The sequence below is a fragment of the Culex pipiens genome, chromosome 1 (genome assembly GCF_016801865.2).
Source record: "Culex pipiens pallens isolate TS chromosome 1, TS_CPP_V2, whole genome shotgun sequence".
Taxonomy (NCBI): domain Eukaryota; kingdom Metazoa; phylum Arthropoda; class Insecta; order Diptera; family Culicidae; genus Culex; species Culex pipiens.
Genome location: NC_068937.1, coordinates 34,594,118 through 34,882,475, shown reverse-complemented (window position 1 = coordinate 34,882,475; position 288,358 = coordinate 34,594,118). Strand labels below are relative to the sequence as shown.

Below are 288,358 nucleotides of genomic sequence, written 5' to 3'. Positions count from 1 at the left end.
TGTGATTCAAATTAAATAAACTTATACAAATATATTGAGCAATTCTCTAGGAAATCGGTCTTTTTTCTTCAATTTTAATTTTTGTATTTTTTAATCCGACTGAAACTTTTTTGGTGCCTTCGGTATGCCCAAAGAAGCCATTTTGCATCATTAGTTTGTCCATATAATTTTCCATACAAATTTGGCAGCTGTCCATACAAAAATGATATGTGATAATTCAAAAATCTGTATCTTTTGAAGGAATTTTTTGATCGATTTGGTGTCTTCGGCAAAGTTGTAGGTATGGATATGGACTACACTGGAAAAAAATGATACACGGTAAAAAAAAATTGGTGATTTTTTTATTTAACTTTTTATCACTAAAACTTGATTTGCAAAAAAACACTATTTTTATTTTTTTTATTTTTTGATATGTTTTAGAGGACATAAAATGCCAACTTTTCAGAAATTTTCAGGTTGTGCAAAAAATCTTTGAGCGAGTTATGAATTTTTTAATCAATACTGATTTTTTCAAAAAATCGAAATATTGGTCGCAAAAATTTTTCAACTTCATTTTTTGATGTAAAATCAAATTTGCAATCAAAAAGTACTTTAGTAAAATTTTGATAAAGTGCACCGTTTTCAAGATAAATCCATATTTAGGTGACTTTTTAGAAAATAGTCGCAGTTTTTCATTTTTTTTAAATTAGTGCACATGTTTGCACACTTTTGGAAAAAATATTTTTGAAAAGCTGAGAAAATTCTCTATATTTTGCTTCTTCGGACTTTGTTGATACGATCTTTAGTTGCTGAGATATTGCAATGCAAAGGTTTAAAAACAGGAAAATTGATGTTTTCTAAGTCTCACCCAAACAACCCACCATTTTCTAATGTCGATATCTCAGCAACTAATGGTCCGATTTTCAATGTTAATATATGAAACATTTGTGAAATTTTCCGATCTATTCGAAAACAATATTTTCAAAATTTTCAAATCAAGACTAACATTTCAAAAGGGCCAAACATTCAATATTACGCCCTTTTAAAATGTTAGTCTTGGTTTAAAGATTTTGAAAATATTGTTTTTGAAAAGATCGGAAAATTTCACAAATGTTTCATATATTAACATTGAAAATCGGACTATTAGTTGCTGACATATCGACATTTAAACATGGTGGGCTGTTTGGGTGAGACTTAGAAAACATCAATTTTCCTGTTTTTAAACCTTTGCATTGCAATATCTCAGCAACTAAAGATCGTATCAACAAAGTCCAAAGAAGCAAAATATAGAGAATTTTCTCAGCTTTTCAAAAATATTTTTTCCAAAAGTGTGCAAACATGTGCACTAATTTAAAAAAATGAAAAACTGCGACTATTTTCAAAAAAGTCACCTAAATATGGATTTATCTTGAAAACGGTGCACTTTATCAAAATTTTACTGACGTACTTTTCGATTGCAAATTTGATTTTACATCGAAAAATGATGTTGAAAAAATTTTGCGACCAATATTTCGATTTTTTGAAAAAATCAGTATTGATTAAAAAATTCATAACTCGCTCAAAGATTTTTTGCACAACCTGAAAATTTCTGAAAAGTTGGCATTTTATGTCCTCTAAAACATATCAAAAAATAAAAAAAAATAAAAATAGTGTTTTTTTGCAAATCAAGTTTATGTGATAAAAAGTTAAATAAAAAAATCACCAATTTTTTTTTACCGTGTATCATTTTTTTCCAGTGTAGTCCGTATCCATTCCTACAACTTTGCCAAAGACACCAAATCGATCAAAAAATTCCTTCAAAAGATACAGATTTTTGAATTTTCAAACATCATTTTTGTATGGACAGCTGCCAAATTTGTATGGAAAATTATATGGACAAACTAATGATGCAAAATGGCTTCTTTGGGCATACCAAAGCCACCAAAAAAGTTTCAGTCGGATTAAAAAATACAAAAAAAATCGAATTTTTTGCAAACATCCATGTGTTAGATAAATTCACCGTTAAAATTAAAAAATAATTTGAAAATTTTACTTATTAATACAAGTGCTAAAATGTTTAACTTTCACAAAAAAACGTTTGCAAAAAACATATTTTTCAAATTATTTTTTAAGTTACTACCGCCAACTAGGAAAAAACAGTCTAAATAGGTAAAGAGATTTTAGAACAATAAATTAAAAAATCGGTGTTCTGTGAAATTGTTTTGTTCTGTTCCTGTTTTAACCAAAGTAATTCAAAACATCATGCAAAAAAATACTAAATAGCTGTCTAAATTCGTTTCATTTGTCCTGATTTGCCCCACATACCAGTGCTTGATGAAACATAATTTGATTTGATTTTTTTTTCCAACTTTTAAATCATAAATATAAGTAGATATATCAATCTTTTAAAAATATATAAAATCAAATATGAAATATTTAAGGCGCTAGGCATTTTGCAGATCGGTAAACTAAAATTTAAACAATTTTCCCTAATAAACTAAATTAATGCTGATATATGCTAAATACAAATTATAATGCTTTAAAATTATTATCGATTCTGAGGTATTCAACTGTTCATATATTTCCACAACCAAATCAGAATTTCCAGACCAAAATTTGTTTTTTTTTTCGGGAATTCCCGGGACAAATTATAAAAAATCCCGGGATTCGGGAATTCCCGGTTCTGGAAAAATCCCGGGATTTTTGTCCCGGGAATTCCCGGGATGGACGCACTAACCACTGCACAGTGGTACCAGATCGCAACAAAAAACTAGTGTTGGGTTTTTGGGTTTTGGGTTTTGGGTTTTGGGTTTTGGGTTTTGGGTTTTGGGTTTTGGGTTTTGGGTTTTGGGTTTTGGGTTTTGGGTTTTGGGTTTTGGGTTTTGGGTTTTGGGTTTTGGGTTTTGGGTTTTGGGTTTTGGGTTTTGGGTTTTGGGTTTTGGGTTTTGGGTTTTGGGTTTTGGGTTTTGGGTTTTGGGTTTTGGGTTTTGGGTTTTGGGTTTTGGGTTTTGGGTTTTGGGTTTTGGGTTTTGGGATTTGGGTTTTTGTTTTTGTTTTTGTTTTTGTTTTTGTTTTTGTTTTTGTTTTTGTTTTTGTTTTTGTTTTTGTTTTTGTTTTTGTTTTTGTTTTTGTTTTTGTTTTTGTTTTTGTTTTTATTCAGTCACAAAGCATCAAACTTTCCCACCGTTCCACTCCCCCTGCCAATATCGGAGGAAAACTCTTCTAAAGTGCTGCTGCTGTTGTTGCTGCGTGTATTGTTAGCAGGTTGGGGGAGAGAAAAACTTCCCACCAGCAACAGTCCATAATAGTGGGAGGGAAACCTTCCTTGTCGTCGTGTACCAACAGACCGCAAAAAGCAGCAAGCAGGAACGATTTCTTGCGTTTCGTTTGCTGCTGCCGTTGCTCATTTGCCAGCATTTGCGATGTCCCTGAGGCTATAGGAAAACTCGGGGAGGGAAAATTACTCGTTGGGAAAGAGCAAAGGAAAATTCAGGAAGAGGGGGGGTATTCGCAGCTAATGAAGATCTTTATCGGATTGTGGCATCTAATGTTTCTTGTCGAACAACAAGCCAACCAAAAGGGCTGCCCCACCAAGTGGGTTAGGGGAAAATTTCAAAAAGTGGGTGGTGCTGGGAGGAATGGTGGAAATTGTTTAGTTTTTGCGTGGCACCGAAGTGGCGGAAATTGATGTTTAATAGAGGGTGTGTTGTGTTCGTACACCCTCCCCCCTGCGGATCGAATGGGGTTGGGGTAATTTTGGGTGGGTCGAGCGGAGAGCGTTGGGTTGATATCGAAAACCCACCGAGGAAGAGCTTTTTATGGTCGCGCACAACCTGTTATCGCCAGTTTGGTTTTGTTTGTGTGCTGGGAAAACAACGCCAAACAGCTTGACACTGCAGCGATAAGTACGTGAGGAGGTGCGCTTTAATGGTCTTGGAAGGGGGAGGGGCAAAGGATGGTCTTTAGTGCGATGTAACATAATATTTTAATATTTTAAGGAGAAATGATAAATTACCATTAAGTTACATTGAAAAAAAATGAGTCTTCAAAAAACTAAAGTGAGCCGCACTTTTGCTATAAGAGTAATTCTCTAGAATTTCTCAAATACTTAAGAAACTTTAATTTTGCGTTATTTAGTTTTGATGAAACTTTTTCCATGTCAAAAAAGTCATTATGCATCATATTTGTTCAATACAAGGTACCATACATTTTTACGGGCTAGGTATGTGAATATTTGAAAATATTTGATATCTTGATATGGGATTTCATAATCGATTTAGTTTCTTCAACAAAGTTGTAGTTCATGGTTAGGACTTTTCAGGAAAATAAAGAATAATAAAACTTTTCAGAAAAGAAAATGTGCAAAAGGAAATGATTCCCCAACTTTTTGTTTAACTTTGTATCACTAATAGTTAAATTCCTGAAATACGCATTCTATGACATTTTTTTTTAATTTTTACATGTTTGAGGGAACTCAAAAAAGATAAACTTGCGCTAGAGTTAAGGATGGTGCAAAATCTGAAATCAGAGATGAAAAAATGCGATTTTTGGTGAAATCTACAATATTGTTTAAGGGTGCCCAGAATATGGAACTTTTTTTCGAAACCTAGCTCCACAAGCTGAATTTTGTTCCTTGACCTATTTTAGGACTCTGGGCCAAATATGAGCAAAATTGGTCATCATTTACCCATTGATACTCGGAGGTGAAGTTTGTATGGGAAAAATCGAAAAAATGTACGGAAAACCCAAGTTTCTTACGGTTTGGTCTGCACGGTGCGCTACTTCCATCCTAATGTTCCCAAAAGTGAGATTTTTATTGAAAATTTAATGCTCTACAACTTTGTAGAACATACCTCAGCTGTAAAACTTGATCCTGAAAAGTTATTAGCGATTTAAAAAAGTCATTTTTGTATGAAAAACATTGTTTTTGCCAACTTAAGGCTCGGGTATCAATGGGTTAATCTCATCCAAGTTCGCTCAAAATTTACACAGATTCTTAAAATGACCCAAAAAACCGTTTTCCACTTGTGGAGCAGGGGTTCATTTTTTCTGGGCACCCTAATGGTCCCTTATCAAAATTTCAAAAAAAAAATTTTTAGTTGCAAGATAAAATTTGCAATCAAAACTAAAAATGTTTGATAAAATGTACCGTTTTCAAGTTGTAGGCATTTTCAAGGTGATTTTTTGAAAAATGTTCAGTTTTTGGCAGTTTCAAATAAATCATGAAGAAAAAATACCAAAAATATTTTGAAGGTGCTGAGAAAACCTCCAAACATTTACGGTTTTGACTCTGTTGTTCAGACTGCTGGTTGCGGAGATATAGCCTCCTAACGCTTAAATTTTGTAATATAAAATAAAAATCTCGGTGTCATCAAATTAGATTTGGTAGAACTATTGGTTCTATTTTTTTTTTATTGGTTCTATTTCCAAAGTGAAAAATTAAACTTTTATGAAGTTTTATGCTCTTTTCTATAAAAATAATTTCGACATTTTGAAAGAAAAATACTTTTTCCAAGATCGGAAATCAGTTATATTGGACATACAGGGCTAGATTTCAAATTATTGAAGAGAGCAGACAATTCCACCAAAAATTAATTAATTGTTTGACACCTGGATTTATTTTACTTTAAGCGTAAAATTTCAGTTTTTTTTTTGTACATTATTTTGTAGACAATAATTTAGGGGATGAATATCAATAGTTCCCGTAGTTTTGAAGTTACTAAAATGTCTGTAACAAAAATCTTGGTACTAGAGCTCTGGTTGATGTGCACCGTTAAATTCAATTGTAAATAAATTATACAAAATATCAACTCTTGTCGCAATCTAAACCGATTTTAAACTTTGTTTTCAAGAAATAAACACTTAAAAAAATGTTTTAATGAAAACGTCTTGAATTTGAGGGTTATATTTGAAAATATGTACTACCAGTAGATGTGGGTAAAAAAAGAGCGAGCCGCTCAAAGAGCCGGTTCACTAAAAAGAGCGAACGAACCATGGCTCACAAAAAAAGAGCCGCGGTTCTTTTTGAAACTTCAGTCTTTCGAATGAACCGTTCTAAGAACGAATGATTTTTTAACTTGTGTTTTTAAGTTTATAATAATTGTATTTATTTAATTTCCTACAAATTGTAGCATTTAATTTGTTTTTTTTTTTTTGAGAATTGAAAAATTTCAATGTTTATAAATTAATGTCAAATTTGTCCGAATTTTGTTAAGGGTGTACTTTCGCATGTACCAAATTTACTTGAAAAGTGAATGATTTTCTAAACAAAATAGAAAACATTACATTGCACATCGTAAAATCCGAGTACAAATTTGAGCATTTCAAAATGCTTAACTTGAAAAATTTTGCTGAAAAACTACTAAATAGCCATGTCCTCTTCCCGATTAAATTTTGGCTTTTATAGACTTTATTGATTAAATCTGAATGTAGAAAAGAATTCGTAGAATATTTTCTCAAAATTAAATATCAGAATTTGTTAAATTTTAGCAGAAATAAACGCAATTTGGTAAAATTAATAACAATTTTCACAAAAACTCTAGATTGAAGTTTGGGGCTCTTCCCACCCAATAATTCAAACATTTAGGCCTGCCCAACCTTTTTGGCTCAATTTTCACATTTTTGATCGTAAAAATTACAATTGTTCATTTTTTCATGGTTTTTTGCAAGGAATCGGTTCTTAGATGACCAGTTAACATAACTTTGACAAAAGATTCAAAAAATATTTCTGCATGTCGTTTAAGTGAAAAATCGGTCCGGCCCGCGTAATGATCACTGGTCATCTGTGAACCGATTACATGAAAAAAAAAGAACAATTGTAATTTTGACGATCAAAAATGTGAAAATTGAGCCAAAAAGGTTGGGCAGGCCTAGTTTAAACCTATGGTTCTCAAGCTAATCTTTTCGTTTTCAGTTTTTTATTCGTATAAAAGTCTACTGAAAAAAATAAAATATCACACCATTCTTTAAAGTAGCCTATTTTACAAAATTTTGAAAAAGAGCGAAAGAGCCGTTCAAAAGAGCGGCTCATTTTAATGAGCGAACGAAAATGAGAGGCTTTAAAAAAAGAGCGGTTTTGCCCACCTCTAACTACCAAATTTCTTAACCGAACTTTTTCTTAACACGAAAAATATGACACATTAAGAGTTTGAAAATTATCTTATTTTACAACATTTCACTTATCACAGTTGCTTAACATTAAAAAAAACTTTTAAAAATGTTTGAAAAATAAAAAAAAATTTTGTTAAATACTGCTTCTCCCAGTACTTTGAACACTTCTCTACAAAGCTCAATTTGCCAATCCATTTCATTAAGGGCTTCAAATAGTGAGTTGGAGACACAGAATTTTCAATTGTTTAAATCGCATTAAAAATTTCAAAATCAATAAGGGTAAAAATTAAAGAAATTATAGACTGAAATGAAATTTTTACACTAATCAACCTTTTTATAAATGCTTAGATAACAAAACTAATAACTGAAAAAAAATTATAATAATTGTTTGGTTCATTTACACGTATTTGAGCTTTATTTAAAAAAAAAAAACAAACAAAAATTTGCTTGTAAACACAAGAGTTAATTTTTTGTATAAATATTTGTCAATTAATTAAACTTAATGATGGCAAATGATGCTGGTGTTCATCGTCAAGTTTTTATATCTCTGTCTTATTTTCGGATTGTAAACACAATTGTTTAAATTTACTTATGGCATGTGCTTTTGTTTCAAATTGATTGAATTAACGCGCACGATTGCATTCGCACAAATAAACAAACATTTCCCTGTGAACTGCACAAACTGAGCTAAATAAAACAAACTGAATCTCCAAAAGACAAATACTGCGTTAATTTCCAAAGCGTCCAACCAATTTCCGAGTCAGTCTACCGAGAGGCAAGACTAATATTTTCCCAATCAATGGGATTATTTGCCACCCTTCCTCAACCTCCCCGACTTCCGTTGATTCCGCTTCCGGTGAAAAGACTCTGCACAAATCGGGAATATCATTTCTCTTCCTCTCTCTCATAAACACATACACACACCCCTCCCCCCTCCGCAGTCAAAGGTGTGCCCCCGAAAGGGTGCGATGGGAAACGGATTTATTTTTGCTATAATCTGGGCAATTATAGGCTCCTGACCGGTGAAACCAGAGACTGACTAAGTGATGTCGGCTGGAAAATCGCCAAATCGGTAAATATTATCCGCCATAAATTGCTGGAAAAGCGTGCTCGCGAAAGGGGGAGGGGGCGGGGCAATTTATTTGGCATTCGCGATGAATTTGGTGTAGCGGATATTTGTTGATCTGCTAATTGGTTGTGACAGTTTCGGGATATTTGGGGTTTTGTAACCGGAGCAATAAAGTAGCTTAGTTGGCTACAGGTGACTAATTTTGAGCAGCAAATGCAACGTTTAACATGCCATTGAAATACTGGAAACGACAGTTTTAGTTCAATTCTCAAGCGAATTCTGGTAGTTTGGAATAATTGTATTAAAACGAACCTGAAGAGTTATTGAAATAGTTTTGAAAGCTATCAGGGGCGAATCAGGGGTGCTTTTCCTTCATGAAATATATTAAAAATATAAAAAAAAACTTGACATTTAAAAAACATCAACTTGAAAACGACCTTGTCAAGAAAACGAAGCACCATATTATAATAATTTTGAAGCAATTTTCAATTGCAAATTTTATTTTGTGACAAAAAAAAATAGGCCGATGCAAATATTTTTCAAAGTGTTTGTACCTCGGCTCTGGCCGTGGTCGAGGGGGGGGGGGGAATATTGAAATAACAAGCCATAGCCTCAACATTTGAATGCAACAAGTGTTTTAAAATGCATTTCAAACTAGTTGAGTTGTTTTGCAATCATTAGTTTTCAAAAAAAAGTAAGATTTGACGAAAACAAAAAAATATCGAAAAAAAACTTTTTGCGATACTAAACATCGAAAATTTTCAATAATTCAAAAGATGTTTAAATCAACCCAAACATGCCAAGGCTTGATTTTAAACGCAGGGGAATGCATTTTAAATCAATTTCAGCTGTTTGCACTTAAATTTCTATTGAAATTTTTAAATTTTTTGAAAAAAAAATTGATGCCTCCTGAATTTCCAGACCAACTTTGAAGGGGGGGGGGGGGGAGAATAACTTTAAATAAAATTTGTACCAGACTTATAATCAAATTTTTCATAGTTTGTAAATCCCTTTGCATCCCTTTTGCACATTGCCGCAGACACCAAATCGATTAGAAAATTTCTTCACAAGATACAAATGGCACTAAAGACCTATTGCACTTACTCGTGATCTTTAGAACATATTTTCTAATTGATTTAATGTCTCGGCAAAGTTGTAGGTATTACTTAGGACTACTAAGCAAAAGTAGCTACACTCTAAAAAAAAGCTCTCATTTTTAAATTGTACTTTTCGCACACAATAAGTAATTGCGCAAAACAAACATTTCTGAAAAATCTAATTTTATTATATGTTTTGAATAAAAAAAAAATGCATAGCACAAATTGTTCAAAATTCATTAGGCAGTGTTGCCAATTTTCTGAAAAAAAACATGATTTTTTCAAAATGAGGAAAAGGGCTGGAAAAAATATTTTGAGATTTTTTAAGACGTTAAATTAAATTTGCAATCGATAAGTACTTTAGGGAGCGTTCTTTTATTACGTAACGCAGTTGGGGACGGGGGGTCAAAGGCCGTGTTACGCTCCTTACCAAAATTTTAAAAAATATATGGAAATTTCGTTAAGAGGGAGGAGAGGAGGTGGTCCAAAAATCAAAAATTTTGGTTACTTAATAAAAGAACGCACCCTTACATAAATTTCGATATTAGGCACCGTTTACGAGTCCACAAAAAAAACATAGTCTACCTTCTGGACGCTAAAGCTATAATTTTCAATGTCAAAAGGTGAAAGTATCGCGAAATTTTCAAATCTAGATTATTTTTCTTTGAAAAGGTTCAATAATTTATTTTGTGAGTGTTTTCAAAGCCGCCTAGAGTCAAAGGTATTTAAAAACAACCAAAAAGCAAAAAAAATAAAATTATGTTTATTGGACCTTTTCAAAAAAAAAACACCAGAAATCAGCTCTAACATTTGAAAAGGCATACACACATTTATACTCGACCATATCAAATGTTAGGGTTAACCTGAAATTTTTTGAAAATATGTTTATTCTATTATTTTTAATATTTTTAACTAATTGATCTCCTTTTCGGAGGCTGTATCTCAGCAACCATTGGTCCAATCTTCAATATCTTGGAAACAAAATAATATAAAATTTTCTGATCTTTTCCAAAAACAATATATTTAGAGATGATCAAGCTTGGTGATGACTAATACAGGTAAAAAAAATCAGGTTACCAACAAAAATCAATTTTTAGTGGAATTGATTCGAAAAAAAGTGCACGATATCGACATTTACGTTGAGTACTTTTTGATTGTGAATTTGATTTTTAAAGCCAAAAATCATTTTTGAAATTTTAAATTATTTATTTTGATTTTATTTTATTATACGAAGTTTCATCCAATCCAAAAATACACTCATTAAAGCGGCCCGGCCTACTGCGTTGCATTAACCGCATGAGGCAGATTCTATGAACGGAACCCACATTTCATAGAATCATCAGGGAAAAAGAAGAAGCCGGGGACATACCATACCAACCGGTTCGAGTTATTTATAGATTACAATGGTGTGTGGTGTGTAGGGGAATCGTTGGGGAAGGGATTGTTGTATTATATAGTATAAATGACCTTGTGACATTAATTCACCACTACGGATTAATTCACTCAAGGGGTGTCAACCCCTCGGTGGTCGAATGGCTAGAGCATCTGACTACCAATCCAAAGGTGTGAGTTCGAATCCCACCTGATTCCGTTCGTTTTTTGTTCATATTCAAAGTTCAATTATAGTCGAAAAATTTCAAGGAGACCGGTCGGGAATCGAACCCTGAACCTTCCGCTTATGAGGCGGGAGCCGTAGCCATTAAGCCACGGCCCGGTCCCTGTAATCTTTGGAGGATTATTTTAATTTCCAAACTTAAAATAATCCGGAAATTTAAAAATTCTGCCATCAATTATTTTGTAAGTTTTTAAATACAGACCTTTTTCAGAATTCAGTCCTCCATGTTCAGGTCCTTTCTGTTTTTTTTTTATTTTTTTGTAACTCTGCTACGGAATTCAAACTTGCAAAACGTTGCTACAAATGAAACCGTCCTCACACCTTGTGGTTAGCGGAAGTGTAACTTTGCCGGGCAATTTTCGTCCAGTTCTTCCACTTTTAAGCTTGACACTTTGGACAGTTTCCAGAATTGGGTAAGAATGAGGATGAGAAATCGATCCAATAAAATACGAGTGAAATCCACTTCCAAATGCAGTTTTCAGGGATGAAACCCGAATTACTGATGCAATGATCACTAAATTTGTTTAACTTTATGTCATAAAGATAACCTGTAATTTACGAAGCATTATTAAATTAGGGATTTTACTATTAAACCAAACACTTAATGTATACAAATTTGATCCTTCTCAAAAATATTTTTAATTCTTAACATGGAGAAACTGTATGAACGATATTTTTCTCTAAACTTGGTCCCTTGGTCACTTCTTCAGCTCCAACCGTGGAGTTCGTTCCACCGACGGTGACGGCCACCGTGTGACATCCGGCAGTCCGTCCAGCAACTTTCCCCGCTTCGGAAGAAGAGCGTTGCAAACGAGCAGTGTCACGTGGCTTGGATTTCCAGCAATCGCTCCTAATGGATCTCGATTGAAATTCATATCTGAAGGCAACACGAACCAGGAATGCAAATTCGATTGACGTTTCTTCTTCCTTCTTCCGTGCAGTTTTGCTACCCCTTCGGTTTAAGGGTGGAGGTACGACGAAATGGCGTTAATAAAAGGCGAACACTCGAAAGTGTCAAGTCGGCGGGGTAAAAAATGAATCAAACCGGGGCTGGAGAAGCTTTCGTGAAAGTGTTTTTCGCTGGGTGGGGAAGGGGGAATCGAAGAACGGAAAAAATCAAGCGCTTTTTGCCTAATTCAAATGGATTCAGGTTCCATTTGCATTTCCGGAGCTTTTGGGAAGAAGTTGACATGCGATCGGGTTGGTTAGGTTTTTTCCCGGTCTGTTCTGTCTCTTTCGTGAGGAATGGTTTGGGAAAGGATTCGAAATGTTGTTCTTGCTAATGAATCCCCTGTTCTGAGGACAATTCGATTGGAAATAGGGAAAAGCGTTTAAAAGTTCTGCACTTTCGTTAAGGAAAATTAGTTTACTTGCATTATAGTTGAAATGTTAAAAGTTCATAACCATCTAACATTTAATCTGTTTTTGTATTAATTAGACTGACATTTCTACAGACATTCTAGAAAATCATTTTTGTTCTCTTATTTTATCAATATCTCACCAAAGAGAAGTAAAATAGGCTCGTGCTCTTCCGATAATTGTCTCTAAGCAAGGGTCCTGATTTTCAGCAAACACGACACGCTGGCTGCCAAACCAGCCAAAGTCACACACGAAAATGCTCAGAGAGGAGAGAGCCTAACAATACTGGGGCGGCGCTCACTTGGCCTGCACTACAACAGTTTGCCGTCAATTATAATTTGGCATGGTGGAAATTACTGGCGAATGTGTCTTTGATGTTGTGTAAAAATTAATTTCATTGATTTTAAGCAATTTTTTAAATGCTCAATGCTATTTTCAGTCAGCTTTGAGCGACTCAACGAAATCGGTCTCTCTGAACCATTCGCTATACTACCCGACCCGCGAGAGGGAGAGCAAAGAGAGAGTGTTCAGTTTTTCGTCGCGCTAGATTTGTGCTCACAAGTGACTGAGTCTTTTTGGAGCAATCCAGACCCTTGCTCTAAGCTATGCTTTTTACATCGCTTATGAAAAGGAAACTTCAATGGATTTATTTTGAATTTAAAGTTGTGTCAATCTCTCATTTCTGAACCGTGCTTTAATTTTTCAAACCTCATAAAATCCGTAATAAAACTGTCAAAAGAAATTTGCTAAACGATTTGTTCTGTTAAAAAAAAAACGTTTAAAAATTTGCAAATTCCAGTCTCCTAAATTTAACTTAAGAATTTTAACACATCTTTTTGCACATTCTAAACTTTAAAAGCAGCTTTCAAGAAAAAGCAATACTTGGAGAAAAAAAATTAAATTAATTGTGTAAATACTTTTTTGACATAATAATTTCGTCCACAGAAATCTTCATAAAATTCTATCAATTTTGGTATCTTGAGAACAGTTTTTCTGATCTATTTGGTGTCTTCGGCAAAGTTGTAGATTTTGATTAGTACTTAAAAAATAAGGTACACGGAAATTCTTTTTCTGATTTTGTTGTTTTACTTTTTGTCAGTAAAAATTTAATTCCAGAAATACTTTTTTTAAATTTTCGAAGTTTGTTGATATGCTTTACACGGAAAGAAATCCTGTCAGCGGATCCGTTAACATTGTAAACGATTTGTTCTAGTATCCGTTTAGAAGTCCGTTCAACATTTGCAACAAATTCGTTTACAATTGTAAACGGATTTGCTAACGTAACGCTCTTCTTAATTTGGTAACGTGCCGCATATTTTCAGGAGTTTCTGGCGGTTCAGCTACAAAACTCCTGAAAGTATGCAGCACGTAGTGAAACTTTTTGGGGGTGGAGCTTCTTTTTCTTCTCTGCTACATATTTTGGATTCCCGCAATAGGGTTAATAAATAACAGGGTGGTTAAAATTATTATAATTTTATTTCAAAATTTTTAAAAATTTCAAAAAATTTAAAGGTTTCAAAAATTTCCAATTTTTTTTAATTTTAAAAATTTCAAACATTTCAAAAATTCTAAAATTTCAAAAATTTCAAACATTTCAAAAATTCAAAAATTTGAGATTTTGAGAAATTTTAATAATTTTAAATATTTTAAAAATATATCTTTTGCACTAGCGTATTTTAGTTTTGTTTTTTATTTCAAAAAAATTCAATGTTTATCTCAAGTACCAGATTTTGCACCATCCAAACGCTCGTAATTTTTTGTCTCCTAAAATACATCCAAAAAAATCTAAAATGCTTTTTTTGACCACTCAACTATTAGTGACAAAAAGTAAAAAAAAAATCAGGAAATTTGTTTTTCCGTGTATCATTTTTTTCTGAAAAGTCTCCATCATGAACTACAACTTTACCAAAGACATCGAATCGATCAGAAACTTCCTTCTCTAGATACAGATTATTGAATTTCAACATGCACAATTTGTATGATCATCTCGCATGATTGTAAGAAGCCTTGATTGGAAAAACGTATTATGCAAAATGGCTTCTTTTGATATACACAGCAAATTCTGATGTTCGTTTTCAGTTAATATTTACTGAAAACTGCACTACTGAAATTTTCAGTTAGTTTTTCGCTGAACTTCAGTAAAAATTTATATGGAGCTGTCAAAGTTTGCTGAAATTTCAGCACGTTTTCATTTACTGAAAATTTCAGTAGTGCAGATTTCAGTAAATTTAACTGAATTCAGTAATGAGAAATTGGTGTGTAGACTAAAATTCAAACAAAAAAAAAGAAAACAAAATAATTGCTTGATAATAATTGCAAAATTCTGAAGAATTAAACGCCATCAAAAATTAATTTTCAAAGAGAAAGGGGTGAAATTATTACACCGAAATGGACGGGATAGATATTTGGTTGAGTTTGGGATGGGGATTTGTGCTATTTTTTTTTTTCTTCAAAGACATTTTTCCAAATGTATTCAAAAAAACATTGAAGATTACACTAACAGTTGCAGAAATAAAAATAAACTGTGAAAATGAGGGTTTCTTAGAGTTAGCAAAATAGTTCTTCTTACAGATTACGATATCTCTAAATCTATTGGATCGATTCTGAATGCAAAAAAACAACAAATTGAAAATTTTCTGATCACAACATGAAAATAAAAAAAAAAACTAACCTAAAATTTTTAAAAAGTTTAATGGATCCTGAAATGCGCATCACGTTTGTGAGAAAAGTCACATAATATTGCACATTGCATGTACTATTTTTCTACACACACAAAAAAAAGAAACATCCGATGGGATCCCAACCCAGCATCAGGACTGACGCCTTAGCCCGCTCGGCTATCAGATTGATGATGTGTGGAAGGAATAAACACCTACATCAGGGGTCCTCAAAGTATTTGAATGGCGGGCCAAATTTGAAGCTCACATGAGCTTGCGGGCCAAATGAGAAAAAATATTTTTTTTATTTAAATCTATAAAACTTAATAAAAACAAAATATTAAAAAACAAAAAAAAATAAAAAAAATAACAAGAATGCGTCCAATCAATTGGTTAAATTTTATTAAAATCAGAAAATAAAAAAAATACAAACATAAATATTATTCATCTGCTTTTCATTGCAACTTTCGTACCTCAACAATCGCGATTTTACAAATATAATGAAAGTTTTAAGGTTGTAGGGGAAATATACCCATTTTAATCACTCTAAGCCGTTCGACCAATTCTCATCACTTTTGCCGTTTTCCGCTATTAAATTTACATTTTCAGATGTATCAACAGTTGATATATTGCTTGCTCACTTTTATTTGAGCTATTTATTACTTTGAAACAGTCGAAAACACTTTATGAAAGCTGTAATTCAATGTCAAAGTGCTGATAGGCCGATAATAGAAAAAGGCTGAAAATGGGTATGGTTACCCTATTTAAATAGATTTTTTTTATTTATTTTGTATAAATATTTTTGAAGGGGTGTCACAAACTTTGTAAAAGTGTCTAATTCCTCCAATTTGATAACATTTCAAAAAATTTGTAAAAGTGTCTAATTCCTCCAATTTGATAACATTTCAATAAATATTTGATTAGAATTTTGACATAATTTACTCTTTTTAATCACATTTAAACGTGTTACGATAGATAATTACGATAAGATAGATTTTCAACATAATATTTGATTCATATAATCGGGATCAAAGTATTTTTATTATACACTCAGGATTTTTACACGCAGCTAGATTAATCCTTTTTTGTGTATATTCAGAAATTGTCAAGCTTGTTACTTTATTCACAAAAAATAACTTTTGGATGAATTCTAACTTTAAAACGAAACGTTTTTCGAAAATTAATCTAACATTATTTGATTTAAATCTGATCCTTCATCTTGAATATTATTTATTTTATTTAGAATTTATTTTTAAAAAGCTTATAAACAGTATTATAATATTGTCAAATAAATTTGCTTAATTTGAAGTTTTGCGCATTTTTAAAAGAATACATAACTACTAAATGTGTTAATTTTCTTTAGAGTTCATCTTTTTTTTTCATTCTCAATAAACCGATTTTGTAATATTCTATGGACAAATGCCTTATATGAAGATTCCAATGGACAAACAAATGATGCGAAATTGGTCATATAAAAAATACTTACAAAGTTTCAGCCAACTAAAAAATGCAAAAAAAAAAAATAATCTTTGTCTTGTTATAAGCATAACGCTTCAAGTTCTTATCCAAACCAGTAAAACTGTGCCAAATATCTAGCTTGTAAGTTTCATTTCATGAAAGCGTTTCGATGATTTCCAGACTTCTTCTGTTCCAAATAGCAGCAGACTGAACGATCCAGAAGAAGCGTACTAGTCAACAGAAGAACAGAACTTGTAGTATTTATCCTTGATTGGAAAAACCAGTCACACTGCACAATGGTGTAGCCAAAGCCAGCAGCAACTCTGCCAGGAGCCGGCTGAAATCCAAACAGATGTTTATCCATGCTGTTGCCATCTTCGCGCGTAAACCAGCAGCGGTGCCAGAGTAGTGCCAACAGAGTGGATGATGTTCTAGATATACCTACAGTAGTGTTCAGTTCACAGAGTCCTCAGGTCCAACTCAGGTCGTCGGGCCGTTCCACAAGTGAACATATTTGTGGCTAGAAAGTATACCGGGGTGAAATAAAAACAAAAACCTGGATCCTGTGCCAGTTTTTCAGGCCAGCAAGGCACTCCAGGGTGGGTGGACCTGCTTTGGGATCATTCACGATCTTGAAGAACTGCAGATTCGAAACGTTAAAGCTAGGACAAACCACCCTGCAAACTAAATACCATCGCGCCATAGAGGGAGCTACGTGAGGGAAAGGTTTTTCTTCTGTCACATTCATTGTCTCAATTTTCCGAGTGATAGTCTGTGCCGGGCTGGTGGATTTTCTTTTTTCGCCTTGTTTGTTTGCACAATTTGGCTCATGGGTTCAACCCGATGCCAACATTCTCGTGTTCACCCTGGATGAGTCGGTGCCGGGCACTACAGTGAAACCCCGATGGTTTGGCAGCTTGTAGTTTGACACTTTTAATTTATATCAAATTTTTTTTGAAATTTAATTCTTACAAAAATTGGATATCAAGACCACTTCATTTAACACCAATCACTGTCAAATCCTTGGGCTGTTACTGTACATCAACCGAGTGCGGAAAATGCACCGAGGAAAATAATAGCGTAAAAAAGCCCGAAAACGACGCCGCTGTGCTCACATTTCACAAAAGCTTCCAGCACACGAGATTTTTCGGGAAAAGGACGAATGACGGTACAATTCGATCTATCTGCGCGGTTTTCTTTTTCCCCCCGAACGTCAGTTTGTTGGACTGAAAATTGCATTCTCTGTCATTTGCAGCAGCAGGGTGAAACTGTTGCACCGAAATGGACGGGGAAGATATTTGTTTGAGTTTGGGATTCTTTTTTTCTTTTATGGCAGAACAGAATTGTGACACCTTACTCGGGGAAAGGGTTGTTTTACTTGTTTAGATGTAGTCTAACAATCATTGCCTATGTGTTTGTTTTGTCTTATTTGTTTTGTCTACACATATTGTTTCAGTATGTTCAATTTCTATTTTGTTAAATCATTAGTTTTTCAAAGGAATTGATAAGGTGTTGTGATTTTTTTTATTTGATTATATTTTCAATGTTTAAAATGAGTCTATAAATCAATTCTCTATGAAATCGGCCGATTCCGACCATTTTTATTTTTTGTATTTTTTGATTTGGCTTAAACCAGGCCTGCCCAACGTCCGGCCCGCGACGGCTTTTCAAAATAATTCTATGACGGCTGTCGATGAAATATTATATAAATTAATTGAGTGTAAAATAAGAAAAAATAACATTCACACCAAATTTAATATGCAAAAATTAAAAAAACATAATTCGGAACATTTTATTATTTGTGCAATAAATTGTTGCTATTTCAACGTATTTTTTTGCCTTTGTATTTTTTAATGCTTTTGTTTGAAATTCAAGCATTCTCTATGGTTGAATTTATTTTTTTTATTTCTTTATTGATATTTTCAGAATCAATTATCAAACTGAAAAACTGCGCAAGAAAAATAGATATTCATTTCATAAAAATGTAAAATATTATAAAATTGGATTGTTGTCTAAAAATATACAAAAAGACACTAAATTAAAAATTCTTACAGTTTTTACTGTGTTTACTCAGAATTCTTTTTCAGTTTTCTTTTTAAAGGAACTTGATAAAAATTGATTTTTAAATAAATAAATAAAAAACTAAGCAAAAAATAATGCATTTATTCAGAACAACTTTACAGTGATAAAGTTTTGGTAAAAATAAAAGCTTGAAATAGAAAAATATTCAAACTGAAATAAACAATCACTGCAAATGTTTTTAAAATATAAAAAAAGTCTCGAATGCGTCAAGAAATCAGTGAGCAAAAATATTTGTTTCATAAACTTCAATAAATTAAAGAAATTCGAAGAATAACTCATTGAAAACTATTGAATATATATTTTTCCACACATTTAAAATATGTTTTAAAATATTTTGTAAAATATTTAAATTAAGGTGCACAACAACGCAAAAAGTTTTTGTTTGTAAAGAAGATTTGGATACATATTCCGTTTTAATAAATTGTAACAGGTTGGTCATTGATTTTTTTTGTATTGAGGAAATTGATCTTTGATTACGATGCAATTTTAAACAAAAAAAATATAAAAAAGCAAATAAACATTTTTTTAATCTTTCTTATAATTACTTTTAATCAAGATATATCAATCCTATTTGCAATACTTGTTTATTTATATGTTTACTTTGAAAGAACTTGATCAAAATCGTTCAATGAAAAAAAAATGGTGGATTTTTTCAGCTTTATCAAACATTAGTTCCGGCCCGAAAAAAAGCTTTCAAGATGCTGGTTTTTGTCCCCTAAAACATATAAAATATATACAATACAAATAGTTTAAAAAACTGATTTCCGTGAAAAAAAAAGTTAATTAAAAAAATACAAAAACAAAAAAAACATTCCGTGTACCTATTTTATTCTGAATAGTCCTCATTAATACCTAAAACTTTGCCGAAGACACCAAAACAATCAAAATATCCCATCCCACTCATATTGAAAATAATGAAATTTTGAGTGCTTCCTGAAACACTGTATTTTGTGAAAGTTTGAGGTTATATTCCATAAACTCTAAAACAGTGAATTTATACACCAAATATCGCATCGTTTGATAGCAATATTGAAAATTATTGAATTATGTTTAATAAAATATAGTATGTTTATAAAATACAGTATTTTTTAACTTAAGTATTTTACAAATAAAAAACTATAATAATGCGAAAATGCATACAAATTCCACATTTTTTAATGTTTTAGTTTATGCATGAAACACGGTGTTTTGTGAAAGATTGAGTTTTTATTCAAAAAAATATAAAACAGTGAAATTACATACAAAATATTGCATCGATTGAACCCATATTGAAAACTATGGAAATTTAAATATTTTCATAAAATACAGTATTTTGTGAAAATTTAATTATTTTACAAAAAAATCAATTAAAGTAAAAATGCATGCAAAATTTCGCATTGTTCGACAGCCACATTTTTTTTTTGAGTATTTTCATATGAAATACGATGTTTTGTGAAAAAGAAATACTAAATTTTACGAAAAAAATCTAATTCAGTAAAAATCCACAAAAATTTCGCATCGTTTGATGTCCGTATTAAAAATTAAGAAAATTTGAGTATATTAATAAATTATATTTTACAAAAAAAAATCTAAACAGTAAAAGTGCATACAAAATATCGCATATTTACAATTATGAAAATTAAAGTATAGTCTTACGGGTTTTCTTTTAAATTTTAACACTTTTTCAAAAAAAAAACAAATTCAAACTCAAATAAAAAATAAACACAAATTCCCCATCATTTGAAATGAATATTGAAAACTATGAAAATTTTAGTATTTTGTGAAAAGAGTCATTTTCTATGAAATCGGCCGATTTCGACCATTTTATTTTTTTGTATTATTTATTAGGCTCAAAATATGTGGGGGCCTTCCCTATGCCGAGCTTCCGTGGCCGTGAGGTTACGGGTTTCGCAAAGTCAGATCCCTTAAAGGAGTAAATATGCTCACTGGGAGTACTGACCGGTAGGGGATGGGTTTCGACTAGCGGCGTGCTGGGTTTCCAACCCAAGGGTCGTGAGTTCGATTATCGTACCGGGATGATGAAGCTTTAAAAAAAAAAAAAAAAAACAAAAAAAAAAAAAAAAAAGCTATTTTGTTTAATTGGTTCACTCGTACAAGTCTCTATACAATTTTGACAGCTGTCGATACAAATATTCAAAAATCTGTAACTTTTGAGTGAACTTTCTGATCAATTTAGTGTCTTCGGCAAAGTTTTAGGTATAGTTGAAGACTGTTGAGAAAAAATAGGTACAAGGCGAGGTACAAGGTTTTTTTGCCTTTTTTTTAATTAACTTTTTTTCCCAAAATAGGTATTTTTATAGTTTTGACATATTTTTGATATGTTTTTGGGGACAAAAATCCCGCAACTTTGAATTTTTTTTGTCCTAATTTTTTATGTAAAATTGAATTAGCAATCGAAAAGTACTTGACAGATTTTTTGATATGGGCCCTGTTTTCATAATAAAGCCACCGAAAGATTGATTTCAGCGAAATATTTGCAGTTTTTCGATTTTTTTAAATAGTAACCATGAGTGACCATTTCTAAAAATATTTTGTTTTGAAAAGTTCAGACAATTTTCTATTAAATTGTCTAAGAGACATAGAAGATAGGACCTCTGATTGCTGAAATACATCGGTTTAAAGAATAGAAACTTGAAGTTTTATAAGTCTCACTCAAAAACCCACTTTTTATAATGTCGATATCTCAGCAACTAATGGTCCGATTTTCAATGTTATAACATGACACATTCGTGTTATTTTACGATCTTTACGAAACCAATATTTTGAATTTTGAATCAAAAATAATATTTTAAAGGGCCAAATCTTCAATATTACGCCCTTTTTTCAGTCGGCTACAATACACGGTGCCTATCAGACGTGCTACCTCCTCGCAGCAATTTATTTTGTTTTCGTGCAGGCTTAGAAATGAGCACAACTCGAAAAAACACGATCTTCGTGGACTTTGGAGTCCTCCCAGCTCGACCACCGCTGGATTCCATAAAAACCTTTGTGGAAAAAAGTATGGGCCTTAATCCTGCCGGGTTTAAGTGCCTTCAACTGCACAACACCCGGAACGGCATCCTCATCGAGATGGCTGATCTAGCAACAGCCATCAAAGTAGCAGCAGACAACAACATGAAGCACGCGCTCCGTTCGGGTGAGAAGAATTTCCAGATTCCGGTGTACGTTGACGACAACGCCGTCTACGTCCGGGTCCACGGTCTTCCGCCGGGAATGCCCAACGACGACATCGCTGACGGAATGGCGCAGTACGGCGAGGTGCTATCCGTTACGGACGACGTTTGGAAGAACTTCTTCCCTGGGATTCCAAACAGTGTGCGGGTCCTGAGGATGAAACTTACCAAGCCGGTTCCGTCATACGTGAGCATCAAAAAAATAAGCCCTTTGGAAATGTTGATTTTGATTTTGTGAAAAATTTAGTATTTTCAAAAAAAATAATCTAAAACAGTAAATGCATACATTATGTTTTTGTTCCGATTTTTAACAACGATTCTACAACATCTGCGCGACCCTTTCATTAAGGAAATGCACTCCATCATGTGTCCCCTCCCGTTTTGTGTGGGGGTGCGGTGATGGTAATCGTTGTCACCCAAAGACAATGAATGAAACAAAGCCCGGTGAAAAAATATAAAAAAGCGATAAAAACACCAAATTCTGCTGCAACCGTTATAAAAACACAACCCGTGTGAATCTGGTGGTAGAGGTGGTGGTGAGAGCTTTTACGCGTTTTCAGCACCCCTAAATAGGGTGACCAACTTAGCACTTGCACCTAGTCACTTTTTTCCAATGAATAAAAATTGTTTAAAACAAATTTGACCTTGTCCCTTAAAACTGTAGGTTTTTTACTTTCAAAAAGATCCCGCCACTCTATCCGGCTCACATAACAAGATGAAAAGAACTGGCCAAGCAAACGATAATGAACGATAATGGATAAAATATTCATTCAGGGACCCCCGGCCAGGCATCCCGACCTTGGCCGATGGCCGCGAATAAGAAGAGAGGGGGAGGGGGGTAAATCCCAACGTCCCTGGACCATTTTCGGCAGGGATCACAAACACTTCGGTGAGGAGAATTTCGGGCGGAGGGGGCACAATCGGAATTGTATTCCGGTGTAAAAAGGTCCTGTTGCGCCGGCGGCTGTTGTCTGGAGGACCCCGGGGCCACGTGCGAGTGTTTATTCGAGATGATTTCACTTCCTGGCGGCGGTTTCGGCCAACATTGGCACACGTACGACTCGGAAGCTATTTCTCTGGGTTTTTGTTTCGGGCGTTATTGTAGTAAGCGGGAATTGCGTGATAAATATTTGAAATCGGAGTCGGAGTTTCTTTTTTTTCCCGGGCCAAATTCACCCGAAAAGGTAGGTCGTGGTAGGCGGAGGCCAGAATATGCCCGTGAGGTGAATTATTGTGATTAATATTGCTGAACGGTTTCGGGCTGGAATGGTGAGTGGAGTGCGTGTGTTTCAGGCATGATGATGATGATGAGGGCCAGTAAATGAGATGAATAATAGCACACATTTCGCCTCAATTTTGGGTCAAGTGGGACAGAGTATCATGCTTTCATTATAGGCTATCGATTATTTCTGTTTTATAGTGTGTTTTTTTTTTCGTTGCATATTTTTACTGCGTTCGAAACACTTGAAATTCAATTGAATTGAGCAAAATAATTGCTGTATTGCTCTTCTACTTTTTTATTCAATTCATTAATAAAAATTATAAGGGCATATTTCCGTGTTTGGAAATACCAAACAAATCTGTCAATCGTTTCAACATTTTCTTAAAATGACTTTCAACCTACATGTTCAAAGAACATATGATTTAAGTTTATTGCAAAAAAAAACTACACTGCAAATCGGTGAAGAAGGAAATCCAAAGTTTCTATCTTTAGAGGGCTGTTCCTCAGCAATGGTTAGGTTTATTCTGAGGTTTACAATAATAAAAAAAATTGTACGAGATGTTGATAAATCACAGAAATGGAGAATGGTCCAAAACCCCGTTGTAAAGCATAAACTGAAGGTAAATTTTAATCGTATTTCTTGAAAATATCTTATAAAAACTAACCAGACAAAGTCTTTTGGTGAAATAGTTGCAAAGATATGAGTAAAAGATAAACAAAAAAGATTTATTATTGCAATTCCGTCGTAAAACTACATAGGGGAAAGTGGGGCAAGAGGAACAATCGCTCGTACGCTCGTTAATCTTAAAATTTCGGTATTTCTAGTATGAGATTTTTTTACTAGCAATGCAAGTAGTTGATTCTACTACCATATAACCATCATAATGACGTAATCGCCACGGGATTGAATGAACCTTTGTTTTCTTACACATTTGGAAAGCACAAAATAAGGCCTAGGGTTCGTTTTTAAGTTCATTTTATTAAAATTCATTTTATCCTAGGTCAATAGTGTCCCATTGATGATTTGCACCTATTATAAATTTGTTGAGAGCTTTCAAAAAATCTTATTTATGTGTGGCAAGTGTACTATATAGATTTTTTGTATAGAAAAAAATTACGAGTTTCAGCAACAACATATTTTATTGGGAAATAAATAAATAAAAGAAGTTAAAAACTGATTAAAAAAATGTCCATACTAATTACAGTATTGAAAATTTTCCATTAATCTTTTAAATATTTTTTTTTCTAGAATCAATTATCAGTAAAATATTATTATTTCATGTAAAAATTACAGAAATGCATACATTCCAATCTGATGTGTTTAAGTAATAACAGTTCAATTGTTAGCTAATTAACACGATGTTTCATGCATTGTTTCTCTTGCCCCAACGGGTTGAGATGACTCTAGAGTTTTTTTAAAAAAAAAAGGTTCTATAAACCAAATTTCGATTTTTTGCTTTTTGGGTGTTTTTAGAACCGCCTCGAGTCAGGGGTATTTGATTCTTTTCCCACTAGTTGAGTAGAACGTAATTTTAAAATCTTTTTTTATAGTGAAAAACAGGATTTTTTTTGGTACAATCCGCACCACAGGGTTTTCTGTTAACTATCGATTGAAAGTCGAGACCAAATGTGTTCTCAGTTGACATGAAATTTTCCATATTTTGATTCGTCATGTGCAAACAAATAGGAAAACTAGCAAGCTTTGTTTTGTACAAAGAGCACAGAAGCATCGATTTGTTGAGCTTTAAAATTTAATGTACAAATAATATTGATATGGGATTCCTTGCAGCATTAGCTTAAAGCATATGAATTTAGGAATGTCACATGATAAACGGTGAAGAGGAAGCAGAAAAAAATAAAAAAAACTGCTAAAATTACAGGGAAAAGAAAAATTCGGATTTTCTATGTTCATAAAACCTTTAAAAAAAACTCTAGGAATTTTTCAATGTGTTTTTACCTTAATTTTAATTTAAAAGTGGAATGACAAAACAATAACTAAAACTGAAAAAATACATAAAAATGTAAATTTAGACCCACAAATATAAACATTCTTGAAAAACTAAATATTTGAAAAGACAATAAACCATTTAAAAAAATCTATAAAACTAATGCAAATTTTAAGTTTTTGCACAGTTCTCAACAGCAAAAACAGCTAACTGAGAAAAACGCAACTTTTCAGCATCCATTTCAGTGCTGAAAAGTAGAACTTTTCATAATAACAATTAATTTTTAAGATATTTTGCATATGTTTAAAGAATCATAACTGAAATCATGCCTTACCGATTTTGGCATGCTTTTTGCTTATTGAAAATATCGTGCATAATTTGATATTTTTATGTTATATTATGAATAGAAAAGCGTACATTTAGCATTAAACACCTCGATATCTTTGAAATTGATCTCGGTAAACGCTTCAGTTTCGTCAAGGTGTGATACACAGTAAAAAAGTTACGGATATTTTACATCTGGGGATACTGACAAATTTTTGTGTCATTTTTTATGTGTAATTTTGCATCAGAAATTGCCGAAATTTACATCCGTTTCTGTTGTATTTCACATGTTGACACATTATTTTGGAAAAATTACTCAAAAAGAGGTATTATTTTAAGCAACCATGCGCACCCACCCCAAAAAAAAGTGGGTGCGCATGGTTGCTTAAGATAATTCCATACCATTTACAACAACAAACATTCGCTGAAAATTCACTAAAATTCGTGTAGGGAGCTCATATCTATCATCTTCTTGTGGAGTTGTGTTATTTTATGAAATTTGATGTAATATTACATGCAGAATAATGTAAGTATCCAATCAGTATGGTATCAGTCAGTATCAGTCCTTTTTGACCGGAATTTTATAGCTGATGTTGGCGGTAATCCTACCCACTCTTCAATAGCTAGCAAAGGCGTAATCTTCTCCGTGAGCATGTAATATTAAAATAATTACGTGCATGCGTTTGCATGTGAATTTACCAGTTTTTTGGCTGTGTACCAGTGTCTGTTAAGGGTCAATTTGTATTGCTAAACTTTACTATCCCGTGCATTTTCACCATAACTCAAGAAATTTAGTTGAACAAAATGAAACAAAAATTAAAAATAGATTTAGTTTATTTTTTTTTTTTTCATTGTCAAGTTGCTTGTTTTACTCGCAACGGACAGCTCTCCATTGTCCTTGCTTAAATTTTGGCAAAGCTCTCTGTTTTTATTTTGAATTTTTTTTGTTGTTGCTCGCCGAGTTCCCCACGTCTGGTGGATCGTTATTTTCTCGTTATGACTTTATTATGAAAAAGATGGCCCATTTTCACTTTCTTTTAACGGGCGGCGGCGGCTGCTGCTGGGCTTGACTTTTTGTTTGCACGTGTCTGCCGCGTGTAACGCGTTGGTTGTTGGTTTTGCTCTCAAATTGGGGTCTGGTTTTTTGGCTTTGCCACGCGCTGATGTAGAAAATAACGTCAAATTAAATTAAAGCGAGTTCGATTTAAGTCAATTTGTACTGCGTGCTGTTTGAGACGGCTGCCACTTTGCGATTAGGCCAGACTGAGGGAATGATGAACATTACACGGTATTCAGACTAATTTCAGGGTTTTTTATTTATCTCTATTCACAAGCATGTATCAAAATTCAGAATTAGTGATGGAATTAACCCAAATTTCCATTCAATCATTTAACAACTCTCAAAAGCACATCAATGAGTACACGATATTTTGAAGAATCTCTCTCTCATTCCCTTTACTTCACTAGAGGCGTCTGAAGTTTAGCGTTCGAATGTATTAGTGAGATCTAAATTCCTCCCAAAAATCTCAAAACTCGTTGAGATAATCGATCGCTTTTCAATTTCTCTCTCAGTGAATGTTCAATTAATCAATTTTGTTGAAGATTCTGGTTGAAATAGTCAATAATGCTTTGTTCATTCGAATACAAGCCAATATTTCTTCCCAACAATATCAAGTAGTCTCAACGGACTACAAACATTTGCTCTCGTTAGTGTTGGAGGCTCTTGTGTTACAAAACCCCAACCGAAATGCATAGTGCGTTTCGACTTTGTGTCTTGTATTTCCCTCCACAACCACATCGTTGGCCGTTGGTGTCCAAATGCTAATTCCTCTTCGAATTGAAAAGGGACCGATTTCCCAAACGTCCCTTCGGTGGACCGGACACTCTCGATTCGACTGGACTCGTGTGAATGTTCCAGGATAACGTATCAATTTGTCATCTCCCAAAGCCACACTCTCGCACAACGTCGTGGTTGTGCTAGCTGGTCGCACGGTGATTTTGGGGCAAATTTTGTACAGCTTTCAATAACTGACATTTGACCATAGATCCTAAAAATTCGATATCAATCCTGAGATTTTCAATAGAATTCATGAAAAAAGAAGTTTCGAACGGATCGCTCTATCATCGTGCAAGTGCGACAACTGTTCAAAGGGAATTTAAACAGAGGACGTTTTGTCATACGTGCATGCCCGACTCTATAAACATTTTTTATTATAGCTCAAGACTCCGGCAACCAAATTCAACCAAACTTTGGGACTTTTGGAACTTGGGACTTGGGACTTGGGACTTGGGACTTGGGACTTGGGACTTGGGACTTGGGACTTGGGACTTGGGACTTGGGACTTGGGACTTGGGACTTGGGACTTGGGACTTGGGACTTGGGACTTGGGACTTGGGACTTGGGACTTGGGACTTGGGACTTGGGACTTGGGACTTGGGACTTGGGACTTGGGACTTGGGACTTGGGACTTGGGACTTGGGACTTGGAACTTGGGACTTGGGACTTGGGACTTGGGATTTGGGACTTGAGACTTGGGACTTGGGACTTGGGACTTGGGACTTGGGACTTGGGACTTGGGACTTGGGACTTGGGACTTGGGACTTGGGACTTGGGACTTGGGACTTGGGACTTGGGACTTGGGACTTGGGACTTGGGACTTGGGACTTGGGACTTGGGACTTGGGACTTGGGACTTGGGACTTGGGACTTGGGACTTGGGACTTGGGACTTGGGACTTGGGACTTGGGACTTGGGACTTGGGACTTGGGACTTGGGACTTGGGACTTGGGACTTGGGACTTGGGACTTGGGACTTGGGACTTGGGACTTGGGACTTGCGACTTGGGACTTGGGACTTGGGACTTGGGACTTGGGACTTGGGACTTGGGACTTGGAACTTGAAACTTGGAACTTGGAACTTGGAACTTGGAACTTGGAACTTGGAACTAGGAGCTTGAAACTTGGAACTTGGAACTTGGAACTTGGAACTTGGAACTTGGAACTTGGAACTTGAAACTTGGAACTTGGAACTTGGAACTTGGGACTTGGGACTTTTTCTCGAAACGTCAAAAGTGACCTGTGACAAGACAGCACGATTACGACGACATGTAGAGAAAGACAGACAGATACATTTATGCACTACTCTCGAGGATACGCTGGTGGACCATAATTGTTTTCATCGGTGTGAGTGCGGGGAACCTGCCCAGCCAATCCGTCGGAAATCGTTGGAACGAAGCGAGATTCCGATGGAAAATTGACCATTGTTTTCTTTGGAGAAGAGCTTTTGGGTGACCGTCAAGTTGAAGATTCTTTGGAGATTGTAAAAAAAGTGAAAATTATGAAGATTTAATTTTTAATTTTCTAAATTATTTGTCAAAATTGAAATAAAGATTTCAATTTTGGTTATCATTTTACAAAACAAAATTACAGAGAAACCCCCAGAAGCTCCCAGTTTTGAGTTACAACCGGAGTTGCAATGAAACCGTACCAAAATCGAGAAACAAATTGACAATAACACTATCGGATTGAATTCTTATCGAAGACCACCCTGTGGCAAGCGGAGCAGGAGTAAATGCACGTTTTCCCAGCTGGCTTTTCACAGTGGTGGAAAGTCTTTCCTAGTCCTAGGGCATAAGTGTGTGGAAGGAGGATGACTGGAACTGACTGGCGTGTGCAGTTCAAGCTTTTCATTTGAGTGGTTTTTGCTGCAAATGTAAAGCCATGCCGGACACTGTGAGATCTGGATTTGGGCAAAAGTAATTTTTTGAATTTTCAGTTGAACGTAAAATTTTTACCTTAAATTTAAGTTTTAATTTTAAAATTCTACAACAGCTTAAAATTTAAATGAAAACGTGATTGAGTGAGTAATTGAGTGAGTGATTGAGTGAGTGATTGAGTGAGTGATTGAGTTAGTGATTGAGTCAGTGATTGATCGAGTGATTGAGTGTGTGATTAAGTGATTGAGTTAGTGAATGATTGAGTGAGTGAGTTGGTGAGTGAGTTAGTGAGTAAGTGAGTGAAAACGTGATTGCGTCAGTGATTGAGTAAGTGATTGATTGAGTGATTGAGTGAGTGTTTGAGTGAGTGTTTGAGTTAGTGTTTGAGTGAGTGATTTAGTGAGTGATTGAGTGAGTGAGTGAGTGATTTTTTTTTAAATTTTCTTCGAGTTAACAGTTTTCGAACATTTTTCCACACTGTCCTCGCAAAGCCAACCCCACCGGGGTTCATCCTTGATGGTGCTTCAGCGGTGAAAACAAGACCGAGCAGGCTCACGTTCCGTTCCTTCTGCCGTGTGGCCAACCGCAGGGTATTTATTTACCATTATCCACAACTTCCCACCCCGAATGCGTGGCGCGACGATTGAAATGTCCCCGCTGCAGAATGGCTTCCGTGGCGTATGGTTCGCCCCGGCACCGGATCTTGTCGTATACGGACGGATGAGCCCTCGAGAATGTCATCATTTATCTGAATTGGATTCGTTTAGGTTTTCGCTTTTTTTGTGCCACCAAGTTTTGCACAAGAAGGATCCATTGCAGTGGCATTTTTGAGCCGATGACGGTTGCAGTGGACCGAACTGGGGCGGGTGCGTTCTGTGTTTAAGATTCGCTCGTGTGTATTCGTGTCGCGCCCGTTGGCAGGTTCTGGTAGGATGGCGCTGTTGTTGCTACCCTTGCCGGATGGATCATCAGATGAAGATACTGGACACGATGGTGGACGTCGAGGGAATCTGGTTTTTGTGTACGGTGAAAATATTGGGCTTGATGCATTTCTTTTGCCGCTGGCTGATGCATGGTGGCCATTCTTCTTTTCTACAGTAAAACTATGATGATTTGGCAGGCATTGTCATTGATTTTAACCTATTGGTAAGCTAGAAGAAAAGCCCTTTTTTTACAGCGACTAATAATCATGAGTGAGTGACGATAACATTTAGGTCCGCGTTCTTATCGACCATATCAAATGTGAGGTTTGATTTGATTTTTATTTATATTTTTATTTGAGAGATTGGCCACCATAACTCAATTTTATGACACTAAAAATCTCGTCGCTTAAAAATTTGACGCTATCGCGTTCCTGTTTTGTTTTCATTCAGAGGCATTGGTCAAAACCTTTAATGTCTTTGGAGCAAATAGCATAGCATAGCATAGCATTACGGGTCTGTACCACGCTGTAGGGGGTGCCACACTGGTCAATTCATGCTTTCCATTTCATTAGGACACAAAACTTTTGTAAACAAGAGTGTATCCCTCTCACACCTTACGCAAACTGTCACTATTGTTTACAAAAGTTATGTGCCCTTTTGAAATGTTAAGCTCCAATTCAATATTCTTAGACAAATTTGACTGTTGTCCAGTATGTTCAAACAAAAATATCTGAGAACGTAAATTTCCACACTGTGCTACGCCCATGCAGTCCCGTGGAGATTTGGCAGGGATGTTTTGTTTGTTTACTAGTGGCAAAAGTGCAGAGAACCCACTTGACTTCTAAAAGTAAACGGACATTGTTGGGAAGTTTGCAAGAGGGTTCAGGGAATTTCATCGGGCCAATGAAAATGGTTGAATTGAAAAGTCTGTAAAGAGTTGTTAATTTGTTAGAGCAGCGTAGTCTGTAGTGAATTATTGATTTTATAAAAAGTATTGTTCTTATTATTTAACAGTAGCTCCAGTTCCTTCTCTTGATTCGAAGGCGTCATCAGCAAATCCTTCTCCATCTCCAGCGTCTGCTCGGCATTATGAACCAGCACGACACACAGAACACTAGTTTTCACATCAGTTTTACGTTTCTTCTTATTAGCAATATATTGCTTTTTAAATATATTTATATCGATCGGGACTGGCAACACCAGCCAGCAACAGTCAAGTGTTCGGAGCTCTTCAGACTTTTCGATTTTTTCACCGTAATTTACCGTGATTACCCGCGAGTTTGCTCCTCCAGCATGCCAAGGGCCAGCCGTGGCCGAGGCAGTTCGAGTGCGGCCTCGAAAAACCCGCGAAGTTCATCTACCGGCAGAGTGCAGAAAGGTAAACACAACAATGCCGCATCGACCGCCATCGCGCACGGGAGCGTGCCCGGTGACGTCACCGATCCTTCATTTTTACACGTGTCATACCGTCCACGTGAGTCCCCGGTACGGACGAGACAATCGACCCGGGCATCCGGAAGCACTTCCGGCCAGCAGCAGCAGCAGCAGCAGTCCACCAGCACTACGACGACAACCACTTCCAACGTTCCCACCAGCAACGAATTTGAGATGCTGAGTGGAGAAGAAAACAACACCGCCAGTGACAGCAGCAGTGCTAGCGACGACGATGACGATGATGAACTTGCGCGCAAGCAAGGAAAGCAGAAAAATGGTAACACTCCGAAGGAACGACGACCACCTCCAATTTTTGTTTTGGATACGTTGGCTGACGATGTTGACGAGTTGCTTGAGGGACTCCAATATTGTCTCAAAATTAGCAAAACTTCTGTGCAAGTGATTACCCACAAAAAGCTGCATTTCGACTTGGTGGTGAAGAAGTTGAAGTTGCGAAACTTCAAATTCTTCACATTTGATCCTGCAGAGAAGGTCCCAGTGAAGATCGTCCTTCAGGGATATCCGGACCGCCCGATCTCCGACCTGGAAGAACACCTGACGGGCGTCAAGGTTAAGCCTCGAGAAATAAAGGTGCTCTCAAAATCGACTACGGTGACAGGTACGTACACCTTGTACCTCCTGTACTTCGATCGCGGGTCCGTCAAAATCCAGGACCTACGGCGGATCAAAGCACTGGACGGCTTCTTTGTGACGTGGCGATTCTACACGAAGAATCCGGCCGACGCAGCCCAATGCCACCGCTGTCAGAAATTCGGACACGGCTCAAGAAACTGCAATCTCTCACCCCGGTGTGTAAAGTGCGGTGAGACCCACTTCACCGAAAGGTGCAGTCTTCCGCGGAAAGACCAACTGGGGGAAAACGCCCAGCAGCACAAAGCACGTGTCAAGTGCGCCAATTGTGGTGGAAACCACACGGCGAATTTCCGTGGCTGTGCCGCGCGGAAAAAGTACATCGAGGAGCAGGACAAGAAGAAGAAAGCGCCAGCGTCCCGCCAACCTCCGAAGACTTCGAGCTCGACCGCTGCAGCAGCTGGCGGCGGAGCGGCTCCATCGACCAACCCAGCGTTCCCTCCCGGTTGGGGAGGTTCGTACGCTAGAGTAGCCGCTTCTGGGGGCGGTTCTCCCCCGGGACAAGCTGATGTTACCGGTGATGATCTCTTCACGCTTCCTGAGTTTTTCGCCCTTGCTGGAGAGATGCTCACGCGCTTTCGTGCCTGTCGAAACAAGGCAGAACAATTCCAAGCTCTGAGTGAGCTGATGATGAAGTACATCTACAACGGATAAGCTGCCTTGTGCAGCGAAGTTTTTCGACGTCAATAGACAAAACATACTGTGATTTAGTTTTAAGCTTTTCTATTTCTATCCTTTTCCTTAGCAAATCTAGAAGGTTTTTTTTTAAATTTTTCCTTCTCTTGCCAAATCCATTGTTAGAATATCCAATTACATCAAAATGAATTATAGTGTAAACCATAGTTGAAAGGAACTCCAAAACTCTATTAGGTTATAAGAAATACGGAATTGTAAATTGATTATTTACTGACAAAATAAATTGAATTGAATTGAAAATATATTTATACAACCTTTTCTGATTTTTTACCAACATTCACAATAACAAATGTTTAAGTTTTTTTCTCTCTCGTCAGCAAAGTCTACCGCTCGAACAACAAATCGCTTCGATTTCCTTTTCCATTTTCACAACATATTGAAATAGTTCGCTGGATCCCAATTTGAACTGTCAAACAAACCAAAACACTTATCGCGGCAAAGGCGAGTGAGTGAGCTGAGTGCACGAAGTGATTTGTTTACCTTTTTTTGGTACCCTCCGCAAACGTCAAACCATACAAAATTGCTGCCGGATCTTTTCCGGGAGAGAACCGGAAAAAGATCCGGCAGCAATTTGTATTGATTTGACGTTTTGCTGAGGGTGCCGCAAGTTTGGTTATGTTCTGCTTGCCAAAGACCAGGGCCTCGGCGATGGCCTGATATGAGCTACCGAACAACATTGGCAATATGGCGTCGTTTGTTTACAAACATGGGATTGTTTGTGGACGAACCGAAAAATTTACTTTTTTGTGAAAAAATCTATAACCATTGTGCAATAACATTAAGTCTTCCAAAACAGACAAAATTTCGTTAAATTCCAGACCAGAATTTGTTTTATTATTATTTTTCAATTTAAACCTCTTTTATCGCGATTCTGATTAAGATTGCACATCAAATCATCGTGCCTTTAATGTATCTTTAGTTTTCACATCGATTCGCTGTAGATTCGTGTTTAAATTTTGAAATTTAGCATAAATTAAAATAAGTTGCAAAATTCACAACTTCAACCATGTGCAACAATTTCCACATCACCCATGTGGGAAACCGATAATGGGGTAATTCATGCGTTCCAAACTGTCAAAATTCCAAAACGTCATTGCCAATCTTCGGTTCGCTGCTTTTGTTCGTGTTTGAAGTTTCGGGCCGAGACTCTGCAAAAGACAATAGAGTTATCTAAGCCCGATCTCACGCACACTAGCTTACCATTTGTTTTTGCTGGCGGGTACAAATTTTAACCTAAAAACCCTTCGTGTACAAACACGCAATACATGCGCACGTAGATAACTCTATAAGCTGCAGGTTCTCATGCAGCAAAAAACTTGACGTTTAAAATAAGTGACGTGCTGTGTGCTGCGCAAAAAGCACAAAATCAACACAAATAAGAAGAAGTAATGAAACAAAAAATGACGATTTTTTAACCAAAACTCAATTTCTTTCACTAAACTTCACACAATTCTTCAACTCTGGGTCTTCTTCCATCATTATATTACAAAGTAAAAGCTTGAAATTTCGAAAAACATCCCGAAAATCAAAATCATTGCGGACCGATTGAAAACTAAACTTCTTCATATCACAGACAAACAGACTCTCCACCTTTAATGTCTTTGGAGCAAATTTACGAGAAATTTTCTGATCTTTACGATTTTTTTCATAAAGGGTCAGACTTGGTCATGATTTTTACAGCTTAAAAAAAACAAATCAAAAGATCAAGTCCATAAATTTATATTTTTCAGAAATCCCACGTTCAATAAATCAAACTCATCCAGCTTGGGAAAAAAATATATCCAATTAGTTCTGAACCCCTTTTCCATTGCTCCAGCATTAATTCCAGCATAGCCGTAAGGCCAAGTGAAGAGACAGACCAACCTCAAAACGAGTTTGCATAATCTCTGGTAAACAAGTTTCTATTTTAACGCAACCTTTACCGATGTTGCTGTACCGATGCATACCAGCAAAAAAACGATAAGACTCTTAGCATTTATTTAAAGATGATCTTGGATGAGATTGAGCCAAGTGGGTGTGGGTGTAACCAGGCACAGAAATCCAATCTTTCCCCACCTTCCCCCCGTTGTTCGAGATACCTCGTTATCTACTTATCTGCTTGCCCACTCAAACCACCAAGATAGCATCGGATTTCTTTGTTTTTCTTGCCATTTTCCCAGGCGAACCGCACCGCCCCGATGTCCTTTCGCTTCCGTGATGAAGCTTATGAACGAGCTCACTGCTTGTGGATGCAGTGCCATTGAGAAATTTAAAGACAGTTGGGAGGATGTGACACTAGGGTGGTCCTTTTTCTTTAATTTCACTTAAATTACAAAAAAAAATACTTTATTATTCAGAAATTTAACGATCAATTTGAATGATCGGATACTCACCACTGCCATTTTTAGCGATTGAATTGTTTACATCCGTTTTTCTGTGCTTAAGTAAGATGCACAAACCACCCTAGTTCAGAGTAGAAATGTCACAAAATCTTGAGCATAACACCCTGTCCACTTGTCTGTGAAAATTGTATGTGTTCACCCTCAGACACAATGGAGATTTGCCTCTGTTTGTGTTGACTAAACAAATGTACAGAGGGCATCATCAAATGAGACCAAGATCCCAGCTGCATCCGGCCACAACACCAACCCTTTCTTTCTTCAACTGGACACGTTAAACCAACAAAAGTACAAAAAACGATGAGGATTTAATTATTCAAAATGAAATCAGACTTCCGGCCCCCGGACTCCGGCTTGATCTTTTGCACTTTCTTAACAATGAGCAAGAAGACATCCCCTCGAGAGCTGTGTGGAAGACAATCGGTCTCGGATCTTATTCAATTTCCGGTGGAAATCGGACTGCTTTCTTCTTTGGAGGGGGGTGTTAGGCAAATGTGATTCAAGTCGGGCTGTAACAGAACAAGAAACCCCCTGGATTAGTGGCTGCCGGCAAATAGAATCGGATTGAAATTCTTTTTAAATTTATGTTTATTGTGCAATCAGGAGCTTTCCAGTCGTCTCGAGTTAAATTTCAACCCAAGAATGGGGAAAAAAGGAGCTCGGCTTTGATGAAGCTATGAAACAAACAGCAACACATGAAATTGAATGGAACAATCAACCGGAGAAGAGTAATAGACCAATTAGGTGGGCTTCATCGGAAGAACATAAATTTAAGGGGGCAATGAAATTGCTTTCAGTTGAATGAGATGTAGAATTTAGCATGCCTTTATATGTGCTTTCATGTGGAAATATTTGTTTTGTGGAATGAAGCTAGAAAAATATCGAATGTAAAAAGATTCTAATCCTAGCTTGATTCTAGGCTATTTAATTAATTTAAATATTCAAGCAATTCTCTGAAGCTTCGTACATAGAAAGCTTTACTCAATTCAAATTCGACTGAAATGTCTTCTCGGGATGCCTTTCCCACTGCACCTAAATATATAATGACCATTTCAAAGAAAAGAGTTACAAGTTCTTCAGCTTCATTGGAAAGATTATTTAATTACCTATATTCCAACAATTTAAACATGAGTCGCTTTTCGCTTTCCGGCCACATCCCTTTTTTATGCATAACTTTTGAACTACTTATTGTAACACTAAACAATTCAAAGATGTGATAATGATAGAAAAAAGTATCATTTGATGAGCAAGAGTATTCCATCTCTTACACTCCTTCTCTTTTTCATAACAACGCACTCTCACCGCTGAGTTAATCGTTCTCTGAGAAAACTGGAATTCAATATCGCGAGAGGAAGATTTGATACCGACCACGTGATAGCTTTTGTCGTTAATCATTGTTGAGAGGGAATTGATTGTGAATGTTAGAGTAAGAGAGAGGAGCGCTGAGAGTATCAGGCCAGAAATAAGAGCAGTGATATTTGGGGCATAAGCTTTCAGGCATGATGATTGTGGTCACAAAGAACCGAGAGTTTGATAAACGTGACAAAAAAATGGTCGCACACACAGACATTTGTTCCATTTTTTTATTCTGAGTCGATAGGTAAGCGTGAAGGGGTTACGATCTTGCCATGGAAATATTTGTTTTACAGAGTTCACAAGTTATTAAAATTCTAACTCCAGCATACCAATATATTAAATGATTTCACTAAACATTAAACATTCCAAAAATGTTATAAAACATAAAATGAATAGTTATAAATTCAGGGGTGCTCACAGTTTTTGGGTGGCGCGCCAAATTTGAAGCTCACATGAGCTTGCGGGCCATATGAGATAAATATGATTATTTTATTAGTTTCAATCTATAAAACTGAAAAAACAAAATTAAAAAAAAAACAAAAAAATTAAACAGTTTTGAACCAGTCTGATCAATTGATTAAATTTTATTAAAATCAGAAAATCAAAAAAAATACCTACATAAATATTATTCATCTGATTTTCATTGCAACTTTCGTGCCATCGTGATTTCACAAATATAATGAATGTTTTAAAGATGAATTTTAATTGAATTTTAATTTTTTTTTTATTTATTTTTTTTTTTGAAACTATTTTAGAAAGGGTGACACAAATTTTGTAAAAGTGAGTGATGTATTTTTTTAAATTATTTGCAATCTTAATAATAAATAGTTGTTCAAGGATTAAAAACAGGATTTAAATAGGTGAACAATTCGATCACCCACGTGCATGAGTTTTTTTTCACACTACCCTCCACTGAACTACACTGAAAAAATATTCAGTTTTCAGTTATGAGTAATGCAATTAACTTATATCTGCGAGCCCATACTTCCAATTGAAATGTGGTCAAAGACAATCTTGTGGGAAATTGGACGAGCTTTGCGGTAAAAATATGTACGAGACTGAAAAATCAAGTCTGTCATATAGAAATTGTCAAAAACCATCAGAAACTATTTTTTCAACATTTGCAAACTATTTTGAAAACCGCTGTAACTTCACGAGGATGGGATATGGAGACTTTTGTGTAAAATTTATGTATTTTATGGAAAATCGATTCCCGTATTCGGTTTTTGAAAATTTTTACACTTTTCAAAAAAACGTTTTCAGTAAATAATTTTTGTATTTTTCAAGAGAGTTGCTCCCACCTCAATTTTTCGTGAGTCTTTTTATAACATCTTAGGCTAGTTTCACAAAAATCTTGAACGAATAAAAATCGTGGGCTTAATTCAAATTTTACTTTTGAAATTAAAGAGGGTCGGAGAGGGTCGGGAAAAAAGTACCTAAAAAATTCCTCTTTTGGGCTGGAATTGCTCTATTTCACAAATGTACACAAATATACGATCCAACACACATTTTAATGTGTTACGATAGATTGTTACGATAAGATAGATTTTTTACACAATATTTATTTCATATAATCGGGATCAAAGTATGGGTATTCCCTAGGGTTTTCCATACTTTGATACCGGTTATAATTTTTTTGAAATTAAATATGTCTTTATTGAACTGTCTTATAATAATTACATTTTATTTACATTCTAAGTGGTATGCCTAAATGCTCTTCATCTTTGTTGTATTTTTTGTTTTATTATTACTGTTCACATTTATTCATTTATTTCAAATTGTTTTACATTTTTGCATTTAATCAAATACATTTGGGTAAAAAAAGAAAAAAAATCACTTTAAAAACTAATCCTAACTTAAAACTAAAATAAAAATTCTTTGAATTATTCAAAATCATTAGAACGAGTAAACTACGAACTGTATTTTAAGATGAATGCTCCAAGCGTTCTTACTTGTTCCTGGCGAGTTTTTCACCCACGCAGTGTTGTTGTGATCTCGATGAAAATGTTCAAAAGTTCTTGTGGTGAAAACAGGTCACTACTGCCTTCATCCGTTGATGTTGGTTGGTTTTCCCTCGGTTGCTGTCTGAAGCGAGGTCTGAAGCCAGGAGGTGTTGTGTTCTCTGCAACTTTTTGCCGCTGATTCAACGGCAATGGCTGCAGATTTGGAACCACTCGAACAGATCCCGCTCCAGGTGACGCCAAAGCAGGCAAATCCACGTCCGTGAAAGATGGTGGTGTTTTGCGACGATTTGGTTGGTGCCTCGTCGTCGCTTGCTGCCGAATTTTTACAAACTCAGCTCGTTTTGGGCAGCTACGATTCTTGGTAGAATGGTCGCCGCCGCAATTGAAGCATTTCGCTTCTATGTTCTCATTGATTGTTTCGCAAGCTTGAGTTTTGTGCTCACCTCCGCAGGTTGCACAAAGACTCTTGATGAAACAGTTCCTTCCACCATGTCCAAACTGTAAACAGTTCGAACACTGTGTCACGTCACGGTGCACTGGACGATAACGCTCCCAAGTCACGATGATGTTGAAAATTGCCCGAACTGCCTTCAGCTCAGACGGCGTTGTCGATCCTTTCTCGAGATGAACCAGGTACAGTTGATCACGATACTTGATGTCCTTGTTGTGTCTCGTCATCTTAAGAATTTCGATCACGTTCAACTTCAGAGTTTTGAGCTCTTCTTTCAACACACTCACATCCATGTCGTACAGGCCTCGGAGGACCTGTTTCATGGGGCGTTCACCTGGATCGTCATGGCTGTAGTACTCAATCTGTGTGTTGTTCAGGAAATCCCGAACGTAGTTGTAATCCTTTCTGGTAGGTAGCAGAATTTTGAGTCCATCAGCACACAAGCGAATGGATGCTCGTAAAGCACCAGATTTGATAAAACCGGTCAGCCACTTTCGCACCGAATCCGATGACGATGTTTTCACAAAAATGTGTGGCAACTTTTCCCGTCGTTCAAATTCTTCCTTCTCGCTCACGTCCACAGGGAGGGTAGCGAACTGGTTTCCAGCCGAATTTTGAGCGTCCTTGCTCAAACTGCCTGTCTTTGCAGGTAGCGCTTCGGCATTCTTTAGCTTCTTCAAATCTGCCGACCCTGCTGGTGAGGACCGCCTCTTTTTCTTACCCTGTGGCATTTTTGCACTTTTTAGCACTTTTTTTGGTGTGTGAGGGACGCACGTCTGACTCGCTGCTCTGTCAACCACAGACTGATACCGGTTATACAATTAGTTTAAAGTTAACAAAATCTAAAAAGGTTCACAAAATAGGCATACACTTAATAATGATTTCTAGGAATTATTAAATAACTTAAAGATGCGTCGAAGGGCGAATAAATGCAGCTATAACTTTTATAAATTAAAATTTATTTTTCCGTTAAAAAAAATTTCAACGAACTAGACAATTTTATTTTCTGACGTAATTGTTTGATCCTTGTAGTGATCCTTGAAATACCGTCAGTGGGGGTGACTATGGGTCAAAAAACGATACATCTCTCGTAATTACTTAATAACAAAAACAATTTGAATAACATCGAAAATCTTTTATCGCAGAACTGTTCTTCGATATTTTACTAACATTTTCCCAAAATATGGTGTAATTTGATGGCAATCGTTTGAAAATTGACCCAATCTCACCCTTTTGAGGGGGTGACATTGGGTCAAATGAAACTAAAATGATGCTCAAATACAACGATATGGTAAAAACAGGTCATCCAACAGTGTTTCTTGTTCGAGGGAATCGTATTGACATGCTAAAATATTTGAAGTAGAGATTTTCAAACACTTTGACCAAATCTCACCCCCCAGACCCAATGTCACCCCCACTGACGGTACATTGATTCTAAAATATATTTATGTTTTGAATAGATGGCCACCTGGCTTATGCACGATCCCCAAGCCACGTCACTCTGAACGTTGAAAAATAGTTTGGAAAAACTACCACCTGCACCATTCAAAGTGCAAACAATTGTGAGACCAATATAAAACAGTCACCTTTTCTAGTTAATAGGTGGCTCTCATTTTCCCATTTGCACCCAACATTATCATTTTCCGCGCCACCATCGCAACAGGTTTTCCCCCATCCCCCTCCCAAACTTGCACTTCATTTTTCCTCGAGCTCTTTTTTGAGCTGTCGGCGGAAATGAGTTCATTAAAGTGAACTTTTCCCACCATGCCAGCCAGTCCGTGAATGGCGCGGCGACTATCTTATCTGCAAACGATTTTCCCCCGGACTTGGGGGCTCCAACCCCCCCTGAAAAGTGCCCTTGTTTCCGGAACCGGTGCGAAAATGGACCACGCCGGCAACGTGACAGCGTGAATATGACTGCTGCTGCTGGCTGAAAATGGGCTGCTAACTGATGTTACCACCATGTGACACTGTTCGTTCGTGCCATTATTTCCTTTCTCACTCTCTAAAACGATACTGGAGGGGCTTTTTGACGGGAGGTACCTTTTACTTTTGCTCCGTCCGAGATGTCCTTCCGGTTCATCTCCGGCAGCAAAAAAGAAGTGGTACTTGGCCAAATTGAATGTCACAAGTGCACACCGCACACACATTTCGGTGGTCATTTTGTATGGCATGTATGAAATTGTGGAAGCTTCCGGTGCTACCGCTTCGAAGTCGTTTTGATTTGATTTTATTCTATTTAAATCGATTCTTCTAAGCACATACTTTCACTGTGGAGCTTCCTTCTTCGGAATCGAGAATCTAAACCAATCAATTTTCATTGCTCCTCTGCTCAATAAGTAATAAACCGGTTGCAAATTGTTCGACACCAGCTATCCCGAGCAGAGGAGGAGTTCATAAAATATGCAAAGAGCTCCAATCGTTTCGGTGTACATCTTTTCCTATGTACATACAATACCCGTAAAGGGTACATTGCCCCATTATCCTGCAAACTCACCCCCCGAACTCCACCCATTCAAATTTGTTCTCACACCGTTGATCCAACAAACATTGCCGAGCTTTTTAAAGGGCTTGGTAAATGCTTTTATGAATTTTTTTTTTCATGTTTGCCTACTTTGACTGAAATTTTCAACAACAAAAATGCATTCAACGAGCTTTAATTGAAAAACCGTAACCTTCCATTGGTATTTAAAAAAATAATACGGTTTTTTTCAATACCCGGAAGTGCCCCAAGTGACCAAAGGAAATCGGTTCCAGATTGGCCAGAGTGGGTCAACGAATAACGGCATGACCATAGATTGAAATATCTTTCAATTTCATGAAGTTTGATATGTCGCATCATGGGGTTTCTTGCATGCATCGGAAGTGTCACCAAAGGACCACCGGTACACGGAGAAAAAAGAGTTCCTAAAATCGTGAACAAGCGTTCATGAAAATGGCAACCTACTAGTTTAGTAAAAATCTGTTGTTGGATCGGCTTCGCTAGAATTAGCCATGTTTTTCACTGGACCAGGAAGAGCTGTAGGATTCCAAAATCAGCCAGGAAATTTATCTCGAACATCGCAGAATGACACTTTCGCCGCCGTTCTTCGTCATCTGTAAAAAAGTAAAACCTCTTCTAACCGATTTAAACTTGAAAAAACACACAATTTTCCAGCAAAAATATCGAAAATTAGCCAAAATTAAACATAAACAACTGATTATAAAACAGATCATTTACAAAAAAATCATGCTTGTGCTTGAACAGCTTCCTACTTTGTAGATGTAAACAAAGTGGGATCATTCGAAAATCACATTACGCAATCGCTCTATTCATCACCCAGGGTATGACCTGGGTGCTGAAAAGACAGAATGCGTAGCGTGATTTCCGAATGATCCTCACTGCTCCTCACTAATACAACTGCACTACAGATGTAAACATAAACAAGTAACATATTTTTTTGCTGCTGAAGTGACTCGTTTTGAAACATTTTGGATTTGAGGTTATTAAAGTTATTCGCTGAACATTAAGTTCATCGCACTTTTTTTGTTCGTAGACTAACATATTTTTTGGGCGGCCAAAATAGTCCATCTTTGTTTTCAACGTTATTAAAAATTGCATCAGAAGTGGGGGAATTTTATGAATCAAAAGAGCAACCTAACGGAAGTTACGAGATTATGTATCTTTGAAGCGCAGTGATAATACAGGAGTAAGATTATTCAATGTTATTTGGCAGGTGCCATTCACAGTTACTGATATTTCGTCGTAAACAATTGTTAAACATAGGTTTTGAGTGAGACATAGCGCTTATTGAAATGTTAGCGACGAATTATGACAATCTCGATTTCCGTAGTAAAATTTCAATAAGGCGAATCTGCATTTGTAAACAAGCAGCCTATCCCTTTCCCTCAAGTGACAGTTCACGTCAAGTAAGAGGGTGATAGACTGCTTGTTTACAAACGCAGATTCGCCCTATTGAACTGTTACTACGGATTTCATTCCTATTCTTAAGATTTGTAGAATTCCACAAAAGCTCGACGCCCTCGAATTATTTATTCCTGACAAAATAAATTATAGATCGATTACAATACTTGCCAATTCTAGGCATCATTGTTCAAACAGTAAATTGGTTCCGCTTTGACAGTTGAAATTTAGGCCGCTTAGCGGACCACTATTCTGCACCCAGGGTATGACCATAGATTGACATATTTTTCAATTACATGAAGTTCGCTGTGCAACATGATTGGGTTTTATCAAAAAAGTCAAGTTGGCCGTTCATCGGGTAATCTTGAACCGATTCCAGACTACCCGGAACTGGCCAGTAACACTTCAGAGTGGTTCTGACAATCGTGTAGTATGTTTTTAGTAAATTGTATAGCATAGCATAGCATTACTGGTCTGTACCACGCATTAGGGGGTGCCACGGGAGATACAGATCGCCAAAACTGGAGTCTCAAAAAGGTCTTTTTTGGTTGTATGTAGCACATTCCCGCTGGCCACTGTGACCAAAATCCGGGTTTCCAGGTCGGTTTTAGAATGAGGACATCCTAAGCTTTCGTTTGATCATTGATCAAGAGAACAGGATTTGGTCAAATTGGATTTATGGTGATTTTTTTTAAGTTTGGGGTCAAATAGACCCAAATAAGGGAGCGTTCTTTTATTACGTAACGCGAAAAATCGGACTTCTAGACCCCCTCCCCCCCCTCGTAACAAAATTTCCATACAAATTTTAAAAAATTTGTATGGATCGTAACACGGCCTTCGACCCCCCCTCCCCCCCTACTGCGTTACGTAATAAAAGAACGCTCCCTAAGTTAAAAGTTAAGGTGTAGCGCCAATAAAAGTAAAGTAAAGTAAAGTAAGTAAGTTAAAAGTATTTTATGGGGTCCTCGGGATTTTTTTTTGTTTTGTAAAATGTACAATGTTTTTCTACCACAAATTTAATGTCACAAAATTTCAAGACTCTAGTTTTTATATAGCGAATGTTATGAGGGTAATTCTCCGCCAACTCACACAGCAGTTGCCCCGACCCCTCTTCGATTTGCGTGAAACTTTGTCCTAAGGGGTAACTTTTGTCCCTGATCACGAATCCGAGGTCCGTTTTTTGATATCTCGTGACGGAGGGGCGGTACGACCCCTTCCATTTTTGAACATGTGAAAAAAGAGGTGTTTTTCAATAATTTGCAGCCTGAAACGGTGATGAGATAGAAATTTGGTGTCAAAGGGACTTTTATGTAAAATTAGACGCCCGATTTGATGGCGTACTCAGAATTCCGAAAAAACGTATTTTTCATCGAAAAAAACACTAAAAAAGTTTTAAAAATTCTCCCATTTTCCGTTACTCGACTGTAAAAAATTTTGGAACATGTCATTTTATGGGAAATTTAATGTACTTTTCGAATCTACATTGTCCCAGAAGGGTCATTTTTTCATCTAGAACAAAATTTTTCATTTTAAAATTTCGTGTTTTTTCTAACTTTGCAGGGTTATTTTTTAGAGTGTAACAATGTTCTACAAAGTTGTAGAGCAGACAATTACAAAAATTTTGATATATAGACATAAGGGGTTTGCTAATAAACATCACGAGTTATCGCGATTTTACGAAAAAAAGTTTTGAAAAAGTTGGTCGTCATCGATCATGGCCGTTCATGGTCACCCGCGACAGACACGGACGACGAAACAAAGAGAAACGCAAAAAGTAACTTTTTCAAAACTTTTTTTCGTAAAATCGCGATAACTCGTGATGTTTATTAGCAAACCCCTTATGTCTATATATCAAAATTTTTGTAATTGTCTGCTCTACAACTTTGTAAAACATTGTTACACTCTAAAAAATAACCCTGCAAAGTTAGAAAAAACACGAAATTTTAAAATGAAAAATTTTGTTCTAAAAGAAAAAATGACCCTTCTGGGACAATGTAGATTCGAAAAGTACATTAAATTTCCCATAAAATGACATGTTCCAAAATTTTTTACAGTCGAGTAACGGAAAATGGGAGAATTTTTAAAACTTTTTTAGTGTTTTTTTCGATGAAAAATACGTTTTTTCGGAATTCTGAGTACGCCATCAAATCGGGCGTCTAATTTTACATAAAAGTCCCTTTGACACCAAATTTCTATCTCATCACCGTTTCAGGCTGCAAATTATTGAAAAACACCTCATTTTTCGCATGTTCAAAAATGGAAGGGGTCGTACCGCCCCTCCGTCACGAGATATCAAAAAACGGACCTCGGTTTCGTGATCAGGGACAAAAGTTACCCCTTAGGACAAAGTTTCACGCAAATCGAAGAGGGGTCGGGGCAACTTTTCCCGATTTCGTGTGAGTTGGTAGAGAATTACCCATGACGAATTTGTTTTTTTATTTTATGTTTACCAACATTGTGCGATCAAACTTTTTACAAATAATGCATAAAATGAGCTACAATTGCATTGATTGTTTTGAATGTATTCCAGAAATATAAATTGGAATTGGGATTGGGATTGGGATTGGGATTGGGATTGGGATTGGGATTGGGATTGGGATTGGGATTGGGATTGGGATTGGGATTGGGATTGGGATTGGGATTGGGATTGGGATTGGGATTGGGATTGGGATTGGGATTGGGATTGGGATTGGGATTGGGATTGGGATTGGGATTGGGATTGGGATTGGGATTGGGATTGGGATTGGGATTGGGATTGGGATTGGGATTGGGATTGGGATTGGGATTGGGATTGGGATTGGGATTGGGATTGGGATTGGGATTGGGATTGGGATTGGGATTGGGATTGGGATTGGGATTGGGATTGGGATTGGGATTGGGATTGGGATTGGGATTGGGATTGGGATTGGGATTGGGATTGGGATTGGGATTGGGATTGGGATTGGGATTGGGATTGGGATTGGGATTGGGATTGGGATTGGGATTGGGATTGGGATTGGGATTGGGATTGGGATTGGGATTGGGATTGGGATTGGGATTGGGATTGGGATTGGGATTGGGATTGGGATTGGGATTGGGATTGGGATTGGGATTGGGATTGGGATTGGGATTGGGATTGGGATTGGGATTGGGATTGGGATTGGGATTGGGATTGGGATTGGGATTGGGATTGGGATTGGGATTGGGATTGGGATTGGGATTGGGATTGGGATTGGGATTGGGATTGGGATTGGGATTGGGATTGGGATTGGGATTGGGATTGGGATTGGGATTGGGATTGGGATTGGGATTGGGATTGGGATTGGGATTGGGATTGGGATTGGATTTGGGATTGGGATTGGGATTGGGATTGGGATTGGGATTGGGATTGGGATTGGGATTGGGATTGGGATTGGGATTGGGATTGGGATTGGGATTGGGATTGGGATTGGGATTGGGATTGGGATTGGGATTGGGATTGGGATTGGGATTGGGATTGGGATTGGGATTGGGATTGGGATTGGGATTGGGATTGGGATTGGGATTGGGATTGGGATTGGGATTGGGATTGGGATTGGGATTGGGATTGGGATTGGGATTGGGATTGGGATTGGGATTGGGATTGGGATTGGGATTGGGATTGGGATTGGGATTGGGATTGGGATTGGGATTGGGATTGGGATTGGGATTGGGATTGGGATTGGGATTGGGATTGGGATTGGGATTGGGATTGGGATTGGGATTGGGATTGGGATTGGGATTGGGATTGGGATTGGGATTGGGATTGGGATTGGGATTGGGATTGGGATTGGGATTGGGATTGGGATTGGGATTGGGATTGGGATTGGGATTGGGATTGGGATTGGGATTGGGATTGGGATTGGGATTGGGATTGGGATTGGGATTGGGATTGGGATTGGGATTGGGATTGGGATTGGGATTGGGATTGGGATTGGGATTGGGATTGGGATTGGGATTGGGATTGGGATTGGGATTGGGATTGGGATTGGGATTGGGATTGGGATTGGGATTGGGATTGGGATTGGGATTGGGATTGGGATTGGGATTGGGATTGGGATTGGGATTGGGATTGGGATTGGGATTGGGATTGGGATTGGGATTGGGATTGGGATTGGGATTGGGATTGGGATTGGGATTGGGATTGGGATTGGGATTGGGATTGGGATTGGGATTGGGATTGGGATTGGGATTATCTTGTTTTTAGAAAAATGATCCTGTTAAATTTATTAAACAAAATCGGTTGCATCCTCTAAAACCCCATTTCTATGGGCTACAAAATGGCAAAATAAATGCCACTTCTCAATACACACACAAAGAGCCAACAGTGGAGTATGGAGTTGAGTTGAGAGTCATCGTTATCTGTGCAAACGGTTTTCCAAATTGACAGCCGACAGTCAGCCAGCAGCAGCATTCCGTATAGCGAAGACGACGGCCAAGTTTACCTCAATCACCAACGCCGCCAAGCACACACACACACACACACACACACTTGCAAGTGTCGAGTCAAACAGGCGGAAAAATGTCGCTCTCTTTGGATACTAGGGTAAAGGGAGCTTTTTTCGGTTTATCGTTTTTGAGACCAAGACGAGGTCAGAAATTGTGAGGCTTGCCCAGAAGTCACTATGCAAAGATGATTTTGGAAAGAGGCAAGCGTTTTGCCACTTGGGATAGTTGTTTTCTCTAGTGATTCACACTTCAAGGAACGTTTTATTGCTCTAGTGAGTTTTTTTTAGGGAAATTCGGGGAATCTTAAGTCCTAGTTTCAACTAAAAGAGCTTTGAAATTTCATATTTGCAGTATCAGTATTATTTTTTTGGAAATAATCAGAGATGGAATAATCCTAATCGAAAAAAAATCATTGGATGTTCATTAAGAGGCAGTATTTGTAAATTATGCTCGAAGCTCAGACTCCTGAAGAGCTCCAAGCTCGGAGTTTTCGTTTTTTTAGCGAGCTCGAAGCTCAGACTCCTGAAGAGCTCGAAGCTCGGAGCTTTCGTTTTTTTTAGCGAGCTCGAAGCTCAATCCCGGGCTCGAAGCCCATTCCCGAGCTCGAAGCTCAATATCCCGAGCTCGAAGCTCAATGTCCCGAGCTCGAAGCTCAATGTCCCGAGCTCGAAGCTCAATCCCGGGCTCGAAGCCCAATCCCGAGCTCGAAGCTCAATATCCGGAGCTCGAAGCTCAATCCTGGGCTCGAAGCCCAATCCCGAGCTCGAAGCTCAATCCCGGGCTCGAAGCCCAATCCCGAGCTCGAAGCTCATTCACGAGCTCGAAGCTCAATCCCGGGCTCGAAGCCCAATCCCGAGCTCGAAGCTCATTCACGAGCTCAAGGCTCATCCCCGGGCTCGAAGCCCAATATCGAGCTCGAAGCTCACCCCGGGCTCGAAGCCCAATACCGAGCTCGAAGCTCACCCCGGGCTCTAAGCCCAATACCGAGCTCAAAGCTCACCCCGGGCTCGAAGCCCAATCCCCTAAGCTCGTGGCTCATGTTTTTGGTTTTTGTTGCTCTGGTTTCTCCCTTCCGAAAATTTGTGCGTTTTCGCACCGGCTTTCTTTGTTTACTTTCCGTTTTTGTGTCACCCGAAAGATATTGAAAATATTACCTATATTTTTTTACACGCTGTTTTGACGGTGTTTTTTTGTTAACTGACGTTACTAGAGTACTTTCCCGAAAAAAACCAATGCGCCACAGAGCTTTATGACGTTTCGCGTACGCACACTAGCGCATCATTTGATTTTGCTGGTCGAAAAAATTTAACCTCTCTTTCTTTTCGCTCGATGACGTCATTCTTGCAACGCACAACCGAAAATCATTTCATTTGTGAAAAGAAATAGATCTTTTTTACTCTGTGATCAATACGTCAAATCAAGTATCAAGTAGGCGAAAACCTGTTTCACCCCAAATCCAACAAATTGTAAAAAAATATTTTAATTCATTCAAAATGGCAATTTTTTCAATCAAATTTACCACTCCAATACTTCTAACCAGTGTTGCAAAAGAGTGATAGAAAAGCTATCAATAGATTATCTCTGCACCAAAAATATCCGAGAGTATAGCGGCCGTCACTATAGCTTGTGAGATCTCTTCTTGTGTCTCGTGATTCCCAGCGATGTCATTCTCTCTCTATCACTCCTTCCCTTTTCCTCGACTATGCGCTCTCACCGCTGAGTCTCTCAACCTCTCCGAAAACTGCAATGAGAGAACGCGAGATGGCGATTAGGAGCCGACCACGCATGACGCCCCTTCAAACTGCGTTTGCAAAATTGGTTTTGTGGCGGATTTTGTGGTTAAACGCTGTTGCGGTAGGATGATCGTGGAAGCGAGAATGAGAGAGAAAAGGAAAATGTCAATCGCGAGTGGGTAAACACAAAAACGTGTTCGGCTATGTTCGGCGCTGAGAGTTTCAATGAAGAGAGAAGAGCAGTTGTATTTGAGGCATGAATATTCAGGCGAGATAATTGTAGTTGCTGAGAGGTGATATTTTGATATTTTAACAACCCTGCTTCTAACTAACGTGAAATTTTCCGAGGATTCCGAATATGACAAAATTGAGACCAAAAAATGCCGCTATGGAAGCCTACAGGGTAAAAACTAACGTTATAAAATGTTTGCTGTAGAAAAATCAAAAAACCATGAGAAAAACTGCGTTTGGCCAAAAAGTTAATACCGTAGGCTTATAGTCCATGAAATTACCTATCTTTTGACCTATGGGAGTATGGGTGTTGGAGGCTGTTGCAAAAAGATATTAAGGTTTTAAAAAAGTCAATTTTTAACAGTAATTTGCAAAAGCTATGAGAAAAAGTAAAAAGTCAAATGCATCTACGAGAGTTGGAATTGATGAAGTTTTACGGAAATGCGAGCAATTTTAAGATTTTTTAGGTTTTTTGGACCTCAAATTTCGAAGCCCGTTTTACCCCACTTCCCTTTGTCGTAGAAGGCTCATATTTGGCATGAGTTCATCTCATGTATAGACAAACAAACGCTGAAAGTTTCATCCAAATCGGAGCACCTCGATACGACCTGTTACACATTGGGGAAAAACTCGCTCTTAAGAGAAAACATCCGAAGAGAGCATGCTCCCCTCTCTCGCGCACGAAAGATCGGTAATAAGAATCTAAAAAATCATCATCTTGATTATTCGGTGGACATCTTTTTCACTACTACACTTGCAAGTGTAACGTTACACGTCGGAAATTGGCCTGTCACATTTTGTAGATGGCCAATATGTGTAAACAAAGTGAAAAAATAATTTTAAGTGGTGTTAACAAGGAAATTCATAAAAAATCATCAGCAGATTGCTTTTCTGGGAGAATTTCGGGAGCGATTTTCTTTTGCGTGATTTGTCTACTCTCTCTTTCGCGGGTGAAAAAAGTTCGCATGCGAATTTTTTTTTTGCGAGTATTCCATCCCTGGAAATGATTTTTTTATCAGAGTATTTTTTACGAATGAAATGTCCATGTATCCCCATCGTCAAAAGAAGCCATAAAATCCTAGAGATTCCCGTCCTTGCTTTTAATGATATATTTTTGAATCAGCTTGTTTAATTTTACAAGCTGATTCAAAAATATATATAAATATTTTTTTGAATCAGCTTTCTAATTTTTTCTTCATTACAAATGGTTTGAACATTATTTTAAAAAGCACTTTTCTGCATTTGGTTGATTTTTCTCCAAACTCTCCCCTAATCTTTCCAAAACATTCTTTTTCCCTCATCTTCCCCAACCAACATATGCCGAAACGATGTACTGAAGTTGAAAGTTTGCACATTCAATGACGGGAACGTGTCACCATCCCCCCTTTACCGTCGTCAGGGTGCCTGCCCAAAACCCCGAAAGCAAACCCCGTATCAGTTTTGCTCGTCAGCATCGGGCGACACTTTTCCGAATAGTTGGCCATCTCACGACGTTTGCCGCTGCCGCTGCCTAAACTGGTGAAGAGGGTACATTTCGACTCTTCTTGATGTTTCTTTAATGTGTGTCATGGCACTTTTTTTGTTGCCTCGAGCTCTTCTCGAGCCCAAAACTTGAAAAACGATGCACTGCGAAAAAATGAGATTTTTTTTGTTTAAGAACATGTTCAAATATTTTCACAACTTTATAATTTCTTTTAGCTGAAATGAAAAAAAAAGTTTTGATTCGAATTTAAGTCAATTTTTTATTCTATTTTTTGCAGTTTGTCAAGTCATAAGGGCGTAAAGTGGAATGTTAGCATGAAAGAAGAACCAAAATAAAACTTAAAAAAAGAAGAAATAGTTGCAGGAAAAATCTTTTGAGTTCCGGAGAAAATAACGTTCAACGTCGTGTGTCAATAAACAAGCAAGTAAAAATGCTTCCTCAAGTGTGATGTGTGAAATAACATGCAGCACACATTTGAATATGTGAGCTCGCAAGCGGTGGAACGTAAAAAAGTGTACATTTTGCAAATAGTTTGCAAGAAAGGGATGGTTCCGGTTCAGCATCAGGAAAATTTGATTGACGAACACGGTAGAAACTTGTTTGAGTAATTTCAATTCAATCCAATCATCGACTTCAGCGTTCCCAAAGCTGGAAACATTGACTGATCGTTAAATATCAAGCGTCTCCATCAAACTGCTTTACTGTCTAATTAAAAAAGGAGACGCATTGTTCTTCAAAGATCTTCAATGTTGTCCTAAAACGGATTACGCTAGTAAACAACTTAAATTCGAATTTTATCATAATTTCCAATCACTTCATTAAACTTTCATACTCCCTCACTAGACCTCCCCGTAGTGCAGATACCCCACTCATCATTCAATACCACCTTTTCAGCGACGTAAAACTTTACAGCCCTGAGTAATCTTCGCAACAATCAGCTTACAAAAGCCAATCAAAGCGCTAGGCCATAAAACAACCAACAACATTCCATAAAAAAACGTTTCTTAATCCACCTTTAGGTGGTTGGTGCCTTCCTCTCATATATAGTATTTTTCTAACAAATAACAGCTGGACAACGAGTTTAGGCAGAAGAACACAACAGAGGCCAAAACGTGGGCCAAAACAGCCCTCCCCCCCTCCCATTCCATCTTGTCACTTAACATAATCCCCCCACCTCTACCGACTCTCCGAGCAAGCCGCGTGTAATCGGCTCCTCATGAGCATTATCGTTTTGAAAAATTATATCAGCCATCTAAACATATTTAAAGGACCCTATTAAAGCTTAATTTTAGGACCCAATCAACGAATTTTCATAAACTTTGATCCCTTCAGAAAATCTCACCCGCATTGGAAACGAACCCTTCTCTCCAAAGCCGGTATGACAGCTTTGCTGTCACGCAAAAAGTCGGCTTGATTTCAAAATTTGTGGCTGCTCGAAGTTTCACTCAAATTAAAATAAAATCCTCCCAAAATGGTCAACAAAACCGACTCCAACGACCACGAGCCCACGGACAAGAAGCGCAGGAATTCAACCTCAGTGGCGGAACCGGCCTGACGAAGCTCCAAGAAGGAAATCTATACACGGTGAGTTTCAAACAAATTTTGAAGAAGTTTATTTACATTCAAGTCTTCCGGCAGAACACGTTCGCTTTCGAGGAGCATTAAGCGGCCAAACGCAGTCCGGATTCCGACTCGAAACTGTTTCACGCGACCTGTGATGAGCTTGACGAGATTGTGACGCTGAAGAAGGAGGGAGCGGCGTCGGAGGAGGTTCAGGGAAGATTGCGGAGAAGCGGATCGAGGGTTTGTTAGCGAGGAACCAGCGGCGGCAGTGTTGAAAATTTTGTAACTGTAGGATGCGAAAGTTATGAATGAAAAATAATATGATGAGAAAAAAAAATTAAGTCGCGAAATAAAGTTGAAAAATGGGAAATTGGAAAAACTGTTTTACTGTAAGGCTTTTCTTCGTATAACTATTAATAGGGTTATCAGATCATCGATACAAAAATCTCATTTGAAAGGTCTTTAAAATTATCAGACTAACGCTTGTTCGGCCGATGGATCCGGACATCATTTTCATCAAAATATCAGAGATCCGGCCTCCAAAAAGTGTATAAATAACACTTAACTACCAATAACTTTTGATATGGTTATCAGATCTTTAATGTTGTAGGCTCATTTTAAAGTTCTTTCAATCATCTAAATAACGGCGGGTCGCATGATGGACCCAGACAATATTTTCTTCAAAATATTTGTGATCCGGTCTCCAAAAAGTGTATAAATAATAGTTAAGTAATTATAACTTTTGATAGGGCCATCAGATCTTTGATGTTTTAGGCTCATTTAAAAGGTCATTCAATTATCTAACTAATGGTGGGTCACATGTCAGATCCGGACTCCATTATCATCGAAATATCTGAGATCCGTCCTCCGAAAAGTGTATAAATAACACTAAAATGCTAATAACTTTTGATGTGGTTATCAGATCTTCAATGTTTTAGGCTCATTTAAAAGGTCTTTCAAATACCTTTTCAAAAATGTATAGCATGACAAGTTTTCTTACAAAAACCACCCTTTTTTACAATCGTCTGAACTTTAACCAACATCGTTTTTTTAGCATAACTTTTGAATTACTTAACTAAACTTAATGATATTCAAAAAAGACTCAGGGGACCTGAAGACGGATCTAACGACACAGATCCGGACAAAATCGGTCAAGCCAGTTCCGAGAAAAGTGAGTGAGAAAAAAAATTCTACGTCCATCCACACGCACAGACATTTGCTCAGAATTTCATTCTGAGTCGATATGTACAGGTGAAGGTGGGTCTACGAGGCCTATTTAAGAAGTTCAGTTTTCGAGTGATTTTATAGCCTTTCCTCATTGAGGTGAGGAAGGCAAAAACAGCATCTCATCCCCGCCGAAAATACCTCGAGATTTTCATCACCTTTCAGCATTTGGCCCCGAGTAGGAGCTGATTTTTCCAGGCGATTTTTCCTCCGTCGCCGCTGTCAGCGAATTTTTACCTTTGATGGCGGTCGGCCACTCTAGCGATTAGAGGAAACTTCTTTCATCTGTTATCATTTTGTCAATGTGGAGAGAAAGAGATGAAAATGACGATGTTTTTCAGTCCTGATTGTATAAAATTGAGTGAGATATATTTTTCCTAAAGTAATTAAAAGAAAATTTCAATTTGAATATGGTATCGACTAGCGTAACTATTTCACATCCTTTGTTCAATATGCAAGTATTTTGAAAATTTTTAATTATGGTCGGGCTGAAACTTTGTGAATACTTTTTCTATAATCTATCGTATTGACATGCTACAATATTTGAAGTAGAGATTTTCATGACATGATTTGTTCAAGGAAAGAGTTTTTTCAACCCTTTTAACAGAATTCAGTTTCATTGAGAATTTGAAATTGTTGTTTTTTACAAGGAAAGTTTAATTCCCAGAATAAATATTAAAAAAATAAACTTTTGTAAATTTTCTGCTCGTTTCCATAATATGATGATCGATTTTATAGAGTCAAGAGTAACCTTTTGCAAGGGCTAAAAATACTTATTTTTTGACGTTCCGTCATCAGGGGTGAGATTGGGAGGGGGGGGGGGGAATAGGGTCACACAAATTTCAGCATTTTGGTATGAATTTGTTCAAATTTTTCTACCCCATGTAAAACCCTAACTTTGCCGAAGACATCAAATAGATCAGAAAATTCGCTCTGGCTTCTTTTGAAATAGGGAATGCATGGACAAAGTTTCATCCAAAACAAAAAGTACAGTCATCCCACATATTCGGAACACCCACAAATTCGGAACACTTTGATGACAATTTGTCAATAGCATGCCAAAAGTAGCTTTTCTGTCGACCTTACTATTTTTACAACCTTCATTTGGACATTGTCTTGCTATTTCACTAGTAAAAGTAGTACGTTTTGAACAAGACTATTTTGTGCAGAGCAGCAAAACACTGCCTCCAAATGGCCTGTTTCATAATTGTGGGATGTTATTGTGCCTCCCACAATTGTGGAACACCTGAATTTAACTGATTTTTTCACAAAAAAACGTTATCAAACCATGTATAAAACATCACTAAGCTTGAGTTTCATTGGTTTCAGTGTGTGAAGTCATTATTTGGTAATAAATATGTACTCTTGGAGAGATCCAAAGTTTGTTTACATTCGTAAGAAAAAAGTGTTCCGAATTTGTGGATTTCAAGGGTCAAAGTAATTCTTCAAAAACTTCATGTAAAAGTTAAAATTTGCAGATGTTCGATACAGCATTCGAAAGATCGCAAGAAAAGCTTTCAAATGAAGGTAAAAGTGAATCATGAGGGTCAATTATCGATTTGCTATGATTTTTTGAACATTGGCCGATCTGGAAACCGTTCCGAATATGTGGGATGACTGTACATAAAAAAGTCGATTTGCGAAAACGAAGAGAAAATTAGTCAGAAACCATATCCACGCTTGACCACATCTGAATTTTTTTTTTAGAACAGACATTAGGTAAACATTGGTTTTACTATTGCTGGGAGACAGAGTCAGGCCGAAAAACAAAGAAAAAAAGGTTTTTCTCAGGAAAAAAGGTTTTTCTCAGGATAACTCAGGAACTGTTAGACTGATTTTCAATGTCAACATTAGAGAAATACGCGGAACGTTAGAGCAAACTTTTCCTGTATTTTTCATCAATATTTACAATTTTGCTCAAGAAACGGCAAAAAACGGTCCTTAACATACCGATGGACACATAATTTCAAGCATTTTTTCGTATGGACAGCTGCCTAAATAGTTTGGAAAATTGTTTGGACGATCTTATATTACAAATTGGCCTCCTTGGTCATAGAGAAATCGTTTCCATAACATTTATTTTTGAATTTATAAAAAAATAACTGCCTTTTTTTTCGACAATGACATTAATTTAGATTTTGGAAAAATCGCTATTTTTCCAAAATCACATCTTGGATAAAAAAAATGTCTTCCATTGATATAAAGCCTCTCCTCACTCAATTTACACGCACATTCAGAATAACCCATTTCTAAGTGAAAATCACTTGTTTCGGTCAAAACCGGTCATAACCGGAAATTTGGTTGTGAAAACCCCAATATTTTTTGTTTTTTTTTTTAAAAAGGGATAGAAAAATATGACGAAATCGATAAAAACATTTACAATTGTGTTTCATAGTGAAAAATGTGTTTAAAAACCCAAATCACTTTTTCCTCTCAAATTCTTGGTTGGCTGCATTCACCTACCTTGGTTTCCCAGCAGTACAATGTTGTACAATGTACTGAGCATTCTGAAAAAAATCATTTTTTGATTATTTTTTTTTTTTGTTAAAACCATTCATCTTACCAGTAAACTCCGGGAAGTTTGCTGTTTTAAAATTTCAGCAATTTTCACGATAATATTTTGACCGTAGCGTTGACTATTTCTTCTGACATCAGTCTTTTCCGTCTTTTCACTCAGTCAGAGTGAAAAACACTCTGTAAAAATCACTCAGAATTTGACGGTTACGTGTACGTGGCCAGCTAGGCTCTGGGAGGCAACATTCCCAATCGGCCATTTGGCGGCCATGTTTGTCTTAGAAAAACATACAAAGCTTGATTCAGAATGTTTCAATCAAAACATTGTTTTCTTTGTGTTGTTTGTCGAAGCATTTTACGTATGAGCAATTCTCTACGAAATCGGTATTTTTTCTTCAATTTTAATTTTTGTATTTTTTAATCCGACTGAAATTTTTTTGGTGCCTTCGTAATGCCAAAAGAAGCCATTTTGCATCATTAGTTTGTCCGATTCTATGACAATTTCCGGAATTCCATTTCCCGGAATGGACATTATCCGGAATGGACGTTTTCCGGAATGGACGTTATCCGGAATGGACGTTATCCGGAATGGACGTTATCCGGAATGGACATTATCCGGAATGGACGTTATCCGGAATGAATTTTCCCGGAATGGACGTTTCCCGGAATGGACATTTCCCGAAAAAAAATAGTTTTTTTTAATATTACCTGATGTGACAATGAATTGGTTTGACCTAGTCACATTTAAAGAACTCGATATTTTGACAACAATATGAATGATAAATACATGAATGATAAAAAAAGAAAGTGAAATGTTCGGACACGAACAATAGAAGCAAGCGTTGACTATTGAACCAATACTCTATTAACCACCACGAGATGTAACAATGTAGATCGACAGTTATTAGACAAACAGAAAGATGTTTTCAACATTCTTTCAATGTGATGTTATGTAAGAATTTTCCCTTCTTTTGTCAATCAGTTGACTTTTGTGACTAAATTCTACTAAATTTTACCATAAAGCAGAATGATTATTTTCAAAGAAGGGAAAAACTCAAGAAAATAAAAAGCTTTCATTAGATCAAAGTATAATGTGTATTTTCATGAGGTTTTCCCTTCTTAAAAAATACACGATTTTTCATCAAAGTGATAGGATTTCGCGTAAGAGATTTCCCTTCTTGTGTTAATCAGTTGACTATTGTGACTAAATTCTACCAAATTTTACTATAAAGCAGAATGATTATTTTCAAAGAAAGGAAAACCTCAAGAAAATAAAAAGCTTTTCAGAAAATCAAGGTATAACGTGTACTTTCTTGAGAATTTCCCTTCTTTAAAAATAAACATTCTGCTTTACAATAAAATTTGGTAGAATTTAGTAACAAAAGTCACCTGATTAACACAAGAAGGGAAATCTCTTACACGAAGTCCCATCACATTGATGAAAGATTGTTAATTTTCAATGAAGGGAAAACCTCAAGAAAATGCACATTTTACTTTGATCTTCTGAAAGCTTTTTTTTTCTAGAGTTTTTCCCTTCTTTGAAAATAAACATTCTTTTGTATAGTTCAGAGTTCTTTAACGAAAAACTTGGTAAAATTTAGTAGAATCAACAAAAGAAGGGAAAACTCTTAAATAAATCCCATTAATTTGATGAAAGATCGTGTATTTAAAAGAAGGGTAAATCTCAAGAAAGTACGCATTATACATACATTGATTTTCTGTAAAGCTTTTTATTTTCTTGAGGATTTCCCTTCTTTGAAAATACACATTCTGCCTTATAATCAAATTTGGTAGAATTTAGTCACAAAAGTCAACTAATTAACGAAAGAAGGTAAAATTCTTACATAACATCACATTGAAAGAATGTTAAAAACATCTAGCGTTTATCTAATATCTATCGATCTACAGTGTTACATCTCGTGATGGGTAATAACGTATTGGTTCAATAGTCAACGCTTGCTTCTATTGTTCGTGTCCGAACATTTCACTTTCTTTTTTATCATTCATATATATTATCGCGGGCGTTAATAATTAGAGTTCACGCGCGCTGATACGACCGCAGAAGAATGGCCGCATGACAGCCGCAGAACAAATTTTTGGCTGTTGTCAAAGGTTGCCTTGAGTTTTTTGCTGACTTTTCGGAAAATATTCAAAACAAATCAGGTTGACAGCCAAATCAACGCTGAATTTCAGTTCAACCTGCTGATTTTTACACAGCGGTAGTTCGGCGGCTGTAACCTCCTGTCAGTCACAGCGAAGGAGTAAATTGGTTTTATCTCGCAATAAGCAATATTATATTTAATATTGTTGTCAAAATATGAAGTTCCTTAAATAAATATGACTAGGCCAAACCAACGGGGTACAAACACTGACGAACTGACGTGCCACCCATGGCTTTCTACCTAAGGTACTCGCGATTGAGTGTGTAGTAGTGCGGTTGTCAAAATCGCTATCTCTGACTCTCTCACTCCACTGACATTGACATTGTTTATGTTTTGGTTTTCCTGGCACGGTCCTTTGTTCTTTTGTTATTGTTTTGGTTTTAGTGGCACGGAGTCATGCACTCACACTAATGCAAAGCAAGATGACGAGTACCTTTGATATACAGCCTTGCGTGCCACCCCATACATAGTTTTGAGAAAATTCTGACCGCAAATTCTCCAGCGAACACCAACTCCATCTACCTTCAGGTTCGCTGAACTATTTCTCCCTCCCACACGTGTTTTCGATATTGCGACTATGCTTCAATTTGTAATCTGCGTCGTTTCAAAAAAGTATGCGCTCAGAACGATTTTGGAGCGCGCTGTTCGTTTCGGCGAAAGCGTGTGTCAGTTTATGCTGACTTCAACAATACATTGCATGTAAACATTGGCACGAATCGAAAAAAGAGAACTAGTGAAGAGAGGGAAGAGAGAAAAAAAGGTTGACAGATTGTTCGCTAGAAGCAAAAACGCCAAACAAAAAGAAGACAACTGCGGTCAAAAGTGGTTTGCTCGTGGCACGTCAGTTCGTCAGTGGTACAAACTTAATAATTCTTAACCACAAGTAAGCAAGTAGGCAAGATTCCATTCATTGTAAAATCAGGTAATATAAAAAAAACTCATTTTTCCGGGAAATGTTCATTCCGGGAAACGTCCATTCCGGGAAATTTCATTCCGGATAACGTCCATTCCGGATAATGTCCATTCCGGATAACGTCCATTCCGGAAAACGTCCATTCCGGATAATGTCCATTCCGGATAATGTCCATTCCGGGAAATGGAATTCCGGAAATTGTCATAGAATCGTTTGTCCATATAATTTTCCATACAAATTACAAAAATGATGTATGAAAATTCAAAAATCTTTATCTTTTGAAGGATTTTTTTTTATCGATTGGGTGTCTTCGGCAAAGTTGTACGTATGGATACGGACTACACTGAAAAAAAATGATACACGGTAAAAAAAATTGGTGATTTTTTATTTAACTTTTTATCACTAAAACTTGATTTGCAAAAAAACACTAATTTTATTTTTTTTTATATGTTTTAGAGGACATAAAATGCCAACTTTTCAGAAACTTCCAGGTTGTACAAAAAATCTTTGAGCGAGTTGCTGAGATATTGCCATGCAAAGGTTCAAAAACAGGAAAATTGATGTTTTTTAAGTCTCACCTAAAAAATCCTTCATTTTCAAATGTCGATATCTCAGCAACTAATGGTCCGATTTTCAATGTTATAACATGAAATATTTGTGAAATTTTCCGATCTTTTCGAAAACAATATTTTCAAAACTTTCAAGTCAAGACTAATATTTCAAAAGGGCCAAACATTCAATATTACGCCCTTTTAAAATGTTAGTCTTGGTTTAAAAATTTTGAAAATATTTTTTTCGAAAAGATCGGAAAATTTCACGAATGTTTCATATTTTAACATTGAAAATCGGACCATTAGTTGCTGAGATATCGACATTAAAAAATGGTGGCTTGTTTGTGTGAGACTTAGAAAACATCAATTTTCCTGTTTTTAAACCTTTGCATTGCAATATCTCAGCAACTAAGAGTCGTATCAACAAAGTTCAAAAAAGCAAAATATAGAGAATTTTCTCAGCTTTTCAAAAATATTTTTTCAAAAGTGGGCATGTGCATTGATTTAAAAAAATGATTAAGTGCGACTATTTTCAAAAAAGTCACTCAAATGTGGATTTAATTTGAAAACGATGCACTTTATCAAAAATATCACTAAAGTACTTTTTGATTGCAAATTTGATTTTACATCGAAAAATGAAGTTGAACAATTTTTGCGACCAATATTTCGATTTTTTGAAATCATCTGTATTGATTAAAAAATTCATAACTCGCTCAAAGATTTTAGGCACAATCTGGAAATTTCTGAAAAGTTGGCATTTTATGTCCTCTAAAACATATCAAAAAATAAAAAAAATTAAAAATAGTGTTTTTTGCAAATCAAGTTTTAGTGATAAAAAGTTAAATAAAAAGTCATCAAAATTTTTTACCGTGTATCATTTTTTTCAGTGTAGTCCGTATCCATACCTACAACTTTGCCCAAGACACTAAATCGATCAAAAAATTCCTTCAAAAGATACAGATTTTTGAATTTTCATGCATCATTTTTGTATGGACAGCTGCCAAATTTGTATGGAAAATTATATGGACAAACTAATGATGCAAAATGGCTTCTTTGGGCATACCGAAGGCACCAAAAAAGTTTCAGTCGGATTAAAAAATACAAAAATTAAAATTTAAGAAAAAAAGACCGATTTTGTAGAGAATTGGGTCCTAAAATGAAGCTTAGATTGCTGATATTATTGTTTACAGCGATAAAGCTTATTTTTCTGAGTACAATGACCCTTTGTACGACCACAAAGAGTTTAAAATGGATTTTTAAATCAATTTTGAAAAATTAACCTCGCGGTCCTTCTTGACAGAAAAGCTCCTACTTGACAGCTCGTTCCAAGGGTACCATAGTTGATCCATCGGAAAAATGTTGTCTTGTCAAAAAAAAATTTTGCATTAAAATTAAAAAAAGTGATCAGAAATGGTTTTTTATCGTGTTTTTTACCGTTGTACATACAAATTGACATAGGGCTTTAGTACCCAATTGCTCAGTTGCTAAATTTTCAGCACGTATCGTACATTTACCAAATAAGGCTCTGCAGAGTTGGATAAACATGATGAGTGCTGAAAAAATCAATTTTTTTAAGCAATTTCAAAAAAAATTAACAGGATTTTTCAGAGAAACGATTGACGTCCGAGTGTTTGGTCCATTACAAAACCAACATCGTTTGAATTAAAACATTTTTACCATCAAAATAGAGACGTTTAGAATGGCTATTCTTAAATAACTTCGAATATTCAAAATTTTAAGCATAATTTTCTACGTTTCGAAATGTTTAAACTTACGCAACATTTTATCTGAAATATTTTTACTTCAGTCCAAAAGTCCTAATCACTAATGCCGTTGTCCCTGCGGAATGCAGAGCAGAGCCGTTTCATTTTCTCGCTAACTAAACCTTTCCCGTGAGGTTTTGGCGAAAAGTACAGTGGAAAAACTCATAAAATGTCATCTCGTTGTGATGTATAAAGCGGGGTTCGCAGAATCGGTTGAGATGGGCAGCAGCAGTGAGAGGACTGAAAAAGAAAAGGGACCGGGACCAACATTTTAATTACCTTGTAAAACTTGGATAAAGCACTGTGCCCATCCCCAAGAGGGGTGGTAAAGCTTAAACAGCACAGCACCCAATAAAAGTGCAATCAAAACAAGTTACACGTACACGAAACACGGTCGATGGGGCCTTTCACCTTTTCTTGGGAAATTTGTTTTATTGGTTGCCTTTTGTGGGATTTGAAACGGTGAGGTCAGAGTGAAAATAAGCAGTTTTTTAGTGGATTTTTTGCTGTTTTACAAGTCTTTAAGACATAGAAATCAGTTTTTTCAACTATCAAACAAGACAATATTTCAAAAATGTAATAAAAATTCATTACCATAACGAATCCAGAGTGGATTCGCTAATTCGAATGGAACTGAATCCGAATTGGAATTCGACTGACAGCTGTCAACAGCTTGAAACCACGTATTCAGAAATTTTCGAACAATGGTGTTGAAACGTCATCATCAGTTTGACAACTGGTTTTGACAGTTGAGTGCGAATACGTTCGAATTAGCAGACATTCTAATTAATGAATCCGCTCTGTATTGACAAAACTTGCCAATTTTTTTTATCACTGTTTTCTATGAACAAAAAACTCGTCAATTTATTTATTTTTTTCTATAATCTCCATATTCATCACTCATCCGGGGGAAAAATCGCGCATATAGCGCCTACATTATGCATAAAAATTCGAAAAAAATGAGAAGGTCGCCTGGGCCAGATGTCGTCGATTCTTTCATGAATAGTTTTTGTGCCGGTGAACCCGTGCATCTGCTTAATAAATGCGAATCTATGGTCACAATTTTGCAGCAGTAACGAGTTTTATTATTGTGGACTTTATTTATCATAACAATCGATTTTTTTCCGAAACTCAGATTTGAAACGCCTCACGTGTGTATCTACCCACTTAAAAATAGAGTACTTTGAGCTGAAATATTAGATTACGTTACTTTTTGAAGAAATTCTTTCAAAAATAAAAATCTGCTCAATTCGTAGCTTTTTCAAAAATGCATACAACATTTCTGAATAGATCCTGGAAATTTTTCATTAAATGGTGGCCTATTCGTGTTCTGACCTATTGCCGGGAGCCGGTCACGTCGCCATCGAGGTGCACTTTTAATTATACACTCAACCCCCGGTGGTTGGTCACTTTTTCGTTTGACACTTTTTTAGTTTGTACCCCGTTGGTTGGTCAAAGTCAAACTAAAAAGTGACGAACTGTCACCTTTTACACAGCGCTCACGCACACTATCACAACAATCGTTTGGAAGTGCGTGTGAACTCCGTGTAAAAGGGGTGTCAAACTAAAAAGTGACCCCGTTCGTTTGACAACAGTTGGTGTCAAACCATCGGGGTTTGAGTGTAGTTTGGTGCGACCCGAAGCAGATGCCATCGTCGCGCGTGGGCGTATTCCTGATGATCGGGATTATCGGGTATGTTGCTGCCGGAAAAAAATATAGTTTATATTTATAAAGAGCAGGCGGGTCGCGACGAAAAAGTGGAGGGACACGAATGAAAAATTTAAATATTAATGAATTTGTATTCGTTTTCTACGCATTTTTATGCGATAGTTTCTCGGTGCAGCATTTTTTGTAGTCTATTGTTGAATAAAGAAAAGGGAAGACAAAATTTAAAGGACAGATTTTGTTTTATGCTCGAAATTAAGTAAACCAAAATGAAAATTCAAACAATTATTATTAAATTTTCTAGCAGAAAAAAAATAAAGAAATAAATGAAAAAAAGGTGAAGCTAAAAATGTATCTAAAAAAAAATCAACAGCAAAAATAAAATAAATTAAAGATTTAGAAATTTTTAAATACATATATGCATGTAACAAAATTAAAAAAAAAACAATTAATCATAAATACATAGCTTCAAAAATTGTAATAATCAAATTTCAAATTTTTTATTTAAAACCATCAAAAATTAAAAAATAAATCTAATTTAAAAAAAAAACAAACGTTCGAACATTCTGAATTTAAAAAATTAATGGGGCTGAACATCGAAAATTTAAATATTTAACAATGCTACAATATAAAAAATCATGGAAATTATAATTTCAACATTGTATTGAAATATAAGAAAAAAAAGTAAATCAAAAATATTTAAACAAAAAACAAAAAACAATGCTACAATTAAAAATTCAAAGAAATTATAATTACAAAATTGTATTGAAATATTAAAAAAAAAGTATTTTTTTAAGTAAAACAAATTAAAAATCCTAAAATCTATAAATTACAAAAAATAAAAACAGTTGTATTGCCTGAAGTACTCGTCAAAATTTCCAACCTTTAAATTCTTTGATTGTTATTAAAAATTTTAGAATTTCGAAATTCAAGAATTTTAGAATTAAAGGATTTGCAAATTTTATATTTTAGTTTCAGAATTTTTGAAACTTCCGAATTTTAGATTTTCTTAAATTTCGGAATTTGTATTTTTTTGGTTTTTGTTATGAATTTTTTTCGCATCTTAAATTTTAATTTTAATTTAATTTAAAAATTCTGTAATCTTTGAATTTGTGTGCGAGTTGTGTTTTTTTTTAAATTTAGGATTTTAATTTTATAAAAAAACAAATTTGATTTTATGAATATTTTAAATCTTTTCATTTTTTTTTCTCTGAAAAACCTAAAGCGCGCGCACCGTCATCCGCGCTCAAATCGAACTGTCAACTTTTCTTGGGGGAGTCACGTAAACAATGCTCAACATTTCTTGACCGCGTCCCTTCCGATCTCCGTACTTAGCTGTATTCTACACGCACGTTCAAATTCAATTCGTTAAACCGAACCTACTCAGAAATGAGAAAAGGGAGCATCTGTAAGATTTAAGAATTCCACGAAAACTGAGGGATATTAACCCAGATCTGAGTGAAATTCACTCAAATTTTGACAGATGCCCCCTTTACTCTTTTCTGAGTAGGTTCGATTTTGTCGAAAACTGTGTGATTTTGAACGTGAGTGTAGGGTTCTATCTCTGCTTCTAACGTTGAGTCCGAAATCTTTGTATTTTTGAGAGATAAAAATCAAAACTTACTTACATAGAAAAAGTAACCGAGAATTTTGAATAAAATTTAAATAACAATACAAACAATACAACATAAAAAAGCGAAAAAAGCATGAAACCGGCCGATTTCGTAGGGAATATTATGCTCATAACCCAAATTTGCGTTCGTCCAATGAGCGTGTTGGTCCTACACTTTCTTTGGGGTACTCTACTGTTTGACAACCCTAGCTGGAAACGCATCGACGCACCCCTCGCGAGAAACGTCAAAAATTCCTCGCACGAAATCGCAACTGACAGAAAAGAAAACTAAGCAGATGTGCGTGTTATGTGTGCAATTTTCCCGAATAAATTGACGAAAATCTAGTTAAATTGTGCATATTTTACCGTAAATAACCCCCGGTCAGCAATGGATACCTAATTGCCACGTTCCGTGCCGTTAGCAAACGCGTAATCCCAGTCAATTGCAGAGATACAAATTATCGCAAAGTTAAAACAACCCCACAAAAGAATGCCTGCCCTCGCCCAAAAGCTGCTCGTTCTGCGAAGTCATCTGCTGCCGCTGGTGGCCGGCCACCAGCGCAGTAGCAGCTTCCACCAGGCCGCGGCCCGCTACCGGCCGTCCGGCCCACCGAAGCTGTCCCCGTACGATGTGAGTGCAGAGGCGGCGCTTGTAACCTTCAAATTTGTTTCTTCTGTTTACAATTTGCATGGTTGGACAGTGGGTTCGAATGGGTGGATTAATTGGTCAAAATTTAATCTTTTAGGTGAATTGCATTCTTCGCGGGAACGAGCACACCCAGGAGTTTGGCAGTGGGTCGGTGAAGAGTTACGACACGAACCAGCTGGCGTCCAACTCGCCGATTGAGGACTCGCGCACCGAGGGCAGCTGCGTGCACACTTCCGGGCTGCTGTTGGGCATATTCGACGGGCACGCGGGGCCGGCCTGCTCGCAGGTGATTAGCAAGCGACTGATGCGATACCTTGCGGCGTCCCTCGTCCCGCCGGACGATTTGAAGACGCACCTGCAGAACGGTGCCCAGAGCCAGTCGTTTGTGGATTGTCACAATGATAAGGTAATCCTGGGGGAGAGGGATTTGTTGAGATCTTCGGGGGTAAACATTTGCTCTTTCACTTTGCAGCTTGAGTTTGTCAGCGAAATCAAGGACATTTACGAGCGTAGTTTTGAGATTTTTGCCAACGAGTTGACCAACACCACGCTGGCCGGCTTCCAGATGCACCAGGTGCTGGAGAATGCGTTCCTACGGCTCGACCAGGATCTATCCCGGGAAGCGCTGGAGAGTCCGAGCATCCGGACAATGTCGGTTGCGATGAGTGGAGCGGTAGCGGTGGTCGCCCACATCGACGGTCCACATCTGCACATAGCCTCGACGGGGGACTGTTCGGCCGTGCTGGGGACGGTAACGGACACCGGCCAATGGATCGCAAAGAAGCTCACCAACGAACACAACAGCGACAACGTGGGCGAGGTGCGTCGACTGCTGAACGAACATCCGGCCACCGAACGGGACACCGTCATCCGTGGCGAGCGCCTCCTCGGCCAACTCGCTCCCCTGCGCGCCCTCGGTGACTTCCGGTACAAGTGGACCCGCGAACAGCTCGAACAACTCGTCGTGCCCCAGTTCGGTGAGCACGTGATCGCACCGTACTACCTCACTCCGCCCTACCTGACGGCCTGCCCCGAAATAACCCATCACATCCTGACGCCCCGCGACAAGTTCCTCATCCTGGCCAGCGACGGCCTCTGGGACACGATGAGCCCGATGCAAACGGTCCACCTGGTCGGCGAGCACATGTACGGCAAAGCCTTCCTTCAGCCGCTCAAACTGCCCAAACACGACATCACCTTCGACGAAATCAGCCAAATGCTGAGCACGCGCAAGGCCGGCCTCCAGAAGAAGCCCCTCGACCGGAACGCCGCCACCCACCTGATCCGGAACGCGCTCGGCGGCACCGAGTACGGCGTCGAGCACTCGAAGCTCTCGCACATGCTGTCCCTGCCGCAGGACATTGTGCGGCTGTTCCGCGACGACATCACCATCACCGTGGTGTACTTTGACTCCGAGTACCTGCGGAATTGCCCCACCTAGCAGCGGGCCCGGAAGGCGACCACCGCAGCAGCAGGTGGGCCGCAGGGGAAGCGAAACGAGCGGTAGTTCACGGAGAGGGGGGGGCGCATTTAGACGTGATCGCGAAAAAAGTGTGCTTTAATTCAGTTAACGATGTATAAACAACAACAAAAAACTAGAAACTTGTACAGAAACAACGTCGTCGCTTTGTTTTGTTCGTTTGAATCTTTTTTTTTTCGTATTGCCTAAACGAGCGGTTGTTTCGCTGTTGGCACCGTCGAGCTACATTTGTACGTTTTATTAAATGGAAAATAAAAATGTTTAAATACTCGAAATTAAGCTTCTTTATTTTTTGAGAAACATGAAAAATCCAGCTCTGATAGATTCCTGCTGGATTTAAAATTCATTCTCTTCAGCAAATCCATCAATCATCACGAGTCGGGACGTAATCAAAGCTTTCGGTGAGTGCACCTATAACTTTTTTGTTTGTATTTTTTCCACAGTGTGGGCATTCAAATTTTGGTCCAGCGTGCTCGTCTTGGTGGCGGTTCCTCGATCTTCTGTCTGCAAAATGCTTGCCGCACACGCTGCACTTCATGGCCTTAGATGAGCAAAACCACATTTTGCAGTATTGGCATTTGTATTTCCGTTCAGGATTTGCATGCATGGACTGTCGAACGATGGTTTCAGCAGGAGTTTGAAAGTGCGGAACAAACATCCACACGTTCTACACACATATCGACTGACCATGCAACCGGAAATCCCGTGGGCGCACGTTCAACATTTTCTTCAGCGAACACGGCCGCCGGTTTGAGCAGCTCAATGATTTCTTTGTTTATTATTTCAATCGTTAGTTTTTCAACCTGTTCGAAAAAGGATCAGTTACGTTTTAGTTCATAATACTAATACATTTCGAGTTTTATTATTTTTAGTTAATAAACCACTGGTTATAGGATAGGTGATATTTAAAATCCCAATAATACAAAAAAAAATTAATAGAAATTTTACACGAGGGGGAAGGAGGAGGAGGGGGAATCTCGGGTGTTAATTTAAAATAAACTTTTCAGAAGCTAGGCCGATAGTAAAATAGTGCGAATGATAGCTTTCGTGACCTTTGTGCGAGAACCTGTGAAGAAAGGTAATATACACTCAAAGTCAAAAGTATCCTTTTTCAAGTTCACTCGTCCAAAACGTGTTTTGCTCGTGTTGTCATCTCGCGTGTTTTTGACGGATGGAGGAATCAACCGAGGAGGAAGATTTTCGTCCCGTCCGCGGGAATAGGAAGCGGAACAAGTCCGGCGAGGTCACCGGAATCGTCATCGAAGGAGAAAAAGTTGAGAAGACCTTGGCAACAGCAACAAATTGGGTTCTAAAATGAAGCTTAGATTGCTGATATTATTGTTTACAGCGATAAAGCTTATTTTTCTGAGTACAATAACCAAGACAATGATCTTTTGTACGACCACGGACGAAGTACGACCACAAAGAGCTTAAAATGGATTTTTAAATCAATTTGGAAAAATTAACCTCGCGGGACCTTCTTGACAGAAAAGTTCGAGGAAAAGTTCCTACTTGACAGCTCGTTCCAAGGGGACCATAGTTGATCCATCGAAAAAATGTTGTCTTGTCAATATTTTTTGCATTAAAATGAAAAACAGTGATCAGCAATTCGCGATTAAAAGCTCAAAAATTCCGACAGATGGCGCAAAGCATCGAAGAATGACGATTCAAATTTTCGCTGTTCGGTTACATAGGAATGCAAACTTAAAATTGAATTTACAGCTCTTAGAACAACTTTTGAGAAAAAATTCAAGTAGTACGAGTGTAAACTTTTTGCTCTCTATAAATTAACGCAATAAAAAAAATTGGAAAAAAAAATATTTTGAAAAAGTAATATTGTTTAAAATGATAGAGCATCAAAAGTTAACAAAGTATCAGCTCGAATTTTTGCTCAAAAGTTGTTTTGAACGCTGGAATTTAACAAAACAGAATTCGCATACATAACCTCAAAGGGCGGAAATTTCAATCGACATTCTTCGCTCTGTTCTGCTACTCAACACTAGGTGTCGCATGTCGTTTGGCTCTTGAACGGCAATTGAAGAATTCGACGACGTTTTTTCCGCTAGGTTCGCTGTTGTTCCAGCGGTGTTCGGAATGACAGCCCCCATACAGTTTGAGCAGTTTTTAGGGAAAAATCGCGTTTATGATGAAAAATCAAGCATTTTCAGAAAAGTGGGGTATTGCAAAGTGTGGCAATTTCGCTAACGATCATAATGCGTGGTGATTTGTAGTGATTAATTGTGACTGGAATTTTATTAAAACGATTTTTCTAAAAAGATGATCGATATTTTGGATAACTTGAGTTAAATGTTGCAAAAGTTAAAAGTAATGATGAAATGTTATGTAAAAGTGTTTAAACTTTACTTCTCTTCCCCTTTGACCAAAATATTGACCTTAAAAATGCATTTTGGTGATTTTTTGGAATTTTTTGGAAAAATTCAAATAACTGGCAATTTTTTGAGAAAATTATTGTTATTATGCTGTAATATGACTCTAATAGTTTGTTCTATCAATAATACACACATAAGGAGCATTATCAATCAAATAAATCATATTTAATTCAATTTTTCAAAAGATCTTTTTGGTAAATTTGAGGAAAAAACATGTAAAATTATCTCAGCCCCTATGATTTTTACATAATTCGATTCATTTATGCAATTGCCACACTTTACAATGACTTTCATCGACGTTAAAAAATATTTAAAGGAAATAAAAATCAAAAACTGCAAAAAAAAAATATTTCCAAGCACGCTGTCATTCCGAACATCGTTGCGTAGTGCTTCTACTCGCCACCAGGATGCGTGCACGTTTCTGTCGAATCTCTCAATAGGCCCCCAAAACCAAAGCTAAAAACTCGATTCGCCACCTACATTCGAGTAGGAGAACTTTGGTGCAAGGTTACGTTTACGTTTTTGCGCGATAAGTGCAAAGGGGAGTGAAAATTATTTTAAGGTTTTTTAAAAGAAAATTGATCTTTTGGAATAAAATAAAGTTAACAGGAGGTAAGAAATAAAAAGTTCTATCGACTGACTTTTTTATTTTTTTGCTAAGTTGCCTTTTTCATTGAAAATTCTGAGATCCGGATTGAAAACGCGAGAATGAGGTTAGATTGCTAATTTTGAAAATCATTCCAATTACCATTTTTCAAGCAGAGCTTTGCTTTTATGGTAGAAGTGACTTTAAACAATATTTGTCCACTTGAACAATCTACATTCTCAATTGATTAGTTAGGTTTTGGTTGATTAAAACATTCCCTTATTTTGAATGAGATAATGAATTGGTAAAATCGGCCATCACAAAAATATTTTCGTTTAAATCAATTAAGCTATATATTTCTTACCTGAAAATGGTATAATTTGCTATCAATGTCGATTTTACGATGAAATAAAACAATTTCAAATTTCAAACCAATTTACTCGCTGTAGGTTATAATGAAAACATCACCCCAAGTTTCAGCACCCTCTAGTGGGGGGTAATTTTGACGTTTGATTGCCTATAGAGAATTTGCAGCAAAGCTAAAAGACACATGTCGCCACCTATGAACAAATAGCGTAAACCTATGATTTTTTGAAAAAATGTGTTTTTTCCTTCAAAATTAACATTTTTATTGAACTTATGCCGGATTCGGATGAGAAAAAATCATTTCCAACAATTTGGTGTATAACTTTCCAATATTTGTTTAATTTTTCTATGAGAAAACTGTAAATTTAGAAAAAGATAGTAATTTTGATTATTTGGCAAGAAAGTCTGTCAAAAGTAATTAAAGATGGTTGAATATACGTTAACACATCTGTTATCAACTAAAATCAAAAATCAAATTATTCGCTCTACAGCATTGCCTTGGCGTTCTCAATTGCGAGATTCCTACTCGAAACTAGGTATCCGAAGGCTTGATTGTTGAGGCAATTGCAAACCTCTTTTTACACCTAAGCTTCCATCCACCCCGGGATTCGAACTGATGACCTTTGGATTGTTAGTCCAACAGCCTACCAGCGACTCCACCGAGGCAGGGACCCAGGGAGACGACTCCTGCACCTGGACTGAGCTAACGACCTAACCACTAGGTTAGACCGGGACCAACATTTACTTCCCTGTCCGACGGAAGGCGTGATCAGACAAATCTCGTCTCAAAATTTGCCACCGGGACCTTCTGGGATCAAACCCAGGACGACTGGGTGAGAGGCAACCACGCTTACCCCTACACCACGGTCCCGGCTATCAACTATATAATTGTTTATTTCATTGATATATACGAGGAAACTCATTTTTTCGTGTTCCAAAACATGTTTTTTCAAGAAAAAGTTCACAATTTTTTGCGCGCCCAAAAATTGCAGGCCAAGTGCGAATGATGCTGATGATACCTCTTCAGTTGACGCTCAGGCGAGGAACATCCTGGAAGGAGCGTCACTGACTACGTCCGTAGTCCTGTTAGATCTAATTGATCAAGACAGTATAGCTCTGGTTCCTTGCAAGTGTCCTATTTTCTTACCTCCACGTTGGCTTGGTTTTCATGATGACCTAGTTGGTGGCCTGTGGAAACGGATCGTAAACCTTTGACCAAAGTCAAAGTCGAGACGGCTAAAAGAAAGGGGCGCGACAATGTGGGAAAGGGAAGTAATTTGTGATTGTAGACGGTATTGTTTTGATTCACAGTATGTTGAGTCAACTGCTGTGGATGTACCTGAAACATCGCACAACGGGGTTTCTCTTCTCTTCATTCTCAGCTACCACCTATCTTCTGTTTATTTTGTTTCACTGATTTTCTAACGCGGCTTCTGTTTACTATCCTCCATTTGATTTCGATTTTACTCATTTGATTCTCTTATTTCTCAACGCTTTTTCACTCTATTTTACCAATTGATGCTGCTGTAACATACTTTCTGCTTTCCCTTAATTTGGCAGCGATGTCAATTTTGTTATCATCTGCCTTTTCTTTATTTATCTATTTGAATAATTTTTCATTTGCCCTATAAATTGCCCTCAATACAATCTAAGCTTGTTTGTTACCTCTATTTATTAATTATTGTTAATTTATTTATCTACTTCATAAATTACTATCTTTCTTTTACTATTGATTCTTCAAATAGTATATTTCTTTCTGTCCATTGTTTTCAATCTTCACCCTTTTCTTCAAACAAATGAGGTTCGAGCCCTTACTCAATTTTTGGAGTGATCAAAGAATTAACACAAATATTACTATTGTACTTTTGAAAAACTTTTATAAAATGCTTAGGACCAAAGTTGTAACAAAACACCGCGACAAAAGAAATAGCAACATAAAAACACGACTCAACACTAGGAAAGATTTCAGGAGAAAACAAAACACAGTAAAATAACAACTAGTTTTTGAATTCAAACTAAAAATAAAACAGTTTTTGCTTTAATGAAAGTTGATAGGCACACTATAAATGGTTAGGCGCTTATACTTACATCAAACCCTACGTAATGTACCACCCCCGGCCGAGTTAAAATGCGTAACCGGAAAAGAAGGTGTGCATGCCTGGCACGAACACTCAAAGCGTGTTCTAGCGTGCTGCTCGTACTGACTCAGAGCAAGGGTGAGATGTAGGTGTAAGGGCAGTGCGTGTTCGTCGGGAACCTAGTGCATAAGATCGGTCAAGGCCCGTTCTTACACTGAAAATTGCGAATTGCGAATTGCGAATTTTTTGCGCGCCCAAAAATTGATGTTCATTATTTTAAAGCAAAAAAATTTTCTCGTCTTTTGCAACCAGTTTATTTAAGATTGATGCAAGGAATCATGAGAAATAAGCGATTTTGTTCTTCAATCCAGCGGAAAGGAATACGATTTTAGAGAATTTGCAGCAAAGCTTAAATACACATGTCGCCACCTATGAACAAATAGCGTAAACCTATGGTTTTTTGAAAAAATGTGTTTTTTCCTTCATAATCAACATTTTCATAAAAATTATGCCGGATTCGGATGAGAAAAATTATTTCCAACAATTTGGTGTACAACTTTCCAATATTTGTTTGATTTTTCTATGAGAAAACTGTAAATTTAGAAAAAGATAGTAATTTCGACTTTTTGGTAAGAAAGTCTGTCAAAAATCAATAAAAATTGTTGACTATACGTTAACACATCTGTTATCAATTATATTACTGTTTATTTCATTTATATATACAGGGAAACTAATTTTTTCGTGTTTCAAAACATGTTTTTTAAAGAAAAAGGTCACATATTTTTGCGCGCCCAAAAAGTGATGTTCATTATTTTAAAGCAAAAAATTTTTCTCGTCTTTTGCAACCAGTTTCATTAAGATTGATGCAGGGAACCATGAGAAATAAGCGATTTTGTTCCTCAATCCAGCAGAAAGGAATACAATTTTTGGCAAGTAACCTCATTTTGGCGCCACCTACATTTGAAACTCATGCGCGCTGCAAAACCTCATTTGGCAAGTAACCTCATTTTGGCGCCACCTACATTTGAAACACAGTCGCGCTGCAAAACCTCAATGGTTTTTATTTGTGTTTTTTATCGTTGTACATAAAATTTGACATGGGGCTTTAGTACCCAATTCAGCACGCTAGCGGGGGACAAAAACAACAACAATGCCAGCGCAGCAGTTCCAGAACCCAGAAAATCTGCCCAGATTTCTGGATTTAATGGCCCAGTGCAAAGTGAAACCGGAGTACCAGCAGACCCGGAGCGCAATAAAAGTGACGTGTTCTTTCGTGGAGGAATTCAACACCGTTCGAGAGCTGCTGCTTGAGTACAAAGTGCAATTCTACACGCACGATCGACGAAGCGAACGATCCCACCGGGTCGTTCTGGAGGACTCCCAGAAGTGGATGTGGAGATTATCAATGATCGACTCAAGGAGGACCACAACCTTGATGTTTTGGAAGCGGAAGTAAAAGTCCACCGTGGGTGAGACCCCTTACATTGTCTTCTTTTCCAAGGGACACACGAACCTTAAGAAGCTGAGTGCAAAGAAGAAAATAAGTCCAGCCATCGTCCGATGGGCAGCCTACCAGAATAAGCAACCCAACGAGACCCAATGCAGGAATTGCCTCCGCCTGGGACACGGAACCAAGAATTGTTATCTCAAAAGTCAATGCAACAACTGTGAGCGAGTCCACAAAACGCAACAGGGTAAAGTCGAAAATATCTTCTTTGGTCATAGGGAAGGCCTCCACAAAGTTTGAGCCAAATCAAAAAATACAAATAAAATCCATTTGCGGTTTTGGTAGAGAATGGTAGAGAAAGCTGATTTTGAAGAAAGCATTTATTTCCTAGACATTACATCGCTACTAACCGAATCCTAAACATAATGCGGCCCGGGCGTGGGCACGCTCTTCAGCGGCGAATCAAAGTCCGTCTCCATCGGCTCCGGGACCGGTTCCTGGGCGTGGGCGACCATTACGCGCTTTTGCAGACTCTCGTACAGTTTGTGTACGTTTTCGTGGTGCTGCGCGTTCGGCTGGAGTGCCTTCATCAACGTTTGCAGCCGGCCGTGGCGCTGGGGCAGCTTCTGGTGCACGTACCAGAGCAGTTTGAGCATGTGCCTCGTGACGTTGTCCCGGGTGAGCCCGGCGAACAGAAACTCGTCAAACAGCCCCGTGCAAAAGTCTTCGTTGCCGAACTCGTCCGACATCGGGATGATGAGGGCGATCAGCGAGTGCAGGAACGGATCTTCGTAGGCACGGTCGTCCTTGCAGGAAGCCAGGATGGCCATCACGCGAAGAATGCCGACGCGGTCCTTTTGTCGGGCGGTGTGCAGTGTGTAGTACATGGCGAGGATCGAGGCGACCGAGCTTTCCTGGATGTACGCTTCGACGGCATCCGGTGCCGGTCCGGAGTGCTCGATGGTGGTGATGGCACTTTCGCGCTCATCCGGCGGCAGTTTGGCGTGCAAATTGCGCACCTGGTCGTCCACCATGAGGGACATCAGCGCGGGGAGAAACTTGGTCACCACCTGACTGTCCAGCTTGGGCTCTTTAAAGTCCTGCGAATCGATCATGATCCACGCGGACAGTCCGAGGGCCAACATTCGCAGCAGCAGGATGAGAATCGTGTTCTCTCGTGGCAGTCCTTCGTTGTTGATGAGATGTTGAAGAATTTTAATCGCCGATGTCGCCAGGAAGTTGATCGCGTACGGATCACACAGTGTCATTGAAAGATCTCCAAGAACCTGCTCCTGGCCGCGTTTGATGTTGTCCAAGAAACCCTGCAACTCCCGGGACCGCTTGATGTCCACGTTCTTCTCGCGGATGCACGCGTCCAAACACCACGTAAACTTGTGGCACGGGTCTACCGAAATGATGTCCTGCACTTCCAAATCGTGCAACGCCATCAGCAGTTCCGCCCTCAGCGTACAATAGTGAACGTTCCTCGTTCGCAAAAACAGTGTCCTCAAAAACTGCAACACCATATCGTACAACTTGACGCTGTTCCCGATCATGTGGGCCAACTTCTGCACCACTTCTCCCTGCCGCCGAACCTTCGGCGTAGGCGTAAAGAACAAATTGTTCAAATTCAAGTGATCAAACAAAATGTGCTCCTTCTCCCGAATATACTGCGACAACAACGGCGACACCTCGTCCCCAAACAGCGACTGATTATCCCGCCAAATCTGCCGCTTCACCTCGGTGTCCGTGTCCTGGTACAGCTCCCGATCGCGCACCAAAATCCGCAAATACTTATCGTCAATATGCGCCGTGTTCCGCAGGATGCACATCACCACCGGCCGCAACGCCTTCACGCGCACCACCGGAAAGCTCTTCACCAGCAGCTCCTTCAGCTTCCGATCCCTCTCGCGACCCTCCTTCGCCCCGAGCTCATTAATATGCGCAATCAACTTGTCCCGCAGCTCCTCCAGCACGCTCGTATGGAAATCCAACCGCCGCACGCCGTGCAGATCCAACAGGGGCAACATCGGACGCAACGACGGCAGCAGAATCCCGTTCTCCAGCTGGAAGTTTTCGATCGCCTTCAGCGGATCGTCGCAACAGGACAATCTGGAAACCAAAGTCAACTTCGATTAACAGATTCAAAACACGAATGGGTGGGGGAGTTGCTTACGCGTCACGCAGATACGCCTGGCCCGGAACGTTGACCTCTTCCAGGCCGGTGCCGGGGAATTTCGGTGGCGCCGACATGATTGCGGTACTTTGTGGCGCGGTCTTGCAGAAATCGGGCGTGAAAACACGGAAAATTACGGATGAAAACAGATTGTTGTGACACGGTTGGCAAAACAGACGCCACCCACCGCAATGAAAACACAAACGAGTTGGGGCGTTACGAAATTCAATGTGACAGAAGGCGTTACGGTTTTATGGCGTTATTGAGTTTTTGAACTTTTGCTGCAGGGGCAGTACACGCGATTAAAAATAAACGCAAAACCAAGAAAATTTAAAAACTTAATTTTCTTCAATCTTGGTTATTGGTTTTGTCTAAATCGTGGTCCAAATCAAGTTTTTTTTTTTTCAAAACGCCTTATAAACATATGAAACACAATAGCTTGTAGGACCTTTTCTAAAAGAAACTCTAGAAATGCAGTCCTAAAGCTCTATGTAAATGTTTATGTTCAACGGAGTCCTAAACAACTTCCCAAAGTTTGGGAACAATTGGGTACCTAAAGCCCTATATCATTTTTTATGTACAACGGTAAAAAACACGATTACAACCCATTTCTGATCACTTTTTTTCATTTTAATGCAAGAAAATATTGACAAGACAACATTTTTTCGATGGATCAACTAAGGTCCCCTTGGAACAAAAAATAAGCTTAATCACTGTAAAGTTTTTTTTTTTTTTTTTGAAAGGTCCAATAAACCTAATTTTTAGTTTTTGCTTTTTGGGTGTTTTTTAATACCCCTGATTCGAGGCGGTTTCAAAAACACCCAAAAAGCAAAAACTGGAAATTTGGTTTATTGGACCTTTAAAAAAAAAAACTCCAGAATTGGTTAAGTCCCCCCTTTGCACAAAGCGATTCATTTTTTGCGGGAACTATTTTTTGGGTTTTGATATTTACAATTAACAATTGACAATTTTTGAAGTTTAAGCTTTAAAAAACATAAAAAAAAATAAAAAATTGCTCACTTTTTCCTAATACTTCAACAATTTGAACTCCCTTTGTTGCAATCGAAAGGTCTTTTAGACCCCTTCAAAATGTGCCATAAACATTCGAGATTTGTCTGAGTTTTTCTCATAGGTGCAACTCTCTACGAAATCGACCGATTTCGACCATTTTTGTTTTTTGTATTTTTTTTTATTTGACTTAAACTTTGTGGGGGCCTTCCATATGACTTTTTTTGTTACTAAAACTCAATTTCCCAAAATACGTATTTTTTGATTTTCGAGATTTTTTGATATGTTTTAGGGGACAAAAATTCGCAACTTTTGAGCCATAGAGAAACGTGATCAAAAAATCTCCCGCCATGTTATGAATTTTTGAAAAAATAGCGATTTTTTGGAAAAAAATCGAAGTTTCATGCAAAAACAAATTTGACATTATTTTTTAATGCAAAATTGAATTTGCAATCGAAAAGTTCTTTACAGATTTTTTGATAAAGGGCTCCGTTTTCAAGATATATCCGTTGAACATAAACACCGAAAGTTCGATTTTAGTGAAATATTTGCAGTTTTTCGATTTTTAAAAATAGTGACCATGAAAAGTTCAGAAAATTTGCTTTGAAGATTGGACCTCGGGTTGCTGAGATAGAGCCGCTTTAAGAAAAAGAAACACAAAAATTCTGGAGTTTTTTTTAAAAAAGGTCCAATAAACCAAATTTTCATTTTTTGCTTTTTGGGTGTTTTTACAACCGCCTTGAGTCAGGGGTATCAAAAAACACCTAAACAGCAAAAACTGAAAATTTGGTTTATTGGACCTTTAAAAAAAAAAAACAGAAGTTTTCTTAAACTAACCAAAACAACCCATAATTTTCTAATGACGATATCTCAGCAACTAATGGTCCGATTTTCAATGTTAATACATGAAACACTCGTAAAAAAATTTCCGATCTTTTCGAAAAAAATATTTTGATTTTTTTTTAAATTAAGACTAGCATTTTAAATGGGCGTAATATTCAATGTTTGGCCCTTTTAAAATGTTAGTCTTGATTTAAAAAACTAAAATATTATTTTCAAAAAGATCGCAAAATTTCACAACTTTCCAAAGTGCAAATTTTCTGAACTTTAAAAAAAATTGAAAATGGTCACTATTGTTAAAAATTTAAAAACTGCAAATATTTCGCTCAAATCGAACTTTCGGTGGCTATATCTTGAAAACGGAGCCCTTTATCAAACAATCTGTAAAGAACTTTTTGATTGCAAATTCAATTTTGCATTAAAAAATAATGTCAAATTTGTTTTTGCATGAAACTTCGATTTTTTCCAAAAAATCATAACTCGGCGGCAGATTTTTTGACCATGTTTCTTTATGGTTCAAAAGTTGCGGATTTTTGTCCCCTAAAACATATCAAAAAATCTCGAAAATCAAAAAATACGTATTTTGGAAATTGAGTTTTAGTGAAAAAAGTTGATTAAAAAATCTGCAAATTTTTTTCCGTGTACCTATTTTTTTCTCAAAAGTCCTCAACAATACCTACAACTTTGCCGAAGACATCAAATTGATCAGAAAATTCACTCAAAAGTTACAGTTGTTTGATGTTTGTATGGACTTGTACTTGTATGGGTGAACCAATGACGCAAAATAACTTATTTGGTCATAGGGAAGGCCCCCACAAAGTTTGAGCCAAATCAAAAAATACAAATAAAATCCATTTCCGGTTTTGGTAGAGAATTGAAATGAAATTTTTTAAGCATTTTGGCCACTGAAGCGTTGAAATATTTTTAACATCTCTGGCGTGTAGGGCGCAAGTTTTGGTACATATATAAAACATTGATGTTTTGAGCACCCTGGAGCTCGGTACAGACCTTCTAAAAGTTTGGCATTTTTTCGAAAAATCTAGCACAAATCGAGAATAAATTGGATCTGAGTTCAGGAGCACAGCACGACGTGGACTTCAACACCTGCCGACGAGGAGGACAAAGGAAAATTACGTTACCCGGGTTTACATCAAATATCAAAATTGAAAGTGATCAAAACTCAAAATCCTAAATTCTATTCAAAATTCAATTAATTTAGAGCGTGTGTTACAAAAATAAAAAATCACTCAAATAATTGAACGCGAACAACGTTGTTAAAAAAAAATCAATTAAGATCAGAATTACAGCTTTCTTTTCAAAATTTTAAGTGTAAATGTCTTTGTGAAAAAATGGAAGCTTATTCAAATTTATAATCATCACAATTGTGAGTGCGAAAAATTGCAGCGCAGAAATCACAAATTTCAAAGTTACATCATAATTTTTTTGGTAATCCAGAATTACAAAAAAAGATAATTTCTAATCTGATAGGAAGATGTAATGCACGATTACGTAGTCCCAAATTACATCAAACCTAAAATCCGATCTCAGAAGAAATGTAATCTACAATAAGTGGATTCAGACCGCATAAGACATTTGGTCAAGAAATACGACTTTTCTTAACCTTTTCCTAATATGTTTTCGACGCCACTTCTTCTAAAAAAAAATATGTTGAAAACGTATATTTGGTAGTTTCGGATCCAATACATTCAAACAGTTGCACAACCTTTTACTGTAATTGTAGTCTTTATTTTTGTTTTTATTTCTGAAGAGATTGTTTATTTTTCCAACCAGCTTCCGCCAGTGGATTTCAGCTTGAAAATAAAAACTTAACTCTCATTTTGTTTAGTTTGCTCTTTCCATTCTTACCTTACCACACTGTTTGTTTTGTTTTTGTTTTGCTTGTTTGCTTTTGTAATATCGCTGGCGAAATGTGTTGTTTCAATAGTTGTTGATTTATAGTACTTGCTGAATGACTGTGGTGTGAGTGTTTCTGGGTATTATTTTCGACTACTAATGTTTGTTTGTGGATATTTTTGTTGTTGTTGCGAGAAACTAAAAATACAAGCATTTAAAAGCTGATTTCTCCCCTTTTTCCGATACAATTTTGTACAACGACTATCTTCATAATATAGAAACTGATAAAAACAATCTGGATTACGTCACATGTAGGATTCAAAGGTTTTATTATTGCTTACACGAGAAACACTGGAGAGGCTAGCAAAATAGTTTTATAAATCAGCGCAATTTTTTTGAGTATCTCTTGAGGGACGACATTCCTGGGCGGGAGGGTGGCATCGGCGCGTCTACAGAAGCTGGCAGCATCGGCGCGTCTCTCGCTTCGGCTGCTGGACCGTTTCCTGGCTCTTTTTCTTGCGATTCGAAATGTCCCGAATGAGATCGTAGAAAATCTACGAGGCGTTTGTGTGTGTGCAGAGGACATTGTTTCCAACAAAACAGAAGAGTTTAAAAAAAATGATGAAGAAACGTAAGATTATGCTATGATGGGTACAATCCAAACGACAACGACTCTGATGAAATTTGAGCAAACATATACAAACACACTCACTTCACTTCAAAATGTGGTCAAACAATTTCAACCTTAGTCAAAATTTACGACATCCATCAAAATCGCATCCGTTTCATCACACTCTCCTTGTAGCGTATTCTCTCGCGACGCAGATTTATGCTCGCGCAGAACTTCAACAGAAGAGAGAATGCGAAAAAATATGGGAGAGAGATTCTCTCGGAGAGAAATTGTTTTGCTCTCTGTCGGATATCGTAAATTTTGACGCTTTCTTTGATGTTTTGAGCGCAGCATAGCTTTAATTCGTAAATTTGTATTATTCCAGCATTTTTCAAACAAGCGCATCATACGGGGTTAAAAGGGCAAATCAAACGAGTTGTGTACAAAGCCATATGACAAAACAATAAAATAAACAGCGACAAAAGCAGCGGTTTAGCTAAGACTAAATAATGTTTATTTTTTTATTAATTTTATTCCTTCGCGTATCATTTAGATAATTTTTAACTAACATAAAAAAATCCATAAGATTTAGGGATCCTATTCGCTCTGACTTACATCCAATCCGGTTCTACTCGTAATCAAAAATGATACAGCTTAAACGTAAAGTTTTAATTAAAAAAAAGAAACGAGAGATGTAACTCCGAATGGGGGCGCGTGTATTTGTATGTGTATGTATTTTGTTCTGTTGCTCTTGCGTCGCTTTCATCCGCGTGTGTATGTGTGTTGTGTTGCATATGTGTGTTCGTGTGTGTGTGTCGCCCTCTCTATATCAGCGTGCACTTGATTTTCCTTCGTTTCGACTTGTCTTTGGCGCGCCCGTTGGTCGTTTTGGAGTCTTCCGTTTTTCGCGAGCGAATCTCGCGCATCAAGTCGAAGAATACCTGCGAAAGAAGAAGGGACGGGGAACCAGGGGTGGGGGGAAGAGAGCGAGACAAACGCGCGCACGAGATAGAAAGAGCGAAAGGGATAAAGGTGTGTGTGAGATTAAGGGTTTTCTTTAGCTAGTAGAAAAAAGAGAGAGGGGAAAGCTATGCGGAAGTGGTGCAAAGCTGCGTACGTAGCTGATAGATTATTTTGCTTTTAAACTTTTCTAAATATGCATCGGGCACTAAAAGCTTATCATTGCGAACTCAAAACATAAACATTTTGTAACAGGCAAACATGAGAAATCATTCTACGTTAGGCCGCTGCAAATTTTAAAAGTTTCAAAATCAGTCCAAAAAATCCGGGGGCAAAAACAATCAAGAAGCATCAAGAAATGCATTTTCCTGCGCTTGAAATCTTATTTAGCATATCTGGGATCCATCAAAAATATTTTCAATTTTTGTGGATTTTAAAACACTTTTTTCAATCAAATGTTAGTACCATGGCTAATAATTTCATTTTTTTTTACCGATTAAGGAAACAATGTTGTCGATTTAAAAAAAAAATATATCGGAATCGACCAACAATGTTGACAATTTTGAAAACATTGCAATGCGTACAAATCCGACAAAATCATCCAACTCAAAGTGAAACATATTTGTGATGCCGTGGAGAATTTCCCTTATCCTCTGAAAAAATGAAACATCAACACTGCAAAATCTTCCGAAATTTATGTAATCGATTATTTTCATGTGTTTTTTTATTTGGCTTAAACTTTGTGTAGAGATTTTCTATGGGTTTTTTTTACCAATGAATATGCTTAGTGATTTTTCACGCTCAAATATTGCAAATTTCACGGGGACCTCAATTTCAAAACACCAAATTTCACGCAAATTTCGCGGATCTTGAAAAATATTAAAATAACTCTGAAAATCCAATGTTAAATTCACAGAAACTACTATTTATGCTTCATTATATATTATTCTTCAATAAACTAAAAAAATCTTCACTAAATTTGAATGCGACGCAAAAAAAATCCTCCTGGTTTATGGATGGGCTCTATATATATTTTGAAACAAAATGTAGGGCATGCGTCCGGGTCCGGTGGTTTAGTGGTTAGCGTGGTAGCCTCTAAATCCCAGTATGGCCTGGGTTCAATCCCAGACGGACCCGGTGGCATTTTTCGAGACGAGATTTGCCTGATCACGCCTTCTCTAGGATGGGGAAGTAAAACATCGGTCCATTTTCGTAAAAGAGACCACAAAAGACCCGGGGTCGTTAAAGTGGATTGCTTTGCTTTTTTTTTTTGTAGGGCATGCGTATTCTCATTAACTGAACTGCTCTTATAATATTCGACTAATAAAGCTATAATGTTTTCTGTTATATCATTTTTCATTTTATTGAATTTCATATCAAAGCAAGATTTAACAATCTTGTCCAGTCAAAATGAGTAAAATGAACTGAATTTTCTGCGACATTTAGCCCATTAAACATATTTTTAAGGGTTTTAGCTCACTTTTCTAAAACTAAATTTAAAATCAATTTGCAAAAATAATATATATTTTTACAAAATAAAACAAAAAAAGCAGCATTTTTTAACTTTCTAGTTAAAATTAAATCGGCCCAAAAAAAATTATATGTTTTTAAAATGTGATTCCTAAGATAAACAATACTCTTCATTTTATTTTGAATAAAACAAAGCTTGATTCTTTTAATTTCTTTCAAAACTATACCTTTCAAATGAAATAGCAGTGAAATGTTTGATATAGCGATTGAAAATATTACCGTAAACTGGGGTGACTTTGATAGCCCGGGGTGGCATTGATAGAAATTTGATTTGGCCACTAATTTTGATACATCCAATGTAGCAGTCACATTTTTGCAAATATGTTCGATTATAAGCTATCCCTTAATGCTTACATACTTAAAATTTTCAAAAATGTTTAGATATTAATTTGACAGGCATTTGAAAAACCTATCAAAGTCACCCCGGGCTATCAAAGTCATCCCAGTTTACGGTACTAAATTTAGTTAGTTTCTAAAAACCTCAAAACTCTGAACATTTCTTCAAATGGTTCATATCAACTTGTACATACATATAAATTCAAGCTTTTTAATTGAAAACTAATAATATTTAATTAAATAGTCTTTTTGGATGAAATATTTATAAACTTGTTATGATTTGAGATAATTGATAAATTTCACGAATTTTATGCCGTCCACGAAATCGTCAAAAATCACTAACCCTATATTAGTAATTAAACCAGAGTATTCACTCGCTTAATTCTACAGTAGTTCATAAGATTATATGATAAATTATTTTGTGAGAATCGTTACATTTTCACACAAACATAAATTTTCACGGGATTTCGCGGAAAATCCAAATTTCGCGGATTTCACGCTGTCCGCGAAATCGTGAAATTTCACTAACCCTAAGTTATCACCATTAACAGTTTTGAGCTAATTCTATTATTTAAGCTAGAAAAACGTAACAAATATAATGAAAACATAGATTTTATGACTGCTGCAAAAATTTCCCGGGAATTCCCGGGATTCAAAAAATATTTTTCCCGTTTTCCGGGAAATTCAAAACCCCGGAAAATTAGACGCCCTACATATAGGGAATCGGTTGTACCAGAGTCTCGGCCCGAAACTTCAAACACGAACAAAAGCAGCGAACCGAAGATTGGCAATGGCGTTTTGGAATTTTGACAGTTTGGAACGCATGAATTACCCCATTATCGGTTTCCCGCACGGGTGATGTGGAAATTGTTGCACATGGCTGAAGTAGGGAATTTCGCAACTTATTTTAATTTATGTTAAATTTCAAAATTTAAACACGAATCTACAGCGAATCAATGTGGAAACTAAAGATACACTAAAGGCACGATGATTTGCTGTGCAATCTTGATCAGAATCGCGATAAAAGAGGTTAAAATTGAAAAATATCAATAAAGCAAATTCTGGTCTAGAATTTAACAAAATTTTGTCTGTTTTGTAAGACGTAATGTTAATGCACAATAATTATAGATTTTTTTTTATCAAAAAGTAATTTTTTTGGTTTATCTACAATCAATCTCATGTTTGTAAACAAACGACGCCATATTGCCAATGTTGTTTGGTAGCTCATATCAGGCCATCGCCGGGGCCCTGGGTTGTACCCTCTTCCACTCCGAGTTCAATGGAACTTTGTAGACATGTTATCCTAGGAATTTTTATGCATATCGAACCGGTTGCACTCAAGAATGACATTTGAGAAGGGCGTAAGTTATTTGTATATCGTTAAATATTGCTGTATCTTGACGCCGTCCCATCGTATCAAAAAGTGATCAAAGACAAACTTGTAGGATATTTGACGGGCTTTCAGAAAAAAATACACTTATAGAAAACTTCTACAAGATTTCTACATCTCTACAAGACAACGATTTGTTTTTGTTCATTTTAGTGGAAATAGCAACAACTGCAACAGCTTTTCAAATCAACAGTTTTAATAAATGATTTTTGTATTTTTTTTAAGTGAGTTGCAAAATTTTGAACGTGAAAACGTGAGAAGTCTCGTCTTGTAGAGAAGTAAACATCTTGTAGAAGTGGCGCGTTGTTTTTCTTACACCCGTCTCAAATGTAATTCTCGAGTGCAACTGGCTCGGTATGCACGAAAATAGCTTATAAAGTTACATACAAATCAAAGAGGGTCGAGTAAAAATGTACCTCAAAAATTCTTGACAATGTAAATATAAATTTTCAAAATGTCTAAAACAAATATACAACATCTCAAGATAAATTCAGATTCCATGTTTAACCCACCCTGCCAATTTGTTGAAGCAACAAGCAAACATCGTTTGATTTCTGTTTTAGCCGCAATGTTAAAAAAGCACAAAAAAACACCAGTACCCAAAAGCCAAGCACACGAAAAAACGGAAACGCGGAAACGGAACACAAGCTACGTACGGCAACTCCCGGCAAGCCTCCCTTCCTTACCTTGTCCACGTTCTCGCGCGTCTTCGCCGACGTTTCGACGTATGGCACACCCCACTGCTGCGCACGGCCCTGGCACTCGGCCAGCGGCACTTTCCGCTTGTCGTTCAGGTCGCACTTATTGCCCACCAGCAGGAACGGGATATTCTCGTCGTTTTTCACACGCAATATCTGTTCCCTACAACAACAAAAAAAGCAAACAAATCCCGTTAATTTCATTTTAATTACAGCAAAAAAGCGCAGACTTACCGAAATTCTTGTGTCGCCTGAAAGCTGTCGTCTTCGGTGATTGAAAACACGCACAGGAACCCTTCACCGCTGCGGAAGTAGTTGTCACGGATGGCCGCGTAGTCCTCCTGGCCCGCCGTGTCCAGGATATCGATCTGTACCTCCTCGCCGTCCAGGACCACCTGGGTGGGGAAGAGGAGAACAATGTTAGTAATGCAGTCAAGTGGTGCAGAGCAGCAAAAGTTGATTTTATTGGACCAAGCACGATATCAATTTGGCCATAAAAAGTAGTCTAGAATCCTAGCAAAGGATCAGTTTTATATATTCAAATGAACTGCAATCGGCCAAAAGGGGTTTGATGTGGCTTAAGTCAAGTAAAGGATGCTGAAAAAAAAAACAGTTTCATAAGTAACTTTTTTCAAAAGTGTTTTTATCCATATTTGCAAAACAATATGAATGAAATTTTATTTTTCGGATTTTTTTTAAATTTATTCAAAAGATTATTTCTTGCAAAAATGGTGAGTGACAGGCAGTATAGAGGAGAAAAGCAACTCGCGACAAAATTTTGAGGCTAGGAATTTTGACAGGTATGATTTTCATAAAGTATTCGCCTCCTTATCTCTCCGACAGAAAACTTAGGACAATGTAGCTGTCAAACTAGGCCAAAATGTAGAAGTCACTCACAAAATGAACTTTGAGTGATTTGAGTTCATTTCTGACGTCACGATTTTCTCCTCTATAAACATGACATTTTGCTATGCGCAAAGCGAACTGTCAAACTTTCTGAGAGTTTTTTCTCGAAATTAGACGAACCAAATTGGCTAAAATTTGGGGTGAAGACTCTCAACATGTATCCCGTGTGCATGACGAAGCCCAATTTTGACTTCAAAATAGGCAAAGATTCAACCAAATCTCTTCAAATTTATGTTGTCAATAGTTGAATGTGTATATTTTAATGAATACGCTGAATAATTGGAGCCTAACATTTCAAAAGGGCACATAACATTTGTAAACAAGAATGTATCCCATTCACTCATATTTTAAAAAGTTTACATAAGGCGTAAGAGGGATACAGTCTTGTTTACAAAAAGTGGCCTAATGAAATGGAAGGCATGAATTTGCTCAATTTCAACAGTTTTCAACAAAAAATCAAATTGAAGTAAAAAAAAATCTGGACCCATGTGCTACAAACGCAACAAAAAAATTTTAATGAAAAAATAAATCAAAGGTTTACATTTTTCAAGCTCTGCAACTTATCCTAATTTTTTTTTAAGTTTGATTGCTTGTTTGAAAAATTAAAAAAAAAACGGTTAAATATGTTTAAGTGTTTAATCCTTTATTACACATGTGAAACCACAAACGAATTCTTAGAAATGTGAATCGTGCACAGATTCCTCACTGCGGTAAACACAACGCAGTAGGGCTGGCCGTTTTAATTTTTGTAATACATTTCCGGGGGTTCTCGAATGTACTGAAATTAGTAGTATTAATATTATTTAAAGTGCATGGAGCGTAATCTAACCCATAGACTATTCCGCATGCTTCCATCGGACTGGCTGCGTTTGTGTTAGATTGTAAGGCTAGCTAGGGTTGTGAAAAACTCAAACTTTCAGTTTTCAGCGACTACCACTAAAATGCCTGAATACTAATGCCTGAAATATCACTGCTCATTGTTTTCGCAAATCGGCTTTTCTTTGTAATTTTTTTATTTGAATGAAACTTTGTCCATTTAAAAAAAAAGCTATACAGTATATGTATAACATCGTTAGTTTTTCCATACAAATTGGGCATGTACATATTCGAAAATCTGTATCTTGAGAATTAATGTCGCTATGTCTTCGGCAAAGTTGTACATTTTTTTTTTAAACACATCAAAAGATAACTAGGCGAGAATCACTTATATTTGGCACGATTAGGATTCAGTTTTATTTCCTCCAAATGGCTGATTCTCACAATATAAAAACATTATTTTGCCTAACTTTTGACAAAAACTTGCTTGCTCACTTCCTATTGAGTTATTAACAATCGCTTAATTTTAGTTGAAAACGCTTTTTTCCATAAAAATTTGCATCAAAAACATTGAAAATAAGGTTTTAGTTTACTGAAAAAAAGGATTTCTGAATGTCAACAAAACAGCGTCCAATTTTCAAAAAGACTGCTACATCTCTGAAACTATTGAACTGAATTTCAATCTAAAAAAATAAACATCGGTTACATTTCTTGATCTCTCATACTAAAATGCTTGCAATACATTTCGTCGCTTGTGTGCTTTCTTGTGACACGTCCTATATTTTTATCACCCATTTCTTTCAAAAGGGTTGTCAGATCATCAATCTTTGGGTTTGTTGGAAATGTCTTTTGGATACCCTTCCAACGAAAGGTCGCATTCTAGATCCGGCCAACGTTTTTATCAAAATATCTGAGATCCGGCCTCCAAAAAGTGTATAAATAACACTTAAGTGCTTATAACTTTTGATAGGGTTGTCAGATCTTCAATATTTTGAGCTCATCGGAAAGATCTTTTGACTATTCATCCAACGATGGGTCGCATGCTAGATCCGGACAAAATTTTCATCCAAATTTCCGAGATCCGGCCCAAAAATGCGCGTTCACTTAAGTGCATATAACTTTTGATAGGATTACCAGATGTTTGATCAATGTTTTGGACTCGTTGGAAAGGTCTTTGAATCACCTTTCTAAAAATATACATAAACCACCATTTTTACGATCTTACAATATTTTTTTAAAAATTTGAGTTTGAGCCAAATCAAAAAATACAAAAAATAAAAATGGTCGAAATCGGCCGATTTCGTAGATAATTGCTCTAATGTGACCTTTTGAAATGTTAGCCTCTATCTAAATATTGAGGACTCAATATTCATTTACCAAACTTAATTTTTCCTGTTTGTTTTCCGGCCAGAAGCTGTATGCAAGCATTAAACAATTGTCTAACCATCCAGAGGCCACCGGTTTTGACCCAGCGGTGTGAACATTTCAAAGAACTATGACAAACAAACAAACTCGCACTTGAGCAATTCTCTACGAAATCGGTCTTTTTTCTTAAATTTTAATTTTTGTATTTTTTAATCCGACTGAAACTTTTTTGGTGCCTTCGGTATGCCCAAAGAAGCCATTTTGCATCATTAGTTTGTCCATATAATTTTCCATACAAATTTGGCAGCTGGCCATACAAAAATGATGCATGAAAATTCAAAAATCTGTATCTTTTGAAGGAATTTTTTGATCGATTTGGTGTCTTCGGCAAAGTTGTAGGTATGGATATGGACTACACTAAAAAAAATGATGCACGGTAAAAAAAAATTGGTGATTTTTTATTTAACTTTTTGTCACTAAAACTTGATTTGCAAAAAAAACACTATTTTTATTTATTATTATTATTTTTTTTTGATATGTTTTAGAGGACATCAAATGCCAACTTTTCAGAAATTTCCAGGTTTTCCAAAAAATCTTAGAGCGCGTTATGAATTTTTGAATCAATACTGATTTTTTCAAAAAATCGAAAAAATTGGTCGCAAAAATTTTTCAACTTCATTTTTCGATGTAAAATCAAATTTGCAATCAAAAAGTACTTCAGTGAAATTTTCATAAAGTGCACCGTTTTCAAGTTAAATCCATTTTTAGGTAACTTTTTTGAAAATAGTCGCAGTTTTTCATTTTTTAAAATTAGTGCACATGTTTGCCCACTTTTGAAAAAAATATTTTTGAAAAGCTTTGTTTGTTGAACTTTTTTGATACGACCCTTAGTTGCTGAGATATTGCCATGCAAATGTTTTAAAACAGGAAAATTGATGTTTTCTAAGTCTCACCCAAACAACACACCATTTTCCAATGTCGATATCTCAGCAACTAATGGTCCGATTTTCAATGTTAAAATATGAAACAGTCGTGAAATTTTTCGATCTTTTCGAAAAAAATATTTTCAAAATTTTTAAACCAAGACTAACATTTTAAAAAGGCTTAATATTGAATGTTTGGCGAGGTAGGCTGCGAGGTTTGTAGGGTCCCAAAAAGTCTATAACGTCACTTCACAAATTATTCACGAATCAATAAATTTACATTTTCTGCTCAACCCATTTTGTTAGCCTTTCCGAACTTAGTCCGAACCCAATCCCCGATCACGAGCATGAAAATTAAATTAAAAGTAACAATCAAAAAGCGAGCTAATTAACGCCCCCTTCCTGATCAAAAAACCCAAATCAACCATCCATCAGCACCGGAGGAGGTTGGGTTGGTAAAGTGCGATGCAGCGCAAATTTGTAGCCGGTGCAAGAGCGCTTTAAATGTAGGTGAATCTGAATACATTTTCCGCTCGGCCAAGCGATGTCCGGCGGGGGGAAATGTGATGCTGATTGTTTTGTTGTAAATGGTAAATATTTGTTTAAATCTGCATAATTATGCCGTCACCTCTACGTACCTTTTTCCGATAACTGTCCGCCTTGGTGGGCTCGTAATCCTCCACGAACTCGTCGTACATGAACTGCAGTGTGAGTGCGGACTTGCCAACGCCACCGCTGCCCACCATGATGACCTTGTGGAGCGCCGGCCCCGCCGTCGGTTTCTTGGACATTCTGCTGCTGCTGCTTCTACACTCTCAACTCAAATACAGTAAAAGGACTTCCGGGCGACTGTTCACCGCTTGAGAAACTCGGGTTGTTGAGGTATTTTTCACTAGGTCACTGGATTATTTTTCCACACAGTTAATACTTGCTCTTGAACACTTCTTGGGGGGGCACAAACACTCTCTCTATCCTACACGTACGACTCTAGACTAGGCAACACAGGTCCTAGCCATGCACAACAGGGAGAAACCAAGCAGGAATTTCATCGAACTCGTTCCGTCACCACCATCATCGATCCATTTTGGGGGGGCTGGGTGATGATCCGATCTCACCGATCACGTCCTCCGGAACCCTCAACTGCAGCCGATGGCATGGAAATCTGAAAAAAAACACAAAATTATTGAACGCTATAATTAATCAATGGAAAATGGTGCGGTTTTCATAATTTTCCCTCCCTCCCTCGCGAGGGAACATGTGTGTTTTGGGAAGCGAGCACGCGCGCGCTCCTCCACACGTGCTGGATAGCGGAATTTAAAGCTGAGCGCCCCGTGGAAGTTCTGAAATGTTGTGCTGTTGTTGGCCCGGTGTGGGTGGGGTGGATTTCGGCTTAGCGACGTGCCCCGTTGTTGTTGGCCAGATGTGTGTTGACACAAACCAGACCGGGGAGATTGGTAGCGTTATGGGAAATTAATTGATTAGAGCTGGGGGTTTAGAAGCAATTTCGTTCAATTGAGATATAAAGTGAATTAGACATAATTGAAGACCATGTAGACTAAAATAGATAACCACGGAAAAAATAAAGCCTTTTTATCGTATCAAATTACCAACGAGTGATTTCTTGAACTGTTATCTTGTGTAACATATTATACGAACTGCCAGTCGAACCAAGATACCAAGACAAATGTCGTGCTTCAACAGAAGCCATTGTTCGAGTTACTTATTTGACATCCATCGTCATGTAGATTGGATATCAAACAAAACAAGCACCTGTGTGCGATAGTGGGTGACATGAAAAAATCTTCAATCAAAATTGGACACATTCTAACGTTTTTAAAACTGCATCGTTCATTTTCGAGCGCATCTACCGGAATTTTCAAGTGGCGTGGCCCCAGAAGCTGATTTTTTCTAAAAATCTAAATATTGGTCGTGAAAAATTTTCAACTTCATTTTTCGATGTAAAATCAAATTTGCAATCAAAAAGTACTTTAGGGAAATTTTGATAAAGTGCACCATTGTCAAGTTAAATCCATTTTTAGGTGACTTTTTTGAAAATAATCGCAGTTTTTCATTTTTTTAAATTAGTGCACATGTTTGCTCACTTTTGAAAAAAAAAATATTTTTGGAAAGCTGAGAAAATTCTCTATATTTTGCTTTTTCGGACTTTGTTAATACGACCCTTAGTTGCTGAGATATTGCCATGCAAAGGTTTAAAAACAGGAAAATTGATGTTTTCTAAGTCCCACCCAAACAACCCACCATTTTCTAATGTCGATATCTCAGCAACTAATAGTCCGATTTACAATGTTAAAATATGAAACATTCGTGAAATTTTCGAAAAAAATACTTTTAAAATTTTTAAATCAAGACTAACATTTTAAAAGGGCGTAATATTGAATGTTTGGCCCTTTTAAAATGTTGATCTTGATTTAAAAATTTTGAAAGTTTTTTTTTCGAAAAGATTTTTTCACGAATGTTTCATATTTTAACATTGTAAATCGGACTATTAGTTGCTGAGATATCGACATTAGAAAATGGCGTGTTGTTTGGGTGGGACTTAAAAAACATTAATTTTCCGGTTTTTAAACCTTTGCATGGCTATATCTCAGCAACTAAGGGTCGTATCAACAAAGTCCGAAAAAGCAAAATATAGAGAATTTTCTCAGCTTTTCAAAAATATTTTTTTCAATAGTGGGCAAACATGGGCACTATTTTTAAAAAATGAAAAACTGCGACTATTTTCAAAAAAGTTACCTAAAAATGGTTATAACTTGGAAACGGTGCACTTTATCAAAAATTTACTAAAGTACTTTTTGATTGCAAATTCGATTTTACATCGAAAAATGCAGTTGTTGCGACCGATATTTCGATTTTTTGAAAAAATCTGTATTGATTCAAAAAGTCATAACTCGGTCAAAGATTTTTTGCCCATTCTGGAAATTTCTGAAAAGTTGGCATTTGATGTCCTCTAAAACATATCAAAAAATAAAAAAAATTAAAAAATAGTGTTTTTTGCCAAACAATTTTTAGTGACAAAAAGTTAAATTAAAAATCACCAAATTTTTTTTTACCGTGTATCATTTTTTTTCAGTGTAGTCCATATCCATACCTACAACTTTGCCGAAGACACCAAATCGATCAAAAAATTCCTTCAAAAGATACAGATTTTTTAATTTTCATACATCATTTTTGTATGGCCAGCTGCCAAATTTGTATGGAAAATTATATGGACAAACTAATGATGCAAAATGGCTTATTTGGGCATACCGAAGACACCAAAAAAGTTTCAGCTGGATTAAAAAATACAAAAATTAAAATTTAAGAAAAAAGACCGATTTCGTAGAGAATTGCTCTGATCAAAAACATCACCTGCACTCAAAATTCATTTTTGGACGCGAAATTAAATTTTAAATCAAAAAGTTTAAGGTTATTTTGTCAGAAAACGTCTTCTATTTATTTTTCAAAAAGAGTGTCCAAGAAAAATTGGAACCCAGTCAGGGGGTGCCCCCATGTCCATTTGTCACCCAAGTGTCTTCATCCAAAATTTTCTCTGTAATTTTCTTTCTTTTGGACTATTACTCCGATTTTAAATGTAAAAAAAGTTAAACTCTTGTAAAATTTTACCATCCTATTGAAAATAATATTTTCAGATTAAAAAAAAGCGACTAACATTTCAAAAGGATCAAACAACTTTTAAACATTGAGTTATTCTCCTCCAACTCACACTGCAGTTGCTCCTACCCCCTTCGATTTACGTGAAACTTTGTATTTTGCATCTGAAAAATAAAAAAAATGGAATCTCTGTAATTATTTGTAACGCAACATTAACAAATCTTGGAAAATGTCATTAAAAGGAAAGACCCAGATTTCATTTTAATTTTTAATATTTTTTTATGTAACTTTGCCGGGTTATTTTTAAATGTGTAGAGCATGTAATCACAAAAGGATATGTTTAAGAAGTACAAGGTTTGCTTGTAATCATCACGAGGCATCGCAATCCCAAAAATATTTTTTTGGAAATGTTACTTTTTGCGATTTTCTTGACTTTGTCGTTCCTGGAACAACCATAATCGACCAACCTTTTCAAACATTTTTTTTTCTCGTAAAATTGCGATAACTTGTGATGGTTATAAGCAAACCCCATAATATTTGAAATAATAATCAAATAATCAGCATACACAGAAAAAAATCAATTCCCGTAATCGTGAATTAAGTTCAAGAATGTGAGAACCACGAAGGAATTTATTCATGAGTATGGTGCATTTCTGGAGTTTTTTTTTAAAAGGTCCTATAAACCAAATTTTCAATTTTTGCTTTTTGGGTGTTTTTAGAACCGCCTTGAGTCAGGGGTGTTCAAAAACACCCAAAAAGCAAAAAATAAAAATTTGGTTTATAGAACCTTTTCAAAAAAACTCCAGATTTGCACTATTAACGTGCATATATTCCTTCGTGGTTCTCGCATGTGTGAATTTAATTCACGATTTTAAGAATTGATTTTTTTTCCGTGTATATACCTTCTCTGGAAATCTATAAATTTGAAGGTTACCAACAAAATTTCGACCACTTTATATTTTTATTGGAGCGGCCTGCTGGACAGTCTTCACATATACATGACGAAATCTAGTCTGCTATCCGCTAAGATCACCGTCTCCATGCGAATGCAAATGTAAAATTAAACCAGAAATAATTTTGAATTTGTTTTCTTCTATGTGTAAAGCATCCAAAACTTTGCGACAACCACCACCCACATTTATTCGCTTCGCTGCCGTCTTTCGCGACCGTTGTTCCAGGGTCATCTATATTGATTTTCCGGCTTTTTGCTTCCTTTTGAGCGCACCGGCGACAGAGGGGACACGATTCGTAACATAAATGGATTCGCTTCCGCTCTGCTGGCTTGCACCTAAAACGGACGAGCCTCTGCCAGCAATTATAGCCAGAAATACTTGTTGCATGAGTCAGCCACGCCGGCACACTTTAAGCTGCAGCACTCCAAAATTAGAAGTTTTTTTTTGTCTGCAAATAACCGGCTGCAGCCATATCGTCGGCGGCGGTGTTATGGCGCGAGCAACAGTTCAAAAGCCTTTCGGCCATCAGAGGCCAGACTAAAGGGGGGCTTGGAAAAACTTTCTTCATTTCCATGCTTGGCTTTTTTTTTTTTTTGCTGGAGCAGTTTCGTGGCACGCTCACTCACTTTTTTTTCTCTTTCTCTACCTCTGCTAATATAATGAAACATGGGAAAACCGTTTGTGGCCGTTGTTGAACTAGTGTAACAGCGGCGATAACTCAAGCTTAAGTCATTTGGCATACCAGAAGCTCGACTACTGTTGAAGCGCACTGGGAATAAGCAATTAACCTTGTTATTAACCCCGTTTAACTTTTCGAGTTTTCCATCTGGAACCTGAGGCTGAGCGTTTCGTTACACAAGTTGCATTGTTGCTTACTGTTTTCCCAAATAATGGGTTTCCGGAGGGGCTAATGTTGGTGCCAATTGAGGTTTGGTAGTACTTATTCGAAAAAAAAATTAGATCATTTTCAAAGATTTTGCATATTTCCAGCACATTTCCGTTCCTTCAGAGCAAAATTATGCTGATAGCAGCTGCTCGTCGACTCGCTGTTCAAACAATTCTGAATACGGAGGAAGAATGCAAGAGCTTCATTCATTCATCCAGCAGAGTGATGTCATCTCTGTGCAGAACAACACATCCATCCGGATTAAAGATCTCCCAATGAAAACTTCATCGCTGGGTCAAACAAGCTGAAGCTTCCAAGCAAGTTTGGCGACCATCAGCCCCACCATAGAACAATTGATTACAATGGATCCCACCTTTTCCGATCCAACCAACCAACCAACCCAGCAGGAAGAACAGACCACTGACCGTTTAATGGTGGCTCCAACCGCCTACTCGGACCGCGGTATAGTAACCAAATTCGGACGCTTCGCGTGGAATAACGGATTTTGCAACTTTCGTAAAACTGTTTCCCCCGCTGATGGCACAGCTCTGTAGTGGCGTTTCATTCTAGAGAAATGGGGAGGTCTGCAACGAGTGTTCAAATTTATAATATATTTTATAGAGACATTTTCAATACACTCAGTTGCATGAAAAATTATGTATAATTCTTCAGAGTTGACCAACTTCGCAGAGTTGCTTCAATGACTTTGGTAAATTTATTTCCTGGAATACGAACTAAATGAGCAATTCCGGCTCAAATCAAGAATTTTTCTGGTATTTTTGTACCCGACCCTTTCCGATTTCAATGAAACTTTGTAGACATGTTATCCTAGGCCCTTATAAGCCATTTTTGTGTATATGGAGCCAATTGTACTCGAAAATGACATTTGAGAAGGGCGTAAGTTATTTAGATATTTTTGTATTCTGTAAAAATGACTGTATCTCGAAGCCGTTGCATCGTACCAAAAAGTGGTCAAAGACAAACTTGTAGGAAATTGGACGGGCTTTCTGAAAAAAATGCACTGAAAAAAAAATACACGTCACTTCTATGAGATTTTTTGATTTTTATGTTTAAAAGTTAAATATTAAGGTGAATTCACGATTTTTTTCGTTCAAAATTTTTGAGGAAATAGCCTAAAATGTTACAAAAAGACTCATGAAAAATACAGGATGGTATGTCTCTCCTAAAAATATACAAAAATCATTTACTAAAACTGTTTTTTTTTAAAGTGGTCTAAACGTCAAAATTTTTAAAAACCGGTAGTGGGAATCGATCCTCCAGACAATTTTACATAAAAGTCTCCGTATTGACCATTGTCCTATGTCCAATCCTTGGGAAGATACAGCGGTTTTAATTTTTTTTAAATGTTGAAAAAAACAGCTTTTTTGGTGGTTTTTGGCATTTCCTATATGACAGACTTGATTTTTCAGTCTCGAAAATATTTTTACCGGAAAGCTCGTCCAATTTCTCATAAGTTTACCTTTGACACCTTTTCAATTTTACTCGTTTTAATATTTACGTAAGATGATTTACTATCAAGATTTCTACCACACTGAAAAAAATATTCTGTTTTAAGTTATGAGCAATGTAATTAAGCTTATATCTGTAAGCCCATGCATCCAATTGAAATGTGATCAAAGACAAACTTATGGGAAATTGGACGAGCTTTCCGGTAAAAATATTTTCGAGACTGAAAAATCAAGTCTGTCATATGGGAAATGCCAAAAAAACCCCAAAAAAGCTGTTTTTTCAACATTTTTATTTTTAAAACCGCTGTATCTTCGCAAGGATTGGACTTAGGACAATGGTCAATATGGAGACTTTTATGTAAAATTGTCAGGAAAATCGATTCTCACTATCAGTTTTTGAAAATTTTGACGTTTAGACCACTTTTCAAAAAAACAGTTTTAGTAAATGATTTTTGTATTTTTTTAGGAGAGACATACCATCCTGCATTTTTCGTGAGTCTTTTTGTAACATTTTAGGCTATTTCCTCAAAAATTTTGAACGAAAAAAAATCGTGACTTCACCTTAAAATTAAACTTTTAAACATAAAAATAAAAAAATCTCATAGAACTGACGTGTATTTTTCTTTCAGTGCATTTTTTTTAGAAAGCCCGTCCAATTCCCTACAAGTTTGTCTTTGACCACTTTTTGGTACGATGCAACGGCTTTGAGATACAGTCATTTTTAAAATACAGAATACAAAAATTTATAAATAACTTACGTCCTTCTCAAATGTCATTTTCAAGTACAATTAGCTCCATATACACAAAAATGGCTTATATAGGCCTAGGATAACATGTCTACAAAGTTTCATTGAAATCAGAGAGGGTCGGGTACAAAAGTACCAGAAAAATTCCTGATTTGAGCTGGAATTGCTCAAATGTTTTACCAGGTTTCGGTTTTGAATGTTTTGACAACATTTTGATACTGTACTTGTTCAGTAACTGGGTGTTGTTTAACTGAGCATGAGCATGGTTGACTGCCAATGAGCTGCTACTCAGTTATTGACAGATCAGTGGAAACCAACCATCCGTTCACTGTTTAACCTCTGAAGATCACTACTTTATTAGTCAATACCGGCGCCCTCCCAAGAAGTCTTTAGTTCAACTAAAGGGAGGAATGTTAGTCCGATAAGTTGCAGACTAGGATGTAACAAAAATGACTTTTTGGCGGGCATTCAAGGGTTTGTTCCGGTGGGCATACTAAGCCCAAATCCAAAATGTGAGCTTGATTGGACGTAACAGGTCCGCCCTTCAATTTTAAATGGGATTTAACCCGTATAAAAAGATTTTTTCAGAAATGTCACTTTTTGAGGCATTTTGGCCACCAATGCGTTTACCAAAAACATCACTGGCGTGTAGGCCAGATCCTTGCGCATCTTTTGGTATATATAAAATTGACATTTGGAGCACCCTGGAACTCGGTACAGGCCTTCAAAGTTTGGCATTTTTTCGAAAAATCGGTCCTGGCAAAAAAGATATGCGTCGCGCCTCGCGACGCCCTAGACGCTATTTGATTTTGCCAGGGCCGATTTTTCGATAAAATGCCAAACTTTGAAGGCCTGTACCGAGCTCCAGGGTGCTCCAAATGTCAATGTTATATATACCAAAAGATGCGCAAGGATCTGGCCTACACGCCAGTGATGTTTTTGGTAAACGCATTGGTGGCCAAAATGCCTCGAAAAGTGACATTTTTGAAAAAAATATTTTTTTTACGGGTTAAATCCCATTTAAAATTGAAGGGCGGAGCGCCAGCTCCTGTTACGTCCAATCAAGCTCATATTTTGGATTTGGGCTTAGTATGCCCACCGGAACAAACCCTTGGAGAGTTGCTTGCTCATTTCTATTTGAGCTATTTATTACTTTGGAACAGTCAAAAACACTTTATGAAAGCTATAATTCATGATCAAAGTGCTGATAGGCCGATAATAGAAATAGGCTGAGAAAGGGTATAGTTCCCCTATCTGTTGACACCGCTTGAGACTGTTAAATCCTTCAAGCATCACGGGGTCAATATTTTTTGGGTTAGTAGGATAAGGTATTAGCTTTTCGATGCCTCCCAAGCTACGATGCTATGGAGAGGACTTTCATAACAGACTCGTCGGCGAGCCTTCCGAGCAACGAAACTATGGGAAGGTCTTTCTGGTTAACACACACAGTTATTTCAATATCTAATGAATGACAATTTTGCTTCACTAACTCGACTCGACGATCCAAAATGTCAGCATATCTTCCGATCAACGATTACAGTCCAGACTCGACTATCCGAAGGCCTCGGAAAAATTTCACTTCGGATAATTGAATCACGGAAAAAATTGTTTAAGCTGTCTAATTTTTGATTGTCGAGCTTAAGTATGACCCCTAAAGTACGATTAAGTGATTTAAAATATGAAAATTCAAAATGGCGGCCAATTTGGCTGTGAAGGAATATTGAAAAAATGCATTGCCTATTAAGGCAATCAACTATTCAAATTTGACTAAAATGGTAATTCGATTATCCGAAGTCCCAAACAAACCTTCGGATAATCTAACTTCGGATAATCGAAACTTCGGATAATCGAGTCTGGACTACATATAGAAATGACTTTTTCATCGTGATTTAACACCTTATTCAGAAAATTTAAACACAATTTACACGACGCCGTACCTTCCGATCAACGATGATATAAGAAGGGCATTTAAAATCACAAAACAATTAATTAAGAATACAAAAGTACAAAAAACACCAACTACTCAACAAAAAATATGCTCAAGACAATTCTGTAAGGCAAGCGCGTGGCCTCGCCGCCCGCAATCGACTGAAGCAGGCAACACAATCAACAAAAATGTTGGAAATGCAACTCCATCCGGATGTATCTCGGCGAAAACTCAACCGATTTGGATTATTCTTATTGCATTCGATCCGAAAGGATGTCAAGAATCACCTACAACAAGGAAGCTAAGTTACAACAAAAAGGGCATTTCCATCTTTTTGCCTTCCTCACCTCACTGAGGCAAGGCTATAAAATCACTCGAAAAATGAACTCCTTAAATACGACTCCTAGATATACCTTCACATATACCTATCGACTCAGAATCAAATTCTGAACAAATGTATGTGGGGATGTGTGTAGACAAGTTTTTTTTCACACGATTATCTCAGAACTGGCTGAACCGATTTTGGCCGGATCCCCCTTATTCTGTTCGTTTTGGGGTCCCCTAAGACCCTATTAAATTTTATTTTATTTAGTTAAGTATTTAAAAAGTTATGCCAAGAAAAAGATTTTTGTAGATACAAAAAAGGGTGATTTTTTGCCTAACCTCAAAAGGCCGGATCTTTTTGTTTACGTGCGAGAGTCGCGCCAGATACGAAACGCCCGGTTGCCACATTGCTTCAAATGAGAGTCTGCATGTTTTCTGGAAAAGTCTGTATCAGGTATCTATTTTTTTTTCATAAACTTATTTTCATTATTACTTTGTTAATGTGAGGAAGGCACCACCCACCTAATGGTGGATTAAGATACGTTTTTCCAGGTGTTCAAAGAGCCGATGAAGTTGCATTTCCAACTTTTTTGGCCCCGTTGGGCTACAAGTGTTAACACTTTGTTATTTTGGAACACAATTACTACGACAAACTCAACCGTCGGCGTGCCTTCCAATCAACGATGATCGTAAAAGAAAGGACTGATATTATCGTTGCTAGCAAGAAAAAAGCAAGAAACACGATCGGTCCTGTCAAGCAACCGCGTTGCCCTACCGCCCGCAATCGACACACACAAATACAATAAAAAAATCACTTTTTTCTCCGAATAATTATTTTTCGACCACGCGCTCTCGTTGCTAATTGTGCCATCTAACTGGGTGTTGTTTAACTGGTCTGCCGAAAAAGTAGTTTTTATTTGCTGATATTCGTTTATGTATCCACTGACCCCTCAATGATTTTGCTTTGTTATTGTTTTTTGACGTTTGTTTGCGCCCAGTTTGAAAGTAGACAAACGTAAAAAAACAATAACATTTCAAAGTGGTCGAGGGGTTAGAGGATGCAAAAATCAAACTTTATGTCCAATTCAAAGGCTATTTCGGGGTATGGTCAAGAAATATTTTAGATTTTTTCAGTTTTTTCGTTATTAAAAAATAATATAATGCATCTATTTTCCTCTCGTTACTTTTCAATCAGCCCAGTTAGAGAAGCAGCATTTCCAGTTACCGAACAAGTACTGTAACTATCTTTAATAGCTTTTAATTTTTCTCAACTTATAAAAAACTTGTTTTTAAGGTTCATTAAATACTTGTGTACTAAGGTTATTATGTTCGTACGACTTTTTCAATTCACCAAAACAAAATATGCAACCATTCAAAATCAGCCCAGTTGTGAATGTCCAGCAGGTTTGAAATTTTTGTGCCGCCATTTCTAACACAACTGAGTTCAGTTCAGTTCAAATCTGCACCATAAACTATTGCGGAAAAATGTTCGCTGCAGCTAAAATATATTCAGCTTTCAGTTTCACCGTAAAGTATAAGCATCCATCTGGTTGGTTTAGTTAGGTGGCAGCCGGGTTTGTAGATGTTTGTGGAAATCATCACGAATATAATTTACGATACATTGATTGTGGTCGCTCCGACCTGGGATGTTTATGTTAACTGACTCTGGCTGGCCATATGCAACCATCTGACCGCTGCTTTTAGAAAGAGAAGTTGGTGGAATGCGCGCGCTCACCAGAGTTCAATTAGGTTAAATAAGGTAATTAACGTAAAAGTCGGCAGTTAGGCCATTAGAGATACATCATGCTCTGTACTGGCAACTGGTAGCCAACAGGTTAACAAAAGTCATCAGCACAATTAGAGAGTGGAATTTAGTTGACCAGAGAACGAGGGACGCTTCTTTTAAGCAAGCAAAATTTAATTAAAGTCTTTGGTGGGCTGTAACGAGTCCTCTTTTTGCAGTATCACAGTTCCTGTCGATGAGTGACGATGACTCGCCGTTTACAACTAGGCTAAAAGCAGGAAGACTTTCATTAGTGGCTCTTTTATTCACGATCACCGGGATGTTTCAATCAAGTGCAATGGAGAGTAATCAATACCTTGAGGTTGTGGCGTTGGTGCTGCTATTCAGTGTTGTGGAGTCGGAGTCGAGTCTTTTTGAAGAACTGAAGTCCAGATGATCCGAACCGTAAATGAGTTCTTGGTTCTGATAAGGGTCAATCCAGTTTCAACCACACTTCTACTTCTAAAAATTATCACAATCACAAAAGTAAAAAAAAGTACTCGCACACGCGCTCGCGATTACAGCATCAGATAATTATTTACGCTAAAAACACCTAATAGCTCTGATTTAGAAACCCTCCCGACCTCTTGAGGAGGTATGCCAGCATGAGCCATTCCATACCCTTTTTGCACCACATTGGTCGGGTGTGCGCACCACATGAGTGCCTCGCGTATTTGCGCAAATCTTTCCCTTTCCCGAGCATGGGTAAATAACAAGGGAAATGCGTAATAATACCTTTCTCTGGTATATCAATACCAAATTTTGGTATTCCTGGACCCTTTAAAATTTGTCTTAAGGATTATGCAAGAGCAAAATGTGGTATCATACCAATTTAAGGTATTGTTTTGATATTGCAAAATTGCAGAATTTGTGATCGATGATCGAACACCACATTTTGGTATTCTTTTGGTATTACAGTATTTTATCAAATTCCTCTGAAACTATGGGAAAATTTTGACCAATTTTGACAAAATAATTAATTTTGCGCTAAAATGATATCTCAAAGCGAATGCTTTCATTGAAAACCGGAAATTTCAAACATGATTTTAAACATTTTTTATATATCCCCTAAAGAAATTACTTAAAATTGTGGAAAATTTTCAAAGTCAGGATGCCACATTTTGGTATTGAAAGGTTTAATCAAATTCCTCTGAAACCACGGAATTTTTTTAATAAATTTTGACGAGATAATTATTTTTATTTGACTTGAAACCCAAAAATGTTAAAGCTGATTTTCATAATTTTTTGATATATCTTCTAAGATTTTTTTTAAAAACGTAGAAATTTCTCTAAGTTGGGATAACCAAATACTTTGAAAAACGAGTTAATCAACAGATTATTGAATTTTGGTGAATTTCAATCCTTATTTTTCAATCTTGTTATTTTTCATAATCTTCAAGAACTTCAAGCGCAGGCCGTTCATCAATGACAAATGAATTCGATGTGGTGAAGAATATCACTAAGAACAACATGGATTCATCAGGTGAGTAGATTTGGCTGTTGCATATGGATCATTTCCGTTGTTTCACTAACTGCAACTGCTGCACTAAAAATGGTATGAAAATACCAAATTTTGGTATTTCTTGTGCAAATACCAGCGACCAAAAATATGCTCTTGGTTGCCCAGTAATAGATGGTAAAATACCATGAAGTCAAACCAAAATCATGTATGTGGAAGACCACAGGAATACAAAAATTTGATTTTCCAAGGGCGCGGAAATACCTAAAAATAAAACCATGGCAATACCAAGTTTTGGAATTCAAGCAATGTTCAAAAATCCAGAAGACCTCAATTTGTTATTGAAATGGTTTAATTTGAGGTATTATTTTACCCTTGGAATAACATTGTTTGGCATTGTTGTGCCCTTCCACATACAAGACTTTGGTATGATTTCATGGTATTTTACCATGAAAAAAAAAACGGAATCGACGTAACACCTTATAATGTGGCCCTCTTAAACCTTGCGGTTTCGTCAACGGATCCACAGGCGTGTATCGTTCTTTTTGCGACAAGACTCCGCCTCCCGGGTCTCCTAAGTGTGAAGGTATGGGCACGGGGAGAGGGCACCGAATACCTATATTTACACTTAGAATTTTTTGCGTCCGCCCCGGGATTCGAACCGGCGACCTCTGGATTGTAAGTCCAGTGCGCGGTCCAATTGATCCACACAGGCTGAGGTATTTTACCATGAATCTACCATCTATTACTGGGCAACCAAGGGCACATTTTGGTCGCTGTTATTTGCCCAAGTAATACCAAAATTTGGTATTCCTGTGTTATTTACCCCTGCTCGGGTTTAGCTGGACGTTTGGACGGCGCCATGTGATGTCTGTTTGTTGAGTTGGGGTTAGGTTGAACCTTATCTGGACAGAGAGCGCGCTTACAATTTCACTTTTCAACTGCAATGGTTTATGTTTATGCAGTTGCTTCGTGCAACAGTTCGAACTCGTTGGTTTGACAACAATACAACATTTGTTTTGGTTTTCATTTGGAAGTATTTGTGAGATCATTGTAAAATGTGACAGCTCATCGTATTTATTCTAGACTTACTGGAGTCATTCAATCGAGTTTCAACTGTATTTGTGGTTACGGTGGGTCAGTTATCGTGATCGTAATTTCGGTCTAATTTTGCCAGAGCACACTCTAGTGCTTCCAATTACAGCCCATTACGTCTTAAATACGACTAGGTGTGTCTACGCACTCCTAATCTTAACACCTATCTGACAAACTTGAACTGTAACAAACCACTCACTCTGCGTCAGTACTCTGTGGCGTTGTACTGCAAAGTAATCGGAAACATCTTTTTCTGTGCTTTTGGTTTCTTTTCCGGTAGAAACGAGCGCGCACACGTCGGACATGTTCATCAGCTGTGTTTGGGCCAGGTTAGCTATACCTACTAATGGGCAAATTAACACGATGGTTGTGATTTTTCCTGATGGGGGTTTCTGCTCAAAACTAACTAACACAAATTAGAGCCGCCGCCACCGGGGTTGCGAAACGATTGTACGACTTGACGCCCATTTCGGAGGGTTTGGTGTAATACCTGCACAAGTGTTACGTTGCACTTCCGTTTGAACGTTACACGTTGAACCAAGTTGGCTGAACTTCGCAATACTTTTAAGGGTATTTAAAAGTTATATGACAGTCAAGAGATAAATTTATCAGAAATTCAGAATCATCTTTGGCAAGTAAATAATGTGGTATTTTAGTAATTATCATTCTTTCCAATGCTAAACTTTTACTGAATTTCAGATGGTTCTCCGGTTAACCGAGTTTGCACTCAAAGCAAATACCTGTCACACAATTAACCAATTTAAAAGTGTCAACTAGCGAATAGCCATCCTGTACCATCAACAAGCCATCCATTCCATACAACAAAAACACGCAAAGAATGTGAAAGCTCGTTGTGTTTCTCCATTGTTGGCATTCAACGCTCTCATGTCATATTCATATATCGATTGAAACCCGGGAAAGAATACCAAAACACAACAGCAAAACATTGGTGAAAAAAAGAGAAAAAACAGAAGAAGAAGTGAAAACCGCAAACCCGTCACCGTGTAGACAGTTATGACCGACCACACCCATCGACCTCCCCGGGGTCGGATGGATTGACAATCGAGCTCGACACATCAACATGGCTAATGTCACAGTGAGTGTGTGTTGGAGCTATGGTGGAACGGTCTAGACACCGCAGCGTTGAAGTGTCAACTTTGATAAGTTCTCAATTTTCGATTCGAAATGCAAAAAAAAACGAATTTATCATCAAAAATTGTTTGGTACTTGATTTTTTGTTCAACAATGAAATTGCTTGAATATTTCATACCAAACAGCTCACACCTTTCATACTGATTGATCCATTGATACAACCCACCTCAACAGTGTGTGTTTAACTTTCCCTCCGGTCGCAAAAATCTTGAGAATCTTGAGCTCGCACAACCAATTCAAGTTAGTTTATTTTGCTGCCTGGCTCTGTTCAACGGCATCCACGCTCACTTTCGCATCTTCAATGGGCATTTAATTTCGGAATTGAATTGCCACACCGCAGCAATTCTTTGCTCCCCCTCGACAGTCCCCGCATCGTCCGAATCGATCCATCACCTTATGGTGAACCTGTGAGAGGGAAGCGAAATATTGTAATCATACATTTTGTAATACAAAAAGGTCAAATCTAGATTAAATTTTCAAAATGTCCTATCTGCATAGGAAACCCATGAGGGACAGGTTGTTTTGAAAATTTTATCTAGAAATGGTTACAACTTTGAACTAGACTTTATTTATATTCACAAAAAAAAAGTCAAATTAGTTATGTCACAGACATAACCGGAATGGCGAAGACTACGTAAAGTTTTGAGATGTGAAGATAGAGATTACCATATATTAATTTTGAAGAATTAGCTAGATACTTGAAATACATTAACGGAATAAGATCGTAAATGGGAGATGGACCCCCCGACAAAACAGAACTTACACACTCCAGTCAACTCAATCGGACCGCAACTGCCATGTAACCATACTTTGAATGTGTTGGTAAATCTTTGACTAGAAAGCCTTATTTAAACAATGGAAACATCGAATGGAGGAGAGAAGAACGAAAAACGATTTTTTCGCGAACCGAATGAAAGTTTGGTAGCATAATGTGGTGGAGAGAGAGGGGGTCGGAAAGCTGTGCAACCCACGAAGACTAACACTAGTTCCTGAAAAGCATTTCACCGACTCATCACGGGAGGGACGAGAGACGGGAGTGAGGCAACTCCGAAGAGTTGGGAAGTCTTCACCCCCTTCCTGATTGTTTCACAACCACGGCTTGACCCACGAGAGGCAACTGTTCGGTGAAACGGCAACAGGCGCGTGCCTCATCCTGTTGCTGCCTCGTCCCGGTTAAGATGAGGGACGGGGAGTGAGGCAACTCCGAAGAGTTGGGAAATCCTAACCCCCTACCACGAAAGATCCAAACGGTCCGGCCATCGAGAGGCAACTGGCTGACGGTGACGACGAGAAGGCGATGCGCGCTTCTTTTGCAGTTCTGGTCCCTCTCTCTCCTGCTGCTGCTGTTCTGGGCTGAGCTTTCCTGCTGCTGCTGCCGGTCCGACGTCTGAGACGTGAATGATGGTCTGAAATCTGGCGCAGTTTCTTATATATGTTTTCGGCCCGCTACTTCCCCTCCTTTTTCATGACCAGTACCGGTCGCGCTGCTTGTGTTATTTTCCCCTCAAAATAGGTACTTGACCTTCCCGTCCGTGAGTGGGAAGCGCTCATTTAGCTTGCAAAATTTTTGCATTTTGAAAACATTTTAAAACATTGAGTTGTTACAATAGTAAAACTATTTTGCCAACATTGTAAATTTAATAGCAAATTGCTGAATAATTTTCGAATCGAATGGAACCAAAATCGTGCCGATTCGATTTGAGGGAAGGAAGATATAAGCGATTGACGGATGACGCAATATTCCAGGGCCTTCGGCCCGGGTTTTTTGGAATGGCACCCCAGTACCTTCGACAAAGACGTAAGTCTACGTCAAAACATTTATGACTTTATTTAATAAATAGGTAAAAAAAATCAGGTCACTAATTACAATGTTCGAACAAATTTCTCAAATTTGACCGAAGGCATAAACTCACATCGAATGAAATTGTAATATTGTTTAATGAATTGTAGTCCCGTTTAATTTATGCATTCAGTCATGTTTAGAAAATACCCCAAGTAACATTTAGGCAAAGCTGTCATAATCGGTATACAACCTATCTCGGATTAGTCTAATCTAATCTAATCTAATCTAACACAAACGCAGCCAGTCCGATGAAAGCATGCTGGAAAGTCTTGTGATTAGATGACGCCCCAAGCACTTTTCTTGTCATTATTAATAAATGCAGTACATCCGAGAACACCCGAAAATGTAAAACAAAAATTAAAGCGGCCAGCCCTACTGCGTTGTGTTTACCGCAGAGAGGATTCTGTGAACGGATCACATTTCACAGAATCTACAGGGGAGGAAGGATGCGTGGACATACCGTACCAAACGCTCCGATTTATTTTTGCATTATTGTTGTGAAAATTGTGTGTTGTGTAATAATATATGATAAAAAATGTTATATAATAAATGAATATAATCAATAGCATCATTTTGTTTTGTAATTTACCTTCATAACCAGCTGAAAAATAATAAATTATTAAATGAAATAAGGCAGAGCGTACAGGACAGCGTTTTTTGTTGTTGAGGGATTAAAGGAAGTCCAAGAAATTATGGTAAGAAAAACTGAGTAGAATATTTTAACGAGGATATCGATAGTTTCAAAAGAAATAATTATAAAGAAGAGAAGAATTAATGGAAATCAAAAACGTGAGAAAAATAGTGCAAAATTTAAGGGACACAATTCATTGAAAAGGATATAATGTGGAAGCACTATAAGGCTGAGGCTTAGGTTGGGTTTTCAATTAGGCTGAAGTAATAGTTTTCATTTATATAGAAAGAAATTGGTTTGCTAGAAGGTGAGACAGAAAAGCTGAGATCGAGCTTAGTTGAGCGAAAGCGAATTATGTGTAAAATAACTTGATTTATTGGACATAATTTGTCCATATTAGAAAATTTAAAAAAATAAAATCGGAAAAAAACAAATCAAGGTAGAACGGAAGCAAGATTATTTTTTTGAAATTAAACAGAAGAAAGCGATTTAGCGGATTTTTTTAGAAACTGAGTGTAGCTCCGTTCCTGCTCAGCTACTTCAGCTTATCTGTCAGCGATGACGATGACGAAACGCAAACGTCATCAACTCTTATCCTCCACCAATCGGCAAGAAGCTCGGTGCTGCGATGACACCCGATGATAGCCGACTGCCACAGCACACTACCACACTGTGACAGCACACATTCTCCATGGATTTTTTCCTTCCGTATACACACTCACACAAACGCGCGCGCGATTTCGACGAAAGCAATTCGCACTCTTCACTTAAAGAAAGTCACATAGCAATATCACATGTTTCACACGTGAATCTGCCCCATACGACTTTACATGTGAATGTCATGTGCAAATCACTTAGAAATTTGTCATCGCGGGACGTTATAAATTCAAATGTAAAACACGTTAACCTCACGTGTCATCCCACATGATTATCGCATGAAATATTTATGAAAAAGAAATGGATTGCACATCAAAATCAAATGACTTTCTTTTCATTTTCAAGTGAAGATTTTATGTAGCATAATTTTGTCTATTCTATATTTGTGATTGTAAAATAAAAATACGTTCAATATCTTTTTGATTTTTGCCTTTATTTATGTAACATAAACAACACTTAACAAACACTTTTGCATGATTAACACCTAAACTCCCAAGCTCGAGAAAAGGGGGGAATTTGTATGGAAATTCTCCCCTTTTCTCGAGCTTGGGGGTTTAGGTGCTATTCAAAAACTTCACTTTTTCGAGAGCGATTCTCACTTAAAAAAAATGCACATTCTGGACGATCAGCGAAAGTTGACTTCTATGCCACATACCGGATCTCTCACACTTTCACACACCGGAACAAGCCTGGACGGGGGTCTTGGAAAGTTTCACCGGAAGTTATCCTATCCGTGATTACCTGTAGAAATATTAGAAATTTTCTCGTATTAAATATTGTAAACAATTCATTAGAAATTACTTACCATATTATTGAAAATAATCCAGCAATATTTTATACATTAAAAACCACTTTTTTCGGGATTGAAATTAGGAGCGAGAGCTCTAGCTCTGACTTTATGAAAGTTGCCATCTTGCTTTAGGATTAATTTTCGTCATCCATAGCATTTGAAACTAACGTGAATTTCACTTGGACACCAAAGGACAAGTCGAATGGAGCAAATCAAAATGAAATTCATTTGAATCACACGTGACTTACACTTCAAAACCAAAGGACAAGCCGATTGGGGCAAATCAAGGTGAAATTCATTTGAATATCACGTGAACACCATGCGAAAAATGAGTGAATGTTTGTTTGCCAATGATCAGCTGGAGCTGAATGAATTCCACATTCATTTGAAATGAAAAGCACGTGAGAGTCAACGGAAAAGCATGCGAAGCTATCGTGTTGGTTTTTGGAGTAGCTCACGTGAAAAAACATTTGATTTTGCTATGTTGGTTTTTTTCAGTGTTTCTCTCTTCCTCCAGAGGCAAACTTGACTGCATCACACTGCTGCTTATCTGTGTGCGTGTGATTTTTTCACCACATTGAAGATTTTTACTCCAACGCCACGCGGAAAATGGAAGTCACCGGTCAGAAAACTTCTTAAAAAAATGTAAATCTCTGAATTAAACCGAGATAAATTCTGTTTTCAACAAACAACACATGCCACAGAAAATTTGCAGGACAATCTTGACCGCGTTCTATGCCGATTTCACGCTTAAAACAACCGATATTCGAGGCCTCACAAGAACAAACTTCAGAGTGAACCGCACCGCACGACGTCTCGACCAGGGATGCCGTATACAACCTATCTCGGATTAGTATTCAAAAAGTAAGAGCCATTGCACTATGGGGTATTTCCATATAAGCGAGCGGCCAAAAATATTTTTTTACTTTTTTGTGACTTTTTTGTGTTGTTTGTACTTAGTATAATGAAAACAAATGAATTTTGATATTTTTTTCCAAAAAAAAAGTTTAATTTTCGATTTTTTCATATATTTGAGGCCACATGCATTGAAGTGGTGAATTTTAATATTCTTTCTCTGTCTATTTGATGCACGGAATGGCGGTTTATGCTATGTTAAAGTTTCTGATTTACGTTCAATCTCCCTCCCCTTTTTCTTGGGTTATACTTATAATCCACCTCTCTTTGAAGAATTTTATTTATTATTTTTTTTTAGTCTCTAAAAGTGTGTTTTGTAAAACGTTATTGAAAAGTTGAATCAATTACCTTTCTGAATATATATAATGATGCAGGAAAAAATACATAAACAGCTACACAGTACAACTATGAAAAATAATCATTTTTTTGTCAAAAAACATGTTTTTTCTTACCATTTTCGCCTTTGAAGGTCTGCAATTCAGTGAATTTTGAACCTACAACTTAACTCCGGATTTTTCTTAGTTAGAATGTTTATTTTCGAAAAAAAAATACCAAAAAAATAATTAGAGTATGTCGGTTTTTCGATTTATGGTCGCCTGAAACCCCATAGTGCATTGGTAAACAAAGCTCTTTTTGCATCGGTTTTCGACCTACTTAAAAACAATCAATTTCAAAAATGTTTGAGATTGTTCATCTACACGTCCTTCAAGTGCCCTAAACTAAAAATAAATGAAATTTTGTTTCAATTTGGAGAAAAATTAAAATCAGTGTCGGAGATCACGGTGGCTCTTACGGCTTTTTGAAAACTCACCCGAGCTATCAGCCAGAACCAACATTAAAACCACTTAGCCGTAACAAACTCCCCAGAACTTCGATAAACCCCACTTAAAACCCAAAAGGACATCCACAAAAGGTCGTTACGGCCTATTTATAAAACCATTGTTGAAACCATGTTAGTAGTTAGGGAAAAATGACATTTCATACGCGTCTTATGACAAACAGATTTTATTTTGGCAAAAAATACGAATTCGTCTTGCTAAACTGCCGTTCTACGCATAATTGTTCCATGTTCAAAAAAGTGCAACTGAGAAAAACGCGATTTAAATTTTTCGACCAATTTCTGTGTTTCTACGCATAATTGTCCCGTGGGTTCTTATTCGCCCTATGTGTCCCTAATCGCCCCAGTTAGCAGTTTATCACCCTTATTTGTGATTCTCTTGCTATACAACAGGTAAACAAGACATAATGCTTAGTAAAACTAATGATTCCGTGTAAGAAAATACTTGGTGGGACAATTATGCGTAGAAGTTTGACGATGGGGCAAACAGACTTGGTGTTGTTTTCAATGAGTTTCCGGAAAAAAGTACCAGATTGTATGTGTTTTTCTCAAACTAAACTTAAAAATGCCATAAAGTCAAAATCGTCCAAAACTGACATGGGACAATTATGCGTAGAACGGCAGTAAATGAAATAATGGAGAATGGAGATGGTTGACAAAAAAAGGCGATGATGATATGATAGATGTTGGAGGTAATTAAAATAATTTCAAAACTTATTCCTCGCAATTAGTGGCTCGATTTCAGCTGCGGTTGAAATTTTATCGATAAATGTGGGGCAGATAGAGCCACAAAAATCAACTCGATTCATCAAAAATATTTCTTCTGCATTCACAATTTTTAATAAAACTTCAAAGTCGATTTTTTTTTTTGCAAAAAAATGTTTAAATTATTTTAAATTTATTTATGACTATGCTAACGTTGTTTAAAATTCATATCTATGATCCAAATAGTTGGGATTGAACCGTAATGAGTTAAACACACTTGCAGGGCTTATGCCAGGACATTGTCCTGCTAGATATCGCCTGCACAAAATCGGCAGGTGGCCTAACAACCTCTGTCGTTTTTGTTTAACTGAGCTGGACAAAGAAGGCATCTTTTAAGCGACACAGGAGTGAGTAATACGTAACACTTAAAGTTGAATTTAGATGATTTTGTTCTCCTATGACATTATTATAATATAAAATAAATAACCTTCCTACCCCTTTTCCACTTTACCTCAATTCCAATTCCACTTCCCCCCTAAAAATAATATTATCTGCCAAATTTACTCTAACACACCACACCTAACTGAGCGTTTGGTACGGTATGTCCACGCATCCTTCCTCCCCTGTAGATTTTGTGAAATGTGATCCTTCCACGGAATCCTCTCTGCGGTAAACACAACGCATTTGGGCTGGCCGCTTTAATTTTTGTAATACATTTTCGGGTGTTCTCGGATGTAGGGTAGCGTAGTCATCAATGAGACACCTTTGGTTTTCAACTTTCAACGATGTTTTTTGTATTTTAATCATCAGCATGTTTTAATGAGCTTTTTGTAGCATTTTCTTTCTTTTAATGTGTTCTAACATTGACCAGAATATGAGATTGATCCGACCTCCACAGCCAGAATTATTCAACTGTCTCATTGCAGACGCACTTGGCAGGAACAATAAGACACTCTACAAAAATCAATACGTTTCGAGCTTAACCTCATGTATTTGTGTATTATCATTGCAGGTGGCTTGTTAAGGACATTCTAAAATAATTTTGCCAACTTTAAACTTCAATTGACAAAAGTTAAGCTAAACAGTATTCAAGTTAAATAAAAACATTATATTTATACCAAATATGTTTGGATAAATGAATTTAAAACTCGTTAAATGTGGCAAAAATTACATCTAGGGTAGAGTAGTCTTCAATGAGACACGGGGAACAATGATAAAATGGCTCTCACAAGTCATAGTTTCAACCAATCAGGCTCATATTTGGGGGAAAGGTGTGTCTACTAGATACACGTCTGCTATATTAGTGGCTTTGGTTATGGACGCTCCCTTGAAAAGTAATTCATAAATGTTTGATTCTGGGGTGTAAAAGTAAATTATGGACAAAAAAAACTTTTTCGCTCGTAGGCTGCCATTTACACCAAAACTAATATTTTTTAAAATTTCTTTCGACGTTCTATAGGGATTAAGTTGGGCTACAATGTCCTTTCATTAGATTTGGCCAAAATTTAGAATGTACTCAGAATTCAGGGCTGTCTCATTGTTCCCCACTCATTTCAGCCCATGGGTAACAATGAGACACTTTGATTTTTCTTCAATAAACTTTTCAAAATCGATGGAAATCTTTCAAAACATTAATTAAAAGTGATTTTTGGCATATTTATAGAGTTTAAACTTCATTTAACTAAAAATACAAAGTAATTTGGTATTAATATATGGATTTTACAAAATTGAAATACTTTTTAGTGTAACTTTTGTTATTAAAAGTTTCATGTTGGCAAAATTGCTCTAAAATGTTCAAGGCAAGTCACCTGCAATGGAACAATACAAAAACATGATGTTTTGCTAGAAAAATGTTTATTTTCGTAGAGTGTCTCATTGTTCCCCAGCTGTCTCATTGTTCCTGCCAAGTGCGTCTACAATGAGACAGTTGAATAATTCTGGCTGTAGACGTCAGATCGATCTCATATTTTTGTCAATGTTAGAACACATTAAAAGAATGATAATGCAACTAAAAGCTCATTAAAACATGCTGATGAAAAAATTAGAAAAATCGTTGAAAGTTGAAAACCAAAAGTGTCTCATTGATGACTACCCTACCCTAATGCATGTATGAAGATTTCCATGGGTTGACAAGAGAGGTAACAATGAAACAGCCCTGGATTCAGGGTGTATTCTCAAATTTGGTCGAATCTAATGGAAGGACATTGTAATCCAACTCATGCCCTATGAAATGAAGCAAAAAATTAGGAGAAATTTTAGTTTTAGTGATAATGGCAGCATACGAGCGAAAATGTAATTTTTTGTCATAATTTAGTTTTACACCCCACAATCGATCATTTATGAATAACTTTGAAAGGTAGCGTCCATAACCAAAGCCACTTTTTAGGCAAAAGGTTATCCAGTAGACCCAACTTTCTACCAAATATGAGCCTGATTGGATAAAACTACGATTTGTAAGAGCCATTTTATCATTGTTCCCCGAGTCTCGTTGATGACTACTCTACCCTACTGCAATTATTAATATTAACAAGAAAAGTGTTTGGGCGTAATCTAATCAAAAGACTTTCAGGCCTGGCCTGGCCTGACACGAAGAATGTAAGAATTGAGTCTCGACTGTTTCGATTTTGCAACTATCCTAGTTTCATTTCCTTCCTACAGCCTTCCTAACAAATAACTGTTCGACGATGGATGGACGGATTGGAGCTGTTTGTATATGTATCTATGCGAAAAAAAGAAGAGGCAGCAAAGCAAGAACGCAACGAAATGAAAACATAAACACATCCCCATCGCCGCCGCAGCCATGAAAAACGAAACCTAACCTATATATTTTCTGCCCATTTAGAGGGGGGTCTCTCTCTCTCGCTCTCTTGCAAATGTTTCTGGTGTTGATGGAATGAAGCGTCGCTTCGGTTGCGATTAAAAAAGATTGAACGGTTTTGGATTGCTTCCTTTGCGATAATATAAATCTATTCCAAAAAATTGGCACTAGGAAGCTTTGACTGCTGTCAGGTGTTTAATTTATGAATCTTAAGATTTACGACAATGACAATATCTCCAAGATCGACTAAATTTTCACAGCTTTATAGCACAACACAATTGACGATAAAATTCACAGTCAAATATTTCCCAACCATTGCTGCATTTACAGCCAACTCAGCGTGCGTCCCCTTCTAAAGTAAACCGAAAGCCTGGGTTGACCCAAAGGTGGTGAACTTGATGAATGTTTCGTTTACGAGGGGGGATGAGTCACACTCCATCGGAAGCCACAATCGCGATTGTACTGTACTGTGGCTGACGGCATTCTTGACAGCAGAGTGAATGCTTCAACGCGAATCGCCAGCCAGCTATGGCTCAGTGACAGTGTGGCGAGCAATGAAGTAATTAAGGCGACCCGGCTCACTCCTCAAGGCCTGGTGCAGTACCATGGATGATGATAAACATCTATGAACATGATACTTGATGTAGGGAACGATTGTCAGCAGCAGTGGTCTTCAGGATATCTCTGCTTTTTGGCCACACTGTACTGCTTCAGATTGTAAGGTAGGGGAAATATGCCCATTTTAAGCCTAACAAGCGGTCGTGTTTGAATGATGCTGGATAATCTGGATTGTTCCTTGAAATTCACTAAAACCAAGTACACCAACGAGTAGAGCAACTTTTTGTGAACATTTCTGTTTATTTTCACTTTTATTAAAGGTTATGCTATTCCTTTTACAAGCATTTAAAAAAATATTTCAAAAATGCATTCTAATCAGTCGAGTGCATTGGGCCACGCCCCTTTTTCTATTTTCAGCTAAGTTCTTTTTTTCTTTCAGCGCTCTTGTGAGTCTGCTTAGTGCTGCCAAATTTGATGAAATTTTAAGCGAACACTCACGAAAAGTAGCATTTATAGCGAAAGTTTCCTGGCAGCACTTGCTCACTCTAACAGGCGCTGCACCAACATGTTGGAGGTATTGATGGCCACCCTTTGTTCTTTATTTCCCTTGGCTTCTCGCTCGGTTTTCTTCAGCCTTCGATTGGAATGGATATTCAAAATTGAAACGTCAAAAGACTTAGCGCGTTTTTTTTTTTATGGTGCTTGCTAATTATTGACATTTCTCAGGATTATTTTTCAAGTGAGTGACTAAGTAATGGTCAAAAGAACATGTTGCCGGTAGTTGGAAGCAATTTTATATCTTAAGCGCTTTGAAATCGTTAGCGCAAGTGAAAAGATATTGATGGCGACTTTCGTTAAGCAGTTAACCTCTGATCTTGCGTGTGGATGTGTGTGCCACCAAAATGGTGAGAAATGGTCTCGCAAAATATAAATTATGATGAAAAGTGCATTAAATTTGATCTTTCTGGCCAGTAAGTGGCATAAATTTGCGTGCTTACTCGAGGCGGTGCTGGTGCTGGTAAGTATTTTTGGAGCTTTAATCGAGCATCAAACTCTCCATATGACGAAGATAGGTGTTTGATTAGAAAGGGTATATTTCCCCTAAATGATAGTTCAGTCGTAGGAACCATCGAGATAGAGAAGCATCAGTTTGCAGATCGATGCAAATTTAAGAATCCATTGTATTTTTTTTTTTTTTTTTTTGTAGAGAATCTTAGAAAGTCCAGTAAACAAAAACAAACGAGTGTCAAACACCCTTCAAAGCTCCGTTTCGCAAAAAATATCTATGTAAGCCATGGGAAAAAGAACATATTGACAATTCAATTCTTGTTGAGTGTTTAGAAATACTCTTTAAAATGGTTCAAAAAACCTATTAACCCTTACAGTCCGAACGTCTGATGCGAGATACCGAAAAAACCTTAAAAATGCTGTATCTTTGGCATCTTTTGACCAAATAAGTTCGTTCACCCCTCAAAAGAACCGGACAAATCTCTATTTTCAGAATCTACAAAGAAATCCGGAATCGGTCACTTGGCCACGGAGATATTCCGGAACCTAGTGGGGTAGGTTTTTATCCGGGTATGCAACCCAATCTACAAATCATGATTATTATCATAAATTCTTCAAAAAAACCATCCCAATTTGCTCCAAGACCTGTTCTGGACATATAAGGCTTATTCCTTTGATCCCGGACCATCGGATATGAATTGGCCACCCTTCCGGAACCGACTACACAGGAACGGATGTCGAATTCTACATCAAGTCTAATATGGCTTCCGACATGTCAAACGGCACTAAATTTGGCTCAGGAAATCAAATTTGACATCCTCAGTACGTTCTGGTGCCATTTGGCCACCCTGCCACCAACCCGGAATATCCGTAACATGGTTCCGATGGACCAATTTCAGTAATTTCACGAGCACACTTTCCGACATGTCAAACAACACTGATTTTGGCTCAGGAACTCAAATTTGACATCCTCATTACGATCTGGTGCCATTTGGCCACCCTGCCACCAACCCGGAATATCCGTAACATGGTTCCGATGGACCAATTTCGGTAATTTCACAAGTACACTTTCCGACATGTCAAACAACACTGATTTTTGCTCAGGAACTCAAATTTGACATCCTCATTACGATCTGATGCCATTTGGCCACTCTGCCACCAAACCGGAATATCCGTAACATGGTTCCGGTGGACCAATTTCGGTAATTTCACGAGCACACTTTCCGACATGTCAAACAACACTGATTTTTGCTCAGGAACTCAAATTTGACATCCTCATTACGATCTGGTGCCATTTTGCCACCCTGCCACCAACCCGGAATATCCGTAACATGGTTCCGGTGGACCAATTTCGGTAATTTCACAAGTACACTTTCCGACATGTCAAACAACACTGATTTTTGCTCAGGAACTCAAATTTGACATCCTCATTACGATCTGGTGCCATTTGGCCACCCTGCCACCAACCCGGAATATCCGTAACATGGTTCCGATGGACCAATTTCGGTAATTTCACGAGCACACTTTCCGACATGTCAAACAACACTGATATTTGCTCAGGAACTCAAATTATACATCCTCATTACGATCTGGTGCCATTTGGCCACCCTGCCACCAACCCGGAATATCCGTAACATGGTTCCGATGGACCAATTTCGGTAATTTCACGAGCACACTTTCCAACATGTCAAACAACACTGATTTTGGCTCAGGAACTCAAATTTGACATCCTCATTACGATTTGGTGCCATTTTGGCCACCATGCCACCAACCCGGAATATCCGTAACATGGTTCCGATGGACCAATTTCGGTAATTTCACAAGTACACTTTCCGACATGTCAAACAACACTGATTTTTGCTCAGGAACTCAAATTTGACATCCTCATTACGATCTGGTGCCATTTGGCCACTCTGCCACCAACCCGGAATATCCGTAACATGGTTCCGATGGACCAATTTCGGTAATTTCACGAGCACACTTTCCGACATGTCAAACAACACTGATTTTTGCTCAGGAACTCAAATTTGACATCCTCATTACGATCTGGTGCCATTTGGCCACCCTGCCACCAACCCGGAATATCCGTAACATGGTTCCGATGGACCAATTTCGGTAATTTCACGAGCACACTTTCCGACATGTCAAACAACACTGATATTTGCTCAGGAACTCAAATTATACATCCTCATTACGATCTGGTGCCATTTGGCCACCCTGCCACCAACCCGGAATATCCGTAACATGGTTCCGATGGACCAATTTCGGTAATTTCACGAGCACACTTTCCAACATGTCAAACAACACTGATTTTGGCTCAGGAACTCAAATTTGACATCCTCATTACGATCTGGTGCCATTTGGCCACCCTGCCACCAACCCGGAATATCCGTAACATGGTTCCGATGGACCAATTTCGGTAATTTCACAAGTACACTTTCCGACATGTCAAACAACACTGATTTTTGCTCAGGAACTCAAATTTGACATCCTCATTACGATCTGGTGCCATTTGGCCACTCTGCCACCAAACCGGAATATCCGTAACATGGTTCCGGTGGACCAATTTCGGTAATTTCACGAGCACACTTTCCGACATGTCAAACAACACTGATTTTTGCTCAGGAACTCAAATTTGACATCCTCATTACGATCTGGTGCCATTTTGCCACCCTGCCACCAACCCGGAATATCCGTAACATGGTTCCGGTGGACCAATTTCGGTAATTTCACAAGTACACTTTCCGACATGTCAAACAACACTGATTTTTGCTCAGGAACTCAAATTTGACATCCTCATTACGATCTGGTGCCATTTGGCCACCCTGCCACCAACCCGGAATATCCGTAACATGGTTCCGATGGACCAATTTCGGTAATTTCACGAGCACACTTTCCGACATGTCAAACAACACTGATATTTGCTCAGGAACTCAAATTATACATCCTCATTACGATCTGGTGCCATTTGGCCACCCTGCCACCAACCCGGAATATCCGTAACATGGTTCCGATGGACCAATTTCGGTAATTTCACGAGCACACTTTCCGACATGTCAAACAACACTGATTTTGGCTCAGGAACTCAAATTTGACATCCTCATTACGATCTGGTGCCATTTGGCCACCCTGCCACCAACCCGGATTGTCCGTAACAAGGTTCTAATGGACCAATTTACGGATACTTTCCGATTTGTCAATTACCGAAATTGGTCCACCGGAACCATTTTTTCCGGATATTCCGGGTTGATGGCAGGGTGGCCAAATGGCACCAGATCGTAATGAGGATGTCAAATTTGAGTTCCTGAGCAAAAATCAGTGTTGTTTGACATATCGGAAAGTACCCTTGTGAAATTACCGAAATTGGTCCATCGGAACCATGTTACGGATATTCCGGGTTGGTGGCAGGGTGGCCAAATGGCACCAGATCGTAATGAGGATGTCAAATTTGAGTTCCTGAGCAAAAATCAGTGTTGTTTGACATGTCGGAAAGTGTGCTCGTGAAATTACCGAAATTGGTCCACCGGAACCATTTTTTCCGGATATTCCGGGTTGATGGCAGGGTGGCCAAATGGCACCAGATCGTAATGAGGATGTCAAATTTGAGTTCCTGAGCAAAAATCAGTGTTGTTTGACATATCGGAAAGTACCCTTGTGAAATTACCGAAATTGGTCCATCGGAACCATGTTACGGATATTCCGGGTTGGTGGCAGGGTGGCCAAATGGCACCAGATCGTAATGAGGATGTCAAATTTGAGTTCCTGAGCAAAAATCAGTGTTGTTTGACATGTCGGAAAGTGTGCTCGTGAAATTACCGAAATTGGTCCACCGGAATCATGTTACGGATATTCCGGGTTGGTGGCAGGGTGGCCAAATGGCACCAGATCGTAATGAGGATGTCAAATTTGAGTTCCTGAGCAAAAATCAGTGTTGTTTGACATGTCGGAAAGTGTGCTCGTGAAATTACCGAAATTGGTCCACCGGAATCATGTTACGGATATTCCGGGTTGGTGGCAGGGTGGCCAAATGGCACCAGATCGTAATGAGGATGTCAAATTTGAGTTCCTGAGCCAAAATCAGTGTTGTTTGACATGTCGGAAAGTGTGCTCGTGAAATTACCGAAATTGGTCCACCGGAATCATGTTACGGATATTCCGGGTTGGTGGCAGGGTGGCCAAATGGCACCAGATCGTAATGAGGATGTCAAATTTGAGTTCCTGAGCAAATATCAGTGTTGTTTGACATGTCGGAAAGTGTACTTGTGAAATTACCGAAATTGGTCCACCGGAACCATGTTACGGATATTCCGGGTTGATGGCAGGCTGGCCAAATGGCACCAGATCGTAATGAGGATGTCAAATTTGAGTTCCTGAGCAAATATCAGTGTTGTTTGACATGTCGGAAAGTGTACTTGTGAAATTACCGAAATTGGTCCACCGGAACCATGTTACGGATATTCCGGGTTGGTGGAAGGGTGGCCAAATGGCACCAAAACGTACTGAGGATGTCAAATTTGATTTCCTGAGCCAAATTTAGTGCCGTTTGACATGTCGGAAGCCATATTAGACTTGATGTAGAATTCGACATCCGTTCCTGTGTAGTCGGTTCCGGAAGGGTGGCCAATTCATATCCGATGGTCCGGGATCAAAGGAATATGCCTTATATGTCCAGAACAGGTCTTGGAGCAAATTGGGATGGTTTTTTTGAAGAATTTATGATAATAATCATGATTTGTAGATTGGGTTGCATACCCGGACAAAAACCTACCCCACTAGGTTCCGGAATATCTCCGTGGCCAAGTGACCGATTCCGGATTTCTTTGTAGATTCTGAAAATAGAGATTTGTCCGGTTCTTTTGAGGGGTGAACGAACTTATTTGGTCAAAAGATGCCAAAGATATAGCATTTTTAATGTTTTTTCGGTATCTCGCATCAGACGTTCGGACTGTAAGGGTTAAAAAACTCCAGAAATTCATCTTTCCACCGGCATTGTACCAATCGAAAAACCACGTGGCATCAAACGGTAGAAATGTTTTTTCTCTCTCTCCCAAGAAACCTTGAAAGCGCGCACAAAAGCTGCGTCGAGGCCGGAAGGAAAAGGGCCAACCCCCCCAACAATAAAACCGGGTGGAAATGGAAAAATCAATATCGACGGACCACCCCACCGGCAAGGCTTTCGCTTTTCATTGCGACACCGCCGCTACAGAGTATACGAATCGCGTGTTTCCGCAACATTTAAATGATAGTTTCGTGATGTCTGTTTCTGTGGGAATGATGGCCAAGTTCAAATAATTCAAAAGCTGGGCTTGAGCTGTTAAAGTACCATGCGCCTCCATTGAATTCGGGCTCAAATGGAGGTTCTTGGTATTTTGTTAATTTCTAGGTTAGTTTAATATTTAATCTGAATCAATTGATCTGACGTATCTTTCTGCCGGAATTTTCAGGATAACATTTTAAAAAAGTTATTAACGTATTTACAGTCGCAGTCCATTTCGAATGTTTTCCACTAGAAATAGCTGAAAACAATGGATTCAAGTTTAGCTCAACGATGACTGCAGTCAACAACTTGGCGATAATACACTGCAGAAGAGCAAGAAGCAGCAGGTTGACGGGAGGCAAAAGCTTAACTTTCCTCGCATTCCATATTCTGTTGAAGAGACCGGCAATGCAGGGGGTGGCCCGAGGTCGGAGGTAATTGAGACCCTCGTGACCTTCTTCGTTGGGTTGTCGACGACGACGACTTGGCGCATCCCGTGGTGTGAAATTTACAGCGCATCGATTCAGTTGCAGTGGGTCTCGTGGCGCAGGGGTAGCGGCTTCGGCTGCCGATCCCGATGATGCTATGAGACGCGGGTTCGATTCCCGCCATATCCACTGAGCTTCTATCGGATGGTGAAGTTAAACGTCGGTCCCGGTTTCTCCTGTCTCGTCAGAGGCGCTGGAGCAGAAATCCCACGTTAGAGGAAGGCCATGCCCCGGGGGGCGTAGTGCCAATAGTTTCGTTTTTCGGTCTTCAAAATAAGGAAACAAATCTATCCACCCCGGGATTCACACTGACGAACTTTGGATTGTGAGTCCAACTGCCTACCAGCGACTCCACCGAGACATGACCCAGGGAGACGACTACTACACCTGGACTGAGCTAACGACCTAACCTCTAGGTTAGACCGGAGCCAACATTTACTTCCCCGTCCGATGGAAGGTGAGCAGTTCTCTAGGATTTCGGTCATTCGATTTTTTTTGTATTTTTTAATCCGACTGAAACTTTTTTGGTGCCTTCGGTATGCCCAAAGAAGCCATTTTGCATCATTAGTTTGTCCATATAATTTTCCATACAAATTCGGCAGCTGTCCATACAAAAATGATGTATGAAAATTCAAAAATCTGTATCTTTTGAAGGAATTTTTTGATCGATTTGGTGTCTTCGGCAAAGTTGTAGGTATGGATACGGACTACACTGGAAAAAAATAATACACGGTAAAAAAAATTTGGTGATTTTTTTATTTAACTTTTTATCACTAAAACTTGATTTACAAAAAAACACTATTTTTAATTTTTTTAATTTTTTGATATGTTTTAGAAGGCATAAAATGCCAACTTTTCAGAAATTTCCAGGTTGTGCAAAAAATCACTGACCGAGTTATGAATTTTTTAATCAATACTGATTTTTTCAAAAAATCGAAATTTTGGTCGTAAAAATTTTTCAACTTCATTTTTCGATGTAAAATCAAATTTGCAATCAAAAAGTACTTTACCGAATTTGTATGGAAAATTATATGGACAAACTAATGATGCAAAATGGCTTCTTTGGGCATACCGAAGGCACCAAAAAAGTTTCAGCCGGATTAAAAAATACAAAAATTAAAATTGAAGAAAAAAGACCGATTTCGTAGAGAATTGCTCAGGTGTGATCAGACAAATCTCCAGGCCGACTGGGTGAGAGGCAACCACGCTTACCCCGACACCACCGGTTCCGGCAACAACTATTATTTTAAAATTTCATAGATAACCATACCAGTTAAGCGATCGTTTCTCATAAATGACATTTATGACTCAACTCGTAACTTTTTATTGCGAGAAAAACAAATTGAAACTTCCAAGCCCACTCCGCGTATACCTTTCTCATACCAGTTTTAAACTACCAACTTGTGTAAAACCAAAACCCATTAGCTCATCCGGACTACTACAGTAGTTGACCTCGCGGGAAAAGTTTGCGTTTCCGACATTTTGTGCCACTATGTCGCACACTGCCGTCAACTGGCGGGAATGCCTTGGCCACGGAACCGTGAAATTATGACAAACTTGATATTTTTTCCCCCACTTCTTCAAAGAAAAAGAATATGGTCCCATTTTATGACGGGCGGGAGCCCTCCCAAGACATTTAGCTATGTGGGAAAAATGTAGATTTCTGGGGCTCGTTACACTTCCTGATATTGTTGTGCCCCAGTCGGAACCCGCGGGTGCTTTGTGTCATTTTGTGTATTACTTTTATTTCTTGTGGATCAAAAACCAGCAAGGGAAGAAAAACTAGACCTTGCTAAGAAACCCGATTTCGGGCTGGTTGGTTACCTCAACAGATTGCCCAATTTTTGGGAGCTTAATTGCTTTGATGCGGTTGGAGTAGTTCAACGAACTTTTGTAATTGTATCTTTGAATTGCATTTTTGTTCAGTAAAACGTTTGGTTCTCTCGGCTCCGCTTGAATGTTAATTGCGTTAGTTAGGTTAGGTTAATGTCAAACTTCAAAAAGTAATTAAGCATTACTTTTCTATACAAGTGCTGACAAGTTTAACTTTTCAGCGCTCAAATGAATAGTAAAATATTAGTTTTTGCAATTCCGTCGTGAAACTACTTACTTTTCCTGTCATTCTCGAGCGACGAAACGGCCTACTTTTCTCTACCATAAACAACAGAATGGAAAATTAATACCTTTCAATACCAGTGCTGAAAAATTGAACTTTTCAGCACTAGTGTCGAAAAGTAACATTTTTCAATATTATTTTGTTTTGAACGGTGGGTTTACTTAGCAAACGGATGTTTGACATAAAAATCCATTCAAAAAGCGATTTTCAGAATTGCAAAAAATGTTGTAAGCAACTCGTTGCAAAACTTGATTTTTTCAGCACTCGTCATATTTATCCAACTCGGTAAACCTCGTTGGATAAATGTACGACTCGTGTTGAAAAAAACTTCATTTTGCAACTTGTTGCATAAACTACTATTTTGGTACAGAAAAGTCATGCAAGAATAACAGGAAAAGTAAAAAGTTTCACAACGGAATTGCAAAAAGAACTTCTCAGTACTGCACTATGGGCCATCCTCATACAAACAGGCGGCCAAATTATTTGTTTGCTTTTTAAATGTTTTTTTCATACAAATTTGGGTGATTGTATGCTATTGAAATGGTATACGTCGATTTTTATGACTTTTCATGTTTTTCAATAGTTGATTGTTAATAATAAATAGTCTTTTCATACATTTGCAAGTACAACAGAATTGCGTATATATTGTATTGGACACAGCCCCTCCCCCCTCTTCCTTTCAACCAACAAAATTTTGTTAAGTGTAAGAAATTCATTTTAAGTCAAATATTTATTATTTACTGCTGTGTGTTTCTTTTTGTGAGTCCATGCCATATAACTTGACACTTAGGCGTCATCCATAAAGTGTGTCACGGGGAGGGGGGGGGGGGGGGAAGCCTTACGGGAATAAATTGCGAAAATTTTAATTGTTAAATCGATTAAGAGAAAATTAAAAAAAATATTCAAAATATTAATTACGAAGTAAAACAATAAAATACAAAACATATTCTTACTGATCCTAATGTTCTTGTTCATGAAAATTCATTTAATTATAGAGTTTCTGATGGCTTCAGAGGTACTTTTTATGACGTTTTGTACTAACCAAAATAGAACTTAAATGTGGATTAGTTTCATGGATTGATCGAAGAAATTCATCATGCTAAGTCAATATTTTGCTGAATACTTTTTTCGGTGTCATACTGAGATTCTCCAGTTTCGCTTGAGAAACTTCGGTACGAATACCTTAGTTTGACTTAGGTGCTCAATTTTGAATGTAGTCAACAGAAAATTCTAATAAAGTCATTTCGAACTTCTTGAAACCAGGTACTGATTTTTGAAGTGACGATGCCCACGAAGTAGGTAGCAAAGCAAGTGAAATAAACGGTCGCATATGTAGATTGCAGCAAATTTTGATAAAACGTAAATGTTCAAAATGGCATATCTCCGAAAACGCAAAAAATCGCAGGCTGGAAATGTTTAGCATCGGTTAGCAAAAAAAGTACTCGATTAACAAACACAAAAAATAAGTTTTGTCAAAAAAATGCTCCAGTTATTCGATGAAAACTTCAGTTTTTGGTTTGGAAACACCATTTTATCTATTAATAGTTTCAAAGCTTATCTCATTACCTTTTCAACGATGTATAATTGTCCTAATAAAATATTTAAAATGGCTGAGCTATGTTAAAATTAAACAATCAGCCTTTTTTACGAAAAACGCTAGTTTTTTGCTCAATTTTTTTACTTTTAGCTTGCGTATCTCCGTAATAAACAAACTTAGAGCTTTGAAAATTTGGATTTTTCTTAGTTAGAATGTTTACTTTCGTGAAAAAAATATTTGGAGAATGTCACTTTTTTGAAACTTGGCCACCCAATGTACCATAGTGTACTGTTATTTTTGGCGATGAAAAGTAGGGAGTTTTGTTTTTCGAGAATGACCGAAATCAAAGTTGTTTCACAACGGAGCAATTCTCTACGAAATCGGCCAATTTCGACCATTTTTATTTTTTGTATTTTTCGATTAAGTCTTAAGCAAAGTTGCAGGTATTGATGAGGACTATTCATAAAGTGGCCACTCAAGTCGGGAAAAAGTCGAGATTTCTAGAGTAGAGCTACGATTCTGTTTAATCTTGTTACATTGCTTGAATTTTTGGAAACAATTCCAGTTTGAGTTTGGCAATTGTTTTTTTCGTGATAAATATTTTTGATATTTAAATGTTAAACTATATTTGAAAAGCCATTTAAAATATTTTTTCCATAAATTTAATTTTCTTCAACCTGTTTTGTGAGTATCGGTAAATAACTATACATAACAAAAAATCTGATGGTAAAATCGCATGCAAAAGCATGCACATCACCTTTGTGAGAAAAAGCATGTAATATTGTATGAGAAAACGTGTACACAAAAAGCATGTACCTACCGAAGAAAAAAAAATCAGGTCTGCTCACCCCAAAAATAACATCAATCCGGCGAGAATCATATTCAGATTACCAAGTCCGCGCCTCAACCCACTCGGCTATTTTACCGCTATGAAAACAGTTGGACCTTCACCGGTGTAGCTGTAGGTTCCCCATGCATCGTATGCAGTTAACACTGTATACGACGATCAATCAATCTAGATTTTTTCCATTGAAAAGAATTACAACCAGACATGCATTGGCACTGCACTTGGTTAGCACGCGTGCTATTTTTACGGATAGCACTGCGTTTTTGATTATAGCACTCGCCCTCGCACTCGAACTAAACTGGTAACTAAGTTGATTTTTCCATTTGTTGACAAGAAAACAACAGTCACCAACATTAAAATAGTGATGCGATTAATTTCATCCATTTTCATCGCAAAGTTTGGTGTATTGCAAGCGTGCAAGGCTTCGATGTGAAAGGTTCATGGTTCTATTCTCTCTGAAGTATTTTTTTTTCTTTAGTTTATTACACGATTTTTTTTTCTTTTAGATTGTCGCGGAAAAATGACCAGAGATTGAAGAAAACGGATCAAAGATTGTCCACAATTTTTAGCGCAGTCAGTTCAAATCCAAAGTTTAAAGTGATAGAAAATACCGTTTATGGGCTCATCCCAGCCTTCAGAAGTCAATGGCCTGGAAGAAAATTAAGCAAAAAGGGCCCTCCAAGACCTATGGGTCGTTTTACAAGGTAGTTGCGCAGATAGTTTCAATTGTCCTGGTGCCAACGACAAGTAAAAAAACTAATTTCTTTGGCGTGCTATTTGGAAGTGCTAATTAATAGCACTAGCACTGTGCAACGCGTAGCATGCGTTGAACTTGGTACAAGTGCTAAATTTGATGTTCGAGTGCAGAGCGTGCCAATGCACGTCTGATTACAACATTCTCTAAATCAACAATGGTTTAAAAAAAATAATAAAAAAGGGAACCTGATATTTTTTGCAAAACGAATTCTAGTTATTTTTAATAACTTTAAAAAGCATAATAACTGTAATCATGTTTGAAGCGCTTTTCAATATAAAAAACTAAAATTATGAAAAAACATTTAGCTGTTTTTGTATTGTTTTACCATCCTTTTATTCATTTCCAGTTAAAACCAAGTACAGTAGTTGTTCGGTAACTGGGCTGAGAACGTAGCCCAGTCACCGAATGTTGCTCGTTAACTGGGCAGAACAAAAAATAACGAGGGGACAACCGATGCATAATATTTTCCAGATGAAATATAAAAATAAAAGTTACTCAAATTTATTTACAATGCTTACTTTTCATATTTTTTTAACTGTAACTTGAAATTAAACAAAAGTTTGATTTTTTTTTTATTTATTGAATATGATTTTTGCATCCATTAACCCCTCGATCTTTTTGGTTTGTTTTGGTTTTTTGACGTTTGTCTGCTTTTCAACTGGGCTACGGCCCAGTTATCGAGCGCCCAGTTAAAAAGCAGCCCAATTCAACAACGCCCAGTTACCGAATAACTACTGTATAAACATCTTTTTGCAATTCCGTCGTGAAACTACTTACTTTTCCTGTCATTCTTGAACGACGAAATAGCCTACTTTTCTGTACCAAAAATAACAGAATCGAATAGCAACACTTTTAAAAATAAATGCTGAAAAGTTCTACTTTTCAGCACTCAAATGGGTGCTGAAAAGTTGAGAGTCGTGTGGTGTTCGTCGGGGGGATCGGTGTGTGACGTCGCGCGCGAGAATCCGCGAGAAAGTGGTGGAAGATTCTGGAATCATTGAAAAGAAGTTCGCGTCGAGGCCTTAGAAGTTGGGCCATCAGTCGTGTGGTGTTCGTCGGGGGGATCGGTGTGTGACGTCGCGCGCGAGAATCCGCGAGAAAGTGGTGGAAGATTCTGGAATCATTGAAAAAAAGTTCGCGTCGAGGCCTTGGAAGTTGGGCCATCAGTCGTGTGGTGTTCGTCGGGGGGATCGGTGTGTGACGTCGCGCGCGAGAATCCGCGAGAAAGTGGTGGAAGATTCTGGAATCATTGAAAAGAAGTTCGCGTCGAGGCCTTGGAAGTTGGGCCATCAGTCGTGTGGTGTTCGTCGGGGGGATCGGTGTGTGACGTCGCGCGCGAGAATCCGCGAGAAAGTGGTGGAAGATTCTGGAATCATTGAAAAGAAGTTCGCGTCGAGGCCTTAGAAGTTGGGCCATCAGTCGTGTGGTGTTCGTCGGGGGGATCGGTGTGTGACGTCGCGCGCGAGAATCCGCGAGAAAGTGGTGGAAGATTCTGGAATCATTGAAAAGAAGTTCGCGTCGAGGCCTTAGAAGTTGGGCCATCAGTCGTGTGGTGTTCGTCGGGGGGATCGGTGTGTGACGTCGCGCGCGAGAATCCGCGAGAAAGTGGTGGAAGATTCTGGAATCATTGAAAAGAAGTTCGCGTCGAGGCCTTGGAAGTTGGGCCATCAGTCGTGTGGTGTTCGTCGGGGGGATCGGTGTGTGACGTCGCGCGCGAGAATCCGCGAGAAAGTGGTGGAAGATTCTGGAATCATTGAAAAAAAGTTCGCGTCGAGGCCTTGGAAGTTGGGCCATCAGTCGTGTGGTGTTCGTCGGGGGGATCGGTGTGTGACGTCGCGCGCGAGAATCCGCGAGAAAGTGGTGGAAGATTCTGGAATCATTGAAAAGAAGTTCGCGTCGAGGCCTTGGAAGTTGGGCCATCAGTCGTGTGGTGTTCGTCGGGGGGATCGGTGTGTGACGTCGCGCGCGAGAATCCGCGAGAAAGTGGTGGAAGATTCTGGAATCATTGAAAAAAAGTTCGCGTCGAGGCCTTGGAAGTTGGGCCATCAGTCGTGTGGTGTTCGTCGGGGGGATCGGTGTGTGACGTCGCGCGCGAGAATCCGCGAGAAAGTGGTGGAAGATTCTGGAATCATTGAAAAGAAGTTCGCGTCGAGGCCTTAGAAGTTGGGCCATCAGTCGTGTGGTGTTCGTCGGGGGGATCGGTGTGTGACGTCGCGCGCGAGAATCCGCGAGAAAGTGGTGGAAGATTCTGGAACCATTGAAAAAAAAGTTCGCGTCGAGGCCTTGGAAGTTGGGCCATCAGTCGTGTGGTGTTCGTCGGGGGGATCGGTGTGTGACGTCGCGCGCGAGAATCCGCGAGAAAGTGGTGGAAGATTCTGGAATCATTGAAAAAAAGTTCGCGTCGAGGCCTTGGAAGTTGGGCCATCAGTCGTGTGGTGTTCGTCGGGGGGATCGGTGTGTGACGTCGCGCGCGAGAATCCGCGAGAAAGTGGTGGAAGATTCTGGAATCATTGAAAAAAAGTTCGCGTCGAGGCCTTGGAAGTTGGGCCATCAGTCGTGTGGTGTTCGTCGGGGGGATCGGTGTGTGACGTCGCGCGCGAGAATCCGCGAGAAAGTGGTGGAAGATTCTGGAATCATTGAAAAAAAGTTCGCGTCGAGGCCTTGGAAGTTGGGCCATCAGTCGTGTGGTGTTCGTCGGGGGGATCGGTGTGTGACGTCGCGCGCGAGAATCCGCGAGAAAGTGGTGGAAGATTCTGGAATCATTGAAAAGAAGTTCGCGTCGAGGCCTTAGAAGTTGGGCCATCAGTCGTGTGGTGTTCGTCGGGGGGATCGGTGTGTGACGTCGCGCGCGAGAATCCGCGAGAAAGTGGTGGAAGATTCTGGAATCATTGAAAAGAAGTTCGCGTCGAGGCCTTAGAAGTTGGGCCATCAGTCGTGTGGTGTTCGTCGGGGGGATCGGTGTGTGACGTCGCGCGCGAGAATCCGCGAGAAAGTGGTGGAAGATTCTGGAATCATTGAAAAGAAGTTCGCGTCGAGGCCTTAGAAGTTGGGCCATCAGTCGTGTGGTGTTCGTCGGGGGGATCGGTGTGTGACGTCGCGCGCGAGAATCCGCGAGAAAGTGGTGGAAGATTCTGGAATCATTGAAAAGAAGTTCGCGTCGAGGCCTTAGAAGTTGGGCCATCAGTCGTGTGGTGTTCGTCGGGGGGATCGGTGTGTGACGTCGCGCGCGAGAATCCGCGAGAAAGTGGTGGAAGATTCTGGAATCATTGAAAAAAAAGTTCGCGTCGAGGCCTTGGAAGTTGGGCCATCAGTCGTGTGGTGTTCGTCGGGGGGATCGGTGTGTGACGTCGCGCGCGAGAATCCGCGAGAAAGTGGTGGAAGATTCTGGAATCATTGAAAAGAAGTTCGCGTCGAGGCCTTAGAAGTTGGGCCATCAGTCGTGTGGTGTTCGTCGGGGGGATCGGTGTGTGACGTCGCGCGCGAGAATCCGCGAGAAAGTGGTGGAAGATTCTGGAATCATTGAAAAGAAGTTCGCGTCGAGGCCTTGGAAGTTGGGCCATCAGTCGTGTGGTGTTCGTCGGGGGGATCGGTGTGTGACGTCGCGCGCGAGAATCCGAGAGAAAGTGGTGGAAGATTCTGGAATCATTGAAAAGAAGTTCGCGTCGAGGCCTTAGAAGTTGGGCCATCAGTCGTGTGGTGTTCGTCGGGGGGATCGGTGTGTGACGTCGCGCGCGAGAATCCGCGAGAAAGTGGTGGAAGATTCTGGAATCATTGAAAAAAAGTTCGCGTCGAGGCCTTGGAAGTTGGGCCATCAGTCGTGTGGTGTTCGTCGGGGGGATCGGTGTGTGACGTCGCGCGCGAGAATCCGCGAGAAAGTGGTGGAAGATTCTGGAATCATTGAAAAGAAGTTCGCGTCGAGGCCTTAGAAGTTGGGCCATCAGTCGTGTGGTGTTCGTCGGGGGGATCGGTGTGTGACGTCGCGCGCGAGAATCCGCGAGAAAGTGGTGGAAGATTCTGGAATCATTGAAAAGAAGTTCGCGTCGAGGCCTTAGAAGTTGGGCCATCAGTCGTGTGGTGTTCGTCGGGGGGATCGGTGTGTGACGTCGCGCGCGAGAATCCGCGAGAAAGTGGTGGAAGATTCTGGAATCATTGAAAAGAAGTTCGCGTCGAGGCCTTAGAAGTTGGGCCATCAGTCGTGTGGTGTTCGTCGGGGGGATCGGTGTGTGACGTCGCGCGCGAGAATCCGCGAGAAAGTGGTGGAAGATTCTGGAATCATTGAAAAAAAGTTCGCGTCGAGGCCTTGGAAGTTGGGCCATCAGTCGTGTGGTGTTCGTCGGGGGGATCGGTGTGTGACGTCGCGCGCGAGAATCCGCGAGAAAGTGGTGGAAGATTCTGGAATCATTGAAAAGAAGTTCGCGTCGAGGCCTTAGAAGTTGGGCCATCAGTCGTGTGGTGTTCGTCGGGGGGATCGGTGTGTGACGTCGCGCGCGAGAATCCGCGAGAAAGTGGTGGAAGATTCTGGAATCATTGAAAAGAAGTTCGCGTCGAGGCCTTGGAAGTTGGGCCATCAGTCGTGTGGTGTTCGTCGGGGGGATCGGTGTGTGACGTCGCGCGCGAGAATCCGAGAGAAAGTGGTGGAAGATTCTGGAATCATTGAAAAGAAGTTCGCGTCGAGGCCTTAGAAGTTGGGCCATCAGTCGTGTGGTGTTCGTCGGGGGGATCGGTGTGTGACGTCGCGCGCGAGAATCCGCGAGAAAGTGGTGGAAGATTCTGGAATCATTGAAAAAAAGTTCGCGTCGAGGCCTTGGAAGTTGGGCCATCAGTCGTGTGGTGTTCGTCGGGGGGATCGGTGTGTGACGTCGCGCGCGAGAATCCGCGAGAAAGTGGTGGAAGATTCTGGAATCATTGAAAAAAAGTTCGCGTCGAGGCCTTGGAAGTTGGGCCATCAGTCGTGTGGTGTTCGTCGGGGGGATCGGTGTGTGACGTCGCGCGCGAGAATCCGCGAGAAAGTGGTGGAAGATTCTGGAATCATTGAAAAAAAGTTCGCGTCGAGGCCTTGGAAGTTGGGCCATCAGTCGTGTGGTGTTCGTCGGGGGGATCGGTGTGTGACGTCGCGCGCGAGAATCCGCGAGAAAGTGGTGGAAGATTCTGGAATCATTGAAAAGAAGTTCGCGTCGAGGCCTTAGAAGTTGGGCCATCAGTCGTGTGGTGTTCGTCGGGGGGATCGGTGTGTGACGTCGCGCGCGAGAATCCGCGAGAAAGTGGTGGAAGATTCTGGAATCATTGAAAAGAAGTTCGCGTCGAGGCCTTAGAAGTTGGGCCATCAGTCGTGTGGTGTTCGTCGGGGGGATCGGTGTGTGACGTCGCGCGCGAGAATCCGCGAGAAAGTGGTGGAAGATTCTGGAATCATTGAAAAGAAGTTCGCGTCGAGGCCTTAGAAGTTGGGCCATCAGTCGTGTGGTGTTCGTCGGGGGGATCGGTGTGTGACGTCGCGCGCGAGAATCCGCGAGAAAGTGGTGGAAGATTCTGGAATCATTGAAAAGAAGTTCGCGTCGAGGCCTTAGAAGTTGGGCCATCAGTCGTGTGGTGTTCGTCGGGGGGATCGGTGTGTGACGTCGCGCGCGAGAATCCGCGAGAAAGTGGTGGAAGATTCTGGAATCATTGAAAAAAAGTTCGCGTCGAGGCCTTGGAAGTTGGGCCATCAGTCGTGTGGTGTTCGTCGGGGGGATCGGTGTGTGACGTCGCGCGCGAGAATCCGCGAGAAAGTGGTGGAAGATTCTGGAATCATTGAAAAGAAGTTCGCGTCGAGGCCTTAGAAGTTGGGCCATCAGTCGTGTGGTGTTCGTCGGGGGGATCGGTGTGTGACGTCGCGCGCGAGAATCCGCGAGAAAGTGGTGGAAGATTCTGGAATCATTGAAAAAAAGTTCGCGTCGAGGCCTTGGAAGTTGGGCCATCAGTCGTGTGGTGTTCGTCGGGGGGATCGGTGTGTGACGTCGCGCGCGAGAATCCGCGAGAAAGTGGTGGAAGATTCTGGAATCATTGAAAAAAAGTTCGCGTCGAGGCCTTGGAAGTTGGGCCATCAGTCGTGTGGTGTTCGTCGGGGGGATCGGTGTGTGACGTCGCGCGCGAGAATCCGCGAGAAAGTGGTGGAAGATTCTGGAATCATTGAAAAGAAGTTCGCGTCGAGGCCTTAGAAGTTGGGCCATCAGTCGTGTGGTGTTCGTCGGGGGGATCGGTGTGTGACGTCGCGCGCGAGAATCCGCGAGAAAGTGGTGGAAGATTCTGGAACCATTGAAAAAAAGTTCGCGTCGAGGCCTTGGAAGTTGGGCCATCAGTCGTGTGGTGTTCGTCGGGGGGATCGGTGTGTGACGTCGCGCGCGAGAATCCGCGAGAAAGTGGTGGAAGATTCTGGAATCATTGAAAAGAAGTTCGCGTCGAGGCCTTGGAAGTTGGGCCATCAGTCGTGTGGTGTTCGTCGGGGGGATCGGTGTGTGACGTCGCGCGCGAGAATCCGCGAGAAAGTGGTGGAGATTTCTGGATTTCATTGAAAAAGGGATTCACGTCGTCGTGTGTATATTCACTTTCATTTAGTTTTGGAAGTCCTTCCCATAGCATCGTTGCTCGGATGGCACGCCGGCGGTAGAAGTTAAAAAACGCGATTGAGGAATTGATAAGTCCTTCTCATAGCGTCGTAGCTCGGAAGGCAACGATTATGTTTCCCTGATCTATTTAAAATTGCACGTCGCCGAATAAATCGATAAATACAATAACATTTAATTTTGAAAGTCCTTCCCATAGCATCGTTGCTCGGATGGCACGCCGGCGGTAAGATGTGAAAAGTCCTTCTTATAGCGTCGTAGCTCGGAAGGCAACGATTATGTTTCACTTTCTGGTCATATCATCTACCAAGATGAATCCTGACCTTCCCTTTCCTTCCCCTACTAACACAATTCCCCCACTTCCCGTGATGCTTGAAGGAGATGCTGTGGATTCAACGGTCTCATGCGGTGTCAACAGGTATAGAGCGACAAACTCTGTGTCTGATGAGTCTGCAACTTCAACTATTGGACTAACATTCCTACCTTTGTTGAACTGCATCTCCTTGGGGGGGCGCCGGTATTGACTTGAAGCAGAGATCTTCAGGGGTTATACAGTGAGGATGATTAGCTCCCACTAATCATCTGTTGGTTCATTGTGTAACTTCAGCTGATCCGTCAATAACGGAGTAGCAGCTCATTGGCAGTCAACCATGCTCATGCTCATGCTCATGCTCATGCTCAAATGGGTGCTGAAAAGTTGAACTTTTCAGCACTTGTTTCGAAAAGTAACACTTTTCAACATTTCTTTGATTTAAACGATTTATTGACAAATTCATGTATTTTGACTTAAAATTTCACTCAGTGTGTGTTTTTTGGAATTGCAAAAAATGTCGTATGGAACTCGTTACAAAACTTGATTTTTTCAGCACTCTTCGTATCTATCCAACTCGGTGAACCTCGTTGGATAAATGTACGACTCGTGCTGAAAAAAACCTCTTTTTGCAACTTGTTGCATAAACTACTATTATGTTTGACAATTTTAAAAATAAACAATGAAATTTTATTGTTAGGCTTTTTTTTCTTCTTGAAAATTGATTGTTTGTTTTCTCTCTGAATCATTAGCTTCTTGTTCTGAAGTATTTTTTAGTATTTTTTTTTTCTATTTTTACTAAAAAAATAATACTTTGTTTTATTTAGGGTGTTCAATTTTCCCGGGTTTAGAATTTCCCGAGAAACGGGAAAAAACATGTTAGAAATCCCGGGATCCCGAGAAATTTTTGAAACAGTCATAAATCTATATTTTTATAATATTTGTTATGTTTTTCAAGCTTAAAATCATACAATTAGTTCATTACTATTAATTGGTGATAATCTACACTTCCATCTAAACAAGGACGATGGTTTTTAGATAGCTTGAAAGAAATTATTAATTTGTTATGTTTTTGTTCTTTGTTGTGCAGTGGATTTTAAATTAACCACAATTTTTAATCTAAAATGATTGAAATTATGTAAGTCTTTTAGAAATATATTATTTTATAATTTTTTTATGTGAGATGACTGGAAAAGCTTGCAAAAATCCTCTGAAAATGTCTAAAAAATAAGAAGCGACAACAAATAAAATGATACCAGTCAATGTAAAAATTTGAAAATGTTTTGAATTTTATGTTTTATGTGAAACATATTATCTTAAAGTGACTACCGCCAACTTGGGAAACTGGGACTACAGTCTCAATAAGCACAATTATTTTTTATTTGTTCTGTTCCTGTTTGAACCAAAGTCAATCAAAACATTATGATAACAAATTGACTTAAATAGCTGTCTTAATTCGTTACATTTGTCCTTATTTGCCCCAGATTAATTAAAGATTAATTATTTAAAGAACAAGGCATTTTGCAGATGAGCAATTCTCTGAGATTTCGGTCATTCGATTTTTTTTGTATTTTTTAATCCGGCTGAAACTTTTTTGGTGCCTTCGGTATGCCCAAAGAATCCATTTTGCATCATTAGTTTGTCCATATAATTTTCCATACAAATTTGGCAGCTGTCCATACAAAAATGATATGTGAAAATTCAAAAATCTGTATCTTTTGAAGGAATTTTTTGATCGATTTGGTGTCTTTGGCAAAGTTGTAGGTATGGATATGGACTACACTGAAAAAAAATGATACACGGTAAAAAAAAATTGGTGATTTTTAATTTAACTTTTTGTCACTAAAACTTGATTTGCAAAAAAACTCTATTTTTTAATTTTTTTTATTTTTTGATATGTTTTAGAGGACATAAAATGCCAACTTTTCAGAAATTTCCAGAATGGGCAAAAAATCTTTGACCGAGTTATGACTTTTTGAATCAATACAGATTTTTTCAAAAAATCGAAATATTGGTCGCAAAAATTTTTCAACTGCATTTTTCGATGTAAAATCGAATTTGCAATCAAAAAGTACTTTAGTAAATTTTTGATAAAGTGCACCGTTTCCAAGTTATAACCATTTTTAGGTAACTTTTTTGAAAATAGTCGCAGTTTTTCATTTAAAAAAAATAGTGCCCATGTTTGCCCACTATTGAAAAAAATATTTTTGAAAAGCTGAGAAAATTCTCTATATTTTGCTTTTTCGAACTTTGTTGATACGACCCTTAGTTGCTGAGATATAGCCATGCAAAGGCTTAAAAATAGAAAAATTGATGTTTTCTAAGTCTCACCCAAACAACACACCATTTCCTAATGTCGATATCTCAGCAACTAATGGTCCGATTTTCAATGTTAAAATATGAAACATTCCGATCTTTCCGAAAAAAATATTTTCAAAAATTTAAAATCAAGACTAACATTTCAATCGGGCCAAACATTCAATATTACGCCCATTTGAAATGTTAGTCTTGATTAAATTTTTTTGAAAATATTTTTTTCGAAAAGACCGGAAAATTTCACGAATGTTTCATGTTTTAACATTGTAAATCGGACCTATAGTTGCTGAGATATCGACATTAGAAAATGGTGGGATGTTTGGGTGAGACTTAGAAAACATCAATTTTTCTGTTTTTTAACCTTTGCATGGCTATATCTCAGCAACTAAGGGTCGTATCAACAAAGTTCGAAAAAGCAAAATATAGAGAACTTTCTTAGCTTTTCAAAAATATTTTTTTCAATAGTGGGCAAACATGGGCACTATTTTTAAAAAATGAAAAACGGCGACTATTTTCAAAAAAGTTAACTAAAAATGGTTATAACTTGGAAACGGTGCACTTTATCAAAAATTTACTAAAGTACTTTTTGATTGCAAATTTGATTTTACATCGAAAAATGATGAAATTTTTGCGACCGATATTTCGATTTTTTCAAAAAATATGTATTGATTCAAAAAATAATAACTCGGTCAAAGATGCCCATTCTGGAAATTTCTGAAAAGTTGGCATTTGTTGTCCTCTAAAACATATCAAAAAATAAAAAAAAATAAAAATAGAGTTTTTTTGCAAATCAAGTTCTAGTGACAAAAAGTTAAATTAAAAATCACCATTTTTTTTTTACCGTGTATCATTTTTTTTCAGTGTAGTCCATATCCATACCTACAACTTTGCCAAAGACACCAAATCGATCAAAAAATTCCTTCAAAAGATACAGATTTTTGAATTTTCACATATCATTTTTGTATGGACAGCTGCCAAATTTGTATGGAAAATTATATGGACAAACTAATGATGCAAAATGGCTTCTTTGGGCATACCGAAGGCACCAAAAAAGTTTCAGCCGGATTAAAAAATACAAAAATTAAAATTAAAGAAAAAAGACCGATTCCATAGAGAACTGCTCAGATCTGCAAAATAAAATTATAACAGTTTTCCCTAACAAGCCAAATTTGTGCTGATATATGCAGAATGTAAATTTTAAAGGTTTAAAATTCTTATCGATCAAATGTTCATCTTTTCCACAACCAAATCTGAATTTCCAGGACAAAACAGCGGCTAATAGAATCATCTAGCTTATTCCTCATCACAGCCCGATGATTCGTCATCACTCGGATTATTTGTTCTTCCCAGAAATGTTTATGTTTGTGGTTAAAAATCTCAAAAATCCAAAAATGCGGATTTTGATAAATTGAGTTTTTATGAAAAAAAAGTTCGGCCAATTTGGTTTCCGAGTACTTATTTTTTTCTGAATAGTCGTCATCAATACCTATAACTTTCAGAAGGCACGAATCGATCAGAAAATTCCATCAAAAGTTACAGATTTTCGAATATTTACATACCATTTGTGTATGGACAGCTGCCAAAATTGTATGGAGACTTGTGTGGGTAAACCAATGAAACAAAATTGATTTTTTGGTCATAGGAAAGGCCCCCATGAAGTTTGAGCCAAATAAAATAAAATCATAAACATAAAACCCATTTCCGGTTTTGGTAGAGAATTGCTTAACGGGATTGCATAATGTTATGGCAAATATTTAATGAAAGTATTAAGAAATACGAATCTTATTCCATGGAAAACAAAGATCAAAATAAATTTAACAATTTATTTCAGTATGGCCAAATAAACAGAATGACAAATTTCTTCGTACTCCGATGACGTGATGTATGAAAAACTTCTCAACAATCCACACCAAGTGCATACATATCACGCGTTTTTACTCGCCGCACAGCTCGCCAAGTCAGTATTTGAATAATAAATTACCAAGATGATAAGCGATAAGATACGGGGCACATACTTCATTGCTCATCGTCCTCGTCGTCGCCATCGAAGGCCTCATGATTCATTACAGTTCGAGTTACTTAATTGCAACGAGTTTGTTTGACTGATAGACTTGAATGCTCAAGTTGTTCCGTTATAGTTTGATAAAGAAAAAAGATCATTCGTCAGCAAAACTGCACGATTCCTAATCAAATTAACGAGACGTTGCTAAAAGATCATCACCCGCGGTGACGCAAACAATCGATACTCAACACTCAATAGGGTTTGAAACGGTCAACTTTTTGTTTTTGCTTTTTGGTTCAATTCTCCTCGGTTTCACTTTGATTTTACTATTTTCTCCAGTCAATCGTCCTCTTTTTGTTGTGCGCACCTTCCAATTGCTTTTCGAAGCGTGCCTTATTTTTCGTGGGTGAATTTCATTTTTTTTTTGTTTGCAGTATTTTTTGGAGGTTTAGCTCAGTGAAATGGCTTCTGTTTTTCTTTTATTTTCGTTCCACCGTCTCGAATAGGGTGGTGGAGCTTTGCCGCTAGTCACAAATGAAGCACCCACTCCCCCACATATCTCTCCCCGTTACCACATCTGGTTGGTTATTTTAGATTTGAGAGTTTTTGTTTTGAGTCTTTTTTGTTGTTGTTGTATGTCTGCACTATGTTTTATGCCAGTACGACGCGTCATGTTTAAAGAGTTAACTTTCAGTGCTTTTATGCTGTGTGGCTCTGAAAGAGAAGAAGAGCCACTTTCGTTGGCGACTAACTAATAAAGTGCGCACAACCTGGGGAAAATAGATCCGCGGACCCATTGTTGACGGTGAGGAGTTCAGAGATTCAAACAATAGTCGGAGGATTCACATGATGGAAAACATGGCGAGGTCACAGTTTTGCTTTCGCTGCTCACAGGCAACATTTCCCACTAACTTTCCCTTTTTGGGGGGTTTGAAACGTTGAAACGCATTTGATGGCAGAGAGATGGTTTAGTTATATTTTAAATTGTCGCTTCCATATTGTCGAGTTCTGATGGAAAACCCTAAACTTTGAGCATATGTAGTACCCCATTGAAGATAAATTTACTTATTTTTGCCTTCCTCATCTTACTGAAGAAAGGCTATAAAATCACTCGAAAAACGAAATTCGAAAAATTTGACCTCCTAGAATACTTATAGCATACTTATCGACTCAGAATCACATTCTGAGCAAATGTCTGTGTGTGTGGTGGGATGTTGATCAACAAAATTTGCACTGGATTATCTCGGCACTGGCTTTGGACCATTTTGGTTTCTTTCGATCCGTCTTGGAGTCCCATAAGTCGCTATTGAAAATTATAAAGTTTAGTTAAGCACTTCAAAAGTTATGCTAAAAAAACGATTCTAGCAAAAGTCCGGAAGATTGTACAAAGGGTGGTTTTTGCAAGAAACCCCGTCATGTTATCAATTGTTAGAAAGGTATTCAAAAGATCTTTCCAACGAGTTCATAATATTGAAGATCTGACAATCAAAAGTTATAAGCACTTAAGTGTTATTTATGAACCTTTTAGAGGTCGGATCTCATATATTTCGATTCGTTGTCCGGATCTATCATGCGACCTGTCGATGGATAGGTGATCAAAAGACCTTTCCAACGAGTTCAAAAGATTGAAGATCTGACAAACCTATCAAAAGTTATAAGCACATAAGTGCTCGAATTATGAAGATCTGACTATCTAATATGATGGTATGAATTATGAATCATGTTGATAGAACACTGAAAGGTTCGCCCTTTTGTATCTATTTTGGATAGCATTACTCTATAAATGTGAGGAAGGCACCAACCACTTCACCATGGGGTATTTCCATATAAGCGAGCGGCCAAAAATATTTTTTTGCTTTTTTGTGACTTTTTTGTGTTGTTTGTACTTAGTATAATGAAAACAAATGAATTTTGATATTTTTCCAAAAAAAAGTTTAATTTTCGATTTTTTCATATATTTGAGGCCACATGCATTAAAGTGGTGAATTTTAATATTCTTGCTCTGTCTATTTGATGCACGGAATGGCGGTTTATGCTATGTTAAAGTTTCTGATTTACGTTCAATCTCCCTCCCCTTCTTCTTGAGTTAAAATCCACCTCTCTTTGAATGAATTTCTAATTTTAATAAACGTACCTAAGTACCAACAAAGTCATGAATATCAAATCAATTTCAAAACATGCATAGTAGGTACATTATTTCTTCCTCTGCAGGTAAAATAATATGCTTTTAACCAAGCGTAACGTCATGATTCGAATTCCCGGACGCTTCGAAACCCGGACACTTCATCTTGTTTTATCAATTATTTGGATATAAGTTCGCCTTATGAATGTCAAAACTGTGTTATTTGATGAATTCCAACATCAACTTTCATTTAAAGTTTGTTTGAACGCTGTAGTTAATGCCAAAACAATTAAATACAATTAAATTATATGTTTACCAAAAAATGCGAAACATTTCACTTGAAATATTTCATAGGCGTTCGAAGCACCGGGAAGGCAAAGCAGAAATTTATGGTTTTAATTTCCTTAGATACAAGCAAATTTTTAAATAAAATATCGATTGTTTTGATGTTAACAGCTTATTTGAGACCTAAAGAATGCCATTTACTAACATTTCAGTCCAAATTTGTGCGATTCATTAGCAAAAACGAGTGTCCGGAATTCGAAGCAAAAGTGTCCGGATTTCGAATCAGCTTTTATCAGTGTCTGGGATTCGAAGCACAACAAGTCATTTTAATTTTCAAATTCTGATGAAATTTTTTTAGAAAAGACCTATTTTGTATGCATTTTCTTGAAACTGACTGTTAATACTACATCCTGATGATATTTCTTTATTTCCAACTTATTACATGATGTTTTGTCAGCTATAACAAAAATGATATGCTACTAAGTGTCCGGATTTCGAATCATGACGTTATACGCGAAATCATTAATTTTCCTGCATGAATCAAAATATTCAAAATGGCATAACTCAAAAAGTGCACATAAGTGCACTTTGAAATTTAGAGACAAGTTAGGACATGGTTCAAATTTTAGGCTGCAAAATTTTCAGATCGCACAAATGCACACAAAAAAAGTACTCCATTAACAAAGTTGAAAAAAACTAAATTTTGAATAATAATCCATCTTTTTTGATTTTTATTATTTTTTTTTAGCGTGTAAAAGTGTGTTTTGAAAAATGTTATTGAAAAGTTGAATCAATTACCTTTCTGAATATATATAATGATGCAGGAAAAAATACATAAACAGCTACACAGTACAACTATGAAAAATAATCATTTTTTTTGTCAAAAAACATGTTTTTTCTTACCATTTTCGCCTTTGAAGGTCTGCAATTCAGTGAATTTTTATCCTACAACTTTCAAACTCCGGATTTTTCTTAGTTAGAATGTTTATTTTCGAAAAAAAATACCAAAAAAATAATTAGAGTATGTCGGTTTTTCGATTTATGGCCGCCTGAAACCCCATAGTGCACCTAAGGGTGGATTAAGTAACGTTTTTTTTTCAAAAAATTGGCTAGAAATCGAGCCAACAAAGATTTCATAAAACATTTGAAACTTTTTAAAAGTTATAGCTGTCTCTTTTCCCCACAGGTTGCTTTTTCCGGTGTAGTTAGAAAGCCTTGTTGTAAGTTCAAAGGTTCGCTTAAGTATACAATAAGGTTAAAGATATGTTCTGACAAGAAATCCAAAATATTCATACCACGGAATTCTTTTATACTCTAAATTTTGAGATTTTTTTTCGAAGTAAAACTACAGTTAAAAATTATCATGGAAATAGTACATTTTTTATTTCACAAAAATGTAGTCTTTTTTAACCCCTCAAAATGAGTAATTTTATCCCTTTTCAAGTGCAATCCCTTTTTATATCCTAAATTGAGGTAATATTACATAATTTCAATTTGAATTTATTTATTTTTTGTATGAATCTTTGTTTGGATTTCTTCATACAAAAATAAAGGTTGTACATAAAAAAACGCTATGAAACTATTTTACAATCTATATCTCGAGAAGGGACTTTCTGATCGATTTGGTGTTTTCGGTAAATGTATGGATCCATTCATAAAAAAATACCCAATTTTGTGATCAACTGTACACAGCAAATTTTGGGGTGCAATTTCAGTAAAATAAATAACTGAATGCGATTCAGTAATCATCACGTTTACTGAAATTCGGCGATAAACAAAAACATTACTGAAAAATCAGTAACTGGCTATCTGTCAAACTGAAACGTCACTTCTGACTTGTTGTTTGGATGCTGCCGAGAGATGACAACTATGTTCTCCTTGGAATGAGCTGTCAAGTAGGTTTTTTTGCCAAGAAGGGCCATGAAGTTAAATTTAAAAATTGATTTAAAAATAAATTTAAAATTTACTCAGAAAAAAAAGCTTTATCGTTGTGTACAAAAATGTCACAAATTAAAGCATAATTTTAGGACCCCAATTTCACTGAACCAGATTTTCACCACCATAATAGCCATCTATTCGTCTCCACCGTGCACCAGATTTAGAAGACGGAACCTCCAAATGAGTTTCGCTCGAAGTTGGACAGTTTTTTGAAGGTATAAGGTCTAGGATACGCTCTGAGCAAGCGTTGCGACCATTGGTATACTATTTTAAAGGTGAAACGGGACGCCAATTCTGTTCAACTTTAAATCTGAACTCGACAGATTGCTTGGTATCAACTTGATAAGCGTCTGTAAAAAAAAAAGAACATCGTCTTCTTCCAGACAAATCGAAACGGCAATATTTTTGCTCGAATCCATTCAATATTTATTTAGCAATTTTATAAACGAATTTAAACACGTTTTATTAAGCTCAACAAACCCTACAAGATGCTTCAAACCTTTACTTCCGTTCCGGTTATCGCAATAAGCACTTGTGACATAGGCCAATTATTCATCGTAATGATCTATAGAAACAATTTAGTTTTTCAAAATGCAAGTAGATTGAGCGCTTCCCTTACGCCGACGAGAAGGTTAAGTACCGTAAACCGGGGTGGCTTTTTATAGGATTTAAATGAATTTTAGAAATATTTTCCAACTGGTAAGGTTTTTCTCAAGATTATTATTTTTAAAACATGTACTAGGGTAGGCCCCACAAACTCCATGCACTATTTTTGAAATAGTGTTTAAAAAATTAGTTTAAATTCCGGGGCGACTTTGATAGTAAAAAGAAAAATTACTTTTAAAAATCAGATTTAAGGTGTTCAAATTTCATTTGTACGTTAATGTACCATCACTAATTTTGCTAATATAGTTTTTAAGAAAAAAAAAATATTGTTTACATTTAGTTATTTAAGTTTATAAGCTTTTTAACAAAATACATATAAATTTTAAGTAAAATTCGTTAACTAGTTTTGTTTATAAAATTATTGGTTTATTTGCATTTTAAAGTGATTTCAAAGCACGAATCACAAGTTTTCACATTTTACATAAAATTTCCTATAAATTTGGAGATTTTTTTTAATTGTGTTTCAAAAACATATATTACTTATTATTTACAAACTTATTTTGCCTTCTCTTAGTGGAAAATTGTCCAAAGAATCCGAAAATGCATTCCGTTTTTCGATTCAAAATCATGTTCATTGAGAAAATCATGAACATTCTGAAGTATGAAATAATGTCTTTCATCAACTTTTTCTTTATGAGCATGAGCATGAGCATGAGCATGAGCATGGTTGACTGCCAATGAGCTGCTACTCCGTTATTGACAGATCAGCTGAAGTTAAACAATGAATCAAAAATGATCAGTGGGAGCCAACCATCCGTTCACTGTTTAACCCCTGAAGACCCCGACTTTATTAGTCAATACCGGCGCCCTCCCAAGAAGCCTGCAGTTCAACAAAAGGGAGGAATGTTAGTCCGATAGTTGAAGTTGCAGACTCATCAAGCACATAGTTTTTCGCTATATACTTGTTGATACCGCTTGAGACCGTTGAATCCACAGCATCTCCTTCAAGCATCACGTGATTATTTTTTTTTTTGGGTTAGTAGGATAAGGTATTGGCTTTTCGATGCCTCCCGAGCTACGATGCTATGGGGAGGACTTTCATAACAAACCCGTCGGCGAGCCTTCCGAGCAACGATGCTATGGGAAGGACTTTCTAATTAGCACACCAAAACACTCGCGCACAGGTATTTAAATACTGAATAAATGTAATTTTTCATCACGATTACCCAGACGACATTGATGATATAGGAAGGACTTTTTTACAGTCATTTACAGTAATACTTAAACTTATTTTAATGCAACAATTCACACGACGTCGTGCCTCCCGATCAACGATGATGTAGGAAGGACTTGAGCAAGCCAATCAGGATGAAACACGAAATAAAATTCTTTTCTTTTCACACACAATGCCACATAATTGACCGCGCGTCACCACCCAACAAATTGAACTGATTTTCTTCAGCTTGTGGGCAAGCCAACCAGGATGAAACACGAAATAAAATTCTCTTCTTTTCACACACAATGCCACATAATTTACCGCGCGTCACCACCCAACAAATTGAACTCATTTCATCAACTTTTTCTTTATTATAGTTAATTAACTTTTTAAAATTTTCCAAATTTTTATCATAAGTTCTTCTTGAGGTACTTTGAACACTCTTCTACCACGGTCAGTATGATTTCAAACCATTGCGTACGTATTTAATTTGTACTCTCATTTTGCGGAAAAATCTGAAACCTATCAAGGTCACCCCGGCTATAAAAGTCACCCCGTTTTACGGTACCTAGAATGCATAAAATTCCCAAACACGGATGTGAACTGCAAGTACCTAAGACAATTTTGAAGGAAATCTAGACTTTTACGAAACCCATATGAATTTTTAGTACTTCTCCAAATTAAATAAATTAACATGAACTAAGTAATTCAACGCCATTCTAATTATTTCTACGGCAGGACGAGGCACTAAGTCTTTGACTTAAATCTTTTTATAAATGATATTTAAAAGACATCTGGCAAGCCTGTTGTGAGTAATATCGTAGACTTTGACTTTAAGAAACATTTCAAAACTAGGTATTTGTTATAAACTAGGGGTTTGTTATAAGTCTCATCCACGTGCCATGAGCCTTAAGGATTTCCTTTTTTTGCAATTTTCTTTTGTAGGTACTTACATGAGCGGCAAGTTATTTTCCTGAAACAAAATAAATAGTAATCTTTGAGGCGATTCCCACAAAGCCAAGCGAAACACCGAAATTATTACCAAGTCCAACACAGAGCAAACCAATTGCGATACGCTTGTTGTTGATAGTCTGCACTTATCAGACATTTTATGAATACAATGCACGAGATTATTCAAAATCAGACCCACGAAAAAAAAACTGGCTAATTTCGGAGCCAACACACAACAATCACACCAGATTGCACCCTCCACAACCACAACCTTCCTTTTGAGGGGCACTCGATGCGTCCCATCAACCAACCAAGGCGTAGCCTGATTTCAGGAGGTGCTCAGGGGTCAGTTCGGGTCGGGTCTGGAGGCCCCCTCCCTCCGCTTTCTTCCTCCCGTTCCACACCCCCCAAAAACGACGCGTCGCACAACTAGTTTTGCGTCGAATCGCCGCCACCGTTGACAGATCTCTCTTTTTTTCGGCCGCGGCCACCACCCTCCTCCACTTTGCACAGCAAATTGCGGGGACCCGCAATCGGTGTTAAAATCCTGCACCGGAACGCCGGAAACCAAACCATCGAAAATCGATACCCTTCGCAGTCGATGATACTGATACGCTTCCAGAACTTCCACCGGGGGAGACCTTTTTCGTGGGCCCGAGCCCGATTCTTCCACAGCACAATTTCGCTTCGCTGGCAGCCGAAGCATCGTCATCCCCACAAAACTTACACGGAATTTTACGGAGCTTTTCCCACTTTCTTTTTCGCTTCCTCGGTAGACGAAACACACACCGGATTAAGGTACTTCTGCTTCCGGAACTTTACGCGGAGAACAGGGCACTGCAACGAAAGGACCGTAATTTCACGAAAAAGAAAAAAAACCCGGGACCGATACACGGAGGGGTTTTTGTCCACGGGACCGAATGACTGACGCAGAGCTACTACCGTTTGATTTGCGAGTAAAGTTTGATCTGATGATGGTTTGCGGATGGCAGCGGAGCAGTCAGTGGTGCCAGCCGAGTTGATTGATGCAACTGTCAGATGCGAACCCATGTGGCGATTTTTCAAAGTTGCTGCATGGGATCGGGGTGTTTTGATTTGCTGCACTGTAAACACCAAGGTTGTTAACGATAAAATTATCGACGAATAAGGCTGGTACAAATATTTTTTAAAGTTTTTGTCACCCCCCCCCCCCCCTTCAAAATTGGCCCGAAAAATCAGGGGGCAAAAAAAAATTACAATAAACTTCACAATTTCAATGAAAATTCAAGAGCAACCAGCTGAAATCAAATTAAAATACATTCTTCTGCGTTTAAAATCATTTTTAGCGTTGTTGTGGTTTGGTTGAGCGTTTTAGCAGAATGCATTACTGTGAATACAAAGAGACGAGTTGTTCCTTTTAATTCCGCTATATATTTTAATATCTTGACAGATACGTATTTCGTCTACTACTTGCAGACTTCATCAGTGTTCTGTTCTCGACTGTTCTCGAGTCGAGAACAGAACACTGATGAAGTCTGCAAGTAGTAGACGAAATACGTATCTGTCAAGATATTAAAATATATAGCGGAATTAAAAGGAACAACTCGTCTCTTTGTATTCACATTTTTAGCGTGTTTGGGTTTATTAAAAAATCTTAAGATTTTTTGAAAATTTTCGATGCAAAATCTTTTTTTCGATACAATTTTTGTTTTTGTCTGATCTTAGATTTTTTGAAAACTAATTATTGCAAAACAACTGAACTAGTGTAAAAAAACACTTTTTTCATTTAAATGTGAAGATTATGGCTTGTTATTCAAATTTTTATATTTTTTTATTTTTTTGCCCCCCCCCCCCTTGACCACGGCCAGGGCCGAGGGACAAAAACTTTTTTAAATATTTGCATCGGCCTAAACGAATAATCAAATAATCGGAACGATAACGATAGTCTTTCGTTTCGTTATTCCGATAATTGGGTACTAAAGCCCTATGTCAATTTGTATGTACAACGGTAAAAAAACACGATTAAAAACCATTTCTGATCACTTTTTTTCATTTTAATGCAAATTTTTTTTTTGACAAGACAACATTTTTTCGATGGATCAACTATGGTCCCCTTGGAACGAGCTGTCAAGTAGGAGCTTGGGCCAATTGGGTCCTAAAATGAGGCTTAGATTGCTGATATCATTGTTCACAGCGATAAAGCTTATTTTTCTGAGTACAATGACCCTTTGTACGACCATAAAGAGCTTAAAATGGATTTTTAAATCAATTTTGAAAAATTAACCTCGCGGTCCTTCTTGACAGAAAAGCTCCTACTTGACAGGTCGTTCCAAGGGGACCATAGTTGATCCATCGAAAAAATGTTGTCTTGTCAAAACAAATTTTTGCATTAAAATGAAAAAAAGTGATCAGAAATGGTTTTTAATCGTGTTTTTTACCGTTGTACATAAAAATTGGCATAGGGCTTTAGTACCCAAATTGGGTCCTAAAATGAAGCTTAGATTGCTGATATTATTGTTTACATCTATAAAGCTTATTATTCTGAGTACAATGACCCTTCGTACGTGCCTCTAATGTTGCCATATCAGCAAGTTGACGTTCAGTAAAAAAAGATTTTCCGGCAATGAAGCACACTGATTGAGGACATTTTTTGAGGGAATACGAGTAAATCAAAGCAGTAATAGGCAAAAACAAAAAAATCGCGACGATTTTTGTTCACATTGATTGAATTTTAACGACGCTGACCGGGCTGCTCAGTTGCACTAACCAGAACGTCAATTTTCTTACCTGTTTTGCCTCGGTCTCCTGTGCTCAATTCGACGGTAACATTTCAAAAGACATCATGTACATTTTGGGTTATTGTATATTCTGAAAGTACTTCTAATAAGCTACCTCTCCACCAAAAATGAGCAAAGGTTACTTCAGTAAAGTCTGTTTAATCTTGATTTTAAATAAAGTAACATAAACAAAATCTCTGCCATCAGCAGTCCCTGTTTATATAGCCCTGTCAACCTGTCAAACAAAAGGCTACATAAACCTCGTGACGAAAAAAAAGCAACATGAAAAAAGCGCCATGTACATTCGGCGAAGAAAAACAAATCATAACAAAGCACCCCCCTCAGTGACAGCAGGGTGATATCGACGTTGGTGATTTCAAAAGAAGTTATGTTTGTTTTTCTCGAATAAAATTACGGAAATAATGTTTTATTGAATATGGATGATCAAGTATCACCAAAAGTAACGTTTTTCATCGTTTGTTATCATTAGAACATCTTATTTTGCTTTTATATAAAAATGGTAATTGAAAATGGATGCTCAACATTCAAATGCGTTTTTCTCAAAACGCATGGTTTGTACATGATGCTTTTTGAAATGTTGGCATCGAATTGACCACTTAAATTAGGTATCTTTGGTGAGAGATTTGCGACCTGCCAAAATTAGGACCAGAGGGCGGTGGAAGATAGAACTGATGGCACGGAATTAGAGGCCATATAAAATATTTTGAAGTGATTTTAAATTATGCAAATGCATATTTATTCTAAAAGAGTTGCTGTTTACACCGATGCTGTACGTTTTCGGCATAATCGTAGAATTATGCTCTTTTTGTTATCGAATATGTTTGATCCTCGACAAACCTGCCAAACATACATGCATTTCTGGAGTTTTTTTGAAAAGGACCAATAAACCAAATTTTCAGTTTTTGCTTTTTGGGTGTTTTTCAATAGACGTATCCAGTTTGTAATGGCCGCTAGGTGGCCAATGGTGTTAGAAATGACAGCTTCCATGTATTTGAATATGGGAGCTCAGGAAAACTCAATTTTTAAGCAATAAAATGAATATTTATGATAAAAGTATTGATTGATTAGGTGCACAAAATGTGTCTAGAATATTATAAAAATAAAAACTGTTCAAAAAATTTGCAATCGAGATAAGTGCACCATTCGATTCAGCAGGAATTTTGGGCACCAAAAATATATAGTTTTCATATGTTAAGTATTTTATTTTAGAAGAAAATTAACAAAAAGTATGAAAATCGAGACATTTAGTATGGGAGCTGTCAAATCTCTCACCATCAAAAAGCAGCGTTGAGCTTTCGCTGGATTTGTCTATACCCCTGACTCAAGGCGGTTCTGCCTACCAGCAACTCCACCAGGACAGGACCCAGGGAGACGACTCCTACACCTGGACTGAGCTAACGACCTAACCTTTTTTTTAGGTTAGTCCGGGGCCAACATTTACTTCCCCGTCCGACGGAAGGCGTGATCAGACAAATCTCGTCTCAAAATATGCCATCGGGACCTTCTGGGATCGAACCCAGGCCGACTGGGTGAGAGCCGTGCACGCTTACCCCTACACCACGGTTCCTTCTCTTATTTAATATACTTCTAAAATTGACTAAATCCAACCAAATCACGTTGAATTTTCAGGCTTCCACATAGATTTTTTTTGGATAATATGATAAGTTTTAAAGTATAAATACTCAAAACAGTCACAATATATCGTATTTTCTCGAAAATACTCGTTTTTTTATAATTCGCAATATGGGTATCAAACGTGGTATCAAACGATTTGAAGTTTTGCATGTATTTTCATTGTTTTAGAGTTTTTTGATCGACATTCTCAAATTTTCACAAAATACATTATTTTCTTAAAAATGCTCAAATTTTTATAATTCGATTACGATTCGAAATTTTGCTTGCATCTCCATCCAAGTAACAAATCAGCACTAAAAGAAGTAATTGTTCGGCACTAACAGTGCTTTACCTGCAGTTAAGTGCACTGTTTTGGAGTGCATTGCACTATTTTGGAGTTTTTTGAATGAAATACTAAACTTTTCACAAAATACTGTATTTTCTCGAAAATACACAAAATAATATTATTCGCAATATCGGTATCAAACAATTCAAAATTGTACTCAAATTTTCACAAAATACCGTATTTTTTGAAAGTACTAAAATTTTCATTATTTTCAATATGGGTATCAAACAAAGCAAAATTTTACCTGCATTTTCACTGTTTTCGAGTATTTTGTTTTGATGATTTACTCAAAAAACTCAAAAACAGTGAATGCAAGCAAAATTTCGAATAAAATACGGTATTTTGTGAAAACTTGAGTACTTCATTCCAAAAACTCTTTAACAGTGAAAATGCATGCAAAATTTCGAATCGTTCGACACCTATATTGCAAATTTTTTTTTTTTTGTATTTTCTAGAAAATACGGTATTTTGAGAAAATTTTAGTATTTCATTCAAAAATCGTTTAACACTGGAACGCCCAACGCATGTCCAACTTACACGGACGCCCAAGCCTCCCAAAAAAGTTGGAACGGTAACTTCAACTCGCTGGTTCTCGGGCATTACTCAACCAATCGGGACGGTTCTTGTTTCCAGTGATTTGTAAGAATGTCTAGATGATCCTGAAATTTTGCAGAATTTGATTTGAACAAATCTGTAATTTTTGCGACCGAAAACATCGTTCCACCTTTTTTAAAACGACTGCCTCCGCGGAATTTTCGGCGAATTTTTTTTTACTCGCGAAAAAAAAAGTTGGAACGATGTTTTTGATCGCAAAAATTACAGATTTGATCAAATTAAGTTCTGGAAAGTTCTAGAATCATTTAGACATCCTAACAAATCACTGGAAAGAAGAATCATCTTGATTGGTTGAGTTATGTCCAAGAACCATTGAGTTGAAGTTACCGTTCCAACTTTTTTGGAGCCTTGGGCGTTGGAATGTTAAACAGTGAATATGATACAAAAATTCGAATCGTTTGATACCCATAGTGCGAATTATAAGAATTTGAGTATTTTAAAGAAAATACGGTATTTTGTGAAAATTTTAGTATTTCATTCAAACACTCTAAAACAGTGAAACAATTTTGCATTAAAATGAAAAAAATAATAGCAGAAATGATCGTTAAATCGTGTTTTTTACCATTGTAAATAAAAATTTACATAAATAGGGTCCTAAAGACTCTTTTTGGTTTCTTCAGCAAAGTTGTAGGCTATGAAGAGGACTTTTAATGAAACAAAGTTACACTATACGTCCGATTTTCAATGTTAAAAAAATTAGTCTTTGTGACATTTTCCAATCTTTCCACAAAAATATTCGCATTTTTTTTAAATCAATCCCTAAGGATACATAAGGCTACTGTTAGATTTCCTTTTGCATTGATAGAGTTCAAAACTTTATTGCTCTGATAATAGTTAGATATTTTGTTTCGTTTTCTTGAAATTAGAGTTTGAGTTGGACAAAGAAAGGAACATATTTTTCACCGAAAGTTAGACTTTTTAGGATGAAAAATCAAGCATTAGTTAGAGAAGATAACTTTCACATCGTTCGTCATTTAGTGCCCCGTTTGGCAAAAAGCGCATACAAAAGTACATCGTCCTATGAAAAATGCTACCCCAAACAGGGTGGTTCATCGCTTCACAAGCGAGTTCCACGCGCTCCTTCCTGGCGTGCGTGCGTGGCCGGTTTAGTCTTCTTCGTTACATCGTTGTTTCAAGCACTTTTAGTGAGTTTTTTCTTTATTATTTCTGTTTTTTTCGGTTAACGTACAACTGAACTTGAAAAGAGGGACAAAACAAAAGGATTTTCGAAGAAACTATAAAAATGATAATAAAACAACAAAACACCTTCAGTTACATTACATGGCTTGAATTTTAATCAAAGATTTTACACCTCCAAACGAAAATACAATTAAAAAAAAGGTGGGTGGGGGGAGAACCAAGGTCACGAGAGAGTTCCATTTAAAACAAGCATGGGAAAAATAGTGTAAAACAAACAAAAAAAATACTGGCTCTAGGGACAGAACGAAGCAAATCAATCGTGTTTGTGTGTGTTCCGGTGTGTTTACTCAGGGGGGAAAAGATTGGAAATCTTTGTAGAAAAATCCAGCCCGTCTACCCTTTTTTTTCTCCAACTCTCTTCGCCCATCTTGTTGTTTATTTATAAATGTTATATTTTACTCCCAATGCTTAATGTTTTTTTTTCTTTCTCGCAAACACGCGTTACCTAATCGTGTAGGTGTGTGTGTATTATTTTCAGTGTAATCTATCTCCCACAAGTGTCAACGATTGTGTTTCTGTGTTGCTGTTTCTTTCCAGTGTTTGTGTATTTCAATTAATCAAATTAATTAAAAATAATTTAAACAAAAAATAATAAAACGTAAAAATGGCAGATAGAAATATTCGTGATTGTTTTTCCTTAATTCTCGCGTGGGAATCATCGTTCGATTTTCTGCTTCTTTCATTTCAAACCCCCGCCGCTTTTGATTGTACAAAACCATCATTATTGATACGATTTTAACATTTTTGCTCGTGTGTAGAATTTCCGTTGCCATTTACTGTCTGTCTGTGTGTGTGTGAGGGTATGTGTTTAACTTGTTACTGGAAGGATCTGTTTTCGTGTCTAAATTTATTTAGAATCAAATGGTACCTTTTTCTTTTTTTAAACCAGCGAAAAAATATTGTTCAGCTTGTCGCTTCTCTCGCACGCAATTAAAAGGAGTAATAATTATTAATTGAATTTCCTATGCGCTAAAATTATCATCATAATATGTTCTTTTCCGCGTATCTTTTTTGCTTACTTGCGTTATTCCTCAATTTATCCTTGCAGTTTTTGTTTAACTTAGTCGCAAACCCTACAAGTAGTGTTGATTAAACTTAATAACAATTAGTTTCTTTTTTTTTCTGCTGCTGCTGCTGCTCTTGCTCCGTTTTTCTACACCTTTATTATAGTATATCCTTGATTTTATATCTTAATCGCCATCATCATTAAGTGTTGTCTCAACCCTTGTCTCAAATTATTAATTAGTGAATACGAACCTACCAGTAAATGTGTGTGTGTGTGTGTTATTTAGAAGAAAACTGCGACAAACTGTTGATAAATAACAACAAACTTTTTAACCCATACTTTTAACTTCGCTTGTCTACAGAATTTATTAATGCAGCAGCAGGGAATGGAAGATTAGTTGGTTCGGCAACAAAACATGCAACTTGGCTGCTATTATTGTGTTTGTGTGTAATACTTTTGATGAAGAAAGACCTTTAACTTGGAGTTTCGAACAAAACGATTTTTCTCTGGATAGATAGAAGCCCAGATTTTGACAAGCTCTACTCGAGAGTAAATGTAGAAAAACATATTCCTGATAACAATAGATTAATAGCAGTTAATAAAAATGTATTTGTAGTTGCATTTTTCTCTCAGTTTCAATTCACTTTGTGTTCTAAACAAGCAACCGCTGCGCCATTGCTCTCTCTTTCTCCCTCTCATCATCATTTCCATGATTCCTAAACGAATATTATTACAAAACTATATACTATCTGGTGTTGTTGCTGTTGTTGTTGTTGTTGTGTCGTTGTTTACCACCACCACACCGAACATTCGTCGTCAAAGAGCGCGCCTTTATGTGTACGTGTGTGTTTGGTGTGCAAGAGTTCGACAACTACGACGACACGAAACACCAACACTACTACCGCTACGCCTACGCTATACCAAAACTGTCCCCACCTATTATGCATGTGCTCCGCTGTGTGTTCTCGAATTTACATGTTCTCGAACTGGTCCACGCGGCGCTTGGTGTTGCCTTTGCGGATCTCGCGCAGCGTCTTGTACTTGTCCCGCCCCTGGCGCACGTTCTCCCGGTGGATCTTGTCGTTCGCCGTCTCCATCGTGTCGTCCCGGGACAGGGCGAGGTCTTGCTTGAGGGCCTGGTGGGATGAAAAGTTTGGGGAAAAAAAAAACAATTGTGTTCGAAATTAGTGGTGGAGTTTGTTTTCTTCTAAACTTAACTGCCGACGTGCCTTCCGAGCGGCAGTGTTATAGAAAGGACTTGTTTTCACTCAAACTTTCATTTTCAGTTGTCTTTACTTTTTTGTTAGGGGAAAGAAATGTTGTGCCAGGGTTCGTTTAAAAAAAATACCTTCTCAGATCCACGAGAAGCATTATTTGTGTCAAATAAATGCGTTCTGTAAAGTTACTATTCATTGACTTGCCAAAGAGCCTTCCGAGCGCGAGCGCCTCGTACTAGAATACCAACACTGCATGACAGACAAAAAAAACTTTACTACAATAGGTTACTAGTCGAAGTGAAAAAAAACTCTAGATATAAACATTTTCAATCAAATAAAGGCTTTGTAATCGTTTTTACAAATTTCTGATTTTCTGATCTCTTTGGTGTCTTCGGCAAAGTTGTAGATAAAAAAATAACGGCCGTACGAGCGATTGTTCCCCTTGCCACATATGGTCGTCTTGTCACACTTTCCTCTATACTTTTTCGACATGTTTTAGATTTTTTGAGGTTAAAAATAATTCTTCAAAAAAGCACCAACAATTTTATAATTTGGTCTAACTAAAAAATGAAATAAGGAAAATAATCATTTATAGACATTTTCAAAAGTTGAGCTTCATTTAAAATTATTAAAATTATGTTTATTGAAAAGATCATTATGAATTCAACTTTTAGCCATTAATAGTAAAATTTAAAAAAAAGTGATTTTTTCAGTGTATCTTTTTTCTGAAAATTCTTGATCATAACCTACAGCTTTGCCAAAGACATCGGATCGATCAGAAAATCCCTTTCCAAGATACAGAATTTCATACCTTTACATACCCATTAGGGCGACAATAAAAAATTCGGCATCAGGGAATCCCTGACAGGGATACAAACCTACCCACCCCACGATTCGATTTCTTAGGCAAAAAAAGTAACTGTGAAAATTTTGAGCGAAATCGGTTAATGGTTTAGGGTCGCTTTTATCGTTGAAGTTGATGAAAAAAAAAACTTTTCATACAAAAACGTCTTCTTTAAATCGTTAATAACTTGTCATACTTGACGGAATACATACATTTTTTAGAATTTTTCCATGAGCAATTCCAGCTCAAATCAGGAATTTTTCTGGTAGTTTTGTACCCGACCCTCTCCGATTTCAATGAAACTTTTTAGACATGTTGTCCTAGTCCTATAAGAGCCATTTTTGTGTATATGGAGCCAATAGTACTCGAAAATAACATTTGAGAAGGGCGTAAGGTATTTAAATAGTTTTGTATTTTGTAATTTAAAAATTACTGTATCTCGAAGCCGTTGCATCGTATCAAAAAGTGGTCAAAGACAAACTTGTAGGAAATTGGACGGGCTTTCTAAAAAAAATACACTGAAACAAAAATACACGCCACATCTATGAGTTTTTTTGATTTTTAATTCTAAAACTTAAATTTAAAGGTGATGTCACGATTTTTTTTTATTCAAAATTTTTGAGGAAATAGCCTAAAATGTTACCAAAAGACTGACGAAAAATGCCAAAAATCATTTACTAAAACTGTTTTTTTGAAAAGTGGTCTAAACGTCAAATTTTTTAGAAAACCAGTAGTGGGGATCGATTTTCCAGACAATTTTACATAAAAGTTTCTATATTGACCATTGTCCTATGTCCAATCCTTGGGAAGATACAGCGGTTTTAAAAATAAAAATGTTGAAAAAACGGATTTTTTTGGCAATTTCTATATGACAGACTTGGTTTTTCAGTCTCGTAAATATTTTTACCGGAAAGCTCGTCAAATTTCCCATAAGTTTGCCTTTGACAGCATTTCAATTGGATGTAAGGGCTTACAGATATAAGCTTAATTGCATTGCTAATAACTGAAAATAGAATATTTTTTCAGTGTGGTAGAAACCAGGACAGTAAATTTGCTTACGTAAATATAAAAACGATCAAAAAGCTGTCAAAGGCAAACTTATGGGAAATTGAACGAGCTTCACAGAAAAAAATATGTTTTTCTTGTCACCCTAATACTTATTTTGTATGACCAGCCCTCAACATTGTATGGAGACTTGCATGGAAAAACTAATGATGCAAAATTACTCCTTTTGAAATAGGGAATGCACAGACAAAATTTCATCCAAAAGGGATTGTTCAACTATTACGTCCACAGATTTTGGAGATTTCAGACCTATATCTTTTCACCTTTTCGAACCCAAAAAAATCAAAATTTAAAATTCGTGGAAAAAAATGTGAAGTCGTAGAGAATCGCTCATTTTTTTAAATGTAAATTTGCTTCTCAGTTCAGAAATTTAAAAAAAGTACCAAATTAAACTAAATTCAAAAATTTAAATAGTTTTTTTAGAAAATTTCAAACTTAAAGATTAAAAAAAATAAAATCTAAAAAATATAAAAATTTACAAAAATTAAAAAAAATTAAGAGATTTGAAAAATAAAAAAACTTTAAGAAATTTAAAAAAAATAAAAATTAAAAAAATAACTTAGATTTAAAAAATATAAGGCCGTTGCTAATATTTTTCATGGTTTATGGGACCCCCTTCAACATAAGGCCTGAATAATCAGGGGCAAACAAATATTTTTTTGAAAACTTCATTTTTTTAATAATAATTAATGTTTAATCAACTGAAAACCAGTTAAAGTGCATTTCCTGCGTTTATAATTATATTTAGCATGTTTGAGCTCCTTTTTTTTTTTAAAAAAAAAATCATGAAATACCAATGAACAGTCCAACGAAAAGTTTTTTTCTCGCGAAAAAAAAAATCCATCTATACCTCGATATTTTGATAACTAATGATTGAAAAGCAACTGGGCGCGTTTAAAATGCATTTCTGGAGTTTTTTTTTTTTTTTTTGAAAAGGTCCAATAAACCAAATTTTAAGTTTTTGCTTTTCGGGTATTTTTTAATATCCCTGACTCAAGGCGGTCTCAAAAACACCCAAAAAGCAAAAAATGGAAATTTGGTTTATTGGACCTTTTCAAAAAAAAACTCCAGATTTTAAAACACTATTTTTTCAATTATTTTTTTTATATTTGCATCGCAGTTAGTCGCGAATCCAAAGGCACGCGGACGAACATGGGTTTAACATTTCAACGAGATCAAAACAAGTCCTTCCCATAACAACGCAGCTTGGAAGGCTTTCGTCGTTTGCGTTATAAGTTTTTTTATATCTAATTTTTTGATGCAATACTGTTGGTCGGTTCTACTAGCCTCGAAACTCACCTTGAGCTGGTCGTGCAAACGCTCGTTGCGTTCCGCCAGCGTGCGTCTCTCCTCGACGGGGTCCTTTATGTGCTCGTCGGTGTCAAAGTCCTTCGAGAAGTCCTGGTTGCCGTTCTCGCCGTTCACGAGCTCCTCCTCGTTGTCCATCTCCTCCTCCTCCTCGACGTGGTGGTGGCTGGGCGTGGTGGTCGCGGCCAGCAGGGCGGCGGCCGCTTCCGTCTAACGTAAGATGAGGCATTAGTTATTGTTTTCGGTATATGTACATATGAGTTGTAGATGAATTAGTTCAAACGTGTTAAAATGTTTAAGTTTATACAATTTGTAAGGTGAAGTAATTTTTTTTTGCATTTTCCTGGAAATAAAGAGAGAGAATTAAGATGCCACACTCGGTTTTATCCGTTGCTGCGTGTGTTTGTGCACGGGTGAACTTGGAAACGATAGCTCCGGGCCAAATTCGGTAGACGTTCAAAGTAGACGAGAGTAGATAGTAGTAGATTGGTGCCTTGACTGTACATCTCGGGAAGTGCTTTCGAGTTCGGTGCTCGGGAGGTGGGTCCACACACTCTTCAGGAACGAGACAAACAAGTTGGAACAAAATCATACATACTTTACGCTTTACCTGTTTCCGTCTGGCCTCTTCGACCTCCTCCTGCAGGCGCTTGGTTTCCGAGTCCTTGACCGAGACCTCCTCCTGGATCTTGTGCACCTCCTCCTGCTTCATGCGGATCTCATCCTCGAGCTTGGCCCGTTCGGCGGCTTCCATGTTCTTGGTTTCCTCCAGCCGCGTGATCATGACCTGCAGCTCGTTCTGGCGCTGCTCCAGATCGTCCTTGGCGGCCTGCAGCTGCTTCAGCTGCTCTTCCAGCCGGCGGATCATGTCCTGGGCTTCGATCAGGTTCGCCTGCGAGCGCTCCATCTCCTCCTGCATGTTCCGGATGCGGTCCTCGTACTCCTGCTGCTTCTTCTCGGCCCGTTCGCGGGCGGCCAGCGCCAGCTGCAGCTTCTCGCGCTCCTGCTGCTTGGCGTTCTTCTCCTCGCGGGCCTGCGCCTTCATCTGCTGCACGTCGATCGTGTCCGGCTTGCGGCGGCGCATGTACAGCTCGTGGTTGCCCATGCACAGCGCCAGGATGCGCTTGTTGATGCGGACGCGAGGAGCGAAGAAGACAAAGTCGGGCGCCTTCTTGTCGATCGGCTGGAAGTTTGAAAACAGGAAGAGATTAGTTGTTTTCAACGGGGAATTCCACTCAAACGTTTCAAATTTACTTTTCAACAACATATTTTTGCCGTTCTACGCATAATTGTCCCATGTTCAAAAAAGTGCATCTGAGTAAAACGCGATTGAAACTTTAAGGAACCTGGCGAGCTTGGACATGTTGGGTAACGAAATTTGTGATTTTCGATACCGAACATGAAAATTCATAATTTGGCAGCAATTGTCACAACACGGATCATTTGGGTGACTTCAGGGATGTTACTTCTAATGCGACTGAAAATTGCAAACGTTTAAATATTGGTTTATTCGTTATAATAATTCGTTAATTCGGTAAAATATTTGTTTATTCGATATAATAATATTGAAAATCATAAAAACTAGAATCTTCAGAAGGAAAAGTTCAAAGGACGGATTTTTGATTTGCTCAAAATGCAGTAAGCCAGAGGAAAAGATCATAGATTTTTTTTAATAAATAAAATCGATTTAAAAAAAAAAGTTAAAACATAAAACATCAATGGAATAGAAAATAAAAATTAGAATTCATAAAATCAAAAAAAAAATTACATTAAAAAAATATATAAATCATAAATTCCAGGCATTAAATGTTATTTCCAAATTTTGAAATTTCAGAATTTTCAGAATTTTTAATTTTTAATTTCAAAAATGATTTTTTTTAGAATTCTGAAATTTCAAAGGGTTTGGAGCGTTTGAAAAATGTAGGACTAAGGTTTTTTTTTAAACTTTAGAATTATGTTTTAAAATTTTGAGACACTTATAATTTGTATCCAAGAAATTTAGAATTCTAGATTAAATTTTCAAAAGGACATTTGAAAATTTAATCTAGAATTGAAGAATTTCTGATTCTGATTTACTAGACATCAGATTTTTTTTTTAATTTTCAAATTCTTTTTTTTAATTCCTGTTTTTTATAGTTGAATTTAAAGTTTTAAAGTCAAAGAATTTAAAAATGTTGATACTTAGAAGCTAAGAATGATAAAATTTTAGAACTAAAAGTTTTTTAGCGCTTGATTTTTTTTTAGAATTTGAGAAGTTTTGAAACTTAAACTTAAAATTTTGAAAATGGAGGATTTTTAGAGCTTGAAAAATTCGAATTATGGGTTTTTAAAAAGAATTTTAGAATTATGTTTTTTTTAATTCTAGTAATTTAATTTTTTTTACATTTCATAACTTTATAATTTGATAATTTAAGAATTCTAGAATTAAGGAATTAAAAATATTAAGAATTCTAGAATTTTAGGACGTTACAATTTAGAATTTAGAACTGTAGAATTATACAATTTCAGGGTTTATGAATTTCTGATTCTGATTAATTAGTAAATTTCAGATTTTTTTAATTTTCTAATTCTTTTAAGAATTTCTATTTTTTATATTTGAAATTAAAGTTTAAGAGTTTAGGAATTTAAAAAAAAATGATACTTAGAAGCTTAGAATGTTAAAATTTAAAAAAAATAGAACTAAAAGCTATTAAGCGCTCGATTTTTTTTATAATTTGAGAAATTTAGAATTCAGGATATTTCTTTTTTGAATTCTAGGATTTTAGAATTTTGGAATTTTAATATAAAGGAATAAAGGATGAAGGATTTTTAGCGCTTGAAAATTAGAATTAAGGTTTTTTTTAGAATTTTAGAATTATGTTTTTGTTTTGGACTGGAATATCCAGTCCAAAACAAGAAACAGAACTTAGGAATTTAAATTTTTTGTACTTTAAATATTTCATAAATTTATAATTTTAGAATTTTTTAATTCTAGAATTTAGGAATTGAAAATATTTATAATTCTAAAATTTCCGGTTACAATTAAGAATTTAGAACTGAAGAATTCTGGAGTTTTTTTTTTAAAGGACCAATAAACCAAATTTTCAGTTTTTGCTTTTTGGGTGTTTTTTAATACCCCTGACTCAAGGCGGTTTCAAAAACACCCAAAAAGCAAAAACTGGAAATTTGGTTTATTGGACCTTTTCAAAAAAAAAACTCCAGAATTATACAATTTTAGAATTTATGAATTTCTGATTCTGATTTACAAAATTTCAGATTTGTTTAATTTTCAATTCTTTTTTTAATTTAAGAATTCCAATTTTTTAATTTTTTTTTTTATTTGAAATTAAAGTTCGAGAATTTGAAAAATGTTGATACTTAGAAGCTCAGAATGTTAAAATTTTAAAATTTTCTAATCTAATCTAATCTAATCGAACACAAGCGCAGCCAGTCCGAAGAAAAAAAAAGCTTTTTAGCGCTTACATTGTTTAGAATTTGAGAAATTTTTAATTCAGGATATTTGGAGCCTAACATTTCAAAAGGGCACATAACTTTTGTAAACAATAGTGTGTCCCTTTCACTAAAATGACAGTTTACATAAGGTGTGAAAGGGACACACTCTTGGTTTAAAAAGTTATGTGCCCTAATGAAATGGCAAGCACGATTTCTTTTTTGAATTCTAGGATTTTAGAATTTTGAGATTTAACCATTTAAAGTTTTGGCATTTAAATTTAAAATTTCAAAATTATACAATTAAATGACACTAAATGCTTGAAAATTATAGAATTAAGTTTTTTTAGAACTTTAGAATTAATTTTTAAACTCTAGGATTTTAGAACTTTGGGATTTTATGATTCGCGCTTGAGAATTTAAACATTTTAGATTTGAAGAATTTTTAGTGCTTGAAAATATTAGAATTTGATTAACTTAGAATTCTAGAATTCAGTTTTTTTTTTCAGAATTATGGAAATTTAGAATTTTAGAATTAAAAAAATTTAATAATTTAAGAATTTTAGATCCTAATAATTTTTAACCAAGAAGTTTAGAATTTAAGAATTTTTTTTTTTTTTTTGGGTTTTTAACATTTCATTTTTTTATAATTTGAGAATAAAGGAACATATTTAGAATTCTAGAATTTACGGATGTTACAATTTAGAATTTAGAACTGTAGAATTAGAAAATTTTAGAATTTAGGATTCTTTTTTTATAATTTATTCAATTCAATTCATTTTATTTTCCGAAATAACAATTTTACCACATGTGTGAATGGCTGGTTCATAGAGATTTGGTGTTTCTTGCAACTATTTCCTTTTCATTAAACTAGGGCAAATTTGGCCATAAAACTTAGTGAGATCGAATTATTATTTTTTATTTAAGAATTTCTTGTTTTTTAATATTAGAATTTTGTATTTTTGATTCTGTTGAAAACTAAATGACTTTTTCTCTCTGTTTTAATTCATTCTGAGCAAATGACAAAATTCGGCCTTTTGATTTTCGATTTTGTTTTATACCAAAATTTTCATGATAGATATACGGTATTTGAGAAATTTTTAGTATTTTACAAAAAAAAAAATGCAAAAAATAATAAAATTGAGACTTGAAAGTTATAGTAACAATACCTCAATAAGACGTGTTACCAGATCATATTTTTGTAGCTCATTAGACAGATCATTAGTACTTGAATTTATTTAATTTCTTGGGTTTATCGGAGAAGATGATCCCACTGTTAAGAGTTTGAAAATGTTACTTTGAAGGTGTTTTTAGTAAAAGACAAAACATCTTATTTTGAAAAATTCTAAACATTCTGCTGGGATATCTTATGACAGTGTTACCAGAAGTTATATAATTTCGAATTATCGGAAAAAACTTTGAAATACCTGTCTAAATAAGATTTCATAAATATTTTTATCCGAATCAGAAATTCCACTCAAATATAGTCAGTGTTCAAAGGTCATCAAAAGTCACATTTGAAAAAGTATATTTCGGTTCACGGATTAATTTTCAAGCACAGCCCAGCACCCCGCCCCCCACTCACCTTGATGATAAACTTCCGATCGTTGAACGAGATGTTCCGGATCTCGGACCACGGGAAGCCGATCTTCGGCGTCAGCCGGTCGTCCTTCTCGTAGATGTTGAGGCCGAGCGCGTCCACGCCGAGCCACAGCTCGGTGCCCTTCTTGTTGCGGATCTCGAAGTAGTTGACGCCGTACATCTCCAGGTCCTGGGCGATCTTGAGGTACTCCATCATGGCGTCCTCGCGCAGCATGCCGCGGTGCTCCTGCCACCAGGTCGTGATCGAGTTCTCCCACTCGTCCTTGCTCATCTTATGCTGGTCGATGACGCTGGAAGGGGGAAGAGAGAGATCAGTGATGGAAGCTAGGTTAGTGAGGTCGCGCACAACTTACCGCTGCGGCAGCAGCCGGTCGTTGACGAGGAAGCCGGGCGTGTGTGTCGTCTTGTTGTAGTCGCCGTGGCGGGCCTGGACGGCGTACGACGCGAGCAGCACCGACGTCTCCGGCGGGCAGTAGATCTCGTCCGAGAGGATCGCGTTCTTGACCTGCAGGTAGAACAGCCGCAGCGTGATGTCCTGGATCAGCTCCTCGGCGACGTCCTCCGGGTAGAATTTGGCACGGAACTTGAACTGCAGCGGGTCGCCCTTCTGGACGTCCTGGCTCATGACCTGGTGAGGGAGGGAGAGAAGATGGGATCGGTATTAGGGTGAGTGTTATTGAAGGGGTTTTGGTGGTTCAGGGACGTTCAAGTTACCCATCGTGAAAACGGCATCGATCCTGTCTGAATGTCCAGACGTCATTGTGAAAGCAGCAGTGAAAATAAATGTTAAACCAGTTCAGTATTGCGTAGATCATATTAACAAGATCAAGATTTCAACGATTTAAAGCGATTAAAAATGACCTTCTTCCTAACATCATAGCTAGTATGGCACGTCGACGAAAAATTAAAAAGAGCGAAATGAGGTCAGTGCCCTCCTCGTGGTTACGACACATGGAGACCGCAGACAAGTGTAACAAATTGGTGATGACGATCGTCGCGATAGTGGCCATAACTAAAATTAATACGACGGCAGTAATAGCCAGTCGAGCGCGGCCCCAAAACCATTATTTGACACATTTTAAAATGGTGCGGTGCACGTTAGCTATTTGGCACGCCGCTGCAAATTGCTTCTGTAAACTGGCCATTATCGGCCACTAAATGGTTCCAACGTGGAGCGAGGACATTGCTCGGAACAACAAAAAAACAAACGCGTGGATGAGAGTGCCAAAAATCGACGTCAGACATCGTGACGCGCGCGCGTTATGGAAATCGTCAGCGTGATTTGTTCTTTCTCGTTAAGGAATCCCTTGATAGTTTTATGGTGAGGTCACGTACTTTTGCTGTAGTACTTCCTGTAGGGGGGATTTGGGGTCAAATCAGTATGAGACTCATCTTGCCTCGTCGTACCATCATCAAACTTGCAGCTGCAGTTGTTGGCTTCTAAGTCAGCAAATGAATAAACATATTATAATTACGTCATCGCAAACACCCTTCCGGTGCAGGCTTCAAAACTCCCCCCTCCCACCACCATCAACATCAACTTTTATAGAAATGACTGAGCAGCACCGATTCGCGCGCGCGATGAGCAAACACAGCACACGTGATGAGAGCTTAGCTCATTCATTGCAAATTTGTACAAGTAAAGCAAGCAAACAACAATGTCCCACCGATGTCCTTGTCGGTGGCGGCGCAGCAGATCTTGACCTGATCCAGGCTTCGCGGCGTCATGAGAATAATGTCTGAATGAAAGCCAAAAATAGACTTCGTACTGCACGATGATGTCATGATGGGCCGTCTTGTTGAACCAAAGTCGTGCTGGTGATGGTCGCCGTTTATTGCCGTACGAGACTTGAAGACGCGAGCGGTGAAGAAAAGGACCCTTTTGCGATTCTCGGGCGTTCGTTGTTGCTGTTACCAACTGCGGCAGTTGAGTTGAATAACTGTGGACACCACGTGCTTTGATATGTGCTTTTATTTTCGGCGGAAGTGTATATCTACTTTGGAGTAATTGGATTTCGATGTTGGTTTTATTCGGCTTTATTTCAATTGCGTAAGCGGGACACTCCTTAGGTTGTGGTTTAATTGTGAGGAATGAAAATTGATTGATTTATTCTTGTCGTGCTCCTTTAAAACCTTGTAAAGATACAACGAAACTAAACTTCTCTGCAATAAAGTGATGAGCGCCAAGCGTTTGAGATTCTTGGTTCCAAAAATAAATTTCAAAACTCTAATTCTAAAATTTAAAAAAATAACAATTTAAAGAAATCTAAAATTCGAAAATATTAAATTTATGAATTTAAAAATTCGAGACAATGAAGTTAGAAAATTCCTAAGCCAAGAATACTTATTGTATTTTTTGGAAAAGAATTAACATTGCTAGAAAACGTCAAAGGTTACGTCCTATTGTAAAGTTACCTTAAAATTCTAATGTCCAAAAATTCAAAAAAATCTTGAAACCGGCCATTTTTGGCGCCATCTTAGTTTACAGAAAATCAGATAATATTGGAGCATTTTCAGAGTTATATTTTAGATAAAAATACGAACTGTTTTAACATTTTAAAAAAAATCGTGAATTTAACATTTTTAAACTTAAAAAAGTAGTTTTGACTTTTCAACATTAATATTCTATTTTCTAAAGAATTAAAAAACAAAACAATTCAGAATTGCTGATTTTTTAACCATCAAATTTCTTACATTTTGTTTTGAAAAATCATTGAATTGCAGAGTTTAAGAGCGAGTTTTTCACCAATGTGTAACAGGTCGTATCGAGGTGCTCCGATTTGGATGAAACTTTCAGCGTTTGTTTGTCTATGCATGAGATGAACTCATGCCAAATATAAGCCCTCTACGACAAAGGGAAGTGGGGTAAAACGGGCTTCGAAGTTTGAGGTCCAAAAAACCTAAAAAATCTTAAAATTGCTCGTATTTCCGTAAAACTTCATCAATTCCAACTCTCGTAAATGCATTTGAAAGGTCTTTTGAAGCACTTCAAAATGTGCTATAGACATCCAGGATCAGTTTGACTTTTTCTCATAGCTTTTGCTAATTACTGTTAAAAAATGATTTTTTTAAAACCTCAATATCTTTTTGCAACAGCCTCCGACACCCATACTCCTTTAGGTCAAAAGATAGGTAATTTTATGGACTGTACTGCCGTTCTACGCATAATTGTCCCATGTCAGTTTTGGACGATTTTGACTTTATGACATTTTTAAGTTTAGTCTGATGTGTACTTTAAGAAAAACACATAAAATCTGGTACTTTGTTCGGAAACTCATTAAAAACAACACCAAGTCTGTTTGTCCCATCGTTAAACTTCTACGCATAATTGTCCCATCAAGGATTTTCTTACGCGGAATCATTACTTTTACTAAGCGGCATGTCTTGTTTACCTGGTGTATAGCAAGAGAATCACAAATAAGGGTGATAAACTACTAACTGGGGCGATTAGGGACACATAGGGCTCATAGGAACCCACGGGACAATTATGCGTAGAAACACAGAAATCGGTCGAAAAATTTCAATCGCGTTTTTCTCAGTTGCACTTTTTTGAACATGGGACAATTATGCGTAGAACGGCAGTATAAGCCTACGGTAATAACTTTTAGGCCAATCGCAGTTTTTCTCATAGTTTTTTGATTTTTCTACAACAAACATTTTACAACGTTAGTTTTTGCCCTGTAGGCCTCCATTGTGGCACTTTTTGGTCTCAATTTTGTCATATTTGGAATCCTCGGAAAATTTCACGTTAGTTAGAAGTATTGGAGTGGTAAGTTTGATTTTGAAAAATAATTAAATAAAACATTTTTGAAAAAAGAAATAGATCTTATTTACCCTATGATCAATACGTCAAATGCTGTATCAAGTAGGCGAAAACCTGTTTCACCCCTAATTCAACAAATTGTTAAAAAATATTTTAATTCATTCTAACTGGCAATTTTTCCAATCAAATTTACAACTCCAATACTTCTAACTAACGTGAAATTTTCCGAGGATACCAAATATGACAAAATTGAGACCAAAAAGTGCCGCTATGGAGGCCTACAGGGCAAAAACTAACGTTGTAAAATGTTTGTGGCAGAAAAATCGAAAAACTATGAGAAAAACTGCGATTAGCCAAAAAGTTATTACCGTAGGCTTATAGTCCATGAAATTACCTATCTTTTGACCTATAGGAGTATGGGTGTTGGAGGCTGTTGCAAAAAGATATTGAGGTTTAAAAAAAACAATTTTTAAACAGTAATTTGCAAAAGCTATGAGAAAAAGTCAAACTGATCCTGGATGTCTATAGCACATTTTGAAGTGCTTCAAAAGACCTTTCAAATGCATCTACGAAAGTTGGAATTGATGAAGTTTTACGGAAATGCGAGCAATTTTAAGATTTTTTAGGTTTTTTGGACCTCAAATTTCGAAGCCCGTTTTACCCCACTTCCCTTTGTCGTAGAGGGCTCATATTTGGCATGAGTTCATCTCATGTATAGGCAAACAAACGCTGAAAGTTTCATCCGAATCGGAGCACCTCGATACAACCTCTAGAACAAACCGAGCAGAATTTACAAACACTGCCTTTTAATGATTTATGATTTTTTTTATTTTAAATTTATTTTTGTATAATTTTTTAATCCTATTTAATTTTGATTTACAATTTTGTTTTTTTTTTCATAACTTTAATTTTATTATTTTTGAATTTCTGATAATTTTTAAATTTTTAGGTTTTTGAATTTGATTGTGTTGTGATTTTTTAATTATTTGTTTTTTTTTTAATTTTATTTTTACCTATAGATCTTTTATGTATATGGTTTTTAAATATTTTTTGAATTTGCATATTTCTTTATTTCTGAATGTTTGTTGTTTGAAACATTTCAGAAAGGATTAAAACAAATACCTTTAAGCAGTTTTAGCAATGTTGTTGCTTGTAGTTTCGTTACTATTTCAGAATGTTTGTACTTAAACTTTTCAAAATGTTAAATGGTAAACTGTTATTATTTTTAATTGGAAATGTTTAGAATTTTTGAATTGTTAGTTTTTGATTTTTAAAATATTCTGGCTTTCAATTTTGAAATATTAGTATTTTTGAATTTAATTTAAATTGTTTAAACAGTTTGGAATTTCCAAATTTTTAAATTTTTAAACTTTGAAATTCCAAATTTGGAAAATATACCTTTTCTCGCCCAAATGATGTATCATATAAGCTATTCGGACCTTTTCATAGAACACAAAAAATGATTTTTGTTATTTTTGTATCAAGACCAGGGTGGTGCACATCTTGTTTTATTTCTCTACTTTTTTTAAATTTGCATAATTTTAGGACTTCTGATAATTTTATTATTTTTTAAGTTTTTAAATTTTATGACAATTTTGAAAAAAATCGTATTTTTATTAAATAATAATTTTCAAAAATAACGATTTTTTTAAATTTCTTTGAATTAATTTATAATTGTTTGAATTGAGTATTTAGATTTATTTTGTTAAACTTTTTTTTTGTTTTAAATGTATCAAAGCAATCAATTTGATTCAAATTTTTAAATTTTAGAATTTTTTAATTTTTTGATATTTGTATTTTTGATGCATATTTCTGAATATTCAAGAATGTTTGTATTAGACATTTTCATGTTAAAAGGTTAATTGTAATTTTATATGTTTAGAATTTTTTAACTCTTGCTTTTATTTAAATTTGTGATTTTTTTAGCTTTATAGTATTTAGGCTTTGAATTTTTAAATATTTGTATTTTCGAATTTTTAAATATTTGTATTTTTAAATATCTTTATTCCTGAGTTGGAAATTTTGGAATTTCGAAATCATTAAATTTTTATATTTTGAAGTTCAAAATTTCTTAATATCACAGCTTATAGGACCTTTTCATAGGACACAACAAATTATTTTTGCCTTTCTTATTATTAATTTTGTATCAAGAAAAGAGTGCACATAATAAACAAAAATTCTTTGTTATTTCGAGCATAAAAAAAAGATTGCATACAAAGCTACTATTCCAAATCGCTAATAACTTTTCAGGATCAACTTTTACAACTTTGGTCTCGTCAACAAGGTTGTAGAGGTGGAGAGTGCCTTAGGTTAGATGACGCCTAGCACTCTTCTTGTCATTTATTAACATTTACAGTGCGCCATTGCATTAGAATGCATTGAAACATCACAAGCGTTAAAGCGGCCAGGCCTACTGCGTAAAGCCGTATCGCAGAGATGATTCGTAATTGGGTTGAGTTTGAGCACTGAGTGTTCGAACAACAACACAATTCTGAATCGACAGGGGAGGAAGAAGCGTGGGGACTAGAGTGTAACAAAAATGACTTTTTGGCGGGCATTCAAGGGTTTGTTCCGGTGGGCATACTAAGCCCAAATCCAAAATATGAGCTTGATTGGACGTAACAGGAGCTGGCGCTCCGCCCTTCAATTTTAAATGGGATTTAACCCGTAAAAAAAGATTTTTTCAAAAATGCCACTTTTTGAGGCATTTTGGCCACCAATGCGTTTACCAAAAACATCACTGGCGTGTAGGCCAGATCCTTGCGCATCTTTTGGTGTATATAACATTGACATTTGGAGCACCCTGGAGCTCGGTACAGGCCTTCAAAGTTTGGCATTTTTTCGAAAAATCGGCCAGTGATGTTTTTGGTAAACGCATTGGTGGCCAAAATGCCTCAAAAAGTGACATTTTTGAAAAAATCTTTTTTTACGGGTTAAATCCCATTTAAAATTGAAGGGCGGAGCGCCAGCTCCTGTTACGTCCAATCAAGCTCATATTTTGGATTTGGGCTTAGTATGCCCACCGGAACAAACCCTTGAATGCCCGCCAAAAAGTCATTTTTGTTACATCCTAGTGGGGACACACCACCATACGCTCCGAGATTTGGTTGTATTCGTTGGGAGCACCATGCTAAGAAGGTTTGGTACTCCGGGACCCCTCTGGGATGGGACATTGTATTTCCACGAATGCCCTGGACACTATTTGCCGTGTTTATAGCGCCACAACTCGCTCTCTGTAACAGTAGTCCTAATTCCAGTCCAAGCTTACCAAGTCGTCATGGCCTAGTGGTTAGCATTTTTGCTTACCAACCCAAAGGACGGGGGATCGAACCCCGCCTCGAGCGACTTTGATTTTTCAGTCATATTCATCATTTCAATTCTATGTTTTCTTAACTTTCTCGTTGGGAGCAGATGGGAATCGAACCCAAAACCATTCACTTACAAAGCGAACACCTCAACCAGTCAGCCACGGCCGCTCCCATTCCGTACAAACTTTGTTTTGTATTGCACAAAAACTCACTGAGAAATATGTGAGAATGTATCCCTCTACAATCTTTTTGAGATATTATTGTTATCAAAGCTTGATTAACGACATCGACAATCTAAAAATCTGCCTTTTTGAGAGTTTTGGGGAGATTTTTTCGTCATGTTTCACCACTTTTCACATTCATTGATGTTAAATAGTGAACAGTGAAATTTCAAGATAGTTTCATCGATAATCTTACAAAACCTAGCAATTTCTACAAACACTTAATAAACGGGAGCTTTTTGGGGGTCCAGGATCGCAACACACAACCAAACCACCTTACCAGATCTTCCCCGTCGGAGTCCTCGTCCTCTTCCCCGTTCTGCGTCCCTGCCGCCGGATTGCTGCCAGTGCCTCCTCCTCCACCACCGCCCGCACCATGACTCGGCCCGGGCGATATCCGTTGCTCAATGTTTCGTTTGATAATTTTTTTAATCTTTTTCATATGCTTGCAAACGATATTCTCGGGCTGTTAATTAAATCCAACGAGGGGAGGGCGGAGAGTTGTGGACAAGATAACAAAACACCGCGGCACGTCCACACACGTGCCATTTTTTCGGGTTTGAAAGCAAGAAACACCATTTCATTACTAGTGAGTAAGAGAGTCACACTTACGTAATTTGTGTGTGTTTGTATTTAGGCAAACAAAAAAAAGTAGAGTCACATACCAAGAGGGGTAAAACTGGCGGGTAATAGCTTAATTACTGGTACTAGCAGGGCAGGGCTAGCAAAAAAAAAGAACTCCTAACAAGCCTTACAACATATGACCACCATTAGCAGGTACAGCTCGGGGGGAGGTGAATCTGGTTCACCTTGGGGTGTTGTTACAACCGAAACGCGGGGTTGGGGGTGGTTAACAGGGGGACGACTTGGCTTAGCAGCACCATCATAGCTGTCGTCGTTGTCAAGTGGTTCATATTTCTTAGAGGACTGATAACTCAACCAGCGAACACGACGTCGACGACAACAGCGCGGCAACATTCCTGAAATTGTTTCAAGCCCTCGGGCCTTAGGCTCGCCGCAAGATACAGTCATTGGGGAGATATGCGACGCAGGTTAGGGTGGCAACTTGTTGTAAGATTTAAAAATTAGAAATCTACTGTGGATGATCATAATCTACAACTTTGTCGGAGACTTTACTTTTGTATGAGCAGTTCTTGAACTATTCAATCCACAACGCCAACAAATTGCTGTATTAGTCACCCTGTATTGTAACACAATCAAACCAGCATAGAACAGATTATTACTTCTACTGCACAACTTCTGCAACTAACACTACCAAACCAAAGGCGATAATATCAACAGGTGAGAGTGGGACACCGGCAACTTGGACCTTGGCGAGTCGTCGGATAGTGATAGTGAGTGGCGGGAAAAACCGGTAACTTCTCTCTTGTAAGTGGCCGGCGGCGGCCGCCACCAACTGTATAGTTGAACGTTGAGATGTAACCGATAGCGAAAACTATGAATTAAAGATGGCATAGAAGAAGACGACGACGACTTTGGGGAGCACGCGGGGGAAGGAAAGAGAGCGGAACGGAACCGAAAGGAACACAGATCTAGAGTCTGGCCTCTGCTCTGAATTGCTCTGGGGCCTCTCGATTTAATTTATTGTTTTGATGACTGTTACGAAAACCGGCTTGGCGATGGTCAGTGCTCCCAGCTAGATGCTCGGGTTGGGCGGCACTGACCGCGCTTGCTCAGTGGCCCAGGGTGGTGTGAAATTGAAACTCCCGGAGAAAGGAAGCCATATCCCGGTGGCCACTTTAGCTGTTTGAAGATTGTTTGTATCAATTTTCGAAAAATTGTCAAGGAAGCAAAATTTCTCCAAAGTTGTGTTCATCGGACGTCCCTGGCCCAAAAATACTAATTTCGAGAAAATCGCTGAAAAAAGGAGGACAACTTGTTTCAATTGCTATTTGAAAAGAAAGCTTTACTGGTGGTATTTTTACAGATGATACGTTAAAACACATCATTATCCTAGACTCTGCTTTAATTCTTCTTAATTTATGTTGATTTTCGCAATAAAACTGATAATTAAGTCTCGTTATTAGGCCCTTTTAACTCTAACCTTTTGAATTAGAGTTAAGAATGTATGAAAACTTCACTTTATAACATAGAAAGTTTCTTAGCCACGAAAAACTAACGAAAAAGACAGAGGCGTCGCCTCCACCTGTTCAACCTGATCATAGGACAGATGATCATTTTGATTTATTTCTGAAGGAAGAAATAAAATATGTTCATAAAAATAATTGAACGAATTGTCTTGGAATCGTGAAACAGCCAAGCGCATTCGTACCACAAAGCGCTCAATGAAAATCAAACGCGCACTGAAAGTTCTCCCAAGCAGCCGCCAACCTGTCCGGATTTCTTCATGCACGAGTTCCCATACAATGCATCCAAAAAATACACTGAAAGCCCGCCCATTTGTACACGCTGGACGGTATGAATGTGTGAGTTCAGGGTGTGCATGGAAGCTTTTGAGCAGTCGCCATAAATGCGCGCGAGCCATGACGAGAGCAGGGGGAGAGCAAAATATGGAGTTTTCTCTCTCTCTCTTTGAACTTTGGTCTCTCCCTGCTCGCGTCTAGGCTCGTGCGCTTTTATGTCGACTGTCCAAAAGCTTTCATGCACACCCTGAACTACCACATTCATACGGTCAATCGTGTACATATTAGGGGGTTTTCAGTGTATTTTTTGGACGCGTTGTATGGGAACTCGTGCATGTAGAAATCCGGACAGGTTGGCGGTTGCTTGGGAGAACTTTCAGTGCGCGTTTGATTTTCATTGAGCGCTTTGTGGTACCTAAGAATGCGCTTGGCTGTTCCATGATTCCAAGACAAGTTGGCGGGTTCGCTCAAATTTTTTTGTAAAACCTTTTCAATTGTTTTAAACAGTAGAACCCATACCCAACAAAAAGCATTTTTAACTGAAATAAAGTAATAAATAGCTCAGTTAAAAATGAGCAAGCAAATTCATCGACAGATTTGCAGAATTATTTGAAAGAAAATAGAACAAAATCTTTAACCTACCAACAATAATTTCCTTAACATGTTGTTTGTACAAAATCAAAAATCAAAATAAAGCTTAAATAAGCTTGTTTATAATGTCTACTTACGTTTGAATTGCTTTTGTGAACAACTGTTGAATTCTGGAGTTTTGATCGAGTTTTTTGTTTTGAAAATTTTATAATGTGATGTGTTTTATTTTATGGATTTATTTTGAGATATGATACGCAGTAAAAAACAAACAATCTCTGATTTTTTGTACTTAAGTATAGCTTTTATTTTTTTGTGACTCTCAATTCAAAAAATGTTATATGATTAAAAAGCCCATTTTGAAAATCAGCGCAAAAAAAGCGTTAAAAATTGTTCAATCGGTTTGCACGAGTTTTTGTTAAATGAAAAATTTAATTTTCATCGATATTATTTTTTCCCCTCTAGTTTTTGAGGGAAATTTTGAAGAGAAACGTAAAACACACTTTTAAATAACCTAATTGTTTTGGTTTAGGATGGTCAACATCCGGAATGTTTGCTTAGTGAGAATTAATGAATAATTTTCGCTCTAATCTAATCCAGTGGAACATAAGAGAAGCCATTCTAAAGAAAACTCCAGGGAAAAACTTGTGGTTGGATTACGCCTTAAGTTTGTTCTGGTTTAGTTTTTTTTTATTTGCAAAACAAGCTAATTATAGAAAACTTTAATGTAAAAAGCATTTCAATTTTACATTTCTTAAAAATGATCATTGCTGTAATTTTAAAAAGTGGCTATTTAAATAAAAATCAAGTGCTCAGCAATTATCACAAATATATTGCTGAACATCATCTAATTTCTCTTTATTAATGTATAAAAGTTATTTTTTAAATAAAATTAATCTAAAAAACATTTTAGCCACGCGTCGCCTCTCAAAAAGAAAAGGGCACAACTGAACTTTTTTTTCTGGTTTCGAGTGAACAGTGTTATGTGCCCTTTTGTGTTTGAAAATTGTTTGCTATCAATCTGATTCTTGGAGGGCATGTAGGGAGCGTACTAATGAATGGAATAGTGGAATAATGCCAAATGTTTACGTTTTGGTTTTAGGCCCTAATGAAATGCTTGGCTCGAATTGAAATAGGGTGTTCACAAAGCGTATGCGCCCTTTTAGAATCACAGAAAAAAATGTTGGAATTAGGAATGTTAAAAATTTAATAGGTTGAATATTATCTCTATTTTTGTGTAATATTATTAATATATTACCTATTGACAATTCACCGAAATCTGATGAAAATTCACCCCTTCCTGATGCAAAATTACTCTTTTTTTGATACAAAATCTGTCATCATTCCGTATGGAATATTACCATCATTTTTTCTGTGGTGTCAGGCTATTTTTTCCTCTTTGTTTCTCTTTTAGAGACTGTATCTAATCAACTATTAGCCCAAATATGTGTATGAAATTGTCAATGTCAATGTTCTTCGGAGTAAACGGGATACACTCAATATTTATATTTGTTTATAGGACCTAATAAAAAGTCCAGATTTTTTGAAAGTTTTGGATATTTTTATGAATTTTTTTGTTGTAGAATACTGAATCCGTGATTTTTGCCACATATTTAAAGGATTATTGTTATGGCTTTGCTCTCTGTTTTACTGCGACCCTACCGAGCTCCTTACCAGCCTTTAGCCAAAATCAATCTTAAGTGAATACAACTTGGAGAAAGGGCACGAAATCTGATGTTTGAAAAATTTATGTTCGTGTTTCTTTTTCTTAAAGCGGTTCTATCTCAGCAACCCGAGGTGCAATCTTCAATGTCTCTTAGACAATTTTATAGCAAATTTTCTTAACTTTTCAAAAAAAAATAATTTAGAAATCGTCAGTCATGGTCACTATTTTTAAGAAATAATGTCAAACTTATTTTTGCATAAAACTTCGATTTTTTTTCCAAAAATCATTATTTTTTTTCAAAAAATCATAGCTCGGCGGCAGATTTTTTGACCTGTTTTTTATGCCTCAAAGGTTGCGGATTTTTGTCCCCTAAAACACATCAAAAAATCTCGAAAATAAAAAAATACGTATTGTGGGAAATTTAGTTTTAGTGAAAAAAAAGTTGATTAAAAAATCTGCAATTTTTTTCCGTGTACCTATTTTTCTCAAAAGTCCTCAACAATACCTACATCTTTGCCGAAGACACCAATATGCAGACGTGCATCGGCACTCAATAGCACTTCACCACATTTTGAGATGATTGCCTTCGTAAACCGGCAGAGTGAATCTTTGCTCACTGTGCACGTGTGTGTGTGTGTGTGTGTGTGTGCAACCAACCAAACGGGAAAATCTTTGCTCACTGTGCACGTCTGCCAATATGATCAGAAAATTCACTCAAAAGTTACAGCTGTTTGAATATTTACATACCATTTTTGTATGGACAGCAGCCAAAATTGTATGGAGACTTGTATGGGTAAACCAATGACCCAAAATACCTTATTTGGTCATAGGGAAGGCCCCCACAAAGTTTGAGCCAAATCAAAAAATACAAATAAAATCCATTTCCGGTTTTGGTAGAGAATTGCTCTTTTCAAACATACTGACACGGTAATGCGTTGAACTTTTTAAACTGTTAATTTTGTTGTTTCTCATCTAATTTTACCTGAATTCATGTGTGAATTTCAGATAAAAAGGTTCAAATGTATCGCACCAATGTAATTTTCTGATTTATAATTACACTTTTTTTCATCAGGACAGATTTTGGGTAAAACAATTTTATTTGTTACAATTTTTTTTTTGGTTTTCATAAAAACAAAAAAAAATATTTTCTCGCAAATTGAAGATTTTTTTCTGTGTTGACCATTTTTAAGTCGGCTCGTCTCAACCGGATCGCTTCCGGATTTATTTGCTCAAATTTCCAGTGCGCCACTGCCACACTGCGATCAACTGGCAACTGGTTGTGATTTCAGGTCATGTTGGAGAGAGTGCGAATTACGATATTCAGATGAGAAATCCGCTTGCTTTACCAAGCGGTGGCAATTTGGCGGATTCAAAGCCGTCGATAGTTTATGTTTACCCAGCGTTCAGCGTCTGGCTCAACTGGTTTTCCGGAATGTGTCCGTATTTGCGCGAAGAAAGTTTTTTTGGAAATCTAGATCATCGATGGATTTGGAATAATATTTGTCAAACAATTCATTACGCGGGCAGCTTCCGCCTAATTGGCAGGCCATGTAGCCCTAATTTTAATTAATTTGCGAGGAATTCATTTCGCGACAAAAAAATGGCACACCAACATGAAACAAAAATGAGTTCATTATTCGTTATTGAGCAAACATTCCGATAAGAGCGGGCGCGGACGACACGCATTCGAACCAAGGTTGGTGCCGGTTGGCGTATTTGCTCTCTTTTCTGATGTTGATAAGACCGGCAATTTCTAAAAGTGTTTTACCGTCCGTTCTTCGATAAGAGAGAACAGAGAGACAGCGCGTTTGGCGCCTTTCTGGGCAAACATTCCATTTCGTAAATTGCGGTAGTTTCGTGTCAAATTAGAGACCACCCTCGAGTTAAATGATTCGTTTCAAACGTACGGGTTTCTGGTGAGTCAAGAGAGGGCCTAATGACAGTTTGGAAACTTTCAAGTCTTATCAGGAGATGCGACACTTTGTTGGTACGAATGGCGGCTATTTACCGCGGTCCTTGATTAGCCGGTATTTTGCGGTGAGAAGGTGAACCGATGAGGTAATCAGTTGGCACACACCTTTTGAAGTGGTGATGTGATAAAATTCAATTCACAGCTTTACTAGGAATATTACGTGAAATGTTTGAACTAATTTCTAGATAAACAGCCTTTATATGGTCTAGCAATACTCTACAACTGGCAATTCCGGAAAAGTAGGAGCATCAACATTCAATTTATAGATTTAGTGACTCGTACAAGCAGATGGATGGTAGTCCTTGACTTCTTACCTTTTTGTACAACTTGATCCACGTGAGGTCACCCTTGGAGTCTGTGTACTGGAGGCCGAAGAACCACACCTCCCGCAGGCCGATGGTTTTGACGACCTGATCGAACAGCTGCTTGCCGGTAGTGCTCTGCTGTATCGCAAACTCCAGCTCCGCGTCCATCGTCGTGACGCGCACGTTCATCTGGAAATTGAAGGAAAAATTGAAGGTTTAAGAAAAATTAAGATACAGATGTAACTTGAACCGATGTACCTATGTTCGACCCATAGGTCCAAAATAGGGACATCCACTTTTAACACGCTAAAAAAGATACAATTAGACAAATTGCTGCAGTCTGATCGTTATTGCCTGTAAATCATCATTCGGGAGGTATACTATGGACAGGGTTGCATCATTACGGGCATCACTTCGGGCAAGTTTATCTCTCTCACAGCCATAAATCACCATAATTGCTATATTCAAAACCAACCCCAACACTCTCGCCGCCACGGCCACTGCCGCCGCCATTGACTGGCCTAAGCATTGTACACACGTACACACATAACTCCATCACAGTTTCGACCTTCGCTAATTTATGTTTGCTTTGAAACCGCCCGCCTCACCTCCTCTCGTTACCCAACTTCGTAGTAGACGCAAATACACACACGAAAGAAATACTAAGGTATAAGACGGGTGGAAGAAAGCTCGCACACCAACACACGTAGCCATATTTAGCGAACAATACGGTTGTTACAACTTTTTTCGCGTTCGAAGCAAAAGAAAAAGAAGCAAGTCTGAAAAACGGAGAGGCCAAAAATTATTGAACCACAACCAGAAGTGGCAGCAGCAGTGATGACGTGAAGGCGACGAAGACGACGACCTTCACCACTTTCAACACTTTCCTTGACCATCACAGCACACACACACATTTGCGATTTGATGTAACCGCGTGTGGTGGAGAAGTAAGTAAGGGGCAACGTGGAGTGATGAATAGACGTTGTGGTGCATTCAGTTTTATTGAACGAAATGTTGTAATCGTATTGCTAGTAGTTTATATTTAATGAAAACTTGAAAAAAACTTGATTTAACATGTTACTCCCGAATAATTCGAAACATTAAACTTTTTTGGGATCTATTTGATCGGTTTTTCTGTTTGTGTGTGTGTGTATTTTCTTCCAATCCAATCCAATCCGTTGACCGGCAGCAAAGTGATGGGAAAGTATTGTTATGTTAATAACTAATTGAACTGGACTACCAGAACAACCAAACTTATAACAAATAGAAAAGGGGTATTTTAGAAACTTATTTAAGCTGTTGCAAATAGCTTTGAGCTATTTTCTCCAAATTCCAGAAATGAGCAGGTCTTTACGAAGTGTGCTGACTTTTTTGTCTTTTTTTTTAAATTTGCTCAAACTAAATTAGGCCGATGCAAATATTTAAAAAAGTTTTTGTCCCTCGGCCCTGGCCGAGGTCAAGGGGGGGGGGGGGCAAAAAAATAAAAAAAATATAAAAATTTAAATAACAAGCCATAGTCTTCAAATTTAAATGAAAAAAGTGTTTTAAAATGCATTTTACACTAGTTCAGTTGTTTTGCAATCTCTAGTTTTCAAAAAATCCTAGATCTGACAAAAATAAAAATTGTATCGAAAAAAAAGATTTTGCATCGAAAATTTTCAAAAAAAATTATGATTTTTTAATAAACCCAAACATGCTAAAAATGATTTTAAACGCAGAAGAATGTATTTTAATTTGTTTTAAGCTGGTTGCACTTGAATTTTCATTGAAATTTTGAAGTTTATTGTAAAAATTTTTTTTTTGCCCCCTGATTTTTCGGGCCAATTTTGAAGGGGGGGGGGGGGGGGGGTGACAAAAACTTTTAAAAATATTTGTACCAGCCTTAAGGCCTTCCCAATGAGCAAAGAAGTAATTTTGTCTCATTTATTCACCCATACAAACCTCCATACAATGTTGGCAGCTGCCCTTAAAAAGGCACGTAAGTATTCGGAAATCTGTCACTTTTGAAGAAATTTTCTGATCAATTCAGGGCTAAGTTATCAAAAAACATATTTTTTTTACTTTTCAAAAATAGGGGAAATTTTCGTATGTTTGGCAGGTTAAGCATTCGCACCTCACTCCATCCAATTTGCTTATTTTCACTATTGAGCAATTCCAGCTCAAATCAGGAATTTTTCTGGTACTTTTGTACCCGACCCTCTCCGATTTCAATGAAACTTTGTAGACATGTTATCCTAGGCCTATATAGGCCATTTTTGTGTATATGGAGCCAGTTGCACTCGATAATGACATTTGAGAAGGGCGTAAGTTATTTAAATATTTTCGTATTTCGTAATTTAAATATTGCTGTATCTCGAAGCCGTTGCATCGTATCAAAAAGTGGTCAAAGACAAATCTCTATGAGATTTTTTTATTTTTAAGTTTTAAAGTGAAATTTGAAGGTGATGTCACGTTTTTTTTTCGTTCAAAATTTTTGTGAAAATAGCCTAAAATGTAACGAAAAGACTGACGAAAAATGCAGGATGGTATGTCTCTCCTAAAAAAATACAAAAATCATTTACTATACCTGTTTTTTTGAAAAGTGGTCTAAACGTCAAACTTTTCTAAAACCGATAGTGGGAATCGATTCCCCAGACAATTTTACATTAAAGTCGCCATATTGACCATTGTCCTATATCCAATTCTTGGGAAGATACAGCGATTTTTAAAATAAAAATGTTTTTTTTGTTTTTGGCAATTTCTATATGACAGACTTGTTTTTTCAGTCTCGAAAATATTTTTACCGGAAAGCTCGTCCGATTTCCCATAAGTTTGCCTTTGACAGCTTTTCAATTTGACTCGTTCTAATATTTACGTAAGCTTATTTACTATCCAGGTTTCTACCACACTGAAAAAAATATACTATTTTTAGTTAAGAGCAATGTAATTATGCTTATATCTGTAAGCCCATACATCCAATTCAAATGCTGACGAAGGCAAACTTATGGGAAATCGGACGAGCTTTCCGGTAAAAATATTTTCGAGACTGAAAAAACAAGTCTGTCATATAGAAAATGACAAAAACCAATAAAAAACCCATTTTTTCAACATTTTTATTTTTAAAATCGCTGTATCTTCCCAAGGATTGAACATAGGACAATGGTCAATATGGAGACTTTAATGTAAAATTGTCTGGGGAATCGATTCCCACTATCGGTTTTTGAAAATTTTGACGTTTAGACCACTTTTCAAAAAAAACAGTTTTAGTAAATGATTTTTGTATTTTTTTAGGAGAGACATACCATACTACATTTTTCGTCAGTGTTTTGTCACATTTTAGGCTATTTTCACAAAAATTTTGAACGAAAAAAAATCGTGACATCACCTTCAAATTACACTTTTAAACTTAACAATCAAAAAATCTCAGAGAAATGGCGTGTATTTTTCTTTCAGTGTATTTTTTTCGGAAAACCCGTCAAATTTCTTACAAGTGTGTCTTTGACCACTTTTTGATACGAATCAGCGGCTTAGAGATACAGCAATATTTACATCAGCGGCTTAGAGATACAGCAATATTTACATTACGAAATACGAAAATATTTAAATAACTTACGCCCTTCTCAAATGTCATTATCGAGTGCAACTGGCTCCATATACACAAAAATGGCCTATATAGGCCTAGGATAACATGTCTACAAAGTTTCATTGAAATCGGAGAGGGTCGGGTACAAAAGTACCAGAAAAATTCCTGATTTGAGCTGGAATTGCTCTGTTAAAACATTTTTTTTTTGTAAAACTGTTGATAGAAACTTGCTTGCTCACTTCCTATTAAGCTATGTATCACTTGATTTTAGTTGAAAATTCTTTTTATGAGTTATAATTGAACGTCAAGGTGCTGATAAACTTAAAATTTTGAAAAAAATATTTTTTGGGGGATTAAACAAAAGTTTTGTTTTATAACATTGAAAATCTGACGAATGACTGAAAAATAAGGTCTAATTGGCTGAAACTCATAAACAACTAATTTATTTTTGCAAGGCTGTGTATCTCAGTTGCTAATTGTTTTGTTTGGAAAATGCAAAAGCAAAATATAAGAGAATTTTCTCAGCTGTTCGAAAAAAAAATCAAGATAAGCAAAGATGGACATGTATTTAAAAAATCAATAATATTTTAATCATTGATTAGGCTGCATGGCATTACTTGAAAATTATGCATTTTATAAAAAAAAAAATTTAAGTACTGAAAGTATTTACATTAAAAATAAAAGCCAATTTTTTGTGAGATTTCTTTTATTATCAAAACATCAAAAAATCGTAACTCGACGCCAAAATGTTTTTCCGTACTTCTCAATGAATGAAAAAGTTGTCGGTTTTTGTCCACTAAAACGGATTTTGGGAAATTGTACCTATCTTTTTTTTTTTTAAGTCTTCCTCAATACCACATCCAAAGGAAAAATATATCTCAAAATCTGCAACAGTGGATTTGCTGCAGAAAATGTCACATTTTATAACATTTTTTGCAACAAGCCCGTAGATCATTTTTGCCCGCGTGTAAACATTTCAGCGATCTGCAGTTCTCACCAACACATATAATGCTGGCCCGTCTCCGAGCAACACTCCAAAGAGAAGAATATGTTGGTGCTCTTTCACTCACATTTCATCAAGCGTCCATAGGGGGATGGCGTCGCTATTTTTAGACCACGTTTTCCACTTTTTCTCATCGAAACCGACTACTTTATCGACTTAATTTTGCTGAGCGAGATAGGACGCCGTCTATTTTTAGACAAGACTTCTCTGGGATGTACTCAGATAAAGAGTGACTTTTATTGCCTGTGATTCAGACGAAGATTTAACCGTGTTTCAACCGATTTGCCGACTTTATCAAAGTTTGGAGTTGTAAAGTCTCGTGTGCTGCAGCCGATGTCCATGGAGTACGCGCAGTTCGTCAACTAGCTGAGGAATTACAAGGCGATAAAGTTTTGCTGAAACGAGTCATACATTCCATCCAAGGCCACGCCATTTTGCTCCTGAAATCGTATAGTGGCACTCACGGTTCATTCCACGGTTCACTCGCTGTTACATATACTACTGCCATCAGAACCAAAACAAAACCTACGATGAGCTTCAAGCGATCGAGGGAAGACTTGACCAAATCGGACCCGGAGGAAGAGCCTGTGCAATCTCTGGATGAGCTCTTTTCTCGAATGAAAACGATGTTCGAGCAAACCAACGCAAGGATTGAAAACTGTAAGTCGGATCTACAGTCAGAGTTTGCCGTTCTTCGCGAAGACATGCAGCAGTTCAAAACCGAGTGCTCCAAAAATGTCAACAAGCTGTCTGCTGATCTAACCAAGACCCGGGACAACGTCAGCCTCAACTATGAACGGATCCTCGTCTGCGGGAAACTGAATGATCTGCTGCTGTCTGGTGTGCCCTATCAGTCTTCAGAAAACATCTCTAACTACGTCAGGAGCGTCTCGCTTGCTTTGGGCTACAGTGATCAAGATCGTCCTTTGATTTACACGAAAAGGCTGGCTCGCCTCCCAATCGCTGATGGCACTGCTCCCCCTTTGCTACTTCAGTTTACCTTCAGAGCAGCACGAGATGAATTTTACCGACGATATCTTTCTTCGCGCAACCTGTCGTTATCACATCTGGGTTTCTCTGTCAACAAGCGGATCTACCTGAACGAGAATCTGACGGAACTCGCTAGATCGATCAAAGGTAGTGCTCTCAAATTGAAAAAGGACGGCAAACTGCACAGTGTCTTCACCAAGGATGGATTCGTGCAAGTGAAGGACCGCGCGGAGGATGAAGCTCGGCCAGTACATTCAGTGGATCAGCTGGCCAACAAACCCTTTCTTTGAAAAAGCCCTCTTTTCCTTCCCACAACATCCATGATTCCTTTCCTTAATCCCGGTGTTTCTGTCCTTCCTGAAAGTTAAACCCTTCCTGAACAAGTTATTCATCTTCCTTCTAAGTTAATCCTTGACTCCTATCCTTAGTTAGTCCGTGACTCCTTCCTTCCTAAAAGTCTTCTGGTGAACGTGGTGTACTGACTGCTGGAGTGCCTGGGAATGCTGCTGGAGTGCTGGGAATGCTGCTGGAGGGCTGTGAATGCTGTTGCTGTTTCGGATGCTGTAGATGTTGTTGCTGTTGGAGTATGGTTGCTGTTGGACTCTGCTGCCGCTTGCGATGGTCTTTGCAACTCTGACCTGCTGAGGACTGCTCTTAAGTAATATTTCTGTCTATCCTTTCTACCTACTCTTCTCTATTCTACCCTATTCTTTTTGATGCTATTCTTCGTGAAACACACATTTCGATAAAAGTTTTTATAATTGGCTTGGAAATCTAAGAAGTATGATAAACGATCACTCTTTATTGTTTTGCTCTGTTAATTTCATAATGCCAACCTTTTGTATGCATTCTTCACCTTTCCCGTCATTTGTTCGCGATGTTGGCTAGTAATGGCTTAGCCCCGAATGCAAATCAAAACGCGTCCATCCCACGTATTGTGATGAACTGTGCAATGGAATCTGATAAGCTCAACATATGTCATTTGAATATCCAAAGTTTATGTGCGAGAAATTTGAGCAAGCTTGAAGAATTTAAGCTTTGTTTTACTAATAGTAAAGCAAACATTATTTGTGTAACTGAAACTTGGCTTACAGATAAGATTGAAGACGAATTGATATCCATTGATGGTTACGAATTGTTTAGACATGATAGGAACCAGCAAACTCGTGGAGGTGGTATTTGTGTGTATTTTAAAACAGACATACACTGTAAAATTTTGTCATGTTCTAAAAATGATGCAAATAATATAACTGAATTCATAATTCTTGAAATTGAAATCGCAGGAGAAAAAGTTTTACTTGGTGTTTTTTATAATCCTCCAAGAGTTGATTGTTCAACTGTTCTCTCTCAAAAATTAGCTGATCATTCCTTAAATTACAATAAAATTATACTTATAGGTGATTTCAATACAGACATCAGAAAATCATGTGCTCATACAGACAATTTTCTAAATGTTACTGACACATATGGATTAAATTGCATAAATACACTATCTACACAATTTCATTATGGAGGTAGTTCAATGATTGATCTTCTCTTAACAAATGATCCAAATTTTGTTCTTAAATTTAACCAAGTTTCTGCTTCCTGTTTCTCAAGACATGACATAATATTCTCAACTTTAAATCTAAATACTTCAAATACAAAAACCTACAATTTATTTAGGAATTATAACAAAATTAATTTGCCAGCTTTAGATCATGCTGTGGCTTCTATAAATTGGGATCTCTTGTATTCAATTACAGATCCTGAAATTGCTCTTGATTTTTTTAATGTTAATATTAAAACACTTTTCGAAAAATTCGTTCCTTTGTGTAAATATATGCCAAAACAAAATCCATGGTTTAACAACGATATTAATAAAGCTATGATTGAAAGAGATTTGGCTTCTGGTTTATGGAAAGCGGATAGAAGTACCTTAAGGTTTAATGAGTTTAAGATGCTTCGGAATAGAGTTACTAATTTAATTAATATTGCCAAGTCAAAATACGTTTCCAACCAGATAAACACTACAGAAACAAGTAAAACTTTATGGAAAAAACTCAAAGTCATTAATGTCAAAAGTAAACAACCACGAACAGAGAAATTTTTGAATTCTAACAATGAAATAAATGACTATTTTAGTTCTAATTTTACACAAGATAATTCCTCTCCTCGTACCTTGCTGCCTAATAATAATGGATTCAAATTCTCAACAGTAGAAACAGTTGATGTTATTTTAGCACTTAGTGCTGTTAAGTCTGACGCAATCGGTCTTGACCAAATGCCTCTTAAATTTATTAAGCTGATATTACCTTTAGTTGTAGATAAAATAACGTATATTTTCAATTTAGCGATCTCAACATCTAAATTCCCAAGAGCTTGGAAGTCAGCAAAAATTATTCCAGTTAAAAAGAAACCGAGAAGTCTTGCTTTAGATAATTTACGCCCAATTAGTATTTTGCCTGCTCTTTCTAAAGTCTTTGAGAAAATTTTGAAAATTCAAATACAAACTTATCTGAATAATTTTGATTACTTACATGAATTTCAATCAGGATTCAGATCTAGACATAGTACAACTACAGCCTTACTTAAAGTACATGATGATTTATTAAAAATAATAGATCGCAAAGGAGTTGCGTTTTTATTGTTTATAGATTTTTCCAAAGCTTTTGATCGTGTTTCTCATTCTAAATTAATCAATAAATTATCTTTAAAATATAACTTTTCTATTGAAGCTGCAAAATTAATTCAGTCTTATTTGACCGGAAGAACTCAGTCTGTTTTTACTAATTTCACATTGTCTAGCCCTGTTGATATAATTTCTGGTGTACCGCAAGGTTCAATTCTTGGTCCAATTTTATTTTCCCTTTTTATAAACGATCTACCATCCGTTCTTAAGAATTGTATGATTCACATTTTTGCAGACGATGTTCAACTGTATTTAGCCTCAAATTCTCTCACCGTTACTGAAATGGCAAAAAAAAAAAAAAAAAACGAAACTATTGGCACTACGCCCCCCGGGGCATGGCCTTCCTCTAACGTGGGATTTCTGCTCCAGCGCCTCTGACGAGACAGGAGAAACCGGGACCGACGTTTTACTTCACCATCCGATAGAAGCTCAGTGGATAAGGCGGGAATCGAACCCGCGTCTCATAGCATCATCGGGATCGGCAGCCGAAGCCGCTACCCCTGCGCCACGAGACCCACAGTTGATGTAAACTTGAGATTCGACGTAAACGGTTGAATCACACGTAAAATCATGTTATTTGTTGCAAATTTACATCAAATTGCATTTAAATTCAAATGTTTAATGACGTGCAAAAGTGTTACATCATAAATGATGTAACATTCGATAATATTTTTTTGTGTGTAGGGTCGCAGAACTCCAATTTGATGCTTGAAGTGAGAAAGTAAAATAATAATAATTAAGGCATCTCTCAATTGAGTCTGCAATGTACAAATTTGCAGCAAACCTTAAAAAACGGATTGTAAATGATCGAATTTTTTTTTGAATTCCGGAAAACACCCTTAAACATTTTCATTTAATTATATTTTTAAATGGTTGCTTTAACAATTACATTGGTGCAGTTGTTATCCTGAGCTGAGCTATGGACTACATTTCAACAGCTTCACACTAGAACCTTATATATTCGCAATTCGCAATTCGCAATTTTCAGTGTAAGAACGGGCCTTGACCGATCTTATGCACCAGGTTCCCGACGAACACGCACTGCCCTTACACCTACATCTCACCCTTGCTCTGAGTCAGTACGAGCAGCACGCTAGAACACGCTTTGAGTGTTCGTGCCAGGCATGCACACCTTCTTTTCCGGTTACGCATTTTAACTCGGCCGGGGGTGGTACATTACGTAGGGTTTGATGTAAGTATAAGCGCCTAACCATTTAAAGTGTGCCTAACAACTTTCATTAAAGCAAAAACTGTTTTATTTTTAGTTTGAATTCAAAAACTAATTGTTATTTACTGTGTATTGTTTTCTCCTGAAATCTTCCCTATTGTTGAGTCGTGTTTATCTGTTGCTATTTCTTTTGTCGCGGTGTTTTGTTACAATATTTTGGTCCTAAGCATCTTAGAAAAGTTTTTCAAAAGTACAATAGTAATATTTGTGTTAATCCTTTAATCATTCCATAAACTGAGCAAGGGCTCGAACCTCACTTGCTTAAGAGAAAGGTGAAGTTTCAAAACAATGGACAGTGAAGGAAACATACTATGTAAAGAATCAATAGTAAAAGAAAGATAGTAATTTATGAAGAAGATAAAGAAATTAACAATAGTTAATGAAAAGAGATAACAAACAAGCTTAGATTATTGTTATGATGGGCAATTTACAGGGAAGATGAGAAATTATTGAAATAGATAAATAAAGAAAAGGCACATGATAAACAAAATTGACATCGCTGCCAAATTAAGGGAAAGCAGACAGTTTGTTGCAGCAGCATCAATTAGTAAAATAGAGTGGAAAAGCGTTGAGAAATAAGAGAATCAAATAAGTACAATCGAAATCAAATGGAGGATAGTAAACAGAAGCTGCGTTAGAGAATCAGTTAAACAAAATTAACAGAATATAGATGATAGATAAAAACGGAAAGAAGAGAAACCCCGTTGTGTGATGTTTCAGGTACATCCACAGCAGTTGACTCAACATACTGCGAATCAAAACAATACCGTCTACAATCACAAATTACTTCCCTTTCCCACATTGTCGCGCCCCTTTCTTTTAGCCGTCTCGACTTTGACCCGCGGTGGTCAAAGGTTTACGATCCGTTTCCACAGGCCACCAGCTAGGTCATCATGAAAACCAAGCCAACGTGGAGGTAAGAAAATAGGACACTTGCAAGGAACCAGAGCTATACTGTCTTGATCAAGAAAGATCTAACAGGACTACGGACGTAGTCAGTGACGCTCCTTCCAGGATGTTCCTTGCCTGAGCGTCAACTGAAGAGGTATTATCAGCATCATTCGCACTTGGCCTGCTAGAACCTTATATATTATGTAAAAAATAATTTTGAGGATTTTTTTTCAAATCAGGAAATTTTGAACCTTCAAAAAAAAAAAAAATTTATTTGTGTCATGTTCAATAGTAGTTTTGATCCGAATATGTTTGTATAATGTGCATTTTTTCCAGTGACTTACAATCTAAATGGCACGGCTTTTAAATGAAGATTTGTGTGAAATTCTCCGCTGGTCTACCCGTAACTTTTTGCCAATCAATTCTTCTAAGACCAAAGTTATGTTCATTTCTCGGAACAAACGAGTCTCTTCTTTACCTGTAATTTTTCTTGGACAAAATATCATTGAATATGTTACTAATGCATTAAATCTTGGAATAATAATGAAAAATAATCTAGAATGGGATTGCCATATAAACGGACAATGTAGAAAAATTTACAACGGCCTTAGGCATTTGAAAATCACTTCTAGCATGTTGCCGGTACAAACAAAGCTTAGACTGTTTAAATCTCTTTTACTTCCACATTTTATCTATGGTGATGCACTTTTTCTTAATGCTGCTGCTAACTCTATAAATAAATTACGTGTTGCCTTAAACGCGTGCGTACGTTACATCTTTAATCTATCAAGATATGCTAGGGTTTCACACCTTCAGCATAATCTTCTTGGTTGTTCATTTAATAACTTTTATAAGCTTAGGTCCTGTCTTACTTTATTCAAAATTATAAATACCTCTACCCCTAGATATTTAGCAGAAAAACTCCAAATTTCTCGCAGTATACGTACTAGAAATTACATAATACCACAGCACAGATCATCACATTACAATGAAAGCTTTTTTGTTAGGGGCGTTGCTAATTGGAATCAACTTCCTGTCGTTATTAAAAATATTCGTTCTCCGATCGAGTTTCGAAAAGAATGCATAAATTGGTTGGGCATGAGAAATTAACAAGCGCTGGTAGTGATTAAGTTTGGCAAAGCCATTTAATAATAAGAAGTACTACACACTCTTGAACTCTGATTGTAGTAATTTAAAAGGAGCAGTCCTTACTCTACATGTATAAATAAAGAATTGAAATTAATGACTCAGCACTATTCCACTCTTGCACCTCAAAAAACCAGGTGGCAGCACGATGTAACGCCACGTCCCTATGGCGCGGAGGTAGCGTGTCGGGTCAATAACCAAGTAATTGCCGGTTTAATTCTCGTTCTGATAAGGTTTTTTTTTGTGAAATACCGTCGATAATGTCGATAATTGTCGGTAACGGGCAAAAATGGAAAAAAAATGCATGAGGACAGTTTTTATGCAGATCCGATATACTTTCATGCCGCCATTTATCACAATCATGCGACCGCCGCACAGTGGAAAAAGGGCCCAAAAAATTACCGCAACATGATTTCGCGCAAACCATTGATTGCTATACACCAAATGTTTCGTTTTTGCACCAGGAACAATAATCCGGTGAAAAATCGCACTGCACGGACCTTCTTGATTTTAGATGGAGAATATTTTTAAGATCAATTTTTGCCTCCTTGACCGGTTACCAGGTTCTCCGGTGGCCACATCCGAAGATTATATTTGGCAAATTCCTAAAACCACTCTTGCGATATATCAACCTTCATGTTTTTAAAAGAGGAGTGTATAACTCATGTCCCCATCCAAAATCAAGAAGTTTGATACGTCGCACGACTAGTTTTTGCTGTTTCCAACTGTGGTTCCGGATGTGGCCACCGGAGATCGGTGGAGCCGGTTCCGATGGGTCCTATGGTATTCAATATTATACTATGATTGTTTTGCATGACTATTTATGATAGAAGAAAGCGTATCAGTTCACAATTGGATCAATCAGATATTTTTTTCTCCAAAAATCCGGATCTTCCGGTGGCCTGTACTCCGGCCACCGGTCCGTGCAGTGCGATTTTACACCGGATTATATTTCCTTGTTCAAAAACGAAGCTTTTGGTGTATAGCAATCGATGGTTTGCGCAAAATAAATTTTAATAAAGTAATGTTTTCAAGACAGACCTGAGAACAGATCATACTACAATAGATACGCAAGTGTCGCAGTGGCCCTTGTCTCTTCACAGTAAAAAAAAAGACAGTGTTTCGAGATAACTTTACATCGATGAAAAGGTCTTTTAGATACATTTCTGGAAATAGATTTTCTTGCAGATGCCGGAATTCAGTAGAATTTTCAAAATCTTTAGGATTTTTTCCCGCGAAGTTGTTAGCTTCCAAAAAGGTAAAATTTCACACCACCAACTTCAAAGGGATACCTAACAATAATTATGCACATATCTAGATTTAAGAAAACGGTCTTATAAGCTATTGTGTTTCATATGTTTATAGGGCCTATTAAAAAAACTCTAGATATCTACTTGCCTGTCCTAAATCCGAAAAATTATACAAATCGATCGAATGTTGTGCCCTCCGAAGGCCAAGAACTGAAAAAAAAAATACTTTTCTCTATACTTTTTGCCGATTTTTCCATACCAGCTTTAAGCTTAGACGGATGTTCTCGTGGTGTCTACCCGTAGCTGCTACTCTGTTATTGACCAGGACCTCCAAGAATTGCTCCGTGGACCACAGATGAAGAGTAGGAACCAATCATCACCACTTCGTAACTTTCAAATGTCCCTATCATGCTAGCCACAGCGCCGGCCACGACCATTGATAAGACACGGGGAAGTGGATAGGAATTTTAGTCCGATACTTGAGTGATGAAGACCGCTAAATCGGCTGCGTCTTCGACAAAGTATCACGTGAGGTTTGAGAGTGTTAGTAAGATGGGTGTGAAGCCAGGATTCACCGTGGTAAGTAATGCGGCCGGTCAAATCCATTTATAGTCCTTAATTCTTCGGATGTTCTTGGATTCATGTTGGAAGCTTTCCAATTCGGTTCACTAAGCTTTTTGTGGTGAATTCTGGTCGTGTTGAAAGTTCAATATTCGCCTAACAATTATGCAACCAGTAAGTGTCCTTGAATTCAACTTGCATTCAATATTGCATTTCTGTTCTTATAGGTACACAGATTCCAATCAAGTTTCTTGGATTCTTATAGCTTTCCTAATCCTTCTAGTCAACTAAGCCTCGATGGTCTGGTGGTTAGCATTTTGGTCTGCTGACCCAAAGGACGGGGGATCGAACTCCACCGCGAGCTAATGAATGTTTCGTTCATATTCAAGTGTTCAGAATTCCTTCCTTCCCTAATGTCTCGATAGGAGCAGATGGGAATCAAACCCAGAACCTTCCGCTTACAACGCGAACAGCGTTACCATTCAGCCACGCCTACCCCCTTCGTTGTTCTCGTGGTCAGAACGAGCTAAAATTTCGGATTTAGCCTAGTGTTGATTCAAACTTTGATTTCAGTGGGAAGCATCGGGAAGGGTGCCCGGATTAATTTCACCCTACAATGTATCTTAAGAAATCATAACAGCAATGATCTCTGAATCACCAAACACCAGATTCGAATCTACCGTGTCCAATCCAAGGTCACAGTCCGAGTGGGAATGCCCAACGCTACTCCGCACGGAAACATCGTTTACACCTTCCGCGAAAGCAGAACTACACCGCGTACCCGATGGTCATTACCTTTTTTCTTCATTGCGGTTGCCGCTGTATGGGCACGGTCGTTCAAGGTCCAGGCACAAATCGACAATCAACTCAATTCAATTCAATCAATCAAAATAGTGCGGTCTTGGCCGTGATGGCGTGGCGACGGCGAGGGTGGCAAGAGGCCTCCTTCCTCTTCAGGTCTTGTACTGGTTGTTTCACCTTCACTTTCTGTGAGCAGGTGTGGTGCTTTGTGGAAGAATTTGTACGGACTGCGTGTAACACTCACACAGCAAGTACAGTCGTCTTCGAAAGACCTCTCGCGTGAAAATGTGGAGGAAGGAATGAATGTACGAAAAACAGCAGCAACTGCCAATATTTCGATTCGAGGCAACAGCTGCCAGTGCCACGTTGCGTAGCGATGGTCACTTCGGACTTTGTTGTTGTGCGAAGAATTGGGCTTGAAATGAATTTGCGCGGAATTTAACATCAATTTATGAAGCTTTGCTGATTTTTAAGTTGTGTTTTTTTCAAAGACTTTTTTGAAGAAACGTTTATTATTATTTTAAATATTTTTTTTTAAAATTACTACTCTTTCCTCCTATTTCGTTAAAATATGTTTTGGTATCGTCCACAAGATATCTTGTTGAGCCATTGAGCCAAACCAAATTGGATTAGGTCAATGCTCAAGGAAAACGTCCCCCTCTGGTGGAAGGACGTAACCTTCCCGACCTTTGGGTAAACTATGTGAAACGGTACGCGTTTCGACCGTGTTCGAAGTTCACTGCGTACAGCTGAGGAATTTGGCCAAATTTGGTCAGAATATCGGTCAAGAGCGAGTCCTGGGGAGGGGGAGGTCCACGCGTATGCAAATCCCATTCGCGAGTCATCATCATCAGGTATTCACAGCCGGTGCGACAAGTCTGGTCAGCCGTGATGTGTGCAATTAATGCCATTGAATAATAAATTTATAAAATAAAAACGTGACTACCGTGAACGGCGGCGCTAGTACCTGTCTGTACCGACACATAAGTTGGCTCAAATATGAGTTGGAGAAAAAAGTGGCCTCCACGTGACCAGTGTGTGCCGGTGCCAGGATAGTAGCTTATCTTGCCGTAACGCCACTTTAAAGTACATCGCGCTTACTACACACAGCAGCGACGGTGATGGAAGTTTGACACAACTAAGCCACTCAGGCCTTGGATGCTGCGCCCGGTGATTGATGTCATCTGCCGCGCGTGATAATTATACCACGTAGACGCCGCGCCGTGATAGACCAATTATACCGGCTACCTGGCGGTAGTCATCTGACCACTGAACGATTAGAGACAGGGAGTCACTTCCGCGACAAAAAAAATACACACACACAGTCGGGATTGGGTAATCAACAGTTAGTTGCAAACACCCGATTAGCTATAGCTCCATGTTTAAAATTGTTCCGCGAGCTGGAAGTCATCAAACCATAATAAACAACCTAAATAAGGTGTTCTGGGCAGTGCCGAGTCCCAACCCGAGGTCGCACGTGACCAGGTTCTGCATTCCTTGTGCGGTTCTCGTTTTTTTGTGTTCTTTTCATTTCACGGTAAATATACCACCGTACGAGCTTTCTTCACGCTCGGAACCTATCGCTCGTCCTGGGCTTATATGTGTTCTTGGCAGTGGATCGATGACTCGACTGACTGACTGTAAGAAAATATTTCCAATAACCATAAGGTCGGACACGATGCAGTGGGATTATCACGTATTGATGAGCTCACTCTATTCGGTTATACCTTAGCCGTGGATCTGGCACGATCTGACTTTGGAAAAAATCTGATACGTGACGGTAAGAGGAAAGACCATCAAAACTTTTGCGGCATTCAAATCGCTTCAAACTCATAAAAAGTGTTTCCTTGAAGATTACTGGCTGAGCGGCACTGACAATACAAAATCAAAAATGATTATTTTATAAAATTTTAGAATTGATTTTTGAATGTCACTAATACACGTCAGATTAAAAATTCCCAGGTATGAAAAAATATCAAATGATCAAATCAAACCAACACATTTGAAATTCAAATTCAAAAACAACATTTGAAATGACTTAACCCTCAACTGCCCATTTTTTTTTATTTTTCAGGAGGTCACTTTTGTTCTACGAAAAACTTTACTTCTCTTTTTTTAGTTTTTTCTTGTTTTATTTTTAAGTATATTAATTTGCATTTATCTTCACTATTCAACCACCACCTGAGCAATTCTCTACCAAAACCGGAAATGGATTTTATTTGTATTTTTTGATTTGGCTCAAACTTTGTGGGGGCCTTCCCTATGACCAAATATGCTATTTTGTGTCATTGGTTCACCCATACAAGTCTCCATACAATTTTGGCAGCTGTCCATACAAAAATAGTATGTAAATATTCAAACAGCTGTAACTTTTGGGTGAATTTTCTGATCAATTTGGTGTCTTCGGCAAAGTTGTAGGTATTGTTGAGGACTTTTGAGAAAAAATAGGTACACGGAAAAAAATTGCCAAAATTTCCCAAAATACGTATTTTTTGATTTTCGAGATTTTTTGATATGTTTTAGGGGACAAAAATCCGCAACTTTTGAGCCATAGAGAAACATGGTCAAAAAAATCTGCCGCCGAGTTATGAATTTTTGAAAAAATAGTGATTTTTGGAAAAAATCGAAGTTTTATGCAAAAACAAGTTTGACATTACTTTTTAATGCAAAATTGAATTTGCAATCGAAAAGTACTTTACAGATTTTTTGATAAAGGGCTCCGTTTTCAAGATATAGCCACCGAAAGTTTGATTTTAGCGAAATATTTGCAGTTTTTCAATTTTTAAAAATAGTGACCATGAGTGACCATTTCTAATTTTTTTTTTAAAGTTCAGAAAATTTGCTATAAAATTGTCTAAGAGACATTGAAGATTGGACCTCTGGTTGCTGAAATACAGCGGCTTAAAGAAAAAGAAACACGAAAATTGAAGTTTTCTAAGTCTCACCCAATCAGCCCACCATTTTCTAATGACGATATCTCAGCAATTAATGGTCCGATTTTCAATGTTAATGCATGAAACATTCGTGAAATTTTCCGATCTTTTCGAAAACAATATTTTGAATTTTTTAAATCAAGACTAGCATTTTAAATGGGCGTAATATTCAATATTTGGCCCTTTTAAAATGTTAGTCTTGATTTAAAAATATTAAAATATTTTTTTCGAAAATATCGGAAAATTTCACGAATGTTTCATATATTAACATTGAAAATCGGACCATCAATTGCTGAGATATCGTCTTTAGAAAAAGGTGGGTTTAGGTTTAGATTTAGAAAACTTAAATTTTCGTGTTTCTTTTTCTTAAAGCGGCTTATCTCAGCAACCAGACGTCCAATCTTCAATGTCTCTTAGACAATTTTATAGCAAATTTTCTGAACTTTTCAAAAAAAAATATTTTTAGAAATGGTCACTCATGGTCACTATTTTTAAAAATTGAAAAACTGCAAATATTTCGCTAAAATTAAACTTTCGGTGGCTATATCTTGAAAACGGAGCCCTTTATCAAAAAATCTGTAAAGTACTTTTCGATTGCAAATTCAATTTTGCATTAAAAAGTAATGTCAAACTTGTTTTTGCATGAAACTTCAATTTTTTCCAAAAATCACATTTTTTCAAAAATTCATAACTCGGCGGCAGATTTTTTGACTATGTTTCTCTATGGCTCAAAAGTTGCGGATTTTTGTCCTCTAAAACATATAAAAAAATCTCGAAAATCAAAAAATACGTATTTTGGGAAATAGAGTTTTAGTAAAAAAAATGTTGATAAAAAAATCTGCAATTTTTTTTTCTGTGTACCTATTTTTTCTCAAAAGTCCTCAACAATACCTACAACTTTGCCGAAGACACCGAATTGATCAGAAAATTCACTCAAAAGTTACAGCTGTTTGAATATTTACATACCATTTTTGTATGGACAGCAGCCAAAATTGTATGGAGACTTGTATGGATGAACCAATGACGCAAAATAGCTTATTTGGTCATAGGGAAGGCCCCCACAAAGTTTGAGTAAAATAAAAAAATACAAAAAATAAAAATGGTCGAAATCGGCCGATTTCGTAGAGAGTTGCTCAAGTTTCCTTTTAATGTTTGTACACAGCTAAAAAAGTAGTAATCCAGCTGCGTGTAAAAGGACGCAGTGTAAAATAAGTATTGCATTATTTTATGCAATTTTATGTGATTTTACACCCTGAAATGTGTAGCCCATCAGTATGGGAAACCTACTTGACTGAAATGTCAAGCTCATATATGCGTTTATCCTCTCTATTTTACATCGGTCTAACGGCCGAGCGGGATAATGCGCCAGTCCTTACTGTTGGTGCTGGGTTTGAATCCCGTCGGTTTCAACTTTTTTTTGTGTTTGCAAATTTGTACGTGCAGTGTGTAATATTAAGTGTTTATTTTGACGAAGGTGATGTGCATGCTTTTGCATGCGATTTTACCATCGGATTTTTTGCTGTGTAGATTTATATGTTTAGTCCTACAAATCAATGTTGATTTATCATTTTGTGAATTATACGACATTTTTGAAGAGTCAAATGTTTTCAACATATTTGCAATGACCTAAATTTTTGTTTGTGGAATTATTGCCATTTAATTGTTTTTTAGATACTATACCTACAAATTGTTGTCAGAAATTCCGTTCTCAAGATACAGATTTTGAAATATTTAGATACAATTTTTGCATGGACTGCTGTCAAATTTGTATGGAAACTTGTATGGACAAACTAATGATGCAAACTGACTTCCTTGAAGGCCTCTGCAAAGTTTAGGCCAAATAAAAAAAAAATACTTAAAATAATCAATTGTCGAAATTCCGAAGAATTTCTCAGTTGGAATGTCAGATAATGTTTTTTGTGTCAAAAAATGTGTAATATTACATCAGATAATCATCAGGTTCACATTTTCACACATTTTTATGTAATATTACTCAAAAAAGAGGTAATATTTATTCTCCCAAATATTCAAAATCCCAAAATTAAACTTTTTTATTTTGCTGTGTACTATGTTTTTCCGGGAATTTGACTGAAATCCCGGAAACCAAGAGATTTTTTTCTACAATTCTTGGCTATAAACTACTTTAAAAATTACCATTTTTCCGCCAGCCACCATTTTGAGCGACTATAGTTCCACTGCGCTGTCTCCACTGATCCGCAATATATCTCCGAGACGCTTGTTCAAGCGTTACCGTGTTTCACTTTCAGTTTCGCTGATAAACTGGATTCCTGCTCGACACACCACCAGCTCCGAATTACGACTCCTAGACACCTCTATAAGCCTATCACTATCACACAACAATCTTCCAGCGAGCAATCGCCGGCGGCCTAGTTGTACACCGTTGCACTAAAATAAATCACTTGTATAAATTCAAGCCCCAACCTCAGCTTCAGATGATCCCCCACGATGCTAATTTCTTCTTTGCAAATTTTTTGCCCGATCCAACAGAGTGGCGTCGTCCCCGTCCAGCGCTTCGACCGTTTGACCGTTTTTCCCGCTCGAAACTGTTTTTTGAACTCCGTTTGAAATTACGAATTTGCTCAGGATTCGACGTCAACGCGCACACACAACACCAACTTCCTCTCCTCCCCACAGCAGGAACACACAGAACGTACTCTCACACAGCGCAAAGCTCTTTCTCAAAAAAAGAATTTAAAAAAATAGTGAGAAAGAGAGATGCGCCAGAAAGAAAGAGCACACAGAGGAAAGGATGATCGCTGGATCATCAGGGCACTAAGTGAGAGAAAGGACCCAATAGTTCCACGCACCAGACACCTCACACAAGTAATCCACCAATTTGTTCACCTCAACCGCCAAAAGTGTACTAATGGCACCGCAAAACTCTTCCGAGCCCGAACTGTGCCTTAATCCACCTTGTTCGAGTGGGGATCTTGATTCTCTCTCGCACGCATCGTGGTATTGGTGTTGATCGCTTAAGTCGCTCTCCCGCGCTCTCGCCAATTCTCACCTTCTCGCTTCTTTCGCGCTCACCGGTTATCCGAATGGGGAGAGGCAGCAGTACCGATGTAAGCTGCGAATTGGAGTTTGGCGGAGTTCAGTTAGAGCCGTTTGGGGATGGTCAATTTAAAAATTAGAACCAACTTAGAGAAATTTATCAAGTATCTTTCAATAATATCTGAAAAATTGCTCTGAACATTTCAGCGAAGCCTGAAAAATCCTGCATTTATTTTTAATTTTTCAATGTCTTGCGAAAAAGACTAAAGAACCTTAAACCCTTCAATAACAAAATAACAAAAAATAACAAAATGACTTTTCTTAGATTTTTTTTATGAAACTTTGTCCTTGTATTCCCTATGTGAAAATACGTTATTTTGCTGTTTTTGTTGCCATACAAGTCTCCATACCATCTCGAGATGAAATTATTTGATCGATTTGCTGTCTTCGGCAAAGTTGTAGGTTATGATAAGGACTTTACAGAAAAAAACAGGTACACGGAAAAATCCGACATTTGTTTAACTTTATATCACTAAAAGGTGAATTGCCGAAATATTTTGTTTTTTTATTTTAGATTTTTTGTGTGTTTTATGGGACTACTAAACAAGTCTTGATGATAACGCAAATCTGGTTAAAGAGATATGAATTTTTGAAAAAATATTGTATATTGGACAAACCAAATTCAAATCAAATCATTTTAAAAACCCAAACCGATTTTGCAATGTAAAGTACTTTACATTATTTTTTTAATTATGATGTGTATTTTTCTCAAGTTACGGCCAGTTTTGGTCCAACGGTTTTGGGAACACATTTTCGATTTTTTTTTGTTTATTTTCTTTTGCTTTTTAAAAATCTTTCATAAAAAACCGCATTAATTTTGTCAACTAATTAACTTAGTTTTCAACTGAAGATATCTCCAAGACTATTCAGTTTGCAATGCTAAATTTAAAATTTCAAAATTATTGTTGTTGAAAAGATTGTCAAGGAAAAAATGTTACAGAAAAAATCGGAGAAAAAATATAAATTAAAAAAATTACTAGACAACTATTCTGCAGTTAATTTGAAAAATTCCTGAAATCTAAAATAATCATAAATTTCAATTTTCAACCATGAGATTTTTTCATGACGTTTTGAAATAAAAATTTTCCAACATTCAAAATTTTAATGCTTTTACTCAAATTTACCGCTTTTAAAAGCCCAAAAAACGATTTGAATAAAAATAATACCTCCACACACAAAATTTAATTGAGAATCATCCCTTACAGAAGCATAGCCTTTTTCAGTTCAATACTTCTCTCTCATCCCATCCATCTCCGAGAGAGAGTTTACCTTCATTCATACTTGAGCCTCCTGATCTTCGTCCGATTTTCGCACATTTACGATAATTCCGTGTTCAAACTTCAAACAACTCTGTTTGAAAAAGCACGCGCATGTATTTGTGACTTTTGCGGCTAAGCCAAAGTCAACAGATTTCGTTTTGGACGTTGTTTTCGTTGTTATTTTTGCCCAAAATAAACCACTCTTTCTCTTGCCCTGGCTCCAGCTCCAGACGACGATGATCGACGTGATCGTGTTCGTAAGCACCTCATAGCCAGCCCACACTACAGGTGAATGTGATGCAACATTCCACAAAAAAAGAAGAGCCCAAAAGCCCTGGGGTGGTATTGGTGGCAGCAAAGCGATGACGAATCGAGCCTGTTATGCACAAACTGATCGATGATCTGATCGGCTCGGCGGATTTCTTCAGCCCTCGTGGAGATCAAGTGCGCGATCTTCACCGTACAAAATCACCGTTGACGAGACACAAAAACTCTACCGAGCCGCTCCGGTGGTGTGTTGGTGTTGATGACGTCGTATGGGTGCGCGCAAATACGCGACTTTGTTGGTGTGGCAGAACCGCGTGATGATCGCGCATTTTTTATCAACGATAGTAGTGGTAGTGGTGGTGTTCACACACAGACACAGCTGCCGACACACCGTAAAGGCGGTGTAGAGATTCGGCAGAGTACCGAAACGCTGATCATCGGGTGGGTTTTATATCGGTACATACTGGCGGGTTTGGATAGCTCATCGGACACACGCAAAAATTGCATCCGAAAACCTGTTTTTTCACGACGTTTATTTTTCTTCTTCGTGTATTGAATGCTTCATTGGTTTGTTTCGTTGGCGATGACGACATTCACATCCACTGCATGGTCCGCGGGGAGTGATAATTTTACTGGGTTGAAATTGAAACTTGGATCATCCAATGAATCCGATGGTTTTAAGGTGTTCTGTAAAGACTTCAATACATTTAATAAACTATTCAGTCCAGACTTGATTATCCGAAGCCTCGATTATCCGAAGTTTTGATTAATACATATCTAGACTTTTTTTTATTAGATCCTGTAAACAAATGTAAAAAATGACAAAAAACAACAACAAAAAACAAAAAAAAATCCAGATATGGTGATAAAAACTCTATAAGCTGAAAACATTTCCATTTTTTTTTTCTTTAACCCTCTACTGCCCAATTTTTTTCGAAATTTTTTATTTTCCTCTTGTTAAGGAGTTCATTTTGAGCTACTTTTGTTCCACGAAAAACTTTACTTCTCTTGTTTATTTTTTAGTATTTTAATTTGCATTTATCTTGTTTAATTTATGTTTGTTTTTGGTAGTATTTGGCCTATTCTATCTCCTTCTATCATTACATTTTGCCTATCTATTTTTTTCATGTTTTTATAGCCACTTTTTCAATGTTTTGCTTGTTTTTCACATTTTCGGTTATGAAATGGCACCATTATTATTTAAATTGTAAATAAATGCGTAGAGGCATAGTCTGGGACACTAGAAAAATTACTGCATACTTCTTTTTACTTAAAATATAGGAAATGTTAGTAAAAAACACTGCCAAAGTTGACCCCTAAAAATGTCATTTTTAAAAAACATTGGCAAAGTCACATGGATCTAATCAGATCTAATCTAATCAGACCCTAGCGCAGCCAATCTTTCGAAGGGATCCTGGAGAGTGCCTTACGTTAGATGACACCTAGCACTCTTCTTGTCATTTATTAACATTTGCAGTGCGCCATTGCATTAGAATGCATTGAAACATCACAAGCGTTAAAGCGGCCAGGCCTACTGCGTAAAGCCGTATCGCAGAGATGACTCGTAATTGGGTTGAGTTTGAGCACAGAGTGTTCGAACAACAACACAATTCTGAATCGACAGGGGAGGAAGAAGCGTGGGGACACACCACCATACGCTCCGAGATTTTGGTTTGTATTCGTTGGGAGCACCATGCTAAGAAGGTTTGGTACTCCGGGACCCTCTGGGATGGGACATTGTATTTCCACGAATGCCCTGGACACTATTTGCCGTGGTTATAGCGTCACAACTCGCTCTACATTGGCAAAGTCACATAAAACAAGTAAAACTTCCAACCCAAAAATTTTCTAAAATTTTAAGAGTTCTTCTTTCCAATGCTTTTTAAAGATCAAAAATTGGTTGAAAAAATGATTTTTGGCGATTTTTAAATCGAAGCCCGTCTAAAGGCGGGGTTGGGTTGTAGAGAGACTTTGTTGATGGGACTGCTGGTTGTAAGATATAGCCTATTAAAGTTGGTGAAAAATAAGTTTTTCTCAGTGTCACGCAATTAAGCACTCATTTTTCTACTGACGATATCTCGGAAGATGTTGATTCGTTTTATAAAGTTAGTTTCCTTTAAACAAATATTTGAAAAGTAGTAAGTTTTTGGTATTTTTTGTTCTTATGTATTTGATATTTTTTAGTATTTTTAAAATTTTTATTTTGAAGTATTTTTTAAGTTGTCATTAAAAAAAAAGTAATTTTAAAAATGGACAAAAAATTACAAATACATAAATCAGAAAAAAATACTAAAATATACTAAAAAATTACTTCAAAATTTTAAAAAAAATATATCGACAATTTTTAAGCAAAAAATAGTTTTTGTACAATTAAGTTTTTTTTTATTTTTTGTACATATTTGTATTTTTTGCAATTTTGTAGAAACATTTTTCAAACTTCTTGAAAAACGTTTTGTAAACTTTTGTTGTTAATTTTGTTAATTTTGCAGTTGTTGTATTTTTGTTATTTGTAACTTTTCTGCATTTTTGTTTTGTTTTTATTTGTTATTGTTAAGTATTTTTTATAGTATTTTCTGAAGTATTTTTTCCAGTATTTTTTGTATTTTTTTTAAAAGTAATTGAAAAAATGGGCAAAAAACTTACAAAGCAACTACAACTACAAAAATCAGAAACAATACTAAAAGATACTCAAAAATTACTTCAAAATTACAAAAAAAATATTGAAAAATTAAAAAAAAAGTTTTTTATTATTTTTTTCTTATTTGTACATATTTGTATTTTTTTACAATATTTTAGAAAAAAATCCTTAATTAATCCACCCTTAGGTGGTTGGCGCCTTCCTCACATTTAAAGGGTGCCATCCAAAATGCAAAAATTGCGTAAATAACACTTAAGTGCTTATAACTTTTGATAGGGTTGTCAGATCTTCAATGTTTTGGACGCGTTGGAAAGCTCTTTTGAATACCTATCCAACGATAGGTCGCATGAGAGATCCGGAGAGATCAACATATCTGAGATTCGGCCTCCAAAAAGCGTATAAATAACACTTAAGTGCTTATAACTTTTGATTGATTTGTCAGATCTTCAATGTCTTGGACGCGTTGGAAAGGTCTTTTAAATTCCTTTCTGTTATGTAAAATGTATAGCATGGCGAGTTTTCTTACAAAAACCACCCTTTTTACAATCTTTCGGACTTTTGTTAAAATCGTTTTTTTAGCATAACTTTTGAAGTACTTAACTAAACTGCATAATTTTTAATAGCGACTTATGGGACCCCAAGACGGATCGAACGACGTCAAAACGGACAAAATCGGTTCAGCCAATGTCGAGATAATCGAGTGACAATTTTTTGATCAACATCCCACCACACACACAGACATTTGCTCAGAATTTGATTCTGAGTCGATAGGTATACATGAAGGTGGGTCTAGGAGGTCTAATTGAGAAGTTCAATTTTTGAGTGATTTTATAGCCTTTCCTCAGTAACGCGAGGAAGGCAAAACGCAAAAATTTACAAATAAATAAATCAGAAAAAAATACTAAAATATACTGAAAAAATACTTCAAAATTTTTGAAAAATATATCGATGTATATAATTTTGCAGTTGTTGTATTTTTTTTTATTTGTAACTTTTCTAAATTTTGTTTGTTATTATGTGTTATTATTAAGTATTCTTTAGTTTTTTTTTGTTTTTTTTTTATAGTATTTTCTAAAGTACTTTTACTAGTATTTTTTGTATTTTTTTGTGTTATTTTTTAAGTAATTAAAAAAAATGGGCAAAAAACTTACAAAACAACTACACCTACAAAAATCAGAAACAATACTAAAAGATACTAAAAAAATACTTCAAAATTTAAAAAAAAAATGAAAAAATTTTGCCAAAAAAAATAGTTTTTTATTATTTTTTCTTATTTGTACATATTTGTATTTTTTTTGCAATATTTTAGAAAAAAATTAAAACTTTTTGTGAACGATTTGTAAACTTTTATTGTCAATTTGATTAATTTTGCAATTTTTATATTTTTTCTAGTATTTTTCAGTATTTTTCAGTATTTTTTAAGTATTTTTAAAGCTTTTTTGATTTTTTAAAAATATCTTTTTATTATTTTACAAAAAAATAGAAATACAGCTAATTCTGCAATTTTTTAAAATTTTGTAAACATTGTAAGTTTTGTAAATTTTGTAAATTTTGGTAAATTTTGGTAAATTTTGTAAATTTTGTAAATTTTGTAAATTTTGTAAATTTTGTAAATTTTGTAAATTTTGTAAATTTTGTAAATTTTGTAAATTTTGTAAATTTTGTAAATTTTGTAAATTTTGTAAATATTGTAAATATTGTAAATTTTGCATTTTTTGCAAATTTTGTAAATTTTGTAAATTTTGTGAATTTTGCAAATTTTGTAAATTTTGTAAATTTTGTAAATTTTGTAAATTTTGTAAATTTTGTAAATTTTGAAAATTTTGTAAATTTTGTAAATTTTGTAAATTTTGTAAATTTTGTAAATTTTGTAAATTTTGTAAATTTTGTAAATTTTGTAAATTTTGTAAATTTTATAAATTTTGTAAATTTTATAAATTTTGTAAATTTTATAAATTTTGTAAATTTTGGAATTTTTGTACCATTGTGAACTCAAACGCAAAAGATGATTTTGTTTGCCACCTTAATATGTTTAAGGTGACAAAAAATCATCTTTTGCAAAATTTACAACATTTACATCATTTACAAAATTTACAACAATTTAAAATGAATAAAAAAAACTTCATTGAACCTCATCACAACTTCCCTTTTGATAACAAAATTAGCGGGTAATCGAGAACCCATTTCTATCGTGTGGAGTCATTAACTTGATTCTTTTATAAGAACTGGAAAAATATGTAGTTCGATTGCTCCAAGTTTATTTTTTCAATTTTTAAGGTTGAACATTTTGGTCAATTGTAATTAATCGTGTAATTCATAATTAATCATTCTGCCAAAAAACCCGGAAAATAACATAAACATACCAAAGCTTCAACGCACGAAATATATATTTAATATTATTATTATTACACACGATTAACACATTGTTAAATCGGTACCACAGCAAAATAAATAAACATGACGTAAATTTATTACCTCTTACAATTTGTGTGAGTCACGCGGTAAGGTCCACCCGTCATCCGTTTCGCGCCAGATGCTGCGCGGCAAATGGTGGAGAGTAAATGATGTTGTTTTTGTACACATCCGGTCAATGACAGCGTCAATGGTTTGATCTATACGACACTGTATGCCAAAATAACTATAACTTGATGTAAGAGTAATTGCAATTTATTGATTCAAGAAGTGATGTAAGTTTTATATACAGATTTACGATTTCCTGGACTCCGTTCTTCGTCATTTAGAGAGAGAGTTTCACCTTCTCGTAGTGAACTCTACTAAAGCTGGCGATTATCTTCGGCATTTATGAATCACCGACACTTCTAGGAAAATACCTGTACCGTGAGGTAAGCCGTGAAACGGCCCGTGAATCATTGCTAATGTCAACGATGTTTCATAAAGTTGGCCGTTTTATCTGGGCAAGAATGTTGTATCTTTATTGCTCAAAAGAATGCACGCGCTTTGATATCCGATTGTCACGCCATTGTCAATACCTCAATACCTGTTCCGAATGTTTATCGATCACACCTCGGAAGAGTCGGTACTATTTATACCGAGAGGGTCCAAGGACGCCCCCAAACAACAACAACAACACGCAACGGAAGGCATATATTTGCATCGGGGGTTCAGCTAAAATCTATTGGGAATTCCACCGCTCTAAGTGGGTCTCCCTAAACACAATGGCCAGCGTCCAGCAGCCTCAGCAAACGCTCAATTGAGCTTTATTTTTTGCACTCAAATGCAGATTCATTCAATATCGTCTGGCGGCGGCTGCTGCTGCATACAAATGATGCAATTACCATTTCCATTTATCAGAGTTTGGCCAATCTGTGCGCCCTCGAGAGCAAGTGTAATTGTGAGGTTATGTGTGTTTTATGTAGAGGGCCTGCTCCCGGAAAACCACACGACCCTCCCCCTTTGAAAACCGCAAAACGAAACAAGCTATAGACTGAGACTGAGACAGGTAGAGAGGAAGATTCCATCGGGAACTCGGTATAGAGTTTTGACCTTTCGAGAGGCTGAACTCACCGGCGCTAAACGCTGTTGTAAGCCGCGAGTGGGATCAGCTTGGAACAACAATTACATTACCTGGAGGGTGACTCGAATGAGCTTCACGTGAGCCAGTAAAGCTATGCCTGCTGGGATGAGCTCCGAAGCTTATCAATTATTCTACATGACAGGTGACATTACGAGTCAAGCCCTTGATCATCAGCAGCAAACCCCAAGCAGCTCTTCCTCAATTCTGTGCACTAATGGAGAGACTGCTAAACCTACAATCGATTAATTTTTATGACAAACTTTTTAGCAGTAATTGACTTAGTATAATTAACCAATGAGTAAGCTTTAATCCCTGAGGGAAATGCTTCATCGTCGACGTGCCTCCCAAGCTGCAAAGCTACGATAACGGCTTGTTTAAATCATGTCTTATCATGTCAAGTTAATTTGTACTCTTTTTCAAATTTTAAGACAACCCTCGCAACACATTTCCGCGGATCCGGGTCAGTGACGCCCGTCGCCATAGTTATCGATTCTGGCCAGTTTCCCGAAACGCGACCTTCAAGCGTGTTTGTAAACAAGTTGAATGAAAGGAACGCACCCACCACACCCAACGCAGTGTCGTTCACAAATAGATCGTGCACGGTCCGTAACAGAACATATGTGCGGACAGAATCGGAGCGTCTGGTCGCCGACCGCTCCGTTCCGGTCACTGTTATTATTAGTATAAAAAGCTATGGAGTAAGGTTGTTTGAAATTTCGATGATCTTCCCCAAAAATACTTGAAGAGTTAATTTTGGTTCTCAAAATAAAATCAATTTCATTTTCGTTGTGCCAACAATTGCCGACTTTGCCCCAGAAAGCGTCGGCCTGTTGTTTTGTTTATTGTGATACGCGGGTGCGCGTACCAGGTCGGACCTGGTCCGTTGATGGCGCAACGACCTTATACGGGTCAATTAAACAAACGGAGCAGAACGATTCCGATTATCAAAACAAATCAGCCTCAGCGCGTTTTGGACGATTTGCAGCGACACCGAGTATTGAACACTAGGTCAAGCCTAACTGTTTCTTTTACTATGGAATGACTGTACTGGATACGCGAACAAGAGCACACATGACTCAAGGTTTGTTTCAAACTGAACCCAATAACCTCGTCTAGAAAGTCAACACAACTTGGATTTTGTGTTCGCGTCATTGTTTACCAACCAACCAACCATACTGGCGGAAAGTTTTTGGTAGAATCTTTCCAAACAGGTAGATAACCTACTAACCTTGTAACGCGTAATGCTACCCCCCTCCTGGAGCTTTAAAACCAACCAATTGCGTAACAGTACACTGGTGTAAGACCCCCATTAAAACCACTTGACCCACGGAGAGACGGCAGCAGCAGTCTTGGCCTCGGGGGCACGGCCACTTTTCTACCGACATGTGGAAATATCAGATCTTAGATCATACACACAGTACTGGTGCCCGCCAACTTCATGCAGAGTGAGGACTTTCGGTCTTAGTCAGAGAGAGAGAACTGTTGATTAATTAACAAAGTAGAGCTAGTTGAAGGTATCTACACCCAAAACAGAAATCTCTGGCATCCAATGTGGTAGCTAAAATATGTTTTCTTCTCTTTTTGACTTATATATCAGAGGATCTGTCAAGCGCAATGACTCAAAGACAGTCGTTGACCTAATTACGAAGGGGACTGACAATTTCAAGCCGTCTGGTCGGTGGATAAAATCTGTTGACTTAAGTTTTTCAACGCTTTGTTACGTTTTGACTGGACACGAGTGAAGTTGATGCCGGCAAGTGCAGTTAACTACAATGGTGATAAGTATAACTAAGCGATTACTAATTGAAACTGCTAAAAAAAGGACTACCAAAAACAAATCATGTAGACATATTTTGTGCAAGTTCAAGTCAAAGGTACACAAAATACCAATTCAATGTCTATTCAAGCTCGCCAAGCTGTGATTTATGCGCAAGATTCTGCCAACAGTTCAGCAGTGAAAATTACTCATCATAAGCTTTTAAGCGCTAATTAGATTCACGATGCTTCCTCACCGCGAGAATAAGGTAAAAATTATTTGTTTTTGCATCGTCTTGCTAATTACATGCACAAGCGAGAGAGAAAAAAAATATCATACATAGGGTAGGTGTCCCTATTTTGACCCTATAAGATTTAACGACTCAGAAATTTCCTGAATTTAACTGTGACTGTCAGTTATGACAGATTTTGCCACATATGGGACCATTTTTCAATGCCAAAAATGAAACATTCGGAAATCACTGCAGGTTGGTTAAACATATTTTAATTTGTTTAATATCGATGCATATTTTACTAAATTTGTTGAAACTCTGATAATTGAAGTAAATGTTCAATTTAGGCTCGATATCCAAAAGCTGCTGATTTATTTCAGCTACACTCAGACAACCTCTTATTCAAGGGTCCTGATTTTCGGTTCAAAGATCAGAAATCACTCACTCTCATCGCCGAACGAATCTTTGCCGACTGGAACGCGCAACCTTTCGCGAGCGAACACGACCCGCTAGCTGCCAGCTCTTGTGGCCTGCACTACCACAGTATGCCGTAAATTTATATTTGGCATGGTGGAAATAGCTGTCAAATGTGTTTTTGATGTTGTGTTATCAAAAAAAATTGCAAAACATTTTTAAATAATGTTGATTTTAAGCAGTTTAATCAATTATCAATTATGCGAGAGAACGCAATCGGTCTCTCTGAGCCATTCGGTGTGCTACTCGATTGGAGTGAGTGGGAGAGCAAAGAGAGAGTATTCAGTAGCGATTGGTGTGGAAGTGACAAACGGTAAGAAAACATCAGAGCAGTTTTGCTTTGCGTAAAATTTCAAGCAAAACATTGTAATAGGGCCAAAGCCGAAGTGTAAACATAGAGTCTATCCTGCTCACGTCAGTTGATGTTTACATTAGGAACGAGCATGATAGGCGCTTTGTTTACACTTCGGCTCCGGCCTTATTACAATGTTTTGCTTGATTTGTGCTCGCGAGTGAATGAGTCTTTTTAGAGCAATCAGGACCCTTGTATAAGATATAACCTCTCAGAAATTTTACAAGTTCTGACAATTATGACAGATTTTGCAACCTATGTGACCAACTTTCAATGCCAAAAAAAGAGACATTCGGTGGTGTAGACTTCAGTTTGGTTATAATTTATTTTGATTAAAAATAGAGCCTACAGAATACAGAATTTGTTAAAACTCGGAAAATTTCACTGATTTTTTTTTAGGATTGAAGTATTAGACAATAGCTGCTAACAAAACAAAATTAAAAAAAATATGTATTTATTTGAGCTACTTTCAGCCAACTAATTTTCTATATTTATTATATTTTCAGTAGTTTTTTTTTAAATTTTGAGATGAAAAATGGTCATTCCAATTTAATTTTTAAAGTGAAGATCAACGCATGTAAAATCGGTCAATGACCGAGATTGCCTGATATTTGACAGAGTTCGGGAGTCCGCTATCATCAGTGAGCCGATCGTTGAATGTTCCCTTATAGCGCCAGCCTTGATTGTTTTTTTGGGAGGCAACCGCCAGTTGACACACACGAAGTTGACACGAAAGAGTGCGAGCTCAACACCCTAAGGGCCGGGCGATACGACATGATTTTTTTACTCTTTTTTCCTATCTATTTCTTACTTGTACGGGGAAGTGTGGTAACAACAATCGATGGAATGCAGTAAAAATGAAGGTGATCTGAATTTCGGTAGAATTCAAACGAAAAATGAATTAGAGAGAGGTTGAGAGTTAAACGACTCTGTGAAATGTCGATTGATCACAACCCCTGGTGGAGATAACTTAAGGGGTTACATACATGTAAATCGGCAAAAATGTTGGTTGGAGGTTGGTATGAGGACAATTTTTTTTAATCTGATTTTAAGATATTAGAACACACATTTTCATCTGTCAACTAAACAAATTTGGAGAAATTTGGTTGTATCCTTGCCGAGTTTCAAAAAACGGGTGTCACGATATCTCAACACTGCTTTGACCAAATCGGCTCAAAATTTTGGTGAGGACTTGTTAAACCGGTCCCATGTGCATGACGAAGGCCGATTTTCAAAAAGTTTATTTTAAAAAAAGATAAAAATATTTTTATGTTTTTCATACATAAATCGTTAATTTTTGATTTTTGTATTTTTTTAAGAAGCAAAATTTTTAATTTGGGCTTCGTCATGCACACGAAATATGTCTTTAGAGTCTTCACCTCAAATTTCAATCTATTTGGTCCATCCCATCTCGAGATATCGTGGCACCCGTAATTCAATTCGGTGTTTAAAGAAAAACGCTCAGAAAGTTTGACAGCCCGCTTTGTGCATGGCAAAATTTTAAGCTTAATTCGTCTCATACTCAGTTTAATCATGATAAATCTTTTTGAAACTTTCCGGAGTGATTAAAAATTATATTTTTAGTGGATTCGTCAATTTTCTGCAATATGAAATTTTGTGATTTTTTACATGTATGTAACCCCTTAATCAAACTTCACTTTTTAAAAATAAACTTTTCGATCGAAAATTCAATTTCACACCAAAATGATAAAAAATGCAAGAATTCTAACTAATCATTATCATTTTTATCAACTTGTGCAACAGTCAAAAATTAAATGTAATTTTACTAGTTTTTTTTTTGTTCAAAGATTTTAATATTTTAGTAAAACTAGAGTTTAACTTCATTTCTGAATTGTCTTCACATAAAAATTTGCAAACATCAAATTGATCAGAAAATTCGAGAAGTTATTCATAAATCGACTATGTAAAGTAATACCTCCACTTGGACCAAAAATTGGGACTAGACCACATATAGGGACATTTTCCCTATATCTGTACCGAACCAACACGCGATAAATATTTACAGTCAGAGAGACTTCGCGAGCTGGAGACTCGCCGCAAAATACAGCGATAATTATTATGGCTATTACCCTAACGATAAAAGACACACGCTCCACCCATCATCGACGGGGGAGTGAGGAAAGCGGCCGGGGTTATCCGACTCTGTAGGCAAACTGGCTAAATATAAGTGGGATAAATGCAAATATGGCTGTATTGTCGCCCACGTGGCGGCTCGTGTACTACTGAGAAAGTGCAACACGTTGCGCGGGCTCTGACGAATCGGGATTCAATATGGACATCCTCAGGGTCGTCCATAAAATGTATGATTGATATTTGAACGGAGTACAATAACAAGTAACAAGTGATGACTAATGCTGACTTGTTCTTTTGATTACACAACAGTTTGATTTTTTTTTACTTACCGATTTAGGCATTTTGGAAGGTTTTTGTTAACTCGACGGAGGCAAAATGTTAAATCCAGTTGAGGAATCACACTTTACAGTACGATATCAGCTTCTGTAAAGAGAAAACGAAATAAATCATTAGAAATTGGAACAAACAACTTCAACAAGTAAAAACAAACAAATCCCAATATATGGCACCAAAGCTCGGATGGCATGTCGTCAAATTATAGCTAATTTATTAACCAAACATGAGAATCTCTTTGCAAGAAACGTTCAACTCCAAGTGCAGATCATGTGGGGATACCGTGGAAAATCTCCCTTCAAAAAAAAAAAATCAAAATCAAATTATTCGCTCTACAGCATTGCCTTGGCGTTTTCGATAGAGAGATTCCTACTCGAAACTAGGTGTCCGAAGGCTTGATTGTTGAGGCAATTGCAAACCTTTTTTTACACCTTAGCTTCCATCCACCCCGGGATTCAAACTGACGACCTTTGGATTGTGAGTCCAACTGCCTACCAGCGACTCCACCGAGGCAGGACCCAGGGAGACGACTCCTACACCTGGACTGAGCTATCGGCCTAACCCTTTAGGTTAGATCGGGGCCAGCATTTACTTCCCCATCCGACGGAAGGCGTGGTCAGACAAATCTCGTCTCAAAAAATTTGTGGGACCGTCTGGGATCAAACCCAATCCCCTGTTTTATTGTTATCAATAGCTGATAAAATCCATGTTTAATAATTATCGTGTGAGTTTTCAAAAAGCCGTAAGAGCCACCGTGACCTCTGACACTAATTTTCGTTTTTCTCGAAAATGAAACAAAATTTAATTTATTTCAAGTATGGGGCACTTGAAGGACGTGTAGATGAACAATCTCGAGCATTTTTGATATTGGTTTTTCGTAAGTAGGTCGAATACCGATGCAAAAAGGACTTTGTTTACCAATGGCTCTTACGGCTTTTTGAAAACTAATCCGAGAATTATAACTCATTTTGAAAACCAAATTCAGAAGAGGTTCGTCGCTTAAGTTGACATCTTTCGGTGTTTTTTTTTTTTTTTTTTTTTTTTTTCAATCTAGCTTTATAAACAGATTGATCGCAGCATCTACCCCCGAAGCTACCAGATCGCGATAACCGCGCGCACAATCGCTGCAAATCTTCGGTGGTTTTATATTCAATCAACGGAGCACAAATTGCCTCCTTTTTTCGCGTAAAAAATGCAGCAAAAGAAGAAGATCGCAGGTAAGAGTGAAATTTTTATGACCACTGCAACATCAGTCGATGAATTTTTAATGGACTCCACCAGCGTCTCGCCCCCAGACTTCCCTCCCCCTCTTAAAAACCACAAAACTGCCCAGGCTTTGCGATTTATTACTACTAACGGCGCTGAGATGTGCTTTTAGGAAGAAGCTTTTTTCTCGAACGAAAGTAAGAGGTTGAGTTTTCGACTCCGAAACTTGGCCTGACTTGGCCGATCGCCGACGAAAGTGAATGTGTGTTAGGATTGTTATCTCTCCGCGTGATACAACGGTGGTGTGTGCGTCAGGTCTTTGGACGTGAGAAGTGTATGGGATGTGATGATCGAAGGATCGTGACGAATTTGTGATGGATAAGCTTTGCAATGCGCGACTTTGAACGGGGCCCCGGCGATTGAGTTGGTAGCGATGTGGTTGGTGCGAAGTTTGTTATGTCATATACGAGAGGGGATAGTGAACGAACTCTTTCAAGTGATGGAATGTGGGTCTAGTGGAAGCTTTCGTAGTTTTTTATGTGATATCACAAAACTCTCGTTTTACCTTAGTCTAATACATCTGCTTATTGCAAACAAATTACTCAAATCAAATTATTCGCTCTACAGCTTTGCCTTGGCGTTCTCGATTGCGAGATTCCTACTCGAAACTAGGTGTCCAAAGGCTTGATTGTTGAGGCAATTACAAACCTCTTTTGACACCTTAGCTTCCATCCACCCCGGGATTCAAACTGACCACCATTGGATTGTGAGTCCAACTGCCTACCAGCGACTCCACCGAGGCAGGACCCAGGGAGACGACTCCTACACCTGGATTGAGCTAACGACCTAACCTTCTAAGTTAGACCGGGGCCAACATTTACTTCCCCGTCCGACGGAAGGCGTGGTCAAACAAATCTCGTCTCGAAAAATGCCACCGGGACCGTCTGGGATCGAACCCAAGCCGACTGGGTGAGAGGCTACCACCAATGCTTGAAAAGGGATCTATCACTGAATGGGACTGCTCGATATTTGATAGAACTTTCTGTCAGCGATCATTTCCCAAAGCGATATTTGATCTCTGACACACAACGCCTATCATGATCATCATTGCTTGGCGACGGTCGATGAACGTAAACACGAAGACGAAACGAACGAAAAATGGACACCACTCAAGCAGCCACCCGAACGAGACAACGTGCTCTTTCTCTCGTTTTTGTCTCTCTCTTCCTAGTGTATGCTGCGTGGTGACAGGAGTCATATGATTGCTATCATTGGAGAGATGATCGGAATCTCGGTAGAATGTCAAACGACCGCTCTCTAAGCGATTTTTTTCCTGGAGGGAAGTCAATGACTGTGTGAGTGACTTTGCGTAGCACTCATTCCATTGTGTGTGAAACGAACGAAAGTAGAATGTAAAAATCAGGTTGTCGTGGTGAAGACGATTGGAGTATTCTGTCAACCACGCTTACCCTTACACCACGGTTCCCGGAATAAATTACTACGAAGTCGATTACCCAAAGTTTTGTTATTTTTTATAGTGGTCTGAAAATGTTACTTCATCTACCTGTTATTGTTGTTTGGTATATTGTAGATTCACCCTAAATAGCAACATCCAGCCAGGTTGGCTACTCAAGTCGCAAAATCGGTAAATACGGAATTTGTTGTTTCTTGATTTTTGTTGATGTTTATGTTGCCAGGTTTTAATAATGAACATTTGAATTTTATGTTTCGTAATACATTTGTTGCAATTTTTTCGATGTCTTATTTTTGATGGTTGAGCTAATGTATGACCCATAAACTACGCTAAAATGATATAGAATCTTTTGATCCAAGATGGCAGCCAAAATGGCGGTGATATCATATTCAGAGTTGTTACGGAGAAGTCGAAAAAAATAATCCGCGCAGTCGCAAAACCAAATCGCGCGAAATCCGCGACATTTTAAGAAAAATAATTTTGCTACAAACATATAAAAGAGTTTTGTAATAATTTCAATCTCAGAACGCAGATTCTTGAAACGCCGAAAATTATAAAGAGGGAAAAGTCAAACCAAAAAATAAAATACAAAAAAAAACAGATATAGAAATTTCAACATTTAGAAATTTAGACCTAAAAACTAAATCAAATTTTAATCTAAAAAAATCTTAAGAGGAGAATGAGCGTATTTGGTCCAAGGATGTACAGTCAACATTTTCGAAAAATCTTTGCCCATTCTCCTTTAAAAATTTTAAAATTTCATAAAAATCCAAAATCTTGAGATTTGAAAATCAAAAAACATTTCGTACTAGATACCTAAGTGTCAAGTGATTTTTTTTGGTTTTTTAGTCTTATAAAAATCAAAAATTGTTTTGAATTAATGAATTTCTGAAAATTTTAATTTAAATGTTTTGATCTTTTTTCATTCCCCAAGAATGTTTAAATTAAGCAAACAAAAATATTTCTACTCGTTAAATCCCGTCTAAAATTCAAAGGCAGAAGCCAGCTTCTGTTACGTCCATTCAAGCTCATATTTAAGATTTGAGCACAAAAAAAATATTTTAATCTTTTTTTTAAATTAAGTTTTTGAAAATCGGCATTCGCCATGCACACAGGACTGGTTTAACGAGTCTTCACCAAATTTTTAAGCTAATTTGGTCAAAGCAGTGTTGAGATATCGTGGCACCCGTTTTTTTTAAACTGCTGACATAAAATAGCAATAGTATCTTGGCAATAACAAAAATAAAAAAATGTGTTTAATTTTATTTTGTTAATAGATGAAATGTATATTTTAATGTCCTGCAAAAAGATTTTAAAAAAAGTTCAAATGTGTGCTCATACCAACCTCTGACATTTTTGACGATTTACATGTATGTAACACCTTAAAGATGAGTTGAGTGTAGTAATAAATTTATTTAAGAAATCCTCAACAAGGCATTTAAAACAAATATCTTCATCTTTCGACGTTTCTTGTTGAGAAAATACAAACAAACATTCAAAATTCAATTAATAAGAAATCGAAGTTATGCACTCAATAATACAAAATAAATAAATTATCTTAATTCCTGATTATGTTTTTCTTTAGAACTTTAAATTAAAAATCCACGCGAAATCCGCGCCTGGGCAACATTAGCCAGCAAATCCACGCCGTCCGTAACAACCTTGCATTGAAAAAAAAAACAGCTTTTTATATAAAAGGCAATTAAATATTCAAATTTGACTGAAATGGGGTCACTGAACTTGAATTTTTCAGCTCCCTCCGTGTACGCACGAGAGCATGCAGCTAGTGCTCAGTGCTCCATCGTTTTTTTCGATTTTTTTCGCCGTAATTGATTGTGGTTACCCGCGAGTTTGCTTCTCCAGCATGCCAAAGGCCGGCCGTGGCCGTGGCAGTTCGAGTGCGGCCTCGAAAAACCCGCGAAGTTCGTCTACCGGCCGTGTGCAAAAAGGTAAACAAACCAACGCCGTGTCGGCCGCCATCGCGCAGGGGAGCGTCAGCGCAGATGGAATCGATAAAAAGTTACTACATCCCGGATATGTTCCGAGATCACCAGTGCGAACCCGTTCCGGTACTTCCGGTGCCACGACCAGTGGCACATCAACATCCGCCAACATCCCCATCAGGAACGAGTTCCAGATGCTGAGCGACGACGAAGAAAATAACAACTCTGACGGTAGCAGCACTACCGACGACGACGACGACGATGATGGTCGTGCACGGAAAAAAGTGCCGACGTCAAAAAAGAACAACTCTCCAGCGGAACGTAGACCACCTCCAATTTTTGTTTTGGACACGTTAGCGGACGATGTTGACGAGTTGCTGGAAGGCCTCGGATATTGTCTGAAAATCGGTAAGTCGGCAGTGCAAGTGATCACACTGACCAAAAAGAATTTCGACCTGGTGTTTGAAGAATTGAAGCGTAGCAACTTCAACTTCTACACATTCAACCCCGAGAAGCCCCCTGTTAAGGTCGTCTTGCAGGGTTATCAAGACCGTCCGATCTCCGACCTGAAGGGTCACCTTTCGGACGCCGGAATAAAACCGCGGGAGATTAAAGTGCTCTCGCGAAAGACAACGGTAACAGGTACACACACACTGTACCTGTTGTACTTCGACCGCGGCACCGTCAAGATCCAAGACCTGCGGCGGACTAAAACGTTGGACGGTTTTTGGGTAAACTGGCGGTTTTACACCAAGAACCCGACGGACGTAGCGCAATGCCACCGTTGCCAGAAATTCGGCCACGGCTCGCGGAACTGCAACCTCCGGCCCCGCTGCGTGAAGTGCGGTGAGTCACACCTCTCGGAGGCGTGCGCACTGCCACGAAAGGCGGACTTGGGGGACAAGGCAGACCAAACCAAGCCGCGCGTAAAGTGCGCGAACTGTGACGGCAACCATACCGGCAATTACCGCGGATGCGTCGCGCGCAAGGCCTACCTCGAGGAGCAGGAAAAGAGGAAGAAAAAAGCAGCAGCGTCCCACCCTCCTCAGCGAAGTACGAGCGCAGCCGTTCCTGCAGCTGGACAGCGTACGGTTCCAGCAGAAAACTCAGCGTTCCCTCCTGGTTGGGGGCGTTCGTTCGCCAGCGTGGTCGCTGCCGGTAGCGGCAGTACGGCCCAGCAAGAAGTCACCGGGGAAGATCTCTTCACCCTGCCGGAGTTCTTTGCTCTCGCGGGGGAGATGATGACGCGGTTTCGGAGCTGCCGGAACAAGGCAGAACAATTCCTGGCCCTTGGGGAACTGATGATCAAACACATCTACAAAGGATAAAAAACCTGTGATCTAGATATAAGCTTTCTCTTCCTCTATCCCCTTTCCTTTGCAATTTCTGTAAGTTTTTTTTTATAGTTTTTTCTTACTCTTGCTAGTGCCTTAGTTAAAGAAATAATTGTTCCTAAATGGATTATGATGCAACACACAGCTGTAAGGAACTCCAAAACTCTGTTATGCACTTCAAAATAACTCATTGTATCTTGATTATTCACCAATAAAACCGAATTGAATTGAAAAAATTGAAACTTGAATTTTATGTTAAAAGCAAGAAAATAAAAAAAAATACGAAGAAAAATTGTTTGGTCATGATTCGATTTTCTGAAGTTTTATACAAATCTTCGGATATAGTATAGCCTATATATGTTACATTGTAGTCGACAGTCCCACTGCAGTCATCCACAAATCACTGCCTCATGTACAACTCTAAAATCGACACCGGTGGAACTACAAATCGGTTACAAAACACAGTCCCCTGTTGTGGGCCGTCACCAATTGTGACTTGTTTTCCTCTTTCCGTTCAATCTCACACACATACGTCCGAGCGTTTCTCACACATACAACAACTACATGCCACTTCCTCTTCGTCGCCGTCATACGCACCTGTTGTGTATCTCGTACGGTTTGCAGATCTTGCGAATCTCGCCGCGGTGCAACAGCGACAGAGCGTAGCTGTCACTCTACCAAAATCACACCAACACACCAGTACCATTCACTGTTGATTACAAAATCATTCATAAACGAAAGAAGAGACGAAGCAAAAAGAAAAAAATCACCACTAATGATCATAAACACTGCCGTCAACCACTGCCGCAGAAAAACATCGCAATTACACCATTACGACGAGAGGCACACCAGCTTATACTTTTATTTTATTTTGTTGCTCTCCATGCACTTCTTCTCGACCGCTGGCTAAAAATAGTCCAGTCTCGTGCCGTTACGAGCGCGGATTTACAGTGTCCACCCCCGCCTGCAACCCGAAACGGAACCGAACTCGGGAAGTTCCGGAACGGTTGGACCAAAAAGTACGGGAAGATGTAGCACAGAACGCGCGCGCACGAACAGGTCAATATGTGGCAGGCAACTAGTGCCGACCGATACGAACCTGTCGGCAATCAGTGTGTACGGCAGGGAACTTCAAGTGTTTCTCCCACCGAAGTTGGGGTCATTCGGGCGTTACGTACACTTATACTTGATGGGAGAAGTTGTGAGATGTCAACTTAGTAAGGATCCCCACGACCCGATACGAAATTTGCATTATTTCTGCTTGTAGGACCGACATCAACTTTAAATGGTTTGACATAAGAGCAATCAGAAAGGGACGACCCCCACGTCACACTCACACAGCGACGATAACGCGCAATTACTCTGTGTGACCAGTCGCTAAATTCAATACATTCCGAAAGCAACAAAAACGACTGGACAATACGCGAACGCCAACTTTGTGTACACGGCACGGACGGTTCAGGTTCGTCGTCGTTCGCCCAGCCAGTGTTGGCAGGTGATTTGACTCCACAATCGACGACTGTCACGCATACTGTCGCACATCAGCTGAAAAATGATATCTGCTGGCCGGCGGTGTCCGGCCCGGGCCTGGGGCCACTCGAACACCCCACCCCAGCGAGTCCGACGACTGTTCAGCGCAGGGTGACACGCGATGGGCTGCGACGACTACGACGACAAATTCAAGTAACCTGCTGCCTAGCTGTAATGACCAGATTAGTGTGGAGAATGCAAATAGAGTCGTGGTCGTCGGTAAATACACACAACCAAGAGGGAGACCTATTTCGAAAGCGAGGTGCTGCTCTGAACACATGAATGAACAGCGAGGTTCGGGGACAGCGACGACGGTAGGGCCGAGCAGGGAAACCTGTTACGACATCATTATCTTTGAAAAAGCTCCGCATCGAATGGTTCACGAGACCTGCAATCGGCGGGAAAATGGGCTTTATGGAAACTTTTGTCCAAAGCCAAAAAAAAACTCGATTGATTTACACACTCCGCTGAGATTGTGCTTCGAAGTCCAACTCGTGTAGGTGTCATTCCATTTCGCGTTATCAGCCCACCGTCACCATCTTGATAAGTGTGTGTACTGGAAACATAAGTTGATTGCGAAAAAAAAATGCGTTCCACGTTTCAACCCCAAGTATCGCTGTGGTGAACACAGCAAACAGTACACCGAAAAGCGATTTTCGATAACCATCGAAGCATGATGAACTTCGATACCCTAAAAATCCCAGTCTCGCGGTTACACGGCGCAATCTAATGAATTTCGATGAGACCTCCGCACACAAACACACCGTAGGTGACGTAATGTGTACCAATCACTTAATAATGCCACAAGTATGACCGTCGTAACGAGATTCATTTTGGCGCGCACACGACGGGTCAGGGGCTTAGATAATTTCCCATCAGGTGCTTCTCGGAAGCGCAGCGACACCTGCAGCAGTTGCAGCGCAGCACAACTACTCAACCACGTTGATGCACTGCTGCTTGGAGCCGAAACAATCAAATGGTTGGACGGGAAAGGCCACACTAAAGTGAAAGATCAAAGATTAAGCAACGAAGCTCGGTTAGCCCATATTGTTGGGGAGTTAGCGCAGATTGAAACTGCAGTAGAACGGAGATTATCGTTTCGGGTTAAACCTAGGGTAAAACAATGCGGAATTTTAAATGTTGATTTCGAAGACATTGAGTTGCAGAGCTCAACTTCAGCTGTTCTCATTGGCGGACTTGACATTTGTTTGTAGTAGCATCTTAACAATTTCTTCCACTGGTTGATGTTCTTGGCCCACAACCTATTGTGCAGAGCTGAAGTTAATTTAAACTATACTCTCGGGGTATTGACAGAGGATTGTAGTAGCTTCTTCTCCAATTCTTTCACCAGTTGTTGTTCTGGACCCATAACCTATTGTGCAGAGCTGGTGTTGAATCGAACTGTTCTCATTGGCGGACTTGACATTGGATTGTAGTAGCATCTTTTCCATTTCTTCCACTGGTTGATGTTCTGGACCGATACCCTACTGTGCTGATTTAATGTTGAATTGAACTGTTCTCATTGACAGGCTTGACAGGGGATTGTGGTAGCATCTTCTTCATTCTTCCACCATTTCTAACCTATTGTGCAGAGCTGAAGTTGAATTGGACTGTTCTCATTGACGGACTTGACATTGGATTGTAGTAGCATCTTCTCAATTTCTTCCACCAGTTGTTGTTCTGGACCCACAACCTATTGTGCATAGTTAATGTTGAATTGAACTGTTCTCATCGGCGGACTTGACAGTGGATTGTAGTAGCATCTGTTCCATTTCTTCCACTGGTTGATGTTCTGGACCCATAAACTATTGTGCAGAGCTGAAGTTGAATTGATCTGTTCTCATTGGCGGACTTGACATAGGATTGTAGTAGCATCTCCTCCATTTCTTTCACTGATTGTTGTTCTGGACCCATAACCTATTGTGCAGAGCTGATGTTGAATCGAACTGTTCTCATTGGCAGACTTGACATTGGATTGTAGTAGCATCTTCACCATTTCTTCCACTGGTTGATGTTCTGATCCCATAACCTATTGTGCAGAGCTGAAGTTGAATTGAACTGTTCTCATTGGCAGACTTGACAGCGGATTGTAGAAACATCTTCTCCAATTCTTACGCTGGTTGTTGTTCTGGACTCATAACCTATTGTGCAGATCTGAAGTTGAATTGAACTGTTCTCATTGGCAGGATTGACAGGGGATTGTACTAGCACCTTCTCCAATTCTTCCACCAGTTGATGTTCTTGACCCATAACCTATTGTGCAGATTTAAAGTTGAATTTAACTGTTCTCATTGGCGGACTTGACAGTGGATTGTAGATTTGTCTTCTCCATTTCTTCCACTGATTGATGTTCTGATCCCATAACCTATTGTGCAGAGCTGAAGTTGAATTGAACTGTTCTCAATGGCGGACTTGACAGTGGATTGTAGTAGCATCTTCACCATTTCTTCCACTGGTTGTTGTTCTGGACCCATAACCTATTGTGCAGAGCTGAAGTTGAATTGAACTGTTCTCATTGGCGAACTTGACAGTGGATTGTAGTAGCATCTTCTCCATTTCTTCCACTGGTTGTTGTTCTGGACCCATAACCTATTGTGCAGAGCTGAAGTTAAATTGAACTGCTTTCATTGGCAGGCTTTACAGGGGATTGTACTAGCACCTTCTCCAATTCTTCCACCAGTTGTTGTTCTGATCCCATAACCTATTGTGCAGAGCTGAAGTTGAATTGAACTGTTCACATTAGCGGACTTGACGTTGGATTGTAGTAGCATCTTCTCCATTTCTTCCACTGGTTGTTGTTCTGGACCGATAACCTATTGTGCAGAGCTGAAGTTGAATTGAACTTGACAGTATTGTCTTCTCCAATTCTTCCACTGACTTATCTCGCCTGCTGTGACAAATGCATTTTCCAAAGAAAAAATCAAGAAATTCCCGTAACAGTTCTTTTGACAGCTAATCACATCACTGCCGCCGATACATTTGCACACAACACCAACACACAGATGACATTCCAACACAGAAAAAAACAAAAGCAGCAAAACCAAAAACGCAACAATGAAGCAGCCTATCGACTGGAAACTCAAAAACATGGTTCCATTCTCTCTCTCTCTCACTCACTCACATCATCACCACACTCGCACCCGTCTCGCCACTGATGCCGAGTAACCGTCATCATCATCATCGTCGTCATCGGCAACCTGTGGTCGCCTGACGAATCTGCTGGAATTTTTCGACGACTCAAAAAATACCCCTACATTTCCCATCACTATTACTCCAAAGGACCCGGTGTCCCGGAAGTACCCTCACCTACGAACGCTGGAACAAGGGGAAAAAGTGGTAACAAAAAGCGGTCTACCCACCCTGCTTGTTCCGGTGGCGGCGGCCTCGGAATCCTCCAACACTGCTGCTGCTGCTTCCTTCACTTCCACACACACGAGATCTCTCTCGAAATTCCGTTCCGCTGGTCCGGCGGCAGTCGTCTCACACACCCCTCTCCGCACTCTTCACACACGCTCTCTCTCTTTCTCTCTCACTCTGACGGCGCGGTTCAATCTCTGTGAGTAATCGCACTTTTTCTCGCCAAAAGAAAATCGAAACACACACTGAAAATCTTCACACGTTGCACTTTTTCCCGAGAAATTGCTGGCGCACAAAATTTGCCACTTTTTACTGCGGAAAACCTCGAATGTGTCACCGTGTCGTGTGCGTCTTCGTGGGAGGAATCCCCTGGGCTTGCGAGTTCCGCGGTGGTTTCCGGACTGGAAAACCCCCAAAAACGAGAGAAGTCGAACTCAATCGAAGCAACCTAACGGAAACGCGTCGCAGCCAACAGACCCCACTAGAAATCAGAACTCGGAACGTCGCGCAGCAATCCAACGACTCCCAAAAGAAAACCACGGAACCGAGGAAACTCAAACAAAAACGCGGCCACCGGTAACTTAAAAACGCCGAAAACCGAATTCGGTTCTTGTTGAGGCACACACAGTCTCGTAGTCGTCGACCCGCACAGCACGCAAGCAAAGCAACACAATGAAGGATAATAAAATGAGGAGTCTGCTGTCTCGGGTGCCGTTGGCTGGAGAAAGAGAGCGAACATCCGCATTTCGAATGTATAATGACGTCTCATTTAACACACATACACACACACAAATCTGAATTTGCGTCGTTGTGGAAGAACGAGGGGTTTCGTTCGGAATAAATCGAGCAAATGCACCGGGACAAAATGACGTAAGTTTTTTGACATGTTGAAATTATGATTTGGATGGATATGGATTTTAATTTAACACTTCCACCACCAAGCCTCTAAATGATCTGAAGGTTCCGTTGTTATTTGCTTACCTTGGTAGTAACATCTAGTAACATTATAAGCATTGAACAAACTTTTTTAAACAATCCAACTTTTCAGAAAGCTTATTTAAAACCTCTAAATAAACAACTTTTGCGTGGTTTTGTCAATAAATTTACATTTTTGCTCATAGTTTGAAAAAAACAAAAAGGAATTAAATCGTCGTTTTTGGTATGTTATTTGATTATTATTTGATATCCCACGTTAGGGCGGCTTACAGCGGATAGAATTCGGGCACGTATAAAACCTGAGCATTATCAACGTGCACAGCCCGCACATGGGAAGCGACGTAGATGACAAGGACGCATTCTACGAGCTTTTTGACCGCGAGTACAGTAAGGGCATCTCCACCGCAGAGATCTAATTGCGTGGCAAACCTATCGGTTGGATTCCCAGTTTTAGCTTTGCTCCGTACCTAATGCACGTTTCCGCACCGCTGGGAGCTAATTTGGCTACTGAATCAAGCCCACCGCGGGGATCTAAATTATTCATTTTCAAATTCTAGCCGTTTTGTTGATCGAAATCAATGAAACTACATTCTAGAATGATAGAACATGCTTCTAATTGCATAATATATCCAAATTGATTGCGTATATCAATAAAATATCATTTTCAAAATTTTAAAAGAGTTCATCCGATTTGCTCCCGACATGTTTGCACCCCAACTTTCGCACCGCGGGTAGCAAAGCTAAAGCTAAATTAGCATTCGAGTTCATTCAGCGAAGAAAAAGTTCACCGGGGATCCGTCGAGTAGCCAAGATAGGTGCTCGAGAAGTCCCCGAGCTGCGGGTGGCAAATTTTTTCAGCGATTTTTGGAATTATTTGTATTTGTTTTGGTTGTTGTTTTTGTCTTCCAAAATGACACAGTTGCAAAAAGGCGTATTTGAACAAGAAAATCCAAAAGAAATAAATTTTAAGTTTAAGTTAATAAATGAAGATGCTAGTGAAGATGCACTTAGTTTGAATATCAAATATGAGTGAATATTAAAGAAATCAGGAGTTTGGTTCAAAACGACTTACAGTATGTAAAAAAAGTATTTACACCCCTTGGGCACTATGCACATTTTGTGATGAAACATGTAAAAAATTTAAAGTTTGACAGGAACCTAGTACTACGTTTTGTTCAAAAACTCATGCCAAACATTTTGCTACAAAAAGCTCATGAAAAGATGATTTCTATAAAAAGTTATATAACAAATACTATTACGAAAATAAAAAAGGTGCAAAAAAAGTATGTACACCTTTCGAAAAATTAACATAAATAATGTTATTTGTTGACAAATCACCATAAATCCAGTCTCCCAACTCCAAATAGGCATCCTTGACTGATTAAAAAAAGAATTTGGATTGAATATAAAGTTTACTAACTACTTAGTATAAAAGTTTATATAACTCTGGAAATTCTATATAAAACTTATCTAAACTTAATTTTGCAAACTTTTAATTCAACTAAACGTCAATATATTACCATATAATTGCTAAATAAACATTTTGGAGTGGGTATAACACCGTTTTGGGGGTATTTGTATCGATAGAATAGATTTTTTGTTGGAATTTCGTACCAACCCGGAATTACGTCGTAGGAAAATCCACCGGCATCCGAAACGGTCCACGATTCACAAGTCAACCTATGTGGAATCGGAAAGGGCATAGAATTTCCGATCTTTTGATACCCAAACATCTAGGTTTTCTTTAAAACCTACGTTTTTAAATACCTGGGCAAAAAGTAAGTTTGATCCACGAGAACAAAAATTACGAAATTCCATACATTTTTGGCAGGTTGCTCAAACGAAACCATAACAACGTTTTTGCTTAGGTATTTAAAAACGTAGGTTTTTAAGAAAACCTAGATGTTTGGGTATCAAAAGATCGGAAATTTTATGCCCTTTCCGATTTCACATAGGTAGACTTGTGAATCGTGGACCGGTTCGGATGCCGGCGGATTTGCCTACGACGTAATTCCGGGTTGGTACGAAATTCCAACGAAAAATCTATTCTATCGATACAAATACCCCCAAAACGGTGTTATACCCACTCCAAAATGTTTATTTAGCAATTCTATGGTAATATATTGACATTTAGTTGAATTAAAAGTTTGCAAAATTAAGTTTAGATAAGTTTTATATAGAATTTCCAGAGTTATATAAACTTTTACACTAAGTAGTTAGTAAACTTTATATTCAATCCAAATTCTTTTTTTAATCAGTCAAGGATGCCTATTTGGAGTTGGGAGACTGGATTTATGGTGGTTTGTCGACAAATAACATTATTTATGTTAATTTTTCGAAAGGTGTACAAACTTTTTTTGCACCTTTTTTATTTTTGTAATAGTATTTGTTATATAACTTTTTGTAGAAATCATCTTTTCATGAGCTTTTTGTAGCAAAATGTTTGGCATGAGTTTCTGAACAAAACGTAGTACTAGGTTCCTGTCAAACTTTAAATTTTTTACTTGTTTCATCACAAAATGTGCATAGTGCCCAAGGGGTGTAAATACTTTTTTTACATACTGTATATTTTAACTTAAAAATTGTCGGAAACAAATATTTCTTTGTATTATTTAAAACAATAAAAACTATTAAAATACCTACATTTAATATAAGTTAACATTTTTAAATTATGTTTTCAAATTCAAATAAATACCAAGCGAAACAATGTTATTGGGCCAATGCAAAATTGTAAACAAAGAGAAAACTAGTATCTTGCTAACGTCAGTGGAGGAATAAGGAAAAATTCCGAATACCCAGGTTTTTTTTAAATTTTGTATATTTTTTTTCATTTCATTTAAAAATATTTTGAATAGTTGTACATGCCATAAAACTGGATGACATTGATAGCCGGGGTGGCTATGATAGTTTTATGATTTTATTGTAAAATTAAAAAAACGAATTAAATACAAACGGAATGGTATGAAACCATGTTGACCTTGGTAAATAAGTGTTTAAAGTACATTATGAAGCGATTTTTGACAAATTTTGAAAAGTTTTAAAAGTTAGTAAACTAGATAAATGGCATTATTTATTACTTTTAAAATGTCATGTTTTTCTCATTGAAAATGAGTTCGAATTGGAAAACAGACTGCATTTTCAGTTTTTTTGAACAATTTTACTCTTAAAATAGTTTAAATTGTTATTGAAACAGAATTCAAAAATATCTTCAAATTTATTAGAATTTTCAGTACCACAAGTTTTATAGTAAATTTGTATTTTTATTTATTCTTCTCTATACTACGAATTTTTCAAATTTGACATTCGAAGTAACCGTACCAAAAGTGAATTTGACGTAATCACTATCAAAATCACCTCGGTTTTTTAAATAACAATTTATCAAAACACTCTATGAAATTCTTTTTTTTTGTGAAAACGTTCATGGACATACCAAATTTTTAAAACTTGTTTACTGCCCCTGATCGCATAAATGTCCCATATGCATTTTCATCGATTTTGAGTTATTGATGCAGTTTGGTTCAAAATCGTGTGCTCTTTCAAAAGAGCCTATAACATCCAGTACTTTGTTCTAGAAATCAGGAGGAAATCCAGTTTTTTCGCGAAAACTTAACACGTAACCTTATGTATGGGACAAACTTCAAATGCGTTTTTCTCAGCTTGCTGTTTTTGCATATGGGACATTTATTCGAACATGGGCAGTTTAGGAATTTTGTTTATTTTTTTGCGTTACGTAGTATAAAAGATTTTTGAAAATGTGTGATTGTTAAATGACTAGTGAATGTGTTCAAAACAATCCAAAAATTTTGGATGAACTGCTCGTAATTTCGAGTTTGTTTTTTTTACTATGTATTGTTTTCATGTAACAAATAAAAAAATTTTATATGTAAAAATAATTTTAATAATTCATAAAAAAACCTTATCTTTATTATTTTTAGTCCTTTCTGATTTACTACCGCCAGTGGGGGTGACTATGGGTCAAAAAACGATACACCTCTCACCCCTCACCATTGGGTCAACTGAAACTAAAATGATGCTCAAATACAAAGATATAGTAAAAACAAGTCATCCAACAGTGTTTCTTGTTCGAGGGAATCGTATTGACATGCTACAATGTTTTAAGTAGAGATTTTCAAACATTTGGGTACTTTTTGATCAATTCCAACAAAAAATGTAAAAAGTTCATTTTTCGAGAGGTCATTTTTGGCCAAAAACGTACCTCAACTTTAGACAGCTGCTTAAATGACAGGATTTGTTCTAGGAACGAGATTTGTTCAGCAAAGTCATCTTAAGATGTCCCTTGCAAAACCCTTTTAACAGAATTTAGTTTCATTGAAAAGTACCTGAGAAATGGTAAAATCCGTAAAAAAATATTTTGACCCAATCTCACCCCCCAGACCCAATGTCACCCCCATTGACGGTATTCAATATCTTGCTTTGAAATTAGAGTGACTGTTTGACTTGAATGTACAAAAATCAACATTTCATAAATAGTGTTTGGATAATTTTTTATTTGAAGCTGACCATGCAACATTTTTAATCTCGGGAAATGCTATTTATTTCACTTTGACTTAGACAGTTAGAACTGTTTTGCAAATTCAGAGACAACAGGTAACCTTCTAAAGGGAGATAAACATTGTTGTTGGTTTAGTCGACCCAAACGCACTTAACTGAAGAATACGGTTTGGTTTTGGTTTTGTCAATAGTTTATCAAAATTCTGTTTTGTCAGAAAAAAATGCAACGTTTTTAACTCTGTGTTCTATATTAAATCCCTTTTTTTATTATAATTTAAGCAAAACAATGTCATTGAGTAAATTTGGATTTGCAAACACACAGTCGATCCTGCTCACATCAGCGCAGGTTTACATTTAGAATGAGTAGGATTGCTTGCTTGTTTTCAAATCCACATTGATTCATTCAAAATGTTTTGCTTGAATTTTGCTTTTTACGCAATACAAAAGACCTTTTCAAATGTCCGGCAGAAGATCGACAATGCGACAAATTCTCGCTTACTTTTTCAAAAGGTTCTATGTACATAGAAAACCCATGGGGCTTTTGAAAAAGTTATCTAGAATTCAAACACTGCCTCAACGCGACATAAACAAACTAACTAACACCCCAGATTGCCAAAAGAATTTTTTCATGCGTAAACTTGCAGCACAGGAGAGAAAATATCTCCAAACTCGAAGAATTGAAATCGAAAAGTCAAGCATCACTCCTAATGTAAACATTTACTGACGTTTACAAACTCACATTGACCCAATTACATTGTTTTGCTTGAAAAACCCATCCGTCAGATGATTTGCTCCCGTTAGATCCCGGGGCAAACCTGAGTTTTGTTTAGATTCGGATGAACACGGATGAACTCGAAGCTAAATTAGCTCTCGCACAAGTACCGCGGTGGGCTTAACGCGGGTGCCAAATTAGCTTTGCAACGCAATTAGGTCCCTGCGGTGGAGATGCCCTAAGGGCATCTCCACCGCAGAGATCTAATTGCGTGGCAAACCTATCGGTTGGATCCCCAGTTTTAGCTTTGCTCCGTAGCTAATACACGTTTTCGCACCGCTGGGAGCTAATTTGGCTACCGAATCAAGCCCACCGCGGGGATCTAATTTATTCATTTTCAAATTCTAGCCGTTTTGTTGATCGAAATCAATAAAACTACATTCTTGCATGATAGAACATGCTTCCAATTGCATTATATGTCCAAATTGTTTGCTTACATCAATAAAATATCATTTTCAAAATTTTGAAAGAGTTCACCCGATTTGCTCCCGACATGTTTGAACCCCAACTTTCGCACCGCGGGTAGCAAAGCTAAAGCTAAATTAGCCTTCGAGTTCATTCAGCGAAGAAAAAGTTCATCGGGGATCCGTCGAGTAGCCAAGATAGGTGCTCGAGAAGTCCCCGAGCTGCCGGTGGCTAATTTTTTCAGCGATTTTTTGAATTATTTGTATTTGTTTTGGTTGAAGATGCATTTATTTTGAATATCAAATTTGAATGAATATTAAAGAAATCAGTAATTTAGTTCAAAACGATTTTATTAAATTGAAAAGTTGTGGAATTTATATTTTTTTTTTTTATTTTTTAAATAAAAAATAATCAACCACATATATTAATATAAAAAAAATATCACCGAAAATTTAAACATGAATGCCCAAAATTTAAAAATAACTAAACTGATTTGAACATTTTAAATTATGTATAAAATATATATCAAGCGAAACAATGTAATTGGTCCAATGTGAGTTTGTAAACAAAGGGTGTATCTTGCTCACGTCAGTGAGGAGTAAGAAAAAATTACGAATACGTTTATTTTTATTATTTATTTTTTTCATTTCATTTAAAAATATTTTGAATGGTTGTACCGTAAAGGCTGATACGCAGATCCGAAGGAACGCAAAACTCCATATAAAAAAACGCCCAAGAAACGGTCAGGGAAAGGGTCACGAAAAGATTTTTCTTAAGTGGTACGCAGCATAAACGAAAAGTGGCGTTTGACGTTTCTTCACGCGGTGCTTGTTTGCAATATGTTCTGATGAAAAAATCGAAGAATTGGAATTTTCCTTTTTAATAATCTTGTATTCGATATAATAATATTTAAAATCCCCGCCAAATCTCAAAATGCAGAATTTTGAAATTAAAAGGACAGATATAGATTTTTGGTCGAAATGGAGTAAAAAAGAAGTTGTCTTTATAGTTGTCGGCCACTATTGCTAGTACCAATCAGCAACCTCTGGATTGTGAGTCCACTGCGCTGTCCAATTAGGTTTTACAGCGTGACGTCACGAGCGCACACACACACACGTTTTTACTTAGACTCACGTGCAAAAAATGTAAACAGTGCAGCCGAACTGTCAAATTTCTAACCTAAAAATCGAGTCGGCGTAAAACCTAATTGATCCACACGGACGGGATCGAAATTAAGTAAAATTTACAAATTTACGAAAAACCCGAAATTCTAACATTCAAAAACACAATTTTTATCAAAAATTAAAAAAAATAATTCAAAATCAGGAATTTGAAAATTGAAGAATTGAAGAATTGAAGAATTGAAGAATTGGACGCCAACATTTCAAAAAGCATCATGTACAAACCATGCGTTTTGAGAAAAACGCCTTTGAATGATGAGCACCCATTTTCAATTCCCATTTTAATATAAAAGCAAAATAAGATGTTCTAATAATAACAAACGATGAAAAACGTTGCTTTTATTGATACTTGATCATCCAAATTCAATAAAACATCATTTCCGTAATTTTATTTGAGTAAAACAAACATAACTCCTTTTGAAATCACCAACGTCTATATCACCCTGCTGTCATTGAGGGGGGTGCTTTGTTATGATTCGTTTTTCTTCGCCGAATGTACATGGCGCTTTGTTCATGTTGCTTTTTTTTCGTCACGAGATTCATGTAGTCTTTTTGTTTGACAGGGTGACAGAGCTATATAAACAGGCACTGGTGATGGCAGAGATATTGTTTATGTTACTTTATTTAAAATCATGATTAAACAGACTTTACTGAAGTAACTTTTGCTCATTTTTGGTGGAGAGGTAGCTTATAAGGAGTACTTTCAGAATATGCAATAACCCAGAAAGTGTCAAAATGTACATGATGCCTTTTGAAATGTTACCATCGAATTGAAGAATTGAAGAATTAAAGAATTGAAGAATTGAAGAATTGAAGAATTGAAGAATTGAAGAATTGAAGAATTGAATAATTGAAGAATTGAAGAATTGAAGAATTGAAGAATTGAAGAATTGAAGAATTGAAGAATTGAATAATTGAAGAATTGAAGAATTTAAGAATTTATGAATTAAATAATTTAAGAATTTAAGAATTTACGAATTTAAGAATTTAAGATCAGAATTGGGTACTAAAGCCCTATGTAAATTTTTATATACAACGGTAAAAAACACGATTAAAAACCATTTCTGATCACTGTTTTTCATTTTAATGCAATTTTTTTTGACAAGACAACATTTTTTCGATGGATCAATTATGGTCCCCTTGGAACGAGCTGTCAAGTAGGAGCTTTTCTGTCAAGAAGGACCGCGAAGTTAATTTTTCAAAATTGATTTAAAAATCCATTTTAAATTCTTTGTGGTCGTACTCAGAAAAATAAGCTTTATCGCTGTAATCAATAATATCAGCAATCTAAGCTTCATTTTAGGACCCAACTGCTCGGATTGCTTGTTTTCAAAGCCGTATTGGCTTATTTAAAATGTTTTGCTTGAATTTTGCTTTTTACTCAATACAAATGACTTGTCTCTTGCATGTCTGGCAGTAGATCGACAATGCGTTGTCCAAAATTAATCAAACACAGCCCCAATCTAACCTAAAAAACAAAACTGCATCACCCCAGATTACCAAAAGTCATTTTTCATGCGTGAACTTGCAGCACGGGAGGGAAAATATCTCCAAACTCCAAGAATTGAAATCGAAAAATCAATCATCACTCCTAATGTAAACATTTACTGACGTGAGCAGGATAAACTCTTTGTTTACAAACTCAAATTGACCCAATTACATTGTTTTGCTTGAAAAAACCATCCGTCAGACGATTTGCTCCCGGTAGATCCCGGAGCTAACCTGAGTTTTGTTTAGATTCGGATGAACACGGATGAACTCGAACCTAAATTAGCTCTCGCACAAGTACCGCGGTGGGCTTGACGCGGGTGCCAAATTAGCTTTGCAACGCAATTAGGTCCCTGCGGTGGAGATGCCTTAAGTGTCTGAAACACGACGTCAAGATTGTCATCGGTGACTTAACGCTCAAGTCGGCCAGGAGGAGGAGTTTAGACCGGTTATTGGGAGGTTCAGCGCTCACCAGCAGACGAACGGGCTAGGACTTATCGATTTCGCCTCCTCCCGAAACATGGCCATACGTAGTAACTTCTTTCAGCACACCCTTATATACAAGTACACCTGGAGATCACCAAACGACACAGAGACGCAAATCGACCATGTTCTCAATGATGGTCGGCATTTTTGAACATATTCGACGTCAGAACCTACCGTGGCGCGGAGATCGAATCGGACCTCTACCTGGTGTTCACAAGGCTGCACCAACGCCTGTCCGAAGATAGCAAGATCCGGTACCGCCACCCGCAGCATAATCTGGAGCGGAACTCATCCAGATGGGCAGCTACCGTAGAAGTGGAAAGAAAGAGTAATATGCCCGATCTACAAGAAAGGGGACAAGTTGGAATGTGAGAATTATCGAGCTATCACTATTCTCAACGCGGCTATCACTATTCTCAACGCGGCCTACAAAGTGCTGTCTCAGATCATCTTCTGTCGTCTGTCGGAGCGAGCAAAGGATTTTGTTGGAACGTACCAGACGGTTTTGTGGAGGGGAAATCGACGACGGACCAAACCTTTTTGCTACGCCAAATCCTCCAAAAATGTCGCGAGTACCACCCAAGTAACCGCGGGACACTAAAAAGTAACACTAAATCAACTCTATATCAAAATATAAAGTAAGCTGTTTACAGTCTCAAAACTCTATATCTTCTTGAAAAGTGAGATAAAAGCCAATAGTGGCGATGTTTAGAGTTAATATACAGTAACTTTTGTAAATGTTGATATAGAGTTATGTTACAGAAAAAACAACAAAATACTACATTACCGACACTTGGGCACTGAGTTCAAAAAAGCTTTCCAGCACCAACCACTGCACTTCTTTCCTTTGAAGAGCTTTTTCCTACCCATTTGACGTTTTTTGATACATTACACCACCTTTGAGATTCCTAGCTTCGAAGAATTGATAATTCCAGTTGAAGTCATGCGCGCCATCCATCTACTCTATCTGAGAAGATGCCTTCAATGAAGGTATTTGTCGATGGAGTCTTTCTTACGATTGTACTTCAAATTTATCAAGGAAAAATAGTTGAGACGGTTTGCCAAAATTGTTAATTGTATCATGATAGATGCAGTCATGACTAAATTAAAAACTTACACAGAACGTAAATATCACTTCCAGAACATAAAATATAACTTCTCACATGCCTCAGCTGGGGGAAGGATGAACTTGGTTGAAAAGTCCGGACACTAAATCCTTGTCTGCTGCTGAAGTTCTCGACACTCTGGACTGAGATTTTTAAAGTTCTCAAGTAGATCAAGCCCTGTTGATAAATGAAAAACAACCAACACTATTGGAAGCAGGATAATCAATTAATCTTTACTTACCAAATAGAATTAGTGCCATAAATTTGTTTCACTCTGACGTTGTTTACGTTTTGGAACTAAGTCGCAAAACTTTAAATGCTTCCACTAATGTTGATTTAATGGCTTGAAACATTAAAAGAAGTGTCAAAGTTTTGAAGCATTTTAGAAGTTGATTTAGTGTTTTGAGCTTTACTCTATAAAGACATCAAAGCTTCACTTAAATGCTTCAAAACATTATTGTGCTTAAGGCTTTGAAGCTTTAAATGTTTGTTCTAAATGTCATTATACAGTAAGCAATAACGTTTCAAGCCATAAATGTGTCAAAGCATTTGCAAAGGCTATATAAAGTGACAAAGCATTGAGAAAGCTTAGTTAGGGTGAACTTAGAGTTTTGATTTAGTGCTTGTGGTTACTTGGGCAGAACCCGACGCACCACCTGTTCATCGAATTCGGCAAGGCGACAGTATCTCCAGTCTCTGTTTCAACATTGGGCTTGAAGGTGTTATGAGGCGGACGGGCTTCAACATGCGGGGCACGATTATCGACCGGTCCAGCCAATTCATGGACATGGATGACATGGACATTGTCGGTTGAACGTTCGAGGAGGTGGCTAGGAAGTACACCGAATCGAAGCGGGAAGCGGAGAAGGTTGGATTGAAGGTGAATGTGGCGAAGACAAAGTATCTGCTGGCAGGAGGAACCGAGTCCCTTAGGGCTCACAGAGAAGATTTTGTGAATGAATCCTATTTTACAAAATCTTCAGGGGGGAAGAATGCGTGGACATACCGTACCAAACGCTCTAAAAGCGCTCGTGTATGCTTTCGCGAACTTGAAATTAAAAACAAAGAAAAGCCTTACTGTAAATTTATTCACGTAAGCACGAGCTACAAATAATTTAAATCAAACGCTTTTAAAACCATTCCGAATTCACCCACGCTCCGCCGCGGCCTCATTCGTCCACCGATTCCCACCGGACAGCTCGATCGCCGGCACCGGATTTGCGAGCATCTCCGCCGCGTGCGCACTCTCCATGTGCTTGCGCCGGTAGTCCTTCCTCGGGTACCGGTTCGGACAGAAGAAGCACGGGAAAGGCCGCGCCTTGTTGTGAAAGTAGTTCAGATGTCGATTGCGGTCCGTCGTACACGGGAATCGTTTATCACACTGGGGACAGGGGAAGTCTTTCTTGCCGGTGTGCGTACGGATGTGGCTCAAGCGGCAACCCCGCCGGGCAAACTTGGCCGGACAGTACGGGCAGCCGAAGGGACGTTCTCCGCTGTGGACGAGCATGTGCTCGTTGAGAGTGGGTTTCCGTTTGAAGCACTTGTTGCAAATGCTGCACTTGTATCGATCTTCCGGTTGTAGGTGTTGGTATTTGTGCTTCCGGAAGGCGTCTTTGTTGGTGTACGTGCGGGGACATTCCGTGCATTGGAACATCTTGAGGCCGGTGTGGGACGTTTCGTGATCTCGCAGAACTCCAGGACTGGCGAACGTTTTGCCACAGTGAACGCATTGGTGGGCTTTGGATTTGCCCTTGAGAAAGCGAATCTGGTGGGCGTACAATCGTAGCTTTGTCGGGAAGTTGTGGAAGCAAATCTCACACACAAACGGCCGTTTCTCGTCCGGATTGGGTTTGCTGGGCTGATGAACCGTTGCCGAGTGGTTCATCAGGGTTTCTGGACTGTCGAAGCTTTGTCCGCAGCCACAGCAGGCTTGAATCGATCCGGATACCACTGGGTTTGGTCCGTGGAACTTCCGCGAATGCGTGCAGACCCGTGTCCGACTGATGAACACTTCTCCGCACGTTTTGCACCGGTAGTTGAGCTTCCCGATTTGTCTGTGCAGCTCGAAGGCGTGCAAGTCACGCATTATCTTGTAGCAAATTTCGCATTGCTTCCGGCTTTTCAGCTTGCTCGCGGACAGTTGGTTCGAGGCGTGTTCTGCTTGACTGTGTGCTTGAAGTTCCTCTTGCGTCGGGAACCGCTTTCTGCACCCACAGCAGATGAACGAGATGGCCGGCACCTCGTCAAACACGTCGGGGAATTCTGGTTTTGCCTTTTTGGCTGATGAAACACTGTCCTTAGTGTCGCTCGAGTCTTCCTTCTCGTCCAGTGGAGCATTTGGAACTTCTTCCTGGTAGTCAGAATCACTATCGTCGTCGAGGTTGCCATTGTCGGTCTCCGAGTCAGGTGCTTTCGTCTCAGGTGTCGGAGCAATGTTGGGTTGAGAAGGTTCCTCTACTGTTAGTTCAATTTCTGGATATGCCAGATCCAATCTAGAAGGTATAATATCATCACAATACAAACTCAACAACCTTTCAAAGACACTTACTCGGAATTCTCCACATGAGCTGGACCATCCAGAGTAAACACCTCGGTTTTACAGGCCACATCGACCGGATACACCGCTTCACCGTCGAGTTCCACCTTGATCACAAGCTCGTCTTCACCAGCGTACAGCTCGCGTAGCTTCCGGTCCGACTCCTGGCAAAGCGCTCGCAGCTGGTACGCTGTCTCCAGCTCGCGAACGCACCGCCGGCAGCACAGCTTCGAGATCTTGTCTGCTTCCTGTGGTTCCGCTACAGCGCCAACCAGGGACAGGACGTGCGCTAGCGTTTCGCCGTCCTGCACTTTGCGGTCAAAGAGCTGTACCAGCTGATCTTGCGGTTTGCCAACCATACAAACCCGGCACGGTACGGTCGGTTCGGGTGGTTCCCGTTTACGACCGCGGCCGGATCGCCGCGTTGTCGACATTGCGACACTGAACTTCACTTGATTTTCAAAGTAAACAAACGAATTGTTTGGTTCAAGTTCATTAAACTCATCCAAACAAAGTTGTTTCACTGCGGTTTGTTTTGTTTTGATCGCATAATGTAAACGTTACGAAAATGTAGATGTCATGAGTTACGCTCCTTTGAGTTGCAAAACCAGAAGTTCCCAAACACGGACGTGCGAATCGAGTACTCGAGGGTAGGTCTCTAATGTTTTAAGTGTTATTTCTATAAATTGTAACATTATTTTTTTTTCTCTCTTTTCAGGACGAATCGTAAATAAGTTTCCATCAAAAGAAAGGGGTTCCTTGGCTCGGTTTAACCTTATGTGCTCATATTTGTGTGTGTTTGATAGCAAATGATCTCAAATCTCCGAATCAGTGGAAAGAATGCAGGAAGCAGACCCTGTAAAAAGTTTGACAGTTCTCAATCTGAGCCATCAACCAACGAAATCGGGTGCCTACAAAAACGGTCGATCAATTAATCGCCTAAGTTTGGATGCTATTGTTTACAAAATGGACTAAATATTTGCAATTTTTTTCGTCAAAGGAAACAAGTGAATTACGCAGTGAAATTGATAGCCTGTTGTAGAAATCCCTCGAGTGATAAAAAAGAGTGGCCACCCTAACAAACAAGGGAAGCGTTATGCTTTCCTTGTTGTCAAAAGCATAAATCCAGCATAGCATTTATGTGTTGACAAAGAGAGAAAACATTCTGTGAAAAGATTCGTGAAATTAGTTCTAAACAAACAATTTCTATAAAACAAATTTAATCATGAATGTAAGGTAGCCGCTTGAATTGGCTTGAAGAAATCATTATAAAATATTGATCCATGTTGCAGTTGAAACATTAATCCATCATGACATCGCGAACCCGGAAACTGGCCCGCCTAGCCGCTGGCCACCAGCGGCCTACCGAAAGTCCCTCCTCGCTGATGTGTCGCGTGTGTGCGCGAAGCAAACCGGAAGCGCAGCTAATGGGACTTTTTGACGAGTTCGTACAGGGCGAAAGCTTGGCCTTCGTACTGTCCCAGGTCGGTGCCGTGGAGATTTACGAGCAAGACCAGATTCCGAACCTGTGCTGCCATCGATGCCACCGGGAGGTGGAATCAGCGTACAGGTTGCGGCTGCTGTGTCAGGACTCGGACCGGAAGTTGAGGGAGCTGTTTGCCGAGCGTGAGGATAAAGTTGAGATTAAGGTGGAAGCGGAGGAGTGTGCGGTGCAGGTTTCGGTTGACCCAATGGGCGTTGAGTACATCACGTGCAAGGCGGACGTTTTCGCGGTTGAGGGAGCGGAGGTGGACGATTCTGGTGAGAAGGCTTTATTGGATCCAGTGCAAACTAAAGTTGAGATTGAAGATGCTTCGGGTGCAAAGGAAGATGAGCCGTCTTCTTCTGAAGAAGGTTCGGACTCGGACCACAATGACGACGATCGCAACGACCTGGACGAAGAGGATGAAGATTCGGAACCACCGAGGAGAAAGAAAAAGACTGCGATCGTTAAGAAGCCAACGAAGACGGAATTCCCAGACGTATTTGAAGAAATCCCAGCCGTTTCGTTCATATGCTGCGGCTGCCGGAATCGTTTCCCAACACAGGAAGATCTGCAAACGCACAGTCAGGCGGTTCACGCGGTCAACAAGCTACCGGCTTCGAAGCTGAAGGGTCGCAAACAGTGTGAAATCTGTTACAAAAATCTACGCGATTCATACGCGTACGAACTGCACAAGCAAATCGGGAAGGTCAACTATCGCTGCAAAACTTGCGGAGACGTTTTCCCCAGTCGGAAGCGCGTCTGCACTCACCACGAGCGCATTCACGGACCACATCCGGTGGTAACGGGCTCGGTGCGGATTTGTTGCGGATGTGCCCAAAAGTTCGACACGCTGGAAGACCTGAAGAAACATTCCGACGAGGCGCATCTCCCGAAGAAGCTGCCACCGGACGAGAAGCGACCTTTCGTTTGTGAGATTTGCTACCACAACTTCCCGACCGAGCTGCGACTGTACGCCCACCAGATCCGGCTCATCAAGGGAAGAAACGAGAAGAAGCATCAGTGCGTACACTGCGGGAAGACCTTCATCAGTGCGGGAGTCCTGCGTGATCACGAAATCTCCCACACCGGCGAAAAGGTTTTCCAGTGTACGGACTGTCCCAAAACGTACACCAACAAGGACGCCTACCGGAAGCACATCTATCGCCACGCGCAACCGCGAGATCGCTACCGCTGCGAGGTCTGCGATCGAACGTTCAAAACGAAGCAAAGTCTGTACGAGCACGGGTTGGCCCACACCGGCGAACGGCCGCTCAAGTGTCCCTACTGTCCGGCCCGGTTCGCTCGCGAAGCCTGCCGGATAAGCCACGTGCGGACGCACACCGGCAAGAAGGACTTTCCCTGTCCGCAGTGTGATAAGCGGTTCCCGTGCAGCTCGGACCGTAACCGGCATCTCAACTATTTCCACAACAAGGAGCGCCCGTTTCCGTGCTTCTTCTGTCCGAACCGGTACCCGCGGAAGGACTACCGCAAGAAGCACATGGAGAATGTGCACGCGGCGGAACTGGCCGCCAATCCGGTGCCGGCGATCGAGCTATCCGGAGGGAATCGCTGGCCGAGCACGGCTCCGGTTGCCGTGCCAGCGGTACCGGCGGTAGAGCCAAGTACTGAAGAGAAATAAAGTGGTTGATGGTGATTGAGTTGAGTTGACTTTATAAGATATCACATTCCGAAACGCATCTTCGTCTACGGATCATGGCCTACGCGAACGAATTCCTAGGCAATTTGGGCTTAGACAACTCAACATGACGAAATCCAGTCTGCAATCCGCTAAAATCACCGTCTCCTGACGTGCGTAGAAATCATTTCTTAGCATCGCAGCTTGGGAGGCATGTCGACGGTCAAAATGAATAGACTTTCAAAGGGATTTTCTTCAAATTACAATGTGAAACAAGTCAGAGTTTTTCTTATCAACCAAACTTTATGCCATTTTGTCAGCTTTCGTCTCCTCGCCGTCATCCGGGACGCGTCCCGCGTGGGTCTTCATGTGCAACCGCAGGTTCCAGGGCCGGTTAAAGTCCTTGCTGCAGATAGGACACACGTGCGGTCTCAACCCAGTGTGTAAAAATCGGTGATCTGGCAACAGTGAAATTTGAAATATTAACGAACAATTTTAAAAATAGATCAACTCACTTCTGAACTGTGATCTCGTCCGGAAACGCCGCTCGCACAAGTCACACTGATAAGGCTTCTCCTTGGTGTGAATCAGCTTGTGGTCCTGCAGGGTCTTCTCCCACTTGAACTTCCCGGGGCAGATGTCGCAAGCGAACGGGCGCTCGTCCGAGTGACTGCGCATGTGGAGCTGAAAGCCGGAAGACCAAGCTTGTGAAATTTGGATTTTTACTAACATTTTACGAAATTTAACTTACTTTCAGCAAATTACCCGTAGTGAACCGCTTGCCACAAACGCTGCAAATGAAGCCGGGCTCCGCGTGGATTTTTTTGTGATTCTGCAGGACAGAAGAGCTGCCCAACGTCTTGTGGCAAATGTCACATTCAAATTGTCGCTTCTCCCTTTTCGCTTCAGGATCGTGCTGGACCATGTGACGAGACATACTTTCGGCGGATTTGAACCGCATCCGTTTCTCCTTTTTCGCTTCCGGATTGTGCTGGACCATGTGACGAGACAGACGTTCGGCGGATTTGAACCGCATCGGGCACTGCTCGCAGGCAACGTTCTTCTCCATGTGTTTGAACTCGTGAGCCTTGAGTTGATGCTTTTCGTTGAAAGCGTGGCCACACACGTTGCACACAAAACTCTTAATGTTCTGGTGAATGTTCTCCTCGTGGCGCTTCAAGCCTCCTTTCTGGGCGAATTTCATGCCACAGCTTTCGCAGGAATACCTCTTAATCCCTTGATGCATATCCTGGTGCAGCTTGAATGAATCCATCCTGCCGAATACTTTATCGCACACGGTACAGCGATAGTCCTTCTTCGGCCGTATGTATTTCGGCTTCTCCCGACTCTTCACTGGAACAATCTCGTTCGTATCCTTCTCCTGCTCGTCAACCGGCGGCATGTCTTCCTGTAGCTCCTCCAGCTCTGGTTTGAACTCCAGCAGCGAACACTCGATAGTGGGCTCAATCTCCTCCGCATCTTCCGGCTCAATCTTTACCTGCTGCTGCTCCTGCTGGGCGATGGAAATTTGCAGTCGGTTCTCAGCTTCGACGCACTGCCTAACGAACCAGTACGCTTCGTCCAGGCGCTCGATGCAGTCCTCGCAGAGGCTTCGGGTCACTACCGGCTTGTCGTGGTTAGGCTGCGGGGGGTTTATGGTTTGTAGGTTTGCAAATTCTTAGGCTTAAGGTAACTTTTAACAAAATTTGAAGTGTTGAACAACAACTGGCTTCCCCAGCTACAATTTATCACATCGAGTTCTGCTAAATAGTGACCCTTTGCCTAAGAATTTGCAAAGTGGCTTCAGCTGTCAACATGATCTAGAAGTGCTCGTCGAAGTACTGTTTCCACCTTTCGATCACCTCGCGCTCGTCCGTCAAGATTCCCCCTTCTTTATCCCGACACATTTCGACTCGCGGCATGAAGCCGTTCCGGGATTGACTGAGTTTCTTGCAGAATTTACGCGTTTCGTTGGATCGATACAGCTGTTCCATGTCCTCGCACTCCAAATCATCCACCTCGAAACCCTTACCTGCAGCTGGCTCAGTCGCATCAACTTTTCGCTCTGCTCAACGGTAAGATCGAACAGAGCTCGGTCCGGCCTCTCGCAGATCCAGCAGACCTCTTGCGAGTGCTGGAACTTTACCGCGATGGGGTCCATTGTTGTGTCAGGAGATGCAAATTTATAGACGATTGCAAATTAATTAACTATTTTCAACAGAAATTTGTGCGGTAAATCTTCAGCAATAGTTTGCTGTACTGTTTGTAAACAGCTGAGCCGTCTGACGTTTTGATGTACACTGAAAAAATAAGACACTTTTTTACTTGCGTGAATTCATCCTCCCACGGATCCATCCTCCCGTGAATTTATTTCGGCCCCTAGCGGTCAATGAGAGAACTATACCCAAGACACCAACCATTGATATTCTCTAATAAAGTGGCGCCATCTCGTAGTAAAAAAAATAACTAAAAGCGTGAATTCATCCGGCGGCAATACACACGAGCTGGGGACAGCTTTTATCGTGCTGGGTGAAATGGCGAAGCGCGTGATTGGGTGGTGGCCAGTCAACGACAGAATGTGCCGGTTGAGAATCAAGGGCCGATTCTTCAACCTGAGCATCATCAACGTGCACAGCCCGCACATGGGAAGCGACGCCGATGACAAGGACGCTTTCTACGAGCTTCTTGACCGCGAGTACAGGAAGTGTCCAAAACACGACGTCAAGATTGTCATCGGCGACTTGAACGCTCAAGTTGGCCAGGAGGAGGAGTTTAGACCGGTTATTGGGAGGTTCAGCGCCCACCAGCAGACGAACGAGAACGGCCTACGACTCATCGATTTCGCTACCTCCCGAAACATGGCCATACGTAGTACCTTCTTCCAGCACACCCCCCTATACAAGTACACCTGGAGATCACCAAACGACACGGAGACGCAAATCGACCATGTTCTCATCGATGGTCGGCACTTCTCGGACATAATCGACGTCAGAACCTACCGTGGCGCGGACATCGACTCAGACCACTACCTGGTGGTGGCAAAGCTGCGCCAACGCCTGTCCGAGGTCAACAAGATCCGGTACCGTCGCCCGCAGCGGTATAACCTGGAGCGACTCAAGGACCATGAGGTCGCTACCCAGTACGCGCGGGGGGCCTGCTGGAGCCATATGGAAGCAGCCATAAACGCAGCGGCATCGAGCGCCATCGGGTACGTGGACCGAGTTCGACGGAACGGCTGGTTCGACGAGGAATGTCAGGCGATTTGGGACGAGAAGAAAGCAGCGCGGGACAAGTGGCTGCTGCACAACACCCGTGGGAACAAGGAGTCGTACAAACAGTTGCGAAGACAGCAAACCCATCTCTTTCGGGACCAGAAGCGCCGCCTGGAAGAGTTGGAGTGCCAGGACATGGAACAGCTGTATCGCTCCAACGAAACGCGCAAGTTCTACAAGAAACTCAGTCAATCCCGGAAAGGCTTCATGCCGCGAGCCGAAATGTGCCGGGATAAGGACGGAGGCATCTTGACGGACGAGCGTGAGGTGATCGAAAGGTGGAAGCAGCACTTCGACGAGCACCTGAACGGCCCAGAGGCGGAGTACCAGGGCGACGGGGGAAACGACGTCAGCGGTATGGTGGACGGCGAGGACGAGCCAGCACCCACGATGAGGGAAGTTAAGGATGCCATCAAGAAGCTGAAGAACAACAAAGCAGCGGGTAAGGATGGTATCGGTGCTGAACTCATCAAGATGGGCCCGGACAAGCTGGCGGCCTGTCTACACCGGCTGATAGTCAAGGTCTGGGACACAGAACAGCTACCGGAGGAGTGGAAAGAGGGAGTAATATGCCCGATTTACAAGAAGGGGGACAAGTTGGAATGTGAGAACTATCGAGCCATCACTATTCTCAACGCGGCCTACAAAGTGCTGTCTCAGATCATCTTCTGTCGTCTGTCGGAGCGAGCAAAGGATTTCGTTGGGACGTACCAAGCCGGTTTCGTGGAGGGGAAATCGACGACGGACCAAATCTTTTTGCTACGCCAAATCCTCCAAAAATGTCGCGAGTACCAGATCCCGACGCACCACCTGTTCATCGATTTCAAAGCCGCGTACGACTCGGTCGATCGCGAAGAGCTATGGAAGATCATGTATGAAAAGGCTGGCCGAATCCGGTGGGCCGGACACGTCGCAAGAATGCCGGACGCGCTGGATGCGCGCCAACCGAACCAGACTATCAATCCGTTGAAGTTGGTGTTTAATTCGGAGCCGGTTGGAACGCGGCGGAGGGGGGCGCAACGTGCGAGGTGGTTAGACCAAGTGGAGGAGGATCTGAGAAGTGTGGGAGTTCCGAGTCGGAATTGGAGAGTAGCAGCCCAAGACCGAGTTCAGTGGCAGCGCATCTGGAGACAGCTCATGACCCGGAGGTTGTACGAGCAGTAAAAGTAAAGTAAAGTAAGTGAATTCATCCTCCTCCTCAAAAAATCAGAGGAAACACAAGCAGCAACCGAAATTGAACAAGACCAGAGACTTTTGATAAAAAAACGACTAGCTTTGCGAGTTGGCCCCGAAAAAGTTTCAGTTTTATGCCTGAATACTTTGAGCTACATCCAGAACAATCAAAATTGACCATTGGTTGGGCTGTAGTTATTCCCAAATAGAACCACATACCCTAAAACTGGTATGGAAATATTAACTCCAGCAAAGATTGGCTTGCTGTGAGAGTTGGCCCCGAAAAAGTTTCAGTTTTATGCCTGCACACAAAGAAAAAATACTCTAAATTTAAAAAGATCGTTCGTTGGATTAAAAGTTCGCGTTGGTGAATATTCGTAGAAAGTTCAAACTTTTCAATTTAAAAGTTGGAAAGTTTTTGATACTACCATGCATTTATGGAACAAAATCGTTGTATCGGTAAAAGTGTTTTACTTTTAATTAGATAAGAAACCTTTTATGGCAAGAATAAACAACTTTTAATACTACAGTGATAATTCCAGAAAAATGAGCTTGATTTTTATATTTATTTTTTAAACTTTAAAACAGCATGCTAAAAAAAACATTTTTTATTGCATTTAACGCTTCTGCTCAAGGTTGGCCAACATCAGAGTCCAAGCTGTACCGATTCTTACGGTACGCCACCGGTCACTTCCGAAGACCCCAGTCTGAACGGTTCCGGATGGACGTTTCGACAAGTGACAGCAGTGTAGAGAACAGGATGGTCACGTTGCCGGCCTTCATCAGGATAGTCTTGGAAGAGTTGGCCGTTGATTCGGGAACGGTGGTCGACGTTTCCCGACTGGGAAGTGAAGTGCCTGAACGGGGAGTTCCCGATCCTGGAAGCGCATCCGGAACGTGGGGTTGATGAGGCCTTCATCCTCCTTTGAGAATGACAGATTTTTCGGCTCGCTGTTATGGTTCATTCGGCTGGAGCTGCGCCGTCGCGAGGTGAGCGTTTGTGGGCAGAAAGTTGCTAGAAGAGATGGAAGTAAGTGAAGTTTGCTAATCACTGCACACATTCTCAATACTCACAGGTGTTGTAAAACGCCGGCACTGAGTGCAACATCTGCGCTGACCACCTCCGATTATGCCGCTTCTCATCGTCCTCCTCTTGGATGGATCCTTCTCCTCACCGTGAAAATTAACTATCTCGTACTTGTCCAAAAACCAGACGTTAATCTTCTTCCACGCAAACTCGTTGTTCATGCAACGCTTCGGCAGTGCCATCTCCTCGATAATCTCGCCCCAGTCCTCGCGGGACTTGACCTTCAACCACCAATCCCGGGCCACCACCACCGAATACAACCGGTTCGAATCCACATTCCTACCTCCCATCCTACAAAAACAAACATAATCAATCACAAACCCCACAAACACCCAAGCTTCCTTCTTACCTATTCCGGTCCTGGAACAGCTGCAGTTCCTGCAGGAAGCTGGCCTTGTCCTTTTCGAGCAATAGACCTCGTCCCGCACCCGTACCACCCTCCTTCGAAGGCGTTCCGCTGCTACTGTTTGGCTCACAAAGTTTTCCGCGTCGGCTTTGTTTTGCGTCCTAGACTCACCAGCACCACCGCGGTGCACCGGACCCACCAATGTGTTTGTTTACATTTGGGACTTAGGCGTACTCGGTTACACGAGACGTCAAAATGAAAGAAATTTTACAGTCGTATTAAAAGCACATATGTGGAACTTTAGGTTCAAAAACGAGGACAGGACAGCTGCTGCCTCTCGCGGTGGAGAGCTGCAACTTTTCTACCAGTTTTTATGGCAGTTTTGCACACCGATGGGTCGTCCATAGTGCGTGTAGTAAGAATATTTTGAATTTTATAAAATTATTAAAAGTAGCAAGTTATGTATTTTTAGTTTTGGATAACAGCATGTATTTCCATCCAGCACATAATGTTGACTCAACGACACTTCGGCGTGCAATTTAACTTCATCATTTTTGACTGAACTCTTGTAATAAAACTCGGAAACTTTTATAGGGCCAAAGTGACCGCCTTAGGCGTCATCCATAAAGTATGTCACGCTAAAATCGTCCAAAAATTACCCCCTCTCCCCTATGTCACACTTTGTCAAGCTGGCTATATTTTGTAACCTAAATGTTTTTCTTTTCCTACTTACTTAAAACCAAATTTTAATTTTCTAGTAAGTTTCCTTATATTCAACATTTTTAAAAGTTACTCAAACGACAACATCCCATTTTTCGTTCAATTTTTTAATTATTAATTTTTTACAAAATTTTGGTAATCGTAAACAGATACCGGCTACATGAAATATGCATTGACCCCTCATCCGATCAAAACTGGTATACTGAGAAGATGCCTCAAGGAAACAAAATCGCAGCATGCCATGATTTGAATTTTCATTTTTCTTCTCGCGCGCCTCGCGTTTCAGCCGTTTGTTTTGCAATTTATTTACTTTTCAAGCTCCAAAATGCCGGAAAACTCCGTGCAGTTAAAAATTGCATGTTCAATAATCATGGCTCATCATTGTATTCGTTTGGGAACAGGTATTTAGCTAGTGCTGGTAAAATGGCTTGAATTCTGTGACATCGAACAAAAATGTGGGAGGTCGTCTTCTTCCCATCCCCCATTCGCAACTGCAAAATCTGCTCCTTTCATGTTTAAAACGACGATTTTATCAACCCACCCCCACCCAAGCGCCACTAAAGCTACATAATCTCCACAAATCGATAATTTTTGAAAACATTTCTTGAATTACGCAGAATTGGTAAATAAAACGAAAACAAGGTCTGTCTGTCAATCTGCGAGTGGTATAAGAGATTCAAATTTGAGAGTTGTTTATGCTAAGTAGGCTGTGACTAGCTTGGACAAATTTACACTATACCAGCGACAGAACTCAACAATCGTCAAACTTTTTGGGCTAACAGGATGTATGGAGTTCCAACCATGTGTTAAAAGTTAAGACTTTTAAGGGTGCACAGCAACCAAGGAAGTTGTTGTCTTCTTATGCCAAAATTGACAAACTTACGGACCCAATCCTGCACAAATCTGATTGTAAAAACAGGCAAATTTTGTTGTAAATCACTTAGTAGACAGTACTTTAGGGGATGAATAAAACATTATATCGATAGTTCCCGTAGTTTCGAAAATACTAAAATATCTGTAACAAAAATCTTGGTGCAAAAACTCTTGTTGATGTGCACCGTTAAATCAGTTAGTAAGGAGATTTCTAAAAACTTTACCAGTAAAAGTTTTCATTTTTAATACAAGAAAAAAACTTTCCCTCAAGCAAATTTTAGCTACTTTTTAAATCGAAAATAAGTTACTTTTGTCTTTACAGTAATATTTTTTTGTGTGTGAATACTTTGAGCCACAATCGCCAACACCTGCTTGTTGGTCAAGACCTGGGTGTAGAGTTGGTGATGTTGATGGAAGAAATTGGGAAGGTTTGGTTTTTTTTCTGGATCGGGATCAAGGCCGAAGCAATGAGAGTGCTCAAATTGATTGGATCGAATTTGGCGATCAGTACGGGCGGGTCGATGGCTTCTCAAGCGCCTGTTTCTGCACAGGAGATTCCGAGAGTCATGGCCGCACCATAGTGGACGTGCGCATTGTACGAGCAAGCAAGCAGTGAAACAAGAGATGGGTACGAGGAGCAACTTGCGAATCGCTTGGTTATTTCCGGTTCCTGCTCCCGGTTAGTCCTCAGTGATTTCGCCTCCTCCAACCTTGAGTCAGTGTTCAGCGAAATTCCGACAGCCAACCAATGCAGAATCTTCTCTTGCTGGGTCTAATGGGCTTACGCGACCAGGTCTTCCATGACCGGAGCATCGTCCCGTGACTAGCGTGGATCAATCCGAGAGCGTACAAACTACATCCCTCGGAATATCCGGGGTTGCTCTGAATAAAAAACTGCAACTGGGGACCATCCATAAACCACGTAGGCGCTTTTTTGAAATCTCAGACCCGGAACGCCCTGATACAGCCCAACTAGGCAGCGAAGCACCGTGTTGCGGAAGGCGGGGCATTGGATTAGACGCATTGTGACCTAAGACGGAGTTTGCCAAACTGCTGGCGACGGATAACTTGGTGCAATCGCGGATTCCGTGCCGGGGTGGAAAGTTCATCTTTCTATTTAATTGACATTTCTCATTTAGCAAGGCAAAAAGTTTCAGAAGGAGGTTTTTTCATAAAAAAATAAAGCGAGTTCGAGCGAGTTCATATTTCAGATTTTATTTACGAAAAAGAAGAATCGAAAATTAACGCTGGCCTCCCTGGTCACCCTGGCCTCCTTGGCCTCCACCCATGGGGTATTGCCCTCCCTGGCCTCCTTGCCCTCCTTGGCCTCCACCCATAGGGTATTGGCCTCCACCCATAGGGTATTGGCCTCCACCCATAGGGTATTGGCCTCCACCCATAGGGTATTGGCCTCCACCCATGGGAAATTGGCCATACGGCCAGTAAGGCATCATTGATTGTGGCACATACGGCATGAAGGACGGGAACGGGTACTGCTGCGGAGCAGCCGGTTCCGGGATCGGAAGACCTTGCGCCGGCACGACTGGCCCTCCAACCGATCCCGGTCCACATTCGTCCGGCATCTGCAGCGTTCCGGAGTCAGCTTTTACGGCCGGAGCAGTAATTGCAGCCGTACCAGCACCGTTCTGTCCCGCAAGCGCTCGAATACGGACCAGGTCTTCCCTCTCCTTCTTCAGTGCTTGGCCGTGTTGGTTTAGCCCGGCCTTGGCCGAGTTAATCCCCGTACTGGTCTTGCAACTCATAGAGGCGCGTTGAGGACGCAAACAACGGGTCCAACAAGTGTCTTGCGACCGTCGTACTCTCCGGAACCTGACAGAAGCTGAACGGCGACAGCTTCTTTTGCCGCTCTAGCTTCCTCAGCTTCTTCGCATTGCTCAATAATTCGTAGAGCTCGGCCACCGAAATACTTAAAATTCCGGATCGGGACCCGTATCCATATCCGTCTCGGGATCCATAGCCGTCCCGGGATCCATATCCGTCCCGGGATCCGTAGCCGTAGCTGAAACTTTTTCGGGGCCAACTCTCACAGCAAGCCAATCTTTGCTGGAGTTAATATTTCCATACCAGTTTTAGGGTATGTGGTTCTATTTGGGAATAACTACAGCCTAACCAATGGTCAATTTTGATTGTTCTGGATGTAGCTCAAAGTATTCAGGCATAAAACTGAAACTTTTTCGGGGCCAACTCTCACAGCTAGTCGGTTTTTTTAATAAAATGGATGAGGATGAATTCACGCTTTTAGTAAACATTTTTACTGCGAGATGGCGCCACCTTATTAGAGAATATAATTATCAATGGTTGGTGTCTTGGATAAGACAATTCTCTCATTGACCGCTAGGGGGACGATGAAATTCACGGGAGGATGGATTTCACGGGAGGATGAATTCACGCAAGTCACTTTTTTAACGTTTGTATCTGTCACAACTGGTCAAACAAAAGATTTTGTTCACGAGCTTCGTGCTTTATATTTTTTCAGTGCATGAGTGTTTGACAGTCAAAAAGTTTGTTTGTAAACATTGCAGTTTGAAATTCTTATTAAACTTCATTTAAATTTGAATATTTTTTAGTTTAATATAAAAACTTTTCAAAGTAGAGATTATTGGAACCGAACATAATTTCATCGAGCACCTAATGTTGACACATCAGCACTTTGACGTTCAATTACAGCTTCTAAAAAGAGTTTTCAACTGAAATCAAGTAATAAACAGCTCCATAGGCCGTGATTAAACAAGTTTCCATCAAAAGTTTTGCAAAAACATTTTGTAGTGAGAAACGGCAAATGAGATGAAAATAGGATCGAATTGTTAACATGCCAAAAGAAGAATAAATCAAAGGACAACTCAATAAGTGCATACCATTACGGGACAGATTCGTATCGCTTCGCGATGTTCTACAAAGTTATTTTTACTATATAGCGGAATTTGGAGGAACAACTCGTCTCTTTGTATTGACAGTAATGCATTCTGCTAAAACGCCCAATTAAACCCCAACTACAAAGTTGTTCAACAAGTGATTTGATGATCTGGGCCCACTAATCCTTCAGCATGGAAACCGCTGTAAAGCTCGAACAACCTTTGTCATCCCAGCCGGAAGCGTGCTGGATCTGCGAGCTGCCGGCGCCCGACTTACACGACCTAACCGCCAACCGAAATGCCCATCTGGCCGAGAAGCTGGCGTCGTTGACCAAGGGAGATCTCAACCGGGAGCATCGACGAAGTCTTTGCGCCGATTGCACCGTGAAACTGAACGATGCGTACCGGTTTGTCCAGCGATGCGTTGAAGCTGAACGACGACTTGGTGGCGATCCGGAGGTGAAGGTTGAACAGGAAGAGGATCACTTTGTGGAGTGTATGGTGGAAATCAAACCGGAAGAGGGGGAGGAACTGCTGGAAGCGAAGCTAGATGGTGAGCAGGAAGATGCGAGCGCGCAATCGGAGGGTTTCAGCGACGAGGGGGAGGATTCTGATTTTGAAGTCGAGGAGGAGGAGCCTAGAAGAAGGGGATCGAGGAAACGCGAACCGAAGTCCAAAACGTTTCAGTGCGAAACGTGCGACGCCACGTTCGACGTGCGGAAAGACCTGCACCAGCACATCAAGACGCACGGCAAGCGGCGGTTCCCGTGCAAGCTGTGCGACCGTATCTTCGTGCGGAAGGCCACCCTGCAGGACCACATGAACAAGCACGAGGGAGTCAGGAAGTACAACTGCGACAAGTGCGGCAAGACCTTCACGCAGCGGGCAAATTTGATCCGGCACGTGAAGAATATCCACCTCAACGAGAAGGGCTTCCCGTGCAGCTACTGCGCCAAGCAGTTTGCCTCCAAGAACAACCTCGAGGTGCACGAGCTGACCCACATCACGGTGAAGAACTTTGCGTGTGATCAGTGCCCGCGAGCGTTCAAAACCGAGGCCCTGCTGAAGCGCCACCGGATCGTCCAGCACTTTCCGGAAGAGCAGAGTGGCACGGCGGCCGCCGCCGGCGCCTCCGATGAAAAGGGAGCGAAGAATCTGCCGCAGTCGCGAGTAACGGACACGAGGGAGTGTGAAATCTGCCACCAGGAGCTGTCGAGCTATGCGGCGCTTCGTACGCACATGCTGCGCCACTCGGAGCCGGTCTTTATGTGCAGCGCGTGCGGGAAACGGTGCACGACGAAGAACTTGTTGAAGTTGCACATGCGAAGTCACTCGGACGAGCGCCCGTTCGCTTGCGACGTCTGTCCCGGCAAGTTCAAGTGGGAAAAGACCCTGCAGGAGCACAAGCTGATTCACACCAAGGAGAAGCCGTTCCAGTGTGACATTTGCGAGAAGTGGTTCCGCACGAAAACGCTGCTGAGAAGTAAGAGGAGACTAAATTATTCCAGAAATCCAACTAACGCGAACCTTTCAATTTCAGACCACAAATTTCTTCACACCGGGTTGCGGCCGCACGTGTGCGTTATTTGCAACAAGGACTTCCGGTGGCGCTTCAATCTTAACCTGCACATGAAGGTGCATCAGGGAAGGAAGCCGGATGGGGCCGGGGCAGAGGAAGCCAGCCCAGCAACGTAGAGTTACGAATAAAAGTTTGAGCGCGAAAACAATGCCGTGTTCTTTTCAAGTCCTTCGAAAAAAGTCCCGACTTCGTTCCAGCTTGGAATCGTGAAATAAGTTTATTTGTATGGATTAGTACTTACACAATTGTCTCAGCGCTTGTCGCTGGCCAGCTTGGCACTGATCATCTCCTTAAACTGCGACAGGATCTTGTTCTCGCGCTTCTGGCGTTCCTCCTTGCTGAACATGGCCAGCGCGCGCTTCTCGTCCGCCGAGTAGATCTGGTTTTCCTTCCGGATACGAACCGCCTCCATGCGGCGATGTCTGCTTCCGCTCATCACGTACCCGACGTCCTCAAAGTTGGCGATCTCGTCCGACGTCAGCCCGATCTCACCACGCCGCGGAATGCGCTTGCCCTCGGTAACGTACGCGGCCATGGCCGCACCTTCACCGGGCAGCAGCGCCCGGCCAAGGTCCTTCAGGTTAAGGTTGCCGCTGTTCTTGACCGGCCCCACAATTTCTGTCCCATCATCCTCACCCACCGCCGTTGCGCCCTTGGAACTTCCCGCCCTGGCCAGCCCACCGGACTTGTCCTTCTCGACCCACTCCTCCTCCGCTTCCCCGTCCGACGACGACGAACTCGACGAATCCGAGGACGAACCCTTCTTCTTTTTCTTCTTCTTCGAGTGCTTGTCCTTCTTCCGGTGCTTCTTGGAAGACTTCTTTTTCTTTTTATCCTTCCGATCGCTTCCCTTCTTTTTCTTCTTCTTCGACGCCTTCTTGGCCTTCTCCGCAGCCTTGTCCTTCTCATCATCGGAAGACTCCCGTGGCGACGGCGAATCCGCCCAAGCCGACGCCACCCCCTCCTCGCCAATCACCTCCCGCTGAAGCCGTCTCGACTGCATAAACTCCTCGTTCATGGCGTCGTTGCCCGATCGTCCCCCCGGCCGATAACTCCGGTCCGCGTCCCTCCGGGACTGCTTCTCCTGGTACATGTCATGCTCCCACCGGTTCCGACCCGGCTGTTCAAACCCCAACCCAGCCCGCCCCCGATTACCATTAAACTGCTGATGTTGCTGCTGCTCCCGACTCCTGGACCGTGACTTGCGTCGCTTCTCCGGTGTCCTGGACCTTCGGGATCGACCTCCCCGATCCCGCGACCTGGACCGCCGCTTCCTCTCCCGGGAATCGGAGCGACGACGTTGCCGCTTGACCGGCGAACGAGACTCGTGGCGGGATTTGCCCTTGTCGTTTCGTCGCTTGGACGACCGGCCGCGGTCACTGCTGGAACTTCCACTGCTGCTGCTGCTGTCGCTGTCGGAACTGGTCGAGCTGTGGCGTTTTTTCCGGCTGTCGCGGTCACTCTTGTGCTTACGGCTACGGTGGCGCTCCCGCGAGCGGCTCCGACTGGGCATGGTGAAGAGTTTCGCTGGTTAGTTTATTGAAAGTTTTTTAATCGTTTTTGCACTATTTTTAACAAAATTTTATCGCAAACAACGGCAGCGCTGACAATTTTGCAGAAGTTGCTTTTTGTTTACCCTTTGCTGTCAAAAAGTGAGCGTTCGTCGAATGATCTTTCGCAGAAATTTGCTTAGGGTGATTCCACTGTACACTAGAGATCCTAAATAGGGAGACTGGTCGAAGTGAATTTGACGTACCCAAACAGGCACGAGACACCCTATTTAGGGTCTCTGCTGTTCACTACTTGCATCAATCAAGTTTTTTCGAAGATTCGCAAATTTTAAACTCTTTCCCAGCCATGCCATATATTTTATATACAGATAACTCGTATTATACAGATTTTTCAATCCCATATACAGATTGTTTTAAAGATTTTAATTTAAAAAAATAAAAAAATTAGTAGGGGAACTATACCCTTTATCAGCCTATTTCTATTATCGGCCTATCAGCACTTTGAACATGAATTAAAGCTTTCATAAAGAGTTTTTGACTGTTCCAAAGTAATAAATAGCTCAAGGGAAAGTGAGCAAGCAACTTTCCATTGTTGATACATCTGAAAATGTTGATTTAATAGCGGAAAACGGCAAAAGTGATGAGAATTGGTCGAACGGCTTAGTGTGATTAAAATGGGTATGTTTCCCCAATTATGCTTTAATATGATTAAAAAGCTTAAATCTGCTGTTAAGGCTCTGAAAGGCATCATTCCCGATCAGCCATTTGGCGGCCATGTTTGTTTTAGAAAAAAACATTAAAATCTTGATTCAGAATGTTTCAATCAAAAAATGGGTTTCTTTGAGTTGTTTGTAGAAGTATTTTATATACAGTGATTATTTTTTCATTTACTATTTCTGGACCCTAAATTCAGAACCATCATTGGAGTTTGTTCAAATATTACGTCCAGTAATTTTTTTTTTACTACTTTTTTTATTCTTTGTCCTCTGTCTTAACCTATACCCTCGCCTATACCCTAACTGGCTCAATCGGCCTTGCCATCACGGAGCCGTGCGTCTATTTATAGATCCGAGATCTATTGTTCTTCGTCTTGATGGATGTTGATGAACTCCTGGGGGTCTTGTTGGAAGAGTCTTTCTTCCTTCCTTCACGCGTTGCGGTGTGGTTGGTTGGTCATCTTCCCGTCCATTCCCCACTCACCCACCGCTAGTTGTTGTAGTGGGGGGAGTGGCATGTGTGTGTGTGTGTAGTAATTAATCGAAACGAAACTATTGGCACTACGCCCCCCGGGGCATGGCCTTCCTCTAACGTGGGATTTCTGCTCCAGCGCCTCTGACGAGACAGGAGAAACCGGGACCGACGTTTTACTTCACCATCCGATAGAAGCTCAGTGGATAAGGCGGGAATCGAACCCGTAATTAATCACCGTGTGTGTATCTGTTGCTCCCAGAGGGAGCAGGGTGTTCAAGTTGCCACCGAAAAATCGGTGGCGAGGTGACCGGGCGGGATTCGATCCCTGATCGTCTGCTTGAAAGGCAGATCGCTTAACCATTCGGCTAAGTACCCGGACGAAGGTCCTACTTGACAACTCGTTCCAAGGGTACCATAGTTGACCCATCGAAAAAAGTTGTCATGTATTTTTTTTTGTATTAAAATGAAAAAAAGTGATCATAAATGGTTTTTAATAGTGTTTTTTACCGTTGTACATAAAAAATTACATAGGGCTTTAGTATACCCAATTGCCGAGCTACCGTGGCCGTTACGGGTTTCGGACACTATCCAAGACACTATCAAAAAAAAAAAATAGTGTGTGTAGTGCAGGGTTGCGAATGAGCGAGCGAGCCAGAAGCCGTGCTCGCTCATTTATGAGCATGAGGACTTAACAGGTAGCTTGTGTTCACTCATGCTCAATGCATGCGCTCGCGCTCAATGAGCGCTCATCAGCAAATCAGGTAGATTTTTAGTATTGTTGATGAATCTGGCACAGGCTAATTGGATTGCCACTTTTAAAGATAATTTCATCGTGAAAAAGGGATATGAACTCATCAAAGTTGCATTGGTATTTTAATTTTGGTTAACCGCAGTAAATTTTCTTGAAATCATAGGGCTTTTGTTAATTTGATTTGGTTAACCGTGGTGGATTTTCTTGAAATAATTCAAACTGTCAAAAATCCACCAAAGCATCTACCGGTGGATACTTTTCTACCACAGATTTTTGTGCGATAAATGTGGTAGATGCTTTGGTGGATTTTTGACAGTTCGAATTATTTCAAGAAAATCCACCGCGGTTAACCAAATCAAATTAACAAAAGCCCTCATTAGTTGGCGTCAAACTGTCAAAAATTGATCGCGGTGGATTGCGGGGGATACTTTTCTGCCACAGTTTTTTTGTGTGATCAATGTGGTAATGGTAAATGCTTTGGTGGATTTTTGTAAGTTCGAAATATTTCAAGAATATTTACCGCGGATAACCAAAATCAAATTAACAATGAAACTTTAATGTTGTCCGCCTATATTTTTTTTAGAATTTGATAATTTAGAAAACTAGTTCTGATCAAATTCCCGATAAATGAAAAATGACTGACTCGCAACTGAGGTGTCTTAATTTGCTAAGAATCCCAGACACTATTTTTAGCTTATCTCACTTTCAAATTAAGAGTAAACTATCAAGGAACGGAATTGTTAGGTCTTAAATAAGCTGTAATTAGGATGGTAATCGATCGATACTTTTTCAGCTTTATTAACCCCTTCCCGCCCAGAGCAAAATCGAGATTTTTTACGTTTTTCCACATTACTCGTAACTGGATTGACCAAATTGGACGAAATTTTAATGGTTATTAGCTGGGTGCAGAATAGTGGTCCGCAAAGCGGCCTCAATTTAGAACTGTCAAAGCGGAACCAATTTACTGTTTGAAAAACAATACCAAGAAGTGGCAAGTATTGTAATCGATCTATGATTTATTTTGTCAGGAATAAAAAAGTCGAGGGCGTCGAGCTTTTGAGGTATTCGAAGTCAACACAGTTTATGAAGAGGGTTGGAATCGAGATTGGCATAATTTGTCACTAACATTTAAAAAAGCGCTATGTCTCACGCAAAACCTATGTTTATGACGTTTTTTGAAATGTTAGCGATGAATTATCAATAACTATGAATGGCACCAGCTAAATAATATTGAATAAACTTACTCCGATATTATCACTGCGCTTCAATGCTACAAAATCACGGAACTCCCATTCGGTTGCTCTTCAGATTCATAAAATTCCACCCACTTCTGACGCAATTGTTCGTCTCGTGGAAAACAAAGAAGGACTCTTTTGGCCGCCCATCGCTTAGTATACGAACAAAAAAAGCACAAAGCACTTAAATTTTCAGCGAAAACTTTAAAATCAACAGATCCAAAATGTTTCAAAACAAGTCACTTCAGCAGCAAAAAATATGTCACGCTTGAGCTTGAACATAGCCTTCTATTTTGTTTATGTTCACAGCTGTAGCCTGCTGTAGCGCAGTTGTATTAGTGAGGAGCAGTGGGGAACATTCGGAAATCACGTTACGCATTCTGTCTTTTCAGCACCCAGGTTATTAGTTAACTTTATATCTTAACTAATTCAGGTTGAAGCAGGTTAGAAAAATAAATGGTAACAGAGAAATTTAATTTTGAGTCCAAAAATGGTGCTCTGGAGTAACCATGGGCGTTAAAGGGTTAAATAGTGCACTTTCACGTGTCACTCTATTATCAACTTTTTTTTATTAATCGAATTATTTCTACACAGTAAAAAAGTGTACATTTGGAAGGTGCAATGTTGCATGATTGAATATTACCTCTTGAATGTTATAATTTTACCTCGATTTAGACTGAAAAAGTTGCATTACACCAGAAAAGTGGCAAAAATACACATTTTCAGAAGTAAAATTACGCATTTTTCTAACATAAAAGACGTACCCCTTCCCAGATATAATATTTCTATGGTTTTTTATCTGTGTACAGATCTTAATGTAACAACTTAACTCTGACTCAAAAACAAGTTTCAAAACAAAAAATATGACAAATAACTTCATCCAATATTAAGATTAGCTTATTCAAGCCTCCATTAAAAAAAACAACCTCGAAGCTCTGCTGAAAAAAAAGTTATTATCGTTTACCAGTTACAGGCTAGTACGCAGACCGGAAGGAAAGGGGTCAAGAATCAGCTTTACGAACAGCAGAACAAAAGAGAGGGAGCGTTTTCTTGGGGCTTTTCTTCACCCTCTCTGGCTTGCTTTCGCTGCCGCTGCTGCCCATTTGAAATTTTTCTTGACCGGTTCCTTCCGGAGTGCATACACCGCTTACAGGTAAACATATCGTTCATTTTGCTCAATGAGCAAAAATGAGCGCGAGCGAGAGCAATGAGCATTTTAGCTCATAAAATAAATGAGCAAACACGAGCACGAGCAAACGTGAGCTAGCTCGTGTCGCGCTCCTCCTCACGAATGAGCGAAGAATCGCAACACTGATGGTACGTTCGTTTGATGGATAGTTCCACACTGAGTGCCGCACTCAGAGCTGTCAAAGTGTTTCTTTGAAGAAACTCGCGCTAGTTCCGCACGAGTTTCGCCGCCGTCTTGGAACTGAAACTCTAGTGCCGCACTCGATATTTTTTCAGTTTCATGCGAGTTCCATGCACACTGAAAAAGAATGTTCGTTTGAACCAAAACTGGCACCGACGAGTGTGGCACTCAGTGCCGCCCTGGCTGTTCAAACGAACGTACCATGAGTGTAGTGTGTGTGGACTTCGTTTAAAAGGGGTGTCAAACTAAAAAGTGACCCCGTTCGTTTGACAACAGTTGGTGTCAAACCATCGGGGTTTGAGTGTATTATCTGGCTGTGCGTTGAATTAGGTGCAAAATTGGCAATATGATTTTTTTTTTAATTTTGGACATGAGGGTTAAAAATTCCAATTTTTGTGTTAACTAAATCCAAAGTATTTTTTGAATAGGTCCTATAGGATTATAATTAAAAACACATGAAACTAGAGGTGGGCAAAAAAAAGCGAACCGCTCAAAAAGCCGGTTCACTGAAAAGAGCGAACGAACCGTGGCCTAGACCGTGGCTCACAAAAAAAGGACCGCGGTTCTTTTTTAAACTCCGGTCTTTTGAAAGAACCGTTTCAATATGGCATGATTTTTGTTATAAATATAATTTATTGATTTTCCAAAAAATGTAGTATGTATTAAATTTGTTTTTGAGAATTGAAAATGCAATGTAAAAAATTTCAATGCTTTTTAAATTATACCAAAAGTAAATGATTTTCTAAACAATGGAATAAACTTTTCATTGTAAAACTGAGTGTACATTAAAGTAATACCGGAATACAAATTTGAGCATTTAAAATAGCATAATTTATCAAATATTACCAAAAATCTACTGAATATTTGAGAGATTTAGCGTTTATAGAATTTATCTATCAAATCAGAATGTAGGGAAGAGTCCACAGAATATTTTCTCCAAATAAAATATCAGCATTAGTTCAATTCTTGCAGAAATAAATGCAATTTTAAAATGAATAGCAATTTTCCAGCATCCTAGATTTAAGTTTGGATGCCATTCAATTACTCGAATGTTCAGTTTTTAGTAGAAATCTTGACATAGAGACCACCAAGACCAATAGTTTTCAAGGGCATCATCTCGTTTTCAGTTTTATTTTTTATCAAATATGGCCGTTACAAATATTTTTCAAAGTTTATGTCACCCCTCCCCTTCAAAATCGGACCGCAAAATCAGGGGGCAAAACAATATTTTTTTCAAAAAACTATCAAATTTCAATGGAAATAGAAGTCTTATCAACTGAAAACAAAAGTTTACTTTTTGGCTTAAAAAAAAGTTCATCATACTTCGATATTTTGAAAACTAATGAATGCAACTGGGGACGTGTATTATTTTTTTTTTGCGATTTGGTCAGAACTCAGGGACATAAACTTCAAAAAATATTTGGTACGGCCTAATTTATAGAAGTCCAATGTGAAATAACTTACAAAATCACAAGATTCTTGAAAAAACACTTTTCATCCAAATTTTGAAAAAGAGCGAAAGAGCCGTTCAAAAGAGCGGCTCTTTTTAAAGAGCGAACGAAAATGAGCGGCTCCTAAAAAAGAGCGGTTTTGCCCACCTCTACATGAAACACAATAGCTTTAATGGCCTTTTAAAAAAAATCTAGAAATCAAGATCCCCAGAGTTTATTTTTCACAAATTAAACTTTTTTGACCAAGTTCTAACAGAATCCAATCCCATAGTCCACGCGGTCACCGCGGCAAACTTGTTTACAAACAAACGTGAGGGCGCGCGCCGGCTCACCACCTCGCGTGTGATTTTTTCGTGCGAAAACCGGATTTCAAATCCGTTTCACGAAATGTGAGTCCAACCAACTTCCGGCAAAATGCAACGAATCGCGTACATTCGCCGGTACTGCGGCACCAAATCCAGAGCGGTGGCCGAAATCTTTCCCCGCAGCACGGTTCGCCGGCTCAACTTGCCCGATTCAAAGTGTGAGGAACCGTCCCCGGCGCAACCGCCGGGAGTTCGACTGAACGAGATGAACATCCAGCTGCTGTCGCAGGGATTGCACAGGCAAGTCTTCGGGGACGCTGCAAAGCAGCAGAAAGTTGACACTTCTAAGCTGGAATCGCTCCGCAAGGAGCTGACTCGCCACGGCATTCCGTTGGACAATCCGGACATTCGTCCCGACGTAGACTTTCGGTTGCCACAGCTTAAGGGGGTTGGCATAGAGGAGCACTTTTTCAACATTGCTCGCGAGCAAAGTAAGCCGTATCGGGACTTGTTGGAGGCGCTGGTGCGGGGGGAAGTTCCTTCGATTCCGAAGAAATGGTCGGAGGAGCCTGGGTGGACGTGCTACGACCCCCTGCGGGGGGCGGTAGCGGTGCCATATCCGGAGGACACCGCGCTAGTGTTTGACGTGGAGGTTTGTGTTCCGGCTGGAGCCGCGCCGGTGATGGCCACGGCTCTTAGTCCTACCCGGTGGTATTCATGGACGAGTCCGCGGTTGATTAGTGAGTTGCCCTCGGGTGAGAATCATCGCTACCAGTTGGACGAGTTTATTCCGCTGGAATCTACGCCGAAGGATAAGCAATCGGATGGGAAGTTTTCAACTCCGAGGGTTGTCGTGGGGCACAACGTGTCTTACGATAGGGCGCGAATCCGCGAGCAGTACTGGCTCAAAAGCACCGGACTTCGCTTCGTGGACACGATGTCGCTGCACGTGTGCGTCAGCGGAGTCACCAGCTACCAGCGGGCCATGCTCAAATCCAGCAAGGAACTCCCGCTGGAAGATCTGTCCTGGAGCAGCCAAAGCTCGCTCAATAATCTGGCCGATGTGTACTCCCTGTACTGCGACGGCGCCAAACTGGACAAAGAAAAGCGCAACCTGTTCGTCGAGGGAACCCTGCCGGAAATTCGCGCCGAATTCCAGTCCCTCATGAGCTACTGCGCCGGGGACGTGGCGGCCACGAGGAACGTCCTCACCAAGCTGTTTCCCCTGTTTCTGCAACGATTCCCGCACCCGGCCACTCTGGCCGGAATGCTTGAGGTGGGCAATGCGTACCTGCCGGTGAACAGCAACTGGCCGCGCTACATCCAGGAGTCGGACCTGGCGTACGAAGATCTGGACATTGAGGCGAAGCACCTGCTGGCGCAGCGTGCGGACGCCGCATGTCGGCTGCTGCACGACGCCGAGTTCCGCAAGGATCTGTGGCTGTGGGACCAGGATTGGAGCGTGCAGGAGCTGAAGCTGAAGGCGGCCAAGAAGGTGGGGCGGAAGAAGAAGAAGGGGGAGGTTGGTGAGATTTCTGACGAGGCTGGTGGTAGCGTAGATGAGCAGGTGGACGAAGAGGATGCGTTGGCGGCCAAGTTCCAGTATTTGTACGAAACGAAGGCGCTGCTTCCGGTGAGGAGGCCGCTGCTGCCGGGATATCCGGCGTGGTACAGGAATCTTTGCTCGGTAAGACCTTGCGGTTGAAGTGTGTTGTTCCGATTTTAACGAGTCTCTGTTTTCAGAAACCCACCACCGAGGACTGGTCGCCTGGTCCGACGGAGATCGGCACCGGTATGCAGATCGCCCCGAAGCTGCTGCGGCTGTGCTGGGAGGGCTACCCGTTGCACTACATCCGTGGCCAGGGCTGGGGCTTCCTGGTGCCGCACAAGTACCGCCGGGACGAAGAAGACGAAGACGGGGGACAGATCCCGCTGGAACAGCTGGTGGCCGCCTGTCCGGTGTTGGAGATTAATCCGGCCGCCTCCGCGGACGAGAGTTCCGAGGCGCTGGAAGGGTTGTGGCGCGACGTGGAGGCTACCATCAGTCGGAAGGATTACTACCGGAAGCTGAAGCAGGATGGGAACAAGAACGTTTACAAGGGGACGGGGATTTGGTGCAATCTGGACCTGGAGGAGTGTTGCTACTTTTTGAAGTTGCCCCACAAGGACGGGCCGTCGCACCGGGTTGGGAATCCGTTGTCGAAGGATTTTTTGAACAAGTTTTCCGAGAACGTGTTGGCCGGGGATGGTAAGACGGCGGAACGGGTCGTGGAGATTGCGCGAATGTTGTCGTACTGGCGGAACAACCGAGATCGGATAACCGGTCAGCTGGTGGGGTGGTTGGGGAAGGAGAGCTTACCCCGGGAGTTGCGTGACGAGGAGATGGAGTTTGGTGCAATCATTCCGCAGGTGGTGGTCTGCGGGACGTTGACCAGGCGCGCGATGGAACCGACCTGGATGACGGCAAGTAACGCGCAACGGGAGCGAATCGGTTCGGAGTTGAGAGCGATGGTGCAGGCACCACGCGGGTTCAAACTGGTCGGCGCAGACGTTGACAGTCAAGAGCTGTGGATCGCTTCGGTTCTGGGGGATGGCCACGCGGCGGCGATTCACGGCGCCACCCCGCTCGGTTGGATGACCCTGAGCGGGACGAAAGCGGCCAAAACGGACATGCACAGCGTGACGGCGCAAGCGGTAGGCATCTCTCGGGATCACGCCAAGGTCATTAACTACGCGAGGATCTACGGCGCCGGACAGAACTTCGCAGAAAGACTGCTGAAGCAGTTCAATCCGACGTTTTCGGACGCGGAAGCTCGCTCCAAAGCCATCAAAATGTTCGCGCTGACAAAGGGAAAGAAGTTCTACTACCTCAAAGAAGAATTCCGGGACGAACTCCCGGAAAAGCCGTACTCGGCATACGAAGCGCTGAAAACGGCCAAAATTTGCAACAAACCCGTAACCGAAATCTTCGAACGCGCCCGCTGGGAAGGCGGAACCGAAAGTGCCATGTTCAACCGGTTGGAGGAAATCGCCGACTCCCCGACACCCGTAACTCCCTTCCTCGGCGGACGCCTCAGCCGAGCGCTGGAACCTCAGGAAGGCACGGAGGACCGCTTCCTGCCGACGCGGATCAACTGGGTCGTCCAGAGTGGCGCCGTTGACTTCCTGCATCTGATGCTGGTCGCGATGCGATGGCTGATGGGCGACCGGGTTCGGTTCTGCCTCAGTTTTCACGACGAGGTGCGCTACCTGGTCGAGGACCAGTACGCGTACCGCGCGGCACTTGCCATGCACGTGACGAACCTACTCACGAGGGCGTTCTGCGTCTCAAGGTTGGTAGAAATCTCCATTAATCAAGAACATTAATCAATCCCTTCCCCAATTTTAGAATCGGCCTCGCCGACCTCCCCCAATCGGTGGCCTTCTTCTCAACCGTCGAGGTGGACAGCGTTCTACGCAAGGAGAGCCACCTGGACTGCCGCACACCCTCCAACCCGCACGGCCTAGCCATCGGCTACGGCATCCCCAACGGCGAATCTCTGGACATCGCGCAACTGCTCGAGAAGCTCGGCCCCCACGAGTCCGACATGCAAACCTGGGAGTGGCATCAACCCGCAACCCAACCAGCCAAGCGACCAAAGAAACACCTCAAACTAATCAAAAGTGCCAAATAAAGCACTCGACACGTTTATTTCATTTCCTGTACCACCTCGCAAGATTCACCTCCGACCGCGGCAGCTCAAACGACTCAACCTTCCCCGTTTGCCGTCTGTACCGTTCCGTATATTCCTTCGTAGCGTCCTCGTCCCGCACCTCCCCCGGCACCTTCCCCAAGTTCATCCAGCTAACCGAGGCCGTAAAGCCAGCGGCTTCCTTCCAGTCCGACCCGTACGTAAAATCCAGCACGTTGTCCAGCTCCTTGCCACGCACGTCGTTCAGCGAGATTTGCGGAAACAGGTTCACCTTTGGGCGGACGCAGCTCGATTCCCCTCCAGAGGCGGGCTTCTTGGCGCCGACAATGTCCTTTTTTGCGCGGTGGAACAAATTGAAGCGAATTTTGTGTGGCGAAGGGGTCAGCGTTTCCGTGTCGACTACCACCGGAGGGGACGGCGCCGGACGGAACCTTCTGGGGGGCCACATGTTAACCAGTGAGTGACATTTGGGATGGGGGGATTTTTCCGGGCTTGCTTTGATGGGTGCTGGGCTTGAGGGTGTCATTAGATGCAGTGAGTTGCTAATTTTGGCTGTTTGGTTCTGGTGGGAAAATTTGCACGTGTTTGCCTCACTTTCCAGGAGGTTTCGTTTAAAACATATTTTCGCTGTTTTTCTTGGAGATTTACAATTCTTGAGGCAGCATGATTTAGAATGTCCCCAGAATCACACGTAATTTTGTTCTAAAACACTCGATACGGCTAAAAAAGGGGGCACGCCAATGTGGGAAAGGAAAGTACAGTAGTTGTTCGTTAACTGGGCTACTTTTTTAACTGGGCGCTCGATAACTGGGCCGTAGCTCAGTTAACAAGCAGACAAAAGTCAAATAGCCAAAACAAACTAAAATAACCGAGGAGTACCAACTTCCGGCGTCGTATGCCTTTGCTGCACGGATCGCTGCTGGAAGAACCGAAACCTTGATGGTTGCTGCCCGCTACTTTACTGTAGTCCTGATCAAGTCTAGAAGTCTTAGAAGAATTACAATTCAAGTGGCATTTGATGATAAGTTCAAACCCTGCTGGAAGTGTTGAATCTTGATTTGGTGAGATCTATCCATTTTATCTATCATTATTTGATAGACGATTTTATTCCCTTATTTTATAAAAATATTCTTTTGATCAAATGATATATCCATATTATCCAGGGTGGCCACTCAAGTCGGGAAATCGGGAAAGTCAGGAAAAAGTCGGGAATTCGTCAAAATCCGCCAAAAATCGGGAAAAGGTCGGGAATTTATGATTTTATGTCAAAAAGTCGGGAAAAGTAGGGAATTCTATTTTGTACAATTTTCCAATTGAATTCACTCATTTCTGCTTTAGAAACTTACTTTAAATTTAAGGTTATTTTCACTATTTCAATATATTGAGTATGGAAAAGCTGTTTAAGACCTTTAAAATCTTTATGAATATTGGAGTCTTTCACACAGATTTTCAAAATATTTTTTTATGAATCAAATGATCGCTTTTAAATTTTGTTCACAAAACAAGAGGTAAAGTTGATGAAAAACTAATATAAAAATAGAGCGTAATGGCCAGCTTAGAATTATGATTCTATTCCATTTTGTCACATAATTGAATATTTGAAACAGGATTCGAACTTGAGTTTGGCAATAGTTTTTTTAAGGTAAATATTTGTAATTGTTTAACTAAATTCATCAAGTAATTTAAAATGTGTTTTTTTTCCAAATGTTGCCCTTGAACTTTTTTTTGTGAGTATGGGTAAATTACCTACCATAGATAAAGCTTGATTTTCAGTTTGCGGAAAATTTAAATATCGAATAAAATCCAAAATTGAAAAGATTTTTACGTTTTGAAAACATAAAGAAAATAATGAAATTGCAAAAAAAATAATCCAAGAAATTTTGAGTTCTTGCATAATTATTTAAAAAAATTGTCTCTTCAAACAGTCGCTTAAAATAAGTGGGAAAGCATAAAATCATATCAAACTGAATTTTCATTGAAAAAAAAAAATGGTAAACAAAGTCCTTTTTGCATCGTTATTCGACCTACTTACGAAAAACCAATAAATGCTCGAGATTGTTCATCTACCACGTCCTTCATGTCCCAAACTTTAAAAAATTTAAATGTTGTCTCATTTTCGACAAAAACTTAAATTAGTGTCAGAGGTCACGGTGGCTCTTACGGCTTTTTGAAAACTCACCTAAGATTTGTTGTTTAGTTTCTGTATTTTCAAAAAATGCCTATATTTGGATTTTTTTTAATTCATTGAGATTTTTTTTCGGTGGTTAATATTGACTTTTCTTATAGAAAGTTTTTTGTTTGAAATCATTCTTTAGATAAGAAATGCCTATTATTTGAGCATTCTGGAAAAGTCTGGGAAAAAGTCGGGAATTTGAAAATGGAATTTGAGTGGTCACCCTGATATTATCCCTTTCCCACCTTTCCTTTCTCCTATCCTCATTTCCTCCCCCACCCCTGCCCTTAAATATTATTATCTGCCAAATTTACACTTACACACCACACCACAACTGATTCGGAGCGTTTGGTACGGTATGTCCACGCATCCTTCCTCCCCTGATGATTCTGTGAAATGTGATCCGTTCACAGAATCTGTCTCTGCGGTTAATGCAACGCAGTAGGCCTGGCCGCATTAATTTTGCTATACATTTTCGGGGTAACTCGGATGTACTGTAATCATTAATATTGACAAGAAAGGACTTGAGGCGTAATCTTACCACAAGTTCTTCCAGGATGCTTTCTTCGGACTGGCTGCGCTTGTGTTCGATTAGATTAGATCAGAATGCCCGGTACGAATACTCAAAGCGTGTTCCAGCGTGTCGCTCGTACTGACTCAGAGCAAGGGTGAGATGTAGGTGTAAGGGCAGTGCGTGTTCGTCGGGAACCTTGTGCATAAGATTGGTCAAGCCCCGTTATCATGTTTTAAAATTGTTTTTGATTAAAAACAGAGTTTAAAATTGCGGCAGAACTCGAATAACCCTAAGACTAAGAAGCCAGTAATGCACGTGTTCAGCCAAAAACACCCCCCAACTAACCGCGAGTCCAATCGCCAGCAGATACAGCGAAAACTCCATATCCACAACGGTCAGCACTTTGTAGTTTGCGTTGTGCACCCTCCGGACCTGCTCCCAGTTCCGCAGCGTAACGTTGTAGTTCATCTCGGCAACCCAATGGTTGATGAGTCCACCGTTGAGCATCCGCAGCAGCACGCCGTTGATTCGCTCGAGCAGCACCGAATGCCGCGGGACGACGTAGGCCAGGTTGTAGGTTCGAGGACACTCGGGGATCATGTGCAGCTGGTTGGTGCTCAGGTAGATGGCGTTGTCTAGGGTTAGGGTGGTCTTGCGGGTCACCGTGGCTATGTTACCCAGTCGGGAGACCCGCGCCAGCGTGGCTTCGTCGCTGGGTTCGTAGATCATCCTGTTGCGCAGGGACTCCATCAGCGTGCTGTAGTTGGTGGGGAATACATCGTCCAGAAAGCCTTTGTACTTGACCGGGATCTTGTACTGGGCTTTATCTAGCTGGGCGAGACTGTTGATGTCTTTGTAGTAGAGGGGATTGACGAAGACGGACGCTAGGCTGGATTGGAACATCGACACGAAGATCAAACTGACGATCATCAAGCCAAATAGGAGGATTCTTTCTGTCCCGGAGCGGGTAAATCTCCGGTAGGGAGCACTCATCAGAAGAATGTAGGTGTCGATGCAGATTTGAAGCATCTTTCGAAGCGACGAAGCAGTGCGAACCCTTTTGGATAGATTGAACTGGTATTCCGGGTCTTTTCGCTGAAACGATAAGGTTCTTCGGATACCAGCACGAACAAAGATCCAAACACCGGCACAAATCAGGCCCATGCAGAGCAGCAACATCCAGAGACCCGGCGGAAAGATGGTAAAAGGTAACAGGTATTCCGGAATACGTCGCGCTTTTCTAACCAGACAACACAGCTCGTCGTTGTACACCCCGGCAGTAAACTCTACCGCTCGGCTGAAGTAGTCCTTGATGAAGAATCCGACAAAGGCGATGTCACTCTCACGGCGAGACAGTCTTCCCAGCGAGCCGCTGAAGGTCCCGTTCGGTAACAGCGATCCAAAGTCCAGCAGGTCCGGGTAGGAATGGTTCACTGGAATAGAGTTATTTACGTGCGCATGTATTGCGTGTACGTACACGAAAAAAAGTGAGGTTAAATTTTGTCCGGCCAGCAAAATCAAATGGTGCGCTAGTGTGTGTACGCGAAACGTCATAAAGCTCTATGGAATCTTTGATCAGTTGGTGATAGTGCAAACTTGTTGTAAAGGGACTCACGTGTCAAATTGAGAGTATCCGCGAGAACCTCACTAACGAGAACGTCCACCCCGATAAACTCGCTACGGGAGAGGTTGTCACGATCAACGGGTTCGCTGTACGTTGACCAGAACATATCAATGTTCAACGGGTATCCCTGGAAATCTATCTCCGGTACTTTAACAAGCTCTCCGTCCACCGTAAGTTCTTTTAGTACGCCAAACTCCAATGTTCCATTCCTCCCAAAGGGATCCCACGTGTAGATCCGCTCACCAGCAAGGACATACAGCCGATAAACGCCTCGGTGGCGCCAAACTGATCTCAAAAGCCTCCCCAACCGATCCACGTCATACTCATCACTCGGCTTTAACAAGACCAGATACGTCCCAACCGGATCCAGCAAACATTTCATCAACTGCCGAAATCCGCTCAAATTAGCAAACACGACGTAGCCGCCATTTTGATTCTGGTCCAGCAACTTTCCAAACGTCTCGTACGACTGATCCCACTGTATGAAACCATCCAGATTCTCCTCGTCACCTTCTTTATCGTACAGCTGGCTAACCGACTCGTTGAATGGTCCTCTAACCGCCGGAAGCGGACATCCGCTGATCCGGATGTGCTCCCCAGGACTGGCCCCGCCGAAAATCCGGAAGCTCTTCTCGTGCAAAACATGAATCACGCGCTCAGTTTGCTCCAACCCATGATCTTCAGAGATGATATCTACATTGCTGACCCCTGCGAAGATTTCGTTGATCAGGGTCACCATCGAGCTATTGTTGAACCATGTTGGTGGGGAATCCTGCTGGGATAGCACAATGGGCGATGCCATTAAAGGGATGAATAGAGCAAACAGTATCATTCTACACGTGTTGTCGCGCTAAGCTGATTGATATCGGATTTCGGCGGTGGTTCGTGGTCTACTGAAAATGGTGCGTTAATTTGAAAGCGATATATTCAATGGAGCTTTCTTTGGCATTAGGAAATCTAGATTACGGGAGTGGACCCCTTTCATATCATGCATGTTATATGATTTGGATTCAATCAGCATAGTGTCAAGTCACGGAAATAAAGGGCCGAATGGTTCGTGTTCCAGGGCCTTGGTAACAACACTTTTGTTCTGTCTTTGTTAACATTCCAACTCCCAACTCCTTAAAAAAGTGGGAACGGTAACTCGCTGGTTCTCGGCCATAACTCAACCAATCGGGACGATTCTTTTTGTAAGGATGTCTAGATAATCCTAGAACTTTGCTGAAGTCGATTTGACCAAATCTGTAATTTTTGCGATCAAAAACAACGTTACAATTTTTTATTGTGGGTGTAAAACAAAAATCGCCCAAAATTCCGCGGAGGCAAGCTCGTCAATTGGTTGAGTTATGTCCGAGGACCGGCGAGTTGAATCGTTCCAAATTTTTTTAAGGAGGCATGCGTTGGGCGTTCCAGTGTTCAAGGCGGTCTAATATGTCTTTTGAGGTTCAATTTTGATTTTTTTAAATAGTGCACGTGTATAAAGACAGCCAAGACTCAGTAATCTGAAGCCTTGATTAGCGGACATTTATAAACCACGTGAACTTCCTTCCCTCCTTATGTAAGGTATGCACTTCGGAAGAAACCGGTCAAGAAAAAAATTCAAATGAGCAGCAGCGGTAGCGAAAGCAAGCCAGAGAGGGTGAAGAAAAGCCCCAAGAAAACGTTCCCTCTCTTTTGTTCTGCCGTTCGTAAAGCTGTTTCTTGACCTTTAATTGTTGCAAATTTACATCAAATTGCATTTAAATTTAAATGTGTAATGACGTGCAAAAGTGTTACATCATAAATGATGTAACATTCGAAAATTGTGTGTGAATGTTTTGCATTTGTTTTTTTGTTTTTTATTGAAACTTCAGTTTTATGATAACCATTAAATGTTAAATTATGAAATTTGTTTTAAATGTGTTCCAAATTTAAAGGGGCGAATAAAGTTCATAAAAATTAGTCAAGGGGGGAATGGGACGAAAAAAAAAATCAAAAACACTGCTCTCAACTGTCCATGGTTTATGGATGGCCCTTTTATCCGCAACTAAAACAATAAAAAAATAGGATTTCAAAATGCTGAACATCAAAAAACCGAGTAATTTAAAAATTCTTAAAAAATTTAACAATCCTCATTTTTCTGTAGTTTTTAGGATTGAAAGAAATATTAGATTTGTAAAAAAATTAATTAAAAAAAATATTTGAGGGGCGATTTGACATTTGACAACCGTTCCTGCGATGAAAATTATCAGCACTATCAGCTTGAAGAAAATGTTGACGTTTTGAGCGGCGATGTTATGAATTCCGTAACATTCTTACTTATTGGCGAATCTTTTCCCACTCTTCGGCAAAGTTTCGTTTTTTTTTATTTATTTTTGTAAGCTTGTGTTATCAAGCAACACTGGAATGAGATTTTTTGTGCTGCAAAATCGAGGAGGGCCCAAACGACCTGCGAATGGATTATGTTAGGTTTTATTTTTTTAAAATAAGCTTCACTGTGTATTTCTAGCATTTATATATTGTAACTTTACTAAGATATGTACTGCCGTTCTACGCATAATTGTCCCATGCTCAAAAAAAGGCAACTGAGAAAAACGCGATTGAACTTTTTCGATCGATTTCTGTGTTTCTACGCATAACTGTCCCGTGGGTTCCTTTTTGCCCTATGTGTCCCTAATCACCCCGGTTAAAATTTGATCACCTTTATTTTTGATCCTCTTGCATGTAAACAGGTAAACAAAATAAAATGCTCCGTAAAACTCATGATTTCGTGGTAGAAAATACTTGGTGGGACAATTATGCGTAGAAGTTCAACGATGGGACAAACAGACTTGGTGTTGTTTTCAATGATTTTCTGAACAATGTACCGAGGCGTGCATAACCGAGGCAAACATAAAAATATTATAGTGTTTTGAAATCGGGATGATGTCAACTATCCATTAAAATTAAAATTTCATGAAAATTTTCACATAAATGCGTATTTTGCCTGTAGTTTGAAAATGCATTTTTTTCTCTAAAGAAACCAAAAATATATTGTTTTTGCTATATGGGTATCAAATGATCAGGATTTTTTCATACATTTCGAATGTAACATTTTTTTTTGAAAATACTCCACATTTTCACAAAACTACGTTTTTCGAAAAAATACCCAAAATTTCAGTTTTTACAATATGGGTATCAAAAGATCAGGATTTTTTCATACATTTCGAATGTAATAACAACATTTTTTTGAAAATACTCAAAATTTTCACAAACCTATGAATTTTCGATAAAATACTCAACATTTCTGTTTATACAATATGGGTATCAAACGATCGGGATTTTTTCATACATTTCGAATGTAATAAAAACACTCAGAATTTTCACAAAACTAGGTATTTTCAAAAAAAAAAAATACTCAAAATTTCAGTTTTACAATATGGTTATAAAACGATCAGATTTTTTTTCATACATTTCGAATGTAATAATTTATTTTTTGAAAATACTTAAAATTTTCACAAAACTACGTATTTTTGAAAAAATACTCAAAATTTCCGTTTTTACAATATGGGTATCAAACGATCAGGATTTCTTCATACATGTCAGATGTTATAACATTTTTTGAAAATAGTCAACATTTTCACAAAACTACGTATTTTTGAAAATATACTCAGAATTTCAGTTTTAACAATATGGGTATCAAACGATCCGGATTTTTTCATGCATGCGTGTTTTGTGAAAATTTCAAGTATTTTCAAAAAAATGTTATTACATTCGAAATGTATGAAAAAATCATGATCGTTTGATAACCATATTGTAAAAACTGAAATTTTGAGAATTTTTTCGAAAATTCGTAGTTTAGTGAAAATTTTGAGTATTTTCAAAAAATGTTGTTATTACATTCGAAATGTATGAAAAATTCTCGATCGTTTGATACCCATATTGTAAAAACACAAATGTTGAGTATTTTATCGAAAATTCATAGGTTTGTGGAAATTTTGAGTATTTTCAAAAAATGTTGTTATTACATTCGAAATGTATTTTTAGGTTAGGTTTGGCTTTCGGTCTGTTTGGGGAATCAAAACACTTATATGAAGAGAACATACAAGTGTTTTGATTCCCCAAACAGACGGAAATCTAAACCTAACCTAAAAATTTATTGATACGGTCGAATAAACAACAGGATTCGAAATGTATGAAAAAATCCTGATCGTTTGATATCCATATTGTAAAAACTGAAATTTTGAGTATTTTTTCGAAAATACGTAGTTTTGTGAAAATGTTGAGTGTTTTTTAAAAAAATGGTTTAACATTCGAAATGTATGAAAAATTCCAATCATTTGATAGCCATATTGCAATAACAATAATTTTGAGTATCGAGAAACATTTCATTTTCAAAATACAGGAAAAATACGTATTTTTGTGAAAATTTTCATGAAATTATAATTTTAATGAATAGCTGACATCATCCCAATTCCAAAAAACTATAATTTTTCGATGTTTACATAATTTTTCATACGTTTACAGTCAATGTCTCCCATATAGCCAAAAGCTCTGTGCTTCAGTTAAGCGCTGGGCCGTGCTTAACCGAGGCAGCTGTACGAATCAAAACCGGGGCAGTGCAAAACCGAGGCGTGCAAAAATGGGGCATGACTGTATACGTAAAACTAAACATAAAAATGACAAAAAGTAAGAATCGTCCAAAAATTACATGGGACAATTATGCGTAGAACGGCAATGAAGACGGCTCAAATATTTGAACGTTTTGATTTGCCCAACTTTTCCTGTGCCAAAGCAAATGTATTAGACCGTCTCGGCGCAGGCTGCGTCTTCATTGCCGGCAATCTGTAGTAAATCAGCTCCAGCACAAACGCTACCATGCTCAGCCCGAGCCCAATCACGAGCAGATAGAACGGGAACTGCATGTCCAGGATGGTGAGAATTTTGTAGCTCGACTCGTGCACGTTCCTGACCTGTTCCAAGTTGCGCAGCGTCACGTTGTAGTTCATCTGGTTGACCCAGTGATTGATGAGTCCGCCGTTCAGCATGAGCAGCAGCATCTCGTTGATTCGCTCGAGCAGCACCGAATGGCGGGACACGACGTACGCCAGGTTGTACAGGCGAGGGCACTCGGGGATCATGAAGAGTTGCTTGGTTGAGAGGTAGATTTCGTTGTCCAGGGACAGGGTGGTTTTGCGAGTTACGGTGGCGATGTTGCCGAGGCGTGAGACAATCGCCAGGGCGGAGTCGTTGGTGGCGATGTATTTCATTTTGTTGCGGAGGGATTGCATGAGGTTGCTGTAGTTGTCTGGGAATACGTCGTCGAGGAATCCTTTGTACTTGACCGGGATTGCAAAGTGCGCTTGGTCCAGCTCGTCGAGGTTGCTAATGTCCTTGTAGTAGACCGGGTTGACGAAGACGGATGAAAGGCCGGACTGGAACATCGAAACGAAGATCAGACTGACCATCATGGTACCGAACAGCATCAAGCGTTCGATTCCGGAACGTGTGAATCTCCGGTAGGGTGCGCTGAGCAGAATGATGTAGGTATCGACGCAGATCTGTATCATTTTGCGGTACAGGGGAGCGTCTCGAGTTTCGTTGGAGAGATTGAACAGCACTGCGAGTCGGCGCTCCTGTAACCAGTACACGCGCGAGTTGGACTGAGCCCGGATTCCCGCACGAATGACTATCCAGATGACGGCACATATAAGTCCCATGAGAAAGAGCAGCCCCCAGAGATCGGCTGGGAAGATGGTGATGGGCAGCAGGTACTCCGGGACACGACTTGCCTTCTTAACCAGACAGCACAGTTCGTCGGTGTAGACGCCGGTCGTAAACTCAACGTCCCGGCTGAAGTAGTCCTTGATGAAGAACCCAACGAATGCGACGTCACTTTCGCGCCTCGATAGCCGACCTATGACTCCGTTGAACGATCCGTTGGGTAGACGATAGCCAAATTGGTACTTATCCGGAGGAATGTGAACAGCCGAAAAGTTGAGCGATTCCACAAATACTTCGCTGACCACCAAATCGGCCCCCACAAAGGTCTGGTTCTGTTGGTGCAGGATTACGTCGCTGGACGTGTAAACCGACTTGAACATGTCGATTCTCAACGGATAACCGTTGAAGTCCGTGCGTGGCATAGTTGGCAGATCGTCGTTACCGGTTAGCAGTTTCAGAACACCGAATGATGTGCCGTTTGGAGCAAACGGATCCAGCGTCCAGATTTGCGTGCCCCATAGCACAAACAGCCTATACACGCCTCCGTGAAGCCAGACAGACTGGAGCAAAGCGTACACTTCATGTCGATTGAATTCTTCTTTGGAATCCAACACAACCAAGTACGTTCCCGCAGGATCCATCAAACAAATCATCAAATCCTCAAACACGGTCAAATTCGCAAATACAATATAGCCATCGTGCTGATTCTGGTCCCAAATCTTCACGAACCGTTCATAAGAACGATCCCACTGAATGAACTCAAACTCTTCCTCGTAGTCCCGGTCCATAGTTTCGGAAGTATCCACCTCATCACTCGAACCAGGATGAACCTTCGCCGAGAGCAGCGGCTTATCGCTGGTGCAACCCTCCGTTGTCGAAGGAAACTCATCCGCGTAAATGCGGAAACTTTTCCGACCCAGCAAATCCCGCTGGACGAGGTACTCAAGCTGATCCAAGCCACGCTCACCCACCACGATGTCAACGTTGTCGATCGCGCTGAAAATCGCCCCTAGCTGGGATTGGGTGACCCCGTTGTTCCACCATTCCGGAGGATCTTCGGCAGCGACCAAGAAGGTCACCAGGGTGGCGCTCACAAGAGCCGTTACAAGTCGTCGTCGCATAACTGAACGCAGAGACGTTGATTTGGGGTTAATTTATAGCTACAGCGCCCGCTCCAAAAAATCCCGCAAAGGAAGGCGTTAATGATGTGCAGCGACGCCCATTAGGGAGCAAATACCAATAATTCAGGCTGTTTACTGATCAATCAATCGTCAAAAAGTCGTGCTCCGAACGGGCTGGAATGACTGCGGTGCAGCAGAGCCAGGTGGCTTTCCTGTTTCGTTTGGGGGAAGTATTTTCCCACGGCAATCAACCGTATCTTGGAAGTGTGGTTTTGATTGAGTTGTAAGGTATGGAAAAAGACAGAATATCTTAGTTTTCCATTATGAGTTGCGGTTTTCATATCGTCGTTAGGAATGTTCAACAGAACAAAGCGAATTCAGCGTTAAATCAAATGAAAATTACCATCGCGAGTAAAGAACATTGATATTATAAAAGTTACCCAAATGGCATGTACCGAAATAAGATATCTTATTGGACACTCACAAAAAAATATTTTAAACCTGCTGGAATCAAACCACATCGGGACCGCGGACCGTTAAGGATTACTAAAATGAGATGAGGTAAAGTATATTTTCAAACAAAATAAGAATAAAAATTTAAATTGCAGCCCATGGTTTCAACATTTGAATGAAAAAAGTGTTTTAAAATGCATTATACATAGAGCGTCCAATTTCTCGTCCCGGGGAAAAAAATCATAGGATTTCCCGTAATAAAATATTTCCCGAAATTCTAGCGGGAGTATAAATTTCAAAATGTATGTCTGATAATATTAATTTCTGAGGCATCTGGAAAAAGAAAAAGAAAAAGGCAAATTGTGATAAAATTATAGTTTTTTGGCACGTCCAAACCCGTGTTTCGGAAAGTTTTCACCAAAAAAAACGAAGTGCTTAGTAGTGTCAAACCGATCTGCCCAGAAAGACAGGCAGAATAACACAACATAGTGTAGTGCTTGGGTTTTAGAAGAAGATGAGAATTTGTTGGAAAAAGAAGAAGCCGTAGAGCTTGGTGGCTTTCAACCGAAGTCAATTATAAACCTGAATATCATGTTCATGCGGCATAAATAATACCATTAAAATAATCAACGAAAAACTGCATTGTGTTCGTTTTTGTTTTCGTTTTACGGAGCAAGGTGGGGGACGCGGCCTCAAGTCAGTCCAAGTCCGGTTTCTTGTGGAAAAAAGGGTAGTGGCCGAACTAGTATTGCATACAAAATGAACACCACCGGAAGATATAGGGGATCGGGAGGGGGAAGGTGAAAGAAAATTAGTGTAGGTGTGAGTTGTAAGAACTTGGATGAATTGAGCAGTTACGTTAATCTAAGTTTAACACTGAATAAAGGAAATCTGAAATTATGATCCAAAGTAAAAAGGCCCGAAAGAAATTAAATTATGAGTTAATTAAATAAGAAAATGTAACTAATCGGAGATTTATACAAAGGAAACCTACAATGTATTTCAAATTTAAAGGAAATTAAAAAAACTGGAAAACAAAAGATGAAAACTAACTTGTCTAGGGAATATAAATCTTGAGGCCTTTTTACACTCAACCCCCCCGGTGGTTGGTCACTTTTTCGTTTGACACTTTTTAGTTTGTACCCCGTTGGTTGGTCAAAGTCAAACTAAAAAGTGACGAACTGTCACTTTTTACACGGCGCTCACGCACACTATCGAAACAAATGTTTAGTACTGTGTGTGAACTCCGTGTAAGAAGGGTGTCAAACTAAAAAGTGACCCCGTTCGTTTGACAACAGTTGGACAGACTTTTTGTGGGAATCTCAACCCCCCCCCCCCCCTTCGTGGACAATTGTCCATACAAAAAAAATCTTTTTTGTATGGAGCGTGGACAAGCGCTTACCCCCCCCCCCCCCCCAAAGTGTCCACGTGGTTTATGGATGGTCCCGAAGCAGATCTGCCAATAAAATATTACACTTTGACCAATTTAACTAATAATTTATGCCCAATTATTCATTCTAGGAAAACTAACTAACTTGAATCAACAACCTCAACTAAACTGTCTGAAAGTAACTTGAATCTCAAATCCCCGAAATTTTAAATACAAAGGCAAACATTCCATATTTATTGCCTTCCATTTCATATTGCGTGCCTTCCATTTCATTAGGGCACAAAAGCTCTGCAAACAAGAGTGTATCCCTATCATACCTAATATAAACTGTCATTTGAGTGAAAGAGATGAACTCCTGTTCACAAAACTAATTTGTCCCTTTCAAATGTTAGGCTCCATTCGATCGTCAAAACTCCAGTAAATCCTCGATTCGCAACAATGGTCGATACAACCATAATCCGAGAACCGTTAGTTCAACAGATTAACGAATTTTGTCCGTTATCATTCCATTATTGATTGATCGAGACTCTGAGGATGTTTTGACAATTCCGAATGGTTAGTAAATCACTTAAATTGAAATCAGAGATTCTGATAGCATCACTTAACTCTAGAGAGAGCGAGGGAAAACACGACTGGTTGTGGGGAAAGTTTAATGTGGAATGAAGTTTTATTGAACGGAAAACTTAAAGTTAATGATCACCGATTGCATTGATTACTTCGATCTTCATTACTCCTCCTCAATCAGTGATCTTGAAGTCCCATAGCAGCGCGATGTAACTCCAGTTTCTGCTTCTGTAAAGGCTTGGTCAATCCATCGGCTACCTGCACTTCGGTGTTGATATAGGTAATCTCGACATCGCCACGATCTAGTGTGTCCCGTATAAAGTGGTGACGAATGTCAATGTGTTTCGTTCTGGAGTGGAAACCACCGTTCTTCGATACGGCAATAGCGCTCTGGTTGTCGCAGTAGATGACGATCTCCTCATTCTTCTCGATCCGGGCGCGTAGACGTTTCCACCACAGAGCTTCCTGTACTGTGGCAGACAAGGCCATGTACTCCGCCTCGCAGGTTGACAACGCCACGGTTTGTTGTCGCTTGCTGCACCACGAAATAGCTCCACCTTGCGCGATGAATACGTATCCCGTTACAGACTTCCGGCCCTCGCAGTCTGCGGCCCAATCAGCATCCGTGTACCCCTTGATGTCTGCGTTACCGTCCTTTCGATACGTCAACTTGAACTTCGATGTCCCTCGCAGGTACCGCATCAGGTGTTTGACGGCGTTCCAGTGCTTGTCTCCGGGGTTGTCGTTGAAGCGGCACAGAACGTTCACGGCGTGGCATATATCTGGACGGGTGCACTGTCCCAGATACATCAGGCAGCCCACTGCCTCCTTGTAGGGTACGTTCGCCATCCGCTTGGCTTCTTCAGGATCGGTTGGTCCCATCGACTTGGTCAGATTCTCGGCGGCGTTCATCGGTGTGGCAACCGGCTTGCAGTTGGACATCTGGAAACGAGCCAACACAGACTCAACGTACGCCTCTTGGTCCAGTGAAACGGAGTCCTTGGTCCTTGAAACACGAATGCCCAAGACGTGCTTAGCTGGGCCAATATCCTTCATCCGAAATTCACCACAAAGCTGATCCTTGACCTCCTTCCTCCAGCGCTTGCAGTTGCTGAAGATCAGCAAGTCATCCACGTACAGCGCCAGAAACAGAACCTTCTCTCCGACGACCTTGTAGTATACGCACGGGTCGTAGTCGGCACAAGTGAGACCAAACTTCTTCAACGCAGCATCCAGCTTGAGGTTCCACACGCGGCTGGACTGCTTCAAGCCATAGAGTGCCTTCTTGAGTCGGCAAACCTTCGTCTTGTCTTGGTCGTCAAAACAGGGCGGCTGTTCCATATAGATTTCCTCGGTCAGCTCACCTTGGAGGAACGCGGTGATGGCATCCATCTGGTCGATCTGGAGATTCATCCTGGCAGCGAGCGCAAAGAGGTACCGCAGGGAACTATGACGAACCACGGGGGAATACGTTTCTTCATAATCCACCCCCTTTCGCTGAGAGTACCCTTTGATCACCAGCCTTGCCTTGTATCGATCCACCTTGCCGTCAGCGTCCACCTTCGTCTTGTAGACCCATTTGCATCGAATCGCCTTCCGATCAGCTGGTAGTTCAGTCATCTCCCAGGTCCCGTTGCTGATGAGAGCATCGTACTCCTCCTGCATCGCACGTCTCCAGCGGTCGGAATCGTCACGTGTCAACGCTTCTTGGTGCGTACACGGGTCATCGAGATTGCGCTGTGAACAATTGGAACCAGTATCGCCATCGTGGACATCAACATGGGAATACTTGCCGTGGGGTGGGCACCCCCTATCGTTGAGCATCAACCCATGTTGGAAAACGTCGTCAACTGGTCTTTGATTTGATGACGACGGGGGTGCAGTGCTGGCAGCATTCTCTCGTCGGGCAGCTGAAGTGGACGGTCCGTCCATCATCGGGGCATCTGAAACACGCGAAGAGCGCTTACCATTGCACTGGACATTGAAATCTTTATACTTGCCAGGGATTGCGCGCTCCCTACCGCTGCGCCTCAACGCCTGTGACTGGGGCGGATGTGAAGATTGTCGCGGCGGGAGCGCAGGAAGTGTCACGGAGTCATCAGCATCCTCGAACTCGTCCGAACTTGTATCGGATGCCTCCTCTTCTTCCACTTGCTCGGGTTCTTGAGCAGGTTCCGGTTCTTGAGCAGGTTCCGGCTCTCGAACAGGTTCCGGCTCTTGAACAGGTTCTGGTTCTTGAACAAGTTCTTCAAAATCCAACCTCACGTACGTCGACTGTGGCCCGTTGGTTGCTTTGAGAGTTGTCCTTCCGTCGCGATCCGCCAATCCTTCATCGAGGAAAGTCACGTCCCGGCTCATGAAGATCTGCTTCGATTTCACGTTGTAGAGACGATAGCCCTTCGTCTCCTCGTCGTACCCGATCAGGATACATTCAACCGCCTTCGGATCCCATTTGCGCCGCTTCTGTTTCGGGACATGGGCCATCGTTGTCGTCCCAAACACTCGCAAATTGGACAGATCCGGTTTACGACCAGTCCAGGCTTCTTCTGGTGTCGTCTGAATCCCCGTGCACGGAGATCGGTTGATCAAATACACGGCAACAGCAGCTGCTTCCGCCCAAAACGTCTTCGGCAAGTTGGCCTCGAATAGCAAGCAACGTGCCTTCTCGACGATCGTCCGGTTGGCCCTCTCCGCTAGACCGTTTTGCTCGGGTGTGTACTCAACGGTGGTCTGGTGGCGAATCCCCAGCTGACTCAGGAGCTTCTCGAAACCCTTGTTTTTGTACTCCGTCCCGTTGTCCGTACGCAAAACCTTCAGCTTGTGTCCTGTCTGCCTCTCTGCCATGCTGTGAAAGTCCTTGAAGCAGCGAGTCACCTCTTCTTCGGATTTGTGACGCAGGAAGTAGATGAACATCTTCCTCGTCCGATCGTCGATGAAAGTGATGTAATATCGACTTCCACCGATGGATACCTGCTCCATTGGTCCGCAGATATCGGAATGCACCAACTCAAGCACCTCGGTCGCTCTGGTTCCACTCTTGTTGAAAGGCAGCCTGGTCTGTCGCCCCATGGGACAGATTTTGCAGCCAGCAGCACTATCAGCCTCCAGGAATTGGACTCCAGTCACCATGCCGTTGCGCAATCTGGTCAAGTTCTTGATTGACAAATGACCGGTACGCTTGTGCCACAGCTCAACGGTTGTCGGCTGACACACCAGCACCTTGGGTACGTCCTGTTCCAGCTTGAATAGTCCGTTCGAGCGACTTCCAGTCGCGATGCACGTGCCTTCGAGATCGAGCACTTCACAGCCCTTCTGGCCGAAAACAACGGTGTGGCCACTATCGACGATTTTACCTACCGACAGTAGATTGACTACCAGTTCCGGAATCAGCTGCACTCCGTTGACGTCAATCTCTTCTCCACAGGTCGGATGTAGCACGGCAGTGCCCTCCGCGACGACCTGCATTTCGCCTTTGTTTGCGGCGAACATCTTCCCATCTGCTTGATGAGCGTCACGCAGCAACGACTTCGTCCGGGTGAGATGGCAAGTGGCTCCGGAATCGAAGAACCAGTCCTCACTCTTCATCTCGTCCATCGTCGTCAGCACGGCACCAAATGCACGACCTGGCTTGCTACCACCTTTTCTCTCCGGCGGTTTCGACGACGACTTGGCGGGACAATCCCGCGCGATGTGTCCAAACTTGTGACAGGAATGGCACTTTGGACCCTTGGACTGCGGCTTACCAATATTCTCCTGCTTGTAGCTCGGCTTGCCCTTCACCGCAAACGCTGGTTCGATGGTCTCCGTCGGCTCGTGATCCTCCTGCAGCAACTTTGTCTTGATCAGGTCGCCCGTAATCTTCGAGCCAGAGTTTTGTAGCGCCATCACCATCGGCTTGTAGCTTTGAGGCAGGCCAGCAAGCAGCAGCATTCCAACCCATTCTTCCGAAATCGGGAATCCGACACCACCGAGTTGGTTTGCGGTAGCAACCATTCTCGTCACGTACGCCTCCATGGATACGGAGTTGGCCAAGTTCGTTGTCATCAGCTTGTGCAGGAGACCCCAGCGACGCGTCAATCCGTTGTCTTCGTAGGTCTGCTCCAGCTTGTCCCAAGCGCCTTTGGCCGTTGTTGTCCCCTGGACATGGACGTACAACGAAGGGTCGAGGCCAAGAATAATCTTTCCTCGAGCTTTACGGTCCTTCGCCTTCGGAATTGCTTCAGGCGTACCGTCATCCTTCAGGTTCGGTTCCACAGCTTCCCACAGCTCCTCCGTTTCCAAGTAGGTCTGCATACCAAATTTCCACGTGCACCAATTCTCCCTGCCGAGCAATCGTTCGACGACCGGAGATGGTCCCGTAGCGTGCGCCATTCTTGAGGAAAACGGTTCTTGAGGGAAACTGCTTGCGTGAACTTCTTGTTTCAAATTCTTGCGGAAACTTCTTGCGAAAATTTGTAATCTTCTAGAAGCTTAGACACTTTCCACCCACACCTGGGCCCATAACCTCTAGAGAGAGCGAGGGAAAACACGACTGGTTGTGGGGAAAGTTAAATGTGGAATGAAGTTTTATTGAACGGAAAACTTAAAGTTAATGATCACCGATTGCATTGATTACTTCGATCTTCATTATTAACTCTATTCTGAGTGCCTTGCAAAAAAATTATTTATTAAAATACCAGATCCTAACCTAACACCCACATTAATTCTGTAATTTCTGTAATTTCGGAATACATTCGTCCGGCTTCAGCTGAAGATTCATGCTGTCCCATGTTGCATGTTCGAGTGTACAGGGTTGTTACGGAAAAGTCGAGAAAAAATCCGCGCCAGATCCGCGCCGACCCCCAAACCCAATCCGCGCGAAATCCGCGCCATATAAAAAATCACGACAAACATAGAAGAGAGTAACATAATGAATGAAACTTTAAACGAAAAAAGAATAATACAGAAGGCATTTGGATCAGTACCGTTGATCAGTTGTGGATTCATATCCCACCTATACCAAATGGAACCATTTTTGCCATTTCTGAAACAATATATTTGCATTTTTTGCAACACTTTAAATATCGTTGCTTTAAAACAAATTCAGGAAAAAATTAAATTCGAAACAAAAAAAAATAAAACCATAAAATAAATCACCAAATTATAAAATCTAGGGATTAAGTACTTGATAACTCTCGCCAAAACTATACTCTGGAAAATCGAAACACGAAATTTCTATTATTTTCTTCTCTAAATTTCTCTAAACTAAAATATGATTCCGAAAATAATCCGAACTAAGAAAATGGCAAAAAAAAATTTAAAAATTTTATAATTTAATAATTTAATAATTAAGTAAATACATAATTAAATAATTTAATAATTAAATAATTTAATAATTAAATAATTTAATAATCTAATAATTTAGTAATTTAATAATTTAATAATTCAATATTTTAATAATTTAATAATTTAATAATTTAATAATTTAATAATTTAATAATTTAATAATTTAATAATTTAATAATTTAATAATTTAATAATTTAATAATTTAATAATTTAATAATTTAATAATTTAATAATTTAATAATTTTATAATTCAATAATTTAATAATTTAATAATTTAATAATTTAATAATTTAATAATTTAATAATTTAATAATTTAATAATTTAATAATTTAATAATTTAATAATTTAATAATTTAATAATTTAATAATTTAATAATTTAATAATTTAATAATTTAATAATTTTATAATTTTATAATTTTATAATTTTATAATTTTATAATTTTATAATTTAATAATTTAATAATTTTATAATTTTATAATTTTAATAATTTAATAATTTAATAATTTAATAATTTAATAATTTAATAATTTAATAATTTAATAATTTAATAATTTAATAATTTAATAATTTAATAATTTAATAATTTAATAATTTAATAATTTAATAATTTAATAATTAAATAATTTGATAATTTAATAATTTAATAATTTAATAATTTAATAATTTAATAATTTAATAATTTAATAATTTAATAATTTAATAATTTAATAATTTAATAATTTAATAATTTAATAATTTAATAATTTAATAATTTAATAAGCATAAGCATAAGCATAAGCATAGGTGCCCACCCGCAGTTGCTACTCCGTTATTGACCAGGACCTCCAGAAGTTACATCCACGAGCCGTGGAAGATAAGTGGGTGCTATCTTTCCTCGCTTCGCAACTTCTCAAAGGCCCCTATCATGCTGATCAATACCGGCGCCGGCCACGACCAGTGGTAGGGTCACGGGGAAGTGGATGGGAATGTTAGTCCGATACTTGAGTGATAGAGACCGCCCAATCGACTGCTTCTCCGACAAAGTATCACATGAGTTTTGAGGGGGTTAGTAGATGGGTATGAGGTCAGGATTCACGAGTGGCAGTGATGTGACCATGAGCATTTTGTTTATCGGTTGAAATTTTAAATCTTAGGCAGCCGGCTGCGGAAAGATAAATAATTGATTATTTAAAAAGTTTGTTTTAATCGAACGCGTGCCAACCGAGCGGTATTGCTATGGGCTGGACTTATCAGTATATTTTTACTGTTGGTACAATTAAGATAACGCGAGCAAATGTCAAAAATAGTAGATGAGTTAATACTAAAGCTGCCAGTTGGAATAAATTATTACGATCAACGAATATAAACGAAAAGAAAACAGGACGCCACGTAACCGATTGTAATGAAACAATAACTTAAATGAACTTAACCGGCGGCGTGCCTTCCTATCAACGATGATTAAAGAAGGACTTATAAATTTAAAATATAAAAAGACTCCAAAAAATACGTGGCAAAGTAACCGCGAAGTCCCGCTACTCACAATCGAATCCGAAAGATAGCTATCTAGAATTTTAAATATAGTATTAATTCGACCGCGATCCTCCAGAAATTCTTCGTCGGCGTGCCTTCCGATCAACGGTGATGTAAGAAGGGCTTTATTCATTAAAATGATTTTATATCATAAGCCTTAAAACATATTCGTCGGCGTGCCTTCCGATCATCGATGATATAGAAAGGACTTAATCCAGCAATACGACTTGCTTGTCTCGAAAAAAAAAGAATTCGGATCGTTTCTATCGAAAACTATGTAAAGAGAACAAAAATAAACTCATTGGCCAACGAACGCGCGAACTAAAAATAAAGAAAAAAGAAGAAGAAGAAAAAGAAGACCAATCACAATGCACACAAACAACGACACAAAAGAGATGAAAACAACACGAATCAGAAGAAATCCAATCACCCCATGTACACAAATAGCGACACAAAAGAGATGGAAAATAACACGAAAAAACAGGACTGCGCGTCCACACAGGCACCGCACTACTGATGCCATTATTTATTTATAATGACCAATCACCCCATGCACTCGAACAGCGACACAAAAGAGACGGAAAATAACCCGAAAAAAAAACAGGACTGCGCGTCCACACAGGCACCGCACTACTGATGCCATTATTTATTTATAATGACCAATCACCCCATGCACTCGAACAGCGACATAAAAGAGACGGAAAATAACACGAAAAACAGGACTGAGCGTCCACACAGGCACCGCACTACTGATCACTAATGATGCCATTATTTAATTATAATAACCACTCACCCAAGCACACAAACAGCGACATAAAAGAAATGAAAATGAGCATGCAAAAACAAGACAGCGCGTCCGCGTGGTCAGCGCACTAATGATGCCATTATTTAATTATAATAACCACTCACCCCAGCACACAAACAGCGACATAAAAGAAATGAAAATGAGCATGCAAAAACAAGACAGCGCGTCCGCGTGGTCAGCGCACTAATGATGCCATTATTTCATTATAATAACCACTCACCCAAGCACACAAACAGCGACATAAAAGAAATGAAAATGAGCATGCAAAAACAAGACAGCGCGTCCGCGTGGTCAGCGCACTAATGATGCCATTATTTCATTATAATAACCACTCACCCAAGCACACAAACAGCGACATAAAAGAAATGAAAATGAGCATGCAAAAACAAGACAGCGCGTCCGCGTGGTCAGCGCACTAATGATGCCATTATTTCATTATAATAACCACTCACCCAAGCACACAAACAGCGACATAAAAGAAATGAAAATGAGCATGCAAAAACAAGACAGCGCGTCCGCGTGGTCAGCGCACTAATGATGCCATTATTTAATTATAACAACCACTCACCCAAGCACACAAACAGCGACATAAAAGAAATGAAAATGAGCATGCAAAAACAAGACAGCGCGTCCGCGTGGTCAGCGCACTAATGATGCCATTATTTCATTATAATAACCACTCACCCAAGCACACAAACAGCGACATAAAAGAAATGAAAATGAGCATGCAAAAACAAGACAGCGCGTCCGCGTGGTCAGCGCACTAATCTTAATAATTTAATAATTTAATAATTTAATAATTTAATAATTTTATAATTTAATAATTTAATAATTTAATAATTTAATAATTTAATAATTTAATAATTTAATAATTTAATAATTTAATAATTTAATAATTTAATAATTTAATACTTTAATATCTTAATAATTTAATAATTTAATAATTTAATAATTTAATAATTTAATAATTTAATAATTTAATAATTTAATAATTTAATAATTTAATAATTTAATAATTTAATAATTTAATACTTTAATATCTTAATAATTTAATAATTTTATAATTTAATAATTTAATAATTTAATAATTTAATAATTTAATAATTTAATAATTTAATAATTTAATAATTTAATAATTTAATAATTTAATAATTTAATAATTTAATAATTTAATAATTTAATAATTTAATAATTTAATAATTTAATAATTTAATAATTTAATAATTTAATAATTTAATAATTTAATAATTTAATAATTTAATAATTTAATAATTTAATAATTTAATAATTTAATAATTTAATAATTTAATAATTTAATAAATTAATAATTTAATAATTTAATAATTTAATAATTTAATAATTTAATAATTTAATAATTTAATAATTTAATAATTTAATAATTTAATAATTTAATAATTTAATAATTTAATAATTTAATAATTTAATAAATTAATAATTTAATAATTTAATAATTTAATAATATAATAATTTAATAATTTAATAATTTAATAATTTAATAATTTAATAATTTAATAATTTAATAATTTAATAATTTAATAATTTAATAATTTAATAATTTAATAATTTAATAATTTAATAATTTAATAATTTAATAATTTAATAATTTAATAATTTAATAATTTAATAATTTAATAATTTAATAATTTAATAATTTAATAATTTAATAATTTAATAATTTAATAATTTAATAATTTAATAATTTAATAATTTAATAATTTAATAATTTAATAATTTAATAATTTAATAATTTAATAATTTAATAATTTAATAATTTAATAATTTAATAATTTAATAATTTAATAATTTAATAATTTAATAATTTAATAATTTAATAATTTAATAATTTAATAATTTAATAATTTAATAATTTAATAATTTAATAATTTAATAATTTAATAATTTAATAATTTAATAATTTAATAATTTAATAATTTAATAATTTAATAATTTAATAATTTAATAATTTAATAATTTAATAATTTAATAATTTAATAATTTAATGATTTAATAATTTAATAATTTAATAATTTAATAATTTAATAATTTAATAATTTAATAATTTAATAAATTAATAATTTAATAATTTTAATAATTTAATAATTTAATAATTTAATAATTTAATAATTTAATAATTTAATAATTTAATAATTTAATAATTTAATAATTTAATAATTTAATAATTTAATAATTTAATAATTTAATAATTTAATAATTTAATAATTTAATAATTTTAATAATTTAATAATTTAATAATTTAATAATTTAAAAATTTAATAGTTTAATAATTTAATAATTTAATAATTTAATAATTTAATAATTTAATAATTTAAGAATTTAAGAATTTAAGAATTTAATAATTTAATAATTTAATAATTTAATAATTTAATAATTTAATAATTTAATAATTTAATAATTTAATAATTTAATAATTTAATAATTTAATAATTTAATAATTTAATAATTTAATAATTTAATAATTTAATAATTTAATAATTTAATAATTTAATAATTTAATAATTTAATAATTTAATAATTTTATAATTTAATAATTTAATAATTTAATAATTTAATAATTTAATAATTTAATAATTTAATAATTTAATAATATAATAATTTAATAATTTAATAAGTTAATAATTTAATAATTTAATAATTTAATAATTTAATAATTTAATAATTTAATAATTTAATAATTTAATAATTTAATAATTTAATAATTTAATAATTTAATAATTTAATAATTAAATAATTTAATAATTTAATAATTTAATAATTTAATAATTTAATAATTTAATGATTTAATGATTTAATGATTTAATAATTTAATAATTTAATAATTTAATAATTTAATAATTTAATAATTTAATAATTTAATAATTTAATAATTTAATAATTTAATAATTTAATAATTTAATAATTTAATAATTTAATAATTTAATAATTTAATAATTTAATAATTTAATAATTTAGTAATTTAATAATTTAATAATTTAATAATTTAATAATTTAATAATTTAATAATTTAATAATTTAATAATTTAATAATTTAATAATTTAATAATTTAATAATTTAATAATTTAATAATTTAATAATTTAATACTTTAATATCTTAATAATTTAATAATTTTATAATTTTATAATTTTATAATTTTATAATTTTATAATTTTATAATTTTATAATTTTATAATTTAATAATTTAATAATTTAATAATTCAATAATTTAATGATTTAATAATTTAATAATTTAATAATTTAATAATTTAATAATTTAATAATTTAATAATTTAATAATTTAATAATTTAATAATTTAATAATTTAAGAATTTAATAATTTAATAATTTAATAATTTAATAATTTAATAATTTAATAATTTAATAATTTAATAATTTAATAATTTAATAATTTAATAATTTAATAATTTAATAATTTAATAATTTAATAATTTAATAATTTAATAATTTAATAATTTAATAATTTAATAATTTAATAATTTAATAATTTAATAATTTAATAATTTAATAATTTAATAATTTAATAATTTAATAATTTAATAATTTAATAATTTAATAATTTAATAATTTAATAATTTAATAATTTAATAATTTAATAATTTAATAATTTAATAATTTAATAATTTAATAATTTAATAATTTAATAATTTAATAATTTAATAATTTAATAATTTAATAATTTAATAATTTAATAATTTAATAATTTAATAATTTAATAATTTAATAATTTAATAATTTAATAATTTAATAATTTAATAATTTAATAATTTAATAATTTAATAATTTAATAATTTAATAATTTAATAATTTAATAATTTAATAATTTAATAATTTAATAATTTAATAATTTAATAATTTAATAATTTAATAATTTAATAATTTAATAATTTAATAATTTAATAATTTAATAATTTAATAATTTAATAATTTAATAATTTAATAATTTAATAATTTAATAATTTAATAATTTAATAATTTAATAATTTAATAATTTAATAATTTAATAATTTAATAATTTAATAATTTAATAATTTAATAATTTAATAATTTAATAATTTAATAATTTAATAATTTAATAATTTAATAATTTAATAATTTAATAATTTAATAATTTAATAATTTAATAATTTAATAATTTAATAATTTAATAATTTAATAATTTAATAATTTAATAATTTAATAATTTAATAATTTAATATTTAATGATTAAATGATTTAATGATTTAATAATTTAATAATTTAATAATTTAATAATTTAATAATTTAATAATTTAATAATTTAATAATTTAATAATTTAATAATTTAATAATTTAATAATTTAATAATTTAATAATTTAATAATTTAATAATTTAATAATTTAATAATTTAATAATTTAATAATTTAATAATTTAATAATTTAATAATTTAATAATTTAATAATTTAATAATTTAATAATTTAATAATTTAATAATTTAATAATTTAATAATTTAATAATTTAATAATTTAATAATTTAATAATTTAATAATTTAATAATTTAATAATTTAATAATTTAATAATTTAATAATTTAATAATTTAATAATTTAATAATTTAATAATTTAATAATTTAATAATTTAATAATTTAATAATTTAATAATTTAATAATTTAATAATTTAATAATTTAATAATTTAATAATTTAATAATTTAATAATTTAATAATTTAATAATTTAATAATTTAATAATTTAATAATTTAATAATTTAATAATTTAATAATTTAATAATTTAATAATTTAATAATTTAATAATTTAATAATTTAATAATTTAATAATTTAATAATTTAATAATTTAATAATTTAATAATTTAATAATTTAATAATTTAATAATTTAATAATTTAATAATTTAATAATTTAATAATTTAATAATTTAATAATTTAATAATTTAATAATTTAATAATTTAATAATTTAATAATTTAATAATTTAATAATTTAATAATTTAATAATTTAATAATTTAATAATTTAATAATTTAATAATTTAAAAATTTAAAAATTTAATAATTTAATAATTTAATAATTTAATAATTTAATAATTTAATAATTTAATAATTTAATAATTTAATAATTTAATAATTTAATAATTTAATAATTTAATAATTTAATAATTTAATAATTTAATAATTTAATAACTTAATAATTTAATAATTTAATAATTTAATAATTTAATAATTTAATAATTTAATAATTTAATAATTTAATAATTTAATAATTTAATAATTTAATAATTTAATAATTTAATAATTTAATAATTTAATAATTTAATAATTTAATAATTTAATAATTCAATACTTTAATAATTTAATAATTTAATAATTTAATAATTTAATAATTTTATAATTTTATAATTTAATAATTTAATAATTTAATAATTTAATAATTTAATAATTTTATAATTTAAAAATTTAATAATTTAATAATTTAATAATTTAATAATTTAATAATTTAATAATTTAATAATTTAATAATTTAATAATTTAATAATTTAATAATTTAATAATTTAATAATTTAATAATTTAATAATTTAATAATTTAATAATTTAATAATTTGATAATTTAATAATTTAATAATTTAATAATTTAATAATTTAATAATTTAATAATTTAATAATTTAATAATTTAATAATTTAATAATTTAATAATTTAATAATTTAATAATTTAATAATTTAATAATTTAATAATTTAATAATTTAATAATTTAATAATTTAATAATTTAATAATTTAATAATTTAATAATTTAATAATTTAATAATTTAATAATTTAATAATTTAATAATTTAATAATTTAATAATTTAATAATTTAATAATTTAATAATTTAATACTTTAATATCTTAATAATTTAATAATTTAATAATTTAATAATTTAATAATTTAATAATTTAATAATTTAATAATTTAATAATTTAATAATTTAATAATTTAATAATTTAATACTTTAATATCTTAATAATTTAATAATTTTATAATTTTATAATTTAATAATTTAATAATTTAATAATTTAATAATTTAATAATTTAATAATTTAATAATTTAATAATTTAATAATTTAATAATTTAATAATTTAATAATTTAATAATTTAATAATTTAATAATTTAATAATTTAATAATTTAATAATTTAATAATTTAATAATTTAATAATTTAATAATTTAATAATTTAATAATTTAATAATTTAATAATTTAATAATTTAATAATTTAATAAATTAATAATTTAATAATTTAATAATTTAATAATTTAATAATTTAATAATTTAATAATTTAATAATTTAATAATTTAATAATTTAATAATTTAATAATTTAATAATTTAATAATTTAATAATTTAATAATTTAATAATTTAATAATTTAATAATTTAATAATTTAATAATTTAATAATTTAATAATTTAATAATTTAATAATTTAATAATTTAATAATTTAATAATTTAATAATTTAATAATTTAATAATTTAATAATTTAATAATTTAATAATTTAATAATTTAATAATTTAATAATTTAATAATTTAATAATTTAATAATTTAATAATTTAATAATTTAATAATTTAATAATTTAATAATTTAATAATTTAATAATTTAATAATTTAATAATTTAATAATTTAATAATTTAATAATTTAATAATTTAATAATTTAATAATTTAATAATTTAATAATTTAATAATTTAATAATTTAATAATTTAATAATTTAATAATTTAATAATTTAATAATTTAATAATTTAATAATTTAATAATTTAATAATTTAATAATTTAATAATTTAATAATTTAATAATTTAATAATTTAATAATTTAATAATTTAATAATTTAATAATATAATAATTTAATAATTTAATAATTTATTAATTTCATAATTCAATAATTTAATAATTTCATAATTCAATAATTTAATAATTTATTAATTTAATAATTTGATGATTTGATAACTTAAGAACTTTCTTAAAAAATTAAAAATTAACTAAAAAATCAATTGTAATATTTTCGTAATTTTTCAATTTAATAATTCGTACTTTTTTACGTTTTTCGAGTCTGTAAGTTTTGACAATTTCAAATTATGAATTCTATTTTTTTTTTATTATTTGAATACGTAAATTCAGAAATATCAATTGGTTGAATTCCATATTTCTTCATTACGTTTCGCTTTTAGACGGAGATTTTAGCAGATTTCTAAGTGGATTTCGTTATGTTGTGATAATTGGGTACCTGAATCAGAGTGGCAACAGAATTTTTAATTTTTTCAATAAACCAAAAATTTAAAAAAAAAATTTATATTGAAAAAAAACATAAAAAATCTAAAAAGTTTCATAGCTTCAAATTTTTAAAATTCTGTAATTTTTCGAATTTTGTTATTTTGATTTTAATAAAATTGGTATTTATTTGAATTGTTAAGCAGATGTTTTAAAAACAATGAGTTGTAATGTAATGTTAAATTAATATAACAAATCTCAATACATTAACAAAATCGCTCCTTGAAGATTATTTCAAAGTTTCGTATTAAGAAAAAAAAAATCAATAATTTTTAGAAGAAAATTTTCTTCATTAACAACTTCTTAGAAATTGATGTTTTCGCACTCAACGAAAAAGATTAATTCCTAATAATATTTTCCTTTGTAATTTGAAAGAAATTCTATCGTTCTCAATTATTTTGTTTATCAAAATTGCTATCCGCGCGAAATCCGCGCCTGAGCAAAATTA

The 288,358-nt window shown here is 38.1% G+C and overlaps 12 protein-coding genes across 21 annotated transcripts; 5 read left to right on the top strand and 7 right to left on the bottom strand.

Moving 5' to 3' along the window:
* Nucleotides 1–21,309: 21,309 nt before the first annotated feature.
* On the top strand, nt 21,310–28,640 carry LOC120418124 (uncharacterized). The gene is made up of 2 exons (XM_039580402.1): nt 21,310–21,765; nt 28,611–28,640. The coding sequence occupies exons 1-2, from the start codon at nt 21,310–21,312 to the stop codon at nt 28,638–28,640; spliced, it is 486 nt and encodes a 161-aa protein (XP_039436336.1).
* Nucleotides 28,641–64,652: 36,012 nt separating this feature from the next.
* Nucleotides 64,653–66,807, top strand: LOC120418129 (pyruvate dehydrogenase [acetyl-transferring]-phosphatase 1, mitochondrial). The gene is made up of 3 exons (XM_039580407.2): nt 64,653–65,034; nt 65,150–65,458; nt 65,525–66,807. The coding sequence occupies exons 1-3, from the start codon at nt 64,894–64,896 to the stop codon at nt 66,491–66,493; spliced, it is 1,419 nt and encodes a 472-aa protein (XP_039436341.1). The 5' UTR covers nt 64,653–64,893; the 3' UTR covers nt 66,494–66,807.
* A 6,953-nt stretch (nt 66,808–73,760) lies between these two features.
* LOC120418132 (negative elongation factor B) lies at nt 73,761–75,783 on the bottom strand. Its single transcript, XM_039580411.2, has 2 exons — nt 75,576–75,783; nt 73,761–75,511 (listed from the first exon to the last, which is right to left on the bottom strand). The coding sequence occupies exons 1-2, from the start codon at nt 75,650–75,652 to the stop codon at nt 73,816–73,818; spliced, it is 1,773 nt and encodes a 590-aa protein (XP_039436345.1). The 5' UTR covers nt 75,653–75,783; the 3' UTR covers nt 73,761–73,815.
* A 3,364-nt stretch (nt 75,784–79,147) lies between these two features.
* On the bottom strand, nt 79,148–145,276 carry LOC120418114 (ras-related protein Ral-a). 2 transcript variants are annotated; one of them, XM_039580388.2, is made up of 5 exons: nt 145,055–145,276; nt 89,450–89,973; nt 85,036–85,196; nt 84,790–84,964; nt 79,148–80,828 (listed from the first exon to the last, which is right to left on the bottom strand). In XM_039580388.2, the coding sequence occupies exons 2-5, from the start codon at nt 89,600–89,602 to the stop codon at nt 80,712–80,714; spliced, it is 606 nt and encodes a 201-aa protein (XP_039436322.1). In that variant the 5' UTR covers nt 89,603–89,973; nt 145,055–145,276; the 3' UTR covers nt 79,148–80,711. The 2 variants fall into 2 exon arrangements, with proteins under 2 accessions (XP_039436322.1, XP_039436323.1); XM_039580389.2 differs by having other exon boundaries at nt 79,148–79,831; nt 145,055–145,275.
* Nucleotides 145,277–150,946: 5,670 nt separating this feature from the next.
* On the bottom strand, nt 150,947–220,080 carry LOC120418133 (moesin/ezrin/radixin homolog 1). Of its 8 annotated transcripts, XM_039580418.2 has the most exons (10): nt 215,336–215,638; nt 215,163–215,274; nt 208,605–208,698; nt 175,567–175,746; nt 162,065–162,091; nt 161,704–161,978; nt 161,334–161,640; nt 156,918–157,502; nt 156,311–156,529; nt 150,947–153,021 (listed from the first exon to the last, which is right to left on the bottom strand). In XM_039580418.2, the coding sequence occupies exons 3-10, from the start codon at nt 208,614–208,616 to the stop codon at nt 152,857–152,859; spliced, it is 1,770 nt and encodes a 589-aa protein (XP_039436352.1). In that variant the 5' UTR covers nt 208,617–208,698; nt 215,163–215,274; nt 215,336–215,638; the 3' UTR covers nt 150,947–152,856. The 8 variants fall into 8 exon arrangements, with proteins under 8 accessions (XP_039436352.1, XP_039436350.1, XP_039436351.1 ...); XM_039580416.2 differs by lacking the exons at nt 215,163–215,274; nt 215,336–215,638 and adding an exon at nt 219,455–220,080; XM_039580417.2 differs by having other exon boundaries at nt 215,163–215,638.
* An 11,327-nt stretch (nt 220,081–231,407) lies between these two features.
* On the bottom strand, nt 231,408–233,529 carry LOC120418108 (gastrula zinc finger protein XlCGF26.1-like). Its single transcript, XM_039580378.2, has 2 exons — nt 232,887–233,529; nt 231,408–232,830 (listed from the first exon to the last, which is right to left on the bottom strand). Exons 1-2 carry the CDS (start codon nt 233,306–233,308, stop codon nt 231,486–231,488), a joined length of 1,767 nt encoding a protein of 588 aa, XP_039436312.1. The 5' UTR covers nt 233,309–233,529; the 3' UTR covers nt 231,408–231,485.
* Nucleotides 233,530–233,863: 334 nt separating this feature from the next.
* On the top strand, nt 233,864–236,014 carry LOC120418107 (zinc finger protein 490-like). Its single transcript, XM_039580376.2, has 2 exons — nt 233,864–234,105; nt 234,167–236,014. The coding sequence occupies exon 2, from the start codon at nt 234,185–234,187 to the stop codon at nt 235,997–235,999; it is 1,815 nt and encodes a 604-aa protein (XP_039436310.1). The 5' UTR covers nt 233,864–234,105; nt 234,167–234,184; the 3' UTR covers nt 236,000–236,014.
* Nucleotides 236,015–236,227: 213 nt separating this feature from the next.
* Nucleotides 236,228–249,528, bottom strand: LOC120418110 (NKAP family protein CG6066). Of its 2 annotated transcripts, XM_039580380.2 has the most exons (4): nt 238,029–238,297; nt 236,748–237,638; nt 236,512–236,680; nt 236,228–236,454 (listed from the first exon to the last, which is right to left on the bottom strand). In XM_039580380.2, the coding sequence occupies exons 1-4, from the start codon at nt 238,155–238,157 to the stop codon at nt 236,300–236,302; spliced, it is 1,344 nt and encodes a 447-aa protein (XP_039436314.1). In that variant the 5' UTR covers nt 238,158–238,297; the 3' UTR covers nt 236,228–236,299. The 2 variants fall into 2 exon arrangements, with proteins under 2 accessions (XP_039436314.1, XP_039436315.1); XM_039580381.2 differs by lacking the exons at nt 236,228–236,454; nt 236,512–236,680; nt 238,029–238,297 and adding an exon at nt 248,161–249,528 and having other exon boundaries at nt 237,510–237,638.
* LOC120418109 (gastrula zinc finger protein XlCGF26.1-like) lies at nt 245,948–248,067 on the top strand. Its single transcript, XM_039580379.2, has 2 exons — nt 245,948–247,823; nt 247,881–248,067. Exons 1-2 carry the CDS (start codon nt 246,533–246,535, stop codon nt 248,033–248,035), a joined length of 1,446 nt encoding a protein of 481 aa, XP_039436313.1. The 5' UTR covers nt 245,948–246,532; the 3' UTR covers nt 248,036–248,067.
* A 6,272-nt stretch (nt 249,529–255,800) lies between the features above and the next one.
* LOC120418128 (DNA polymerase subunit gamma-1, mitochondrial) lies at nt 255,801–259,407 on the top strand. Its single transcript, XM_039580406.2, has 3 exons — nt 255,801–257,419; nt 257,476–259,064; nt 259,121–259,407. Exons 1-3 carry the CDS (start codon nt 255,842–255,844, stop codon nt 259,404–259,406), a joined length of 3,453 nt encoding a protein of 1,150 aa, XP_039436340.1. The 5' UTR covers nt 255,801–255,841; the 3' UTR covers nt 259,407.
* A 2,499-nt stretch (nt 259,408–261,906) lies between these two features.
* Nucleotides 261,907–264,633, bottom strand: LOC120418130 (uncharacterized). The gene is made up of 2 exons (XM_039580408.2): nt 263,727–264,633; nt 261,907–263,544 (listed from the first exon to the last, which is right to left on the bottom strand). Exons 1-2 carry the CDS (start codon nt 264,565–264,567, stop codon nt 262,373–262,375), a joined length of 2,013 nt encoding a protein of 670 aa, XP_039436342.1. The 5' UTR covers nt 264,568–264,633; the 3' UTR covers nt 261,907–262,372.
* A 3,690-nt stretch (nt 264,634–268,323) lies between these two features.
* Nucleotides 268,324–270,866, bottom strand: LOC120418126 (uncharacterized). Its single transcript, XM_039580403.2, has one exon. The coding sequence runs from the start codon at nt 270,536–270,538 to the stop codon at nt 268,442–268,444; it is 2,097 nt and encodes a 698-aa protein (XP_039436337.1). The 5' UTR covers nt 270,539–270,866; the 3' UTR covers nt 268,324–268,441.
* Between the last annotated feature and the right edge of the window lie 17,492 nt (nt 270,867–288,358).

What these genes read in the sequence shown, in the direction of transcription:
- LOC120418107 (XM_039580376.2), top strand. Translation starts at nt 234,185, where the DNA reads ATGACATCGCGAACCCGGAAACTGGCCCGCCTAGCCGCTGGCCACCAG.
- LOC120418108 (XM_039580378.2), bottom strand. Translation starts at nt 233,308, where the DNA reads ATGTCGACAACGCGGCGATCCGGCCGCGGTCGTAAACGGGAACCACCC. An exon ending in GCTCATGTGGAGAATTCCGA is followed by an intron (nt 232,831 to 232,886) that starts GTAAGTGTCTTT and finishes TATACCTTCTAG; the next exon opens with ATTGGATCTGGCATATCCAG.
- LOC120418133 (XM_039580413.2), bottom strand. Translation starts at nt 194,768, where the DNA reads ATGGTGGCTGGCGGAAAAATG. An exon ending in GGATCAAGTTGTACAAAAAG is followed by an intron (nt 162,092 to 175,566) that starts GTAAGAAGTCAA and finishes CTGGACATTCAG; the next exon opens with ACAGGATCGATGCCGTTTTC. An exon ending in ATCGGAAGTTTATCATCAAG is followed by an intron (nt 157,503 to 161,333) that starts GTGAGTGGGGGG and finishes TCAAACTTCCAG; the next exon opens with CCGATCGACAAGAAGGCGCC.
- LOC120418110 (XM_039580380.2), bottom strand. Translation starts at nt 238,157, where the DNA reads ATGGACCCCATCGCGGTAAAGTTCCAGCACTCGCAAGAGGTCTGCTGG. An exon ending in TGCGACTGAGCCAGCTGCAG is followed by an intron (nt 237,639 to 238,028) that starts GTAAGGGTTTCG and finishes AACCCCCCGCAG; the next exon opens with CCTAACCACGACAAGCCGGT. An exon ending in CTACGGGTAATTTGCTGAAA is followed by an intron (nt 236,681 to 236,747) that starts GTAAGTTAAATT and finishes TCCGGCTTTCAG; the next exon opens with CTCCACATGCGCAGTCACTC.
- LOC120418132 (XM_039580411.2), bottom strand. Translation starts at nt 75,652, where the DNA reads ATGTCGGCGCCACCGAAATTCCCCGGCACCGGCCTGGAAGAGGTCAAC. An exon ending in CAGGCGTATCTGCGTGACGC is followed by an intron (nt 75,512 to 75,575) that starts GTAAGCAACTCC and finishes TTTGGTTTCCAG; the next exon opens with ATTGTCCTGTTGCGACGATC.
- LOC120418129 (XM_039580407.2), top strand. Translation starts at nt 64,894, where the DNA reads ATGCCTGCCCTCGCCCAAAAGCTGCTCGTTCTGCGAAGTCATCTGCTG. An exon ending in CGAAGCTGTCCCCGTACGAT is followed by an intron (nt 65,035 to 65,149) that starts GTGAGTGCAGAG and finishes TTAATCTTTTAG; the next exon opens with GTGAATTGCATTCTTCGCGG. An exon ending in TGGATTGTCACAATGATAAG is followed by an intron (nt 65,459 to 65,524) that starts GTAATCCTGGGG and finishes TTCACTTTGCAG; the next exon opens with CTTGAGTTTGTCAGCGAAAT.
- LOC120418109 (XM_039580379.2), top strand. Translation starts at nt 246,533, where the DNA reads ATGGAAACCGCTGTAAAGCTCGAACAACCTTTGTCATCCCAGCCGGAA. An exon ending in CACGAAAACGCTGCTGAGAA is followed by an intron (nt 247,824 to 247,880) that starts GTAAGAGGAGAC and finishes TTTCAATTTCAG; the next exon opens with ACCACAAATTTCTTCACACC.
- LOC120418130 (XM_039580408.2), bottom strand. Translation starts at nt 264,567, where the DNA reads ATGATACTGTTTGCTCTATTCATCCCTTTAATGGCATCGCCCATTGTG. An exon ending in GGATACTCTCAATTTGACAC is followed by an intron (nt 263,545 to 263,726) that starts GTGAGTCCCTTT and finishes ACTCTATTCCAG; the next exon opens with TGAACCATTCCTACCCGGAC.
- LOC120418124 (XM_039580402.1), top strand. Translation starts at nt 21,310, where the DNA reads ATGAGCACAACTCGAAAAAACACGATCTTCGTGGACTTTGGAGTCCTC. An exon ending in CCAAGCCGGTTCCGTCATAC is followed by an intron (nt 21,766 to 28,610) that starts GTGAGCATCAAA and finishes TTCTTATCGAAG; the next exon opens with ACCACCCTGTGGCAAGCGGA.
- LOC120418128 (XM_039580406.2), top strand. Translation starts at nt 255,842, where the DNA reads ATGCAACGAATCGCGTACATTCGCCGGTACTGCGGCACCAAATCCAGA. An exon ending in GGTACAGGAATCTTTGCTCG is followed by an intron (nt 257,420 to 257,475) that starts GTAAGACCTTGC and finishes CTCTGTTTTCAG; the next exon opens with AAACCCACCACCGAGGACTG. An exon ending in AGGGCGTTCTGCGTCTCAAG is followed by an intron (nt 259,065 to 259,120) that starts GTTGGTAGAAAT and finishes CCCCAATTTTAG; the next exon opens with AATCGGCCTCGCCGACCTCC.
- LOC120418114 (XM_039580388.2), bottom strand. Translation starts at nt 89,602, where the DNA reads ATGTCCAAGAAACCGACGGCGGGGCCGGCGCTCCACAAGGTCATCATG. An exon ending in CGGACAGTTATCGGAAAAAG is followed by an intron (nt 85,197 to 89,449) that starts GTACGTAGAGGT and finishes TTCCCCACCCAG; the next exon opens with GTGGTCCTGGACGGCGAGGA. An exon ending in CAGGCGACACAAGAATTTCG is followed by an intron (nt 84,965 to 85,035) that starts GTAAGTCTGCGC and finishes TTGTTGTTGTAG; the next exon opens with GGAACAGATATTGCGTGTGA.
- LOC120418126 (XM_039580403.2), bottom strand. Translation starts at nt 270,538, where the DNA reads ATGCGACGACGACTTGTAACGGCTCTTGTGAGCGCCACCCTGGTGACC.